Source organism: Salmo trutta, chromosome 15 (assembly GCF_901001165.1).
Source record: "Salmo trutta chromosome 15, fSalTru1.1, whole genome shotgun sequence".
NCBI lineage: Eukaryota > Metazoa > Chordata > Actinopteri > Salmoniformes > Salmonidae > Salmo > Salmo trutta.
Genome location: NC_042971.1, coordinates 25996582 through 26268562, shown reverse-complemented (window position 1 = coordinate 26268562; position 271981 = coordinate 25996582). Strand labels below are relative to the sequence as shown.

The 271981-nt window shown below is 42.7% G+C and overlaps 2 protein-coding genes across 10 annotated transcripts in view; both read right to left on the bottom strand.

Annotated features, from left to right (window-relative positions):
• arhgap32b (Rho GTPase activating protein 32b) overlaps positions 1–16468 on the bottom strand; it is a 232009-nt gene extending 215541 nt beyond the window's left edge. For all 4 annotated transcript variants that reach the window (XM_029690801.1, XM_029690800.1, XM_029690802.1 and 1 more), the window contains exon 1: positions 15983–16468. The gene's annotated coding sequence lies outside the window, so the exon portion shown is untranslated. The remainder of the gene's footprint in view (positions 1–15982) is intronic.
• Positions 16469–31345: 14877 nt separating this feature from the next.
• igsf9bb (immunoglobulin superfamily, member 9Bb) lies at positions 31346–217791 on the bottom strand. Of its 6 annotated transcripts, none has more exons than XM_029690794.1 (21): positions 217508–217791; positions 155771–155962; positions 144422–144568; positions 114415–114566; positions 100863–100980; positions 94015–94156; positions 87915–88060; positions 77828–77970; positions 76527–76667; positions 76236–76355; positions 75171–75321; positions 70326–70449; positions 61112–61287; positions 60512–60738; positions 52252–52336; positions 48454–48618; positions 48256–48301; positions 44012–44098; positions 37552–39207; positions 34172–34302; positions 31346–33348 (listed from the first exon to the last, which is right to left on the bottom strand). In XM_029690794.1, the coding sequence occupies exons 1-21, from the start codon at positions 217569–217571 to the stop codon at positions 33134–33136; spliced, it is 4428 nt and encodes a 1475-aa protein (XP_029546654.1). In that variant the 5' UTR covers positions 217572–217791; the 3' UTR covers positions 31346–33133. The 6 variants fall into 6 exon arrangements, with proteins under 6 accessions (XP_029546654.1, XP_029546655.1, XP_029546656.1 ...); XM_029690795.1 differs by having other exon boundaries at positions 70338–70449; XM_029690799.1 differs by lacking the exon at positions 31346–33348 and adding an exon at positions 36382–36427 and having other exon boundaries at positions 34225–34302.
• Positions 217792–271981: the final 54190 nt, after the last annotated feature.

Sequence of the window (271981 nt, the reverse complement as noted above, 5' to 3'; positions counted from 1 at the left end):
CAAAAACAGCATTTACAGTCGCGGTGAAATTCAGAATTTTTTTCGGCTCGAATGCACCCAGTGAATCCAGCATTACAAATCACGGAATTACTATTCGAAAACATTGGTAAATTATAATATTGTCATTCAAAGAATAATATATTATCATCTCGTAATTGCTACCGAATGGCCAGATCTCAAAATAACTTTACTGGGAAATCACATTTTGCATAAACTGGGTACTATGCTAACAACAATAAGCTATATGCTAAGCTAAGCTATACCGTTAGCATTAGCATCATCTAATATCGATAATAACATTCTAAATATCCCCTTACCTTTGATTATCTCCATCAGAAGGCGCTGCCAGAGATCCCAGGTCCAGAACAAATGTGGTTTCTTTTGACAAAGTTCATAATTTATGTCCAAATAGTTAGCGTTCAGTAGGCTCCCACAAAATGAGGTGGGCAGTGTAAAGTCACGTCGAAAAGCTAAAGAAAACCTAGTAAATAATCTATTTACGTTTGTTTAAACATGTCAAACGTTGTTTAGCATTAATCTTTTGGTCCATTTTTAACGTGAAACATCAGTAAACATCGGTAATATTTTCACACAACCTATCAAGTGTCTAGAATAAACGATAATGACAAAGACACTCTTCTCAGATTCATGCGCAGGCGCAAAAAATGAAGTGATGACGTGTCAACTTGTAAGCTTTCTAATTCGGTCTGTATTCATGACAGATGCTTCCAACAACTTTCTAAAGATCGTTGACATCTAGTGGAAGCCGTAGGAGTTGCGAACTGAATCCTTTCTCACTGTGGTATCTTTAAAACAATGACACTAAATAGTACAGTCACAAAATTCTCATTTTTTTAAATCTATTTTTCACAGGTTTTTGCCTGCAATATGAGTTTTGTTATACTTACAGACACCATTCAAACTGTTTTAGAAAATTCAGAGTGTTTTCTATCCAAACCTAAACAATAATATGCATATTCTAGCTTCTGAGTTGGTGTAGGAGGCAGTTAAAAATGCGCACATATTTTTTTCCAAAATTCTCAATACTGCCCCCTAGCCCGTAGAGGTTAAAATAATTATGTTTTTTGTGAACATTTATCGTGAGTAATTTAGTAAATTCACCGGAAGTTTGCGGTGGGTATGCTAGTTCTGAACGTCACATGCTAATGTAAAAAGCTGTTTTTTTATATAAATATGAACAAAACATGCATGTATTGTATAACATAATGTCCTAGGAATGTCATGTGATGAAGATCATCAAAGGGTCCGTCATGGTCTGGGGCGGTGTGTCACAGCATCATTGGACTGAGCTTGTTGTCATTGCAGGCAATCTCAATGCTGTGTGTTACAGGGAAGACATCCTCCTCCCTCATGTGGTACCCTTCCTGCAGGCTCATCCTGACATGACCCTCCAGCATGACAATGCCACCAGCCATACTGCTCGTTCTGTGCGTGATTTCCTGCAAGACAGGAATGTCAGTGTTCTGCCATGGCCAGCGAAGAGCCCGGATCTCAATCCCATCGAACACATCTGGGACCTGTTGGATTGGAGGGTGAGGGCTAGGGCCATTCCCCCCAGAAATATCCGGGAACTTGCAGGTGTCTTGGTGGAAGAGTGGGGTAACATCTCACAGCAAGAACTAGCAAATCTGGTGCAGTCCATGAGGAGGAGATGCACTGCAGTACTTAATGCAGCTGGTGGCCACACCAGATACTGACTGTTACTTTTGATCCCCCCTTTGTTCAGAGACACATTTTTCCATTTCTGTTAGTCACATGTCTGTGGAACTTGTTCAGTTTATGCTCACTTGTTGAATCTTTTTTTTCAGTTGTTTCTTTTTTTGTTGAGTTTATATTAAAAAAAAATATGGCACACGAGACACCTGTCTGATTTACGCCTGTCTGAGTGGACTAATCCATTGTGGAGGCCGCGGGGATGGCACACCAGTAGTACAATTACTGTTAATTACCATTATTTCTCATCTGTGTTTGTTTGGTTATGGCAATTTCTGTGAATGCATTCAATATATTATTAATACAGTCCTACCGTTATCATTGTAGGAGTTGACACGTTTGCAGAGTGCACAACCTAGGCTACATTTGTGAGAAAAGGTTTTGATTCCATTTACGAGTTCCATTGTCTTTTGTTTCCAGCGCTCCTGTGAATCTTGTGTAAAGACACACACTTGATTACACATAGCACTAGGCCTAGGCTACCTGGCCTGCACAAACGTAGGCTTACAAATGTGCCCATTTGGAGATCTGATACTCTTAACTCACCATCACTGCAGAGCTTCAAAGTATTTTTTTCTTTGCCCCAAACAGCAAGTAAACAAAGTCGGTTTTTACATCCATTGAGAATGACAGTAGCTCCTCAACGTAGACTCTGAAAAATATTTACAGCCCTCTCCCTTTCAATAACCACTCAGCATGAAAAGGGAAAACAGGTTATTCTTCCAGTTAGGCAATATTGATCTCTGGCTCCCTCTTTAGTAATTTGTGCGTCTTAATTTTTAATCGCAGCGCTTAAACATCTGACAAGCTCAGTAGCCTACATATAGTTGATTTTATTCAAACATAGGGTGTGTCTATATATATACTGTTAATTATATATATATATATATATATATATATATATATATATATATGACCGTCCTGATATTGCCCTAAACCTGAAATCACATTTGTTTCCATGTTCATTAGGGACTGTCACTTAGAGATAGGTATATGGGAAGGCTAGATGAGCTGAATGGCCTGTTCTCATTACACTAATTATTTTGGCCTATCTAACGCTAGCAGCACTTTTAAATAAGGAGCATTCATCCGCTACACAAACATGGCATCTACGATACGTCATGGAAATGTGTTCAGTTCCTAGGATTAGTACCAGTTGACTTTTTTCTAGGTCTACAGAACTGCAGCTGTCAATGACATGCTGCTACTAAACGTAGAGCAATGTGTAAAATCACCCACTTGTGTCTTTTCTCACAAAATGTGATGAGCTTCAACTAGCATGTGGAATTTCAAGCATGCAATGCTCCAAACTGCAACATCCATTCCCATCTAAAGTATTGTCATTTCCACAAAGCTTAGTTTGTGTAGGCCTACTTGTTGCTTGAGAGAAACCTGAACTATATGAAGGGGTAGGAAGTAAGATTTGTCCAACCTAAGCCAGAATCTTCAGAATGAGTTACATAATCTTTAACATTTTATGTTTCACATTCATATTTGCATCAGGCCTAGATTGAGGAATCATGGAGTGATTATCTAACCAAACAACTATAGTGATATCCGCTAGTGGGAAGGCTAATCAGCCGGTAACAGCCAAATTATAGCCTGAAACTCTTTCCACTTCATATTAACTAGACAACTTTCCATTTGAAAGATTCAAGGCGCTATTCCGTTGAGCCCTCTCCCACTATAATTAACATGCATATTCTAGCAAACTATTGATAGGATAGGTGCATGTCAGTCACAAAGCGAGCGATGACAGGGAAACAGTCCGCCGTCGTTCCCACCTTAAGGTACAATTTGTGCGCACGTTGGTTGGTTTCAGTCGCATTTCTTTAGAGGATGGAAAGAGCATGATGATTGTGAATTTCCACGTACCATGTACAATGAACAAAAAGATAAATGCAGCATGCAACAATTTCAAAGATTTTACTGAGTTATAGTTCATAAGGAAATCAGTCAATTTAAATGAATTCATTAGGCCCTAATCTATGGATTTCACATGACTGGGAACACAGATATGCATCTGTTGGTCACATATACCTTAAAGAAAAGCCAGGGGCACGGATCAAAAAACCAATCAGTGTCTGGTGTGACCACCATTTGCCTCAGGCAGCACGACACTTTTTGCATAGAGATGATCAGGCTGTTGATTGTGGCCTATGGAATGTTGTAACACTCCTCAATGGTTGTGTCAAGTTGCTGGATATTGGCGGGGACTGGAACACGCTGTCGAACATGTCAATCCAGAGCATCCCAAACATGCTCAATGGGTGACATGTCTGGTGAGTATGCAGGCCATGGGAAATGGGACATTTTCAGCTTCCAGGAATTGTGTACAGATCCTTGCGACATGTGGCTGCGCAATATCATGCTGAAACGTGATGGGGTGGATTTACGGCACGACAATGGGCCTCAGGACCTCGTCACGGCATCTCTGTGCATTCAAATTGCCATCTATAAAAGGCACTTGTGTTGGTTGTCTGTAGCTTACGCCTGCCCATACCATAACCCCTCCACGTCACCATGGGGTACTCTGTTCACAGCGTCGACATCAGTAAACCAGTAAACCAACATGACGCCACACACGTGGTCTGCGTGTCAGGCTGGATGGACGTATTGCCTAATTCTCTAAAACATGTGGCTTATGGTAGAGAAATGAATATTAAATTATATGGAAATAGCTCTGGTGGACATTCCTGTAGTCAGTACGCTAATTGCTCGCTCCCTCAACTTGAGACATCTGCGGCATTGTGTTGTGACAAAACTGTACATTTTAAAGTGGCCTTTTATTGTCCTCAGCACAAGGTGCACCTGTGTAATGATCATGTTGTTTAATCAGCTTCTTGATATGCCAACCCTGTCAGGTGGATGGATTATCTTAGCAAAAGAGAAATGCTTACTAACAGGTATGTAAACAAATTTGTGCAGAAAACTTAAGAAATAAGCTTTTCGTGCATATGGAAAATATGGTTTATATTTTTTTCAGTGTAAATTAAGTGGCTACGATGAGTCAAAATGATTGAATAAAGTCGATCTCATATATCCCATTACCATTCATAAAAATCACTCAATGTGGTTGTGTCCATGGTTTTGCATCTGGACAAGTAAACCAAAGGATTTCCCAGGTTTCCTTTCCTAGGACGTCAGGGCTTGCCAGACAGTGACACTAAAGTGAGTGACTCGTCTCCTCAGTCAGTGTAGCATACCAAATCTTGAGAGAGCTGTTCATTGGGCTCCCTAATTTGCATAGGCTACTGGTAGGCCTAGACGTTTCGCAGATTATCTGCAGAAAGAAATACGAAAACATTCAATGAAGAATCATCACTGCAGGAACAATAATTAGTGGAGAGCCTCACTCTGGTCCAAATACAATAAATCAGGGCCCTCATGGAATCCAGGCATTAAAACAGAATTCAACAATATTCAAAAATGTATTGCCAACGTATTCATTTGCATAACGTTATCATAAGACATGAACAGAATACATGAGATTCGTATTTCCAGCAACTTTCTGAATAGACAACGAGAACACCCCCTTCTGCGTGTGTACGGTGTGCACGTTTACCGCTGTAGCCATTAGTGACGCGAGATGGAAAGGCTTTCCGAAAAAACTCACAATGAAATGTTAACTAAAGCCATCAATCCAGTGGGTATTTGTTTTGCAAACTCTACCATCGCGTGCACTACACAAACACAGCTAAACAAAAGCCCCTTGCTAAGTAGTCACTTGAATTAAAAGGGTAAATACACCCAAAAATAAACATCTCAGATTTTCCCAGACCTCAAAAACTGGTCTACTGACAACATTGTTGTGGACTTAAGAACATCTAATGTTGATGTTTTTCTATTTAAAAAAAAAATGCCAAAGTATAAAACAGATGAGTTTATAGGGCCCTACCTAATGACAATTTTAAATTAATTTAAACAATATAAAATCAGAACGAAATAATAATTAAGATTGAACACTTTCTATATTTAACCTTAAAAAATACATCTTCAACATAATGTGGGCTATTTACTTAATTTTTTACATTTTTTTTTATTAAGTACAAACATTGTGGACATTCATATCTTGCAGTAAAAGCGTAAATAAGACGACTTTCTCAAAATAAATTGTCCTGATCATATACAGTTGAAGTCGGAGGTTTACATACACTTAGGTTGGAGTCATTAAAACTCGTTTTTCAAACACTCCACAAATGTCTTGTTAACAAACTATAGCTTTGGCAAGTCGGTTAGGACATCTACTTTGTGCATGGCAAGTAATTTTTCCAACAATTGTTTACAGACAGATTATTTCACTTATAATTCACTGTATCACAATTCCAGTAGGTCAGAAGTTTACATGCACTAAGTTGACTGTGCCTTAAAATAGATTGGAAAATTCCAGAAAATTATGTCATGGCTTTAGAAGCATCTGATATGCTAATTGACATCATTTGAGTCAATTGGTGTTGTTACCTGTGGATGTATTTCAAGGCCTACCTTCAAACTCAGTGCCTCTTCGCTTGACATCATGGGAAAATCAAAAGAAATCAGCCAAGACCTCAGAAAAAAATGGTAGACCTCTACAAGTCTGGTTCATCCTTGGGAGCAATTTCCAAACACCTGAAAGTACCAGGTTCATCGGTACAAACAATAGTACACAAGTATAAACACCATGGGACCATGCAGCCGTCATACCGCTCAGGAAGAAGACGCGTTCTGTCTCCTAGAAATGAATGTACTCTGGTGCGAAAAGTGCAAATCAATCCCAGAACAACAGCAAAGGACCTTGTGAAGATGCTGGAGGAAACAGGTTCAAAAGTATCTATATCCACAGTAAAATGAGTCTTATGTCGACATAACCTGAAAGGCCGCTCAGCAAGGAAGAAGCCACTGCTCCAAAACCTTCATAAAAAAGCCAGACTACGGTTTGCAACTGCACATGGGGACAAAGATCATACTTTCTGGAGAAATCTCCTCTGGGTCTGATGAAACAAAAATATAACCATTTGGCCATAATGACCATCGTTATGTTTGGAGGAAAAAGGGGGAGTCTTGCAAGCCGAAGAACACCATCCCAAACGTGAAGCACGGGGGTGGCAGCATCATGTTGTAGGGGTGCTTTGCTGTAGGAGGGACTGGTGCACTTCACAAAATAGATGGCAACATGAGGATGGAAAATTATGTGGATATATTGAAGCAACATCTCAAGACATAAGTCAGGAAGTTAAAGCTTGGTCGCAAACGGGTCTTCCAAATGGACAATGACCCCAAGCATACTTCTAAAGTTGTGGCAAAATGGCTTAAGGAAAACAAAGTCAAGGTATTGGAGTGGCAATCACAAAGCCACGTCCTCAATCCCATAGAAGATTTGTGGGCAGAACTGAAAAGGCGTGTGTGAGCAAGGAGGCCTACAAACCTGACTCAGTTACACCAGCTCTGTCAGGAGGAATGGGCCAAAATTCACCCAACTTACTGTGGGAAGCTTGTGGAAGGCTGCCCGAAACATTTGACCCAAGTTAAACAATTTAAAGGCAACGCTACCAAATACTAATTGAGTGTATGTAAACTTCTGACCCACTGGGAATGTGATGAAAGAAATAAAAGCTGAAATAAATCATTCTTTCTACTATTATTCTGACATTTCACATTCTTAAAATAAAGTGGTGATCCTAACTGACCTAAGACAGGGAATTTAAACTTGGATTAAACTTCAGAAATTTTGAAAACTGAGTTTAAATATATTTGGCTAAGGTGTATGTAAACTTCCAACTTCAACTGTATGCCTAGACGATATCCAAAATAACACAGAGTTCGTACATTTTCAGTCATTCAAATGGTAAACATATCTTTCTACACAACACCACATCTAATGTTTCCAATATGGGAGGTAAACTCGATAAAGTCTTCAAAGTATTTCACATGGAATCAAGACATTGGAATGTACAAAAGGGAGCCACCAAAATAGAGCTCCTTCTGCTAAAGAGTTCTGCCCAGAGGCACCTGGCTGACTACGTTTTCTATTTGGCTGCATTCAAAAAGGAAGCCTAACATTTAGGAGCCTATGTCTAAAAAAAATAAAAAGGCAAGACAGGCAAGTGTGGCTTAGTGTTCTCAGTTTCTACATTCTAGACATGGTCTACACTGGCGACAGAGCCATGCTACAGTCAGGGAGATTTTCCCAGGTAAACAAGAAATGCAAACTGACTAAATGCTTCAAGCTTATGGAAATAGTCAGACATCTGCTACAACGACAGCAATGTCTAAACAAAACTCTTGATACAAAGTAACATGACAACGCATGGTCCATAACTCACATATATCTGAATAACTGTTCTTTAAACACTCGTCTTCTTAATTAGGTGGTGGAGGAACATAGACTGGACTTTACAATACTAGCTAAACTCATCACACTCGTCCCAGAGGATTTGATTCTTCTCACACTCTCTCAGCACAATAGGGTAATCTTTGCTGCAGCGTCTGCTACTCATACGTATGTTGAATTAAGCATGTAAAAAACACTTGATTTCACATCATCGGGTAGAGTGCAACGACTTGAGTAGTGATAGATCCAGTTGTGGAACCATTAACGAATATCCTATGCTAATTATGCACCAGTGATTTAAATTGTAACCAGTAATGCGACCGCTGAGTTCAATGTCTGCTAAGATGTCCTTAATCACCAAGCAAGTGTTTGAAACAGACTTAACTGGAGTCCTTATTACAGCTGAAGACCTGACCGATGGCCAGGGGGCTAACGCTACGCTAGGCACAAGAGCTAACTATCGGGGAGGTCAAATAGAGCACTTTGCAATGGGTAAATGAGGCCAAGATAACAAGTCTGGGAGGCAGATTCTGTAATGGGAAAAGGACCAATAGCCATAATGACTTGAGACACAAGAGGCACACTACACTGGCGCTGAAATAAAAGCGGAGGCGATACCTCCACTCAGTATCGAACTCTGTGAGATCTGACGGTTAACCATTGACATTCATAGTTGTTGGCCAATAATAATGAGAAGTCTGCGGTGTACTTACCACTGGTTTCATTGGCCAGTCAATGCAGGCAATTAACTATATTTCCAAATGCCAATCAGACCTTCTGGCATTGAACTTGTTAGTGCTAGTTGCGTGTATGTTTCAAGCTAAGGATCTAATTACCTACTTCCAGACATTTCACCACCTCGGAAACAAGGGTTTTATTTGCACCCAAAAATGTAATGTCAGCACAAGGCATGTACAAAATCTTGTATAATGATTAGGCTCATATACCTTGTCTACTGGTATCGTTTTGAAATTGAGAACATACAGCGCATTCATAAAGTATTCATGCCTTTTGTTACGTTACAGCCTTTTTCTAAAATGGATTTTAAAAATGTTTTTCCTCAACCTACCTCACAATATCCCATAATGACAATGCAAAAATAGGTTTATAAAAAAACAAACAGAAATACCTTATTTACTTAAGTATTCCGATCCTGCTATGAGACTCGAAATTGAGCTCAGGTGCATCCTGTTTCCATTCATCATCCTTGAGATTTTTCTACAACTTGTAGTCCACCTGTGGTAAATTCAATTGATTGGGCATGATTTGGAAAGGCACGCAATCTTTATAAGGATCCACAGTTAACAGTACATGTCAGCGCAAAAAAACAAGCCATGAGGTTGAAGGAATTGTCCGTAGAGCTCCGAGACAGGATTATGTGAAGGCACAGATCTGAGGAAGGGTAACAAAACATTTCTACAGCATTGAAGGTCCACAAGAACACAGTGGCCTCCATCATTCTAAAATGGAAGTTTGGAACCACCAAGACTATTCCTAGAGCTGGCCGCACGGCCAAACTGAGCAATCGAGGGAGAAGGGCCTTGGTCAGGGAGGTGACCAAGAACACGACGGTCACTCTGAACCTTCCAAAAGTACAACCATCTCTGCAGCACTCCGCCAATCAGGACTTTATGCTAGAGTGGCCAGACTGAAGCCACTCCTCAATAAAAGGCACATGGAGCTTGGAGTTTGCCAAAGGCACCTAAACAACTCTCCGACCATGAGAAACAACATCTATGGTCAGATGAAACCAAGATTGAACTGCTTGGCCTAAATGTCAAGCGTCACATCTGGATGAAACCAGGCACCACTTATCACCTGTCCAATACCATCCCTAAGGCGAAGCACGTGGTGGCAGCATCATGCTGTAGGGATGTTTTTCAGCAGCAGGGGCTGGGAAACGGAGCAAAGTACAGAGAGATCCTTGATGAAAAGCGCTCTGGAGCAGGTTAGGACCTCCAAAATGGGTCCAAGGATCACCTTCCAACAGGACAATAACCCTAAGCACACAGCCAAGACAACGCAGGAGTGGCTTCGAGACAAGTCTCTAAATGTCCTTGAGTGAACCAACCAGAGCCCGGACTTGAACCTGATCAAACATCTCTGGAGAGACCTGAAAAAAGCTGTGCAGCAACGCTCCCCATCCAACCTGACAGAGCTTGAGAGGATCTGCATAGAAGAAATAGGAGAAACTCCCCAAATACAGCAGGGCTCTACAGTGCGAGTATTTCAATAGCATTTGCCCCTAAAAATAGATATGCCGAACCGTAAGTTATTTACAAGCACAGCGTGCAAGTAAAGACTACAACCAACCATAATCTATTTTTCCCCCGCTGCTAATTGCTTAAAAACTACAAGTCTCACATTCCACAACCACAGTAGATTTTTCTGTGATGACGCAATCCAGTCACAGTGAGAGAAAGGAGAACACTGGGGGAAAAAGTAGCAGTATAGGCTATAAGTTAACGTGCAGACATCGCTAAAAAGCGAGGTCCATACAGAAATTGTTTGTCAAGATCGGTATGGAAGAACTTGACTGGCCTGCACAGAGCCCTGACCTCAACCCCATCAATCACCTCTGGGATGAATTGGAACGCCGACTGCGAGCCAGCCCTTATCACCCAACAACAGGGCCCGACCTCACTAATGCTCGTGGCTGAAAGGAAGTCCCCGTAGCAATGTTCCAACATCTAGTGGAACGCCTTCCCAGAAGAGTGGAGGCTGTTATAGCGGTAAATGGGGGACCCACTCCATTATAATGCCCATGATTTTGGAATGAGACATTCGACGAGTACGTCCACACACACACACACACACACACACACACTTCAACAACAAAAAAAGCCGACAAGACACTGCTTTCCCAAGCCCTTATAAGTCAAGACACACCTAGTAATGAATATAACAATAGAATCAAACAGAATATTTTTCCAAATGAAAAAAAGTTGCCAGTGTGAAGTGACGCGCATCTTGCATCTGTTACCGTTGACCTCAAAAAGTGATCATCTGTGGCTCAATTTGTAGAGTTGAAATCCTTTTTTCAGGGTTACAAAACTAAATCTCTTTTCGAAATACAGATGTTCAATATACTTTATTCTGCCTGTTTTGGAATTTTCTAAATTGATTAAGACATTTAACACTAGCTTGTGTGCACACAGCACGAGTGTGTAGCGGGAGCAGTCGGAACGCAGTTGACTGAGTGCGACATTGCGGGGAAAGGGACTTCAGGAAAAACAGATGCTTGGCATGGTTGCTTTTATGTTGTGCCCTGCAAATGCACATGCACAAATAGAACACTAGAGTCAAAGCAAAATAACGTCTTCAAGACAACATTTACATTTTAAGGGGGACAACAAAATGTAGTACTACAGTATTTAAGAAAAATTATGTAATCTCTGATTAAAGATAGAGTTTTGATGACCGTTCGAGTACTCGTGCCCATCCCTACCCTAAACTCGCCCGCCCCACGGTTATGAGTCAAACCACACAACACTAATGAATACATAAATCCCACTAAAATGAGTATGGTGACTAAAGGTTTCTGCTTTGTCATTGGCACAGTGGCAGCTATTTGGCATGACTCAGTCTGCGTGGAAAACAGGAATTGGAAAGATGGCCTCCCTTGTTTTTGCAGTGAGAAACAGTGCCTTCCAAAAGTATTCATACCTCTTGACTTACTCCACATTTTGCTGTATTACATCCTGAATTCAAAATGAATTTCATTGAATTCAATGTTTTTCTTAACCCTCAACACATAATGACAGTGAAAACATGTTAAGAAATGTGTGCAAATTTATTGAAAATTATATATATTTTTTACCTTTATTTAACTAGGCAAGTCAGTTAACAAATTCCTAATTACAAATGACGGCCAACCCCGGCCAAACCCGGACGACCCCTTGACCTTTTCACCATATATCGTTAGTCTTATTCTAAATGTATTAAATACTTTTCCCCCCCTCAATCTACATACAATATCCCATAACGACAAAGCAAAAAAACAGATTCACTTTTGCAAATGTATTAAAAATAAAACTGAAATACCTTATTTACATAAGTATTCTGACCCTTTACTCAGTACTTGGTTGAAGCACCTTTGGCAGCAATAACAGCCTTAAGTCTTCTCAGGTATGACACTACAAGCTTGGCACACCTGTATTTGGAGAATTCCTCCCATTCTTCTCTGCAGATCCTCTCAAGCTCTGTCAGGTTGGATGGGGAGCGTCGCTGCATAGCCATTTTCAGGTCTCTCCAGAGATGTTCGATCGGGTTCAAGTCCGGATTCAAGGACATTCAGAAACCTGTCCAGAAGCCACTCCTGCGTTGTCTTGGCTGTGTGCTTAGGGTCGTTGTCCTGTTGGAAGGACAAGTCTGAGGTTCTGAGCGCTCTGGAGCAGGTTTTCATCAAGGATCTCTGTACTTTGCTCCTTTCATCTTTCCCTCGATCCTGACTAGTCTCCCAGTCCCTGCCACTGAAAAATATCCCCACAGTATGATGCTGCCACCACCATGCTTCACCGTAGGGATGGTGCCAGGTTTCATCCAGACATGACACTTGGCATTCAGGCCAAAGAGTTCAATCTTGGTTTCATCAGACCAGAGAATCTTGTTTCTCATGATATGGAGTCGTTTAGGTGCCTTTCAGCAAACTCCAAGCCTACTGTCATGTGCTTTTACCGAGGAGTGGCTTCCGTCTGGCTACTCTAGCATAAAGGCCTGATTGGCGGAGTGCTGCAGAGATGGTTGTACTTCTGGAAGGTTCTCCCATCTCCAAAGAGGAACTCTGGAGCTCTGTCAGAGTGACCATCGGGATCTTGGTCATCTCCCTGACCAAGGCCCTTCTCACCCGATTGCTTAGTTTGGGTGGGCAGCCAGCTCTAGGAAGAGTCTTGGTGGATCCAAACTACTTCCATTTAAGAATGATGGAGGCCACTGTGTTCTTCGGGGCCTTCAATGCTGCAGAAATGTTTTAGTACCCTTCCCCAGATCTGTGCCGACACAATCCTGTCTCGGAGCTCTACGGACAATTCCTTCGACCCCGTGGATTGGTTTTTGCTCTGACATGCACTGTCAACTGTGGGACCTTATATAGACAGGTGTGTGCCTTTCCAAATCATGTCCAATCGATTGAATTTACCATAGGTGGACACCAATCCTGTTGGATGCCAAACATCTCAAGGATGATCATTGGAAACAGGATGCACCTGAGATCAATTTTGAGTCTCATAGAACATAGCAAAGGGTCTGATGTAAATAAGGTATTTCTGTTTTTAATACATTTGCAAAAATGCGCTTTGTCATTATGGGGTATTGTGTGTAGAGTGATGAGGACATTTTTTTATTTAATACATTTTAAAATAAGGCTGTAACGTAACAAAATGTGGAACAAGTCAAGGGGTCTGAATACTTCTGAACGCACTGCATGTAACTTGTTAAGCACATTTTTATTCTTGAATTTATTTAGGCTTGCCATAACAAAATGGTTGAATACTTATTGACTCAAGACATTTCAGCTTCACATGTTTTATGAATTTGTAAACATTTCTAAAACTTTTACATTATGGGGTACTGTGTGTAGATCAGTGACAAAATCTAAATGCAATCTATTTTAAAGTTAGGCTATAACAACAAAATGTGGAAGAAGTCAAGGGGTGTGAATACTTTAAAGCACTGTAAGTAACTCATTTTATCTCTAGCTTCATAGAGTGTAAATTATGGGCTATAAACAATTTGAAAACAATTTATAGGACCACATTAGATTTTATATCCGTTTCCACTAGACTGCACAGTTGTTTTATGATGTAGCCCTACGTTGAACAGTTTCTAATTTCACACCTAATACTGCGGCAGTGCCCTGCACACTGTGTCCACAATTTACAGCAGCCAGACTCCTGTATTAGAGAGAAACGGGCACATCAAAAGATAATTTAGTACATAACAGCTGTGATAAACATTGCCTTAATTAATTGTGTCCTCGATGAAACATGGTCACAGATAACCCTCCTAAGAAGTATCCATAGTTGGAGGGAGGGGAAGACAGGAACTACCCAACTGTGCTCGTTTGTAGGAATGCACAGCTGGAATGGAAATTCCGGGCTGGTATTTTCTTAGCCATGATGGCTGATATAGGCCGAGATGATGTGGCACTGGAAAATCCAACAAAGATTGACTAGAGCCAGTCATGTCCCTTGGTAGTGTCCCTTGGTAGTGATCACATGATCTGATCTTTCAAGAGTAAGGAACTCCTTGTTAGTTAGGGTCAAAGGTTAGGGAAGCCTTGGAGACTTTAGTGCATCATGTAACAATCTTAATGTGGGCCATTAGACTCAGGCTGTTTTTGTGCACGTTAACCATAGAAATGCAAGGATTCTCTTACCATTTCTCATGCACTTGTCTGCTTAAAATTCTGTCAATGAAGGCACACGTTGGAGAGCCTGAACCTTTTCATTACATTCTGAACGAATATAGTTTTACTCTGTAAAACATTGATCGGCTACTCTGAAGTGCTTTAAAGGCTGACATGCTTTTAGGGTTAGACAGATTGGTGCCATGGACTACCTGAAACTGTAGGCTATAGATAGAAGCCCTTAGTAATATCAAAAGAGGTATTAGTAATTAGCCCTTAGTAATATCAAAAGGGAATATACACCACCATATAAATCAAAGGTTGACCATGAGCAAAAAGTGTACTTTATATTCATTACCTCGATTTAGCAGAGGTGTTTTGGATGATTAATGGAACTTTGCATATAGGTAAAACAGACAAATGTTATCTGTCAGCGGGAAATTCCAGGAAAATCATTCTGATGTGAGCATAAAATTACTAAGGGGGTGAGACTGGCCTTGCTTGACAGTTTGGAGAGCAAGGGTATGGGTGACAGCTTAGACTGATGTTGGTACCCTGTTAGATCGCCATGGTTTCGTTATTGAATAACTTGACAATTGTTTTACATCTTTGTGTCAAATGTAAACTTGACGGATAACAAAGCAGGGCAAGAGATGTGCAGTAAGAAATAATTGTATGATCAACTACGTCTACTCTAGGCTTAGGCTATGGACCTAGCTAAATCAACTATCTTTTTTGTGAATATTCCAGTTGGCTAGTCTTTCTGGTCTTGTGAACAGCTAGTTATGTGGCTTGAGCAGTTTTTTATTGAACCTTTATTTAACTAGGCAAGTCAGTTAAGAACAAATTCTTATCTACAATGACGGCCTAGGAGCAGTGGGTTAACAGCCTTGTTCAGGGGCAGACAACAGACATCTTGTCAGCTCGGGGATTTGATCTAGCAACCTTTCGGTTACTGGCCCAACACTCTAACCACTAGGTTACCTGCCGCACCTAAGGATTGGGACTGGATTGGGCTATCATTTATCTGTTTTCCTGAGAACGATTTCAAATCCCTACCAATTATGTTGTACGCTAGCTAGGATAAACTGCATTGCATTATCAATTTAGTTACCTCTGTCTTGTAATTTTTGTAAATATTTATGTTAATTTAGGCTCCAGCAAAGGAGGTAACGTTAACTAGCCATTATCAATCAAAACCCCCTACTAGTTAGCATCCTAATATCGTATATTCTTGGTTAGTTAGCTAGGCTGTAGCGTAATGCCATTTCTGGATAAACAAGACCAGCGTTTCCAAAACACAGCCATGGTTTCGCCCTACCACTACACCGTGTAGAGCTGATTCAATGAGTTAATCATTAACCACAGTAGCGAGTTTGGGAAACGCTGGGCAAGTCGTTATGTTGAGCGGCATAGTATTAGCCCCATAGCCAGTGGTTGACTAGAACCTACATGCAAGTCATGATGTGTTAGCGCATGTGTATGCTTTTTTTATTGCTAGTTTTGATGCACGTAATGTTATCTATCAGACTACGGAACCACACAGAACCACACAGATAGCCTTAACTGAAGTGAGAGAAATGTCTGTTTACCGGTGTCTGGTGATGAGATGTTTTTCGGGTTATCACTGTCGCTTTTCACCACTGTTTTCTCCTCCTGCCGGTGTCTTCCACGCCAGCTGCATAAACACAGCTTGATCCTTCCGAGCTAAAACAAAAGGACACGCGATATGTGTATAGCCTAATAGCTAACGTTAAGCTAGCTAGCTACATTTTTTCCTGAACTGGCACGTTCCATAAACCAAATAGCCTCAAGCTCGCTGTCCGTGTGTTCAAAAACTCCCGCTGGACACGACTCTTGGGCAATGTTCAACCAGCTGTTATCGTGTTTTGTAAGTAAATCTAAACTTCCTTAAAATGTGATGGTACTTCACAGTCCATTCATTGAGAAAACGTTGACTGAAATTCCCTTTACAGCAGTTTTATAGCTACATTTGCTATCAAACTGGAGCCTCTCGCTAAACGATTTGTAACGCCACTTCCAAGAGAGAATCTGCTGCGGAGTGAATCGTGATTGAGAACGCGCAGAGGTGTACAGTTCGTGACCGTGTGCGCGCTCTCGTGGAATGAGTGTATGTCGACCAGCATGCTCGGTCTCAGGACATTGCGCATCAATCAGATTGCAATTTTGAAAAAACACTAATACACAAAATGAGAGAAAAAAAGGTAATTTATATTTTACTTGGCTGCAAGGTGTAGGCTAAATATTGTATGAACTGAAGACGTTTGTTTAAATGAAAAATATATAATCCTCAAGGATACTCCTTCATAATATGTTGGGAAAATCTGGTTGGCTACATTTTATGCATTCTTTATTATGCACTATATACACTAATTAGGTTGGAAACCCAGCTCTGAAACTATCATCTTTGTAGTGTATTTTTACCCGACAACTCTGCCATCCTCTGGAGCTTGTCTAAATGGCATCATCTAGATTACCATCATTTACACTGGTAGTTACTGTAGATGTTGCCTTGGAGAATAACCCACATTTACTTGAATTGAGTTGAAACATAAACCATAAAAAGTCAGAAAAATGGCAGGTATGACTGTTAGAGGAAAGTCTCCTTTCATAGTTTGCTTCAAAATGACTGAAGAGGCTTGCCCACAGAGGTATATTGCCCATAGGAGGCACAGGGACACATGCCCACTAAGATTTGTCCTGTTTAAAAAATAAATAATAATAATAATATACAGTACCTGTCAAAAATGTGGACACATCTACTCATTCAAGGGGTTTTCTTTATTTTGACTGTTTTCTACATTTTGGCTGCAATCTGAGGTGTAGTTAACCCTAATGAATGTATCCTCTGCAGCAGAGGTAACTCTGGGTCTTCCTTTCCTGTGGAGGTCCTCATAAGAGACAGTTTCATCATAACGCTTGATGCTTTTTGCGACTGCACTTGAAGAAACTTTCAAAGCTTTTGATATTTTCCGGATTGACTGACCTTCATGTCTTAATTAAAGTAATGATGGACTGCCGTTTCTCTTTGCTTATTTGAGCTGTTCTTGCCATGATATGGACTTGGTCTTCTACCAAATAGTGCTATCTTCTGTATACCACCCCTACCGTGTCACAACACAACTGATTGGCTAAAACGCATTAAGAAGGAAAGAAACTCCACAAATGAACTTAACAAGGCACACCTGTTAATTGAAATGCATTCCAGGTGACTACCTCATGAAGCTGGTTGAGAAAATGCCAAGCGTGTGCAAAGTTGTCATTAAGGTAAAGGGTGGCTGGCTACATTGAAGAATCTAAAATATATTTTGATTTGTTTAACACTTTTTTGGTTACTACATGATTCTATATGTGTTATTTCATAGTTTTGATATCTTCACTATTATTCTACAATGTAGAAAATAGTCAAAAATAACTAAAAAACTTTGAATGAGTAGGTGTATGCAAACTTTGACTGGTACAGTATATATTTTTAAATGGATGTTGTTTCTCTGTAATATTCCTAGCCACCTAGCAATTTTATGAAGTTGGATTTAGCTAGACCAGATAGGTTCCCAATCTCCCAACCACATAACTAGCTACCAAGAAGCAATTTCAGGCTATCAATCAAGTTAGAGTAGTTATCTTGTCTAACTATCTTAGCTGGCATGCCTGCTGGCAAGGTTGATAGACTTTAGAAAAGCAAGAAATAACTAAATGTACTGAATAAGACTCACATTCCTTTCAATCTTTTACCCATATTTTAGCAGAGATGCAGAAAAGCCTATTTAGTTTCTTTAGAAATAGAACCACCATTCAGTCAGGAGGCTAGACAACTCAAGAGGTATACTTAGATATGCAGAAAAATTGACATTTTACATAGAATTAATCATAATGATTATGCCTCTAGATTGCAGGAAAAGCTGTTTGGGGTGTTTGAAAAATGCACAATACTCCAACTTCCAGACAGGGGGGCCTAGCCATCCTCACGTACTTTGTGCCCCAACAGATTTTTGGGGTGTATGATGCCCCCGCTTGCCTATATGGACTTGCCAATGCTTTCTATTGATAGTAGATGAGCCTTCAACTAGGCCTACATCTGTCACAAGGTAATGGGTAAACGCAGTCTGGCACTCTACCTAAACGTCAATCAATCCTTGATTGCAGCCTGTTTAGATAGAGTGCCACACATTGTTTTGGCCACCACACCAAATTGCCTCAGGGAAGGCTTGGCTTCGTCTGTGTTCCCAAAGGCAGTACAGTAGCATTTTGGTGCCTGGGGCAAATAAGAGCTGAGCTACTGTACAAATGACAAAAACAGAATGCAATTTTTTTGTCAAATTTTATTATATCAAAATACAAAACATATCTGAAGCAGAGTAAAGGTTACATGAGAATTTAGCATCTGAAAATGTCAACTCAATAAGTTCAGCAGAACCATCATGAAATGTGTATGTATGTAGGTGAGAAGGCAAGGGGCCTTTAGTAGATACTATTATCCAATACAACGCTACAGTACCTTGGACAGCAGAACAAACATCTCAGTAGACATGATTTGCTATTTCTCACGAGCCTCTCTGGTGATTCAACGGACTGAAAACAGACGCCAATCCCAAATCGAGCCCTTGGCCCTACCTCCTGGCACCTGTGTAAGTCTGAAAGCATCAGATAGCTAGAGCAACATGGTAACAGCTCTACCTTGTTCTCTGATGGGCTAGTTGGACATTTTGCCAGAAACGGAGCCAATGCGGGGGGGGCAAAGGGTGTGGCACCTAGAGGGCCCACCTTAAAAAATCTTTCAATAATCATTTCAACAATGATGTACCAAAAAAAAACATTTAACACTATAAAACAAGGCTACATTTATATATAATATGATTTCATTCAATTCTGGAATTGGTCCGACCTAGTGTTGCTTATTTTATAAATCTATGTACAGCTTTGTCTGTCGCTATTCCCCCTTGAGGGCCCCCTGGCCTCGGCCTGACGGCTGCCGAAGGAACCAGGGTCTTCAAAATTATTGTTCATAAGTTATTTATTGTTTTAAGTTATTTAGTACTTTTAATAGTTTCAATTTAGTTAACACACTGCCGGGACTTGAGATAGACCTATACAAGGAACAGCCAAATGACGCCTTTTGTCTACATTTTAAACAGCTAACAAATCAATGTAAAATACAGTGCCTTCAGAAAGTATTCAGACCCCTTTACTTTTTCCACATTTTGTTACATTACAACCTTATTCTAAAATTGATTAAATACTTTTCCCCCCATCAATTTACACACAATACCCCATAATGACAAAGAAAAAAACAGGTTTACATAAGAATTCAGACCCTTTACTCAGTACTTTGTTGAAGCACCTTTGGCAGCGATAACCGTCTTGAGTCTTCTTCGGTATAACGCTACAAGCTTGGCACACCTGTATTTGGGGAATTTCTCCCATTCATCTCTGCAGATCCTCTCAAACTCTGTCAGGTTGGATGGGAAGCGTTGCTGCACAGCTGTTTTCAGGTCCAGAGATGTTCGATTGGGTTCAAGTCCGGGCTTTTGCTGGGCCACTCAAGGACATTCAGAGACTTGTCCCAAAGCCACTCCTGCATTGTCTTGGCTGTGTGCTTAGGGTCGTTGTCCTAGTCTCCCAGTCCCTAACACTGAAAAACATCCCCACAGCATGATGCTGCCACCACCATGCTTCACCGTAGGGATGGTGCCAGATTTCCTCCAGACGTTACAGTTGGTATTCAGGCCAAAGAGTTCAATCTTGGTTTCATCAGAGCAGAGAATCTTGTTTCTCATGGTGTGAGAGTCTTTAGGTGCCTTTTCGCAAACTCCAAGCAGGCTTTCATGTGCCTTTTACCGAGGAGTGGCTTCCATCTGGCCACTCTACCATAAAGGCTTGATTGGTGGAGTGTTGCAGAGATGGTTGTCCTTCTGGAAGGTTCTCCCATCTCCATAGAGGAACTCTGGAGCTCCGTCAGAGTGACCATCGGGTTCATGGTCACCTCCGTCACCAAGGCTCTTCTCCCCCGATTGCTCAGTTTGGCCGGGCGGCCAGCTCTAGGAAGAATCTTGGTGGTTCCAAATGTCTTCCATTTAAGAATAATGGAGGCCACTGTGTTCGTTCTGAAAATTTAGAAAAAGTCAAGGGGTCTGAAAACTTTCCCAAGGCACTGTATACCATAACATAAATAATCCATTGTTTGTATTGAGGCAGGTCTTAACATTAGGAAACTAAAAACTTGTTTTTGAATGGCATGAGAAAGAAAAAGTAGGCAGTTCTATATCGAATGATTAGGTTGAACTGTAGCCCTTAATCATGACCATAAGTTCCATTACATTACACATACTGTAAAAGTCATTGGACGAAGGCGTCTTCTGTACGGGGGAGTTTTGTTAAGAGCCCTGACGCTCGGTCTGAACATTAACACGCATCGCTTGCGGGATGGTTTTGGAAGCATAAGGACCTTATCCTTCATATCAGCAAAAAATAAATAATAATTAAAAAAAAGGTTAAATTGATACACGCCTTTATAGAGTTAGGGTTAGTGTTCCTACCTAATGTTTTCCATCCCCCCTGTTGCGAAACCCAAGCTCTGCGCCTGCTTGTACCTATCCAATCCTTTGATATCTACACAAGTGCCAGGTGGGGATAAAGGGCTAGAGGTTGACGTGAGATTGGATGAGATTCCTCGCCATACTGCTCCACTATCAACCACAGATAACAGGAAACATGTTTGTTTGCATGGTCACATTTCCCCTTTACAGTACATAAGCATCCCCTGTAATGCTGCATGGGCTGTTACACAGTCTAGATTTTTTTGTCTCGTTCCTTAGTGACTGAATCATAGTTTCTCACCAAAATAATGACTTCTTTCACTCTGTACATTTCTGAACACAACTGATTGATTCATCACAATTCATATAAAAGTCAGTGAAGCAGGATGACAAGTTGTCATTTGCGACGGCATGTGTTAGTAGAATGCCCTTTCTAAGTCTTCACATAAATTCCTGGGGGAGGCATTGGTCTGCCCAGAGAGCACGGGTGAAATGGTGGGAAAAACTGAAAAACAGTATGACACATAAGGCTTTAGTTCAGCACCATATACATGTTTCTTCTTCTTCTCATACAACAATAATACCAGAAAATGGTGAACAATTAACCCCCTGGGTGGTGCCTCTTGTATTTATAAATTATTTATGTAGAAAAGCAAAGAACAAAGTTGTTGTTAAAAGAAAAAAGAAAATCATTGAAATGGTTTGATTTGAGTCACTTTGAAAATAAATATAAAAATGGTCTATAAAATATTTTCTGAATGGACAGGTGCATTAAATGACATTGATCCATTTGCTCAGAAATTACTCCAAAATGATTTTATATAACACAAAATAATAAGAAGAAAAAAGTGGTTAGTAAACCTACTGCAAATTTCAACACCAAACATACCAGTACATTAGAATTAGTATTTCTTTGTGCCAGTTTATGGAACGCTTTAGAACGTCTACAATGACCAGAAGGGAGAAAGAAGTAGATGACAATACATGGTTGTGTCTGTGCCGGCAGATGTAAAAAGTGTGCAGCATGATGATTGTGAGTACGCAATGCTCTCAAATGGCCAGATGAAGGTGAACATTTGATAGTAACATAACATCTCTATGTGAAGATATCCACGATGAGGCATTCTGAGGTGCTGAGTTGTCTCCGTTTTTTTAAGAAGATAGAATTGAACATTACCCAAAAATCCAGAGAGCTATAAGGAAGACCAAATGAGGATGGAACAATATTTAGCAAAGTACATCTGAACAGTCCTTTGAATGCTCGTATTGCATTTAGTGAGGTATAATGTTGAGAAAAGATGGATGGAATGGCGTGGACTTAAATCATACACAGAGGCTACACCGAAAGGGTTAACATTACTGCAGTTGAGCGCTTGTCAACTGACTTGTCAAGCAGTGTTATACAAACATGTAAAACCTTTATAATGACGACCAATACTTTGACATGTAGAACAGAGCAATCAATGTCTAATTTTGTCCAGCATTAACACCCATGTACTCTGTACCAAGAACGCCATGGGGTCATAATAGTGAAATGTGTTTCAAATTTATGCCACATCAATTTGCCTTCTCATAAAATGGACGCTGAGGATGTAAGTTCATCTCATCTGATTATTCCCTGATGCAGCAACACTCATTTTTCTGACACAGTAATATCTATTACATACAGCACACACAAAAACAATGAATCTTTGCCAAATAACTATGACGCAAAGTAATTTATCTAACAATGGCCCTACATCTAAAGGTTTACCTCATTTGATACCTTACTAAACTTTCAATGAAATTGCTATTTTTGTATGTCAAATACCATATCAAATATAATTCCAGTACAACACCAAGAAAGGTTTGTTTACTGCCCAAAGGTCTAACCACAATATACCATTTCAGGACGGTTCTACAATAGACTACAACATCATTTGTTGGTAAATAAGCAGGGTGCTCACAATGTGTGCGAAGCAAGGAGTTAACTCACCACTTAAAGCACCACAGAATGGATTGATAATAGCACCAGTTGTTGTCATGATGGAATCGCAAACTCAATATGCTCCACTTATGGATCTCTCGAAAATGTTACTGTCATGTACTGTCTCCAAATTCCAGAGCATCTTTATAGTCTGCTGCAACTTCACATATCAAATCTTTGCAACTATTGAGAGTTAGAGGCAGACAAATATACATTACACAATAAACAATGTGGCTAAGTTGGAAACAAAACAAAAATTGTTTTTCAAAGCAGCATTGGAAATATGTACACGTGCACTGTAAAATACCTTACTTGCACAGTCTGTTGACTAGAGGAATATAGATTACAAATTGTTTGTACTCTGCTGCTATACAGAATGCAAAGGAGCACCTGCATGAAAACCATTGTACTCTCCCTCTTTCCAAAAGACAATTGAGTCTAAGACAACATACAGGGTTATTGAGCTGGCTATCAGCAACATTTGGAGCTGAGGATCTGTGGTAGTCTTGGGTACTGACTGGTGTAATGATGGACCTATTGTAGAGCCACATAGTCCTACATGATCCCCATTGGCCAAGCTAGCCATGTTAGCATATCCCATATCCCAACTTGACAGGAACGATTCATTGCGGGTAAAATTAAGTGAATAACTAATTCTGGTGCTTTCCAGTTATGCTTCAAGATGTAAAACTCTGTATCTTTATCGTAGTCTGTAATAAACTGATGACACTTGCACAATTTTTTTGTTATTTATTTTGTACAGAACTGAAATGGTTTGTCTCAAAGGCATTTATGAGTCAGTGGAATATAAATATTCTCTACTTGTATGATTCTGTTTTGCTAAAAAAAAAACAAATGGGTATAAAAAAATAAAAGAACAAAATGATACACAATGAACACAATTAACCCAAATGTAGATTTGACCATCCACTTTGGTACATTATACTATATTTAATATTTTTGTATTCTATATTGGTTTGATTTATAACATTAAATATTAAACTAATTTGTAGCATTTAGAAGAATTCAGTCACTCACAGAGATCTATTGGTCTGCTTCATGTCACAATGTACCACTGAAACAGACCGTACACTACTCAGTTCCTACTCACTCAGCAATATACTCGGTGTGCATCATATTCTCATATACAAAAAAATATGACAAGGTATACTTTTTTAAAACATTATTTATACTGTGTGACAAAAGTGTATGCTTTCACTTGCATTTTCTGTAGTCTTTTGAGTATTAGCACATTAGCACATTTGTGTTTACTTGTTTACTAGTGACCCACAAGGTATAATCGTATAATTGTATACCGTATATCTTGTTAGGCCTCGACTTGACTGTGTACAGTACTGTGCAGTGTCTTCAAATTCCTCATACTCTCATTTTCTTGGGGAGGCATAACGGTTTGGCATTTTGTTATACGGCTATGTTTTGGTTTTACAAAATGTAGTGTGGAACTCAGAGACTGGAGTATGGGAGAGCACCAGCAATATATATATTCAAAACAACAACAAAGTGACTGGAGTATGGGAGAGCACCAGCAATATATATATTCAAAACAACAACAAAGTGTGCTTTACCAGATGAAGTAAAATGACAAAAATAATTACTCAAATAACAGTCCTTGAAAACTTGTGTTTTAGCACCAGATGTTCTTACTCTTCAGACTTATTTAATGAATTAGGCATACAACAAGTATCAAAAGACATAGCTTTACAATGCTCTCTAATAGTATATGTTTTGCTATGAAGTAGTAACATCAATCCTTGGGGACAGCAAACCACAATTGCGCTCATATCTAAGTTCAAACCAACCAAGCCAGTACTATAAGAAATAAGGACCGAACAAATCCTCTTCCATAGAGCAAACAATTATGATGACAGTTCCTGTTACATAGAGTGATGGTAACGCTTTACTTGACACCCAGCGTCACAACACGTTATGACACAGTCATAATCATGTCATACTGTATGTCATAACAGCTGACATTAACTTGTCACCTGTTGTGACATATACAGTATTGCATTTTTTTATGGCTGTTTATGACACCTACATAAGAGTGTCAAAACCCACAAAACCTATCACACAAGGCAAAACATTCCATTACACCATAGCCTACTTGTCAACAGTATTTTATGTTATATTACATTTTCTGAAATTGACCATATTCAATTATTGTAATTGCGCACAAATTGATGTCAGACCTGCACCTACCCCAATGCTCTGTTTCTGATGACTGGGCTTATGACGGTCATAATGCCTTTGACAGTGTCATAAAGTGTATTTTCTTATTCCAAGTAAAGTGACACAGGAGGGTCATAATGCTTCTTGACAGTGTCATAAAGGGTATTTTCTGCAAGTTATTTAAAAGATGATGAAAAAAAAAATGACTTAAGAATGAATTACAATAACAACAAATTACTTAAACTTTCAAATAAAAGGAAACTTGTTGGCAGGGAAAAAACACATTTGAATAAATGTGGGTTATGACACTTATGTAGGTGTCATAACCAGCCATAAGATAATGTAATATATGTCACAACAGGTGTAAATATATGGGTTATGACAGTGTTATGACAAGTTATGTCAGCTGTTATGACATATGACATTATGACCGTGTCATAATGTGTTATGACGCTGGGTGTCAAGTAAAGTGTTACAGGAGTTATTTTACCAACCCAATATGACTGATATCATACGACCTCTGAGAACGGTCCAGATACACCACAAAAATAGCTATTGCTAATGACAGAGAGTACCATGTCATTAACTGTACAATTTTCAACTGTACAGTTCGGCTGTGTGCCACTATATCATATAATAGCTTGTATATCTCCTTTGTGACTAAAGTCATGTACACAAATGCCCCAAATATCTTTAAAAAAATAAAGGACAATCCCAGTTACACATGATAAAGTGGGTGAAATCATACAGTCCTCTGTAGCTCAGTTGGTAGCGCATGGAGCTTGCAATGCCAGGATAGTGGGTTCGATTCCCGGGACCACACATTTTTTTGTTTTTGACATGACTAAGTCGCTTTGGATAAATGCGTCTGCTAAATGTAATATATTATATTATTATTATTATTATGATAGTCAAATCGGAGTGTATTCACACACACAACACACAGAGCTTGGTTATTACATGTGATATTCAGTGCATTGTCTTGAAATTTCAAAAACTATATCTATATATTATTATTAAAATATTTAGACTTCACTTGAACTTAAATAACTTATTTCAGCATTATAAATGGTACAATACATTCCACTGCTTTAGTCCGTGGCATGATTAGGCAGCAACTCGTTTTGTCTGAATCACTGAACTCATCATTAAAGCAAAAATATTAGGCAAGCATCATATTTTCGCCTAAGACAACCAATCATTTGTCCACATTCCCTTGAATGGGAAGTGACCCTATCCATTGTGATATACAATAGCAGGCTCTGCTTCAAATCCCAACTGTGGGAGAGGTGGATCAATGTATGTGCTTTGATTGCATCTTAATGTTAGCAAAAAGCTATTATTTCATTCAAATGTTCAGGTTTGTCAGTTTTGTGATATCAAGATCCCTCTCCTGCGACAGAATTCCATACTCAATATCAAAAGCTGTCTTATATCCAGTGACTCAGTATATGGGCAAATGTATAATATTCCCCAAAATATTGATTATAATGACCTCTAAATGAGTGTTTGTTTTTACACATCCTCTCTTCTCTTACACACATATACACATAAATATCTGTGTATATATATGTGTATATATATGTGTATATATATATATATATATATATATATATATATATATATACACACACATACATACACATATATATGTGTGTGTATATATATATATATATACACACACACATATATATACACATATATATATACACATTATATATATTATCAGTATCGTATATGCATTCTTTCTCTTTCCACAGCAACATTCAGACACTTCACCATGCAATGATCTCTCTGCTATACACTATGTACATGTTTATCCATATACATTGCACATTATATTGTATATATTTGTATTTTCAAGAGGGACATTCTACTGCTCCCCTTCCCTCATGCTTTACAGTATATTCTTAATGTTAAACTTCAAAAGAATTTGACTCTGTGGAAATCTCTTGGGAAAGCCATTAATGATTAAATGACTACATTCTGAAAAAAAGAAATAGGGTTATTCCCCTATCTGGATAATTATGGTCAATATTGAAACATTTTAAATGTTTTGAATGTTGGTGATTTTTTGTGTGCTTGCTGAAAGCAAAAACACTAATGTTATTCGACACTTTAGTTGTGTCCGCTTTATTAACTTTGGAGAGGTTTCTACCATCTTCTCTACATTCAGCTAACATAGTAGCTGACTGAACTCAACTCCTTGGCGAAGGAAGATTTTGATGAACTCCACCAACGGAGTTGAGCAGAGACCAGGATTTGTGGAATTCAGCTCTGATTACATTGATTTGCCCAAAGTCAATGCTGAAACACTTGCCTTATACCAGTGTTTGTCCTCAGAAACCTCCCTCACCATTGAGTTGAGTTTAGTCAGCTACTAACATAGCAGACACATGTACAGAAACAACAGAATATGACACACAGAGCCCTTGCTAGCCTTAGGGGGATATTCTACAAATATCTGCAAAAGGCCAGTTTGCATTTTCGTCTGATTTCTACATTATTCTGCTAGTACTTTAAGGGCCACAATGTATTGTAGAGTTACTGTGTAAATAATGCAACAATGTATCAATATATTTGCTGTGGTTCATGTTTCAATATAGGCAAATATCTAAAATGACCATGGTCATTCAATAGGTTTCTTTTGGCTGACAAAGATTTTGACTGGGATGACGGTTCAATTCAGTGATAGAATTGTGCCATTTTAAATGGGACTTGGTTTCTCTCAGAAACAAAGCTAATTTTCAATAATATTTACTACCGTTCAAAGGTTTGGGGTCGCTTTGAAATGTCCTTGTTTTTTAAAGAAAATAACATTTTTTCCCCCATTAAAATAACATCAAATTGATCAGAAATACAGTGTAGACATTGTTAATGTTGTAAATGACTATTGTAGCTGGAAATGGCAGATTTTTTAAATGGAATTTCTACATAGGTGTACAGAAGCCCACTATCAGCAACCATCACGCCTGTGTTCCAAGGGCATGTTGTGTTAGCTAATCCAAGTTAATCATTTTAAAAGGCTAATTGATCAATAGAAAACCATTTTGCAATTATGTTAGCACAGCTGAAAACTGTTGTTCTGATTAAAGAAGCAATAAAACGGTACTTCTTTAGACAAGATGAGTATCTGGAGCATCAGCATTTGTGGGTTCGATTACAGGCTCAAAATGGCCAGAAACAAAGACTTTCTTCTGAAACTCGTCAGTCTATTCTTGTTCTGAGAAATGAAGGCTATTACGCCTCACAAGTCCTCAACTGGCAGCTTCATTAAATAGTACCCGCAAAACCCCAGTCTCAAAGTCAACAGTGAAGAGGGGACTCCGGGATGCTGGCCATATCTCAGACTGGCCAATAAAAAGAAAAGATTAAGATGGGCAAAAGAACACAGACACTGGACAGAGGAACTTTGCCTAGAAGGCCAGCATCCCGGAGTCGCCTCTTCACTGTTGACGTTGAGACTGGTATTTTGCGGGTACTATTTAATGAAGTTGCCAGTTGAGGACTTGTGAGGCGTCTGTTTCTCAAACTAGACACTCTAATGTACTTGTCCTCTTGCTCAGTTGTGCACCGGAGTCTCCCACTCCTCTTTCTATTCTGGTTAGAGCCAGTTTGCGCTGTTCTGTGAAGGGAGTAATACACAGCGTTGTACGGGATCTTCAGTTTCTTGGCAATTTCTCGCATGGAATAGCCTTCATTTCTCAGAACAAGAATAGACTGACGAGTTTCAGAAGAAAGTTATTTGTTTCTGGCCATTTTGAGCCTGTAAGCGAACCCACAAATGCTGATGCTCCAGATACTCAACTCGTCTAAAGAAGGCCAGTTTTATTGCTTCTTTAATCAGAACAACCGTTTTCAACTGTGTAACATAACTGAAAAAGGGTTTTCTAAGGATCAATTAGCCTTTTAAATGATAAACTTGGATTAGCTAACACAACGTGCCATTGGAATACAGGAGTGATGGTTGCCGATAACGGACCTCTGTACGCCTATGTAGATATTCCATTTTAAAAAACCATCTGTTTCCAGCTACAATAGTCATTTACAACATGAACAATGTCTACACTGTATTTCTGATCAATTTGATGTTATTTTAATGGACAAAAAATGTGCTTTTCTTTAAAAAACAAGGCTTCGTTTTCAAAGATTTCCATTGAACCTGGCACAGGCTAACAAAGAGCCCACAGAGTGTCCTATTTTCTTGCATGGAACAAGATGTTTTCTTTTTGTTGTGAGTCCTAATTATTCACATGTCCCTTGGCCCTCACCAGCCACTAAATTCAGCACCAATATCAACGCTGTTATTTCAGCAGAATTAATGACTTGCCCGGAGTAGTTCTCTGATACTGATGACAGTACTGTGACACTGCAAGTTAGAAATACAGTCAATACTAAGTCAATGGGTGATCAAATCTGCCATAAGCTTCCAGTATCAAAATCACACAGCCCAACTAGACCTAACAAACTTGTCAAATTGTGATAATAATAAGGATTCATAGCCAGAATAGGAATTAAACTATAATAATATTCCCTTTGAAAGTATTACATTAAATAATAGCTTGGCCATTTTCACAACAAAAGCATCTTAAAACAAACATTGCATGTAGCATTAAATATTACATATTCTTACTAGAACTGGACAATAGTTGAGAGATGATACTCTTTAAAGTGTAAGTTACCTCGACAATGATATTAATTGTTCCTTATCTGAACCACTGCCAATTGCTTTGGCGCAAGTAGTCACCCTTGTGGAAAAAGTGTTCTACATAAATACGATTTTCATTTATGAAATCCAAAATATTATGTAACTGCATGCATATATTGTCCAATTTATTTAAAATATATAATTTCATAATACATTGGACAATATATGCTATAATTGTATGTACAATATATATAAATATATTTCATATTATAGAACATGTTCCTTGCATTTTGGATCTTCATTTTGATATAATTCTTCTGACGGAGGGTTTGAAAATAAATGGCCATGACATAATAAGAAGATACATATTTTCTTGCAAAACATTTGACATATTTCTGAACGCTACAGCCATAACAAATCACCTTGATTTTGACTTCACGTGTACAATTTGTGTTGAAATATCTACCTTTCAAACAGTTGAATTGATTAAATCTTTACAGCTTCGATAAATCCTGTTGGATCAACACAAATTAAGGAAGATTTCAAGATCACCAGAGAATAGTATGCTAATTATTGAAAGTATCATCCTATACTGACAACTGTGTCATTGTGTTTACAGGTGCAATGTTGGGGATTAACTGATTATTAGAATATCCTGATCATGCTGTCTGCACCAAAGGTAACTTTAGGGTTCAGTTTAGCCACAAATTGGTAATAAACCAGCCAAGTCCTGTACTGTCAAACTAAAAATCAAGAAATGGTGGCCATTTGACACAAAAAAAGTCCAACCGAACACACTAACCTGTCTCCATAAAACCACAGTATAACTTTGAGACTTTCCTCTTTAGCTAAGTTTTTGTCTTCATTTAAATGTTTAAGGTACACGACTTGGCATCTAGCCCTCCACAATATGTAATATGTTTATGCTGTAAAATACATACGCGGACAAAGTATAAAAGTTCAACACACCAAAACATAAATGAAACATGAGCATTGTCATCCATGATTCAGACTCAATCTACACATCCTGCTTAAAAAGCACCAAGATGGATGTTGAAAGGCGTATGTACAGAGCATGTTGTTTAATGGTTATACTGCACCAACCTTAAAACATCAAGTATGATCAATTACAGTATCATTTCAGATTGGTGGTATAGCTGTCATTCCTCTGAAATTGCTCATCTCTCTGAAAGTAGCAATACCACTTTCAGATTCAATGATCTTGTTAGCACCTGAAGTTGCAACTCTAAAGTGCCTTTATTGTACAGTATCAATAAGATACCCAATGAGAGACTTTGCTGGAAAGTATCGGCTTGCTGGAGATTTGTTAATATACCCGAATCTAAGTGCTAGCTTTCCATAATTCAGAGACATTTCAAATCAACAGTGAACCAAACGGTTGAACCAAAACATATGAACAATAGGTCTCAGGTGCACAGCAGCACCTGTGTTCCTACATGTATGGGTGAAAACATTCCTAACACCCCTCTCCTTCTCTGACCATCACCAGATCACCCCCCCCCCCCCCCCCCCCCCATTGTCATGACACACATGGTTCAGCTTTAATGAGGCCAGATATGTCTATATCTACATGATAATGAAACATGTCGATTTATAAAAAAGAAGCACCCTTCAATGACAGAAAAACACATTTTAGAAAATAAAAACTTGAACAGCTCTGCGTAGCCCTGTTATGCCACAAGAAGCCCCTCCATTGATCTTTCTATAGGGGAATAGACAACATTAATACAAGCACACAAAGAGAAAAAATGCCAAGGCTACAAATACAGGAAATGGCCAACAAAGGCAGTTACTTTCATAAACAAATAGAAAAAATAATGAAAAAAAAAACTAAACCGAAGCAGGCAACCAGAAGATGCCCTATAAAGGCCATCATAAGCCTTTCGTTCATTGAATCAGGCCCTCTCATATGAATGAAAAAAATACTATAGTATACTATGGCACAAAATCCTATCCTCCTCTCAGTACAGTACACGTTGTTTTTATTGATTAAGGAAGTTGTAGTATTTTTGGCATTACTATAGTACTTTTTAAATAGGAGATGGAGCCCTCAGAACTACTACACAAGGCTACAGTAAGTGTGCTAGTAGAAGTGAAGATGGCATCAAATAAAGAGTAGTAAAAGCCAAGATTTTTCTCCAGTGCAAAATCCTTTCCCAGACAATGAGACACACCCAAAGTCCAACCTGAATAGTAACTAGGGCAGTAGCATGTGTTGTATAGAATGTGTGAGGTTGCATGTGTGTGGTTGCATGCCTTGAGTGGCATACAGTACAGTACACTTCTGTTTAAATGGAGCCTAATCCCAACTTAATCCCTTCCCCTCGCCCTATTCAGAATAGATCTATGAGCCTATGTGCTTAGTTTTACGACAGATCTTCCTCACAAGGGGAATTACTGACCATGCCTTTATGGGGTTAAGTGATAATGAAATGGAATTGATGTTTATACAGAATAACTAAAATGTACAAATTACCTTCTAAATGATTCCAAGAGAATGATTGATGGCAGAAACTGTTTGTCCACAATATATCATATACTGTATGTAAAGCATAACATGCTCCATTTCCCTCATAGCCATTATGAACACCTCATTTATGGTGTGTCAAAAGACCAGAGACAGATTTTTGATTAGCATGATATCATTCTACAACTGTAAGTAGACCTACATCAACCCAACCATATTATGGTATATATATTGTGACCAGTTGGATTTTTACATTCAGAATTATTCAAATTGGAACAAAAAAATGCTTAAATAAGTCATAAGAATAATAAAAACATATGCCAGTACAGTTGTGTTCAGCTAGCTGAGCCTTGTCATTGCGGTGCCATGTCCTGTGCTCTGAGGTATATTTTGTAGGACGTAAGTGAGAACCTTGTGTGGATGGGATGAGTCTCTGGGAAGTGATAGAGGGCTGGCAGAGTGAGGCAGGTGAGGATACTAGGGTGAGCAAGGTGCTGTAAACTGAGACCTAACTAGGCTTCATGGGCTGTTTTGACACTGGGGCCATGAGCTAAGCCTCTTCTGCAAACAACAAAGTAATACTGTAGTATAAAGATGAGATAGAAAATGAAAACCTCAGACACATGCATCCTTTTCTAAATGGTTAGAAAATGTGTTTGAAAATAATAAATGTTGAAGCACACAGTATTGCTTTCCTCAAATTAAATGTTTTGCACTGGAGTAAAACTTTTGAAGACATTGGATAGCCACCGTTTTAATTTCAATTTCTTAAAAAAAAAAATTAAACCATTGATTGATGCTGGGAAATGAGCAACATTTTAGAATGAGGGGTCATTTTCCAGGTGGGGTTTTGTGGCATTTTGGGGAAGAGTGTAACCTGACTCCACCACAGGCTCAGAGGAAAGTGACATGGTCTGGGTCCATGTTGTCCATGCTGGCCAAAATGGCCTTCTGGTCCTCCCGGGGCGGGCGGCGGAACAGCAGAGCGGAGAAGCGGGCATACGGGTCCTGTCTGATGGGCCGTTTCTTCTTCTTGCGGAGGTAGAGAACTTCTTCGGGCTGGAGTACCTGAGAGGTGTAGTCCTGCTGGGTCTGAGAGGTGGAGACACCTGGAGGATGGGAGGGGGATAGCGACAGGCAGGTCAGAGGTGAGAGAGCCTTAGGTCAGGATAAGAGGGCAGAGGTAGAGAATAAGGGTCCTGGGTGCTATCGGACAGACATTGGGCGGGAAGGTAAGGAATGCAAAACACACAGGAAACAATGGGTCAGAAGACAGGGTGGTTGAGTTAGAAAATGAGCTCAGTTCCAATCCAGGGTAAATACTTTACACTGTACCACTCCCCATACCATACCGCCATGTATGGTTATTTGTGCACAATACCCTTGGAAAGTGGATACTTATCTTAGGAGGGTTCAACTAAGTTCATGAGTTGGAAATGCAACATGAATAAGTGAGACATTGAATTGTATGAATCAAAAGATAAATGCTGTTATCTGATCATCTACAGTCATTTGATACCGGTGTATGACTATAATTTCTGTCATGATTATGGAGAAAGTTGGTGTCAAAGTTAGGTTTCTGGAGAATTGCAGAACTCATTAGGGAACTACCTTGGTGTTCCCACCACTACGACAGAGTAATAGAGATGAGGAAAGTATCACACCATACTACCTTATCACACCATAGTGACGTGCCGCTCAGTAGATAGCACAGTATGACGCATATATGTAATCTGATTGACGCCTGTGAAAGAGGAAGTCCCTGATAATCCTGTTGTGATCAAGTCTCTCAAAACATAGATGGCTAGTGAAAACAAATTTGAGTCTGCCAGACACAATATCTGTCAAATACGTGGTATGCCTCAAAATGTACACGTTAATCAACCAGTGTCTTACGTCAGGACCATACGCCCACAATGTCAGAGGCCTCACCTGTTTTTCTTCTGGACTTGGAGTTGTTGTTGTTGACCACCATCATCTTCTTGGCCTTTTTAATACGTTGGTATCTCAGTGCATCAAACCTCTCAGACCCCGCAGGGGCACTCGGCGCACCTCGACGACTTCTGAACAAAAAAAGGAGGGAGAACACATGTAACCCTGAGGAACTTCTGTCGAGTGGGCCTTTCCTTCTACATGAGGCTCTAAAAGTTCGAGAACCAAACCTTCTGAAGTCAGCTTCACATTACCTAAAGTTTGGAGCAATGTGACACACCTGAGGTTTTTGACTGAACCAAGCTAATAGTTTGGTCAAACAAAATCAAGAGGAATGTTTGTGTGACTTGAATCTACAGTGTTACTGTATTTTACACAATCTGTTCTATGATTTGTTGAATCTGAAAATAACAGGTGCAAATTTGAAAGAATATTGCAATTTGGAGAACATGAATGAGTATTCTCAGCCATCTCTTCCGTCTGCAGTCTTCCTATCCAGATACCGAGGCACTTTAAAACGGCAGCCCACAGATTCTGCCACAAACACAACAGGTTCTCACAAGGCACGGAAAACAAATAGCATTACAAAAGGGGTTGTCCTCCAGCTGTGGCTGCAGAGAGAAATTGAAGGCTGTTAGTGGAGGGGGGAAATCACAGCTGAACGACAAAGCATCATCAATATATGTATTCATAGACATGGATACTGTCTACAATGGGCTTCACCATGCTGACAGGGGGAGAGATGGCGGGAGGGGAAATGGCTACTTGGGAACAGTCACATAACGAAAAGTAAGCCAAAACCAAAACTAAGCACTCGGACAACAAATGTAACAAGAGATTATTCAGATATTTGTTCTTAAAAATAAAATAATGAATAGCAATATTTAGCGATGGCATGCATGGCAGTTTGCACATGGAACAGGACTTTAAAGGGGAATACTGTGAAAAGCACTTCATAGGGCTGTGGTGTGGACCTAAAAATTCTACTTTCCCCACAATATCAAGGAAGTGCATCAACAGTTTTGGAAGGACACTTGCTTCACCTGGTAGTGAGAACTGTTCTGTAGTCCAAGCTTACAAGTGTAATTAGGTTATTTGCGTGCTTTGTTTCATACTGACTGGAGCGAAGGGAGTTCAGACGGCTAATCACATAAAATATTTCCTAAGAGTATAGATCCAAAATATTTTCATTCGGTGTCATCATACAGAAACACCTTGAGTAAGAAAGGATAATATGTCTCCTGCTTGAGAGGAATGCTAAGACTTAATACGTTAAAGAGGACCTAACATAGTGCCCATTGCCATAAGACCAGACGAGAGAGTTACACTACAACACTCTTAGAAAAAAGGTGCTATCTAGAACCTAAAAGGGTTATTTGACTGTCCCCATAGGGAAAACATATGAAGAACCCTATTTGGTTCCAGATAGAACCATTTTAGTTCCAGGTAGAACCCTTTTGGATTCCATGAAGAACCCTTTCCACAGAGGGTTCTACATGGAACCCAAAAGGGTTCTATCTGAATCCAAAAACAGTTCTACCTGGAGCCAAAAAGGGTTCTCCTTTTGGAACCCTTTTTTCTAAGTGTGTACAGCCTGGACAACCTATAATATACACTTGGGTAGGCTTAGAAAAGGGCTGTTACAATTGTCATCATATTTGTCAGATAAATATTGTTTTCCTCTGATATCTACTACTCATTCTTACTGAAGACACAAAAGAAGGAACAAAAAGAAGGATAAGTGCAGCTAAGCTGCCAAGGTAACACCATCATACAGTACATCATAATGCTTCTATAGTCAAAAGAACAGACAAACATTTTGTCTGGGGCTTGCTTGTGCAAGAACTTTCTTGCAGCTTTTTTTGTGTACACGTCAGCTGTCATGGTAGTAAATCAAAACACTCCTCATCGAAAAATGACAAGTGTTGTTAGCATACATCTCTCAAGCATGAAGTTGTGTCAGGGATACGTGTCTAATCTCCAAATCTATTATCATAAAAGGTGACATATGCATACTTATGTCAGAATGCATACATTATTGAATACTGCAGAACTCAAAATGCATAGCTACTTTGAAAAAAAATGAACTTGACTGGAGTAACAAACTTAACAAAGCAAGACCCAATGACTCGTATTCCCCTTTAAAGGACGAGGTGATTCAAAGCCCCACCTGCTGCCCCCCCCCTTTCAGACATGGATCCAACCCTTACCTATTGTGGTGTAGAGGACCTGGTCACAACAACGCTGCCCAGATAGCTGAGATCAATAAAAAACAAAGCAGGTAAGACTCCAGGAGCCATCAAGAACGACCAACTGCCCCTAATCAATAATGATGGAGACATTGCAACACATGAAAGCGGACAGATCCCTGCAACACACTTCGCCCAACAAGCCTCCCCTGGCAGTCAGACCTGGGGGTGTCCTTGGGGCAATGGAGGGGTGGGGGTGGGGTTGAGGTGAAAGGTTCAGGGAAGAGGCGGTTCATGCAGTCAGGTTACTAAGGATGATGATGGGCCCCCCTGTGCCTGCTGAGATGGACTCTCCTAAAAGCACCCTCTGCATTATAAATAAGGAGTCCTAAAAGGCCTAAGAGTTAGACACAGCAATGGCGTTTGTTTTGTCTGAGAGTCAATTGGGATGCACATATGGGATTCCTCCTGTTGGGTGAAAGCAGGGTAAAGCATGAAACAAATGGAAAACCAGGGATCCTGTGGTGATGTCTCTCTTATTCCAGGCTTTTAGGGGCTTGTATCAAACAAACTGCACAATGCATTTGAAATGGTTTAGATAATAATGGCAGTTTCTCCAAAGACTTGAAAGGTCTGTAAGGTAATCAATCTGTGAAGCAAAACATTTATCTTCTCAGGTCACAAAGTGGTTGTTCCACCAAGTCAGAATTTAGAGGAAAATGTGCAAATCGTGATTTGTTAAAAGACAAGTTTGGTACAGTACTTGCTTCACAGATTCCATGGATGGATATTTGAAAGTTGATTTCTGATATGAAAAGCAGCGTTAATCGATTTGAGAATGACAGAACTCCTAAGCCCATCAAATAAATCTATACAGCAAAATGCCATTGCAAGAAATAATGTAAGAGTCCCCGGTCAATTTGTCGTCAAGAACTCGATCCCTTGATGAAATCATATCTCAAGTCTAAAAACAAGAAGCAATCAATCTTTACTTAAAAAATGTTTACATTGATATAAAGTCCAACCCCAATTTGACCCTAATTACCCCAATTGTCCTGACAAGTGCATTTAGTAGAACCATAATGGTCCTCAATGTCACTGTGTTCAGAACACAAAGCATCCCTAACATTTTAAATAAATGTATACTGGCGCAGATAAGTAAATCCCTCCCTGAAGGCCTAGTGCACCTACCCTGAAGCTGACAACTGGGGTGGAGAGGGCTCACACGGAAGGACCTCCTCCTCAGTTCTCCTCTGGGATGGCATCTGCCCAAACATGTTGCTGCTTTCCACGGGGGGTGATGGGGACTGGGACGGGTAGCTTGTGGCGGAGGTGGCAAAGGCCATGTGGGAGCGGTAGCTGGGACTTGCCCTTCTGCTACCCTGGCCATGGGCGGGAGAGGATGAGGGAGAGGACCTCCAGGAGAAGCTGGCTGAAGAGGGGGGAAGCAGGGTAATCTCAGACATCTCTGGAGGTATGGAGGGCTGGACGATGCTGGGACGGGGACGGGGTCGCACTACAATCTCTGGGGAGCCCTCGTGGGAACTAAGGGGATTCTGGGTGAGGGGCGAGAGGCGGGAAGGTTGGAGAACCATGATGCTAGGCTCCATCCTACGAGCCTGCCTGGGGCTGAGCCGGGGGGTGGGCTCGAACCACCGGGTGTCCAAGCTACTGAATGTGCTAGGGCCACCCATGTGGGCTGCTGGGTCGAGGTAAGGCAAAACTGGCACACCCATACCGTGGCTTGTGTGTCTTAGCTGCCCTAGACTCTGCGCCTCTTGCATAGCTAAACGCCTGGCTGGAAGGCCCCGAGACTTGACCGTGCTGGGAGACTTGCCTGGACGGCTCTTTGGGGCCTCAAGCTGCAGGACACTGGGGTATGAGGGCACCTGGAGGGAGGAGGGCTGGAAAGCAACAGGGGGAAGAACATGGGGAGGAGGAAAGAAGGGTTCCCGGTGGAGATGCAAAGGGTGGTGGGGTGGAAAAATGAAGTGGGGCCCTTCCAGACCCGCAAAGGGGAAATCGGGTCTGTGCCAGATCTCCGGGGAGCGAGAGGAAGAGGTGAGCGTCAGGGGAATAGGGAAGCTTGAGACGCCATAGTGTAGAATATCTCCTTCCCCCATCTCCTCAGGGATGCAGGGGTGACCAAAGGGCCCTTCGGGGTGGTAAGGGGGGGATGACATGACAGAGCTCAGAGGGCTGGTGTCAGGCATGTAGAAAGGGGGTGGAGGCTCGGGTTCCCCAGGGCTGCTAAGGTAACCGTAGAAGTGACCGTGGCCATGGGAGAAGGCTCTGTGGTGCAGGGAGCCTCGGATCTGCCCTGTGGCCTGGAGCCGACTGCTCTCCATGATGGTCATACCTTCCATGGGCCTCTGGAAGCGGGGGCTGTAGGCCGGTGGTTGCAGGTAAGACTCCTGGCTGGAGATTGGGGAGATCTGGTGAGGTCGAAGGGTTGCCATGACAGGGGGCATGGGCCCGGGATCGTCGTTCTCCTCGTCCGACTGGCGGAATTCGGGATAGAGGTCCGACTCTTCGACAAAGGGGAAGCCCTCGATTCGCCTGGGCTTGATGGACATCATCTCCATGTCGCTGGGGTCCATGACGAAGCGTCCGTCGGGGCCTCGGCTGATCAGCTCGATGGGTGTGGTTGCCTCCGCTTCGTACTTGGAGACACTGTACTTTTTGCTTGTTATTGCTCGCTTGGTTTTCTTGTACAGGGAGAGTTCTTCCTTCTTCGCAGGACTCTGAGGGATTTTCTTCATGCTCATGCCATGGCCGTCCTCTGAACCCTCCGATGGTGGTTCCATGGAACGCATACTCTCCGGACTCAACTTACCAGAGGAGGACCTGAGAAACAATGGAAAGACAGAAGGCCGGTCAATGTTTGCTCAACGACCTCCTTCAACTTGACTCGGCAAACACCCAAATTAAGCCCCTCAGTCGATGCTTTTACTGTCAGGCATCATTTTAGCTGAAAATTACAATCAAATATATGAAATAAAGTCTCCAGTAAGAGATGACATGCCATTCATCCACAAAAAAAGACTTTTCAAAGAGCCATGCTTTAGGTAACAAAATAAATATCAGATTATGTGCAGTTACAAGTTTAGTTTGAGCCTGAAGTTCAATTGGGGATTTCAGACACTGCTACCATGCACCAATGATTTGATCTGACAAAGCAGGGATTGGATGTTTATCATTTGGTTATGAATAGAGGATGGATATGGAGGGATCATGTGCAGCTGCAACTTTAGGGTTTTGGACTGATCTCCTACGCAACGTCATACATTACTTGATATGCAGACACTATTGAGTTATACTGTAGGTGCATGGTCTTGGTAGGGAGTCAGAAGATACACTGAGTAAAGTCTCCTTGGTGTACATGGTTAACAGACTATGTTGTCTAGTAACATTCCATGTGCTCAACTGCATCACTTGAACAGCTCATGAGGAGACTGTGCTGATCATGAATCATGTCTGATTGAGTAATACATTTCCATTGTACAGTATATTTTTCTCAGTCATGGTAGTGTAATTGATGTGAAGTCAGTCATAATAATAAAGTGTATTTCAGTGGAATAACAATGCTTAATGTGTTTTCTGTATCACCTGACATTTCCATTGACTTTTCATAAACCTATGATAGAGCCAACCAGCGGCAATGACTAACATGCCCTCACCCCATCCACACACTCCCATTGCCCAGACACCGCCATCCTTAGGACTCAGTTGACCATCTTTAGCAGTGGGCATCCGTCCCTTTTTCCATCCTTTTTTCTGGAAAAGTCTTGTCATTACTCCAACTTCCCTGGACCACATACTCTCGAGCCTCAATCTCACTATATGTATTTGTTGTGGCTATATTTACATGTTATCTGAATTTCAAATTGTGCTTTGAATATAAGGCAAACTTTTCAGAATATCAACTTAGAATACAGTAAATTCTAAGGTCATCATTGTAGAAATCTGACTATATGTATTTTATTAGTATGGGTTTTATTCATTTGGAAGAAATGTGAAATACCATTTAGTCGAGAGAGTATTTATGTTACACCAAGAAATGAGGAATAACAAGCATTTTCCAGAAAACAAGAGAGCAACATCAGGACGTTTTAATAATACTTTATTCTGAGTACCAAAATACAATGCAAGGCTGAGGCTTTTTAGTATTTCACTAAGGCTTAGCTGTGCTTGTAATGGCTGCGGTGGCAATGGAGGGGCTGAGTTTCCAAGGCAACTGACAGTCGATGACCCGTATTGAAAAACAATGACGTTCTCGCTCTCTGCTACGTATGGAAAGCTGCAGAAGGCACCGTCTGTCGTGGTGCAGGCTCTTTAAGTATAGTGCGTGACATAGGCAAACACATCTGCCTCCACTGGACACAGTGCACACCTACATTCAAGACACTTCCAGCTAAATATTCAATATCTACTACTCATGTGGTTCATAATATCTAAAACTATATCAACAAGTTCAATACATAGAAAATAGCTATTAGAAGCAGTGCTATCTATACACATCGTTCAGTCTAGATAGAACTCGTCACAGCTATAAAATGTTATACTGTGTGCTGGCTTGTTTATTTGTTTCTATAAAAATCACTTTTGAATACAGTATTTGGCATTTGCTGAACGTGACATTTTTCATGGTAAGATTTTCACCGCTCAAATTATTATGAGACAAAGATGAATTAACACTGGTTATAGAATGAATTTTAGCAGTAAAGCAGATGAGGACAATACATGCATGTAAAAGTGACAACCTCATGAGGGTTCTCTTGATCATCTCTGGTTTGAATACAACGCTGTAAAATTACAGGTGCTTACGAATAAAACATTATACCTCTAGTATGTTACTGTATGTTCTGTACTGTGCAATGAGCTTGTATACAGTACCACGAGCACCATTTGGCACCATCACTGTGTGCTTACTATTACACATACACTACTAAACTTAACGTTAAATACTCTACTTTTCAAGGAATCTAACAGAATCGCTGAGAGTAAAACAGCAAAGCATAGAAAAGAGGGAAACTTTTCTGCAAGGATGTGACAACGTAACTGCCAGGAGAAAATCAGGTGTGCAGGGGTGGGGTCGTCTCAAAGAGATTCAGGGGCTGCTTGGCTGCAAACAATCTGGAAGGACACAAGGTACATTCAGCGAAGACTTGTTGTGACATTCCAACCTGAGGGAGATTTCTACAGTATGTTGTCCGTTCTGCCTCAGAAACAGTTATCGTTAATGACAACAAAGGAACAGTGAAAAAACTTGCTTGTCTGAAGACAAACTAGTGAGACCACAGCGAAATGACCTGGGATTAAATATTTATGTTAGAACTGACATACACTAAGTGTACAAAACATTAGGAACACCTGTTCTGTCCATGACATAATGACCAGGTGAAAGCTAAGATCCCTTATTGATGTATCTTGTTAAATCCACTTCAATCAGTGTAGATGAAGGGGAGGAGACACGTTAAAGAAGGGTTTTTAAGCCTTGAGACAGTTGAGACATGGATTGGGTATGTGCGCCATTCAGAGGGTGGTTGATTTAAGATTTAAGTCCCTTTGAACAGGGTATGGTAGTCGGTGCCAGGTGCACCGGTTTGTGTCAAGAACTGCAACACTGCTGGGTTTTTCACACTCAACAGTTTCCCGTGTGTATCAACTACTCAAAAGACATCCAGCCAACTTGACACAACCGTGGGAAGCATTGGAGTCAACATGGGCCAGCATCCCTGTGGAATGCTTTTGACACCTTGTAGAGTCAATCCCCCGACGAATCGAGGCTGTTCTCAGGGCAAAAGGGGGGATGCAAATCAATATTAGGAAGCTGTTCTTAATGTTTTGTACACTCAGTGTATAACCACTATGCATTGTGTGACTACGTACTACTGACAGCCACATGAACATTTCCAAAAGTCTAAAATGTATGCTGTAAAAAATAATAATTTATGTACTTTGGTAACACTACTGAAAACATGCATGTTTGTTATAAGCATGTATGAACCTTTGTCTTATAATACGCTTATAATATGTCTAGATATGAAAGAAATTCAGGACATTTTCTCAAAAGTGATTGAAAATGGCTGTTATTTAGTAAGGATGATAATTAGAGTAATTATGACAAGGTAATAATGGGGCCATACATTCTTATGACAAGTCCTATGATGCATTATAACAGCATAATGCATTACACCTGCACGGTTTAAGTAAATTGTTACCGGTACTGAATGATGACATTTTTATGGAAACATATTTGCTATGTTTAAAGCCACAATCTGTAACTTTCATTCCCAGTCAAAAGTGTTGTCCCTGCATTTGTTTGTAAACTGTGTGGGTGGGTCTTGGCAAATGTAACTGCCACAGAGTTATTTGAATTATGTGTTAAAACTGTGGTTTAGGAGCCGGACAGCCCAGACTTCAAATAACTCTGGGAGTAATTTGCAGTTTTGACAGGGAAAGAAGGTTACAGATAATGGGGCAGTAATAACACATTGTCATAATTACTGAATAACTGTCAGCTTCTCTTGAATATCGATCTCGCCGATGTTATCAATAAATGTTAGATGTTATCAACAAACCAAATCAATTGCTTTCCAGTTGTTGTACACCAGACCGGTTCCCTTTGTATAGCCATGCCATATGGTGACTTCCAAATACATCCCAGACTTAAAATGCCATTGATCCACCTGTGCTAGGATTTAAACAGGTCAGGCTGGTAGCATGGCGAGCCGGGCTATTCCCGGTGCATGGCACAGGAGGGCAGTTAGCAGTGGGGCGTGAGAAGAAGCAGCAGCAGCCCGACCAATGAACCCCACAAGATGGGAAGAGAGAGAGGAGGATTCTGGGTATGTACGCCCAGTGGAAACCTTTAATGGGACGAGGTTGACTGTCAACTCAAATTATAGGCAAAATGGGATTTTGGATCATTCTCAACACTGGAGTGGTTTCATCTTACATGTTCAGCATGGCGGTCAACATCGGGGGCAATTTTGACCATCTCTGGAAAACTGAATACATTGCCTCCTGTGCAATGTCGAGTCAGGCACTTTTATTACTATTTATATTGACTGTAGGTACACCACATACCGTGTCTTATATGTCAATTAGAGGTTGGAGCAGTCTGATCGCAAGTCAGGTGCCTTTTTTTCCCCTGAATCTGAAAATCCTTGTCAGTCCCGGCTAATATCATGCTACGTTTGTGCACACCTCAGGGGACACCATTAATCGTTCTGGTAAAAAATTGCTATTTGATCAATTTCAGGAAAAATTCAGAGATATCGGGATCTAGGGCTTTCATTCCAATTTGAATGTATTTAAATTCAGCGAAACAGGTTTCTCAAAGAAGGGCACTTTGTACCCGACAATGCGGTACACATGTCACCCCCAGCTGGACACCTAAGACTATGTCATCTCTGGAGACTATAGAGCACTATGACCCCAGGTAGGTTGCATAGTGCATATCTTTTTACAGCTGTAACTTTTCAATCATTTTGCATCTCCTGTGAGTGGACCGCGAGGGTGCTTAGGGCCCCAATTGCTCGAACCGGCGTGTGACCGTGCCCAGCACATGAAGCATGCGGCCAAGCCAGCCAGCAGCATACTGACTGAGGGGCAGGCTGAACAAGGTGCAGGTAGCCACACTCACTGAGGGCTGGAGGGTGGGGGCCGGTAGCTGCTGGCGTCTTGCCCCTCGCAGTAGGGCTCTATGCCGGGCAAGGGGCTAAGAGGAGTCCTGCGGTGGGAAAAACAACAGAGACGGGAAGAGAAGGAAGAGAAAGAGGGGAGAAGAGGGAGGAGGAGGAATGCTGTCAATGAGGCTCCAGAGCTTCCACATGTCCAAACACAGAAAGAGAGAGAGAGAGAAGAAAGAGGAGGGAAAGAGAGAAAGAGAAACAGGGAGGGACAGAGGGTGTGAGAGAGTCCAAAATAAAAGGCTGGAGAGAAAGATGGAGAGAGATACAAAGACAAAGAAAGGTGGAGAAAGAGAGTCAGAGAAACAGGGGCATGAGGAAGATACTAAGAAAAGGAAGGAGAACGATGGCGAGAAGCTGAGTCAGAGAAACAGAAGTAGAAAGCAAAAGGGTGTAAGCAAGACAGAGAGAAATATAGAGCAAGAGCCAGAAACAAACAGAGGGGAAAAGAGAAGACAGGGAAGGAGCGAGAGATACAAGAAGAGATTTGGCCGGTGCACGTCTGACAAGTTCTCCATTTATTAGGCACAGTCATACAGCGTACAATTAGAAACCCACACATGACAGGAAGAAATACTGAGTACTGTGGAAGTCATGCATTTCAGAGGGAACGGGGGTATCCCTACCCTCTGTCTGGCTTTGGTAGCAGCACATGCACACCTTTGTTCCTATGACTTCTGGGAGACATTCCCCTTTTGTACTTTCAACCCTAAACCTATCGGCAGTTACTTACTAGTTCATATTGGTGGGATGGAGAGTAAGCAAAATAGTATATTTAACTGATTAAGAGCAAGTGGAAAGGATACAGCTGTTACGTTAAAATCAGCATGGTGTGTACATGTAACTGCTGACACAATTTACTAGTTAGTAGTAGGAGTTAGTTTAGTAATTGATTTAACTGTAGAACAGACACATACGATAAAGTGGTACCAAAACCATATCAGCAATTACTTAGTTGCATGTCTTAGCACCTATGCTCTATTCTTAGAGTCAGAAAAGGTTAACATCACTTTTAGTGCAACACCGTTGGGAGGCTCTGTCATTGAAGTACGTTCTATTGCTCTAACGTGATATGTAGTGAGCTGGAGTGCAATTGGCTTGGGTCAACATTTACAGAAACCAATAATGACAGCTTGGCCTCCATGTAAAATGTGGTATTGGATAAAAATACCACACTGAAAACAATACATTAAGCATTGATGTTTTTGTACTTCTGTTCTCTAATTGCTGTGACTATGTTCAAGTCTTACATGGTTCAACGGTGACAAAAGAGATTTGGAGGATAACGTTCAAGTGCATAACCATAGTCAGTCAATGCAAACTCCTTCACTTTATTGACAAGTGGTTGGAAGGTATGCAATGTTGTTGATGATGAGTACTGCATATTGCAAAACTAATAGGATCATCCAATACAAGAGAGTGCTGCTGCTTGACACGGTGTGTAAACCATTAAAAGCCATATCCAAAAGTCATCAAAGGTTGCAGTTATTAGAACTGGGGGAAGAAAACAGACAAAAAAGAGGGGTTAATTAAATAATAAATCATTCAAGAATAAGAGATAAAAAAAAATTATGAATTAGGCTCAGTCAGCAGTTTGGTCTGTTGTTCTTTTGAAGTGTTGGGAAAAGTTGAAAAAACTCTCCATGATAACATTGATAAGTAAACTGTTTTAGTTTACCATGGTAAACTGCTGAGCAGAGTAAAGTTAGTGCCTGCCACAGAAGCATGGGTAGTAAAGCCAGGTGCAGAAGCATGAGGGAGGCCCCTGGGTCCAAATGAAAATAGCCAGCTAGGAAACATCATTCACAGCATGCATGTTTTTTACCATGGTAAACTTCAATTGGATTTGTTTACAGCTCAAGTTCCTGCCAGCGCCAAAAAAGTATTCTCGACAAAGATCAAAGAACAACATCGCTGTCAGGGTAGAAAAGAGGAATAATGAAAAAGTCAGGGAATTCTCCTCCGGATATTTTTGTCTACTGAGAAGACAAATCAACACACGGCAGGTCGAAATCATCCTTGCCGTAGTTGTGCCTTTAATACTGCATCATGGGAAAGGGGGAGAGGAGGAGGGGTTAGCTCCATGTGTAAGCGCAACATTCACCATACGGTAAATGTGCACCTGTACACATGATGCGGCGCGTTTCGCCACTGGTGCCGCACATCAGGCAAAAAATATATCAAGACCTTCCCCCCGGGGGCACGTTGCCATAGAAACTCACATGTACCAGCTGTACTTTGCCAGTGAGCCACTTTTCAACCGCAGCCTTTCAGCCACAGCCTCTGCTAACCTATAGTCATCGACAAAGTGAGCATAGAGGAGATAGGGGACAGAACAGAACATAGTCCTGGCTGAATACTTACGTTCCGGGGTGAAGTTTCCTGTTGGTACAGATCTAGCATCAACTTCCCCTTCCCCAATCCTAACTTTAACCATTGGTGGGGTAAATGCAAAACTGACCCAAGATCAGTGTCTACGGGAAATTTCACCCTAAACCAATTCTAACACATAGAGAGAGTGAGAGAGGGATTTAACCCCTTTCAGTATCTGAAGCTGGTCTCTGATCATAGCTTTCACAGGAGGTCATATTTTATCCATGGACTTCAGATATGGATTTGCTATACCATGTTAGCTCTTGTGTGTCCCCTAGTGGTCTGATTTATCATTGCACAACATCTAGGGTGGATTATACAAAATAGCCTAAAACTGGTTTGATGTTGCTAAAACGTTGGACTTTATACCCTATTGCCCTTTTCACACTACTACTGAGCCGAGCCATGTCAACCCGAGCCATGCTCTACTGGGCTTGCCTGGTTACACACCCACCATAGTTGCTGAACCTGTGCTGGATAGGCCAAGCCAGGACAGTACCGTTCGGGTTGGCACTTTAGTGAGAAAATGGTCAAAAGGAGCCCTAAGACGAGGGCTAAAGACAGACATCGGAATCAAGTGGAAGCTTTTGGGAAAATAACAGGCTATGGTGACAAATCGAATACCTACCTTTGTTTTTACCTCTCAAATGACACTCAAAACAACATAACTTTACAGACATAAAATATGATCTTCTCCTAAAATGTGGTGGTCCATCGTGTTGCAATGTTTGTACCGTCACACCAGGAGATCAACAACACATGCTCTGTAAAAACAGTGAGTGGAGCAAAACAGATATAGATTGGAGCTCTATGGTGCTCGTTCAGTCCTCAAAGCCCAGAGAAGGAATGAGTGTGAGAAAGAGAGAGAATCTGTGTGGCAATTAAGATGCTATTTTAATGAGGCCACATGAGCCAAATGAGACCTTGAGAGAACTGAGCAAGAACCATTTCTCCAATCCAATATTCTGTCAGATATCTGAAGCACCACCCTCAAATAATGATCAAATGTTCTGCATTTCATGTGAGGGATTTTTTTTATTGATGTGTCCATGTAGGGTTGTTTTGTTTTGCTACTAAAAGACTTGGCCTGTGTCTCACATGGCACCACATTCCCTTTATAGTGCATTACTTTTGACCAGAGCCCCCATATGACTCTGGTTAAAAGTAATGCACTATATTGGGAATAGGGTGTCATTTCGGTCGCACACAAAGACTTGGTAGTCAATGTTTGTGAACACGGTCATGAAAACCTTTCTGTGACCCAGGAGTATTGATCGTTCAATCCAACTGTAATTAGGAAAACAAGGTCAATAACGATGGATTTAAGTTTCTGGGCCGTGACATACGCACGCTTGTGTACAAGCTCAACTCTACTAGTTACTAGTCTATTAAAATTACATTATAGAAAACAGGTAGATTAATATGTTTTCTCCAGGGTCTGCAACATTTATTTTCATTTGGTCAATTTTGTTAGAATACGAGTTTTAGTTTTCAATATCATACTGAAATTTTACTGTACACGATAAATATCTCAGATTAAAATTGAGAATGTGTTGGTTCAAAATTTGACTGATAAAGACCAAGTATTGGCTTTGCTGAGATGAACTATGGGTAATAGCTAGTTAAACAGTGACAGCCCCCTGTCCATCAATATTTGGCCAATCGCTGGCCAGTAATTGGTGGTCATTCCAATAGGCTTTCTCTATTTGATGGGTGTGTCTGTCAGAAGCATTAAATTGTGATGCAGTGCACCCTAGCCTTGATTTGCATCATTTGCAGCGAAGGAGGGAAAAAACTAAAAGCATTGTTGGCTTGGGTTACTTACGGAGTTTCCATGCTTTTTCTGCAGTGTGTTATCGAGAGAGGGGGGTCTGAAAAAGAGGTGGGGGACACACAAAATAAGACATCCTTAATGTATCAATGCCATCAATGTCAGTTCAATGAGATGTCGATAGAGAGCTATCAAATCATGCTCGTGTGTCCGTCTGTGAATCCATGTGTGTGTCTATACTGTGTGTCTCACCTCTCCTCCTCTTGAGCTTGCGTCGGCGCTGTTTGTTGACGAAGCACGCTGCCAGTGTGCTGAAGAGGACGGCGGCCGCCAGAAAACAGACCGTGGCCACGATGCCAGCCACCACCGGCCGCGTCAGTCCCCCCTCATCTACCATCTCCGGGGGAGGGAAGAAGTCTGAGGCAGAGGAGGGGGGCGAGTGAGAGAGATATGGGGGGAGACATGAAATTACTTGTCTGCCAGTAGACTGTAGGCTTGGACAGAGGTGTTTGACTCAAAACAATACTGTGACCGATATCAACACACAATAATAAGTATATAGGTATGTTAGAAAACAAATATTTCCAGGCTAGCCTTTAAACCTGCATTATTGTGAGCAAAAAACATTACATTATGTGCAAATTACTCAAGTAACTCTACATAGCCTTTGAACTTGGCTTGTAGCTGATTACGAAAGGGAGGGCCTGACATCTCCAGGGCAGGTCGTATCTGGCAGGCTACTGCCAGTCATCACACTAACTGTGTGTGTTCTGTGTTTGCGTATGTGTGTGTCCCTGGCAGGCCCCTGCCAATCACCACAGCAACTGGCTGTCCAATTCACTTGATTCTGCGATTCATCATTTATGGCCCTATAGCGATCGATACACCCAAACACACTTAATGGAAATGGATTTGGAAACTCTGCTGGATTGATGCAGCTCCCCATAGGACCTGACTGAGTCAAGGGAATGCATTCCAAAACTCATGAGTCAATTCCTTTCCTCATTTCCTTTCCTTATCTACTTTCTTTTCGTGAACAGAGACTCGAGAGGACTCGATAGAGGATATGTTCCCACCCTCCTCATTTTATCTTGGGGAGAATTTTACTTTTTTTCTATATCATTGTATTTCCCTACTGTATTTATTTATTTATTTTGCTCCTTTGCACCCCATTATTTCTATTTCTACTTCGCACTTTCTTCTACTACAAATCTACCATTCCAGTGTTTTACTTGCTATATTGTATTTACTTTGCCACCATGACCTTTTTTGCCTTTACCTCCCTTATCTCACCTCATTTGCTCACATTGTATATAGACTTATTTTTCTACTGTATTATTGACTGTATGTTTGTTTTACTCCATGAGTAACTCTGTGTTGTTATATGTTGTCGAACTGTTTTGCTTTATCTTGGCCAGGTCGCAAATGTAAATGAGAACTTGTTCTCAACTTGCCTACCTGGTTAAATAAAGGTGAAATAAATAAATAAAATAAATACATTTGAAATAACATCCTTCAGCATGACTACGAACCAATATACACAGGCAGTTAGGAAAGCAAAGGCTAGCTTCTTCAAACAGAAATTTGCATCCTGTAGCACAAACTCCTAAAAGTTCTAGGACACTAAAGTCCATGGAGAATAAGAGCACCTCATCCCAGCTGCCCACTGCACTGAGGCTAGGAAACACTGTCACCACTGATAAATCCGCGATAATTGAGAATTTCAATAAGCATTTTTCTACGGCTGGCCATGCTTTCCACCCCTCACAGCAACATGCCCAAGCCTCCCCCATTTCTCCTTCACCCAAATCCAGACAGCTGATGTTCTGAAAGAGCTACAAAATCTAGAACCCTACAAATCAGCCAGGCTAGACAATCTGGACCCTCTCTTTCAAAATGTATCCGCCAAAATTGTTGCAAACCCTATTACTAGCCTGTTCAACCGCTCTTTCGTATCATCTGAGATCCCAAAGATTAGAAAGCTGCCACGGTCATCCCCCTCTTCAAAGGGGGAGACACTCTAGACCCAAACTGCTACAGACCTATATCTATCCTACCCTGCCTATCTAAGGTCTTCGAAAGCCAAGTTAACAAACAGATCACCGACAATTTCGAATCCCACCGTACCTTCTCCGCTATGCAATCTGGTTTCCGAGCTGGTCATGGGTGCACCTCAGCCACGCTCAAGGTCCTAAACAATATCATAACTGCCATCGACAGGAGACAATACTGTGCAGCTGTATTCATCGACCTGGCCAAGGCTTTCGACTCTGTCAATCACCACATTCTTATCGACAGATTCAACAGCCTTGATTTCTCAAATGACTGCCTCGCCTGGTTCACCAACTACTTCTCAGACAGAGTTCGGTGTGTCAAATCGGAGGGCCTGTTGTCCGGACCTCTGGCAGTCTCTATGGGGGTGCCACAGGGTTCAAGCCTTGGGCTGACTCTTTTCTATGTATACATCAATGATGTCGCTCTTGCTGCTGGTGATTCTCTGATCCACCTCTACGCAGACGACACGATTCTGTATACCTCTGGCCCTTCTTTGGACACTGTGTTAACTAACCTCCAGACGAGCTTCAATGCCACACAACTCTCCTTCCGTGGCCTCCAACTGCTCTTAAATGCAAGTAAAACTAAATGCATGATCTTTAACCGATCGCTGCCCGCAATCTAGAATCGGCTTCCTATTTCGCAACAAAGCATCCTTCACTCATGCTGCCAAACATACCCTCGTAAAACTTACTATCCTACCAATCCTTGACTTCGGCGATGTCATTTACAAAATAGCCTCCAACACTCTACTTGGCAAATTGGATGCAGTCTATCACAGTGCCATTCATTTTGTCACCACTGCGACCTGTATGCTCTCGTTGACTGGCCCTCGCTTCATATTCGTCGCCAAACCCACTGGCTCCAGGTCATCTATAAGTCTTTGCTAGGTAAAGCCCCGCCTTATCTCAGCTCACTTTTCACCATAGCAGCACCCACCTGTACCAGGCGCTCCAGCAGGTATATTTCACTGGTCACCCCCAAAGCCAATTCCTCTTTCGGCCGCCTTTCCTTCCAGTTCTCTGCTGCCAATTACTGGAACGAACTGCAAAAATCACTGAAGCTGGAGACTCATATCTCCCTCACTAACTTTAAGCACCAGCTGTCAAAGCAGCTCACAGATCGCTGCACCTGTTTATAGCCCATCTGTAAATAGCCCATCCAACTACCTCATCCCATACTGTTATTTATTTTATTTATTTTGCTCCTTTGCACCCCAGTATCTCCACTTGCACACTCATCTTCTGCACATCTATCACTCCAGTGTTTAATTGCTATATTGTAATTATTTCGCCACTATGGGCTATTTATTGCCTTACCTCCCTTATCCTACCTCATTTGCACACACTGTATATAGACTTTTCTATTGTATTATTGACTGTACGTTTGTTTATTCCATGTGTAACTCTGTGTTGTTTGTGTCGCACTGCTTTGCTTTATCTTGGCCAGGTCACAGTTGTAAATGAGAACTTGTTCTCAACTAGCCTACCTGGTTAAATAAAGGTGACATCTTTTTTTTAAATGACTGTCCAAATACTGTTTAAAACAATCTGATGCTGTAGTGCAACTACTTCATCAGGAGGGGGCAGCAAAGTACTTCCAATATTAGGAAGTAAGCTCTCGTGAATTTTTTGCTGCTCTCGTGAATTCTGGTGATGCCTTCACAGTTGCTCACAGTCCCAATCTCTGGTCCCAGATGTGTTTGTGCTGTGTTGACACATAAGGGTTGGCAAGACAGTTCTGGGACCAGACTAGAAGTATGCCTGCATTGGGCAATACTGATTTATATTTAAGTAATTTTTTTAAACATGATGGACCCTTAAAATTATTTCTGATTTGCTTTGTTTTGTTTTAAAGCTTTACAAGTCTGCCATATCAACATTTTAGTCTGCAACTTGCCCCATGCCTGTGTCTCTCTCATTTTAGACATGTTCTGTGTGATGAAGGGGTGTCCATAGACTTGTATGTGTATGCAGAGGTGTGTTGTTCACTCACCTGTACTGGATACTCCAACTGTGTTACTGGGCTCGCTGACCAGCTCCTCCATGACCGCCATGACCCGGAACTCATACCATGCCTCCTAAGACAGAGAGTCACACCTGTCATTATGGGGTATTGTGTGTAGATTGATGAGAGGGAAAAAACAACTGAATACATTTTAGAATAAGGCTGTAACCCAACAAAAAGTGGAAAAAGTCAAGGGGTCTGAATACTTTCCGAAGGCACTGTAAATTACAGAGTAAAAAGGAAGCCTGTACAGAATAAAAATATTACAAAACATGCATCCTGTTTGCAATAAGGTACTAAAGTAATACTGCAAAAAATGTGGCAAATAAATTACATTTTTGTCCTGAATACAAAGTGTTATGTTTTGGGAAGATTCAACATAACACATCACTGAGTACCACTTCATATTTTCAAGCATGGTGGTGGCTGCATCATGTTATGAGCATGCTTGACATCGGCAAGGACTAAGGAGTTCTTTTTTTAAATGAAAGAAACAGAACAGAGCTAAGCACAGACAAAATCCTAGAGGTTCAGTCTGCTTTCCACCAGACACTGGAAGACAAATTCACCTTTCAACAGGACAATTACCTAAAACACAAGGCCAAATATACACAGGAGTTATTACCAAAACGTCATTGAATGTTCCAGAGGGGCCTAGTCACACTTTTGACTTAAAATCGGCTTGAAAATCTACGGCAAGACTTGAAAATGACTGTCTAGCAAAGATCAACAACCAACTTGACAGAGCTTGAAGAATTCTTTAAAGAATAATGGGCAAATATTGTACAATCCAGGTGTGCAAAGTACTTAGAGACTTACCCAGAAATATTCACAGCTGTAATCGCTGGCAAATATTATTCTAACATTCAAACTCAGGGGGTTTTAATACTTATCTAATCATGATGTGTTTTATTTTCCATAAATGAAAAAATTATACTCGTTCGATATTTTATTCCACATTGACATTCAAGTATTTTGTGTAGATCGTTGACAAAAAAATTCCCTTGAAAGACCTTTGCTTGAAAATGTTGAAAAAGCGGCAATAGTACTGTTTGTCCATCTTGAGACGCTGTAGCCAGTATGCATTTCCTCAAAATAGTCAGAATGAATCTAAGCTAACTCAAGAAGTATGTCATTAATTTATGTTTTTGAAGAGGAGATCTAAGTCACACAATTTTATATCTAACAAAGATGTTTGGTGCAGTATTTCTCAAATATTTTATTTGCATGAAAACAAGTTGTCTATCGTTGAATGACAACAAACACTTAATTGAAGAATCTCTATGACGAAGGGGCTTAGACTTTGGCTCCGAACTTCGGCTTGCCTTGAGAAAAAATGTTGTGTACACGAACAGACGAAAAAACCCTTGCAGAAGACCAAAACGAACAAAAACATTACAACATTTTGTCATAATATACAGTACCAGTCAAAAGTTTGGACACATCTACTCATTCAAGGGTTTTTCTTTTTTTTTATACTATTTTGTACATTGTAGAACAATAGTGAAGACATCAAAATTATTAAACAACACATATGGAATCATGTAGAAACCAAAAAAGTGTTAAATCAAAATAGATTTTATATTTTAGATTCTTCAAAGTAGCCACCTTGATGACAGTTTTGCACACTCTTGGCATTCTTTCAACCAGCTTTACCCGGAAGGCTTTTCCAACAGTCTTGAAGGAGTTCCCACATATGCTGAGCACTTGTTGGCTGCTTTTCCTTCATTCTGCGGTCCAACTCATCCCAAACCATCTCAATTGGGTTAAGGTTGGGTGATTGTGGAGGCCAGGTCATCTGATACGGCACTCCATCACTCTCCTTCTTGGTAAAATAGCCCTTACACAGCCTGGAGGTGTATTGGGTTATTGTCCTGTTGAAAAACAAATGATAGTCCCACTAAGCGCAAACCAGATGGGATGGCGTATTGCTGCAGATGCAGTGGTAGCCATGCTGGTTAAGTGTGCCTTGAATTCTAAATAAATCACTGACAGTGTCACCAGCAAAGCACCCCCACACCATCACACCTCCTCCTCCATGCATCACGGTGGGAACCACACATGCGGAGATCATTCCTTCACCTACTCTGCGTCTCACAAAAACATGGCGGTTTGAACCAAAAATCTCAAATTTGGACTCATCAGACCAAAGAACAGATTTCCACCGGTCTAATGTCCATTGCTCGTGTTTCTTGGCCCAAGCAAGTCTCTTCTTCTTATTGGTGTCCTTTTGAAGTGGTTTCTTTGCTGCAATTCGACCATGAAAGCCTGATTCACGTAGTCTCCTCTGAACATTTGATGTTGAGATGTGTCTGTTACTTGAGCTCTGTGAAGCATTTATTTGGGCTGCAATCTGAGGCTGGTAACTCTAATGAACATATCCTCTGCAGCAGAGGTAACTCTGGGTCTTCCTTTCCTGTGGCAGTGCTCATGAGAGCCAGTTTCATCATAGCGCTTGATGGTTTTTGCGACTGCACTTGAAGAAACATTCAAAGTTCTTGAAATTTTCCGGACTGACTGACCTTCATGTAATGATGGACTGTTGTTTCTCTTTGCTTATTTGAGCTGTTCTTGCCAAAATATGGACTTGGTCTTTTACCAAATAGGGCTATCTTCTGTATACCACCCCTACCTTGTCACAACACAACTGATTGGCTCAAACACATTTAAGAAGGAAAGAAATTCCACAAATTAACTTTTAACAAGGCACACCTGTTAATTTAAATGCATTCCAGGTGACTACCTCATGAGGCTGGTTGAGATAATGCCAAGAGTGTGCAAAGCTGTCATCAAGGCAAATTGTGGCTATTTGAAGATTCTCAAATATAAAATATATTTTGATTTAACACTTTTTTGGATACTACATGATTACATATGTTATTTCATAGTTATGATGTCTTCACTATTATTCTACAATGTAGAAAATAGTACAAATAAAGAAAAACCCTGGAATGAGTAGGTGTGTCCAAACTTTTGACTGGTACTGTATGCACGAACAGTTCCGTAGGGAAAGCATGCGGACTCAGCAACACAACAAAATGTGGGAAAAGTCAAGGGGTGTGAGTAGGGCTGAAAAGTGACTGGTAGCGGTGATATATAAATGCTTATGGTAATATACTAATGGTGATATATGCATGTAAACAGGAGTTTTTGTGACCAGTATCTGAAAAATAGATAGATACTAATGTCAATGGAAATCAGTAATCAATTAACAGCAGCATGGTGGCAGAAATAAATATAATCAATAATCAGGACGACCACTGTCGTGTCGTCAGCAAACTTGATGATGGAGTTGGAGTCGTGCTCGGCCTCACAGTTGTGAGTGAACAGAGAGTAAAGGTGGGGGCTAAGCACACACCCCTGGGAGCCCCCTAGTTGAGGGTTAACGTGGTGGAGGTGTTGTTGACTACTCTTACCATCTGGGGTTGGCCTATCAGGAAGTCTAGGATCCAGTTGCAGAGCTGGGTGTTCAGTCCAATGGTCCCGAGATTGGTGACGAGCTTGAAGGATACTACGGTGTTGAACGCTGAGCTATAGTCGATAAACAGCATCCTCACATAGATATGACTATTTTCTAGGTGGGAGAGGGCAGTATTGAGTGCATCATCTGTGGATCAAATTGGAGTGGGTTGTCTGGGAGGATGGAGTTGATGTGTGCCATGACTAGGGTTGCAAAATTCCCTGGTCTTCCCTAAATCCCAGTTGGAAGATTCCCAGAATCAGTAGGGAATAAGCAGGAAATCCAGAATCCTCCAAACAGGATTTCAGGAAAACCAGGGAATTTATTGAAAGTTCACATAATTTTGCAACCCTAGCCATGACCAGCCTTTCAAAGCACTTCATTATTACAGATGCAAGTGCTAGGATGGCAGAATGCTTTAGAGATTTTGGGAATAGGAATGATGGTAGTCACTTTGAAATGTGGGGATTACAGACTGGGACAAGGAGAGGATGAAAATGTCAGTGAAGACCCCTGCCAGCTGGTCTGCACAAGCCCTGAGGACACGCCCTGGAATAATGTCTGGCCCTGCGGCCTTACGAGTATTTACCCGTTTAAAAACCTTACATCAGCTTAGGAAAAAGAGATCACCCAGAGAGATCATCCGAATCAGCGGGGGCCCTCAAGAAGGGCTCTGTGTTGTTTTCGTCGAAGTGTGCATAAAAGGCATGGAGTTCGACTGGTAGAGAGGTGTCATTGGGCAGATCACAGCTAGGGATTCCTTGTAGTCCTTATTGTACTGTAGCCTCTGCCACGTGGGTTGAGTGCCAGAGCCAGTATAATAGGATTCCACCTTGTTCCAATATTGTCCTTTTACCTGTTTGATGGCTCTGTTGTGGTCGTAGCGGGACTTCTTTACGCGTTTGTGTCCTCAGCCATAGCCTCGGGGTTGGCTGTGATAGCCCTGTGAGCAGTAGCTCTGTCCTTCTTAAGCTCTGTCCTTCTTAAGCTTAGTGTACACGTCATGTTAATCCAGGTCTTTTGATTGAGGAAGCAGCAAACCTTCATTGTGGGGACAACGTCAGTGATGCATCTAAATGTATTCTGATAAATTCTAAATACATTCGATTTAATTACCACAAAAATTCCACGAAAACAATAGAATGACAAAGTAAATAAATATGTACGCTATAGCAGCCTATAGGTAGATAAAAGGTGGTTTCTTCCTTGTCTTCGCGTTAGTAAACTCGCTACAATGTAGTAATGTTACAGTGTACAGTCAGAAAGCAGTTTAGCACTTACACAGGCGGGGCCCAGTGGCAATAAATGAGTAAAACCAAAAGCATACCTTGTATTGGAAGAGTTCCAGTGTTGTGTTGGATAGTCATAGCATAGCATCCCTCTGGTTGAGCAGGGTGTTTCAGTAGCCTAAACTAGCTGCATTTCCTAGCTAAGTCAGTGAAACTGAAAAAAATGACCACCTTTCTCTCTCGCTCTCTCTCTCTCTTGCTTTTCTTTCATTCTGGAAGAAATGTATTCGTTCAAAACGGTTCAACTATTGTATTATTACTACAAATAGAAGATTATCACTTCTTACAATGGTGCATGTTTAGTAAAGTTAGATCAGAGCGGGATCAATGTCTGTCTTGCAAGATCACATAATGATTCATTAGTATTTTACATAACAGAACTGAAAATAATAGCATATACTATAGCATAGTAGGACAATAATGTTACACCAAAAACACCTCCTCAGTCATTTCTTATCTGAAGCTGAATAGTAAAACAATTACCTCATTAAACTCAGCGCGCGCCACCAGGCAGGATATATGTTTTGATTGAAACAAAATAAGCCTACAAGAAAGGCTATTAGTTTGTTAACACCATCTGCTTTAATTCGCATTCAAGAAGATCTAAATGCATATCCTCATGAAACTGATTTAGGTCACATGATTGGCTTGCAGATACAGTTTGACCTTTCACAGGTAAAACGTGAAGAATTATCATTCACGATTGACAGCGATGACGGCCTATTCTGAGATTAAGTATGCCTAACTTGGTGTTTGAGGATATTCAAAATATAGCATTTCCTTGAGAATATGTGTGGGCATTAGGCAGACGTCGCAATTGGATGATGCATTTTATGCATAGGCCTATTGTACAATGATAGTCAATACGCTAGATCTGTCAGTAGGCTACAAACTTTGAGAAATGATGGTGCTCCATTACATCAAAAACATTGCACTACGCCACTGCGTGTCTTGGTGATGCTGAAATTAAAATCACTGGCAACAAGAAAAGCAGCCTACTGGTGCATGGCTTTCTGCTTATTTATAGCCTCGTACAGTTTGTTAAGTGCCATCTTGTTGTTGTTGTTGTTGTCCTGAGGTGGAATATATACAGCACTCACAATAACAGCTGAAAACTCTCTCTGGCAGTAGAAGGGTCTGCATTTGACCATCAGGTATTCCAATATGGGTAAACAATTAGGTAGAGACTTCCGAGTCTGCACACCATTTGCTGTTGATGAAGAGACAAACTCCTCCCCTTCTGGAGTTCTCTGAATCCGATGTCCTGTCCGCTCGGTAAATAGAGAGTCCATCGAGTTGGATAGCCATGAGGGTATCTTGTCCGAAAGGCAACATTTCAGGAAACAGAGAATATTGCAGTAACGATAGTCCCTTTGATAGTTAGTAACTGACGATCTGATGTTCAAACGTTATTGTTGATCATAGGAAATGATAGCGGATACATTTCATGCAATAAAATATAGATAAATGCTTTTAAAGAAGTGTGTGTACAACATCTGTTTCAAGTTGTACACTGTCATTCATGTAACACTTCTTACAGTCAATAAAAACTATTGTTCACAAAAAAGAAATCAAAGTTTGTTCGTTTTAGGAGGAAAACCACAAGGAAATCGACCTGTCAAAGTGGACAAGAAAACGTGTCACATCTCTAACAGTATGTTACTGAAGAAGAGGAAGACAGAGCCCCAAATAGACAGTCCCTTGGGGTCCAATTACCTCAATAGCTGGAGTAAAAAGCGAGCTTCAGAATTGTGCTACATTGTGCTGCTAAATGTGAATTGTGCTGCTAAATGTGAAACACGTGATAGAGAAGTGTGTGTGGGTGTTGGGAGTCAAGCTAGAATAATGTACCTGCATAGAATGTGTCTGCGTCCCAAATGGCACCCTATTATATTTATAGTGCTGATATGGTATAAAGTATACTACTTGGGCCCTTGACAAAAGTAGTGGACTATAAAGGAAATAGGGTGCACTTTGGGATGCACTCTGTTACTGATGGTTAGAATGAGAGTAAACACTTCACGCCAGGAGCGCAATCCGACCTACAACAAAAGAACATGGATTTTTTTCAATGTTGGTGGGAAAATAAATGTCTATACTTTAACATATAACTCTCCCCAGATGGTGTGCTTACATAAGACTCAGGATATGTCCCAAATTGCACCCTATTCCCTATATAGTGCACAACGTTTGATCAGAGCCCTATAGGCCACTGGTCAAAAGTAGTGGACTACAAATAGGGAATAGGGTACCATTGGAGATGCAACCTAAAACTTTTTATGACTTCATTGAGATATCAGACAGACTCGGGTCTGACAAGGAAGATACAATTATTGGTGTAAAATAATGTTAAATAGTTGTTTTCTTTGAAGAACATACTTCTTTCTACAACTGACTCCCATCCCCAATCATCATAGTCATAACCATAGTCTTGGATCAAGGTGTGTTAATGAGCTTGGCTGGAACCAAAGCATGCGCCCACACCAGCCCCGCGGATAACTGGCCATCTGCCATTTTGCATAAAACAGTGTATATACAGTAAACTAGATGAATGAGGTCTCTGGCTAGTAGCTCTGCCTCCGTATGAAGCAGTGTATCTTCATCAGGCTAGTTACCTGAATGAGGTCTCTGGCTAGCAGCTCTGCCTCCGTATGAAGCAGTGTATATACATCAGGCTAGTTACCTGAATGAGGTCTCTGGCTAGCAGCTCTGCCTCCGTATGAAGCAGTGTATATACATCAGGCTAGTTACCTGAATGAGGTCTCTGGCTAGCAGCTCTGTCTCCGTATGAAGCAGTGTATCTACATCAGGCTAGTTACCTGAATGAGGTCTCTGGCTAGCAGCTCTGCCTCCGTATGAAGCAGTGTATCTACATCAGGCTAGTTACCTGAATGAGGTCTCTGGCTAGCAGCTCTGTCTCCGTATGAAGCAGTGTATATACATCAGGCTAGTTACCTGAATGAGGTCTCTGGCTAGCAGCTCTGCCTCCGTATGAAGCAGTGTATCTACATCAGGCTAGTTACCTGAATGAGGTCTCTGGCTAGCAGCTCTGTCTCCGTATGAAGCAGTGTATATACATCAGGCTAGTTACCTGAATGAGGTCTCTGGCTAGCAGCTCTGTCTCCGTATGAAGCAGTGTATCTACATCAGGCTAGTTACCTGAATGAGGTCTCTGGCTAGCAGCTCTGTCTCCGTATGAAGCAGTGTATATACATCAGGCTAGTTACCTGAATGAGGTCTCTGGCTAGGAGCTCTGCCTCCGTATGAAGCAGTGTATATACATCAGGCTAGTTACCTGAATGAGGTCTCTGGCTAGCAGCTCTGTCTCCGTATGAAGCAGTGTATCTACATCAGGCTAGTTACCTGAATGAGGTCTCTGGCTAGCAGCTCTGCCTCCGTATGAAGCAGTGTATATACATCAGGCTAGTTACCTGAATGAGGTCTCTGGCTAGCAGCTCTGCCTCCGTATGAAGCAGTGTATATACATTAGGCTAGTTACCTGAATGAGGTCTCTGGCTAGCAGCTCGGTCTCTCCGGCGGGGATGGTGTCATCAAGGATGTCCCACCTCTCCCCCAGCCGGAACTCCATGACGTAGCGCTCGATCGGAGCAGTGTGGTTGGCCGGCGGAATCCACATGAGCAGGACACCCTGCTGCGTCCGATTGGCTGTGAGGCACCGCGGTGGGGTAAGCAGCACCAATGGTTCAGGGGTACTTATAGGAAATACTGGATAGAGAGAGAGAGAGAGAGAGAGAGAGAGGGAGAGAGGGAGCGATGGAAACAGATGAGGGGTTAGAGAGCTGTATTTAAATGCAGTAGTAGTGGCCCACAATGTAACTGCAATTGTTGGTATTAGTTCTTTTGAAAGTCTAGGCAACTTATAAAACCACAAAACATTACTACTACAGCTGCTGCAACCAACACCAGTACCTACATCACTATTAACAACAAAACCACACATCATTCAATTCATTCTCAATGCATCTTGCAATCACACCACACAGTTGTGTCATGTGCCCGCCAGGTAATGTCACTTATGCTTGGCTCTCTTCCCCAGTCCAATAGGTCATAAGTCAGAGGTGAATACCGTAATACCCACCCAGTGTGTTCACAGTGACGACCTCGCTGAAGGGGCCCGTGCCCAACTTGTTCTGCGCAAGGACACTGAACTGGTAGGCCGTCTGGGGCTCCAGGCCGGGCACTACCAGCCACGTCTGGCCAGCGGGCACGGACATAGACAACCAGTCGTGTGGGCCCAGCTGTTCCCTCTTCACCCTGCGAGTAAGAGGAGCACGCAAGGAAGGAGAGAGGAGAATGGGCATGGGAGAGGGGGATGAGAAAAATACACATAGGAATCGAAGTGGAGGACCTAGACTTTTAGTCAATGCACCCAGTCTTTTTAGTAACGGACATTTCTGTCCTGTCAGTTCTGTAACATGATAAATGTCTGGTCAGTTCTGTAACATGATTTCTGTCTGGTCAGTTCTGTAACAATATTTATGTCTGGTCAGTTCTGTAACATGATAAATGTCTGGTCAGTTCTGTAACATAATTTATGTCCTGTCAGTTCTGTAACATGATTTCTGTCCTGTCAGTTCTGTAACAATATTTATGTCTGGTCAGTTCTGTAACATGATAAATGTCTGGTCAGTTCTGTAACAAGATTTCTGTCTGGTCAGTTCTGTAACAAGATTTCTGTCTGGTCAGTTCTGTAACATGATTTATGTCTGGTCAGTTCTGTAACATAATTTATGTCCTGTCAGTTCTGTAACATGATTTCTGTCTGGTCAGTTCTGTAACATGATTTCTGTCTGGTCAGTTCTGTAACATGATTTCTGTCTGGTCAGTTCTGTAACATGATTTCTGTCTGGTCAGTTCTGTAACATGATTTATGTCTGGATAGTTCTGTAACATGATTTATGTCTGGTCAGTTCTGTAACAAGATTTCTGTCTGGTCAGTTCTGTAACATGATTTCTGTCTGGTCAGTTCTGTAACATGATTTATGTCTGGTCAGTTCTGTAACATGATAAATGTCTGGTCAGTTCTGTAACATGACTTCTGTCTGGTCAGTTCTGTAACATGATTTATGTCTAGATAGTTCTGAAACATGATTTATGTCTGGTCAGTTCTGTAACATGATAAATGTCTGGTCAGTTCTGTAACATGATTTATGTCCGGTCAGTTCTGTAACATGATTTATGTCTGGTCAGTTCTGTAACATGATTTATGTCTGGTCAGTTCTGTAACATGATTTATGTCTGGTCAGTTCTGTAACAAGATTTATGTCTGGTCAGTTCTGTAACAAGATTTATGTCTGGTCAGTTCTGTAACAATATTTATGTCTGGTCAGTTCTGTAACAATATTTCTGCCTCATTATCTCATTAACAGGCTTTATAGTATGTAATTTCAGTAACACCACTTGTAACAGGATTTCTGTAATGTCATTTCAGGAATACCATTGCAGTCCAGTCAATTCAGTGATGTCATTTCAGTAAAATAATTTCTGTTACAGCATTTCATTTACAGAATGTAATTTCACAGTATTTCAGTCAAATCATTTTACACAGTCATACAGTTGATGGAGGCAAGCCCATGCTGCGCTCAGCCGTGCAAATTCCCATGGAAGCCAAAGATGGGCCATGCTTTAGGTACAACACAACTTTTCTGAAGTTGAATGCAACAAATCTCCCCCAACAAAATATTTTTGGGGAACGAGTTCTATACTCGTGTCTGCATCCATGTTATACTTTCCAGTCAGTATGCATGGCATCAATCTCCATTCATATTGTAGCATAGTGTAGGCCTTAACAGATAACCATGGGTTTATGTAAATGTGTCAGAATGATAACACTATACACTAAGGGGGGGCAACATAATCCTCATATAGCATGTCCCTGTGCCATGTGATACATAGGCATAACTTCCCCTGACAGACATGCATGAATAGCGTGATGGTGTACATGATAGGGACTGGGAAAAATCACAACGTGCTTACTGTGAGCTGACTGTCTGTCAACAAGCCTCCCAGTGATTTACAGCACACGCCAAGCGCAGACGCTTTTTCCGCCGTTCCCAATCCCGGCAAATCATTGTGCAGCGGCGTCAGAGGCGACATCTAGTGACTCTCTCGTCTTCGCCATTGTGCGTATGTATGTTAAGTGACATGGCAGCTGTCAGGGTGTGTATATTATAATGCGTTCACTATGAGGGTGTGTATATTATGATGCATTCACTATGAGGGTGTGTATATTATGATGCGTTCACTATGAGGTTGTGTGTATTATGATGCGTTCACTATGAGGGTGTGTGTATTATGATGCGTTCACTATGAGGTTGTGTGTATTATGATGCGTTCACTATGAGGGTGTGTGTATTATGATGCATTCACTATGAGCGTGTGTATATTATGATGCATTCACTATGAGGGTGTGTGTATTATGATGCGTTCACTATGAGGGTGTGTGTATTATGATGCATTCACTATGAGGGTGTGTGTATTATGATGCGTTCACTATGAGGTTGTGTGTATTATGATGCATTCACTATGAGGGTGTGTGTATTATGATGCATTCACTATGAGGTTGTGTGTATTATGATGCGTTCACTATGAGGGTGTGTGTATTATGATGCGTTCACTATGAGGGTGTGTGTATTATGATGCATTCACTATGAGGGTGTGTGTATTATGATGCATTCACTATGAGGGTGTGTGTATTATGATGCGTTCACTATGAGGGTGTGTATATTATGATGCATTCACTATGAGGGTGTGTGTATTATGATGCATTCACTATGAGGGTGTGTGTATTATGATGCATTCACTATGAGGGTGTGTGTATTATGATGCATTCACTATGAGGGTGTGTGTATTATGATGCATCACTATGAGGGTGTGTGTATTATGATGCATTCACTATGAGGGTGTGTGTATTATGATGCATTCACTATGAGGGTGTGTGTATTATGATGCATTTACTATGAGGGTGTGTGTATTATGATGCATTCACTATGAGGGTGTGTGTCTTATGATGCATTCACTATGAGGGTGTGTATATTACTTCACCGTCAATGGGTTTATTGTGCTAGGTTGGCTGTCACTTTTGGTGCATATGATCTTCTCAGTTGAAATGTAGCTATATAGCACAATATTTTAATTGTCAGTGTATATAACGGTGCATTGGTTGTCAGTGAGTAAATCATATGGTGGGTGTCATTGCAATAGGATATGGTGGCTATCGGTGCATTCGTAATGTGGTCACGGGGTGCTGATTGGTGGAGGTTCCATCTGTCACACCCTGATCTGTTTCACCTGTCCTTATTGTCTCCACCCCCTCCAGGTGTCGCTTGTTTTCCCCAGTGTATTTAAACCTGTGTTTCCTCTCTGTGCCAGTTCGTCTTGTATGTTCCAAGTCAACGGTTTTCCCCGTACTCCTGCCTTTGCTATTCTCCTTTTTCTAGTCCTCCCGGTTTTGACCCTTGCCTGTTTCTGGACCCTGCCTGACCATTCTGCCTGCCTTGACCTCGAGCCTGCCTGCCACTCTGTGCCTCCTGGACTGTGAACTGGTTTTGACCTTTTGCCTGTCCACGACCATTCTCTTGCCTACGCCTTTTTGGATTATTAAACATCTAAGACTCCAACCATCTGCCTCCTGTGTCTGCATCTGGGCCGCGCCTTGTGTCATGATACCGTCTTTGATTGACACATGAAACAAATAAAGAGGGTACATCCTACCTGCTGAGGCTAAAAGCCAATTTATGCTTGCTCCGGGGAATGCGATCGGAAGGCTCCGTACGGAGGGTTTGACACAATTGCGGAGCCTCCAGAGGATTGTAGAGGCAAATTTGAGCTCTGCACCGCATCGCTGGGCGCTTCCCAAATGTTGTAACAATGCGGAGGGCTCCATTTAGCCATATTGACATGATCGTAAGGCCACTGAAGACAGCGGATTGACCATGCAGAGTATTTTAGTCTGGATTTGGGATTTTTATTTGGGATTTCAAGAAGTGGGGCACCTCTACTTACGGTATTATGAATATTTCATACATTTAAGTTTTAACCGATTCTGATACATCCTGTAATAATTCCCAGAAGTCAACTCAATGGGCTTTTAATTGAACAGCACTTGAGAGTGGTCTCTGGGGAAATAGTTGTTTTTATTTGATATAAAGCAGACTTCCAAGAACAATGTGCTGATAATGACATACTGAAAAAAAAAACGAAAGAGATGGAACCTGTGTGATATTGCTTTTGTTGACTGAGGCTAACCATTAGCGCAGCGAGTTAACGCTGTCATCTTAGGTGGGTGAGCGGAACTAAACACTAATTCGATAACAGGTCAATCACACATGTGCCAGACCGTGTTTACGTGTCAGTCCACGCAAGCGTGTGGAAACGTGTGTACGGGTGTCTTGTGTGAGCACATTAACGTGTTTTACACGTTGATGAGTATGTCAATGCTTATTAAAGCTTTTGAGAGTGTGTGTGTGCGCGTGTGTTCTATGGCTGTGTGTCTGCGACTATGTGTGTGTGTGTGTGTGTGTGTGCACGCATGAGTAAACGCATCACGGTGGAGGCCTGACCATCATGTTTGCTAGAGGACCTTGTAATGAGAACTGTTGATCTCCCGGCCGGCTGCAGGGAGCTTTTTGGCCATGCTCCCTGCATACTGACACTGTCCTCCAAAACCAGCCTCTCCCTGCCTAATGCTCAAAGACATGTGGCTCTGGTCAAAAGTAGTGCACTTAGGGAATAGGGGTGCAGGCCCTGGTCAAAAGTGGTTCACTATATAGGGAATAGGGATGCCGTAATTTGGGATGCGGTCCAACATCAGCTGCCTGTCGAGTCACCGCGGTAACCGTGACAACGTCTGCACGCTCTGCATCACACAGTGACCTGCCAGTCTCACACGCCATGCTTTTATACTCTGGAGAGTAGCTTACAACCTGTTATAACACCATATTGACCTGACTTAAGGTGTTAAAGCAGTCCAACTGACATGATGGTTAGAGTCAATGACTGCATCCAAAACATAGGGCTATCAATGGGGCTTACAACCTGCTATAACCACCTAATGTCTTGACATGGGGTTAGAATTAGTGGTCTGGGCCTATATACAGAATATATAGGGTTATGAATGGAGCTTGTGACCTGTTATAACAGCCTCATCACCTGACAGAGTTAGAATAAGCAATGTTATATGAGGCTGGTGTTCACTGAGTTTGTGGCATATTTGTCGCCAAAATTTTCATCATCCAAGTTTCGATAGAATATCAGTCCTTCACACCTGAAACATAATCAAACAAATAAAAACCAATGAACAAACAACAGTGACCCAGCAGGCTTTCTATAGAGCTAAGAGCAGCAGGGGCCATAAAATAGTGATATTTGGCAGGAATATTAGAAGTGGAAGGTTGCTACTTGCTAGTGTTGCATCAGTGTTAGGGAGAGCAACTATGTGGAGGTATACGCACTAGGCGAGAGAGTGAGAATGAGAGAGAGAGAGAGAGAGAGAGAGAGAGAGAGAGAGAGAGAGAGAGAGAGAGAGAGAGAGAGAGAGAGAGAGAGAGAGAGAGAGGGTAAAGGGGGACAGTTGGCTGGACAGTGTGGAGGAGAAGCTCTGTTCACTCTTGCTTGGCAAAATAGAAACCCTGGAAACCCCCAGAGGTGCTTTTAGAGAACAATTATCTCTAACCCACCATCACTTTCCTTTAACATGTTTTCTTAAGTACAGTATGACGCCTATCCTCTTACAGGACAGGTTGTAGTCTACTCATTGTGTCCCCCCCAAAATAGCGCCCTTTTCCCTATGTAGTGCAATATATAGCCAATAGGGTGTCATTTGGGACACATCCATTGAAAAAGCAGAAGTATGTGTTGACTTCTGTGAGTGATCAGGATTGTCTTATGTGTGATCAGCAAACTCGTGAATGACACGTACAGCAGCGTGCTGAACTGATTTAGTTGTGTTGTTGATGACGATGGGGGCCAGACGATGCCACAGAGATCTGTGGCAGTAATTCCAGTGTGTTATAAATAGATCTGATCACACACCTTGCCTGGTGCTAATATAGGAACTAAAAGACAGCACCGCTAAAGGAATCAGTCATCTCAAACTGAAAAGAAAATGTTCAAAAAGTATGATGATTTGATTGATAATACCGCAAAATAGTGTGAAGCACAGGCATATGAATTAACTTAGTTACTAACCACCTAAGTAGTACAGCATTCTATTAATAAAATCTACTTGATATGGTAAGTGCCTTTGGAAGTGGGCGAGGAAGGGTGCTGTGGAGTCTCCGAAGCAAACCCGAGTTGTCTAATGACGCGCCTGTTGGCGTGGCATAAGGGGGCATAGGGGGTGGGCACGACACAGTTTTTAAAGCACATTAATAAAGCATTACTTTTTTTTTTTTTAGAGGCCCGGAGTGCTTAAAGAGCGGACTAATTGTGCCGTGCTCTTCTCGCTAATTGTTCTCCTCGTTCTTAATAAGGTGATTTATATTCGCTTCGTAATAACAACTACCCCGTTTAGGGATTGTTACAGTCTGATACAGTTCTTCTCGCTGGTTTTTATCTGGGGTCGTTAAGGGGCGAGCCCATTGGCTGTGTGTCTGTTTGGGAGTGGAATGATGAGCCGCGACAGGTCTGGTCTGGATTGTGAGTGATGTGGTGGTGGTCTATAAGGAGCTCAGTGGATGATGCTTTAGGGTCTGTTTTCACAAAGCATCTCAGAGTGTGTCACACCCTGATCTGTTTCACCTGTCTTTGTGCTTGTCTCCACCCCCCACCAGGTGTCTCCCATCTCCCCTCATTATCCCCTGTGCATTTATACCCGTGTTCTCTATTTGTCTGTTGCCAGTTCGTTTTGTTCGTCAAGCCTACCAGCGTTTTTCCCCTTGCTCCTGTCTGTTTCTAGCTTTCCCGGTTTTGACCATTCTGGTCTAATAATGTTTCCATACTGTTTTTACCCACTTTATATGTATAAACTGTATTCTAGTCACGGCTCATTCTATATAACTAATGCTGTACACACCTTTTCGATTCATTTACTTTCCACACTGTCTATTCACCATATACAGTTGAAGTCGGAAGTTTACATACACCTTAGCCAAATACATTTAAACTCAGTTTTTCACAATTCCTGACATTTAATCCTAGTAAAAATTCCCTGTAATAGGTCAATTAGGTTCACCACTTTATTTTAAGAATGTGAAATGTCAGAATAATAGATGAGAGAATGATTTATTTCAGCTTTTATTTCTTTCATCACATTCCCAGTGGGTCAGAAGTTTACATACACTCAATTAGTATTTGGTAGCATTGCCTTTAAAATGTTTAACTTGGGTCAAATGTTTCGGGTAGCCTTCCACAAGCTTCCCACAATAAGTTGGGTGTATTTTGGCCCATTCCTCCTGACAGAGCTGGTGTAACTGAGTCATGTTTGTTGGCCTCTTTGCTCGCACACGCTTTTTCAGTTCTGCCCACAAATTTGCTATGAGATTGAGGTCAGGGCTTTGTGATGGCCACTCCAACACCTTGACTTTGTTGTCCTTAAGACATTTTGCCACAACTTTTGAAGTATGCTTGGGGTCATTGTCCATTTGGAAGACCAATTTGTGACCAAGCTTTAACTTCCTGACTGATGTCTTGAGATGTTGCGTCAATATATCCACATCATTTTCCTAACTCATGATGCCATCTATTTTGTGAAGTGCACCAGTCCCTCCTGCAGTAAAGCACCCCCACAACATGATACTGCCACCCCCGTGCTTCACGATTGGGATGGTGTACTTTGACTTGCAAGCCTCCCACCTTTTTCCTCCAAACATAACGATGGTCATTATGGCCAAACAGTTTTTGTTTCATCAGGCCAGAGGACATTTCTCCAAAAAGTACGATCATTGTCCCCATGTGCAGTTGCAAACCGTAGTCTGGCTATTTTATGGCGGTTTTGGAGCAGTGGCTTCTTCCTTGCTGAGCGGCCTTTCAGGTTATGTCGATATAGGACTCGTTTTACTGTGGATATAGATACTTTTGTACCTGTTTCCTCCAGCAACTTCACAAGGTCCTTTGCTGTTGTTCTGGGATTGATTTGCACTTTTCGCACCAAAGTACGTTCATCTGTAGGAGACGCGTCTCCTTCCTGAGCGGTATGACGGCTGCGTGGTCCCATGGTGTTTATACTTGTGTACTATTGTTTGTACAGATGAACGTGGTACCTTCATGCGTTTGGAAATTGCTCCCAAGGATGAACCAGACTTGAAGAGGTCTACAATTTTCTTCTGAGGTCTTGGCTGATTTCTTTTGATTTTCCCATGATGTTAAGCAAATAGGCACTGAGTTTGAAGGTAGGCCTTGAAATACATCCACTGGTACACCTCCAATTGACTCAAATTATGTCAATTAGACTATCAGAAGCTTCTGAAGCCATGACATAATTTTCTGGAATTTTCCAAGCTGTTTAAAGGCACAGTCAACTTAGTGTATGTAAACTTCTGACCCACTGGAATTGTGATACAGTGAATTAGAAGTGAAATAATCTGTCTGTAAACAATTGTTGGAAAAATGACTTGCGTCATGCACAAAGTAAGATGTCCTAACCGACTTGCCAAAACTATAGTTTGTTAACAAGACATTTGTGGACTGGATGAAAAACGAGTTTTAATGACTCCAACCTAAGTGTATGTTAAACTTCCGACTTCAACTGTATATACATATATTTTTATATTCCAGACTTTGACATTGCTCGTTCTGAAATGTCTTCATTTCTTGTTATTTTTTTTACTTCTGGATTATGTGTGTATTGTTATTGTATTGCTAGATATTGCTGCATTGTTGGAGCTAGAAACACAAGCATTTCGCAGCACTTGCGACAACATCTGCAAATCTGTGAACGTGACCAATAAACTTTGGTTTGAATTGAGGAACAGCCCACCCTTCCCCAAACCCTAACCTTAAAACTTGAGACTGAACTCAGACCAGTGTCAAGTGGCAACTTCTACTCCACTACCCCATCCAAGCGCCCTCCTCCCCAGCAAAAGTGCAGCAGCCTCCCCTAGGAATAAAAGCACAGAAGGGGGCAGAGAGGGGCTAAGGTTTCCAAAAAAAAACATTCGGGCTGCATCCCCATTCTCCACCCTATTCAAGAAGTACGCACGTGTACACTCCTCCTTGTCACTTATTTCAAAACACTGGATTGGTGTGGAAGCATTGACTGGAGGGAGAATACTGAAGAATTGGGACGTAGCCTCAGAGGGAAAAACGGTTGAAGAAGGAAGAAGCAGGAAGCAAAGCATGCTGGGATGACTCACACATGGCCATACCAGACTGAGAATGTCTGCTCGAAGCCACCGTCGTAGCCTGCCTCCCACGACATGTTGACCCAGGTGGTGGAGACCGCTGCGTGGACGTTGGCTGGGGCGTGGGGGCTTGTGCCTGGGGAGGGGGAGTCATGTGGGGAATGGGGATAGTGAGGAGGGTGAGAGTGAAAGAGAGAGTAAAGCATGAAGCATAAACCACACATGTACTTAAATCAGACACACACACACACACACACACACACACACACACACACACACACACACACACACACACACACACACACACACACACACACACACACACACACACACACGTTGGCCTTGAAGGAAGTCAGCTCTTGCTCATATGTGTAGGCTTTGTGTGGTTGTGTTAGGACTATGCTAAGGTGGTAGGCCTGAGTTTCATTAGAGTGGTCTTCAATCTGTTTATCTATGTGCATTGAGATTATGGGTCATAGCAACTCTTGGCATGGTGTCTAAAGAACAAGCTTAGGCCTCTGAGCCAGCTAGACTAGACCTGATCAGAGCCACATTGTGTGTGTGAGTGTGGCCAACTTCTTTACAACTCCATATAGGTGACTCTGGGTGAGAACTTTTCTCTGATAGAGATTATACTGTAGCATACATATAATTGGCAGCATTGGAAAGAAAACACTTTGAAGTTTGTAGAAGTGTTAAAATTATGTATAAGACTATAACACAATTGATATGGTAGGAGAAAATCCAAATAAAAACCAACCTAAATTCTTTTTTGGAGGTCCCAGGCTCTTATAATGGAAAGCTATGGGTCCTATGCAATTCAAGCTCCCAGATTGCAATTTCTATGGATTCCACTAGGTGTCAACAGTCTTTGTTTAAGGTTTCAGGCTTGTTTCTTCCAAAACGAGTAATAAGTTGGAGTTATGGTACAAAGAGTCCCAGTGGAAAATCAGTCTGTCGGCGCGCGATAAAGGCGCACCTGCTAATTTTACTTTTCTATTGAACATACTTCTTTCCGTATTAAATATTATAGTTTATTTACATTTTAGGATACCTGAGGATTTAATAGAAATGTAGTTTGACTTATTTGAACAAAGTTGAGTGGTTTTGGACTCCTTTGTCTGCATGTTGAACGAGTGGATTACTGATATCGATGGCGCCAACTAAACAGACTTTTGGGATATAAAGAAGGATTTTATCTAACAAAACGACCATTCATGTTGTAGCTGGGATTGCAAACAGAGGAAGATTTTCAAAAGTAAGTGATTTATTTAATCGCTATTTGTGATTTTATGAAGCCTGTACTGGTTGAAAAATATGTTGATATGGGGCGCCGTCCTCAAACAATCGCATGGTATGCTTTCACTGTAAAGCCTATTGTAAATCGGACAATGCAGTTAGATTAACAAGAATGTAAGTTTTTAAACAATATAAGAAACTTGTATGTTTAATATTATGATTATTTATTTGAATTGCATGCCCTCCAATTTCACTGAATGTTGTCGACAGGTGTCCCGCTAGCGGTATCAAGAAGCTGATTAAACAGCATGATCATTACCCTACACTGCCCTGTGGTGGGTGCCGTCTTTCGGATGGGAAGTTAAACGGGTGTCCTGACTCTCTGAGGTCATTGAAGATCCCATTGCACTTATCGTAAGAGTAGGGGTGTTAACCCCGGTGTCCTGGCTAAATTCCCAATCTGGCCCTCATACCATCACGGCCACCTAATCATCCCCAGCTTACAATTGGCTCATTCATCCCCCTCCTCTCCCCTGAAACTATTCCCCAGGTCGTTGCTGTAAATGAGAATGTGTTCTCAGTCAACTTACCTGGTAAAATAACGGTACAAATTTTAAATTAAAATGTAAAAATTACACAGGTGCACCTTGTGCTGGGGACAATAAAAGGCCACTCTAAAATGTGCAGTTTGTCACAACACAATACCACAGATGTCTCAAGTTTTGAGGGAGCGTGCAATTGGCATGCTGACTGCAGGAATGTACACCAGAGCTGTTGCCAGATAATTGAATGTTTAATTCTCTACCATAAGCCACCACCATGTCATTTTAGAGAATTTGGCAGTATGTCCAACTGGCCTCACAACCGCAGACCATGTGTAACCACGCCAGCCCAGGATCTCCACATCTGGCTTCTTCACCTGCGGGATCGTCTGAGACCAGCCACCCGGATAGCTGATGAAACTGAAAAGTATTTATGTCTGTAATAAAGGCCTTTTGTGGGGAAAAACTTATTCTGATTGGCTGGACCTGGCTCCTCAGTGGGTGGCTGCGTCCCTGCCCAGTCATGTGAAATCCATAGATTAGGGCCTTAATGAATTTATTTCAATTGACTGATTTCCTTATATGAACTGTAACTCAGTAAAACCATTGAAATTATTGCATGTTGCATTTATATTTTTGTTCAGTATACATTAACACAATCATCCAATTGGATGTGAGAGAGAAATTCATTGGCAAATGAAACGCCTGCAAATTGTTCCTTCGACTGTTGAATGCCAGACAGAAGACACAGCTTAACAGTGTCCCGAATACCCCCGTCTGTGAATCTTGCCCCCACGCACAAAGACCTCCATACAGGCAATAATAGCAGACAGCTAACTGAAGACTAAGTGGTCTTTTTCCATAGCCAGCTGTAGCTATGGACACTAACACTACTCCAAAAAAGCATAATCGGAACTGGACGGCCTATACACAACAAGCCAGTTTATCTATCGGTTGTCCTTATTTATCAAACAAACTAGACAGTCGTGGCCAAAAGTTTTGAGAATAACACAAATATTAATTTTCACTAAGTCTGCTGCCTCAGTTTGTATGATGGCAATTTGCATATAATCCAGAATGTTATGAAGAGCGATCAGATGAATTGCAATTAATTGCAAAGTACCTCTTTGCCATGCAAATGAACTGAATCCCCCAAAAACATTACCACTGCATTTCAGCCCTGTCACAAAAGGACTAGCTGACATCATGTCAGTGATTCTCTCATTAACACACGTGTGAGTGTTGACGAGGACAGGGCTGGAGATCACTCTGTCATGCTTATTGAGTTTGAATAACAGACTGGAAGCTTCAAAAGGAGGGTGGTGCTTGGAATCATTGTTCTTCCTCTGTCAACCATGGTTACCTGCAAAGAAACACGTGCTGTCATCATTGCTTTACACAAAAAGGGCTTCACAGGCAAGGATATTGCTGCCAGCAAGATTGCACCTAAATCAACCATTTATCGGATCATCAAGAACTTCAAGGAGAGCGGTTCAATTGTTGTGAAGAAGGCTTCAGGGTGCCCAAGAATGTCCAGCAAGCGCCAGGACCATCTCCTAAAGTTGATTCAGCTGTGGGATCGGGGCACCACCAGTACAGAGCTTGCTCAGGAATGGCAGCAGGCAGGTGTGAGTACATCTGCACGCACAGTGAGGCGAAGACTTTTGGAGGATGGCCTGGTGTCAAGAAGGGCAGCAAAGAAGCCACTTCTCTTGAGGAAAAACATCAGGGACAGACTGATATTCTGCAAAAGGTACAGTGATTGGACTGCTGAGGACTGGGGTAAAGTAATTTTCTCTGATGAATCCCCTTTCCGATTGTTTGGGGCATTCGGAAAAAAGCTTGTCCGGAAAAGACAAGGTGAGCACTACCATCAGTCCTGTGTCATGCCAACAGTAAAGCATTCTGAGACCATTCATGTGTGGGGTTGCTTCTCAGCCAAGGGAGTGGGCTCACTCACAATTTTGCCTAAGAACACAGCCATGAATAAAGAATGGTACCAACACATCCTCCGAGAGCAACTTCTCCCAACCATCCAGGAACAGTTTGGTGACGAACAATGCCTTTTCCAGCATGATGGAGCACCTTGCCATAAGGCAAAAGTGATAACTAAGTGGCTCGGGGAACAAAACATTGATATTTTGGGTCCATGGCCAGGAAACTCCCCAGACCTTAATCCCATTGCGAACTTGTGGTCCATCCTCAAGAGGCGGGTGGACAAACAAAAACCCACAAATTCTGACAAACTCCAAGCATTGATTATGCAAGAATGGGCTGCCATCAGTCAGGATGTGGCCCAGAAGTTGACATCATGCCAGGGCGGATTGCAGAGGTCTTGAAAAAGAAGGGTCAACACTGCAAATATTGACTCTTTGCATCAACTTCATGTAATTGTCAATAAAAGCCTTTGACACTTATGAAATGCTTGTAATTATACTTCAGTATTCCATAGTAACATCTGACAAAAATATCTAAAGACACTGAAGCAGCAAACTTTGTGGAAATTAATATTTGTATCATTCTCAAAACTTTTGGCCACAACTGTAGAGCTTTCAGCAGTGGAAACAGTCTCTGTGTCTACCTCCCCAATGCTGCGAGCCCAGCCCAGTTCGCTCATCTGTGATTTGCGAATGCTGGCGCGACTTCATTGACCTTGCAAAATGCTCATTGCACATGTCCCCCAGGTGCTTTGGCTGACGCGTCGAGCTTTGGCAAACTGTCAGCTGTTGACGCTGCTCTGCACAGCCCTGCCTTTCTTCACTATCCTTAGATCACACAAGGGTCCTATTCATTAAGGCATGGAACGGAAACCATTTTAAAACATTTTGCAACAGATCATGAAAATTCCCATTTCTGATTGGACAAGATCAGGTTGTCCCTGTCCCTTTCAGTCTGTTTTCCTCCGTTTGTCGCATAATGAATACAACCCAGTACTACTCAGCTTCCTATTACTTGTATTTGATTACGTGTTCCTTTGCGTGTGTGTGTATGTACCTGTTCCTGTGTGTGTTTGATGTGTGTGTGCATGAGTGTTTATGCCTCTTCCTGTGCATGTGTACGGCGGAGTGGCTTGTACCAAAAACTTGGAGGTGTGTGCTGGCAGTGATGCTCGTGGCAACGTTGGTGGCGACACACTCCCACTCCCCGTGGTCTTCCTTGCCCAGGGACTTGAACTGTAAGCTGCCGGTGGGAAGGACGTTGTGCTTGCTTTTACTGGGCTTCCCTACCTTAAAAAGACAGAGGGAAAGAGAGAGGAGTCACATCTCACAGAACAGCACATACTGTATTGGTTCTGGCAAGGAAGGTAATTATCACCCACCCACATAGCCTCCAGACAGACAGTAGATTAGTAGATAGACAGAGACAGACAGAGACAGAGACCGAGAACAGGACAGATAGACAAACTGGTAGACAAATAGAAGGCAGACAGACAGAGACAGGTAGACAAAAAGGAAGATAGACAAAAAGGAAGGCAGACAGACAGAGACACACAGACAGGTAGATTAGTAGACGGACAGACAGGAAAAACAGAAAGACTAGCACTAAAGACTAAAGCTTGTGCTTCCTCAGTCACTGTGGCTGTTGGAAGAGACTATCCTTCCTCAGCTACTCATATAACAAAACATTTCGGCATCGGCATCACGGCGATGGTAAAGGGAGACAAACAACCGCAAATCACATTGTTTTCATTGGGAGAGATTAAGAAGCTCCATAATCAAGAGACAATTGAAGGCTAACGCTAATGCGTTTCCCTTGATTGTTCCAACTGATAACGCCACCATTAAAATGCAATTAAAACATTGTGATTTCTAGGAGCCAGTTTGATTGCAACCTCATCTCATTCCTTGTGGAAAAGATGACTCCAATATAAACATCACCATCGAACCACATTTGGCGGTGTCTGGTTTAGAAATGACATGGTAGTAATAACCACCCGTTATCACTTAACATTACATCATTTGGGGATTTACTAGCAGCGAGTAGCTTTGTCAAATAGACTGTGTGAGTGTACAGCAACGTTTCCCTTTAGAGTGAAAGGATGGAGAAGAGGAGCTGTAGCTCTGTCCGATTATAAAGTAAAGACTGGTAGACCAGGCCACAGCATGAGTCCTTTGGATGGTGGGAGGGTCGCTTCACTTACCTTCCGCCATGTGATATTGGGATAGGGAAATTCTCTCTCAGCCGCACAGGGGATGACCAGCTCTCTCCCAGCCTCCTGCCTGTATTCCCCTCCGGGAACAATCGAGAACTTAGGGGGATCCTGCCCAGAGAGAGTGTTCCCCAACGGGGGTGCGATTAGAGCAACAGAGACTGAGATGGGTGTAGCCGTTAGGCTAACTCGAAGCATGATAGTCTTTCCATGTAAAATGCATATTGATTGATATACTAACTAGCACGCTACGCTAATTACTGTTAGTATCAGCCTGCGTACCTTTAGCACCAGAGGAGTGGGAGCGGACCATCCCTCGGAGCCCAGGGCATTGTAAGGCATGCAGGTGTAGGTGCCCAGAGAGTCCTCCGTCACCTCGGCCACGTGGATGCTCCCGTCCTCCATTTGGCTCCAACCAGGGTACTGTGGGAACAAAGAGGAGCTAACGCTATGACATCGCAATGTTTGTATGGCTGGGCTCACCAGTGGCACAGCACTATCCCGTCATCCTGCATAGAGCTGATGAGACTGTGGCTTCACCAGTGGCACAGCACTATCCCGTCATCCTGCATAGAGCTGATGAGACTGTGGCTTCAAGGAAGTGAGAGGTACGATCAGTCCCCGATTGTTCTCAGTAGTTAAAAGTTCTGAATCAAAAGGGAATGAAAGCAAGGGCAAAAAGTAGGGGAAGGAAACAGAAAGAACAGCTAGATTTTGTCTGGGATATACACAACAATTGATCCACCCCTAGAAGCCTTAAACTAGGAAACTTAGCCACTAGGACGTCCTCTTTAATGCACATGTGAAGAGCTTAGTTCATCACCTTTGTTGCAGTTCCAAGCCTGAGGAGATTTCACAGTCTGTCATCCAAACTCAGGTAGAAGTTGCCCTTCTAGGCACAGATCTACGATCAGCCTACCCCTTAGCCCTAAACTTAACCATTAGGGGGGAAAAACACAAAACTGACTTTAGATCAATGTCTAGGCGGGGCAACTTCACCCTACTCCACTAAGAATTCAGTTCTGGGGGAAGATATAAGTATAAGAAAATATACTAAGACTAGTAAAGTCTCCACCCCCCTAAACGGAAGTTTCGGGCAAGTCTATGGGCTAAATGTCCCCTCCTCTTCCGAAATTCAAAAGATGCGAAATCGTGATTTGTCCAAATGATCATTGACGAAAAATCTGAGCGCAGAACAAAGTTCCTCGTTACACGTCGCATCCCACAATCTGTTGACAGACGCTATGATACCATCTTATGTTACGTGCGTCTGTCCATGAGAGATTTTGGATTCAGTGATGTCAAACAGGCTTCAGTGATGTGAAACGTTCTGAACATTGCCAATAGAAATAGAAGAAATAGAGCTGATACCATTCCCTATTCCTACCTAACAGACAATTATATCGGTTTTACACAATACATTTATCTCTGAATGTTATGGGTCATATTCATTAGGCATAAGAAAAGGGACTTAAACCAGGAGGGGCTTCCTGAGCGTGTCCAATAACAAAATGCACATTTTTGTTTTCCATTGCAAAACATTTTGCTACAGTGTGTTCTAATGAATATGACCCTTAATTCACCTTCTCTATCCGGAGGGGGTTGCCATCTTTTGTCCACTTGACCAGCGTGACAGGCGGGTTGGCGTCTACAGGGCAACGGATGAAGCCTGGCAGGCCAATGGCCACGTAGATGGCAGGTGGCATGTCTTTGACACGGGCAGGGTCTGGGACGAGAGAGAGAAATACAGGTAATTTGTATTGTATTTATTTCTGTATTTATTGGACAAAGGAGAGATGGTGGGAAAGGTAGAGAGTTTGTCACAAAGACAGTGGGCTGGATTCGAACCCAAACCAACATGGGCAAATATACACTGAGTGTACAACACATTAGGAAAACCTTCCTAATATTGAGCTACACCCGCTTTTGCCCTCAGAACAGCTTCAATTCATCAGGGCATGGACTCTACAAGGTGTCCAAAGCGTTCTCCAGGGATGCTGGCCCATGTTGACTCCAATGCTTCCCACAGTTGTGTCAAGTTGGTTCAAAGACACTCAAATCTTTTGTCTTGCCCATTCACCTTCTGTATGCCACACACAATCCATGTCTCAATTGTCTCTAGGCTTAAAAATCCTTCTTTAACCTGTCTCCTCCCCTTCATCTACACTGATTGAAGTGGATTTAACAGGTGACATCAATAAGGGTTCATAGCTTTCACCTGGATTCACATGGTCTATTATGGAAAGAGTTTTGTACAAGGTGGAGACAGCGGCACTAACCGCTAGCTAGATCGCCCAGGCCACGAGATAAATATCATAGTAAAACATTATCTTTATGGTGGAGTAACATTGGTAGTGATTATGGGACCAGTACTGCAGCAGGAGGCAGGGGAAATAACAGGTTTTATGAGCACGGGGTGTCGTTACATGATAAACTGTGCTTCGGTAGCAGCTGGTCTGAGAGCAGTAGCTGTGGAAGTTGTGTGTGTGTTCGGAGTGGATGGGTAAACACTGACTAGTAAACGGAGAAATACGTTTTGAGTATATCAATTAATTTTCCAAGGAAGGAGAATCCTAGCCAAATATATAGAATGGTATTGTGTGGATTAAAATTAGTACAGAGCAGGATGACCTCTTCAGTATTCAGACAGAGGCTTCCATGGCTGGTTGGAGTCACGGCTGATATAACTTTATCTGGCAGCACGGATAGACGAGAGGAAAGAGGTGTTGGCACTAAAGTCAATGCCCTAGCCTATAACTTTGAACAAGCTCGGAAGCAGGAGAATACTCGGGCTGCTTAGCGAAGTAAGGTCAAAGTAGGTTGTTTCAAAGAGATGTTTGCGCGATGTCTTGCCAACCCGAAGAAAACGGTGCTGGCTTGCATATTTTTTGCCACATATTTTCACAAATTGGTGGATGTGTAAGCAGGTCAGCTCAGTACAACTTGATTTGGCTCAGTAGTGTATTCTGTGAGAGTGTCCATGGTATCTTGTTTAGTGTCACTATGTGGTAGAGACGACAGATTTGCCACTAGACCTTACATTACACCACAATGGCACAAACCAACAAACTTGTCTGCACTCCCCATTCATTTCCTCTGTGTTGTCTAACCTTTTAACCAGACAGGTCTCAGTGTGTCATGTCTGATGTGAATAATAAAGGACCGATTCAGACTTTGTCATCTAGTCAGAGACAGGTGAAAATGGCTGCAAGAGACGGCCGGTGCTGCTTGGAAAGGAGCGGTTTGGGAAAAAATCCCTCTCAACATCTTCATCTTTGGCGAAGTGCCACAGTCTATTTATAGAAGGGGAGAGAGGAGGTGGGGTAATGCCAGTCTCGCATACACACTTTCTCTAACATGCACATATCCACACGTCTTTATTTTCATGTCTGGTCTCGCTTTACCACATGTACCAAAGCTGATTATTATGCGTAAATAACCAGTCAAAGGGAAGAAGAGAAGGGGACTGGAATTGAAATAGGAACAGTTGTACTGGCTTGGGCAGAGGTGTTTGCTCTCTCTCGCTCTCTTTCTCACACACACACACACACACACACACACACACACACACACACACACACACACACACACACACACACAGGCTGATATCTTGGCGTAGTGCTGCACTGCAATCAGTAGACTAGTGGGGCCGCTATCGCCCACGCTGCCTAGCCCGCCGACCGTCTGTAGCTGACGTCACTGCAGAGGAAAGGGTTTCCACAGAGAATGATGTCACCTCTCCCCCTCCTCCCTCTTTTGCTCTCCCTTTCCCTCACTTTTGCAGCGCCTGTCACACACGCACACAGTACCGGAACAACCAGTCACGGTCGCGCCAATCTAATTTTGTGTGTGTTTGAGTGTGAGTGCGTGTGCGTGTGGTTGCTCTCCTGGGGCAGGTATGGAAGCATGGCAGCCTGTAGCCCAACCAACCCAGAGAAGGCACAGAGATGGGGGGATACACCTGAGAGAGGCGGAAGAAGAGAAAGGAAGAGGGAGGGGGAAGAGTGAGAACAGGAGCAATGGAAGGAGAGAGAGAAAAAGAGATGGAGTTAACAATTTGGCTTCAGAAAGGCATAAGATGATGAGATGATAGGAATAGACAGAAATAAATATGGAGAGAGAGGAGGAAGAGACAGAGAGTGAAAGAGTGTCCGGGTACCTCAGACAATGCAGTGCCTATGCAGTATACAGTGCATTCGGAAAGTATTCAGACACCTTGACTTTTTCCACATTTTGTTAGTTACAGCCTTATTCTAAAATTTATTACATTGTTTTTCCCCCTCATCAATCTACACACAATACCCCATAATGACAAAGCAAAAACAGGTTTCAGAAAATGTATTAAAAATAAAAAATGGAAATATCACATTTACATATGCATTCAGACCCTTTACTCAGTGCTTTGCTGAAGCAACTTTGGCATTGACTACAACCTCGAGTCTTCATGGGTATGACGTTACAAGCTTGGCACACCTGTATTTGGGGAGTTTTCCCATTCTTCTCTGCAGATCCTCTCAAGCTCTCTCAGGTTCGATGGGGAGCATCGCTGCTCAGCTATTTGCAGGTCTCTTCAGAGATGTTCGATCGGGTTCAAGTCCGGGCTCTGGCTGGGCCACTCAAGGACATTCAGAGACTTATCCCGAAGCCACTCCTGTGTTGTCTTGGCTTTGTGCTTAGGGTCGTTGTCCTGTTGGAAGGTGAACCTTCACCCCAGTCTGAGTCCTGAGCGCTCTGGTACAGGATTTCATCAAGGATCTCTGTGCATGTTGCTCCGTTCATCTTTCCCTCGATCCTGACTAGTCTCCCTGCTGCAGAAAAATACCTCACAGCATGATTCTCCCACAACCATGCTTCACCGTATGGATGGTGCCAGGTTTCCTTTTGGGAAACTTTTTTGGGACCCTTCCCCAGATCTGTGCCTCGACACAATCTTTTCTCGGAGCTCTACAGACAATTCCTTCGACCTCATGGATTGGTTTTTGCTCTGACATGCACTGTCAACTGTGGGACCTTATATAAACAGGTGTGTGCCTTTCCAATCAATTGAACTTACCACAGGTGGACTCCAATCAAGTTGTAGAAACATCTCAAGGATGGTCAATGGAAACAGGATGCACCTGAGCTCAAATTCGAGTCTCATAGCAAAGGGTCTGAATACTATCTGTTTTTTATTTGTAACACTTTTGCAAAAATGTATAAAAACCTGTTTTCGCTTTGTCATTATGAGGTATTGTGTGTAGATTGATGAGGAAAAAATGTATTTAATACATTTTAGAGTAAAGCTGAAACGTTGAGGGGTCTAAAAAAAGTTGAGGGGTCTGCACTGTATCTTAATGCACTGTATCTTAATGTCTTTGACGTGTTGTCTTGCAGGATTACTTAAATGCCTTGCTGCAAACAGAATGGTTGATTTGGAGTGGATTTTTTTAACACAGACTTCCTTCTTTTAATTTTGTCATGAAGGCCAGTAATGTGAAGTGCATGCCATGTTGTTGATCCCTTTGTATTTTCAAGTATTGTGGTCGCAGCATTATGTTATGGGTGTGCTTGTCATCGGCAGGGAATGGGGAGTTTGTTAGGATAAAAATTATTATGAAAGCCTTCAGTCTTCTGAAAACCTAACTCTGGGATAGGGTTTCATTTCCTGCAGCTCAATAACATAAATTTCAATGCCAAAGACACACCAGAATGGCTTTCCAAGAGGTGTTAAGTGTTCCTGAATGGTCCAGTCTCAGTCCTGAATTAAATATGCTTGAAAATCAGAAACAAGGTATGAATATTACTGTCTATCAATGATTCCCAACCAAGTTTATTGAGCTTGAGGAATTTTGACAAAAACAATGTATATTTGTAGCCCTAAGAGTTGTGCGAAGTTGGTAGAATCTTGTTAAATTATTCACGGCTGTAATGGCTGTCAAAGGTACTTCCACCAAAAATGTACTCTGGGGTGTGAAGACATATGCAATCTAGACATCGTTGTTTTTTAAAATTGTTTAATCCCTTTTTAGATGTAATTTTAAGGCAGCAAAACGAGAAACCTGTGAAAGGGGTGTATAGACTTTCACTAGCGGCTGTACATCACCACGCCCCCAGAAACCAGAGAGTCACACTATACACCTACTATAATTACACTATACACCTACTATAATCACACTATACACCTACTATAATCACACTATACACCTACTATAATCACACTATACACCTACTATAAATCACACTATACACCTACTATAATCACACTATACACCTACTATAAATCACACTATACACTTACTATAATCACACTATACACTTACTATAATCACACTATACACTTACTATAATCACACTATACACTTACTATAATCACACTATACACCTACTATAATCACACTATACACCTACTATAAATCACACTATACACCTACTATAATCACACTATACACTTACTATAATCACACTATACACCTACTATAATCACACTATACACCTACTATAATCACACTATACACCTACTATAATCACACTATACACCTACTATAATCACACTATACACCTACTACGCAGCCCTAATTGTCAACAATCACAGCAGTCCGTTAGCTGTCAAAGACCTCAGTGACAGGCAGAAAACAAGAATATCATTCAAATTCTAAAAATAGAACAGCATTGGCTAGCTAGAAATGTCTCTCCCTCTCTGCATTCTGGCTCAGGCAGTGACTTGCTTTGGGAAATTGGTCGCTACTTGAGAGAAAAAAGCCCCTTCTCTCTCTGCAGCCTGTGTCAAAAAAGTGTCTGGTCTCTGCAAGCGATGATGTAATGCTCGCTACCCTCCCTCCTGACTGGTGCTGCCTGCCCCTCCTGCCCTTCCTCAGGCGCATGAGAAAATAAATATCCAATTTGGAGCCGTAGAGGAGGAGAGTGAGGGAATGCAAAATGTCTGTTGCCTTGGCTACCCAAACGAGTCATCACTACCCGCAGACGCGGGGCCACATTTCTCGCCGGTGGATGGATATTACTGGTGCTCAACGCTCATCCTTGCCTCCATTCATTTGGAATACAATATAGCTGATTTACCTCAGGGGAACGACTAGGCTGGCATACTTGAAAGTCACGACTCATAAATGAAAGGCGGGCTGCGAATAATATCGATTAATCAATGCCAGTGTGACCGAAAACTAAATAGAGCGTATCATGCTAGGAGAATATTGCTGAATGTGAAAGTGACTCGAGTGACCTGGAAGAAGAGTGACTTCAAGGTCACCGTTTCAATTGTAACCCGCACGGCTCCCGGCATTGGTGTGCGTGTGTTGGGGTTAAGAGACACAGAATGTGTGTAGTGGTTGGATGGGATCAGGGTTGGGGCTAATATGACCGCTTGGCCGAGCTTGGGTGGTCTGGGATTGGCTTGGAGTCCAATGTAACCTCCAATCAATTACACAGTGCAGTGGATAGAGAGAGAGGGTTTCTATCTAACCTACTCTATACCATGGCCAGATATAGTGCCATATTTCCTGTATTCAGATTCAAAAGGCTTTAGCTTAGATCAAATGTACATACAGTAAGATGGAAAATTGTCTTTGGCTTGTTGAGAGCTTGGGACTGACTATAAGGTTCTATCTACAAAAACATGATTCTGAGATAATTGGACTTAAAGTTCCAAACCGTTATTGGTTTGAATGGTGCCAGCCAGTGGCATAACTTAAACTGGGGATAAGGGGGGAGGTTGTGCATTAGTTCAGTGTGTATGAGTTGAGCTCTTTGTAAAAGCAAGCAGAGCAGAACATTGCTGATGTACAGTTGCAGTCGGAAGTTTACATACACTTAGGTTGGAGTCATTAAAACTTGTTCTTCAACCACTCCACCAATTTCTTGTTAACAAACTATAGTTTTGGCAAGTCGGTAAGGACATCTACTTTGTGCATGACACAAGTCATTTTCCCAACAATTGTTTACAGACAGATTATTTCACTTATAATTCATTGTATCACAATTCCAGTGGGTCAGAAGTTTACATACACTAAGTTGACTGCCTTTAAACAGATTGGAAAGTTCCAGAAAATTATGTAATGGCTTTAGAAGCTTCTGATAGGCTAATTGACATCATTTGAGTAAATTGGAGATGTACCTGTGGATGTATTTCAAGGCCTACCTTCAAACTCAGTGCCTCTTTGCTTGACATCATGGGAAAATCAAAATACATTTTAGACCTCCACAAGTCTGGTTCATCCTTGGGAGCAATTTCCAAACGCCTGAAGGTACCACGTTCATCTATACAAAAAATAGTATGCAAGTATAAACACCATGGGACCATGCAGCCGTCATACCTCTCAGGAAGGAGACGCATTCTGTCTCCTAGAGAAGAACGTACTTTGGTGCGAAAAGTGAAAATCAATAACAGAACAACAGTAAAGGACCATGTGAAGATGCTGGAGGAAACAGGTACAAAAGTATCTATATCCACAGTAAAACGAGTCCTATATCGACATAACCTGAAAGGCCGCTCAGCAAGGAAGAAGCCACTGCTCCAAAACTGCCATAAAAAAGCCAGACTATGGTTTGCAACTGCACATGGGGACAAAGATCATACTTTTTGGAGAAATGTCCTCTGGTCTGATGAAACAAAAATAGAACTGTTTGGCCATAATGACCGTTGTTATGTTTGGTGGAAAAAGGGGGAGGCTTGCAAGCCGAAGTACACCATCCCAACCGTGAAGCACGGGGGTGGCAGCATCATGTTGTGGGGGTGCTTTGCTGCAGGAGGGACTGGTGCACTTCACAAAATAGATGGCATCATGAGAAGGAAAATGATGTGGATATATTGACGCAACATCTCAAGACATCAGTCAGGAAGTTAAAGCTTGTTCACAAATGGGGTCTTCCAAATGGACAATGACCACAAGCATACTTCCAAAGCTGTGGCAAAATGGCCTAAGAACAACAAAGTCAAGGTGTTGGAGTGGCCATCACAAAGCCCTGACCTCAATCCTATAGAAAATTTGTGGGCAGAACTGAAAAAGTGTGTGCGAGCAAGGAGGCCTACAAACCTGACTCAGTTACACCAGCTCTGTCAGGAGGAATGGGCCAAAATTCGCCCAACTTATTGTGGGAAGCTTGTGGAAGGCTACCCAAAACGTTTGACCCAAGTGAAACAATTTAAAGGCAATGCTACCAAATACTAATTGAGTGTATGTAAACTTCTGACCCACTGGGAATGTGATGAAAGAAATAAAAGCTGAAATAAATCAATCATTCTCTCTATTATAATTCTGACATTACACATTCTTAAAATAAAGTGGTGATCCTAACTGACCTAAGACAGGGACTTTTTACTAGGATTAAATGTCAGGAATTGTGAAAAACTGAGTTTAAAAGTATTTGGCTAAGGTGTATGTAAACTTCCGGGTGGCTATGGAGAAAGATGATGGGGAGCAAAGTGAGAATGACATGGCTTGGGAACACCTCTTGGATCCTGTAGTCTGACGGGGAAGACTGGGTGAAAGCATGAGGAAGCTTTTTTAGAGCATTCATTTTTTCCAACCTCAGCAGAAAAGTATCCTGAAGACATAGTCAGGCTAAGAGAGAGAGGGAATTGTCATGTTTTCAAACTTTGGGTTGTCATGCATATATAATTATGCAAAACTTATCACACTGTTAATACCGTTATGTTTTTTGTTGCTGTCCAAGTCTTATGCTATCACTCTTTTAGGAACCAGAAGGAGAAAGTGGAGAAATAAAAAGTGTTCCATCTGACATGGAACAAGACAGCAGATTCAGCTGGAATGGTATTTTGTTGTGTGATGAGAGATGGAAATAAAAGTGTGTATGATGTGATCATAGGACTGAGGCCATAAGTCTCTGAGTTTGTAAACCTCACGGTGAATGTTTGTTATCATTGTTTGTTCATTTATAATTCTTTGTTAGTTTTTTAAATTCATGTTTTATTATCATCGTTTGTCCATCTAGAAGTAATTTCCAAGTTTATATAAATTGAACATTAGGACGCTGTTGTTCAAGAGGAGGGACTGTTGGATTCGGGCTACACTTTAAACATTGAGATATTAAATACATGATAGATCAGAAGCATAAGGAGTGGAAGAGACTGGGTTTTATGTCAGAAGTTAATGGTTTTCTGTGGAAAGAGATGGCTTTGGAATGTGTTGGGTGGAGATCTTGGAAACTAACAATGTCACTGAGAGAGACTAGGTAATGTATAACATTTACATTGTCAGGATATGTTATTGTTAGCCATCAGGGATACTCTGGGAGGAGAGGAGACAGTCATGTATCAATAACCATGACAGCCTTGAGTTGGGGAGGAGTGAGCACTTTGGGGTAGAGGTCAAGTTAGATGAAGTGAGGAAGAACAGATATCACTTAGGTTCTGTCTAGCAACATAGATGTGTTGGATGTTCAGTTGTGGAGGAGGAGGAGACTCAGCCTAGGAGAAAGGGTTAAATATCAGTGCTTGTGCAAATTATATTTTTTTGTCTGAATTACAGCTGTAATGACCCTTTGGGAAGAATTAAACTTGGTTAAGCTTCTCTAGTGTCCGTGAATTATTTACTCTGAAAAATAAGAACCTAATAGGGCGCTGCAGGGTAGTCGACCACTAAGGACAGGACGGGGCAACCCAGCTTTATTGTGTGCAAGTAAAAAGTGCTCTACAGTACTATTAGTCCTATGATATTAATTATAAGGAGGATTTGCTGTTTCTGTTTGTTAATGTATATTTGAGGTGTATGTGGTTTTTCTTTTCTTTTGTGTTTCCAAACCTTTCCCTTGGGAATGAAAAAACTTAAATATGTGAACTGGGAAGGAAATTGTGTTAGGAGAGAGTTGAGTTATTGACTAAACTGGTGGGGGTCGGTCATGCAGACGGCTCGAGCTGGCTGGTCGGTCTGACTGAAATTTGATATAGAGGATGTCTTAATAAACAATCAAAAGTCTTTGTATTTTTTCAAGAGATCTTATTTTGTTGGGGTATTGGTTAAAGGTACAACACAATATTTATTATTGAATTACCTTTGATCTAGTTCAGTCTTTAGAATCACTTAAACATATTTAATAATGATCTCTTACCTAGCTTGATGACTTTGGGCATTTTTGCTTACTTTTTGTTCTAAATTCGAGACGGCATATTGGATTGTGTAAAAATGCAGGAAATGAGCTTTAGATGCCCAACCAGACCCCCGGCAGTTTATGCCCCCCCCCCCACTTCTAAAACCAAAATGTCAGCAATTATTTTCTTGTATTCTTTTGCACAGAACAACATGAATTGGGGTATTTAGACTACTATATAGGTAGAGAACATTGAACAAAACAAGGCTATGTCAATAACAACATTTGGACAAAAATGCAGATAGAATTTTATAGTCCCAAGCTCTCATTGCGGCTCATTGGGGTGGTTAGGTAAAGTATAACACTCATTAAGTAGAGAACAGCATCAGTAGGACTGAGTGTACTTAGTTGCAGTGGGACCGCTCTACAGCACAGCTGCAAGTTCAAGTTGCTCTTATAGGTACAGATCTAGGATCAGCCTTTGTATGGCTGATGAGCAGAATTAGGTATGTTCATTAGGATGGATCTTGCTGTAGTGTACACCCAGTAGCTCTGTGTGTTCTAATAAACACAAGTACATAAGGGGTAGGGGGTAGGGGTTGACTGTAGAGGATAGGCCCAGACACTCACATTGCACTGTGAGCTGGGCCCAGGCGGACGGGGGCTGGCCCAGGCTGTTGCTGGGGCTGCAGGTGAATCTCCCAGCATCTTCAGGCTTCACGCCGCCGATGATGAGCGAGCCGTCCACCAGAATACTGACTCTGTCCCTCAGGCCACTGCAGAGGAGGGAGGGAAGAGCATCAATATAGAGTCTATAACCACTTCCACAAGTACAGTTTTCACTTTATCATGCATTAACGGCAATGGGAGATTAGGTGAAAATTCCATTTAAGTGGAAGTTAAGATATGCCCAAATAGCTAGGTTTCCATCCAATTGGCGACAGATTTAACCTGACTATTCTAAAATATGCATAAAAACAATATGCACATTTTCCTACCAGAGGTGTGTTTCCATCAAACTGACTTGTTACGGATAAAAAGGTGATGACTGGTGCACATAAACAACACTTTTGCGCTTTAATTCCCATGTACTGAATACAAAAAACAGAAGTTCAATGTGTTTGTACTGCATTTTCAACTCTAGCGATGGTTTTGTCATAAAAACGGTTTCTCTCTAGACAAGAGTTTGCTGATAAAGTGGACAGGGTAGGTTATATGATGAGATATGAATAAGAGCAAGATCATTTTACCTGATAATTGGCAGCAAAGCTCCAATCATCATGTCACCAGCATTCAGGAAATGTGAATGATCATCGTGCACTTAACCACCATTTGAAGTTCATCATGACTTATTTCATCTACCCATAAACTCAATGCTTTTCCAAGTCATGATGGTAGTCCTACAACGTAACATCGTGCTACTCCACGTTTACTTCAATATGATGGTAATTATATCAATATTTGCACATAAAGGCATTTCCACCAAAATTGTCGCATAATCAATTTCAAAGACAAAATAATTATCCCCCTTGCGTATTTTGTTTTGTCGAAATAAGGACATTTTACCTATAATTCCTGGTTTCCTGGTTTCCCTGTGCTACAATAACAGAGAAACCGTCTCCTTATAGCCAAATGAGGGATCTTCCATTGTCTCTCCTCATCTCCCTTCCACTTAGGAAGTTCCTTCTCTGGGAGTGTGAGGGTTGAAAAAGCCCATAAGATCCTATTTTGTTCTATAGAGTGTACAGGCCACGCATGAGTGGATGTGGGATGACTGGGGGCTCAGTGGGTGGCCCATAATCACAGCTAGTGGAGCGTAGAATGACACAAGCACTGTGTCACTAGATATTCCTGTCTCTAGGGACAAGAGGTGGTGGTGGTGAGGGGGGTCTTCTATGAAGTTTCAAGTTTCATTAGCCGTATCATATGTACAGGATACACACGGTACACACTGTCCAACTAAATGCTTACTTGCAGGTTCCTTCTCGACAATGCAACAACAATAACAAATAATAAAAGATAAGCATACGAACATAAAGTAAATAGCTCAGTAGAATTGAATAAACATTTTAGCATCAGTATAATACAGGAAGGCACAATTTATATTCCAATATTTACACATGTATCAGGGAAGGTGGGATTGGGGGGGAGGCAAGTGTTTCAATTGTGCAGTATTAGCAATAGTAAATAAGAGTCTGGTAGCAGCAGTTGTGATGCGTGTGTAGCATAAATGTACAGTTCCTTCAGAAAGTATTCATAACAATTGACTTATTCCACATTTTGTTGTGTTACAGCCTGAACTCAAAATGGATTAAAAAGAAATCTCACTTTTCTACACACAATATCCCATAATGAAAGTGAGAACATGTTTTCAGACACTTTTGCAAATCACACCCGATTCAATACATGTTCACTGTTGGCAGCGATTACAGCTGTGAGTTGTTCTGGGTAAGTCTAAGAGCTTTGCACACCTGGATTTTTTTTTACATTTTCAAGCTCTGTCAAGATGGTTGTTAAAAGTTGCTAGACAGCCCTTTTCAAGTCTTGCCATAGATTTTCAAGCCGATTTTATTTCAAAACTGGAACTAGGCCACTCAAGAACATTCAATATCGTCTTGGTAAGCAACTCCAGTGTATATTTGTGTTTTAGGTTATTGTCCTGCTGAAAGGTGAATTCATCATTCCTAGTGTCTGATGGAAAGCAGACAACCAGGTTTTTCTCTAGGATTTTGCCTGTGCTTGGCGCCATTATGTTTTTAAAAAAAATCCTTGACGACTACAAGCATACCCATAACATGATGCAGCCATCATTATGCTTGAAAATATGGATAGTGGCACCCAGTAATGTGTTGTATTGAATTTGCCCCAAACATAACACTTTGTACTTAGGACATAAAGTTAATTGCTTTGCCACATTTTTTTGCAGTATTTCTTTAGTACCTTGTTGCAAACAGGATTCATGTTTTGGAATATTTGTTATTCTGTACAGGCTTCCTTCTTTTCATTGTGTCATTTAGGTTAGTATTGTGGAGTAACTACAATGTTGTTGATTCATCCTCTGTTTTCTCCTATCACAGGCATTAAACTCTGTAACTTTTTTAAATTCACCATTGGCCTCATGGTGAAATCGCTGAGCGGTTTCCTTCCTTTCCGGCAACTGAGTTAGGAAGGACACCTGTATCTTTGTAGTGACTGGGTCTATTGATACACCATCCAAAGTGTAATTAATAACTTCACTATGGTCAAAGGGATATTTAGTGTCTGCTTCTTTTTTTTACCCATCTACCAATAGGTGCTCTTCTTTACGAGGCATTGGAAAACCTCTCTGGACTTTGTGGTTGAACCTGTGTTTGAAATTCACTGCTCGACTGAGGGACCTTCCAGATAATTATATTTGTGGGGTCCAGAGATGAGGTACTCATTCAAAAATCGTGTTAAACACTATTATTGCAAGCTACTTATTATGGGACATGTAAAGCAAATGTTTATTCCTGAACTTATTTAGGCTTGCAATAACAAAGGGTTTGAATCCTTATTGAGTCAATACATTTCAGCTTTTTATTAATTTGTAAAAAATGTCTAAAAACAATATTATGGGGTATTGTGTGTAAGCCAGTGACAAACTCTAAAATGTAGAAAAAGTCAAGGGGTGTGAATACCTTCTTAAGGCACTGTGTGTGTGTGTGTGTGTGTGTGTGTGTGTGTGTAGAGCCAGTGTGTTGTTCTACTTTTTTCTATCTCTATCTTTATCTGCTCACTGTGTTTCTGTCTACATTATGGTGACGCCGTCCAATCCTCTTCCACCTTCCCTGAATGACTCTTATTTTCTCTATCTTCCTTCTCTTGTGTCGCTCTACCTCCTTCCTAGAGCTGGGCGAGATAGACAAAAATCAATTTTGCGATAAATTGACCCATTCTTCTGCGATAACGATAAATCAGCGCTAAATTACATTAAATACTTTTTTTTCGCGAGGTGCTAGAGCTGAAGGTTACTTTACATTTTCAGCAGGGCTCTAGACAATCTTTTTCCAGTGCCACGTAAAACAACTGAGATGGTACGATTCAAAAAGTAAGCCATTTCATCAAACATATCCAGGAAATGCTTGATTGATATTTTGGTATGCAACCTGTCAAAATAGGATGCAGAATGATCAGATTTATTTTTGACTCTTCCGAAAATTTGCCCACATCTTTGTGCATAATGGCCTATAGGTTATATTATTCACCACCTGAGGAAGTGAGAACTCAAAACACTAAGCTATATTGTTAACTCTAAATATGATAGTGTTGTTAGATAGATTCATCAATTTGCCTACATGGCTATCAGTAAATGTAGGCTAATGTCCTACAAAAACTTCCCAGCGCTAGGCCTAGGCTACTTGATATACCGTAGGCCTATTCACTGCAAATGGCGTGCTCCACTCGGCTCAAAACCATACTAAACACAGCCTCCTCCGGTTGTAAAGTGGTGCATTGAACATGAGAAATACACGACATACTCACAGAAAGCTTTCACTCTCCTCTCTGTAACTAAAACAACAGTAGTTGCTTTAAAATAATGTATTTTTCCCGCAATAGCATTTTGAGTAACGGTCATGTGCTTGTGCTTCTCAGAATGCATCTTTCCCTCCTCCACGTGCACATTTAGAAGAGAGAGTGAGTGTCAGCAGCCCACAGCAGCCCTCCTCCACGTGCACATTTGGAAGAGAGACTGAGTGTCAGCAGCCCACAGCGAAACAGGGACAGGCAGATACTGTCATAGCAAGAATCAACATAATGCATAGGCTATTACTATTGACCAAATAATGGTTTTAGAACAATCTACAGGAACGTTATATAGCAAAATCACCGAAAATTACAGAAGTAAGCAAAATGCTTTGATAAGAGGAAGGGAATGCTAGTGTCAGTAATTTTCGTCCCATCTCTACTCCTTCCCGACCTCCCTCCACTTCAGTCTAACTCGTTTCCCTCTGACTTTCTCCCCTCATTCCCTACTTTGCTTACATAAGCTACACTGTGCATGTACCTCTTTATCTTCCTCTCTTTCAATACCTCTCTTCTACCTAACACCCCCCCCATCCTTATTCCCTTCCTACTAGATCAGGGGGTACCAGAGCTTAGGCTGTAAGGGGACAACCCACCCAGGAATTGATCTCTGATGTGGGGCAAAACAAATGACCTAGTGGAAACATTGGGTGTTTATGTGCTGGCTCTAAATACATGAAAATTCGAAGCATATACCTTTTATATTCTGTGCGCGCTTTTCCCTGTGGATATATTTTTGCTAAGCGTCTGGGCCCATCCCCTAAGCATGGTGGGTCTGAAGAAACTGAATGAAAGTGTTCCAGTGAATGCGCTATTGAAGACTACTACTTCTAGCTTTCTGTCCTAGAGAGAAGATACATTGAGCAAGGGGCATGTAGGGGAAACAGCATTATTAAGTATTGATGGCAAGCTTCCCTTGCATTTAAGCTTTTCTGTTAGACACTATTTCAGGCACTGCTGGTGTTATGCTGCTGCATCATCACTTCAGGTGAAGAGGAAGAAAAGCACAATGACGCGGGTAACACAAGAACTCGTAACACCTTCTCTGTGTATGGGTCTAAAATGAGAGAACTTGAATGCGTTGCGCATTCCATATTTATTGTGTATGTGAGTTAGGGCAGGATTTTATTTCAGAGTACTTCAATGTCTCTCAAATGTTACTGCGTGCCTGCACAAGGAGGACAATGATGACCAAACACACTGTAATGTATACATGGACCCATAAATGGAAGCTACTGTATTAGAGGATGTCCACATTGACATGACAACAACACATTTTGACATATCCTTATAGAGTTTTCAACGCAGTCCATTAATGGTTGCTGCTGTTCCTTGTTGTGCTAGCTATGGAACATGCTTAAAATAAACTGTCAACTACATTTTCTTTGTTTGAAGCACTTTGTGATAGACAATGAAGATGTCATGGCCTGTAGCGGGAGATGTGCCTATCCTGAAAGACCTTTTTAGTGGAACACACACACACACACACACACTGGAAGAACTTGTCCCGATTGATGTTTTTAAATCATTGATGAAGGATTTTGAGGCTGATTCCCTGACATGTCAATGTTTTCAATTTGCTGTTTTATGATTTTGTTATACTCTTGTGAATTCTGTGTTTTTTTACTAGATTACCTGTAGTTTTTCATGCTGTCTGTCTGTAATTGTGTAATGGCTAGGTGCTGTCTATCTTGGCCAGGACGCTCTTGAAAAAGAGATTTCAAATATCAATGAGCCCTTCCTGGTTAAATAAAGGTAAAAAAAAAATACACATTTAAAACACACACATCCCTTGAATATGGTCAGACAGTGATGGGCCCAATCAGATTACAGGCTCTTGTTCAAGACCCTGTGGCCTGAGGATCACGGATGCGCACATGCACACAGGCACACACATTATATCCCTGACATAATCTCCTCAATATATTCTACATTAGACAAAATGCCCCAAAATAGTCCACATTACAAACAATGATGAAAGTGGTGGGATGGTACAGTATATATTATGATAACACATTTCATAGCAACAATGCATCATAAAACTCAGACCATGTATAGCAGGGGTCTCAAACTACAGGCACGCAAGCCAAATGCTGCCCGGGAGCCTATTCAATGTGGCCAGCGGTTGTACAGTGTGTGGGGGGGATGGGGGATGGAACAGTAATGAACCCGATCATAACTTTACTTCTTGAAGAAGACATTGTCATCCTCCCAGAACCAGGTGTATGTGAGGTTGCCGGGGTAGGCCTCAGCTAGGCAGTCCAGCTTGGCGTCTTGGGATATGTTCACCGTCAGGTTCTGGGGAGGGGACACAATGAACGGTGGCCCTGGGAGAACAGAAAGCAAAAAACAATGGCAATTAGTTACATTCACTTTATTTGCATGTACTCAAAACACATTGACTTGAATTTAATAGGAGAAGATATGAGAAAATAATTGACAGAATATAAGTAGACTACATTGGAAGTACATGCAAAAGTGTGAGGTGGAAAACCCAAAGCAGGCTTGTATGAGAACCTCACCTGATTGGTAGGTAAATTCACTTTCAAATTAAACAAATTTCACAAGTTTTCTAATTAACATAATAGCCAATTTCTTATTAAGCAGAAATAAGGTGACATGCTAGCTAGTGTTGTCAAGATAGCAGAATTTTGACTTCAATACCGATACCAGGTTTAGTATCATGATACCATCATGATACACGATACCATCACGATACTCGATACCAAAGCAAGACCACAGCAAAAAAAAAAACGTATTAGCTAAAGTCACAGAATGGCACTTGATTCAGACAGATAAACTAAGCTACTGCTCTGTTCAATCGTTGGGCATCTTTTGAGTTCAATATCATCAGCCATGAATTAATAAATCAATTATACAATCATACAATCAATAACACTTTGTTTTACGAATATAACAACGTAACAACATAATGGTAATTTATTTTAATGGTAAATCTCTATTGATAAACTGGGTTAATCAATATGTAGCCTTGGCCTATTCACAATACAGGTGAATACATATTGAATAGGAGTGTGTGCATCCATTGAGTTGAGGTTGTTCAGGCTGATTTCATGGGGCTACAGATTACAAAAAATCTCTTTCCCTTCCATTTGGAACTTATTTTATTGTACTGATCAACAACATTTGCATAGAAGTAGCAATCTCTTACTTAATAGAAGTGTGCGCTGTCTCTTTAAGACCCAGTAATGATGTAATTAACGAGGCACATGCATACACCGTCAGTTCGAGGGCGAGAATTAAGTGGTGACAATTTTGCTAGCTGTTAGCTAGCAAGGAAAGTTAGCGTACAAAGCTGGAAGCTATCGGTATCGTCTTACACTGTAAAGTGTTCTAGCCTGTGTGGACATTGCTTTGTGAACAGTAATTAACAGTTTCAACCTTTCTACATGCCGTGTTGCATTATTCAAGTGTGTTAACTTCTGTGCAGCATGAGTGGGGAGCAAATTCTAGCAATGAGTAAGTGAAGCAGGCACGAAGTATGCACATTGCACTCAGCGAATAAAGGGGCCATCGGTTGCGTAGATAGACAGACTTGATCCTCAATTAGTACAAAACGTGAGACATATTTGACAGAAGTTCAGAGAGTAACAAAAATCTTAGAAACAAACAGTTTTTCATGTTCGATTATCAAAAAAGTACAGAAGCTTTGGTATACCGTGCAACACTAGCTAATGCTAGCGCAATCTCTGTGTTAAGCTGGGGCACGTTATGACATAAGATGACAACAGGGGGAGTGGGTCAGTGTGTGTGTGTGTGTGTGTGTGTGTGTGTGTGTGTGTGTGGGGGGGGGGGGGGGCATGAGGAACGTATACACATAGCGAACACACACCGTGGACGTGCACTCCCAGCTGTGCGCACACACAGTGAAGATAGACACAGTGGACACACACAGTGGTGATACGGTGATACACACAGATACAGTCTCACACACCACCACCGCGCAATGAGTTCATTAAGGCAGGTGGAGCAGAGATCATGTTGACACACATGATTCAGCTAATTAAGGTCCCGAGGAGCAGCTGACCAACAGGTCTTAGAGCAGTGCTGGAGCAAAAGCCTGCACACACAGTAGCGCTGAAGCAGTGTACGCACATCCAGACCTACAGTATCAAAACTAAACTAATGAAGAATACCTGCACGCTGATGAATGCTCTCGCAGTTTTATTTTATTGTGAAACCACAATATCTATTATTTACCCACAGTAGCTCTCCCGGTAGGGTTGACTGACCACCTGTCTTTATTTTCCCGTGAGGGGATTTGTCTGGTGTGGTTCAACAATAAATTTAAAAAACATTAAAACATTGTCCGAGAGGCTTCTAAACAGCTTCTACCCCCAGGCCATAAGACTCCTGAACAGCTAATCAAATGGCAACCCAGACTACTTGCATTGCCCTCCCTTTCTATGCTGCTGCTACTCTCTGTTATTATCTATGCATAGTCACTTTATTAACTCTACCTACATGTACATATTACCTCAATTACCCCGACACCGGTGCCCCTGCACATTGACTCTGTACCGGTATCCCCTGTATATAGCCCTGCTATTGTTATTTATAGTAGGGGTGCTGAGGGTTCTGCAGTACCTCCTGAAAATCTTAATTATGAATATATATATATATATAATAAATATATATATTTTTGGAAATAATTACTTTTTCCTAAAAGTAGTGAACTGGGCCTTTACTAGTCCTGTATTAGGGGACAGATATAGCCGTCTATAGAGTGGGCAAACATTGCGGCCCCTCCAATTAGTTACATCAACCATTTGGATACTCTCCAGGCATTTCGTCCATGAAATATGAAGAAAAAAAACATTACAAAAACATGTAAATAGACAAAACAGATGAGACGGAAGCGACAGCACCTATCACGATTACAGTGCCAGTCCAGAAGAAAAACATTTAAAAAATGCACAACGACGCAAAGTAAAAAAAGTACAAGTCTGGGTCTGTGTGGATTACATAAGTGCAGATAAATTTATGCCTCAGTCTTCATTTCCTATTCTTTTCATGTCCCTCCAGTTCTTCTCCACAGCCTAATGTGCTTAACTGTTGCCTGCCATCCCCTGCAATGAGAGGAGGAGACTGCCCAACCGGAACGTTCTGGAAACGCTTTTGTCTGGGAATCAGGCATGATAATATGTCATAGAAACGTCCCGGGAACTTTGATGTCTGGGATAATAATAGGATAATGTTTCATGGACATGACTAAGTATAGGGAGAGAGATGTGCTCTATGTCACTACGAGGAATAAATGGGGTATGCACCTACAGGTAAGGACGCATGTATGTTAAGATGGGTAAGCGGTTGGGAAGTGGTTTAAATGAGCTTTGGTGCAATAGTGGCGAGTGAAGAGAGAAGGAAAGATGGGCCATCTTTCTCTTTTTCAGTCTATGACATTTTATCAGTCATATCAGCTCATTTAATCTGTCTCCACCAATGGTGGGAAATCTTCGTAAACACGTCATAACGTGCGCACACAAACACACTCACACATTTGAATCATTTAGCAGATGCGCACACACAATTTTGAGCTGATCGCATAACAGAAGCCACACAAACACACCCACCCACCCACAGAGTCCATCCCCCTCCTTTAGCCAGCTTGGTGATATTGACTGGCAGTATAGTAGTTCTGATCCAGAGCCCAGGGCCTGAGCCTCTAACAGTAGGAGAGTTCTTATCTGGAAACCCAGTGTGTGTGTGGTGTGTGTGTGCATGTGTCCGTGTGAGAGCGTGTGTAGCATTGGCACAGCTGGAAACACTGCCCGCTGCAGATTTACTTAGTTGATCTGGTGACGATCGGATTCAGTGGCTTACCAACAGGGACACTGAATTACCATAATACTTAACCCCAGCGTCATCTGCCAATCAAAAGCCACCACTTTTTAAAGACGCACCAACAGAGAAACCGACAAAGGTCCAATGGAAACAATGGTTGTCAAAGCTAAGAACATTAACAACTTCATAGTTAAGAACACTATAACAAAATGAAACGTATTCTACAAGAACCAATATCACTCCCTAAAAACCATATGGAACAATCTTTGGATAGATTTTCTGAATTCACCGATAAATTGGTCACATTGAAAACTAAAGGCATGGACTTGGCAACAGGAAATAAATGTATTTCCATGGCCAGTGGAAAAAGTATCCAATTGTCATACTTGAGTAAAAGTAAAGATAACTTAATAGAAAATGACTCAAGTAAAAGTAAAAGTCACCCAGTAAAATCTTACCGTAGTAAAAGTCTAAAAGTGTTTGGTTTTAAATATACTTAAGTATCAAAAGTAAATATAATTGCAAGTCAAAGTATAAGTATTTTTTAATTTACAGATAGCCAGGGGCACACTCCAACACTCAGACATCATTCATGAAGCAATGAAGCATTTGTGTTTAGTGAGTCCACCAGATCAGAGGCAGTAGGTTTGACCAGGGATGTTCTCCTGAGAAGTGCGTGATTTTCCATTTTCCTGTCTTGCTAAGCACTCAAAATGTAACAAGTACTTTTGGGTGTCAGGGAAAATGTATGGAGTTAAAAGTACATTCTTTTCTTTAGGAATGTAGTGAAGTAAAAGTAAAAGTTGTCAAAAATATAAATAGTACTGTAAAGTACAGATACCCCCAAAAATGACTTAAGTAGCACTTTAAAGTATTTTTACTTAAGTACTTTACACCACTGTCCATGACAGAATTAAAAAGCATTTTTAGACTGACCAATGTAGATATTTACAAATACATGCAACTTCAAAAGATACATATCACTAAATTTAGATTTGAAATATTTTGGACATCAGAGCAACCTTGAGGGAATTTTATGTGAGTTGAAAAGGATGTTCATATGATAGGTAAGATATACAAAACCTGCAAGAAAGTCTATCCAACTGACAATCTCTTAGAAAAAAATATCAACTACTGGAACCAAGACTTAAAAATAATTGATGTTAGCACAAGATGGAGGGAATGTTGGAACATAACTAACAAAATGATAGTTACCGTAATTTCCGGACTATTAAGCGCACCTGAATATAAGCCACACCCACTGAATTTAATTTGAATTTTGAACATAAATAAGCCGCACATGTCTATAAGCCGCAGGTGCCTACCGGTACATTGAAACAAATGAACTTTACACAGGCTTTAACGAAACACGGCTTGTAACTAAAATAAATAGGCTTTAACGAAACACGGCTTGTAACAAAAATAAATAGGCTTTAACGAAACACGGCTTGTAACAAAAAATAAAAAATTAGCAGTAAGCTTTAGTTGTCTTTTTGCACTGAGTCAATTCCTCACGCTGCTGTTTCCAACATCTTATCATCGACTCATTAAGACCAAGCTCCTGTGCAGCAGCTCTATTTCCTTTTCCAACAGCCAGATCAATCGCCTTCAACTTGAAAGCTGCATCATATGCATTTCTGTGTCTTTGCCATGATGAGGGTGACAAAATGACTACCGTAATCAGAATGATGGGAAGTTTGAGTGCGCTCGATTTAATCTAAACAGTAAACAAAAAAGTTGTTTGACCTTAACCCGTTCGGCAATTTCATTGGTCTAATGAAAGCTTCATGCCGCCAAAAATCTGAGCACGTCACAGAATGTGTTTTTTTGGAGAAAAATCCATATATTAGCAACGTCATTGTTAAAGCCGCGCGGCTCAAAGCTGGGAAAAAAGTTGCGGCTTATAGTCCGGAATTTACGGTATTTAAAATGTACACTTAATCCAGCATAAACTAATGTGTAGAATTTTTTCCCACAACAGACAAAATACACAAAAACGGCAAGTCATGTCTTAAGTGTAAAACTATAAATTACTCAGTAATACATGCCTTGTGGGAATGCTATGAAGTCCAAAAGTTATGGGTGGAGTTACAAAGTTGTCTGTCAGAAGTATTACAATGTAAACTTATTTTTAATCCGTCTGTCTGCCTATTTCAAGAGATGGCATATGAGGGTGCAGTGAATTACACAATGGAAGAGATGGTACTTTTATCGTCAATCATCTTGAAATAATGTATACTTAAAAACTGGAAATCAAACCAATCCTCACTCTCTCTCAAATAACTCCTAGTCCATACTCTAGCTAGCTTCGACTCCTGTGGTGTTTCCTGATAGATCTGAAGGGATTGGATAAGTGCAAGGCAATATGGTGATGGCTCAATCTATCATGAACAGAAAAATTAGGAAGGTCTGCACTCAGTATTTGCCATAACAGAAAGGAAAATGTATTCCATCTTTAGTGATGACCCTGTTGCTTCCACCTACTCGGCTCCATTAGATCTACCAGCACCAAAGGGGCTAGACTAGACAGTATGGATAAAGGGCAGTTTTTCGACCTGGCATGTCTGTCTATTATTGCCTGAATATTTTTCTATAGTCAAAGACCTCATAGGCACACACACACACTCGCGCGGTACCTTCAGGCGTATGGAAATTGCTCCCAAGGATGAACCAGACTTGTGGAGGTCTACAATTTCATTTGATTTTCCCATGATGTCAAGCAAAGAGGCACTGAGTTTGAAGGTAGTCCTTGAAATACATCCACATGTGCACCTCCAATTGACTCTTATGATGTCAATAAGCCTATCAGAAGCTTCTAAAGCAATTACATAATTTTCTGTAATTTCCAATCTGTTTAAAGGCACAGTAATCTTAGTGTATGTAAACTTCTGACCCACTGGAATTGTGATACAGTGAATTATAAGTGAAATAATCTGTCTGTAGACAATTGGTGGAAAAATGACTTGTATCATGCACAAAGTAGATGTCCTAACCGACTTGCCAAAACTATAGTTTGTTAACAAGACATTTGTGGAGTGTTTGAAAAAAGAGTTTTAATGACTCCACCCTAAGTGTATGTAAACTTCCAACTTCAACTGTATGTACACCTGCCTACTAAAACATTCACCCTGCAGAAAACGAACACAAAGACACACAACTCTACTGCTGCACACATGTGCACATGCACTCACTCACTCACACACAGATGCTGAGTTGTGACAGGGCTACCTTGGACAAGCAGGCGTGTGGTGTGAACCACCTCCCCCTGGATGCTGTAGGCTCGGCAGGTGTACGCCCCTCTGTCCTTGCGGCTGACCGACAGCACCGTCAGACTCCCATCAGACACCTGGGGAGGGAAAGGACGACATAGAAAAAGTGAGGGGGGAGTTCCGTTTAAACAACAAGAAAAATGAATAAAGTTCCATGTGAATTTACAATGCAGATGGTCTACATCGTGCTTCCCGCGGAGAGAGAAAAACAATTGTTTAATTTATGCTACTGCTGCTTTTGCTTGTCACGAGAGTGGGGCGTGTAGCTTGTTGTTGACCAGGGATGTTCTCTTGATAAGTGCTAAATTGGACCATTTTCCTGTCCTGCTAAGCATTCGAAAATTACTTTTGTAACTAGTACTTTTGCGTGTCAGGGAAAATGTATGGATTAAAAAGTACATTATTTTCTTGAGGAATGTAGTGACGTAAAAGTAAAAAGTCCAAAATATGAATAGTAAAGTACAGATACCCCCAAAAAACACTTAAGTACTAAACTCCAGTGCTTGTCACTCACAGATGCACAGCCACTCCGCTACTCCCTGCTTGAGCTGCTGCTTTGCTTCTCTCTCCCTTGTGCATTACAGCTCCAGTTAATAACGTAGCAACAAAAATTGGCTTTCCCTTCATGATGATGATGATCGCAACCTGTTAGTGGTAGTTTTGTGAGAACTGCACTGTGATTGAAATTTTATAAGGGGGACAAAAAACAGTTTTTCGGTTAGGGATTTTTTTCCTAACGTTAACAATCCCAATTTTATTTAAAATATATCATTGTAAATGCTGCATGGCCAATGCAGACGACTGATTGACCATGCGCCCAGATGACCAATACACTTCTCTCTCCAAAAGGCACTCTCTCCCGCCAATTTGTGCACATTCATTGTTTCATAACCCAACTATCACAGTGGATCTGGGCCAATTCCGGCTGAGAGTCGGGGCACTCGGCTGAGTGTCAGACTCGGCCGACGTCATGTGGCCCGAGTCTGGGCCGCCTTCGGCAGTATTACTTATGGCTAGGATGCGGGGATTGAGCTCGGGCCGATTCCAGTGTGAGTTATCTGGCCCAAATGTATTACTTGGGGCTTGGACTGATTGTGGCTACTCTCTGGCAGATGATTACACGGGCTACTTTATATAATTAACATTTCATTATTTATTTATTTTCCCATATTTTCCACATTGTTTCTGTGATCAAAAAATACAATTAACATTTAAATGAAATTCTTTAAGAGTCCTGTGTAGTATTTTAGTATTTTGCTACTTTGTGGAAGGCAATTGATAAGCATTAAAACCTTGTGGATGGAACTTCCCGAGTGGCGCAGCGGTCAAAGACGCTGCATCGCAGTGCAAACTCTGTTTCTACAAATGCAGGTTCAAGACGTGTGCCGGCCACGACCGGGAGACCCATGAGGCGATGCACACTTGGCCCAGCGTCGTCCGAGTTAGGGGAGGGTTTGAGTACAAACTGCATTTCTACAGATGCTGGTTCAAGACCCGTGCTGGCCGCGACCGGGAGACCCATGAGGCGATGCACAATTGGCCCAGCGCCGTCCCGAGTTAGGGGAGGGTTTGTCCGGTTGGGATGTCCTTGTCCCATTGCGCTGTAGCGACTCCTGTGGCAGGCTAGGCGCATGCACGCTGACACGGTCACCACGTGTATGGTGTTTCCTCTGAGACAACTTTTTTTTTTGTGGATGGGCATAATTTGTATGTATAATAGTAAAATTTAAAATGACTAAATCGGTTAATTTAATATCGGGCCGCTTCTGGGGAGATTCTGGTAAGATGCCGGCAAAGTCGGCTGAATTCTGGTAGACAGAAACGACCCGATGTACTTGAGCCGATTCTGGGCAGTCATTCATTTTGAGTCCGACACCCGATTCCGGGCCGATTCAATCAGTTCCGCCCCCGGAAGAGGGCCGCTTCCTCGTTGCTAGCTGGGAACGTCATTGTGTGAATTGTTTGCGTTTGATTGTTAGTATATATCAATTCCCCATTACATATGTCACCAGTAGTACATTTACCATTAATTCCTATATTTTCTAATCTACGTTTGTTACTTTGGTTACGGTAATTTCTGTTAATGCATTCAATATTATTATTCCAGTCTTCACGTTATCATTGTCGTAGTGGACCCACTGTTTATTTCATTACGTTTACGAGTTTAGTCAAGTTAGTCATTGTCTTTTGTTTGCAGCGCTCCTGTCAATGTTGAGTTAGGACGCGCACGCATAGAAGTAGTCCTATAGGCTACCTGGCCTGTGCCTAAATGTAGGCATATAAATGTTCCCATTTGGGGATCTGATAGTATTTCTGATTGGTTTAACGCACTAGCTCTCTCTCTTTTGATAACCACTCAGCGTGAAAGGGAAAAACGTCATGCTCTGATCCAGTGGAAACGTCATAAAATAGGCCTACCTGATTACTTCTTATCAGTGCTTGACTTGGACTGAAATATGTTCCGGTACTCATTTTGGGTGCTGCTATTGTTTATATTTAGGTCCAGGAGCTCCACAATACTTTTGAGCTGATATTCTATAAGAGGAACAGGAGCTCAAGCAGTAGAACATTTGAGGTGTCGGTACTCAGGTCCGGTGAGCTCCTGCCCAAGTCAAGCACTGCTTCTTATCTGTTGCGTAAATAGCCTACAGCTGTGTGTCTCGAGCTCACTGGCGTGGGAAACTGCCCAGACTATTTTATATAATGTCGCAAATTCGCTAGCACAAGCTTAGGGCCGGACCCAAGTTAATAGTTGATACAATGTTTCAAGTTTGTTGCAGACAGGCCATGTGTAGCCAATGTGATTTCGGGGATATTTATTTTTATCAGGATATTTTCTACCTGCAGGCCACAATGTTTCTATTTGTTGGCTTTATGTAGGCTATTTTACATAGTTGGCAATGGAAGTTACTTTTTAGGTTTGTATCATTTTCATTTAGATTTGGATCGAATTTTGATTAACCACATTACAATGATTTTGAGATATGAAGAAGTGTTTCACGAAAATGTACATATGAAAACCATAACTGTCATGTAGATCGGTAGAAATTGTCAAATAAATTGTCATTCCACATGAGAAAGGTTGCTGACCCATCATGTAGCCTATTACCGGCATCTTCAGGAGCGTAATGGCAGAATATGCGAAAGCCAGCAGGAGCGGGAGGAGAATAGTTGGGTCAGGATAAGATTTTTTTTTCTTCTTCCGGTGATCTAGATCTCTGGTGCCCTCTTGAGTCATCTGTCTTATTTCATCAAACTGGACGCTTAATGCATATATAGTTGATTTTATTAAAACACATAAGGGTGTGTCTATAAATGGAAACAGACGTGAAAAAAATTTGACCTAAACAGATGACTTTTCGGTCGACTAAGCTTTTTTTTTGTCGGGGACAGCCCTACTACACCACCAAAATGGGGGCCTCTAAAAAAAATTATCTGGAATTCAGCAGAGCCAGAGGGCCAACCGTGCCCCCTGCCCCTTTTTGATCCACACAGACACACACAGGGGCAAGCACACATGCACACAACATGTACACAAGCAGAAGTGTAGAGCTGCATCCTCTGCATGCGTCACATACTGAAAGCTACCAATTGATGCATTGAGCCAATGAAAGCTCTGTTTGACGTGCAGCATTTGAAATGTGCTATCTTGACAGCTGAGGCTTGTCACTTCGGCATATTATGATGTGCTTTGTCTTCAAGGGACTATAGAAATATCCATATCTATTAATATTATAAACACACTGGTCTCTTTTCATGCTCAAAGGATATGAATAATACGAGTTTAAAGTGATGATATGAAGTGAATATACAACTTCATCATACGCAGTGAAGAAGTCTGACTCTAGGTGCTATCCATTTGGATGATGAACAGCACATACTGCAGAAGTAAATAGCGTGTGAAGGAAAACATTATGGCAATTAGCTCCAACTTTAAAGCTGCAATATGTACGTTTTTTTGGCGACCTGACCAAATTCACATAGAAATGTGTGTTATCGATCTGTCATTCTCATTGAAACCAAGTCTTAAAAAGAGGTAGATCTGTTCTATTTGCGCTATTCCTATGCTTCCTGTTTTTAAGTTTAGTTTTTGCATCTTTACTTTCGATTTTGTACACCAGCTTCAAACAGCTGAAATAACAATATTTTTGGTTATGGAAAAGATATTTCACAACACTTAAGATGGCACAATGATTATCTACACTATACTTGCTTGTTTGGTCACATACAGTGCCTTCGGAAAGTATTTAGACCCCTTGACTGATTTCATATTTTGTTATGTTACAGCTTTATTCTAAAATGGATGAAATAGATTTTCCCCCTCATCAATCTACACACAATACCCCATAATGACAAAGCAAAAACAAGTTTTTAGAAATGTTTGTTAATGGCCTCCCGAGTGGCGCAGTGGTCTGATGTGCCACTAGAGATCCTGGTTTGAACCTGCTTCGAGTCCAGGCAGCCTGCCGTGACCGGGAGACCCATAGGGCAGCGCACAATTGGCCCAGCGTCGTCCAGGTTTGGCCAGCAAGGATGTTCTTGTCCCATCGCGCTCTAGCAACTCCTGTGGTGGGCCGGGAGCAATGCTCGCTGACACAATCGCCAGGTGTATGGTGTTTCCGCCAACACATTGGTGCGGCTGGCTTCCGGGTTAAGTGGGCATTGTGTCAAGAAGCAGTGCGGCCTGGTTGGGTTGTGTTCCGGAGGACGCACGGCTCTATACCTTTGCCTCTCCCGAGTCCGTACGGGAGTTGCAGTGATGGGACAAGACTGTAACTACCAATTGGATACCACATTTACATAAGTATTCAGGTCCTTTACTCAGTACTTTGTTGAAGCACCTGTGGCAGTGATTACAGCATCGACTCTTCTTGGGTATGACGCTACAAGCTTGGCACACCTGTATTTGGGGAGTTTCTCCCATTCTTCTATGCAGATCCTCTCAAGCTCTGTCAGGCTGGATGGAGAGCATTTCAGGTCTCTCCAGAGATGTTCAATCGGGTTCAAGTCCGGGCTCTGGCTGGGCCACTCAAGGACATTCAGAGACATGTCCCGAAGCCACTCATCTGTTCTCTTGGCTGTGTGCTTAGGGTCATTGTCCTGTTGGAAGGTGAACCTTTGACCCAGTCTGAAGTCCTGAGCACTCCAGAGCAGGTTTTTCATCAAGGATCTCTCAATACTTTGCTCCGTTCATCTTTCCCTCGATCCTGACTAGTCTCCCAGTCCCTGCCACTGAAAAACATTACCACAGGATGAAGCTATCACCCCCATGCTTCACCGTAGAGATGGTGCCAGGTTTCCTCCAGACGTGACGTTTGGCATTCAGGCCAAAGAGTTCAATCTTGGTTTCAACAGACCAGAGAATCTTGTTTCTCATGGTCAAAGTCCTTTAGGTTCCTTTTGGCAAAATCCAAGCAGGCTGTCATGTGCCTTTTACTGAGGAGTGGCTTCCGGTCTGGTCACTCTACCATAAAGGCCTGATGGTGGAGTGCTGCAGAGATGGGAGCACCTTCCAGAAAGACAACTATCTCCACAGAGGAGCTCTGTCAGAGTGACCATCGGGTTCTTGGTCACCTCCCTGACCAAGGCCCTTCTCCACCGATTGCTCAGTTATGCCGGGCGGCCAGCTCTAGGAAGAGTCTTGGTGGTTCCAAACTTCTCCCATTTAAGAATGATGGAGGCCACTTTGTTCTTGGGGACCTTCAATGCTGCAAAAATCTTTTGGTGCCCTTCCTCAGATCTGTGCCTCAACACAATCCTGTCTCGGAGCTCTACGGACAAATCCTTTGACCTCATGGCTTGGTTTTTGCTCTGACATGCCCTGTCAACTGTGGGACCTTATATAGACAGCTGTGTGCCTTTCCAAATCATGTTTAATCAATTGAATTTACCACAGGTGGACTCCAATCAAGTTGTAGAAACATCTCAAGGATGATCAATGGGAACAGGATGCAACTGAGCTCAATTTCAAGTCTCATAGCAAAGGGTCTGAAAACATATATAAATAAGGTATCTGTTTTTTATTTTTAATACATTTGCAAACATTTCTAAAAACCTGTTTTTGCTGTGCCATTCTGGGGTATTGTGTGTAGATAGCTGAGGATTATTTATTTAATACATTTTGGAATAAGGCTGTAACGTAACAAAATGTGGGGTCTGAATACTTTCCGAATGCTCTGTAAACTGAAATAAAGCAAACTATTAGAATTTTAGCAACCAGGAAATGGCAGGACAATTTCTGCAAAGTGCATCTAACTACAGAAGATGAGCTGAAAAATGTTATGTTTCAACAGGACTTACTACGAGTAACCCATTCTAAGGTGTGCAGGGATTACACTGAGGGGTGTAAGTCGAGATCTACCGTTCAGAATTAAACATGAATTAAAAAACGAAAGCCTATGCAACATTAACCAATTAAAAACAGTTATGCAGCAATGAGGCCCAATACATTATCACTGCATATTGTCTTTGCTTGAATTGCCCTGCATTTTGAAATATATATAAAAAAAATGTAATGTATGATCACACTGGTAATGGGTAATTTGTTGTATTACTTAATTTAAAAAAAAACTGGACTGATGACCTGCATCTGATGGTCAGTCTGAGGGGAGGGACGAAGCAGCGGTGAGGCTATTCCCTCACCCAACTCCCCGTCCCTCCGCCCACCTTCTCTCCACTAAGAAAAGGGGACAGTCTTCCAGCTGATGGCAAAACTCAAGTCACACTGCATTATTTCTGCCTCATGCACCAATTCATGTTGTTATTCCTATGCAATGTTCCCTCAAAAAATGTTGGGCACTGAGCAAACTTCAGGTCTGCTGAGCGCAAACTTGAACGTTCAGAAAATTCTGTCCAACTTCCAGCGTGCATTTACTGTGAACACTGAGTCTATATCTGCTTTAAGTTGCTGTTTTAACTGTGGCTATTTGATCATGATGTAGGCCTACCAGAGTGGTCTACCATCAAACACAATGGATAAAATGCATCCCATAACATTCTAACATGGAAATAGCTATTCTATCATTCAGCCTACAGTAGCAGTCAATGTGTGGTGCTCAATGTAGGCCTACATTCCATGAGACTTTTGGAAAAAACATGCAGAGCTTGAGATTAATGTCACGTCCTGACCATAGTATGTTGTTATTTTCTATGGTAGAGTAGGTCAGGGTGTGACAGGGGGTGTTTGTCTATGTTTTGTATTTCTATGTTGGTGTTGTCTGGTATGATCTCCAATTAGAGGCAGCTGGTCGTCGTTGCCTCTAATTGGAGGTCATATTTAAGCTGATGTTTGTCCCACCTGTTTTTGTGGGTGATTATATTTTGTGAGTAGTGTTTGTTTCTCCTCTGCGTCACAGTTTATTGTTTTGTCCTTCAGTTTATTTTGTATTGCATAAAGTTTCACAGTCTAATAAATATGTGGAACGAAACGCACGCTGCATTTTGGTCCGATCCTTTAGACAACCGTGACAATTAACCTGTTTATCCACTTGTCCTTCAGACAAGGAGGTGACTGAAAATATTGTTGTGTTGTTTGACGTAAGAAACCACTTTACAAAATTAAATCAATTATTATTCCCATACCATTATTACAGAGAATCAGACAAATTATGCTACCCTCTGCATATTGGCTACTTAGATTGTTCAAGCCCGTCTCAAAATACAATACTTCCCCTTTAAGACAAAATAAAGCTCTTTACATGACTTGCTTTTCATAGCTGTCTAGAAATGTAAACGTTTTGTGCTCTTGTAGGAGGCAATCACTCCCCTATTGCTGACAACAAATTATTTATAACTGGACTAATAACTCACTAACTAGCAAAGGATATGAACAAAATGTACACACGTGGCTTCATGCAGCTCTCACTTTGATCTCAAAACAAGCGCATCTACTCACGACTGCTCATGCTGTTAACACAGTCCAGTTCAATGAAAATGGCACAGATCCATATATGGCAATGGTCTATTTGGTGTATGCCTACTGCAGCTCTGCTTATGCCGCACCGGTCTGTGTAGAGTACGGGCTGATTCGTCAAAATGCAAGCCGCTCAGATTATTTTTTTTAACATGACTAAGAACGTAAGCCTATGCAACATTAGCCAATTAACAACTGTACTGTAGCAATGAGGTTTGTGCAGTAAGTTGTAGGTACAATACATTATCACGGCATATTGGCTTTGCTTGAATTGCCCTGCCAATGCATCGTTGTTCGGGCCATTTTAAAAACATTTTTGAGGTAGGCTATGTGATCACACTAGTAATAGATCCGTTGTTTCATTAGTTGTGAGACACAGCTGAGGTAGCATATGTTTAAATAATTAGCTTTTTATTTTACTGGGCTAATGGTGCCTGCATCTGATGGTCAGTCTCAGCGAGGGAGAGAGCAGCAGTCTGACCAAAAAGGACACCGTCTTCCAGCTGATGGCGAAACTTGAGTCCCACCGCATTAATTCATGTCGTTACTCCTATGAACAGAGAAAGTTAAATATTCCTCAATATTAAAAAAAAGACCCAAGCCGCTAATTATAACAACACAAGCCTATCGATACACCTTCCTACTCATTCATTACTGCTGCAGTGTTTGTTGTAGCGCTGAGCGGAAATAAAAATAATTAACATTTTATGGCTTATAAAAGTGTTGATAGTGCTGTATAACAACTTAAACAAGAACTTACACATAACAGCAGCTCAATGCTGTATTCATTGAGTCTCTCTCTAGTCTCACCTATAATGGTGGATGGCTGCCGTTTTACGGGATCCTTACCAACTGTGCTATTGTCTCTTATGACCGAAAATAGCTTCTGGACATCAGAACAGCGATTACTCACCTCGAACTGAACAAAGATATCCGACTCGAAGGATATACTGCTTTATCGCGACAAGTCCCAAATCCCCATCATCCACGTGAACAAAAGACGGAGAAAAAGGGGGAGGAGTGCGGGGTGCCTTGTAGGAATTTGCCGGCGAGTAGGTAAACCACCACTACCCTCCGTATTATTGGCCAATGTGCAATCATTTGAAAACAAACTGGACGATCATGACTATCCTACCAACAGAACATTAAAAACTGTAACATCTTATGTTTCACCAAGACGTGGATGGACGACGACGCGGATAATATAGCGCTGGCTGGGATTTCCGTGCATTGGCAGGACAGAGCAGCTACATCTGGTAAGACGAGGCGTGGGGGTGTGTGTCTGTTTGTCAATAACTGCTGATGTGCGATGTCTAATATTAAAGAAGTCTCGAGGTATTGCTCGCCTGAGGTAGAATACCTCATGATAAGCTGTAGACCATACTATCTACAGAGAGAGTTCTCATCTATATTATTCGTAGCCGTCTATTTACCACCACAAACCGATGCTGACACCAAGACCACAGTTAACAAGCTGTATAAGGCCATGAGCAAACAAGACAATTCTCATCCATAAGTGGCGCTCCTAGTGGTCAGATGATGCGGATGCTACGCTACAGGACTGTTTTGCTAGCACATACTGGAATATGTTCCGGGATTCATCCAATGGCATTGAGGAGTATACCACCTCAGTCACTGGCTTCATCAATAAGTGCATTGACAACGTCGTCACTACAGTGACCGTACGTACATATCCCAACCAGAAGCCATGGATTACAGGCAACATCAGCACCAAGATGAAGGCTAGAGCTGACACTTTCAAGGAAAGGGACACTAATCCGGACGCTTATAAAAAATCCCGCTATGCCCTCAGACAAACCACCAAACAGGCAAAGGGTCAATACAGGACTAAAATTGAAACCTACTACACTGGCTCTGACGCTCGTCGGATGTGGCAGGGCTTGAAAACTATTACAGACTACAAAGGGAAACCCAGCCGCGAGCTGCCGAGTGACGCGAGCCTACCAGACAAGCCTAATATTAGGCGTTCTACCTTCAGACACATGAAATGGTTCAAAATGGGAACACTTTGCCTTCCCAGCCCTAGGGCTGCTGAATCAAGTGCACCTACCTCCAACAGCGTAAAACCCCCCAAACATAGGAACGCAAGGCTATATTGTTGTTTTTTTTACAGAAATGTTTGGTGATTGACTAGAAATGCCTTGGAGAATGACCATTCGATCATGATCGACCGGTTGGTGACCACTGCTCTAGGCACTTTATCGTACTGTACATCAAAGGATTGGATGGGTGATGGGTGTACACAATATGGTACAGATTCCAAATCGCTAAAGAGTGGAAGGGAGGATGAAATGGAAACAGGATGAAAGAGTTGAAAGGGAGGATGGCTACGTAGCCCTGAGGGGAGAAGGAGGACAAACAAGGTAGTAAGCTGTCTCTTCTCTTGCAACGGATCACGGTAGAGGAGAGTGGCAGCTGATTTGCACTGATATGGAAAAAACAGGACGTGTGTAAGCAATAGATGTTGGATACTTTGCTTCAGAGAACGACCGATATGGACTTTTTAGGGCCGATACTGATTTTTGGTGGTCATGGAGGCCGATATTCAATATTATGTATGCATTCATGCATCTATTCTAAAATCAAATAATACATTTGACTGTTTTTAACCAATCTAATTACATAACATAATGGTAATAATTGTATTTGAATGGTAAATCTCTTGACAAACTGGGTATATTAAGATGGCATAGCCCTACTCACAATATAGGTGAATGCATATTCAATAGGAGTGTGTGCATGCATTGAGTAATTGAGCTTGTTTTGGCTGATAAGTGGAGTCTATGGTGCTACAGATGACAAACACTCTGTTTGCCTTCCATTTGGGACTTATATTAGCCTACTGATCAACAACATTTGCATAGAAGCATCACTCCAGCATGTCACGCCTGTATGGAAGAACATCATATAGGCACACTAGTTTGAGAATATAAAATAACATCAATGCAAATGGGTCCAACGTAACGTCATGATTTGTGATCATGGATCCTTACGAAACTAGAATTGGTAGTCATTTTCTGTGGCCGGGAAAAAAATACATTCAGTTGACTAAACAATTCCACTGCCATGATGACATTTGAAATAACTCAATAGGCTACATTTACATTACATTTTAGTCATTTAGCAGACGCTCTTATCCAGAGCGACTTACAGTAGTGAATGCATACATTTCATTTGACACATTTTTTTTTTTCTTTTGTACTGGCCCCCCGTGGGAATCGAACCCACAACCCTGGCGTTGCACACACCATGCTGGCGTTGCAAACACCATGCTCTACCAACTGAGCCACAGGCTTGTTCAGCTATCTGTCAAGAAATGGGCGGGTTGTGACTTGATCCTACTGCTACGAATGGATAGAGTGAGCACCCCTCACACGCAGCACCCCCACCAACACACTCACGCACAGCACCCTCACCAACACACTCACGCACAGCACCCCCACCAACACACTCACGCACAGCACCCCCACCAACACACTCACGCACAGCACCCCCACCAACACACTCACGCACAGAACCCCCACCAACACACAGCCTAACACAGACAGACACTTTTCAGCATCCCAACACAGCACCCTCACACACATAGCCTAACAGAAACACACAGCCTAACTGACTCACACTTCTCGCTAAGTCTTAACTGTAACACAGACCGATACTATTCTAACAACATAGATTACTTCTAAGGTAGGCCTACACGTGAGATGGGTTACATTATAATGTTATTTTTTGGTTACTCTGGTGATGGGAATATAACCTGCAGCAAATAATTAGTCTAGGAGAGTGACCTGCCTGTGAGCCAGTTGCACAGAAAGATCGATGGGGCACATGTTCAATTCACTGGTATTTAGCTATGTTTTTATTGATTGTAGGGCTGTAGCCACTGAATTCTGGTAGTTTTTACTTGAAAGAATAAAACCATCAATCACAAAATTTGCTGCTTGCGCAATTCAGCCAATGCCGCACAGCACTGCCTCTCGCCCGGCTCAGCAAACGGGGTCAGGCACTCCCACACAGCTAGCAAGCTAGCACTCGTCATGGAAATGGGAGTGGTGAAACGTGAATCCCTGACAACCCATACATCAAAACGTAGCTAAGAAGCCCTACTTTGTAACATGCTATGTTTTCTGGTGTCTCGGAAAACATCTGAATGACAGAAGTGAAGGAAAAACGTTTTACCTTATATTTAAGTCAAAAGACCTCCGATGACCGTGAAAAACACTCAGGACTTTCCCATACTTTTTGGCAATACAATGTCACATTGATTTTACTCTGATAGGTTGAGGAATACCCATCGCAAAGAGCAAATATGAACACAGCTATTTTACTGGTTTCACAAAAAGGGCTGTCCCATAGATTTGAACATTCTTAGCACGGCACTTGCTTTACCTTTGGGCTCATATCGCATAAATATCAAAACGTACAGTTTTTTTAGACATTGGTAACAACTGCCACATTAATGTTTTCAAATTATTTCAAATGTATTCTCACAAAAACATTATTGACATTTAGTGAAAACTGCGAAATCGTTTACTGCGATTCTTTGTAGAATTCTCTTATAGTGTCCATTGTTTGTCGCGTAACCTAACACCCTACTCTTGGTGCTGGCTTCAGCTGTAGCTGAGCTAAATCGAACTCTTTGTTTCAAATCCTCTTTGCTATATTCCGGCTGAAACATGCATGGTTGAATGTCACCATGTAGCTAATAGAAGATAAAAAAATGCTCCATCGTTAAATGTGTGTTGAATCCCTTGAAGCGATTGCGGTCTGATCAGTTCTTTCAGTTTTGCCAAGAGTACTTTGTGTTGTGTCCACCTCCCTTTCAAAAAAGCCCATCTTGGGGAAGAGACGGGGCCAGAGAAGGAAGCACCGCCGTTGTAGACTTTCAGAGACTGGAAAGAATGTGTCACATTGTATATTTAGCAATGAATCCACCAATAGGAACATCGCTGAAAGATGCCAGTTGGCTCTATCAGACAAGGACAACCATATCTACACACAAAAAAATGTATAGTGTGATCGGTATAACATCGACGGCTTCGCTAAATGCCTCAAAGCAGGACTACATTTATTTTCAGATCTCGCACCACCCCCTCAATACACCGTAAGTCGCCATAGGGTGTATCGTTCGGCACGCGAAGCCCAGTCCTGCCCTTTTCGTGGCCAATTATGTGTGAAACACATCTCACTGACCTAGAAATCCCTCGGACATGATCAAAACAAACCAAGGGTCCCCCAGGGTGAAATTCCCCTTTAAAGTTGTAAACGGAGTGGGATAGAACGTCTCCAGATAACTAGCAGACTACGCAATCCCATGAATAGAGCCATAGACTAGACAACAGATGGGGCAGGTCAAATGTTTACCAGTAATGTTTACCAGTAATCTATCTTCTAACATTATCCCCACATTTAATGTGAACCACTCCTGGACTTGCTCAACAGTTATAGCCAATGCTGTCCTTTCTAGCATGGTCATCCCCACTGTGCTTAGTATAACTACTTGGACTTCATTGGGCCATTATCGCGTGAATACCAAGTGGGTGGGGCAAACACAGGAAATGGTGATGCGGGGGTCTACCTTGTACTTGTCGCTGTCCTCCACAGGCTTGCCCTCCCGGATCCAGCTGACGGAAGGTTTGGGGTTGCCGGACGCCACACAGCTCAGGGTGATGCTGCCGCCTTCCTTGGCCTCAACATACTGCGGTGGCGTGTCTGTGAAATTGGGGGGAGCTGTGGAAAGGACGATGAAAAGAAATGGTGAGTAAAATGTATTTGTCAAATGTCAAAAGGGAACTCTGATGCAATATCTCTAATGTTCCGATGTCTGTGCTTTTGTGTGATATTTGCATTTATATGTCTGTCTATCTGTCATTGTGTGAAGCTGTTACGTGGACAAAGTCTGTCCTATTCTGTTTAATATCAATGAATCCTGGGATTCACTATTACAAGTTCCAGCTAGAAAACCCGAGATGTGTCGCTGGGAAAAGTGCATAGTCAAGTGAATGTTTACGAACTTTGCTTGGACGATGTATCCATTACCACACACAAGTAATGTGTTTTCTGTTCATTTTACTGTGTATGTACTGTAGTATATGTGAGAGAGCTCCAACAAAGAATTTCAATGCATGTATTACCTTTAATATCTGCAAATAGCAAATAAACTACTTCAACTTGAAGCTTATACCAAAATATGGTCAAACCAGGGTATCACTTTATATTAACATTCAGTAATAATAAACCATTTGTAAGGTATTTAAAAACAGTTTGCTCACCATTTAATCATCACTCCCATTATTTGTAAATGTTAGTAAGATAGTTATTCACACATTTGTATAAAATGATCATTATATTAAACATCTTGTGTTGTGTGGTTATTATGTTACCACTGATGTTTTATCTAGGTCATTTTGAGAAGTTAACACTTGAACCACCGGGCCTTTCAGCCTAGAAGTATCCACTAGAGATCGTTGTCGAACGGCGTCATTAGCATACGGCTGGCCTCGATGTAACTCCCCTTCTAGCCAATGACAGGTCAACATTCTAACAGTCTAATAAATACATTTCATATATGCTATCTGAAGAATAATCATTTGGTTGTGTTTACGAATGTCTTAGGTAGTAATGTAGGAATATATTTTTTTACTTTAAAGAACATAATAGCATTTTTATTTGTTTATGTTACTCTAGGCCAGGGATGGGCAACTTTGATGAGGGTGTTGTCACGCCCTGACAATAGAGAGCCTTTTATTCTCTACGTTGGTTAGGTCGGGGTGTGACTAGGGTGGGTAATCTAGGTTGTTTTATTTCTATGTTGGCCTGGTATGGTTCCCAATCAGAGGCAGCCGTTTATCATTGTCTCTGATTGGGGATCATATTTAGGCAGCCATTTCCCCACTATGTTTTGTGGGATCTTGTAATGTTTTTGTGTAGCTGCCTGTGAGCACTCCAGAACGTCACATTTTCATTTGTTCTTTATTGTTTTTTTTTGTGCGGTTCACTTCTAATAAAATGTCGAACCGATTTCATGCTGCGCTTTGGTCTGAATGTTCTTATGACGATCGTGACAGGTGTGGGCAACAAAGAATCTGAACCCATCATGAGGGGCCGAAGTTAGCTCACGGGTCTGTGTACACACATCCATCTCCCCCACATTGCGAACAAAAAAATGCGTGGCCCCCCTCTTGTCAACAATTCATTTTAGAGTTAATTTCGTGCAATTCTATACATTGGGGTGAAAATACAATTTTACAATTTTAAAGCTAATTTGACGCAATTCTACACATTTTGCCATAGGGTGGAAAGACATTTTTGCAATTTCTAATATGACATCTGAGTGAGACCGACTAAAAACATTAATAGGGGCCCGACGAACGGTAATTTGACCATGATAACAAGTTTAGATAACTGGCCGCTAAACTAACTTAGCAATCTAAAAACATTTAGCTGACATGGGCTAATTTACTGACTATCAGTGACTGACATAACAAGAGTAAAAAATGCTGATGCACAAGCAAATTTCTAATGTTGACTCATTTATACTCGCTTGTGCACCATCTAGCAACTATTGACTAATTTATACTCGCCTTTATGTATGACACGTGCGCTAGCCTATTAGTCATGTTATGACTGACTTGTGATCATTGCCCTTGCTAGTTGGATTGTGTTGACATTCCTTGCCTAAGAAGTTACAGTCATTGAAACTGAAACAGTTCATCCCAAAGTGGTGGAGGCAGCAAACAATGTACCACGCCAGCTGTGATTTACAACCTGATAGCAATATTTTTTTGACTACCAAAAAATGTATTGGTGAATTATATGAATCATGCATTGAACTGCATCCCTCTATTCTGCCAACAATGCGTTACTGTACGTCATGAGTAAAATATAAACCTCTTATAAAGTTGGTTTTGAAGCATACACTGGCAATTTGATATTTTTGACTGATATTATTCTGTTTGTTTCATATCTGTAAAGTAGTTAACGCGCAGTCAGTTCCACTTTAAGGAGAATCATGTACTGCTGGAATCTATGGCAGTTGTGCTTAGTTACATGGTGCCAAAGAGCCACTCATTCAATCATCAATGAATCCTCTGTGTACACCATCTCCAGGCATTTATAGCCTCTAAGTGTACTGCATATGAGCCGCTACCGCTAGCCACTTCCACTCACTTTCCCCATCCTCCACTCCTCTGGGCCGTTTTAAGTGTGAATAATTGATCTCCCTCTTCCCTCTCTCCTCTCTACTCCTCTCTGCATTTCTCCAGGGCCTACTCCTTGCTTCTGATTTAGGACCAACACCGTGGCCTAGACGGAACCCAAATCTCCCACCGGCTCATTTCTTTTGTGATCATTTACGGAATGAGAAGTCGGTTACGCCCTAGTTATAATGTTAATATTGTCACTATGGAGGTGGGTCATGCTACAGGGCTTATATTCTGCTATTGTCACTACGATGGTATTGGGATATAACACTTTCTCATAGGTTTTCATTCGTTTTATGGGTTAGCTTCCCCTCCTCAACTCTCTCAAGGTGCTTGTACAAGCTGCCTTAATTTGCTGAGAGAGCGAGAGCGAGAAAGAGAGAGGACTCCTAGGAAATCAATTACAGTGCTTTGAAAAAGTATTTGCCCCCTTTCTAATTTAATCTCCTTTTGCATATTTTTGATAAGGAATGTTATCAGATCCCTCCCCTAACCCGGACGATGCTGGGCCAATAGTTTTTTATTTCACCTTTATTTAACCAGGTAGGCTAGTTGAGAACAAGTTCTCATTTACAACTGCGACCTGAACCAAGATAAAACAAAGCATACAACAACATTAAGTTACACATGGAATAAATAAACATACAGTCAATAATACAGTAGAAAAAGTATATATACAGTGTGTGCAAATGAGGTACGATAATGGAGGTAAGGCAATAAATAGGCCATGGTAATTACAATGTACCAATTAAACACTGGAGTGATAGATGTGCAGAAGATGAATGTGCAAGTAGAGATACTGGGGTGCAAAGGAGCAAGATAAATAAATAAATACAGTATGGGGATGAGGTAGTTGGATGGTGTCACGACTTCCGCCGGAGTCGGCTCCTCTCCTTGTTCGGGCGGCGTTCGGCGATCGATGTCACCGGCTTTCTAGCCATCGCCGCTCCATTTTTTCATATGTCCATTTATCTTGTCTTGTTTCCATACACACCTGGTTTTCATTTCCCCAATTAAGTTACTTGTATTTAACCCTCTGTTTCCCATCATGTTTTGTGTGTAATTGTTTCATGTTGCTGTGGTGTCTTTTTAATGCCCTTTACTTTTGTTATGTTCCGTGTTTTTGAGCGCATTTGATTTATGTTGTGCTCTCCTTTAGGAACTTTAATAAAGTGCGCCTGTTTCCATCACGCTACTCTCCTGCACCTGACTTCGCCTCTTTTACACACGCTGACAGATGGGCTATTTACAGATGGGCTATGTACAGGTGCAGTGATCTGTGAGCTACTCTGACAGCTGGTTCTTAAAGCTACTGAGGGAGATATGAGTCTCCAACTTCAGTGATTTTTGCAGTTCGTTCCAGTCATTGGCAGCAGAGAACTGGAAGGAAAGACGGCCAAAGGAGGAATTGGCTTTGGGGGTGACCAGTGAGATATACCTGCTGGAGCGCGTACTATGGGTGGGTGCTGCTATGGTGACCAGTGACCTGAGATAACGCGGGGCTTTACGTAGCAAAGACTTATAGATGACCTGGAGCCAGTGGGTTTGGCGAAGAGTATGAAGCTAGGGCCAGTCAACAAGAGCGTGCAGGTCGCAGTGGTGGGTAGTATATGGCACTGTGATAGACTGCATCCAATTTGTTGAGTAGAGTGTTGGAGGCTATTTTGTAAATCGCCGAAGTCGAGGATCGGTAGGATGGTCAGTTTTACGAGGGTATGTTTGGCAACATTAGTGAAGGATGCTTTGTTGAGTAATAAGAAGCCGATTCTAGATTTAATTTTGGATTGGAGATGCTTAATGTGAGTCTGGAAGGAGAGTTTACAGTCTAGCCAGACACCTAGGTATTTGTAGTTGTCCACATATTCTAAGTCAGAACCGTCCAGAGTAGTGATGATGGACAGGCGGGCAGTGATCGGTTGAAGAGCATACATTTCGTTTTACTTGCATTTAAGAGCAGTTGGAGGCCACGGAAGGAGAGTTGTATGGCATTGAAGCTTATCTGGAGGTTAGTTAACACAGTGTCCAAATGAGGGCCAGAAGTATACAGAATGGTGTCGTCTGCGTAGAGGTGGATCAGAGAATCACCAGCAGCAAGAGCGACATCATTGATGTATACAGAGAAGAGAGTCGGTCCGAGAATTGAACCCTGTGGCACCCCCATAGAGACTGCCAGAGGTCCGGACAACATGCCCTCCGATTTGACACACTGAACTCTATCTGAGAAGTAGTTGGTGTACCAGGCGAGGCAGTCATTTGAGAAACCAAGGCTGTTGAGTCTGCCGATAAGAATGTGGTGATTGACAGAGTCGAAAGCCTTGGCCAGGTCGATGAATACGGCTGCACAGTAATGTCTCCTATCGATGGCGGTAATGATATCATTTTGGACCTTGAGCGTGGCTGAGGTGCACCCATGACCAGCTTGGAAACCAGATTGCATAGCAGAGAAGGTATGGTGGGATTGAAAATGGTCGGTAATCTGTTTGTTAACTTGGCTTTCGAAGACCTTAGAAAGGCAGGGTAGGATAGATATAGGTCTGTAGCAGTTTGGGTCTAGAGTGTCTCCACCTTTGAAGAGGGGGATGATTGCGGCAGCTTTCCAATCTTTGGAAATCTCAGACGATACGAAAGAGAGGTTGAACAGGCTAGTAATAGGGGTTGCAATAATTTCGGCAGATCATTTTAAAAAGAGAGTCCAGATTGTCTAGCCCGGCTGATTTGTAGGGGTCCAGATTATGTAGCTCTTTCAGAACATCAGCTATCTAGATTTGGGTGAAGGAGAAATGGGGGAGGCTTGGGCGAGTCGCTGTGGGGGGTGCAGGGCAGTTGACCAGGGTAGGGGTAGCCAGGAGGAAAGCATGGCCAGCCGTAGAAAAATGCTTATTGAAATTCTCAATTATAGTGGATTTATCGGTGGTGACAGTGTTTCCTAGCCTCAGTGCATTGGGCAGCTAGGAGGAGGTGCTCTTATTCTCCATGGACTTTACAGTGTCCCAGAACTTTTTTAAGTTTGTGCTACATGATGCAATTTTCTGTTTGAAAAAGCTATGCTTTCCTAACTGCCTGTGTATATTGGTTCCTAACTTCCCTGAAAAGTTGTATATCACGGGGGCTATTCGATGCTAATGCAGTACGCCACAGGATGTTTTTGTGCTGGTCAAGGGCAGTCAGGTCTGGAGTGAACCAAGGGCTATATCTGTTTTTGGTTCTACATTTTTTGAACGGGGCATGCTTATTTAAGATGGTGAGGAAGGCACTTTTAAAGAATAACCAGGCATCCTCTACTGACGGGATGAGGTCAATATCCTTCCAGGATACCCGGGCCAGGTCGATTAGAAAGGCCTGCTCCCTGAAGTGTTTTAGGGAGCGTTTGACAGTGATGAGAGGTGGTCGTTTGACTGCGGACCCATTATGGATGCAGGCAATGAGGCCGTGATCGCTGAGATCTTGGTTGAAAACAGTAGAGATGTATTTGGAGGGCAAGTTAGTTAGCATGATATCTATGAGGTTGCCTGTGTTTACGGTTGTACCTGGTAGGTTCATTGATAATTTGGTGCGCCACCTCATGGGCCTCCTGATCACGGCCGGCTGTGACACAGCCTGGGATCGAACCCGGGTCTGTAGTGACACCTCAAGCATTGTGATGCAGTGCCTTAGAGCGCTGCGCCACTCGGGAGGCTTTTTAGCCATTTTCATGTAGATTTGATTGTGGGTTTTGGATCGTCTTGCGGCATGACCCAGGTGCACTTCAGCTTTAGCCAGCTCACAGACAGATGGCCTGGCATTCTCCGGTAGAATTCTCTGACACAGAGCAGAATTCATGGTTCCTTCTTTTAAGGCATGTCGTCCGGGTCCTGAGGCAGCAAAGCATACCAAAACCATCACCCACCACCACCATGCTTGACCATTGTTCTTAATGTGGAATGCAGTGTTTGGTTTTTGCCAGGCATAATGGGACCCATGTTGTCCAAAAAGTTATACTTTTGACTCATCTGTCCATAAAACATTCTTCCAAGAGTCTTGATGATCATCCAGGAGTTTCCAGGTGTTTTTTGGCAAACTTGAGTCAACTTTTTGGATGAGATGGTTCAGTTTCCTGTGCTGCAGCTTCAAACATAAATTGTTAATTGAACTAGCAACTAGAGCATTATTTGGCACAGGGTTTCTCTAATACCCAATAACAGGCGAACTGAGGATGGAAACACATAACGTGTGAAAAGCTCGATTTCAATTACACCATGGCAATGACTAGAATTAGCATGTTTACTGTGTATTTTAGTGGTCAACACAATTCTGTTCAAAATATTTCATGGTTGAAATTAGATCATTTCCAGGCCAAAGTCTAAAACATGCACAACATTTTGGGAGGAATGTTTCATCCACTGACATTTCGGAAAAGCCCAACTTCATTGTGTATTTGAAAGATTTATATTGCACAAAAAAAGGAAAGTCTTCCTGATGTTGGCTAAGTAACAAATACCTAAAAAGCACAGTCGATGAAAACGGGACAGGGGAAGGAAATATCTATGGCCTCAACATAGTTAAATATTTACAGAAAAACGGTCAAAGTGCAATGCACTCTCCTACAGAAAGACTGCAGTTTTCATTAGACGAGAGGCAAGTGCGCTCGAGGAAAAACAGTTGTCAGTATACCGCTATGGGATCGGACGTAGTGTACTTCAGGGCCTGACACTAGTCAAAACCTTAGTTCAATAATGCATTTGTTGAAACCTTCATCTGACCTTGACTCTACTGCTCGGGAACACTTGTGACAGTTTCTCCCAGTGACCACACTTTTAGATGTACCATGAGGTAACTCTCAGGTTTGCGGGTATCAGAGACAAAATGGATGCCATGTGGGTCAACAAAAGGACAGAAAGGCACGGGAAGATGGAGTCTTAATCAAGCTTAAGGCGGCCCATGAGCTGTCCGTTATACAGCAGGCTACTGCCCATATATCTCAGTATTGTGTTGTAATCATACCATTTCGCCGATGACAACACAGCTTTAGACACGTTACACATCTGTGAATGACTCATTTTAGGCAGTCCACATTACAGGTACTGTAGCTGTAGTATCACAGCTATTAGCTATATTATTATTCAGACAGAGCTCAAATCCATTACATCATTTGGATCCCACTGTCCCTGCAGGACTTGTGTTGTTGTGTTCTAATGTTCTAATACAACCAACAGCACCTGGCCCTGCGCTATCAAAGCAGGTAATTAAGAATGCTCAGCATCTGTCCATCCACTGCATCTCCACTAGCCTGCTGCATACGGAGGGTTTGGAACAATACCATGGCTTTACCACTTTACCCCTACAACTGGTTTTATAGTGAGCAACTCCGGTCCTGGAGGACTAGGGTGCATTCAGGTTTTTGTTCCAGCCCAGTACTAACTAGCCTGATTTAAGTCTAAATTGAATGAGTAGTTGATTAGTTGGATCCCCAAAATGGTTTTAAATGGGACTCTAAAGGCTAGCTTCATGGTCTGGTCTGTAGCAGGATAACGGCGAGCTGTACAGTCTGGCCCACAGCAGGCCTTACCATCTACTCTCTCTGTCAGTGTTCAGACTTGGAACACCTGATATGGCTGCTGGAGGAAATGGGAACATCACTGTCTCATCTTCCCATTTGATGAGCCCAGGCAGTGGGTAGGAATCAAAGCCCCCTTTGTGGAGGGAGGTCCTTGGAGCTCAGGGAGCCTGGTATGTGTGTGTTTGTTAGTGCACCCTGGCTAGGCATAGGGGCCCGACACTGCACCGAGAGCTTCTAGGGGCCCCACACTGCACCGGGAGCTAGGAGTCTTTCTGATTGGGGAGTTAAGGCCTGATCCCAGCACAGCAAGGGACTTTCTAAGAGCTCTGACCTCATTTTACCATCACTTGCTTTCTCGCTCTCCCTCTTCTTCTCTAAAGCTACATATGAAAAATATGCACTCACTACTGTAAGTCGCTCTGGATAAGAGCTAAATGACTAAAATGTAAAATGTACATTTGAAAACTAGGGAGACACACACACACACACACACACACACACACACACACACACACTCATGAAAATAGGCATGTGTTTTAAAGAACAGCTTCACACACTTGCCCTATATCAATGCTGCATGTGGATTGTCACCACAATTTCAATGGCAGCAGGGAGGAATGACACCGTCTTTGTGCGAGAGGAAGAACAAGCGTGACAGAGAAAGGGTGTGTGTGTGTGTGTGTGTCTGTGTGTGAGGGAGTGATAAAATCGCAAGCTTGTGTCGCAAGGTTGGATTAATAAACAGCATGAGAGGAGGAATGCTATAACAAGCCTTTGTAGCTGTGAGCCCTGCAAAGTATGTGCAGATGTTCACACACACACACACACAGGTGAGATTTAATTTGGCAGGAATACTGTGGATGCTTGGCAGAGAGCCCTTGGTCCTACAGCGCGAGCACACACACACACACACACACACACACACAGTCCGGTTTCAATCCCCAGTTCTGTTTTCCCTGTCCTGGAGAATCTAACTAACCCTGCCAGGTAAAATATAGCACAGCTAACTGTAGCAGAACTGAGGCAAACACAGTCCAGTACATAAACCCAGCACAGTCAAAGCTATGACAGTTTAGCAGCTGACATAGCAGCCCACTATCACTTTGACTTACCGGTACTAGTCTTACAAGCCCATTTAAAGTTAGCCTAGCTAGCCTGTGATTGAGTTAGCCAAGCTAGCCTGTCTAGAGTTAGCATAGCCTATGGGTGGCAGGTAGCCTAGCGTCTAGAGCATTGGGCCAATAACCAATGAGGTGAAAAATATGTTGATGTGTCCTTGAGCAAGGCATTTAACCCCAATTTGCTCCAGGGAGCCTGGAACAGGCAGCAGATACTGTTCCTGAGTACATCCGTTTTCCCAAAAAGAAAGTCAACATCTTCCCCAATAATAAACCGTGGGTAACTCGGGAATTAAAAGAGCTCCTCAACCAGAAAAAAACAAGTGCTTAAATCAGGTGGCAGTAAAATTTCAGAGGACTCAAAAGTAAAATCAAGTAGTACAAGGCAGCATACAAAGACATGGACAGTAGGAAAGCCTGGCAAGGGCCACAAGCCATCACGGGCTACAAACCAAAGAGACATTGTATGACCGTCGAAAACGACCTTGCTTTTGCAAATGATTTGAACAGTTTCTATTGTAAATATGACGTGTGATTTTACATCGCAGCAGAAAGCGGCCTTGGACAGTATAGACAGCATACCAGCTGTTGATATACAGATCTCTGTGAATGACGTCAAGCAATACTTTCAACGTGTCAACCCACGAAAATCATATGGTCCAGAAGGAGTCAGCAGCAAGGCAGTTCAGGCATGCGCAGACCAGCTCGCATTACCGTTCCAGAAGCTGTTCCAGCGGTCACTGAAAAGTGGGATCATTTTAGACTTATGGAAGAAGTCGCTGATTATCCCAGTACATACAAACAACAGGCCAAAAGAAAATAACGATTTACGCCCTGTAGCCTTGACATCTGTACCTATTCAATGTTTTGAAAAAATAATTTCAAAACAAATTCTAATCTGGTCTCTCATCCCAATTAGATCCTATCCAATTCACCCACCGTGCCTCCAGGAGTGTTGATGATGCATTACTGATCATGTTGAACAATATCTCCAAACATTTAGAAAAGGCAAATAACCTAGTGAAAATTGCAGTCATTGACTTCAGTAGTGCGTTTAACACCCTCCAATCCCACCTACTGGTGGATAAGCTGGTGAATATGGATGTCAACTCTCTACTGATCAAGTGGATTAATAGTTACCTTGTGAACCATACTCAACAAGTGAAGTTTAACTCATCCCTACATCTAGAACGGTGAACACGGAGCCCCTCAAGGTTGCGTACTTTCACCGGTACTGTACACACTGTAGACAAACGATTGTCAAGCCTCTGACTCAGCCCATAAATTCTTTAAATGTGCAGATGACACCTCTGTTGTGGGTTTCCTCCACCCAGACCGAGCTTCTTTTCAAGGTTTTGACAGAGAAACTGCAAAATTCATCCAGTGGTGCGCAGATGACTTTCTTGAAATAAATATTAAGAAAACAAACAAAATGGAAATTGATTTCAGAAGGAACAAAAATCCACCACCCCCTATGAAGATCAATGGGGAATCAGTCGAAAGAGTGACCACATAATACCTAGGAATCGAAATAAACAAACTTAAATTCAATGACTGTGCCTTTGCAAAGAGAAAGAAATTGCAACAGAGAATGTCTTTTTTACGCGAATGTTTTTTTTTTTTGATTGCCATATCTTACAAATCTGTCCTGCAGAGTGTCTTTTCCTTTGGTCTGATATGCGTGTTTGGAAACACGCAAGTGCAAGACCAAGTCAAGATTCAGCGCTTGATTAAGACGGTTGGAAGGATAATGTCACGCATGTCGTTGGAAATGGAGGACCAAAACACAGCAGGGACATGTATACTCATCTTCTTTATTTACGTGAAAAGAAGGGAAAAACCAAACAAACACATATACAAAAATAACAAACCGATGAACGACAAACTAACAGCCTTGAAGGCAACACAGCAATCCAAGGACAATCTCCCACAAATGCACAGACAAACACACCCAACTAATATAGGACTTCCAATCAAAGGTAACACCAAACAGCTGCCTTCAATTGGAAGTCCACCCCAATTAACCCAACATAGAAACACACTCACTAGACTACACATAGAAATACATAAACATAGACCACAACTCAAAACCCTGAAATAATAAATCAAACGCCCTCCTAACTAACACACCACCCTGAACCACATAAAACAAATACCCTCTGCCACGTCCTGTCCAAACTACAATAACAATTAACCCTTATACTGGCCAGGACGTGACAGATAATTGGTATAGATCAAGAATCAGACACCAACTGTACACAAAACTTATCCTCCTAAAACTTGAAAGCATTTTACATGATAGTACTCATCCCCTTTACTCAAAACTCAGTCACAGCAGCAGAGGAAATAGACTTCTTCAATAGAAAATCAAAACAGATAGATATGGGGACTCCTTTATTCCAACAGCCATAAGGCTGTGTAATAGATAGTCTGTTGGTCCCTCGAGTATACAGCATATTGAACTTTCACTTTAAATGTGTAGCTATAGCACTGAATGAATTATATTGTGTAGTTTCTGTGCTTCCATGTTTTATGTACTGTGTTTTTAAGCACATGACCAAATGAATTTCCCCCTGGTGGGAAAATAAAGTTGATCTGAATCTGAACAAATATGGGTGAACCTGTAAAACAACCCATTTCACTGCACCTATCCAGTGTACATAACAATAAAAACATCAAGATAGGCTATCTGTCACAGCCGTTGAAAGGATTAGACCAAGGCGCAGCGTGTATAGTGCTCCTCTTTAGATTTTAATGAATGCACTTCAAACAACAAAATGCTCAACAGTTCCGTCAGGTACAACAACTAAACGGAAAATAACAACCCACAAAACCCAAAGGAAAACAGGCTGCCTAAGTATGGTTTCCAATCAGAGACAATGAAAGGCACCTGCCTCTGATTGGAAACCATACTCGGCCAAACATGGAAAATGAAACATAGAAATTGAAAACTAGAACAAATTCCCTAGAAACAAAAAAAACAAAAACACCCAAAACAACCCCCCTGCCACGCCCTGACCATTCTACTATGGCAAATTACCCTTTTCACTGGTCAGGACGTGACACTATCTTGGTCCAGTCCAGCTAGTTCCTGGCTCATGAGGTCAAGCTGCTGTACAGCCCTGGTGGAGTTTCCTTTCGGTTAACATTAGAAGTGCCATGCGCCAACTGACGTTTGATTTTGTCAATTGAAAAAAATCTGCAAAAAGAAAAGCTATGTCCTGCTCCTTCCCTGACTTTTTCTAAATGTTTGTATTTTACACTGCTCATTTGTCAGACATTTGAAATCACAAACAAAAAAGTATTGAGCCTTTTTACCATTTTTTTTCTCTTTTACATTTTACTTTGTAAAAAGAAGCTGTTATGGGACTGTTTTACTTACTGTAACTATTTTACTAATCAAATGTATTGTACTGGAAACAGAAACATTCTATGTGTTGCAGTAGGCCTTTAGAATAATACAAAACATATCCTTTACTTTATCCAAGTTGATGAGCAGGAAACAAACGGTGCCAGTCAGCCTGCATAGCCGGCCCATCGAAACTACACCAAAACTAATTCCACACATAAAAGTAAGCCTGGAGACTAGATTAAATTGACAATCTGATGAGTGACAATATTAGGCATATCAATTGTCAAATTGTACATGAAGAGATTGGGACATCTTGTAATTGACAGATGCAGGGAAAGGAGAATCACTTTATCAAATATTCCTTCAGAGTCACATTTTATTTCTATATAGTATCAGAAAAAGCATATTCTGCAGCTTCTATGATACTTTTTATGACAGCTTCCAATTGGCTCATTTATCCCCCTCCTCTCCCCTGAAACTCTTCCCCAGGTTGTTGCTGTAAATGTGAATGTGTTCTCAGTCTCAAAACTCAGAAACTGTGTGCTGACTGTGGACCCGAATCACAAAGAGAAGACAAGATTGATTCATGCATAAAGGCACACGTATAAGGACACAACACAGTGTCCGAATCAACAAATATATTTACACTACCGGTCAAAAGTTTTATAACACCTACTCATTCAAGGGTTTTCCTTCATTTTACTATTTTCTACATTGTAGAATAATAGTGAAGACATCAAAACTATGAAATAACACATATGGAATCATGTAGTAACCAAAAAAGTGTTAAACAAATCAAAATCTATTTTATATTTGAGATTCTTCAAAGTAGCCACCCTTTGCCTTGATGACAGCTTTGCACACTCTTGGCATTCTCTCAACCAGCTTCACCTGGAACAGTCTTGAAGGAGTTCCCACATATAATGAGCACTTGTTAGCTGCTTTTCCTTAACTCTGTGGTCTGACTCATCCCAAACCATTTAAATTTGGTTGAGGTCGGGGGATTGTGGAGGCCAGGTCATCTGATGCAGCACTCCATCCACTCTCCTTCTTGGTAAAATAGCCCTTACACAGCCTGGAGGTGTGTTGGGTTATTGTCCTGTTGAAAAACAAATGATAGTCCCACTAAGCCCAAACCAGATGGGATGGTGTATCGCTGCAGAATGCTGTGGTAGCCATGCTGGTTAAGTGTGCCTTGAATTCTCAATAAATCACAGACAGTGTCACCAGCAAAGCACCCCCACACCATAACACCTTCTCCTCCATGCTTTACAGTGGGAAATACACATGCGGAGATCATCCATTCACCCACACCGCGTCTCACAAAGACACGGCGGTTGGAACCAAAAATCTCCAATTTGGACTCCAGACCAAAGGACAAATTTCAACCGGTCCTTTGGTGTGCCTTCTTAAAAGTTAATTTGTGGAATTTATTTCCTTCTTAATATGTTCGAGCCATTCAGTTGTGTTGTGACAAGGTAGGGGGGTATACAGAAGATAGCCCTATTTGGTGGTTTCTTTGCAGCAATTCGACCATGAAGGCCTGATTCACGCAGTCTCCTCTGAACAGTTGATGTTGAGATGTGTCTGTTACTTGAACTCGGTGAAGCATTTATTTGGGCTGCAATCTGAGGCTGGTAACTCTAATGAACTTATCCTCTGATGCAGAGGTAACTCTCGGTCTTCCTTTCCTGTGGCGGTCCTCATGAGAGCCAGTTTCATCATATCGCTTGATGGTTTTAGCGACTGCACTTGAAGAAACTTTCAAAGTTCTTGAAATGTTCCGTATTGACTGACCTTCATTTCTTAAATTAATGATGGACTGTTGTTTCTCTTTGCTTATTTGAGCTGTTCTTGCCATAACATGGACTTGGTCTTTTACCAAATAGGGCTATCTTCTGTATACCACCCCTACCTTGTCACAACACAACTGAATGGCTCGAACACATTTAAGAAGGAAATAAATTCCACAAATTAACTTTTAACAAGGCACACCTGTTAATTGAAATGCATTCTAGGTTACTACCTCATGAAGCTGGTTAAGAAAATGCCAAGAGTGTGCAAAGCTGTCATCCAGGCAAAGGGTGGCTATTTGAACAATTTCAAATATAAAATAGATTTTGATTAGTTAAACACTTGTTTGGTTACTACATTATTCCATATGTGTTACTTCATAGTTTTGATGTCTTCACTAGCCTGCATAGAATACAAATATCCCAAAACATGCATCCTGTTTGCAATAAGGCACTAAAGTAATGCTACAAAAAATTGGCAAAGAAATGACCTTTTGGTCTTGAATACAAAGCGTTATGTTTGGGGCAAATCCATCACCACATCACTGAGTACCACTTCATATTTTCAAGCCTAGTGGTGGCTGCATCATGTTATGGGTATGCTTTTCATCGACAAGGACTAGGGGGTAAAAAAAACGGATTAGAGTTAAGCGCAGGCAAAATCCTAGAGGAAAACCTGGTTCAGTCTGCTTTCCAACAGACACTGGGAGACAAATTCACCTTCCAACAGGACAATAACCTAAAACACAAGGCCAAATATTTGGCTCCCGAGTGGCGCAGAGGTCGAAGGCACTGCATCTCAGTGCTAGAGGCATCACTACAGATCCTGGTTCAATTCCAGGCTGTATCACAACTAGCTGTGATTGGGACTCCCATAGGGCGGGCCACAATTGGCCCAGCATCGTCCGGGTTAGGGTTTTGTAAGTCGCTCTGGATAAGAGCGTCTGCTAAATGACTTAAATGTAAATGGGTTTGGCCGGGGTAGATCGTCATTGTAAATAAGAATTTGTTCTTAACTGACTCGCCAAGTTAAATAAAAAATTAAAATAAACACTGGTGATTCTTACCAAGACAACATCGAATGTTCCTGAGTGGCCTAGTTACAGTTTTGACTTAAATAGGCTTGAAAATCTATGGCAAGACTTGAAGATTCCTGTCTAGCAATTACCACCAACCAGCTTGACAGAGTTAGAAGAATTTAAACAAGAATAACGTGCAAATATTCTACAATCCAGGTATTTTTTTATCTAAATGTTAGAAAGTTTCTTTACATAGTCAAACCGGGGTAAACAGGTATTTTGCATTTAATCTTATAATCTGGGGATCATCCCAACGGCAAAACTCAAAGCTAGACAGATCCTACGAAGCAGCAATGGGACAACTTCAAAATCACAAGAAGCATAAGTCACTCAGACCCCCTTTTGCTGCAAATGTGACCTTGAATAAATGATGAGTGTTTTGAAATCTCAAGACAGGCTTTTCCCTGAGACATTATGTAAAGTATCTTGTAGTGGCAATCCCCTCGAGTGAAGCAAATACACAAACAAAATCCGAATGTTAAGATTTTAATATGTACTTGCTTACTTAATGTTGAACCAATACCATACACATTAGATTATCAGATCTTGGCTAATAAAGTTCAATATCTACCTACTGGTCGCTAGAAAGAGTAGTTTTGCTCCTGCGGATGCCAGTGGCTGGAAGGTTGAGTTAGTGAAATGGTGACATTGCACTGTATGAATCTCAGAAAAGCTAACAGCTGTTTTGTAGTGCTCCGGTGCTACCTGTCTGCATCATACAGTAAATAGTATCATACTACTTTCACATATTTGACCTTACAGATAGAATAGAATACAGATCTGTCTGAAATGCACACTCACATTGTAGGACAATTTGTCAGTGAGACAAGCCGGGAAGCTCCTACAAAAATGAGCCGAAATGAGAGAAAGAGAGAGAGAGGGAGAAGCACATTTAAACGTGAACAAACTGATGTGCTGATATGCCACAACAGCTAATTACAGAAAAACAAAAAACAAAAGATCGCTTTGGAGTGCTTTTCTCCCAATTTTCTCTCAGAAATAAAATCTTTGCCCCGGAACTTGATGATGGGGATCGGGACAGATCATCCTCTGAGACAATTGTCCCGTCTCCCGACAAAAAACAGACCCCCAGCGTCCCTACCTGAGAGAGAGAGACACACACACACTGGCTTATAGAGGGGAGAGTAAATGACACAGAGCTTTCACTAATTTTCAATTCCTCTTTCTTCATAGTCTACACATCTATAACCAACTTATTACAGGACTTATCTGCTTACATGTGTAACCCAAAAGCTTTGTCAATCGGTTACCATCAGCACCAAGAACCATAGTGGGGCTAATTATGGTTCAATGGGTCAACGTGGTTGACATGGGCTACCAAAGGAGCAGGTGAATGAATTAAAAAGGATTCATTTGTAGTGTGTCAAACATTATTTGCTTAGAATTGTACCAACTTCCCAAAGGTGGTAAAGATTGATTCATTCAAAGGAATATAAAATGATTTACTTGTAGGCACTACATTGCAGAAAGATGCTGAGTACTGTATTGCAGTGTACACACAAACTTTAGACTGAACCACAGACAGAGAGCAACAGAACAGCAGATTAACCTCATCAACTGCTCCTTGTCTGCTCCATGTGTTGAATAGCAAGCAGGGTTTTTTCAAAATAAAAATTGGGCTTAGGTGGTGGGCGAGGCCAATGGTGAGGTCGCCGGCCGAAAAAATTTGAGGCTCTTCTGTTGGCCGCAGTGACACCATTTTGCTGTTTTAAAGCACATATCCTGCAATTCTACACACCTTGCCATGGGGTTGAGAGAAAATCTGCAGATTTATAGCTAATTTCCTACAATTCTACACATTTTGCCATGACTCATGCTATCAGAGTGACTCAAATATTATAACAAAATCATTGGGGGCCCCATGCCATGACAAAAATACTCCTGAATGCATAATTTTTTAAATTTTATATTCTACCTGACTGTCTAGCTTTTATTTTGGTGATTGTTAGATCTCAAAGATGATCTTATTTAAAAAAATATAAAGGTCCATTATGGTTTCTACGTACTTTATATCTGGTTTTAGTAATTTGTTTACACTTAAACGTTTTTCCACACCGAAAATGATATAAACTCAGAAAAAATAAACATCCTCTCACTGTCAACTGTGTTAATTTTCAGCAAACTTAACATGTGTAAATATTTGTATGAACATAACAAGATTCAACAACTGAGACATAAACTGAACAAGTTCCACAGACATGTGACTAACAGAAATGGAATAACGTGTCCCTGAACAAAATCAAAGTAACAGTCAGTATCTGGTGCGGCCACCAGCTGCATTAAGTACTGCAGTGCATCTCCTCCTCATGGACTTCACCAGATTTTCCAGTTCTTGCTGTGAGATGTTACCCCACTCTTTCACCAAGGCACCTGCAAGTTCACGGACATTTCTGGGGGTCCAACAGGTCCCAGACATGCTCAATGGGATTGAGATCCGGGCTCTTCGCTGCCATGGCAGAACACTGGCATTCCTGTCTTGCAGGAAATCATGCACAGAACGAGCAGTATGGCTGGTGGCAGTGTCATGCTGGAGGATCATGTCAGGATGAGCCTGCAGGAAGGGTACCACATGAGGGAGGAGGATGTCTTCCCTGTAACGCACAGCGTTGAGATTGCCTGCAATGACAACAAGCTCAGTCTGATGATGCTGTGACACACCGCCCCAGACCATGACAGACCCTCCAACTCCAAATTGATCCCGCTCCAGAGTACAGGCCTCGGTGTACCGCGCTCATTCCTTCGACGATAAACGCGAATCTGACCATCACCCCTGGTGAGACAAAACCGCGACTCATCAGTGAAGAGCACTTTTTGCCAGTCCTGTCTGGTCCAGCAACGGTGGGTTTGTGCCCATAGGCGAAATTGTTGCCGGTGATGTCTGGTGAGGACCTGCCTTACAACAGGCCTACAAGCCCTCAGTCCAGCCTCTTTCAGCCTATTGCGGACAGTCTGAGCACTCATTTACATTTAAGTCATTTAGCAGACGCTCAGAGCGACTTACAGTAGTGAATGCATACATTTCATATATTTTGTATTTTTTTTTGGAGGGATTGTGCGTTCCTGGTGTAACTCGGGCAGTTGTTGTTGCCATCCTGAACCTGTCCCGCAGGTGTGATGTTCAGATGTACCGATCCTGTGCAGGTGTTGTTACGCGTGGTCTACCACTGCGAGGACAATCAGCTGTCCGTCCTGTCTCCCTGTAGCGCTGTATTAAGCGTCTCACTGTACGGACATTGCAATTTATTGCCCTGGCCACATCTGCTGTCCTCATGCCTACTTGCAGCATGCCTAAGGCACGTTCACGCAGATGAGCAGGGACCCTGGGCATCTTTCTTTTGGTGTTTTTCAGAGTCAGTAGAAAGGCCTCTTTAACGTCCTATGTTTTAATAACTATGACCTAAATTGCCTACCATCTGTAAGCTGTTAGTGTCTTAACGACCGTTCCACAGGTGCATGTTCATTAATTGTTTATGGTTAATTGAACAAGCATGGGAAACAGTGTTTAAACCCTTTACAATGAAGATCTGTGAAGTTATTTGGATTGTTACGAATTATCTTTGAAAGACAGGGTCCTGAAAAAGGGACGTTCCTTTTTTTGCTGACTTTATATAGAAAAATATACTGTATATACAGTGCATTCGGAAAGTATTCAGACCCCTTGACTTACTACACATTTTGTTACATTACAGACTTATTCTAAAATGGATTAAATATAAAAATATTCTCATCAATCTATACACAATACCCCATAATGACAAAGCATCCTGTTTCCATTGATCATCCTTGAGATGTTTCTACAACTTGATTGGAGTGATTTGATTGAAGAAATTCAATTGATTGGACATGATTTGTAAAGGCACACACCTGTCTATATAAAGGTCCCACAATTGACAGTGCATGAAATAAAAACCAAGCCATGAGGTCAAAGGAATTGTCCGTAGAGCTCCAAGACAGGATTGTGTCGAAGCACAGATCTAGGGGAAGGGTCTCAAAACATTTATGCAGCATTGAAAGTTCAAAAGAACACTGTGGCCTCCATCATTCTTAAAAGGGAGTTTGGAACCACCAAGACTCTGGCCAAACTGAGCAATTGGGGGAGAAGGGCCTTGGTCAGGGAGGTGACCAAGAACCCGATGGTCTCTCTGACAGAGCTCCAGAGTTCCTCTGTGGAGATGGGAGAACCTTCCAGAAGGACAACCATCTCTGCAGCACTCCACCAACCAGGCCTTTATGATAGAGTGGCCAGACGGAAGCCACTCCTCAGTAAAAGGCACATCACAGCCCGCTTGGACTTTGCCAAAAGGCATCTAAAGGACTCTCAGACCATGAGAAACAAGATTCTCTGGTCTGATGAAACCAAGATTGAACTATTTGGCCTTACAGTGAAGCATGGTGGTGGCAGCATCATACTGTGGGGATGTTTTTCAGCGGCAGAGACTGGGAGACTAGTCAGGATTGAGGCAAAGATGAACAGAGCAAAGTACAGAGAGATCCTTGATGAAAACTTGCTCCAGAGCGCTCAGGATCTCAGACTGGGGTCAAGGTTCACCTTCCAACAGGACAACACCCCTAAGCACACAGCCAAGAAAACGCAGGAGTGGCTTCGGGATAAGTCTCTGAATGTCCTTGAGTGGCCCAGACAGAGCCCGGACTTGAACCGGATCGATCATCTTTGGATAGACATGAAATATCTGTGCAGCGTTACTCCCTATCCAACCTGACAGAGCTTGAGAGAATCTGCAGAGAACAATGGGAGAAACTCCCCAAATACAGGTGTGCCAAGCTTGTAGCGTCATACCCAAGAAGACTAGAGGCTGTAATCGCTGCCAAAGGTGCTTCAACAAAGTACTGAGTAAATGTAAATGCAATATATCTGGGTTTTTTTGTGGATAAATTAGCAAGCATTTCTAAAAACCTATTTCTGCTTTGTCATTATGGGGTATCGTGTGTAGATTGAGGAGGGAAAAAAGCAATTTCAAGGGATCTGAATACTTTCCTGAAGACACTGTAAATCGTCCGCATGTCTATTTCATTTTGAATCAATTTGCAAAAATGTATAACAACATGTTTATACCAAGAGATTATGGGGTATTGTGTGTAAATGGGTGAGAAAAATCTATTTCATCAATTTTGAATTCAGGCTAACAACAAAATGTGGAACAAGTCAAGGGGTATGAATACTTCACTGTCACTCTCAGCCTTAGCTTGAATGATCAGTAAGTCACTGCATTAGAGATGGATCTTGTGGCCTCTACCCCCCCTCCATACAAGCACACCAAAGTCCTTCCATTTAATCTATTCAAATGCTTACCACTGCTTAAAAGTCTCTACAACCTATAGCAGTGATTCCCCTATATTCATTTAGGAGTGGCGGGCCACCACTCCAAAAAAATATGATAGAATTAAAATGACAACATTATTATAATTATGCTTTTTTTAAATTATGTTCGGGATGGTAAAAGGTTTTTAGTGTAAACTTAAATGATTAAAAGCTGATATAAAGTATGTAGAAAAGATAATGGAGCTATATATTGGTTTTAATAAGATAATCTTTGAGAATTAACAAACTAGACAGTCAGGGAGAATCGAAAATTCAAAAAATGCAAAGCATGGTGTCATGGTTGTCGTAGGAAGGAGTGTGTCGTTCCACATTTTATTTTCTCTGTGAAACTATGCAATACATACAAAATAAACTGACTGAACAAAAACAACAAACCGTGACGAAGAGTTAACATACACGTACTCCAAAACAATCTCCCACAAACCCAGGTGGGGAAAACACCTACTTAAGTATGATCTCCAATTAGAGACAACGATGACCAGCTTCCTCTAATTGGAGATCATCCGAACAAAACCCAACATAGAAATAAAAAACTAGAACATAACAACATAGAAAATCTAAACTAGAAAACCCCCCCTGTCACGCCCTGACCTACTCTACCATAGAAAATAACAGCTTTCTATGGTCAGGACGTGACACATGGAGTCCCTATTGATTTTGTTATAATGTTTGAGTAACTCAGATAGCATAAGAACACAGCATAATCCATGACAAAATGTGTAGAATTGCTGAAAATTTGCTTTAAAACTGCACATTTTCTCTCTGACCCAAGGCAAAACGTGTAGAATTGCAGCAGGAAACTATCTTTAAAACAGCAACATTTTGACTCTGCGGCCAAGAGGAGGGCCTCTAAAATCTTAGGTTGGGGACCGTGCCATTGGCCATGCCCACTACCACGCAACCCCCCCAAGGTCACTTTGCCACTGCTTCTGAAACAAATCCTGGGGAAACACTGCGATAGGGTTGTGTTGCAGAGTCTCTCCAACCAATTGGGTTGTGCATTTAACTATCCTTCAGTTGCTAGCTAATGATGAAGTCTGTGCTACTGTGTGCTTCTGAAGTCCCTGTTTTTCCAGCACCAACACCAGCAGAGCGAGAGTTGGTTAGAGCCATGGACAGCTCCTGTGCTGCATACACCACTGCTCTCTGCTGCTATACTATGGCACACTGTGTCCATCTGAAAACACACACTAACCTTTAGGGCAACACTCTAAAACAACTGCATCGAATACATTAGGAATGTCTGTATGCCTTACATATGAGCTCTAATAAGTGCTTATAGCAAGCCTTGAAATGCACTATATTAAAACAATTATGTCATCCTCAAGAACTTCACAGCCTCCCCGTGATGTGCTAAAAAAGGTTCTTCATTTTACCTGTCGTCGATAGCAGAATGAACCGACACTGACATCCCAACAACACCGTCTCTAATATGCCCTCAGCAGTCTACCAGTCATTTAGCACCTCTCTGCACTGACAATGACATCACACAGTGAGGTTAGAGTGCTCAGGGAGAAAGAATGCTACAATTCATGTTTGAGTGTCATCCTATTGTGCTAATCTGGTGGGATCGTAAGGATTAGCATGGCAGGCCATAAATGTCAAAACGTCTTAGCCATGTTTGATTATGTCTTTGGTAGTTCTAGTTCTATGCCAAACATAACTTGACAATAAGTATGATGCTGCCCTTCAAACATATATGAGCGGATATCATTCACCTGTCCTGTGGCATTTTACCCCCATTGCACTTCGCTCACAGAGTTGTGTCTGTTATTTGATGGAAATGGTTTGCCTGGCTGCCAGTCTGTTTCTGCTTTCTTGACAAATCCTTACGGAATTGGCATGTCTGCTGTGTCAATGAGTGATAAGGAGTTGGCAAGAGCAAAAACAGATCTGAGACCAGGCTAGAAAATGGTCTCTTCCACTTTCTATCTGTGTCTAGTCTCTAGACTACAGCCACATCACAACAGCAGCATCCAATCTAGCGGTTTCCCTGACAAGCTCTTTAGTCCTGGCTTACAGTGCTGGGTTTAACTGTAATCTGTATCTCCCTTTGACACAGGGTCTGGGGAGAAAAGTAAGAATTGGGGCTGCGAAAACTGTTCACTTGACGACAACCTTTTACCTCGGCTGACGTGTGACGCGTCCTTTATATTTGTAGCCAGCAATTGAGGCAGTGTGACTGAACCGATGGTCAAACTAAATGCTCTTTATCAGATTAGGTGTGTGTATGAAGTAGACATGGTTAGGCGACAAGTGGCGTTCCGTCTATCTGGAAACTGCCAACTTGCACGTTCACTTCATACACAGAAGACTCTAGATTATTCCACACTGCCACTCTGTCAAGCGTTGGCGTATTGTAAAGGAATAAAAGTGGGCAGCTGCTAACAGAGAAAGAGAGAAAGACAACATGTAACAGTTCATATTGAAAATTATTAACATACACTGGAAATTCCTGGAATTCCAAGTCTTTTCAGTGCTTGGGCATTATGTACAGTTGAAGTCGGAAGTTTACATACACTTAGGTTGGAGTCATTAAAACTCGTTTTTCAACCACTCCACAAATGTCTTGTTAACAAACTATAGTTTTGGCAAGTCGGTTAGGACATCTACTTTGTGCATGACACAAGTAATTTTTCCAACAATTGTTTACAGACAGATTATTTCACTTATAATTCACTGCATCACAATTCCAGTGGGTCAGAAGTGTACATACACTAAGTTGACTGTGCCTTTAAACAGCTTGGAAAATTCCAGAAAATGATGTCATGGCTTCAGAAGCTTCTGATCCTCTAATTGACATAAATGGAGTCAATTGGAGGCGTACCTGTGGATGTATTTCAAGGCCTTACTTCAAACTCAGTGCCTCTTGCTTGACATTATGAGAAAATCAAAAGAAAATCAGCCAAAAAATTGTAGACCTCCACAAGTCTGGTTCATCCTTGGGAGCAATTTCCAAATGCCTGAACGTACCACGTTCATCTGTACAAACAATAGTACGCAAGTATAAACACCATGGGACCTCACAGCCGTCATACCGCTCAGGAAGGAGAAGCGTTCTGTCTCCTAGAGATGAACGTACTTTGGTGCGAAAAGTGCAAATCAATCCCAGAACAGCAAAGGACCTTGTGAAGATGCTGGAAGAAACAGGTACAAAAGTATCTATATCCACAGTAAAATGAGTCCTATATTGACAAAACCTGAAAGGCCGCTCAGCAAGGAAGAAGCCACTGCTCCAAAACCGGCATAAAAAAGCCAGACTACTGTTTGCAACTGCACATGGGGACAATGATCGTACTTTTTGGAGAAATATCCTCTGGCCTGATGAAACAAAAATAGAACTGTTTGGCCATAATGACCATTGTTATGTTAGGAGGATAAAGGGAGCCGCTTGCAAGCCGAAGAACACCATCCCAACCGTGAAGCACAGGGGTGGCAGCATCATGTTGTGAGGGTGCTTTGCTGCAGGACGGACTGGTGCACTTCACAAAATAGATGGCATCATGAGGATGGAGAATTATGTGGATATATTGAAGCAACATCTCAAGACATCAGTCAGGAAGTTAAAGCTTGGTCGCAAATGGGTCTTCCAAATGGACAATGACCCCAAGCAGACTTCCAAAGTTCTGGCAAAACGTCTTAAGGACAACAAAGTCAAGGTATTGGAGTGGCCATCACAAAGCCCTGACCTCAATCCCATAGAAAATTTGTGGGCAGAACTGAAAAAGTGTGCGCGAGCAAGGAGGCCTACAAACCTGACCAGTTACACCAGCTCTGTCAGGAGGAATGGGCCAAAATTCAACTGAGTTTAAATGTTTTTGGCTAAAGTGTATGTCAACTTCCGACTTCAACTGTATACAAAAGTATGTAGACACCCCTCCAAATGAGTGGATACAGAAATTTCAGCCACACCCGTTGCTGACAGGTGTATAAAATCATGCACACCGCCATGCAATCTCCACAGACAAACATTGGCAGTAGAATGCCCTTACTGAAGAGCTCAGTGACTTTCAATGTGGCACCGTCATAGGATGGCACCTTTCCAACAAGTCAGTTCATCAAATTTCTGCCCTGCTGGATGGAGCTGCCCTGGTCAATTCAAGTGTTGTTATTATGAACTGGAAACGTCTAGGAACACTCGGTATTGGTACCCATTATATTTATTATTACATGTTATTCATTTTCTATTATTTCTCTATTTTCTTTCTCTCTGCATTATTGGTAAGGGCCCGTAAGTAAGCATATCACTGTTAGTCCACACTTTACAAAGCATGTGACGAATAAAATGTGTTTTGATTGTGGTACTCAATAACTCAATGCTCTGAATGACTGTATCGCATTGAAAACCACAAAGGCACAATAAAGAGGGATTCAAACACGGGCGTCATGCACCCTCAAGTTCTGAGGGGGCACAAAGTAGATGAAGATAGCTGTGGGGTGGTCCGGAGGGGCTCCCCATCCTTAAGTTGTAGAATTTTACATTTTTCAAACACATTAATGTTTTTTCTGCAATCTAGAGTAAATCATTATGCCTAATTATATGTAAAAGCTTTCTGTATCCTCCTGACTGGTGGTTCTTTTTCTAAAGAAACTAAATATGCTTCTCTGCATCTCTGCTAAAATCTGGGTAAAATATTGAAAGGAACGTGAGTCTTATTCAGTACATTTAGTTATTGATTGTTTTTCTAAGGTCTACCAACCTTGCCAGCAGGCATGCCAGTTGAGATAGTTAGACAAGCTAGCTAATCTACTTTGATTGCTACTCTAGCCTGAAATGAGTTCTTGGTAGCTAGTTATAAGGTTGGGAGATTGGGAACCTATCTGGGTTACCTAAAGTCAACTTCATAAAATAATTGTTTTATTTATTTTCTTAACACAAAAAAATCACATGCCCCCTGTGGGCATGACGCCTCTGGATTCAAATAGCCTTGTGGAGAAAAAGAGCACTCTCAACTGGCCGATAAAAGCCTGCACAGGAAGAATCAAGGACCATCACAAACATAATTGAAAAAAGCTCTACTACAATATGATAGGCTATGATAGGTAACCGAGAAACACAAGTGTAGAATATAGTAGGAAAAACTGTTTTGTTACACTAGAATTCCACTGTTGATTCTCAATGTTTGCTAGAAGTATAAATATAACTACTAGAGGAGCTATACATGAAGGATGTCCTCCTGGAACAGAACAGCCAGTTCCTTATTTCCTAGTATGGAAGGGGTGCAACCAAAGAAAAAGGGAAGAAGCTTTGGCATGTTAGCTCTACGAGATCAAACCCGGAAATATTTTTCATTCTTCGTACAGCACAGACATGAAATATTTCACTGTTCCTTTGCCGCATATGCATGACTGAATTTCCAGTCTAATGCGGAGGCACAGAACTCCTCTATTTGCCCGAGAAGCAAAAAAAAGTGTACTCTCTCAGATCTATTCCCAGATCTCTTAATTGAAAGGATAGTTCACCAAATACAATAGAAAAATCGGACAAATTTTGAATTGGGTGAACTACCCCTTTAAGAGGTAGTTTGAGGGTGGTACAGTCTCGAAGTGTGCTGCTGTAATGCTTTCATAATTAAGCTGCAGAGGAGGAAGGAAGGAACCATTTGTTTGGATGAGAGGGGTAGTTTGTTGAGTGTGCCTGGGGAACTGATGCAAGTGGGTTGTTGTGAGTAATGGTCCCTTCCACTTTGAAGCATGACAGTACTGAAAAACCTCCCACTCTGTGCGAGGCATCATGTTCTGATGTGGCAGCACTGCTCCAAGCCCCCTCCAATACCTGTTACTTTTCATTCCTCCTCTTTCCTTTTCATCCTTCCTTTCAAGTTGTTCTACACATTTGAAAAGTTGTTTTTTTTGTGCAGTTGGTCCATGTTCATTGCAAAAGCTCCTCACATGTCGCTTGTACCAAAGTGAATACGTCCCCTCTTGTATAGGACGAGTGCTACTGAAATAAAGTAGGTTATTATCATCATTTTGGATTCCTCAGTCTTCATACTTTGTATCAAAGTTGCAAGGAACATTATGCATATTATTGGGCCATTGCTCCTCCAGTCTGGGCTGTTTATTTAATCCTATAGGGATAAACAGTGGCTAGGGGTCATGTGTATATCTGTTTTCAGAGCACGAGTGGAGACATTTTTTTAAACATTTCATCCCCTTTTCCTTTTTTCTAGAGTGCTGTGTGAGAGAGAGAACTAGAGATAAAGTGAACACAACAGAGAGAGAAATAGAGCGAGAGAGCGATAGAGTGAGAGAGCACGTGAGAGAGCGAGAAAGAGAAAGCGAGCAATGGAGCGATGGAGAGAGACAAGATATAGAGAAGCTGTGCAGCTTATATGCACTGCAGATCTCTGCTGCAAAGGAGGGATGGAGGGATGAGAGCTATTTTAGGGGGTGTAGGGACCAAGCCTTGGGGATCTGAACCAGAGAGAATCACCTAAAGGGCATAGGAGGCTGCACTGTCAGAGAAAGAGAGGCACCGGTGGAGCTTCAGATCACTGAACAGCACTGTAGGGTTATGCATATACTGTATCAGACTCAATGTGACTGAAGTGAAGCCGATGTCCTTCAAGTCCCCCCATGTCCCCCATGTATGTGTAACCGATGTGAAATGGCTAGTTAGTTAGCGGTGGTGCGCGCTAATAGCATTTCAATCAGTGACGTCACTCGCTCTGAGACTTGAAGTAGGGTTTCCCCTTGCGTTGCAAGGGCCGTGGCTTTTGTGGCGCGATGGGTAACGATGCTTCGTGGGGTGTCAGTTGTTGATGTGTGCAAGGGTCCCTGGTTCGAGCCCGGGTTGGGGCGAAGAGAGGGACGGAACCTACACTGTTACATATGCACACAGCAAGCACAGTTCTAGGATCAGCTTATCTGGATCCTAAAATCCTAAACTCTACACAGAGAAGCTAGCCATGACATCATTCCCACCAACCACTCTCCCCTTCCCTCATATGTCACGTGGCTCACACCTTGGTTGACAGGGTGCGGGAGGGGCGAGGAATATCACAGGAACTTGAACAGCAGCGTCTACATCAGCATCACAACAGGCTCAACCATTGCCCAACCGATTGCAACTCACTCCCTCAACGCTACTGAAGCTAACTGCTAATTAACAACGTTCCCCAAATAGCGTCCTGACAACCGAGACGACCAGGGCACAACAAGCAAAGGTTGCTGCTTTATCCATCATCATTATGCGCCTGGCCCAAACCCTGAGAGAGTTCTGGCAGCACGAGGCGCCATAAATATATTCATGGCATTACATAAGGCATTTTGCTGTGTTATTTGAAGGCAAGAGGCAGGCAGGAGGCAGGAGGCAAGCAGTCACAATGTTGGAAGGGATGGTAATGAGTTGTTTGAGTGGCATCTCATAAAGAATTCTAAAACACAGTGCCGTCGCCACGGTGCCGATTGAAGGGCTTGGAGTTGATTCCGTTTACCTACTTGAAGATTGACATCTCTGTCTAGTCCCAATGATGTCAAACATGGGACTCGACAATGCTGCTCGACTACACGACTCCTTTGGGTTGGTTAGTATCTTCATTGAGGATTTTGCATTTGAAACACGTGATTTCTAATGAAATGCTAATAGCACTTCAAGAAACAGAAAGTGCATTTGAAAGTGATATACATTATCCACTGACAGGTTAGCCAACTAGTTGGACCAACTACCAGATTTCACATGAACTTCACCAGCGTGGGTTAGCGTTAGCATAAAGTTGCAGAGGTGTGACGTCGGCTTAACCAATCGACACCTTCTCACTCTTAATAAGGTGAGGCGCTCTAAACCTGCTGCCAGGGCTAAACGGAGGTCCTGCTATCAGTGCCTAGTCAAAAGGGACTCAGCTGGTAAACTGACCTGGCAACAATCCACTATGTCTATGCTAAGCAGACAGATTTAAGAGGAGCCTCCACGTACACAAATAGGCATGCTGTCACTGCAGACAGGCACAGGCACGTGCGTACACATACAGTACATGCCCAGACGAACACACACACATACACACAGTGGCTGGCTACAGTTGCGGTTAGGGCAGTGTCCACATTAATCCATTGATTCGATCTTGGAACTAATCTTACTGATCAGGGTCAGAGGAGTTTATGCTCAGGTAAGTTTTGCTTTAGACAAGCACAGAATTCAAGGACAGCCACAATAGTCAAGGGCTCTATTCTATCAAAACTGGTTTCCTGGATCAGTTAAAAACACCATGCTTCCAGCACACAGAGGAGGCATGATTGAACTGACAGTTTATTTTTTGTTTCACACAGTGCGACACTTTATTGAGCACACAAATCCTCAACGTGCATTCTGGTAGTGGACAACAATGATTTTACTTATCTCAGCAACCCAGCTACCATGTATGACTAAGTAGGACTCCTAAAGCTATCACATGTCAGACATATTACCAAGTCGAATACGTATTGCAAATATTACATGTACTTGAGGTGGACTTGAAGCAATGGAGTCCAAAAAGTGCAACTCTGCAGGCCAGGCAAACTAACTCAAGTGCCCCTCAACTTTCTCAAATAATACTTGGAATAAGTATACAACCCAAGCCTGTACCACACAAGTAAATCTACTCTGTAGACAAAACAGCCCATGACTGAATCCATTGTACCGAATGAAACCACCCTAAAAAAAAAACTGAATCAGCTGCATCAAAGATCCATTGACGAAGCCAAACTGACTTGCTATGTTGATAACTACAGTCTCATTATAGGACCTTCATCCCAAACAAAGCAGTCAGGGCTGGGATGTCCAGCCAGTCCAACAGCTGCTGCAGTGAATCCATTTTGGTTAGTCTAGCAGAGGCGTGACAGTGGCAAAGCAGAGGGGCCCGGGGCCTAAATGACTGGCTCCTCTCCAGAGCTCCGGGTAAGTCATACAGCACTGATGACACTGAGCTAATGTGCTGTGACCAGGGACCGGGGGAGGCCGTGTGTCTGTCTGTGGTGTCTGTTGCCACAGCAACAGGTGTCTGCATGTGGGGGGGGGGGGGGGGGGTTGCATGTGCGTGTATGAGAGAGTGATGTAGTGTGTGTACGAGTGAATGATGGAGAGAGACAAAGAGAAAGAGTGTGTGGGTGTGCGTGTGTGCATGCAAGTGTGTGTGTGTGTGAGTGTGTGACATCCACCTAACTCACCGTTGACTGTGAGGTGCACCCAGCTGCCGTTGTGAAAGGTGTGGTACTGCTGCTCCAGCATCAGGACCTTACACTCATACCAGCCCTGGTCGTCTGAACGCACCTTCTCAATCCGCAGAGAAGATTTGCCGTGCAGACTGGCTCTGCCTGGGGGAAGGACGGGAAGGAAGGAGGGAGAGATTAATAAGAGGGGTCAAACCAGGAAACATAGCTAGTATACAGTATTATTCGTTACCGGGCCACTGGGCTTGGCATAAAAAATAAATATACTTTATTTTTCCTAGCGCAAGGATGGGTAATCAGTTAACTCAGCGCAGCCCAGTTTGTGAGCCAGTAGGGCATCTCTTACTCACTGAAGCATTTTTGTGAAAAAAGTATACGACTGGATGGTCTGGACGGGCATCTCTGAAATTATGACAGTAGCCACAAACTTTTCAATGCCAGTCCGAGAGCACCCTATGTAGTTACAGTAGCAAGCATACATGGACATGGTATGTAATAATAACAGCCATTTTAGCACACGGACTAACCCCGATTTACATGAGAAGTTTGAACAGAAGTGAAGTGAGTAAATAGCCTTTGGTGAAATAACTAGGCTAATAATAAAAGCCCCTCATTATTCAGCCAGCTAGCATAAGGCATAGCTCCCAGGGATCCAAGATTGGCGAGATTAAATGATTTTAGTATTCTCCCAAGTGAAGTTGCCTGCTAGATAGCAATTAGGTTTGCATGCCAGATGAAAAGAAGTGACCCGGTATATACCATTTTGGTCTATAAAATCAGAAGGAATATCATTAGATGGACTTGTTTTATTTTGGGTCGCGCAAGCAGGGTGCGGTTCCGAACCCCAACACCCTACCAGACCCATAGAAACAGAGCACAGCCAAGAGCACAGCCACGAGAGCACAGAGCCACGAGAGCCTGCCCCACCTGAATCCATCATAACACTAAGAGGTCAGACACACGAGAAATCTGACTGCCAATAGGTACTTAGCAAAGTAGGAGCAGGCAAGCATTATGGGTCAGCCTTAGGGGGCCTGGCCCGCCCTACCGTACCTCCTTACCCATCCAACAAAAATATTTGAATATTGATCATTTATTTGACCGAGACGCCCGCTGACAGAAAGATGCATCAATCTCAGATAAAACATCAGAGTGAGCTAAACAGCGCCCCTCTGTCTCAGTATATGTAGCCCATGTATCTGATGCTGTCTGTCCAAAAAGAGTTTTGGCCAGACAGCATCAAATACAGGTGATACATATAGTAAGACAGAGGGGTGCTGTTTCGCTCACTCGGATGCTTTCTCCGGTGTGTTCCAGCCACTTGCGAATGAAAGGAAAGTCAGCGGGGGCACAGTTTGTTTGGATGGTAGATTTTTTGGGACGAACATGCGAAGGTAACCTACATCTTGTGATTTGTTTGACAATCAGATGAAAACATCATGATTGGTTGTGTTAATGCCACATTAAAAGGTAATACATTTTTTACAGGTAAATTACGTCTTTACTATAAAACCCATAAAAAAACAGAAACGTTTAAGAAATGTGCCCCTCTATGGAAATCAAATGACCATCCAACTGATTCGTTCTGGCATCGGCCCTGAGTAGAAGGCCGTTCCTTATCTTGATAGAACAAAAGATGCACATGCTGTGTACCGACCTGGTACCGACAAACCTGGGAGAGTTGACAGGAGTGACAAGGAAAAAGCAAGTCCCCGCAGCAATGTCCCAATATCTAATGGAAAGACTTCCCAGAATAGTGGAAACTGTTATAGCAGCAAAAGGGGGACCAACTCCATAACAATGCACAGGATTTTGGGAAAAAAAGTGTTTGACAAGCAAGTGTCCACATACAGTAGTGTAGTTGTGGCCATCTGGCTAGAATCAACAAGGGCTTGATACACATTCTAGTTCGCTAGAAACAACATTAGTGCAGCTTGCTAGTTAGCTAGCATTAGCTATCTACAGCAGGTACAAGCCAAACAAACCGGTGTCTTAAAGCTACTGCCACCTTGTGGTCTGGAGTATTTTAACGAGGCTGATCGGTGGGCAATCTGTGCTATGTGAACAGCAGTTGACTGCCGACACTCTAGGCAGAGGTGCCAAGTACCTCTTGGCAGTCAGTAAACTTTGTGGGTCCAAGCCTTAAGACTACAGGAGTTGAGTAGCAGCCCAGAGTGTCACAGCAGCTTTCACTCTTTACGGGTCAAGCAGTGAAAGGGAGGGGGAGGGGGATTTATGATTTTGCTCTCGGCAATCTGGCAACCGCTCATAACAGATGGTGGCCGACAATATGGGCAAAACAAAGGGTTTGGAGGGCACAACGGCCCACAACAGCAACATTATCAAAGCCCTCCACGGCTCACTACGCGGTCCCCAGAGTCAATGTTTTTGAGTGACATCTATTTGGGCCGACTATATCCCCTGTATGCAACACATCAGGTTATATCAAGTGAAGTAAAATGGGAAACAGGGTGAATAGGAAATAATTATTAATAGAACCACTGACTTTCTTCCTAGCCTGTGTGCAGGTATGCAGTTTCTATTCATCAGTTTTTGTCATCATAATACCACGTGTCCGTCTGTACTCATGTCTGTTTATCAGTGTCTGTACATGCATATGTTTCTATCTGTATCTAACGTATGTTTAAATGTATATATCGGATTATCTTTATTTAACTGTGTGTGTACAAGTTGGGCAGCATCATGAAGCCTCAGGTCTAGAATACCACTCAAGTGGGCCCTCTTCTCTGAGCTAATGATGACAAGTCCAGCTGTTACACTCCCCTTACCCGCTTCTCTCCTCTCATTGCCATGCACTGACAGATGTGAGGTAATCTGACACACCTAGTGATTGTCAAACGGGGTGATATCGTGAAAGGAGCCATCTATGATTCACACTAGCTCCAATGACTCCTAACATGTTCTGCTAAATAACTTTTTTTAAATACATTTAAACTTGTTATCCCTTTTTCTCCCCAATTTTGTGATATGCAAATTGGTAGTTACAGTCTTGTCCCATCGCTTCAACTTCCGTACGGATTCGGGAAAGTCGATGGTTGAGAGCAATGCATCCCCCGAAACACGACCCTGCCGAGCCGCACTGCTTCTTGACACACTGCTCACTTAACCCGGAAGCCAGCCGCACCAATGTGTCGGAGGAAACACCGTCCAACTGGCGACCGTGTCAGTGTGCATGCGCCCGGCTCACCACAGGAGTCGCTAGGGCGCGATGAGACATGGACATCCCGGCCGGCCAAACCCGGATGACGCTTGGCCAATTGTGCGCCACCTGATGGGTCTCCCGGTCACTGCAGGCTGTGACAGCCCAAGATCGAACTTGGATCTGTAGTGACGCCTCTAGCACTGTGATGATGTGCCTTAAACCGCTGCGCCACTCTGGAGGCCTCTCTGCTAAAGAACTTTGACGGAAGAGGGGAAATGCGGATGTAACTTGGAGATTCTCCTTGTAGATAAGGAAGCGTGGCTGTGGTTGCGGGTTGGCTCCCTCCTCTGAGCAAAGGAGCAAATATTTGTTCAGTGTTGGAGATCGATACTGCAAAAGGAGAACTGGGCCGCAGCCTGCCGGGCCATTAGAAAGGAAGGAGAGCTTTAAAACTCAGCTGTATTTTTATCTGGGTGATAAAGGGGGGAAGGGAGAGGGGAAACTACACAGACATTTAGGTTAAAGATAGTAACAAGTTTGGGGGACATGCTGGAAGAGTAGGTACAGGTAAATACAGCCCTCTGCTCAGTGGACTGGCTTGGTTCTTTTCTAAAGTAAATGTAACCGTTACTGTGGCTCTTTTTGATTGAAACAAGAGTAATACAATCTTTCGGATTCAGCAAAAGACGCCTGATCCAAAAATGAGAGTTTGTTTTTACAGAAACACAGAGTCTAGGGAGAGCTATCAGGACTATGGGATTTGGCTTGGTATTAGGGCAAGTATAAGGAAAGTCATCAGTTTGGAGTTCCCATTGATATTCTGATAGACCAGGGTCAATGTTTTTCTAAGGTTACTATGTGCAATCTTCGACAGCAAAGTTCTCAGGAATTGCAAGGGGATGAAGGTTGGAATATTCCATATGTTGGGTTATTTTGGGGGATCCGTTTTTTTTCTGCTACATTAACCATCAGCAACGACAAAGTACCATTCAGAAGCAATCTTAATCCATTTGCAGTCAAAGGCAGGCAGTGTATCACATTGTTTATGAAGACAGTCAAATGCAGACATGACCCAAGTCAATGGTGTTTGAATTGAGGTCTCATTTAGGCCCAGAGTACGGCGTGTGACAAACAGACTCTGTAGCTCCTAATGGGACAAGCCAAACAACAGTGATTAATGTTCCACTCTCGGACAAAGTGGAAATGCCATGTTGCCAGTACACACACCCTTTTCATTGGCTTGGGGTGGCTAAACGGCACAACCCCGAAACAAAGACGCACTCTGTTGGCACGACAGACGGAGGGCAGCCCCTCAACCAGAGGAAGCAGTGCCTCCTCAGTGTTCACTGTGGCAAAAAAAGCACCAGCCCAATCTACAACGGGCACAACTCAGGCCACTATGTGAATAAGAAATGGTATTGAACCCTAGCCTTGACACTGACCATCAATCTGTTCTGGCGCTGTTCCATCCTCACCATGGGAGGTGGCCGTCAGTTAGCGAGTGACGACTAGAGCTTCGCAGTAGCACAAATTGAAAAAGGTCCCTGTTCTGTAGCTACTGTAGCGCAGCAGGGAGAAATTGGCGGTAGTGAGGACTGTCAAATGTAATTTGTACCGGGGTACGAGGAGCAGTCTAAAAACAGCACCAGGGAAGATTTTAAAGGAGCAGCATATATCCCTTGAAAGGTATTCCAAACAAAAAAGACACCTACCATCTAGAGATAAAGGCTGGAAGCTATTTTAGAAGATTGAAAATGGTTTTACCACCTTCAATTCTTTGTCCCTTGGCGCAGTAAACACTGTCCACATGATTGGCATCTTTGATCGAGTAAAATGCTTTTAATCACAACCACATTCGACGGGGATGCAGGGGAGAGGGTCAAGAGCTTCAAGTTCTTCGGTGTCCACATCACTGAGGACTTAACATGGTCTTCTCACGCCAGCACAGTCGTGAAGAAGGCTCAGCAGTGCGTCTTCTCCCTCAGGAGGCTGAAACAACTTGGCACCGCCCCTCAGATCCTTAGGAACTTTTACAGCTGCACCATCGAAAGCATCCTGACTGGTTGTATCACCGTCTGGTATGGCAACTGCACCGCCCTCGACCGGAATGTCCTACAGAGGGTGGTGGGGACGGCTCAGGGCATCACTGGGGGTGAGCTGCCAGCCATCCAGGACGTACAAGCTAGGCGGTGTCTGAGAAAGGCATAAAAAATTGCCAAAGACTTCAGCCACCCGAGACATGGACTGTTCTCCATGCTCCCATCTGGCAGGCAGTACCGGTGCATCAAGGCTCAGACCAACAGACTCTTAAAAAGCTTCTATCCCCTGGCCATAAGACTGTTAAATGGCTAACAACTACTGCCCCCCCTCATACCTACGCTGCTGCTAAAATGATTATTGATTCCCATTACCATTAGTATCCATCCATTTATCCCGCTACACTATTACTCCTGTTTATTAGTATATTACCATAAGTATTTATATATTCCTGCTACCAGTCAACTTTCAGCCCTGTCTACATGTAAATCCAACTATCACGCCTGCACTGACACTGTTGCACACACACAAACTCACCACAATGCACACATCCACACACCACTTATGCTGCTGCCATACTGTTTACTGTTATTATATTTATCCTGCTACCAGTCACTTTCTCCTAATCCCTGCCTACATGCCTTATTTCTTGTGTAAAAAATGATTGTCTAAATGGTGATTTAGTTTGCAGCTTCATGCTAATAAAATAAGGAGCAATACATATGATCCATGCTGTGTCTCCAGAGTGCGGTGTACCCTGCTGTACAGTAGATGCTGATGTAACCTAACCGACAGAACTGCTCTGACTTTGGCCAGATGTAGAAATCCTCAGCCGCTCTCTAATTAACATTCACTGTCAGGACCGACCATAACAATTGCATATCCTGCCCCTGGCGACGTCTGATACATTTTTAGGGTTTCTTTTTTTTTTTTTTTTAAACTGACATGCTCAGTAAAATTACCACATCCCCCCTTCTGTCTCCACTCCGTATCGATGCTGTAATGTTCCAGATTTAGAAGGGGGGGAAAAAAGCACTTTTGACCCGTCACCTCTACCGATACGCACCTTTGGTCTGGAGGTTGCCTTTCAACTTCCGCTTCTGTTTGAAGTGCAATGGCATAACACCTGGGTGGGTATTCTCCCACAACTGATTATCCACAGTTTATTCAAGTCAGCACAGCTATTCTGAGAGACTGTCTGTTCTTTTCCCAAAGGCCAGTGATTGTCTGAAGGCTATTGATGAGTTTCAATGGCTTAATACAAATAAATAAAATTAGTTAAACAGACTATTTTTCTTATATACATGATTCAGACAAATAAAAATTGAGGGAACACGTTTCTCGCATGTTTCTCATGATTATGGATTCCTTTCCTTTATAATATATTAAAGAGGACATTCATAGCAACTGCCTCCAACTCCAAATCCGAAAGCTTTTGCTGTGGGAGCCCGGCTCTGCATTGCAAAGACGCTTTAACAGGAGCCTCTTTATCTGATGCAGACTGCAGCTAATCTATTGACCAAATAGGGATTATAGTGCGCTAATTATATATGGCATATTAACAGTATAATGCATCTTAATGGGAGTGATGTCATTTCTACAGGACATAACTCAAAGGGAAACGGATTGTTTTCTGATCCACTGTGAACATGTACTGTGATCGTTCCAGGATACATTTTATAGTTAAAGAGGTCACCTAGAGTTGTTTATTATCCAGTTTTAAAGGAAGACACCCTTATTTCTTTACCATCATGATACATCAATCCATTTTATCAACAGGAATTGAAACATATTTAATTCCCATTCATTATATCTATTTACACACGTCAAAGAACAACTTTATTATGTCATCCATTACTGTTAGTGTGCTTGGTCGCATAGTTAAAGCTCCTGTGGCGGTCAGTTAAGTGTTTCACGAGCAGAATCACACTTCTCGCACCTGAAGGCATATTTCTTACCAAACATTTGTTTCCCCACTGTGGGTGTTTGGGGAGAGGAGACAACCTCCCCTGGACTGCAGTGAAAATCCAAAACGTGCTCCCTCCTTATACACACTTGACCTTGTGAATCTGAAAGAACATTGGTCTCCCAACCTCATATGTCAATGGTTATTGACATATGACTGATAAGGGACATGGGAGGCAAATGCAGAGTAGCGGTGGGGCCGGGATTTATAGTGCATTTGGAAAGAATTCAGACCCCTTCACCTTTTCCATATTTTCCTTCATTACAGCCGTATTCTAAACTGGATTAAATTGCTTTCCCCCTCATCAATTTACACACAATACCCCATAATGACAAAGCAAAAGCAGTTTTTAAAAAATATTTCGGCCCCAAAAAACCTGAAATATCACATTTACACAAGTATTCAGACCCTTTACTCAGCACTTTATTGAAGCACCTTTGGCAGCGATTAGAGCCTCGAGTCTTCTTGGGTATGACGCTACAAGCTTGGCACACCTGTATTTGTGGAGTTTTTCCCCATCCTCTCAAGATCTGTCAGGTTGGATGGGGAGCATCGCTGCACAGCTATTTTCAGTTCTCTCCAGAGGATGTTCAATTGGGTTCAAGTCCGGGCTCTGGCTCGGCCACTCAAGGACATTCAGAGACTTGTCCCGAAGGCTCTCCTGCGTTAGCTTGGCTGTGTGCTTAGGGTCGTTGTCCTGTTGGAAGGTGAACCTCGACCCAGTCTGAGGTCGTGAGCGCTCTGGAGCAGGTTTTCATCAAGGATCTCTGTACTTTGCGCCATTCATCTTTCCCTCAATCCTGACTAGTCTCCCAGTCCCTGCCGCTGAAAAACATCCCCACAGCATAATGCTGCCACCACCATGCTTCACGGTAGGGAGGGTGCCAGGTATCCTCCAGACGTGATGCTTGGCATTCAGGCCAAAGAGTTCAATCTTGGTTTCATCTTGTTCCTCATTGTCAGAGTCCTTTACGTGCCTTTTGGAAAACGCCAAGCAGGCTGTCATGTGCCTTTTACTGGGGAGTGGCTTCCGTCTGGCCACTCTACCATAAAGGTCTGATTCGTGGAATGCTGCAGAGATGGTTGTCCTTCTGGAAGTTTCTCCCATTTCCACAGAGGAACTCTGGAGCTCAGTCAGAGTGACCATTGGGTTCTTAGTCACCTCCCTGAACAAGGCCCTTCTCCCCCGATTGCTCAGTTTGGCCGAGCAGCCAGCTCTAGGAAGAGTCTTGGTGGTTCCAAACTTCTTCCATTTAAGAATGGGGGCGGCAGGTAGCCTAGCGGTTAGAGTGTTGGGCCAGTAACCGAAAGGTTGCTGGATCGAAACCCCGAGCTGACAAGGTAAAAATCTGTAGTTATGGCCCTGAACAAGGCAGGTAACCCACAGTTCCCCAGTAGGCTGTCATTGTAAATAATAATTTGTTCTTAACTGACTTGCCTAGATAAATAAAGGTTAAATAAAATAAAAAAGGTCACTGTGTTGTTGGGGACCTTCAATGATGCAGACATTTTTGGTGCCCTTCCCCAGATCTGTGCCTAGACACAATCCTGTCTCGGAGCTCTACGGACAATTCCTTTAACCTCACGGCATGGATTTTGCTCTGACTTGGCCTGTCAACTGTGGGACCTTATATAGACAGCTGTGTGCCTTTCCAAATCATGTCCAATCAATTGAATTTATCACAGGTGGACTCCAATTAAGTTGTAGAAACATCTCAAGGTTGCTCAATGGAAACAGGATGCACATGAGCTAAATTTCGAGTCTCATAGCAAAGGCTCTGAATACTTACGTAAATAAGGTATTGATGTTTTATATTTTTAATAAATCTGCAAACATTTCCCCCCAAAAATGTTGCTTCGTCATTATGGGGTATTGCGTGTAGATTGATAAGGAAAAACATGTATTTAATACATTTTTTGAATAGGCATTTATGGTAAAATAAAAGTCAAAGGGTCTGAATATTGCAGGTGGAGGTGTTACCTGCTAGACCAGCCTTGGGCACAACTTCAGAGTAAAGATTTTAGGCAATTACTACTGTAAGTAAAGAGGCTACATACAGTTGAGGTCGGAAGTTTACATACACCTTAGCCAAATACATTTAAAAACTCAGTTTTTACAATTCCTGACATTTAATCCGAGTAAACCTTCCCTGTTTTAGGTCAGTTAGGATCGCCACTTTATTTTAAGAATGTGAAATGTCAGAATAATTGTAGAGAGAATTATTTATTTTAGCTTTTATTTCTTTCATCACATTCCCAGTGGGTCAGAAGTATACATACACTCAATTAGCATTTGGTAGCATTGCCTTTAAATTGTTTAACTTGGGTCAAATGTTTCAGGTAGCCTTCCACAAGCTTCCCACAATAAGTTGGGTGAATTTTGGCCCATTCCTCCTGACAGAGCTGGTGTAACTGAGTCAGGTTTGTTGGCCTCCTTGCTCGCACACACTTTTTCAGCCCACAAATTTTCTATAGGATTGAGGTCAGGGCTTTGTGATGGCCACTCCAATACCTTGACTTTGTTGTCCTTAAGCCATTTTGCCACAACTTTGGAAGTATGCTTGGGGTCATTGTCCATTTGGAAGACCCATTTGCGACCAAGCTTTAACTTCCTGACTGATGTCTTGAGATGTTGCTTCAATATATCCACATCATGTTCCTTCCTCATCATGCCATCTATTTTGTGAAGTGCACCAGTCCCTCCTACAGCAAAGCACCCCCACAACATGATGCTTCCACCCCCGTGCTTCACGGTTGGGATGGTGTTCTTTGGCTTGCAAGCCTCCCCCTTTTCCCTCCAAACATAATGATGGTCATTATGGCCAAACAGTTCTATTTTTGTTTCATCAGACCAGAGGATATTTCTCCAAAAAGTATGATCTTTGTCCCCATGTGCAGTTACAAACCATAGTCTGGCTTTTTTATGGCGGTTTTGGAGCAGTGGCTTCTTCCTTGCTGAGCGGCCTTTCAGGTTATGTCGATATAGGACTCGTTTTACTGTGGATATAGATACTTTTGTACCCGTTTCCTCCAGCATCCTCACAAGGTCCTTTGCTGTTGTTCTGGGATTGATTTGCACTTTTCACACCAAAGTACGTTCATCTCTGGGAGACAGAACGCACCTCCTTCCTGAGCGGTATGCCGGCTGCGTGGTCCCACCTCCGTACCTTCAGGCTCTGATCAGGCCCTACACCCAAACAAGGGCACTGCGTTCATCCACCTCTGGCCTGCTCGCCTCCCTACCTCTGAGGAAGCACAGTTCCCGCTCAGCCCAATCAAAACTGTTCGCTGCTCTGGCACCCCAATGGTGGAACAAGCTCCCTCACGATGCCAGGACAGCGGAGTCAACCACCACCTTCCGGAGACACCTGAAACCCCACCTCTTTAAGGAATACCTGGGATAGGATAAAGTAATCCTTCTAACCCCCCCCCTTTAAAAGATTAGATGCACTATTGTAAAGTGGTTGTTCTACTGGATATTATAGGTGAATGCACCAATTTGTAAGTCGCTCTGGATAAGAGCGTCTGCTAAATGACTTAAATGTTAAATGTAATGGTGTTTATACTTGCTTACTATTGTTTGTACAGATGAACGTGGTACCTTCAGGCATTTGGAAATTGCTCCCAAGGATGAACCGAACTTATGGAGGTCTAAAAAAAAGATTCTGAGGTCTTGGCTGATTTCTTTTGATTTTCCCATGATGTCAAGCAAAGAGGCACTGAGTTTGAAGGTAGGCCTTGAAATACATCCACAGGTACACCTCCAAATGACTCAAATTATGTCAATTAGCCTATCAGAAGCTTCTAAAGCCATGACGTCATTTTCTGGAATTTTCCAAGCTGTTTAAAGTCACAGTCAACTTAGTGTATGTAAACCTCTGACCCACTGGAATTGTGATACAGTGAATTATAAGTGAAATAATCTGTCTGTAAACAATTGTTGGAAAAATGACTTGTGTCATGCACAAAGTAGATGTCCTAACCGACTTGCCAAAACTATATCTTGTTAACAAGAAATTTGTGGAGTGGTTGAAAATCTAGTTTTAATGACTCCAACCTAAGTGTATGTAAACTTCCGACTTCAACTGTAGGTGTACAAAATTACATTGGTTTTGTCAATGCCAAAACGACTTTGACACCCATGGTTTGGGCTAATAAAGAGGGAGAGGTGTCCTATTACCGGCATACTCCGGGCCCACATGAGGCGGGTAGAAGCGGAAGTTAATGAAGAAGGGGATGGGCACTCCGAACTTGAACCACTCCACCACGTAGGGCTGGCCATTCAGCGGGTAGGCCACATCGCATCCCAGGATGACATTCTCTCCAGCGCGCACCGTCACAAACTGGGGCTCCTCTCGCACGCCGTGGGCACCTGGGAAACGGAGAGGGGGAGTGAATTGTGAGTATCTAGTGAACAGCTAGGGACGTTACTTAATTGTGGTGAAATAACCAACCGAAAGCAACCTAGAAGCAAGAGAGTCAACTTTCATTAGCATATCATCTCCATTGTGTCTTAGAGTGCCAGCATCAACCACAAACATGTTGTTTGTTTTTCCCATAGAGAAATGTAAGATTCGAAAGCCTTCTTGAAAAATGTTAATGAAGTACAATAATTACAAAACACAACATGATATACAGTGGTATATAGAGGACCCAACCTAAATAACACTTAAAGGATTATGGAGCCACATTCAACCACGCCTTCTTTTCAGCTGGAATAGCATCCATTTATTAGCCTCTTCCACCACCCTGGTTTACTTTCCTCTCACATAGAGCAGCCTGTTTCTGATGACAAAGAATCATGAACTACGGGTGTCATTATTCAAGTTGGCGACAACAAATTCCATCCTGAGCCAAGACCAATAGTACGAGGAATGAAAGATAAAAGGTCATAACTCTGAGTGGAAAGCAAACAAAAACAGCGCACTTTGTCTGGACACAATATTCCCTAGCTGCCGTGACATGAGGCTTACCACGAGTCAGACGGTCTTTAGGTTTATTTACTGCACTTTCATTACATGTCCTAGACTTTGATGGAACATATCTCAACTGCCTTATTGACAATACATTATTCTGCAGACACAGACTGAGGACTTGTTGGTTTACTACGATGAAGCTGTGTCCACATGTTGACCACAGGGCTATCCGTTCTACCAGAGCATTGATCCTCTACTAATTCACGCATGGCTTGTCTTTACAACCGGAAGAGAAGTGTGCTTTCATTTTACCAGTCAATACAGCTAATTAAATGGTGCTCTGCTCACCCCCGTGGCCCATAGGGATGCTTGGGATTATTGGGTTTGTCTTTATGAGGATGACCCACTGCCAGTGTACTGCTATTGGAATGTGCTACGTCCATGGTGCCCTCCAGCCGTTGTATGCTGGTTTTTGTTTCGCCCTGATACTTGATCATTAAGTTACAATAACTGATCAATGTCTCACCAACTTTTAATTTCCGCTACTGGGAGGGGGGAAATGAACAGCCATGCTAGAGAATATACGCCTATAGTCAGGGGCCTAGCAAGAACCTTTGTGAATAGGACAAATCAAAGACAAAGATTGTGGTTAAATGAAGATAGTTCACTCAGTCAGGCCTTTTACCGTTGAAAAAATGTGGAGTGTCTCGCTTCCTCTTCCGTCTCTGTCAGGGAGCAGCAGAGACAGTGACGCTTGTAAATCTTCACACATCACATTCTGCACTACTGCATGCAAACAGTAGGGTGAAAGAATGCCAGCAACCAGGAAAACTAAGTGAAGGACACTTGTTGAGAAGAGATATTCTTGGCAAATCAATCCTAACACCAGATATATTGTATATACAGTGCCTTCAGAAAGTATTCATCCCCCTTGACTTATTCCACTTTGTTGTGTTAGTCTTTACGAGCTTTGCACACCTGGATTGTACAATATTTGCACATTATTCTTTTATAAATTCTTCAAGCTCTGTCAAATTGGTTGTAGATCAATGCTAGACCAACATTTTCAAGTCATGCCATAGATTTTCAAACAGATTTAAGTCAAAATTGTAACTCAGCCACTCAGGAATATGTACTCAAAAGATATACGTTACAATTACTTAACTCACGTTCACAGCAAGAGGCGCAATTTCATGGGTGTGAAGCAAAGGAAAACTGCACAAGCTTTTCAAGTGCATATTAAGCCCCTATTCAGACTCATGAAAAGCTTCAACAGTCACCTTGGCTGGAGGTCAACATTAAATAATAGCTTAATTGGCTTAATTACCTCACTTTGCACTCAACAGAGGATGGTTATCATATAATTACGTTGCATTTGTCTAATTCTACATTGAAAGCAAAACAGCTTCATTTTGGGCAGTCGGAGGATGTTCAAACCCCTGTACTACAGTACAGAGAAATCAGGCGCTTACATTGAACACTATTAACATTACAACAGTCATATTTACAGTTACCAAAACATTGCTGTAATGTTGGATGGTGGTTTGCTATATGGATCTGTGTGTGTGTATTCTTCATTGCTTGGCGGCGGCAGAGGCAGATAATAAATGGGGGCTGAGGGAAAGCACTGCTCCCAGCAGTGTGTCCCCACACATATACCCAGGGCCTAGAAAGAGACTCTCCCTGCCTCCTCTACCTAGCCCAGCGCTATGTGTTGATTGGCTGCTGGTGACATCACCAGAGAGTGAAAACAGGCCCCTGGAAGGTATGACTTCACTGTTTATACTGATTAGAGGGAGGGAGAGAGGGAGGAAAATGAGAGGTAATCATCTCCTCAGTAAGCAAAATCTCCAGGATTTTACAAAGAAAGATACAGTGGAATAGTCAAATGCTTTAATCTCTGAGCTGCAGGAGGGGAGAGTACTGCATATCCTTCCAAAGATGTTCACAGACCGCATATAGAGGGTGCTCTAATGTTTGAGCATGGCGCGGTCTGTCTTCAAGAAGATTCACCGATCTGAGAGAACAGATGAGCCAGTCCTGCAATCATCCTTTTAAAGCTGCAAAAAAATTCATGCATATCGTCAGTGACTTTAGCACACAAATTCAAGGATTACTGGGGCATCATGTACCACTAAAATTACTAATCTAAATGACAAGCCACTCATTTTTGTTATTCCAACGTTCTATCACTCTCGGCTGTAAGGTCGACATTTGGACAGCGGTCACTCAACGGTGTCTCTGTTTGAAGTCAATGAGGCAACCCAAATGTTCTTTATCAGTGTCTAACCATTTTTTTAGTACATTATGTCATTATATCAATAACTATTTATACAGCATACCATTCACTTCTGAACAGAGCATGTGAGCGGAGCGTGCCCAATTTGACTGGAGCGTGGAGCGAGATTCCCAAAGGCTGGAGCGTCGGCCTTCTCGCCCACTCCAATTTCGCTCCAGTAGCGCTCCAGTAGCGCTCCAGTAGCGCTCACTTCACGAGCTCAGGGCATGCCCCTGCTGTAGGCTATACCTCAGTAAGCTGTAAGAATTCTAAAAATGAATTCAAAAGTCAGTAACAAGTAATGTTTTGTTTAATTTGTATTTCATTCTAAGTCACAGCCTATATGCGCAATTTATAAACTATAATGATTTAATACAACGAAAATGTTTAAATGCTGAGCACTTCGTCCCTACCAGCGTATTGTGTCGCATTCGCAAATGCTTCACAATGTATTTCGTTTTAGGCTATAGCTTTGAAATAATTGAAGTAATATAGCCTCCCTGTCTGGCTCCTGACCTATTTAGAGCGTTTATATGCCGTTTAATATGAGATGTAGCTTATTTGAAATGATGTTTGGTTCTTACATTCACCTTTTCATGTTTATTCAAATACTTTTCATTCAAATCCGTATGGTTTTGTTTCAAAACTTAAAAACCAATTGGTAGGTCCAGGTAGTCACAAAAATAGATGGGCGTTGGTTAAATTGTGATTTTAATGAATGGAGCGAATTTGCAGTTGGAGTTTTTTTTCCCTGTGAGTGCAGAGCGGTAGGGAAGGACATGGAGCACCGGAAACGCTCCATGAGCGATGAGCGGGATTTCCAACCGCTCAACTCACATGCTCTGCTTCTGAACTGTGCCTGACGTTTTAAGCACCCTCAATCACACTCCTCGAGAGATTAGAAGTATATATTAAATATGCAGCAAGTGTAACAGGGTCAGGATTGCCCTGTTACAAGAAGTAAGTCATTTTAAGTGTTGCTACTGTGTTGAATGTGCTCTGGGACTGATGTTTGTCTGGTTATTTTCAGGTTACCATGCCGATCGAGCACACCTGTGTCCATCCCTTTAATCCTGACCCTGTCATGCAAGACTTTCCAAACTCACTGAGAGATACCATAGTCCAATATTAAAGTCCATTAGCTAGTTTGCACTGAATATAAAGAATGATTCATTTCAGGAAGCCGAAATAAATCGTAGATTGCAGAGAAGTTGAGCTGAAATGTAAACTCTACAATCTACAGAAAATACTTTGGTTTGGATGTTTCAAAAAGAAAGAAAATTAAGTATGTATTAACTTAAAAATGTTCAACTAATTTGATGATGGAGCACAGTCAAAATCTATTCATCTAGAATACCCCAAAGGGTAGTAAAACTTATTAAAAATGGCTTCCTTATTACCGAACCCAAAACTGCCGGAGGAGTCGTGCCAGCCAATAAAGAGCTACTTTTTACAGGCTGAGCACTTGAATATCAAATACAGCACGAAGCAGTTTTAGATCAATAAAGGGAAAATGTGCAAAACCACGCACACTGGATTCATTGTGCCTGACTGTCCAATTATCACTTGCAGGGAGAAGGAATCCAGCGGGACACACCATGAAAGAGAATCAGACGTGAAACAGTCCGTTTGCGGTGTTGAACTTGTCCAGTTCATCAAATGGGAAGGAAACTGTGCAATTTAATACGCAATTGCTTCGCCTTGGTCTTTGTCAAATTGAAGGCTCTGCCTGGTCAATCCGTACAGCATTTACTGCGATGCAGCCTCCACAGATGTCAGGGATTTCATACTTCTTGCGCTTAGGGGAGCAGAGCTATTGTGAAGGAAGTTGTCAAGGAAGTGATTTTGTTTATACAGGATGTACCGCCCCCACCTACCGTGACAATCATGTCAATTCGGAGTTATACGGAGCCCTCCACATTGTTACAAAATTTGTGAGGTTCATGGCGAGGCGGTACGGAGCTCGATTTGGCCTCTGCATGCCTCCGTATGCAACGCAATTACGTCACACCCTCCATACGAAGCCTCTGAACACATTTTCGGATCAAGCATAAATTGGCTTTTACAAGATCACTATCGAAAACCAAAATATCATGGTGGCTTGAGAAACTAATGAAGCATAGCGGGAAGGGCATGATTTGATCTACTTCGGCTCACATGCCCTCAAACGAGTATCACTCACTCATTTTCAATTCAAAGGAGACCCTGCCAGGATGCACAGAGAGCGTCTAATCCCTCCACCATTACTGCTGCAGTGTAGTCATGGCCATATTATCATGCTATGCATTTATGCCTATCCAAGTCTACATAGCTAAAGGAAACGGTAATGTGCTGCTTGTAACATCACAGTGAGTTATGATACCTGTGAGATACATTCACAGGGCCAAGTGGGAAATTGTTATTTGAGTTACGGTTTGATAATACCTTAGAGGAAACCTTGAGTTGAGTCTGTCTTGTGTACACGGCTTGCTAGCAGTCGGTCTCTCTGCAGAGCTTCACCCCTGCTACACTGGCTCTGCCCCGTTGCCCTCTAACCCAGAATGGATAGCCCCAGTTCATACAGTTGAAGTCGGAAGATTACATACACTTAGGTTGGAGTCATTAAAACTCGTTTTTCAACCACTGGCAGGATAGAACAGCGGCATCAGGTAAGACAAGGGGCGGCGGTCTATGTATTTCTGTACACAACAGTTGGTGCACGATATCCAAGGAAGTCTCGGCCTGAGGTAGAGTTTCTCATGATAAGCTGCAGACCACATTACCTACCGAGAGACTTTTCATCTTTATTCTTTGTAGCTGTTTACATACCACCACAGTTTTCCGCCATAAGCAAACAAGAAAACGCTCACCCAGAGGCGGCGCTCCTAGTGGCCGGGGACTTTAATGCAGGGAAACTTAAATCAGTTTTACCAAATTTCTATCATCGTGTCAAATGTGCAACCAGAGGGAAAAGAACTCTGGACCACCTATACTCCACACACAGAGATGCATACAAAACTCTCCCTCACCCTCCATTTGGCAAATCTGACCATCATTCCATCCTCCTGATTCCTGCTTACAAGCAAAAATTTAAGCAGGAAGCACCAGTGACTAGATCAATAAAAAAGTGGTCAGATGAAGCAGATGCTAAACTACAGGACTGTTTCGCTAGCACAGACTGGAATATGTTCCGGGAATCCTCGAATGGCATTGAGGAGTACACCACATCTGTCATTGGCTTCATCAATAAATACATTGATGATGTCGTCCCCACAGTGACCGTACGTACATACCCCAACCAGAAGCCATGGATTACAGGCAGCATCCTCACTGAGCTGAAGGCTAGAGCTGCCACTTTCAAAGAGCGTGACTCTAACCCGGAAGCTTATAAGAAATCCCGCTATGCCCTCAGACGAACCATCAAACAGGCAAAGCGTCAATACAGGACTAAGATCAAGTCGAACTACACTGGCTCTTCCGTTCGTCGGATGTGCCAGGGCCTGCAAACCATTACAGACTACAAAGGGAAGCACAGCCGAGAGCTGCCCAGTGACACGAGCCTACTAGACAAGCTGAACTACTTCTAGGCTCGCTTCGAGGTAAGTAACACTGAAACATGCATGAGAGCACCAGCTGTACCGGAAAACTGTGTGATCACACTCTCCGCACCCGATGTGAGTAAGACCTTTAGACATGTCAAAATTCACAAGGCCGCAGGTCCAGACGGATTACCAGGACGTGTACTGCAAGTATGCGCTGACCAACTATCAAGTGTCTTCACTGACATTTTCAACCTCTCCCTGTCCGAGTCTGTAATACCAACATGTTTTAAGCAGACCACCATAGTGCCTGTGCCCAAGAACACTAAGGTAACCAGCCTAAATGACTACCGACCCGTAGCACTCACATCTATAGTCATGAAGTGCTTTGAAAGACTGGTCATGGCTCACATCAACACCATCATCCCAGAAACCCTAGACCCTCTCCAATTTGCATACCGCCCCAACAGATCCACAGATGATGCAGTCTCTAGTGAACTCCACACTGCCTTTCCCCACCTGGACAAAAAGGAACACCTATGGGAGAATGCTATTCATTAACTACAGCTCAGCGTTTAACACCATAGTGCCCTCAAAGCTCATCAATAAGCTAAGGACCCAGGAACTAAATACCTCCCTCTGCAACTGGATCCTGGAATTCCTGACGGGCCGCCACAGGTGGTAAGGGTAGGTAACAACACATCCGTCACGCTGATCCTCAACACAGGGGCCCCTCAGGGGTGCGTGCTCAGCCCCTCCTGTACTCCCTGTTGACTCATGACTGGCCTGGCACGACTCCAACACCATCATTAAATTTGCAGATGACACAACAGTGGTAGGCCTGATCACCGACAACAACGAGACAGCCTATAGGGAGTAGGTCAGAGACCTGGTCAGGTGGTGCAATGACAACAACCTCTCCCTCAACGTGATCAAGACAAAGGAGATGATTGTGGACTACACGAAAAAGAGGACCGAGCACTCCACCATTCTCATCAACGGGGCTGAAGTGGAGCAGGTTGAGAGCTTCAAGTTCCTTGGTGTCCACATCACCAACAAACTAAAATGGTCCAAGCACACCATGACAGTCGTGAAGCGGGCACGACAAAACCTATTCCCCCTCAGGAGACTAAAAAGATTTGGCATGGGTCCTCAGATCCTCAAAAGCTTCTACAGCTGCACCATCGAGAGCATCATGACTGGTTGCATCACTGCCTGGTATGGCAACTGCTCGGCCTCCGACCGCAAGGCACTACAGAGGGTAGTGTGAACAGTACATCACTGGGGCCAAGCTTCCTGCAATCCAGGACCTCTATACCAGGCGGTGTCAGAGGAAGGCCCTAAAAATTGTCAAAGACTCTAGCCATCCTAGTCATAGACTGTTCTATGACTAGGGTGGTATTGATGCTCATTATCTCTGCCCTAACAACTTCGCTAATAATAATTGACACTTTTTCAGTGCTCCTCGAATGTGGACAGATCGTATCTCACATAAGTGCCTATAAATAACCATAGTAATAACCGCCGAGTAACATGTTAGCGTTGATGGACCTCAAATTACGTAGGAGAGGAGGAAGCAGTGCACAACTCAGCCACTCAGCGTCGATTAGCATTTTAGCGCCCAATGAGCGGCTGCTCGTTTGTGCGGCTTGATTGCTTCACCTTAACCAGTTCACCGCTTCTGCAGGGGCATCCTTTATGATGGATATTGCTTCTGACAGCTCTGTTAATGCTATCTCCTTGGTCCTCTTCCCTCCACATCGCCCCTGCCATCTCATTCCACTATAATGCTTTTATATGGTGTGCATGACTTTGTAGTTGCCCTGTTGATTCATGGTGGCCTACAATTCTCAGAGGACCTTGGTCACTCTGTTGATACTGAGTAAAATAAACTATGTAATTGGACTAAGGTCAGACAAAGGGGTTGTTAATAGTTCAGGAAAGGGTGCTTGTGTCACGTCCTGACCATAGTAAGATGTTATTTTCTATGGTAGAGTAGGTCTGGGCGTGACAGGGGGTGTTTTGTGTTATGTTTTCTATATCTATGTTTAGTTCTAGTTTCTATGTTGTTGTTTTTTGGGTTGATCTCCAATTGGAGGCAGCTGGTTCAGGTTGTCTCTAATTGGAGATCATATTTAAGTAGGGGTTTTTCTTCCTGGGTTTTGTGGGTTATTATATTTTGAGTAGTGTTTGTTTCTCTCTGCGTCACGGTTTGTTGCTTTGTCATTTTCAGTTATTTGTGTATTGCAAAGTTTCACGGATTTAATAAAATGTGGAACTACAACCACGCTGCACTTTGGTCCGCTCCTTTCGACAGCCGTGACAGCTTGGGCTGGTTTCTAAGCTTTACTGACCATTTGAAACTTTACAGTAAAGTCAGCAGGTCGGAAAACACTGCAGCAAAGGAGAATTGAATTGAGATAAATAGTGTGTTGAAAAAGTTTGACAGTAAAATAGTAATCTTACTCCCCACTCAAATTTGCATACAGTGCTATTTATCACAATCAAGCTTTGGAAATTGCAGGCAGTGAACAGTATACCATAATCTGCAGATGAATGTTAAGGCTTGGGACAGTTGAGACGGCATGCACAATACCAAAGCATCCAGTTATAAGGAGCAATTAAAAAGACTGTAAATAAACTAGAAAACTGTATTGCTATTAAACAGATGTAACAGTTCCCGGGCAGGTGATCCCACTGTCACATGGGATGACGCTGGAGAGACGAAGCAGGTACGGGTAGTAAAACATTTGATAAATAACGGACATGGAATGAGACAGGAACAGCGTCAGCAAACGAGTAACACAAACAAAAAACAATTAATGCAGAAGCGGGGAACAGAGCTGGGGAACTGACAAATATAGGGGAGGTAATAACAGGTGATGAGTGAGTCCAGGTGAGTCCAATATCACTGATGCGCGTGACGAGGGAAGGCAGGTGTGCGTAATAGATGATAGGAGTGAGTGATGCAGGGCAGCCTGCCGCCCTCAAGCGACAGGGGGGGGAAGAGCGGGAGCAGACGTGACACCCACTACAGATAATAAAGTCTTTTACACAGTTTTACACAGAGAAAAAGACTCAGGAGATATGTTCGTTTTTCATTCTGGCAACTTCTTTCTCTTTTTGGCTGTAAAGGAATTCCACATTTTTTTGTGTTATAGCCTGAATTCAAAATCTATATATTTTTTTTACCCCCCCCACACACACACAATACCCCATAATAAAACATTGAAAACATGTTTTTATAAATGTTAGCAAATTGATTAAAAATGAAATACATAAATATCTAAATTACATAAGCATTCACACCCGAGTCAATACTTTGTAGAACACCTTTGGTAGTGATTTAAAGCTCTGAGTCTGTAATCACTGTTGGCTGTTGATCAGTGCTAGACATCTGTTTCCAAGTCTTGCCATAGATTTTCAAGCCAATTTAAGTCAAAACTGTAACTAGGCCTTGTGTTTTAGGTTATTGTCCTGATTCAAAATTCAAAAGGCACTCGCACATCTGAGCAAACTTTTTGCAGGTGCATGGTAATGGTTGGACAAAATGAGGGGGAAAGGAAACCGCACACTGCTCTTGATAGTATCACTGATCTTTAATAAGCTTACGTATCGGCCTCACGGCTTCATCAGAGCTTTTGTGAGGTTTTTTAAATTAGCACCCTGACGTAGACCTAGCCCCACCCACATCTGTTCCACGCATCGAAGGGGGTTGTAGGCGAAGAAAAAACAAATAATGTCTGGAGGGTGAAAATCCCAAAACATTCTCTTTTAGTCAGAGTATTGTTAATATCTTAACTTTCTAAAAAGGTAGAAATGTCATGCTTTAGGTCATTAAAATGTACTGCGACTGGATAATCCCTGTCGTTTCTCCTGATTTAACTTTTATGTTCACTGATTCTCTGTTTGAGAGAACGAGAGGTTTTACCTACATAACACAGCCCACATGAACATTAAATAATGTAAATAACATGGGTGGTGGAGCGTCTTATTTACATACTTTATTAGAATATTTATGAAATGCATATTGTTATATTTGGTAGCACTTATTTGTTTTTCCTTTGCCTCCAACCCCTTTTGATGCGTGGTACGGATGTGGGTGGGGCTAGGTCTAAATAAGGGTGTTAATTTTTTTTAAACTCACAAAAGCTCCGACGAAGGCCGTGAGGCCGATACGTAAGCTTATTAAAGATCAGCGATACTATCAAGAGCAGTGTGCGGTTTCCTTTTTCCCTCAGGTTATTGTCCTGATGAAAGGGGAATTAATCTCCCAGTGTCTGGTAGAAAACAGACTGAACCAGGTTTTCCTCTAGCATTTTGCCTGTGCTTAACCCCATTATGTTTCTTTATCCTGAAAAACTCCCCAGTCCTTAATGATTACAAGCATACCCATAACATAATGCAGCCACTACTATGCTTGAAAATATGAAAATGATCATCAGTAATGTGTTGTATTGGATTTGCCCCAAACATAACACTTTGTATTGAGGACAAAAAGTGAATTGCTTTGCCACATTTTTCTTGCAATATTATACTGAACAAAAATAAACACAACATGTAACAATTTCAAATATTTTATTGAGTTACAGTTCATATAAGGAAATAAGTAAATTTAAATGTATTCACAAGGCCCTAATCTATGGATTTCACATGACTGTGAATACAGATATGCATCTGTTGGTCACAGGTACCTTAAAAAAAAGGTAAGGCGTGGATCAGAAAACCAGTCAGTATCTAGTGTGACCACCATTTGCCTCATGCAACATGACACATCTCTTTCACAGAAAGTTGACCAGGCAATTGATTGTGGCCTGTGGAACGTTATCCCACTCCTCATCAATGGCTGTGCAAAGATGCTGGATATTGGCAGAAACTGGAACACCCTGTCATATAAGCCGATCCAGAGCATCCCAAACTTGCTCAATCGGTGACATGTCTGGTGAGTTCGCAGGTCATGGAAGAACTGGGACATTTACAGCTTCCAGGAATTGTGTACAGATCCTTCCAACATGGGGCCGTGCATTACAATGCTGAAACATGAGGTAATGGCGGCGGATGCACGCTCCCTCAAAACATCTGTGGTATTGTGTGACAAAACTGCACATTTCAGAGTGGCCTTTTATTGTCCCCAGCATGAGGTGCACCTATGTAATGATCATGCTGTTTAATCAGCTTCTTGGTATGCCAAATCTGACAGGTGGATGGATTGTCTTGGCAAAGGAGAAATGCTCACTAACAGATATATAAACAAATTTGTGCACAAAATCTGAGAGAAATAAGCTTTTGTGTGTATGGAACATTTCTGGGATATTTTATTTCAGCTCATGAAACATGAGACCAAAACTGTACATGTTGTGTTTATATTTTTGTTCAGGCTTCCTTCTTTTCACTCGGTCAATTAGAGGTTGACCGATTATGATTTTTTTTTTTTTTTTCGGCGCCGATACCGATACCGATTATTGGAGGCCCCCCAAAAAAGAAAGCCGATACCGATTAATCGGCTGATTTTTCCCATTCATTTATTTGTAATAATGACAATTACAACAATACTGAATGAACACTTATTTTAACTTAATATAATACATCAATAAAATCATTTTAGCCTCAAATAAATAATGAAACATGTTCAATTTGGTTTAAATAATGCAAAAACAAAGTGTTGGAGAAGAAAGTAAAAGTGCAATATGTGCCATGTAAAAAAGCTCAGAACATTCCTTGCTCAGAACATGAGAACATATGAAAGCTGGTGGTTCCTTTTAACATGAGTCTTCAATATTCCCAGGTAAGAAGTTTTAGGTTGTAGTTATTATAGGAACTATAGGACTATTTCTCTCTATACGATTTGTATTTCATATACCTTTGACTATTGGATGTTCTTATAGGCACTTTAGTATTGCCAGTGTAACAGTATAGCTTCCGTCCCTCTCCTCGCTCCTACCTGGGCTCGAACCAGGAACACATCGACAACAGCCACCCTCGAAGCAGCGTTACCCATGCAGAGCAAGGGGAACAACTACTCCAAGTCTCAGAGCGAGTGACGTTTGAAACGCTATTAGCGCGCACCCGGTTACACCAGCCTAATCTTGGGAGTTGATAGGCTTGAAGTCATAAACAGTGCAATGCTTGAAGCACAGCGAAGAGCTGCTGGCAAAACGCACAAAAGTGCTGTTTGAATGAATGCTTACGAGCCTGCTGCTGCCTACCACCACTCAGTCAGACTGCTCTATCAAATCATAGACTTAATTATAACATAATAACACACAGAAATACGAGCCTTAGGTCATTAATATGGTCGAATCCGGAAACTATCATCTCAAAAACAAAACGTTTTTCCTGTCAGTGAAATACGGAACCGTTCCGTATTTTATCTAACGGGTGGCATCCCTAAGTCTAAATATTCCTGTTACATTGCAAAACCTTCAATGTTATGTCATAATTACATAAAATTCTGGCAAATTAGTTCGCAACGAGCCAGGCGGCCCAAACTGTTGCATATACCCTGACTCTGCGTGCAATGAACGCAAAATGACACAATTTCAACTGGTTAATATTGCCTGCTAACCTGGATTTCTTAAAGCTAAATATGCAGGTTTAAAAATGTATACTTCTGTGTATTGATTTTAAGAAAGAGATTGATGTTTATGGTTAGGTACAGTCGTGCAACAATTGTGCTTTTTTCGCAAATGCGCTTTTGTTAAATCATCCCCCGTTTGGCGAAGTCGGCTGTCTTTGTTAGGAAGAAAGTCTTCACAGTTCGCAACGAGCCAGGCGGCCCAAACTGCTGCATATACCCTGACTCTGTTTGCAAGAGAAGTGACACATTTTCCCTAGTTAAAAGAAATTCATGTTAGCAGGCAATATTAACTAAATATGCAGGTTTAAAAACATATACTTGTGTATTGATTTTAAGAAAGGCATTGATGTTTATGGTTAGAGCAACGTGTACCTAAGCGATTATATGCAACGCAGGACAGGCTAGATAAACTAGTAATATCATCAACCATGTGTAGTTAACTAGTGATTATGATTGATTGATTTTTATAAGTTTAATGCTAGCTAGCAACTTACCTTGGCTTCTTACTGCATTCACGTAACAGGCAGGCTCCTCGTGGAGTGCAATGTAAAGCAGGTGGTTAGAGCGTTGGACTAGTTAACCGTAAGGTTGCAAGATTGAATCCCCGAGCTGACAAGATAAAAATCTGTCGTTCTGTCCCTGAACAAGGCAGTTAACCCACCGTTCCTAGGCCGTCATTGAAAATAAGAATGTGTTCTTAACTGACTTGCCTAGTTAAATAAAGGTAAAAAAAAATAATAAAAAAAATATTATAATAATAACAATAATAATGTAAATAATGTTTAAATTTCAATTTTTTGGGGGGACAAATCGGACAAAAATCGGCATCCAAAAATACCGATTTCCGATTGTTATGAAAACTTGAAATCGGCCCTAATTAATCGACCATTCCGATTAATTGGTCAACCTCTACTGTCAATTAGGTTAGTAGCCTAGCGGTTAGAGCATGGGGCCAGTAACTGAAAGTTGCTGGATCAAATCCCTGAACTGACAAGGTAAAAATCTGTCATTCTGAGCAAGGCAGTTAACCCACTGTTTCCCGGGAGCTGAAGAAGTGGATGTTGATTATGGCAGCCCCCCGAACCTCTCTGATTCAGAGGGGTTGGGTTAAATGCAGAAGACATATTTCAGTTGAATGCATTCAGTTGTACAACTGACTAGGTATCCCCCTTTCCTAACTACAATGTTATTGATCCATCCTCAGTCATCTCCTATCTCAGCCATTAAACTCTGTAACTGTTTTAAAGTCACCACTGGCCTCACGGTGAAATCCCTAAGCACTTTCCATCCTCTCCGGCAACTGAGTTTGGAAGGACGCCTGTATCTTTGTCGTGACTGGGTTTATTGATACACCATCCGAAGTGTAATTAATAACTTCATCATGCTCAAAGCGATATCCAATATCTGCTTTTTTTATTTGTTTTACCAATCTACCAATCGGTGCTCTTCTTTGCAGGGGATTGGAAAACCCTGGTCATTGTGGTTGAATCTGAAGGACCTTACAGATAATTGTATGTGCTGTATTTGTGGGGTACAGCGATGAGGTAGGCTTAGACCTAAAAAAAAAATGTACACTATTATTATTGATATTATCAGTCTAACTTATGTGACTTGTTAAGAAAATGTTTACTCCTGAACTTTTTTAGGCTTGCCATAACAAAGAGGAGATTGACATCTCAGCATTTCATTTTTAAATTACATATTTCTATTTATGGGGTATTGTGTGTATGCCAGTGACCAAAACATCTTAATGTAAACCATTTTAAATTGAGGCTGTAACACAACAAAATGTGGAAAAATTCTAATGGTGTGAATACTTTCTGTAGGCACTGTATCTAAAATGCACTTATCAGGAGTCAACTGTATTCATGAGGCAACAGGGAACTTGCATGCAGAGATTTTGGAGAAAGTGGTATTTGAACTTGTTGCCAGCTTCCATTTAAGATCCCACCATGGAATGTCTTTGAAGAGGTCAAAGAAACTGGGTCTGATTTTGAGCCTCTTACCCCCTGGTGTCTGGCCAGAATTAAGGGCAGATGGCGGAGGGTGGATCAGCAGGCCTCTACTCCACTAAGGTTGGATACTCACAGGACAGTGGCTAAGTCCCGATTCTCCACCATTCTCCCGAAGTGTGCACTCAAACTTTCTTGCATAGCTTTTTACAAAAATGCTTACAGAATTCCTATGCTTTTAAATCCATGATGAGTGTGCAAGTGGACACTTCTGAAAAATGGTGGAGAACCAGCACAGTCAGTGCAACTCCATGGCCAAACAGAAACTATATCTGCATATGCTCTCTTCAAAGACAACACAGCAGAGGGTTTAGGGTGAGTACAGCTAATCCAGATGGTTTGTTGGTATTTGAGGTTTAATGAAAAACGTAATCCGCAAACGTCCGAAAATAGGTGGCGAGGAATCTCTTGCTTCACCGAAAACAGTGATACTATCTACTACATTCAATTCAATCATGCAGAGGTAAAACACTGTATGTTATGTCTGGAAATATGTCTGTGGGAGTACTAGGCTTGTGACGGTTATTGTTAGGCTTCTGTCTCTACATTCAAATGGACCTGTGATTTTTGGCACAGGATAGCGACTGGTAGACTGGTGGGCACAGTTAGCGTCTGTGTCTACCACTTAAAGCCGCTTTATTATGCGGGGGACTTAATCCACTTTAATTGATTAAGCATGCACACTTTTCGGACTGAAAGAGAACAGATGCAATCAATCACATGCTTTGGAAAATCCTTGAAAATGTACCAGAGTTCAGTTGACTAGAGTACTCTATTTTCTGTAGAAGCTAGCTTAGCATTTTAGCATTCGACAACAAAATGTTAGCCTAATCTGGACCAAAATCTGTGAGGACAAACATGAATCCTAAACTGTAACTAACAACAAAGAGATGGCTTCAAATATAATGAACAGATCTACTGTCTCACTGAAGTATTAGGCTTGGAACACAAGGCATGAGAGAAATGTTGACCTAACTGCCTATTGTTCTACAACAATGACTAAGAGTGCAATTACGAAGTGCATTTTGGTTAACAGTCGTATCGTATTCTCCTTGGCATCTCTAGGACTGAAATCCTGGGTTATATTTACTAAACTCTTACAATGGCAAAATGCTGCTTTTCCTGATCATTACATGCTAACAACAACCACTAAAGACCTAGCACTCAAAGTATAATGAGAGGAAATTACTTAATTTGGTGCTTCCTCCAGGCCTGGAGTAGTACGTGTAACTAATACTGTGTGTACATTGTGTTCTGGAGGGCATCATCACTGGGACCAAAGGCCTACATGCCATGACCCTCAATGGAGAGAGAGCCCAGAGGATATCCACACACACAAACAAGAAGAGGAAAGCAAAGGATTATTATTTCCTCTCTACTGACTAGTCTAATGTATCGCATAAATAAATGGCAAAGGTAAGCCTAGGAAAAGGAGTTTGCCCGTTGCTGCCAAAACACAGAGCAGACAGGACATTGAATTCAGTGAAATCGAGAGGTGGAGGGGTATGCCTCTTCATCAACAGCAAATGGTGTGCTGACTGTAGCGCAGTGGAAGTCTCAACCTATCCGTCTTGGAATACCTGATGGTCAAATGCCGACCCTTCTACTGCCTGACAGACTTTTCAGCTGTTATTGTGACTGCTGTATATATTCCACCACAGGACAAGAAAAACAACAAGCTGGCACTTAAAACTGTACAACGCTATGCACCCGGAGGCTGCTTTCCTTGTTGCCATGATTTTAATTCCCCGTCACTAGGACACTTAATGCCCAACTTCCATCAACATGTCTCCTTCACCACTTGGGGCAATAAAGTCCTAGACCATTATTACTCTACCCACAAGCAAGCATACAAGGCCCCCCCTCGCCTCCCCTTTGGCAAAGCAGATTATGACTCTATACTCCTGCTTTCTGTCTACAAACAGAAGCTCAAAACCTCTGACACACCCCGTTGGAAAATGGTCCTCCTTGGAGGCTCGTAGCATAGCCTCCGATTCGGAGGACTATTTCTCAACGGAGCGCACGGAATGTAATATGTTCTGGGACTACGACGATAGCGTCAATGAGCTAACCCCCTCAGTCACCGGTTTCATTAGGAAATGCATCGCTGACGTTGTCCTCACAGGGAAGGTTCGCTCTTTCCCCAATCAAAAGCCCTGGATTAACACGGAAGTTGGCGCTAAGTAAAGGACAAGGCTACCGCAAACAAGCCTTTCGCAGCCAATCCCGATGCTACGGCTGAGGACATGAACAAGTAGTCCCGCTACGACCTCTGCAGAGCCATCAAACAAGCAAAAGGACAATATAGGAACAAGGTGGAATCCTAATAAACAAGCTCCGACGCCCGTCGCATGTGGCAGGGGCTACAGTCCATTATGGATTACAAAGGAAGGCTCATACGTGATCTGCCCAACGATGCCTCTCTACAAGACGAACTCAATACATTTTATGAGCGCGTCGACAAAAATCACACTGAGCCGTGCATGAGGGCACCCGCTGACTCAGGGGAGTGGGTGATCTCACTCGCCGAGGCCGACGTGGGTAACTTGCCGTAATTTTTCATATGTTTCATTGCAAACTGTCATTATCAAATCTCACAAGTATCAGACACAGCAAGCTCCCAGTTAATATCTAATCAAACGCAACATTGACAATATCCCACCCCTGGATAGCCACTATTGGCTTAAAAAGCCAAACCTAACATCTGGCAATTAATTTCCAGCAATATGTTTGCGTGTGTTTTTCTATCACTCAGTTTATGTGATAACTTTAGCCAGTTGATGTGATAAACATCTTGTGGGTGGACAAATAAATACTTTCCCCAAAACCTTCTCAATTAAATGTTAACTGCAAAGTAGGCTTACCTGGCAGAAGTATATCATGAGTAAGTATGACATTTATATCTATTATTTGCAAACTTTGCCATCAAATGAGCAGCAGCTGTACAGAACCAATCGCTAGACTGGCACAGACTGCACATTCCTTACTCGCTAGATGCACAATTAAAGAGCAATTACACTCAAAAATCTACAGAACATCCAATTTCATTGTTTCTCTGGGAACAACTGCAATTTTGAGAGTGAAAAACTAAACAAATCTAAATCCAGGAAAAATATAACACAATTTGGAAAAATATAAAACATAATTTGGGAGAGAAAAAAATATATGCTTTTATCGGGCCCGCTTATAGTTGTTAATTAACCATTATTTTACCAGGTAAATTGACAGAAAACATAGTGCACTACTTTATCTTGTTCACTAAGGACCAGAGAGTTGAACGGGAGAGAAGAGAAGAATGTGCCTCTTTGAAAGCTATAAACAAATGAGTAGCTCACAACATATTTAAATTTTTAAAAGTAGCTTTCATGCTAGAAAATGTTGGAGACCCCTGCCCTAGACCCACTCCAATTTGCATACCGCCCCAACAGATTCATAGGCGACGCAATCTCAATTGTACTCCAACTGCCCTCACCCACCTAGATAAGATAAATACCAATGTGAGAATGCTTTTAATTGACTACAGCTCAGTGTTCAACACCATAGTCCCCTCCAAGCTTGTCACCAAGCTTGGGACCCTGGAACTGATAGTCTCCCTCTGCAACTGGATCCTGGACTTCCTGACGGGCCAACCCCAGGTGTTGAGAGTAGGCAACATCACCTCCGCCACTCTGACCCTCAACACGTGAGCCACACAGGGGTGTGTGATTAGTCCCCTCCTGTACTCTCTGTTCACCCACGACTGTGTGGCCACTCAGGACTCCAGTACCATAATCAAGTTTGCAGACAACACAACAGTGGTAGGCCTGATCACTGGCGACATTGAGACAGCCTACAGGGAGGAGGTCAGTGACCTGGCAGTGTGGTGCCAGGACAACAACCTCTCCTTCAACATCACAAAGACCAAGGAGCTGATCGTGGACTACAGGAAACATTGGGGTGAGCACGCCGCCATCCACATTGACGGGGCCGCAGTAGAGCGGGTCGAGAGCTTCAAGTTCCTCGTTGTCCAAATCACTAACGACTTAAAATGGTCCACACACACGCAAACAGTCGTGAAGAAGGCGCGACAGCACCTCTTCCCCGCAAGGAGGTTGAACAACTTTGGCATTGGCACGCAAATTCTCAAAAAGTAATACAGCTGCACCATTGAGAGCATCTTGACAGGCTGCATCACTGCTTGCTATGGCAACTGCACCACCCTCGATCGCATGTCGCTACAGAGGGTGAAGCGGACAGCTCAGTAAATCACCGGGGCTGAGCTCCCTGCCATCTAGGACCTCTTTAACAGGTGGTGTAAAAGGAAGGGCCGGAAAATTGTTAAAGACTCCAGCTACCCAACCCATAGACTGTTCCCCCCTGGAGCAACAAGTTTGACACCAACGGCCTCCTGATCAGCTTCTATCCCCATGTTATAGGACTGCTAAATAGCTAACAAAATGGCTACATGGAGTATCTGCATTGACCCTTCTATTTTATTTTTTCATTGACCTTGCGCACACACACACACACACACACACTAGGGCTATGGCGGTCATTAACTTTTGTCAGCTGGTTATTGTCATGCAAAAGATTGCCGGTCTCACGGTAATTGACCGTTAATTAACATAAATAAGTTTAGCATCTCCAGGCCTCCACACATACAAGCCTCTGGGGCGCGCCTTTGGAACACCTACATTCCATTATCTTATATGATTTTATAATAAGAAGAATATAATTGAACTTAGCTGAATAAAATAGAAAGGATATTTTTCCCATTCCGCAACTAGTGTACATGTACATATGAAGTGGCTATGTTGTGTGTAAAAGAGATCATTTGAAACAGGTCCTATACGCTTGGTTTAGAGTTATTTGGGAACTTTATTTGTGAATGATACAAACCTTAGAATGTCTTAGAAATCAAAACATATATGAGGTGCATGATGCGACGTTAAGCTATTGATGATTTGAGAAAGTCGCAAAAACAGCTTGCGCTTTGTTCCTTACCTCAGGCTGCACAGCTGTTCTCTCATCAAGTGATCATATTCTCAATTTAATCTTGTCTTTACTAATATGTCAAATTAGTTTTGATTTAGAATGGCCCATTATCAAATGGGCAGGAACAGGGGCAGGGGAAAAAAAACATGCCATCCGTATGCACTCGGATAGCGAGCTTCGCTGAGCAACAGGTGATATTCCGATCAAACTCTGCACGCCATGGGCTCTCCAAATCTGTTCCTGCTTAAATTTGGGAAACCAAGTGAAATCTGTTCGGGAACATCGATAGTACCATGTTTTCACAACCAAACATATTTCATTAAACTGTTGACAGCCCTTCTCTCTGCACGCTCGAGAAAGGAATGAAGGAGAAAGAGGAGATGGAAACGCACAGTGGTGAGATATTCTGTAGCTAAAGATAAAAGGGTCAGCCTATTAATTATGAAAATATTTTTTTAAATGTCCTATTACTCGGCTATTCAAAATCAAATTCACTATAATTGTAGGCTTAGCCGCCCTGCACAATCAATGAACCAACAGCATTGCCTAGGCCTAAACGTTCTATCCTTGACTCATGGATATAATGTTTGGAGTGTAGTATAATGTAACCAGTCCATCCAGTATGAATAATGGTACAGTCCACACTCAAAGGTGTTTACTAGAAATTGTTTAATTCTGGAGTATCTGCTAGACCAATTATGTACCAAAGACATCTTAAATCAATTATTTGTTATGTTTTTTTGCCGTACGTAATATGCGGTAGGTTGTGTGTTGTATAACGGAACAATCATTATTTTAATACGTTTTTTTTCCCCTTTCTTTTTTGGGGCGGGGGCTGGGCTCATAGGCATATGCGTATGGGTGTTTTGAATGAATCACCTTAGAAAGCGCTGTCCATTTCATTGTGTTAGGCTTTGAAAAAACATCCACAACGAACATGTTTTCCACTCAGTTTCAATCTTTTGAACTTCTTTCTTCAAATTGATCAATCACAGTGAGGTGAGTTTTAAAAGCATACTGTTTAGATAACTGATTTTGATGTGATTTTCGATTGCATTGCATTGATATCAGAGTGGTTAGAGGGACAATAGAGCCCTGAGTACCAGTCCATTAGGACCTGATGATCGTTAGCGAGTTGGGTACTACCAAAGCATGTCCAGAGTGCATAAGAGGAGATTATTATGACTCAACGGTCACGTGGAATTTTACTGCGGTCAAGACTCATGACTACCAGTGTGGCGGTAATACAGTCACGACAACAGTCCTTCACACATTCACATACGATCATCCTATACTGTACACTGATGCTACTCTGTTTATCATATATCCTGATGCGTAGTCACCTTACCTCTATACATACCTAACCCTATCACTCCAGTAATCCTGAACAATGTAAATATGTTATTGGCCCTGGAACTGACCTGTATATATACTACCGATCAAAAGTTTTCGAACACTTACCTCATTCAAGGGTTTTTCTTTATTTGTACTATTTTCTACATTTCAGAATAATAATGAAGACATCAAAACTATGAAAACCGCATATGGAATCATGTAGTAACCAAAAAAGTGTTTAACAAATCAAAATATATTTTATATTTGAGATTCTTCAAATAGCCACCCTTTTCCTTGACAGCTTTGCACACTCTTGGCATCCTCTCAACCAGCTTCATGAGGTAGTCACCTGGAATGCATTTCAATTAACAGATGTGCCTTCTTAAAAGTTAATTTGTCAAATTTTTTAACAGTTTTGTTTACCACATGATTCCATATGGGTTATTTCATAGTTTGGATGTTTTCACTACTATTATACAATGTAGAAAATAGTAAAAATAAAAGAAAAACCCTTGAATGAGTAGGTGTTCTAAAACTTTTGAAAGGTAGTTGATAAAGGAATTTATATGTTGAAAGTAATGACTAAAGAATTCCACCCTGAAACATATAAGACTATGTGAAATGTATTAGAAGTATAAGACTATGTGAAATGTATTAGAATTATAAGACTATAATCCAATAATGTATGTGTGAGACAAGTTAAGGGTGAGAAATGTATGGTTGAGAAAACAAAGGACAATTGAACTACACATGACCTGGTTGTAACTCTGAAAAACTGACAAGCAGAAAGAGGGTCTTTCCAAGGCCCCTCTAATCTAGGGAGGGTTAGGCTGGTAGAAAAGTGCTAAACTGTGTGTATGTGTGTGTAGGTGGGGGTCGGAGTTATAAAATGACTGTGGATGCATTTTTGACTTCAGAGCTCTCTGAATAAAGAACAACGAACCTTTTGCAGAGTCTTTGCCTAATTATTATTAAACCCAGGGTCTTATAAACCTCGGGAATTGGTCAAAGCTTAAATGATTGTTTAGTTATCATCATTGGGATTGAAAATTCTCGTGACAGTAGTGTAGCTTACTTACTTTCTTGTGTTCTTATTTATAGTTCTCGTGTGTTTTTGTTCTACCTCACTTTATTTATTTTTGATATAGTACTACTGATATTGATTACTGCATTGTTGGGAAAGAGCAAGCAAGAAACACATTTCACTGTACTTGTGCACGTGACAAACATTTAACTTGAAGCAAGTGCACTTCACAGAAAATATGGAGAAATGATGAAAGAAAACATTCCCTGTATATCGCTATACGCTCTGGATAGCCACATTTTCATATCTCAATGCCATCACGGTCTTCCCTCCAGCTGTTGTGTGCCTCTGTCTCCGAGACTCCAGAGGTTAATCTTGGCTCCAGATGGGGGACTGTGCATTATGATTAAGATGCAGCTTCACAGGCCGCAATCTTATTGCCTCATACTGTAGTGCGCCGTTGCACATGCCGCAATGGTTCGATTCACGAATGATGTTAGAGAGAAACAAAAATATTGGATTTCACTTATAGCTTTTGTGCCGGGTCTAATTTTCTTTTTAATTGTTGTCTGGTAACTGATACTCAATTGAGACAAAAAAAGACAGCATGTCCTGATGTTCTTGCCAAAATGCAAAAGATGTACAGTAGAGAGAGTTTACACTGCGTTACATAAGAGAAAAGTAGTTATCAGAAAGAGGAGCCTGTTCCCAGTCTATCCTTTCTTTAATTCAATTACACTTCCTTCTGTAATCATAGATAAGAGTCAACTCCTGTTAGCAGTTAAGAAATCCAGAACAGAACAGCAACATTCTTAGTACTCATGCAATGTAATTTGCTTTTCAGAATCAATGAGTTGCTATAAGCTCATCCGGGACAGATGTGGTTCTTGTACGAGTGCATTGCACTGTGCTTAATTAAAAGGACCAGGCCTGTGCGAATGGAGGTAACAGATGCTGAATTGATGTCGATGCAATTGGAAACCAATGGACATGTGTCCCTTGAGTTCACTGTATTAAAGAGTAACGCAAGGCCTTGTGCATGAAGTCATCAACAAATTTAGAGGCAAGGCCAGTATTCCAACATTACTGTTCAACCATTTTGAAGGGTACACATGTTTTTCATGTCAATTGGTCAACTGATTAGCAGACGAGTTTAGTGAGGAAATTATTTTTCTTAGAAAAGCATGAAAAGGAATTTCAAATATTGCACTGTCACTGTCAACCACGGAAGTGCATATGACTGTCAATATAGAGAGAGGGGCACCACATAAATTGTGGTTGCCATGCTAATACATCACCGTCAAAAACCTGTAATTTAACAGCGATACCCTTCTAACAAGCCATTTGAGCAATTTAGGTGGTCAACCACAAAATTTGCTGGCTGAGCGTTTCTACTGTAAGGGAAGAGGGAAAATATTAATCTGTATGTCAACCCAAGTGCAACCCTTCTCTTCAGAAATTACTATTATTTGTTCAGCCCAGAATCTAGACAGTATATCAAGACATGGCGTTGCAAGAGCGGGCAGCAGGGACACACGGGTCATATCAATCACGCTGCCCGTGGCCAGCGGTCTCCGTAACGATAGCGAAAGGGGTCTCCCACTCAAGGACATGAGCTTGGCTGGTCACGGCTTTTGATTGGGCCATAATGGAGTACCTGTTGCGCCTCTGTGAAGGTCACATCAGTGGGCGGAATGAGACGCGGGAAGAGAGGCAGTCTGGAAACAGTGGGAGCCTAAATGGAAGCATGACTTCATTCTCTAACTCTCTCTGTTCATTTCAGACTCTTCCTCGCTGGCTTCATCTCTTACACTTCAAGTCAAAACTCAGTCGATACGCAGACACCATGTCACACGCCGAGCCTACTTCCCAGTCATAAACAGCTAAAAGTGTGCCTCATCAGCATGCACTCTCGGCCAGCGTCAAGGGAGGAGGGGATTGCAAACCTCACAACGGCAGAGATAAAACACGCTCTCCTAAATGAGATGTAAAACATCTATGTCAGACGAAAAACACAAATACATTATTGCTCGCAAAATGTTGACAGTGTCCAATCCTCTTAGTCTGCAACTTTTGCTTGGAGGAAGAGGAGCTCGTTCTTAATCCTCCCCCCACGTGGCCCACGGTCACAACTTTTCTAACTTTAGCTCGGCGACAATAGCAGTAGGCCCTGCAGATACATGGACCACATAATCAGCACGCCTGAGGTCAGACAACACCGCCCAGAGATGGACAGACAGAAACAATGATAGAGGATAGAGGAGGGTTCTGGAGAGAAAAGAACATCATGAAGCTGGTGTGTTACTGGTAGTCTGGAATAAAAGAAGTAGAACCCAATCATAACTATTACCCCTCCCAACCCCCTCCTTTTCGTTGCCGAACTCTCCTCCATCTTTGTTATTTGAATCTAAAGTGTTACTGATGGTCTGCCACTCCATACGGTCATATAGCAGGCCAACTGCAGTACTAGAGCAACATGGGGGTACAATATGTAATATCAGGTACTAGCAACTTGTGAAGAATGTGTGTCATTTCACATCAGTAATATACACTCTTTGGTTCTGGTAGATAGAGCACTGCTGTATAATCCTAAATAGCTGTGTAAAGCTCTCAGTAAAGTCCATATGTCCGAAAGTTGCAGTTTCCTTTCCAGGTAATACATCTCCCTATTTATAACTGACAGTTATTCCCTCGTTTGCCTCAGTTCCACCATTTTACTGTGCAACCCTGATTCACCCAGTCTGACCATGGCTTTATCAAAATATAATAATCATCCAGGAAGTAAAAATGGCTTTAAACGCATTGGCTGGACTACATTAACATTAGTGATAGGGGAGAAAATCAATACAGTTACATATTGTGATATCATTTTGGATGATATATCAGTACTTATAAAAATAAAAAACTGAGCCAACATGTTTTCAGCACTTTTATTTCCATGACTGATCAAAACACATTTTCTCATGCGCTCTCGTCTCTCTGCAGCAGACATACACTGAGTGTAAAAAACATTAGGAACACCTGCTCTTTCCATGACAGACTGACCAGGTGAATCCAGATGAAAGCTATGATCCCTTATTGATGTCACTTGTTAAATCCACTTCAAATCAGTGTAGATGAAGGGGAGGAGACCGGTTAAAGAAGGATTTTTAAACCTCGAGACAATTGAGACATGGATTGTGTGTGTGCCATTCAGAGGGTGAATGGGCAAGACAAAAGATTTGAGTGCCTATGAACGGGGTATTGTAGTAGGTGCCAAGCGCACCGGTTTGTGTCTAGAACTGCAATGCTGCTGTGTTTTCACACTCAACAGTTTCCCGTGTGTATCAAGAATGGTCCACCACCCAAAGACATCCAGCCAACTTGACACAACTGTGGGAAGCAATCAGGTCAACATGGGCAAGCATCTCTGTGGAACACTTTTGATACCTTGTAGAGTCCATGCCCCGACAAATTGAGGCTGTTCTGAGGCAAAAGGGGGTGCAATTTAATATTAGGAAGGTGTTCCTAATGTTTTGTACACTCAGTGTATATCGTGTGCAATATGTTTGAAACGTCAAAAGACAATACAATCGCAGTATCGAATCACAATACATGGAGAATGTTGAGAAGCCCAGTACATAGTGTATCGGCATGTAAATATTGGGATATCCCTGGCAATTCCCAGCCCTAACTAACATGGCAAAGGATTATCTCTCTTGCCCTCTCCATATCTTTATTTCAAACGGCTGTTATTTAGCCTTTAGGCCATTGCAGCTGCTCAGTGATATGGAGCTGGCTCCAGCCATCTCAGCTGGCCACAGACGTAGTGCTTTCAATACAGAGAGCAGAGCTGGTGAAGTCAAGAGAGGAGATTGAAATGGACAGAGGAAGCAAAGAAAGACAAGGGAGGGAGGGAGGGAGGGAGGGAGGGAGGGAGGGAGGGAGGGAGGGGGAGAGAAGAGGAGGGATAGACAGGATGTGAGGGGCTGATCCATCAGCGGTGGCCTTCTGCGAGTGACGGGGAGCGTCTGGAGTGCGTCACGGCCGGTGACGGGGCTGGGAACGACTGATGATGTTATTGTGTACTCTCACTGTCATTCAGCACGTGGACCAGAGGAGGCTCTGCATTCAACTACTGAGCCTATAGCACGGATGGATGAAAGGAAGATGTGCATTGCTTACTGCACACATTAATTCACCAATGCACTGCAAGGTGAATCAATCTAAGTGCTATTCTACTACTGCTTCTAAACTGTAGAACAGGGATCAACAAATATACAAAAATATAAAACGCAACATGCAACAATTTCAAAGATTTTACTGAGTTACAGTTCATATAAGGAAATCAGTCAATTGAAATAAATAAATTAGGCCCTAATCTATGGATTTTACATGACTGGGAATACAGATATGCATCTGTTGAGTATGCAGGACATAGAAGAACTGGGACATTTTCAGCTTCCAGGAAATGTGTACAGATCCTTGCGGCATGGGGCCGTTATTTATCATGATGAAACATGAGGTGATGGCGGCGGATGAATGGCACGACAATGGGCTACAGGATCTCATCACGGTATCTCTGTGCATTCAAATTGCCATAGATAAAATGCAATTGTGTTCACTGTCCGTAGCTTATGCCTGCCCATACCATAACCCCACTGCCACCATGGGGCACGCTGTTCACAATGTTGACATCAGCAAACTGCTCCATACAAGTGTTCTGCGGTTGTGAGGCCGGTTGGACATACTGCCAAATTCTCTAAAACGGTATTGGAGGTGGTTTATGGTAGAGAAATTAACATTAAATTGTCTGGCAACAGCTCTGGTGGACATTCCTGCAGACAGCATGCCAATTGCATACTTCCTCAAAACTTGAGACATTTTAGAGCGGCCTTTTATGGTCCCCAGCACAAGGTTCCCCTGTGTAATGAACATGCTGTTTAATCAGCTTCTTGATTTGCCACACCTGTCAGGTGGATGGATTATATTGGCAAAGGAGAAATGGTCACTAACAGGGATGTAAACCAAATTTGAGAGAAATAAGCTTTTTGAACATTTGGAACATTTCTGGGATATTTTATTTCAGCTCATGAAACATGGGACCAACACTTTACATGTTGCGTATATATTTTTGTTCAGTGTAGATTCAGCCGCGGGTCATTTTTTTCTTGAGCAGATGATCGGGGGGCCGGAACATAACTACAAATAGATATAATTATTGACTAAAACAATAATTTCAAACTTGCTTATATTTGTATACGATCACGTGTCTCTCTATAATGCGTGGGAATAATTGGGAATATATTTCCAAAATTTAAATCAATTGGAGCTGATTTTCTGGCTCAGAAAACTTGGTGGGCTAAATAAAACCACCTGTGGGCCAAATTCTACGATGGCCCATCAAATAGTGTCTCTTTCTGGAACACAGAACCGTCTTCAATCCAGACTGTGTCTACGGGTGGATTGGTTCCGGTACTTTGCTGATGGGAGGGAGGGGAGCTAATTTCTCGGGCTGAGTGCGGTGCAGCTGGGATGGGCCACAGTATCTCATGGCCTGGGTCCCATGAATGTTTAATGGGGCTGGAGGAGCCGGCGCGGAGGAAGCTGACTGCACTGCATCAGTGGCCGGCTGTAAGATGAGACGGGGGAGGAAGTGGGCCCGACAGAGGGGGGTTAGGTGCAGAGGGGGAGGCACAGCACTCTGTGCAAGCACACGCTCTGCCTATGGGAAGACACAGTACCAAAATGCACTGTGCAAGCTACAAACTAGCACAGATAGTTTACAGTGCAAACATGCAGATACACTCAGGGCTCACACACACACACACACACACTCCAAAGACTGTGCATTGCTCTGCCTAACAAATGGATTCGAGCATTTATCGGAGTGTGAGTGAGTGCAAGGCAGTTCATAGGCCTTTCTAACCGCTTTGCCTGCCTGCGTTTCTGTCTGTGTGAGTGACTGACAGTGGCTGGGCTCATAGAGTGATGACAGAGCAAGCAGCGTTGCAGTGTTCTCTCCTTGTGTCTGGCCAGGGCTCTGATGGGAACAAGAACACTGACAACCCAGGCAAAGTGCTTCCTCTGAGCAAAAAAGTGCTTGAGACAGAAGCCTCCAGCATCTGTCAACCTTTCAAAGGAGGACACCGTGTATTGAGGAACAAACTGTATGCTTCCCACTGACAAAGTTCAGCATTGAGGAGATTCACAGTCTGGAGTCAGTCTGGAGTGTTGAATGACAAATGTCTAAAATCATGACAGCGTCATGCCTGAGGTTGGTTGAGGCTAATATGATCCCTGTCCTTTGGTCTTTACACTATGTTCCCTCTTTCTTCCAGTTCATTTCTGTCTAGGGTATCCCTATCAATAAAACTGGAAAATAAATACAAAATATTATATTTTTTATAATTATGACAGTGTTTTAAACTCTCCTGTACATGGACCAGTAACAGTGTCCTTTTTTTTTTAGCTTACGGCACCTGTTATTCCCAGGCAGTCTCCCGTCCCAGTACGAACCAGGCGTGTTCAGGGTGGTATGGCCCCCAAAAAGATGTTACACTATTTTTCTCCCCGAAATACGTTCCTTGGCTCATCTCTGCAACTCCTCAATGGGCTCGGGAGAGGCAAAGGTCGAGTCATGCATCCTCCCCGCCTAGCTGCATACTTATCACACTGCTCGCTTAACCCGGATGTCAGCCGCACCAATGGGTCAAAGGAAACACTGTTCGACTGACAACCGGAGTCAGCTTGCAGGCGCCCGGGCCTGCCACAAGTTGTTGCTAAAGCACGATGAGCCAATGAAAGCCCCACTGGCTAAACCCTTCTCTACCCCAGACAGCACTGGGCCAATTGTGGCCCGTCCTATGGGGCTGCCGGTCACGGCCAGTAGTGACACAGCCTGGGGTAGTGGCGCCTCAGCACTGCGGTGCAGTACATTTGACTGTTGCGGCACCCAGGACCAGTGTTCTGTGGGACGTTACTGACTTGTCCATCAGATACCTTAGTTATCCGATATCAGTTTCAGTCCTTCCAGGATTCCGCAGCATTTTGTTGTGATGGTTGCGGCCCAAAAAGCTTGAATATTCTGCAGCTCTTCTAACAATTTGCAATGACTTCTATTCTATTTCCATGATTCCAACAGTTCACCAATTACCTAGGCCTAGATCTTTTGCCCATATTATGTAGCTCTATGCGGCACATTGTAGAAACGCAGAAATGTATGAAAATGCTGAAAAATGAAGTTGGATTGAACAGTATAAAACATTCAGAATGGTGAAAGCCCCATTTAAATCACTTATAATTTGTGTTTCCACCTTAGGGTCATTAACTACTCATAAAGCATATTTAGAACTTTTATACCGTTAAATACAGTCCTACCGTCCAAAATGTGAAAAATATTGTGATATGATAATTTGGCCATATCGCTCAGCCCTTTGCTGGCCTTTTTGAGTGTGGAGGGAGACGCGGTAGTGTTCGAGTAGTCTCTTGGCCTGTGTACAAACAACATGTCTGCTTCCTACTCTGCCACAGTGGAACACCCCCACAGCTGCAGCCACTCTGATCTCCTAAAGGATGGAGACAGGAGCTGATAGTTTGTAGCCATTGATCGGCGTGTTCACGCTATACTTGTCCTAATACGCATCAACCAGCCTGTTGCATAGCCCACCGATACCTGCGGAAGGATCGCACTCTGAGCCACGGTTGCTTCCGGCCTATTACCTGACTCACAGTCGACTGTAAAGGTGTTGTTTAGAGGAGCAATTGTGCCCTCATATGTTTGCGAAGCATGTCCTCTTGTCACAGCTCAGTCACCTTCGAGCTGTCCAAGCTTGTAATCACTTGGGTCAAAGGCTGCAAAGGGAGAATACAAATCAGGCAGATTGTCCAGAATATCAATTGTTGTGGCAGAGGCTTTTTCAATGGTGAGAAGTCCCACACGCTGTTTGAACTAAACGTCTTTCCTAGCTTTTCAGTTCACAGCTTGGCTGTCGATGGCGTGAGGATGGCTCTCCACTCCTGCTGAACTGCCCTGTCTTGATGGACACAAGCTTGATGCGGTTAAACGCCATGCCTGCTGGTGGTTGGCCATCCTGCCTGTGCTGTAGTGATTTGTTTGACCCATGAGATTACTCCCCAGGCCCCCAGGGCTCCCATTGAGGGCCAGGTTGGTAAGGTAGCGCTCGTCTGACTGACTTGTCGATTACACAAAGGTGATCATTGATTCATTGTCTCTGTTGGTGCCATAGACCCAAGTGAATAGTATTTGCCTACACAGTACCAGAAACTGAGTGTCAGAGAAGTGCATGGGTTAAAATATTGAGATGTTCTCCAGCAGAGATCAAAATAGACCACATCTTGAGTTTCATCACTGTACTGCAATGTGTTTTATGGCATAAATTACAGTTTATAGTCCTGTTAAAAGGATATTTAGGAATTTTGGCAATGCCCTTTATCTACTTCCCCAGAGTCAGATGAACTCGTGGATACAAGTTTTGAAGGTAGTTAATATCTAGTGCTAGCGCAATGACTGGATGTCTATGGTATCTGCTGACTTCCAGCCATTGGCTAACGCTAGTTAGCATTGTCTCACAAAACTACCTCTAACTTCCTTCATACTGGACACAGATACATAACAATTGGATCCACAAGTTCATCTGACTCTGGGGAAGTAGATTTTCCAAAATCCCAAAGTATCCCTTTAATGTTAGGTTCATTCCAATATGTTAAATGAATTACAATATGCCATTGATCAGCGCTATAACCCACTCAAAAAGATAAGTGAAAATGATTAATAGTACCTGGCAGGAACAGCTGGGATGAATTGGACCCATTTAGTGTCAAAAGCACATCTGCTGATTAAGACTAAAGTATTTAATACAAGCAAATAGTCTAGGTAATGGAGCTGGATGTAATATAGCTGAAATGTCTGGCCAGTAACTGATAAGCCTAGTTCTCTATATTCTGTCCGTCGGTCCCTCAGCCAAGTTCTTTGTCTATGATCTGCCGTATAGGATGAATAAGAGGAGGAGACAGTCCAGGGATTGCGAGAATGTGTTGACTGTGTGTTCACTTGTCCCAATGTGTTTCGGTTGGTGTGTGCATATGTTTTTATGACGTGTGCATACAAAAATGTGTACATGAGTGTTGGTATATGCAAAAATGGGTACCTGGGTTTGTGTGTGGAGGAGTGACTGTTGTAGATTAGTTTGTATTGCATACGCCTTCGTGAAGCGTGTGTTTTCGAGCATATGTGTGAGGGTTCATATGCATCCATGGCGATGGAAAGCCTCAACTTTAAGTTTTGTGGAGGCTGGCATATGCACCACAGATAGAAATCCAGGGCCCCAAGCATGGCAGCCCACTAACTGCCTGTAATCTACACCTCTTTGGCAGCGGCCTCACCTCTATCCAGAACCATGTATTACTCGTAATACTGTACATGCATTTCCACACACTACCTGTTTTTGGGAGTATGTACGGTGCTGTGAAAAAGTATTTGTCCTCTTTCTGATTTTCTCCATTTGTGGATATTTTTGACACTGAATGTTATCAGATCCTTAACCAAAAACGAATATTAGATAAAGGGAACCTGATTGAACAAATAATACAACAATTTGGATTTTTTTATAAACAAAGTTTTGTAACACCCATTTCCCCTGTGTAAAAAAGTATTTGGCCCCTTACACTCAATAACTGTTTGCACCACCTTTCGCTGCAATGACTGTAACCAAACACTTCCTGTAGTTGTTGATCAGTCTCTAACATCGCTGTGGAGGAATGGTCTAATCAAAGTCCAGACCTAAACCTGATTTAAGATGTTGTGGCAGGACCTGAAACAAGCAGTTCATGCTCTTACACCAACTAATGTTAAATCACTTCTGCATTGAAGTGTGGGCCAAAATTCCCCCACAGTGATGTGAGAGACTGATCAACAACTACAGGAAGTGTTTGGTTGCAGTCATTGCAGCTAAAGGTGGCACACGCAGTTATTGAATGTAAGAAGGCAATTACTTTTCAACACAGGGACATTGGGTGTTGCATAACGTTGTTTATTCAAACAATTAAATAAGTATCCAATGTTTGTTATTTGTTCCCATGAACTAATATTAGGTTTTGGTTGAAGATCTGAAAACATTCAGTGTAAAGAAATATGCAAAAATAGAGAAAAATCAGAAAGGAGGCAAACACTTTTTCACGGCACTGTATGTGCAGCCAAGCACCACCAGTACCTCTAGCCTGGGGTTATTTGGCAGCTTGGGCCAACTCTGCGGCAGCTGTCCACACGCTGAATAAGGAGATTAAGACATCTTATCCTCCATGCCCGCGATTTGAAGGGCCGTGTTTGGAATTTCACGCTAGTGTTCTCTACCTAATTGGCCTGTGTGCTTCGTTTACTCCGGGCTTCGGTTGTGGTGGTAACTATACTAAACAAAAATATAATTTGAGCATGTAAAGTGTCAGGCCCATGTTTCATGAGATAAAATAAAGGATCCCAGAAATGTTCCATACTCACAAAAACGTATTTCTCTCAAATTTTGTGCAGAAGTTTGTTTACATCCCTGTTAGTAAGCATTTCTCCTTTGCCAAGATAATCCATCCACCTGACAGGTCAAATCAAATTCTATTTGTCACATACACATGTTAGCAGATGTTAATGCGAGTCTAGCGAAATGCTTGTGCTTCTAGTTCCGACAATGCAGTAGTATCTAACACATAATCTAACCTAACAATTTCACAACAATTACCTTATACACACAAGTGTAAAGGAATGAATAAGAATATGTACATAAAAAAATATATGAATGAGTGATGGTAGAGAACTGTCACGTTCTGACCAGTAAAGGGGTTATTTGTTATTGTAGTTTGGTCAGGACGTGGCAGAGGGTATTTGTTTTATGTGGTTCGGGGTGTGTGTTTATGTAGAGAGGTGTTTGGTTAGTGTTTTCCGGGGTTTTTGGGCTATGTTCTATGTTAGTATATTTCTATGTTCTAGTCTAGTCTTTGTAGTTCTGTTTAGTTTATTGATTTGGCCTTCAATTGGAGGCAGCTGCTCCACATTGCCTCTGATTGAAGGTCCTATATAGAGGGGTGTGTTTTGTTTGGGGTTTGTGGGAAGTTGTTCTTTGTACTGCTGTGTGAGCCTACAAGACTGTTCGTTTATTAGTCGTGTTCACAATAAAAGTTAAGATGAACAAAACCCGCTGCGCATTGGTCCATTCACTACAACGACCGTTACAAGAACGGCATAGGCAAGATGCAGTGGATGGTATAGAGTACAGTATATACATACGAGATGAGTAATGTAGGATATGTAAACATATAAAAGTGGCATTGTTTAAAGTGGCTATTGATACATTACATCAAGATGGCAAGATGCAGTAGATGGTATAGAGTACAGTATATACATATGAGATGAGTAATGTAGGGTATGTAAACATTATATGAAGTGGCATTGTTTAAAGTGGCTAGTGATACATTTATTACATACATTTTTCCATTATTAAAGTGGCTGGAGTTGAGTCAGTATGTTGGCAGCAGCCACTCAATGTTAGTGATGGCTGTTTAACAGTCTGATCTTCTTGAGATAGAAGCTGCTGACCTCGCCTTCTGGATGATAGCGGGGTGAACAGGCAGTGGCTCGGGTGGTTGTTGTCCTTGATGATCTTTTTGGCCTTCCTGTGACATCGGGTAGTGTAGGTGTCCTGGAGGGCAGGTAGTTTGCTCCCGGTGATGCGTTGTGCAGACCTCACTACCCTCTGGAGAGCCTTACGGTTATGGGCGGAGCAGTTGCCGTACCAGGCGGTGATACAGCCCGACAGGATGCTCTCGATTGTGCATCTGTAAAAGTGTGTGAGTGTTTTTGGTGACAAGCCTCCTGAGGTTGAAGAGGCGCTGCTGCGCCTTCTTTACCACGCTGTCTGTGTGGTTGGACCATTTCAGTTTGTCCGTGATGTGTACGAAGAGGAACTTAAAACTTTCTACCCTCTCCACTACTCCCGTCGATGTGGATAGGGGGGTGCTACCTCTGCTGTTTCCTGAAGTCCACGATCATCTCCTTTGTTTTGTTGACGTTGAGTGTGAGGTTATTTTCCTGACACCACACTCCGAGGGCGCACACCTCCTCCCTGTAGGCCGTCTCGCCTTTGTTGGTAATCAAGCCTACCACTGTAGTGTCATCTGCAAACTTTATGATTGAGTTGGAGGCGTGCACGGCCACGCAGTCATGGGTGAACAGGGAGTACAGGAGAGGGCTGAGAACGCACCCTTGTGGGGCCCAAGTGTTGAGGATCAGCGGGGTGGAGATGTTGTTACCTACCCTCACCACCTGGGGGCTGCCCGTCAGGAAGTCCAGGACCCAGTTGCACAGGGCGGGGTCGAGACCCAGGGTCTCGAGCTTAAGACAAGTTTGGAGGGTACTAAGGTGTTAAATGCTGAGCTGTAGTCGATGAACAGCATTCTTACATAGGTATTCCTCTTGTCCAGATGAGTTAGGGCAGTGTGCAGTGTGATTGTGTCGTCTGTGGACCTATTGGGGCAGTAAGCAAATTGGAATGGGTCTAGGGTGTCAGGTAGGGTGGAGGTGATATGGTCCTTGACTAGTCTCTCAAAGCACTTCATGATGACGGAAGTGAGTGCTACAGGGCGGTAGTCATTTAGGTCTGCGCATGCTCTGAGGACGCGGCTGGGGATGCCGTCTGGGCCTGCAGCCTTGCGAGGGTTGACACGTTTAAATGTTTTGCTCACGTCGGCTGCAGTGAAGGAGAGCCCGCAGGTAGCCATTTAGGTCTGTCTTTTTGAGACGCAGAGTAGGTGAACGGATGCTCTCCGCATGTGTAGTTACGACCGTGAAGCATGGAGAAGGAGGTGTGATGGTGTGGGGGTGCTTTGCTGGTGACGCTGTCTGTGATTTACTTAGAATTCAAGGCACACTTAACCAGCAACCAGCATGGCTACCACAGCATTCTGCAGTGATACGCCATCGCATCTGGTTTGCGCTTAGTGGGACTATCATTTGTTTTTCAACAGGACAATGAGGGCATCTAGCTTAGATTGTAGGATGGCCGGGGTGTTAAGCATGTCCCAGTTTAGGTCAACTAACAGTACGAACTCTGAAGATAGATGGGGGGCAATCAATTCACATATGGCGTCCAGGGCACAGCTGGGGGTCGAAGGGGGTCTATAGCAAGCGGCAACGGTGAGAGACTTGTTTCTGGAAAGGTGGATTTTTAAAAGTAGAAGCTCGACTTGTTTGGGTACAGACCTGGATAGTGAGACAGAACTCTACAGGCTCTCTCTGCAGTAGATTGCAACTCCGCCCCCTTTGGCAGTTCTATCTTTTCTGAAAATGTTATAGTTAGGGATGGAAATGTCTGGATTTTTTGGCCTTCCTAAGCAAGGATTCAGACACGGCTAGGACGTCCGGATTAGCGGAGTCTGCTAAAGCAGTGAATAAAACAAACATAGGGAGGAGGCTTCTAATGTTAACATTCATGAAACCAAGGCTTTGACGGTTACATAAGTCAACAAATGAGAGTGCCTGGGGAATGGGAGTGGAGCTAGGCGCTGCAGTGCCTGGGTTAACCTCTATATCACCTGAGGAACAGAGGAGGAGTAGGATAAGGGTTCGGCTAAAGGCAATAAGAACTGGTCGTCTCGTGCGTTCGGAACAGAGAGGAAAAGGAGCAGGTTTCTGGCACGAAAGAATAGATTCAAGGCATAAATGTACAGACAAGGTTATGGTAGGATGTGAATACAGTAGAGGTAAACCTAGGCATTGAGTAATGATGAGAGGTTTTGTCTCAAGAGGCACCATTTAAGCCAAGTGAGTTCACTGCATGTGTGGGGGGTGGAACAAAAGGGCTAGCTAAGGCATATTGAGCAGGGTTGGAGGTTCTACAGTGAAATAAGACAATCATCACAAACCAAAACAGCAACAAGGCATATTGACGTTAGGGAGGGGCATGTGTAGCCGAGTGATCATAGGGTCCAGTGAGTAGCTAGGCGGGCTGGAGACATGGCGATTCAGACAGTGTCTGTGTTCTTTTGCCCATCTTAATCTTTTATTTTTATTAGCCAGTCTGAAATATGGCTTTTTCTTTGTAACTTTGCCTAGAAGGCCAGCATCCCGGAGTCCCCTCTTCACTGTTGACGTTGAGACTGGTGTTTTGCGGGTACTATTTAATGAAGCTGCCAGTTGAGGACTTGTGAGGCGTCTGTTTCTCAAACTAGACACTAATATACTTGTCCTCTTACTCAGTTGTGCACCGAGGCCTCCCACTCCTCTTTCTTTTCTGGTTAGAGCCAGTTTGTGCTGTTCTGTGAAGGGAATAGTACACAGCGTTGTACGAGATCTTCAGTTTCTTGGCCATTTATCGCATGGAATAGCCTTAATTTCTCAGAACAAGAATATACTTTAATGGACAAAAAAATGGCTTTTCTTTCAAAACAAGGGCATTTCTAAGTGACCCCAAACTTTTGAATGGTAGTGTATATTCTAATAATAAAATATAAAACATTGAAAAGAAACCTTGCTTGTGAACAAAACAATGTAAATAGCCAAGAAACACAAGGACAAAGTTTCAGCTTAGTAGACTGTCGAGAAAATTATACCAAATGTTATGCCTGTGCCCATTGCTTCTAAAAATGAATCTTTCAGCACTGACATTGCTCCCATACCCACCGACACGCAGTGTTGCAACACGAGGTGGGATAGCTATAATGTTAGGATTCAGATTTATTTGTGCATTACCAGATATGAAACAAAATGATGAAAACAGCTACTGCAGCATTTATGTTGCTATAAATCACAACTCGCACATGTGCCCATACTTGACTATTTTTATGAAATGCTCACACTGTAGAGCCCAGAGTGTTACCATGCGCCAATGTGGCTGGTGAATTAGACATTCTTTCAAGCCAATGCCAAAATCTACCCGGGTTTGGCAGGTGGAGGGTGATAATTATAGGCCCCGAGTATAACACAGGATAGCTGTTTTTTTCTTAAAACTAGAATCAGATCAATAACAAAAACAATATACAGGAGCGCAGTGGGAAAGGCAGTAAAAAGTGTCTCGCTCATTATCACTGCAACAGACCACAGAGAAACAGGCGTATAGGCAGGGCAGACACTTTCATTTCAGAATTTATGAAGATATTGCACCTTACTGTTTGACCAAATAATTTCATCGCTAAATAGTTAACTGGCTAGCTAACGAGTGAGCTAACTAGCCAAGCTACAAACAATGTTTCGAATTGTCTATCTTACTCACTATGCTCTCATCTTGCCACTGCCGAGCACATCACGCTCACATACAGACTCATAGGCTACATGTGGAGCTCTTTAGCATCTTGAAAAATGCGCCTCGGTAGGAGTAGGCTATAATTTCATATACATATTTGTCTTCCGATTTTACAGCTGTACAACTCTGTGGATTCTGATCTCTTTTGCTGTGGAAAGCCTTTGTTTGAGGTGCAAGATATTTTTAGGACATTGAATTCCACAGCTTTGTCCTTTGATACACAAGACACTTGCTTGACCTTCAGGCAGTTTGGCAAGTTGTCCTGGCACTCCTGTCTGCAAAATACATCTTCCAACAAGGCTATAATAGCTAATCAGAGAAATCATACTAACAACATGAAACACTAACACTATGTGTTACTGTCAGTGGTGGCCCGTCATTCAGGGCAGGTTTTGCATGTTATTTTGTCATTAATGCATGTCACATATCAGTTTGCAAACAATGTAAACAAATAATTTAGTTAATAAAGCCGCATACAAATATGGTCTATTTTTTGCTATCTTGAGTAAGGCAGCTCCAAAGTGCAGGTGTTTCAGCCTAGCTCAGTGCTTTCTGTGGTGGTAGGGCAGCCAGCGGAAAATACAGAGCGTAACATGCTGACCCCACCGCTCACGTTGCAAAATAAATTTACACATACATGTTATTCAATCATTGCACCCACACTGCTCGCGAGCGTCTGGGTGGCCAGGTGCTAAAATAGAAATTGGTTCTATTAGTGACGCTCAGCGCGATGCAAGTCCGGCCTCTCCCATCTCCTCATTAGTTTTTAGGAGCATATACTGTACCCACGTGGGTGATTGAAAGATGAACTTAGGTCCACACTCCGATAGGTTGTAGTAATGCTGTAAAGTTGGTTGCCAACTGCCATATAAAGTCCAAAGAAGAAAAAGAAGCCTTAAGGAAGGAGGAGAGATGACGAGAAATTATTTCTGTTTACTGTTTTATCTGTGGATTAATTGTCCGAGTTGAGGACCTTGTGCATTTCAGGTAAAATAACAACCCAATGTTTATATACCAGGACAAATTAGCTAGCAACAACAAGCTAGCTATTTAAATGGTCATAAATGTTTAATGCTTTTTGACCTGTCCCCAAATTAATATAATTGGTTCAGAGTTTGTTTTGATATTTCAACCTGCGTGTCCTGATTGCTTCTGGTGTGGGTGAACAAAATTAACATGTGCGCGTCCAGTTTGGTCAGCATGTAAGGGTTGGTAATGTTCTTAAGTTGTCACTCATGGAACAACTACGTCACTGCAAAATGTACAGGGAGAGTTCGAAAATTCAAGCCCCTTGAGTGCTGCCACAGAGTTCCATTAGAAGTGCTCAATGTCATTGGCCACAGATAAAATGACGTAAAATCACGTTATATCTACCGTAGCTTTGATTGGACTGATCATGTCAACATCATACATTCAAAATCTTAGCTAGCATTCATCATCATGAATCAAGTCAACAATCTACTGGCAAAACCTTTTCATATGAATAAAAATTATAGATAAAAAGGTATCGGAGCACATCGCCCATTGGACATTACACAACAAGTTGGAAATCGCAAATTCAACAATGAGTGGTTTGGAAGGAATCAGTGGCGCCAAAGAAGATGGCCGTTGTTTTACGATCCCATAACCAATTGTGCATGTTTTCTTGCGTTATTTGTAACTTATTTTGTACATAATGTTTCTGCCACCGTGTCTTATTACCCGAAAAGAGCTTCTTGATATCAGGACAGTGATTACACGTCCCGCACTGAAGGTATTCTTCTTCAATGAGTCAGATGGGAAGGATTTAGTCCAGACACCTGTCAAGGCCCTCAGGGTAATCTACCTTTACCATCGGTCCTATTAGCCAACGTACAATCAATCGATAATAAAACAGACTAACTACGAGCACATATATTCTACCAATTGGACATTAAAAACGGTAATATCTTATGCTTCACCGAGTCGTAACTGAACGATGACATGATTAACATACAGCTGGCGGGTTTTATGCTTTTTCTGCAGGATAGAACAGCGGCCTCTGATAAGACAAGGGGCGGTGGCCTATGCATATTTGCCTGAGGTAGAGTATCTCATGATAAGCTGTAGACCACACTATTTACCAAGAGCGTTTACATCTATATTTTCCGTAGCTGTCTATATACCACTGCAGACCGATGCTGGCACTAAGACCGCACTCAATGAGCTGTATACGGCATAAGCAAACAGGAAAACGCTCATACAGAGGCGGCTTACAGGCAAAAAGTAAAGCAGGAAGCATCAGTAACTCGGTCAATAAGAAAGTGGTCAGATGAAGCAGATGCTAAGCTACAGGACTGTTTTGCTAGCACAGACTGGAATATGTTCCAGGATTCTTCCGATGGCATTGAGGAGTACACCACATCAGTCACTGGCTTCATCAATAAGTGCATCTGTGACATCGTCCCCACAGTGACCGTACGTACACACCCCAACCAGAAGCCATTGATTACAGGCAACATCCGCATTGAGCTAAAGGGTAGAGCTGCCTTTTTCAAAGAGTGGGACTAACCCGGAAACTTATAAGAAATCCCGCTATGCCCTCAGACGAACCATCAAACAAGCAAAGCATCAACACATGACTAAGATCGAATCGTACTACACCGGCTCCGACGTTCGTTGGTTGTGGCAGGGTTTGCAAACTATTAGACTACAAAAGGGAAGCACAACCATGAGCTGCCCAGTGACACAAACTTACCAGATGAGCTAAATTACTTTAAGCCCGCTTCAAGGCAAGTAACACTGAAACATGCATGAGAGCGCCAGCTGTTCCGGACGACTGTGTGATCACGCTTTCCGTAGCCTATGTGAGTAAGACCTTTAAACAGGTCAACATTCACAAGGCCGCAGGGCCAGACGGATTACCAGAACGTGTACTCCGAGCAGTGGCGGATTTAGGCATAGGCGACATGGGCAGCCGCCCGGGGCGGCAGCTTGCCAGGGGTGGCATGGGGCACCCACACAAAAAATAAAAGAAACGATTCGGAATGGTGACATTTGCGCAATCAGTTTTCTAATCGCTCATTTGCACGTCACATCAATGATATCATGTCACCGTGTTAGACTGTGTGTCAACTAACCTTGTCGGAGTGGGCGACCTGATTGTAGTTTGTGAGCTGGACAGGCTACTGCCTGGGAAGGTATCTCACTCAGAAGGACAAGATGGAGAGGGGGGCGTGGGTAGGTTGACCTCAGGTCTCCCCAACTGGAAGCCCAAGGTAGGGGGAGCAGGGGAATCTATCAAATAGTTCTGTGACTTTGTACAGAACTAATGCAATTAGTAATGCAATAAGTTGTACAATTTAGTTTGTGTGTTTCTTGTTTGAAGTGCAATAGTGTAATAATCAGGTTCTCTTCTTTATAAGTGTGTTATTCTATTTGTATGTTTGTGTGATATAGGATTTGTGCAATTTGGTTTTATTTGTGTTTTTTGTTAGCAATAGGGTAATATTGTAATAATTCCATTATCTTTTAATTGTATTTATATACTACAATTTGTTTCCATTTGTCTTTGTTACTTCCTTTTTGAAATTTCTGATTCTTATTTTTCTATATATTTTTCTATAGTTTTAAATGTTAAGATTATTTATTTGTGTTGTTCCGAATGTCGGAATAAAAATAACAGGTAGTACAGAATGGAGCTTTTTTTGGCGGGTCCATTGGCCATACAAGCTAGAACCGCCACTGGCAAGTGTCTTCACTGACATTTTCAGCCTGTCCCTGACGGAGTCTGTAATACCAACATGTTTCAAGCAGACCGCCATAGTCCCTGTGCCCAAGAACACTAAGGTAACCTGCCTAAATGACTACAGACCCGTAGCACTCACGTCTGTAGCCATTAAGTGCTTTGAAAGGCTGGTCATGACTCACATCAACACCATTATCACAGAAACCCTCAACCCACACCAATTTACATACCGCCCCAACAGATCCACAGATGATGCAATCTGTATTGCACTCCACTCTGCCCTTTCCCACCTGGACAAAAGGAACACCTATGTGAGAATGCTATTCATTGACAACAGCTCAGCGTTCAACACCATAGTGCCTACAATGACTCTGTACCGGTACCCCCTGTATATCAAATCAAACTTTGTCACATGCGTTGAACACAACAAGTGTAGACGATACCGTGAAATGCTTACTTACAAGCCCTTAACCAACAGTGCAGTTCAAGAAGAGTTAGGAAAATTTGACCAAATAAAAGAAAAAAAGAATAGAAAAAAGTATTAAAAACACAATAACAAGGCTATATACAGGGTCAGCGTGCAGGGGTACAGGTTAGTTGAGGTAATTTGTACATGTATGTAGGGGTGAAGTGACTATGCATAGATAATAAATAGCGGTGTACAAAACAAATGGAGGGGGGTGGGCCAGCAGTCTTATGGCTTGGGGGTAGAAGCTGCTCCTGGGGGTAGGAGCCTTTTGGTGCTAGACTTGGCGCTCCGGTACTGCTTGCTGTGCGGTAGCAGAGAAAACCGTCTATGACCCGGGTGACTGGAGTGTCTGACAATTGTATGGGCTTTCCTCTGACACCGCCTATTATATAGGTCCTGGATGGCAGGAAGTTTGGCCCCAGTGATGTACTGGGCCGTACGCACTACCCTCTGTAGTGCTTTATGGTCAGATGCCGAGCAGTTTCTATACCAGGCGGTGATGCAACCTGTCAGGATGCTCTCAATGATGCAGCTGTAGAACTTTTTGAGGATCTGGGGACCATGCCAAATCTATTCAGTCTCCTGAGGGGGAATAGGTTTTGTCGTGCCCGCTTCACGACTGTCTTGGTGTGTTTGGACCATGATAGTTCGTTGATCATGTGGACAGCAAGGAATTTGAAGCTCTCAACCTGCTCCACTACAGCCCCGTCGATGTTAATGGGGGCCTGTTCGGCCCGCCTTTTCCTGTAGTCCACGATCAGCTCCTTAGTCTTGCTTACATTGAGGGAGAGGTTGTTGTCCTGGCACCACACTGCCAGTTCTCTGACCTCCTCCCTATAGGCTGTCTCATCGTTGTTGGTGATCAGGTCTACCACCGTTGTGTCATCAGCAAACTTAATGATGGTGTTGGAGTCGTGTTTGGCCACAGAGTCGTGGGTGAACAGGGAGTACAAGAGGGGACTAAGTACACACCCCTGAGGGACCCAGTGTTGAGGATCAGCGTGGCAGACGTGTTGTTGCCTATATACCCTCGCTTGTTATTTTACTGCTGCTGTTTAATTATTTGTTACTTTTATTTTACATTTTTTAATTAACACTTATTTAAAAAACCTCTTTACTTCTTAAAGCATGGTTGGTTAAGGGCTTGTAAGTAAGCATTTCATTATAAGGTCTACTGTAAGGTCTGTTGTTTTTGGCGTATGTGACAAATACAATTTGATTTGATTTAACTACAAGCATTGCAAAGCAATCACTAGCCTGCTATTCAGTGGAGTGGGTGTGTGGTCCAAGTCTGGGTTTAAGGGTCTCTTTTCCAAGCTTAAAGGATAAACATTCAACATTGGCCATGCTGTCAATCCAGCATGATTTCTGCCGCTTTCAAAAGAACTGGAAACTCAGACTTCATTGAGTTCAAGACAACTGGGAACTATGAAAAAACGAGCTCCGACTGGGAAAATACATTTTGAACAGTCATCCAACTCTGAATTCCAAGTCGGGAACTCTGGCCTCTTTCTAGAGCTGTAAATGAGGCTGAATTAACTGTTTCGCTGCCAGACAAGGCTCCGCTGATAACCAGGTGTAGCAGTGGTAAGGTGTTGGGACTGCTGTTGGGACAGCTTTATATAGGCTCTAACAGTTTGTGGGCACCGTTTGTCACTGTTATATTATAGTGCAATTCATGTATTGTTTAGTGTTGTGGCTTTGCTGGCCTGCATCTAAAACAAATTGGGGGAGTTTGCCCCGCCAAGATATACATAAAAATCCCCACTGGGTACTAGATCGATCAATTAGCAATTTTCTACTTCAAAATTGTTAGACATCTTAGCAGACATGGAGAGAGGAAACAGACAGGAAAAAGGGGGTGGTATCAACTCCTGCAACATGAATAAAACAGCCATTTACTATGTTGCCAACATGAACTGGGTATTTTTCAGTGTTGACAAGACTGAAATAGTAACACACTGACCTTACTTCTAAAGTAAAGCTTTGTGGAGTAGAATGCATAATTGAAGACGTTCCACAAGGCCTCCATCCATGTATATCTGGAGCATCTTTCACCAGCGTTCTCTCGCATCAGAGCCCTGGTGAAAGATGGACCCCTGAGTCAATCCTTCCTAGTCCAAATACCAGCTGATTGACGTATGAAGGTTGGTGACTTATGGAGCGTGCCATTTCCCCCAGGGCGAGAAGATTACCATGCCAACGAGCACACCATGAAGCAGAGGAAAGATTAAAACTAAAGCTTTATGTCTTACTTAATGCATTTTATTTAAGAACAATTTCAAGAATATCTTAATTAGCAGTGACCCACGTATCTCCATAACTGACTTCTTTATCATTCGGCTGTCCCCATAGGAGCACCATTTTTGGTTCCAGGTAGAACCCTTTTTGGGTCCATGTAGAACACTGTGGAAAGGTTCAACCTGGAGCCAAAAAAGGGTTATCCTATGGGGACAACAGAAGAACCCTTTTAGGTTCTAGATTGCACCTTTTTTTCTAACAGCGTACTGGTTAACTACTAGAAAAGACATCCATTAGATAGCATAATAAAGAACCACATGCAAAAATGACTAATAAAAGGTTTGAATAACCTATAAACCTATGCAGGTTCAAATACTGGCCAAGATCTCACTCTTTGAGAGCTACTGTTAAGTGCGACCTCAAAACCAGGGCAGTTGAAGGAAGGTATTAGAGGAATACTTTATCTGAGGGAACAGGGACACTTCTGAGACACTTTTCCTCATCCCAATTTCCCACCCTCATATCCAGTAAGGATCCTCACTCTCTGACATGCACACACACACTCCTGGCAATGATACCAGTCTGAGGGCGAGGGCTAGAGAGAGCATTCTGTAGGAAGTACATTGCAGACAGGAAGCCATCTTTGAAGTGCTGAGAGCATAGAAATGGAATTGGGGCCAGATAAGATAACCTAGCCCATCCAACATATTACAAAGTGAGGAGCTGTGCTGCCATATACTAATGGGGAAGAAGCTATACTGCTGGACTATATACATATTAGTTAATTATACAAAAAAATACAGTAGTATGAAATACAATGTATGTTATGTGATTTGTTGTGTGTATGTGGACCACTGACAAAGTGACCCACACCAAAAATATTATGATTAAGACCAGTCAGCAGTGTTCATCTTTATTTAGAATGCACTAAATGTGCGCACACACACACACACACACACACACACACACACACACATCCAAACACAAATTCATACTCTCTCTCACACACACACCACAAATACTTGGAACCTTGACAATGAAATCGATTGCTTTGAATTGGCTGTCTCAGCATTCCTATCTGTGGTTAGTTAGTAACTACTCTGCAGGTTTCTGTGTGGTCATCAACAGTCGCCAACCTGCTCTTTTGTAATATGTATACCACCAAAATGTTTTGAGGCAGAAAAAGTATTACTGAAATCTCTATGCCTTTAACTAAATATTTTCCTTGTTGTTTTCATTATTTTCCCTCCACGATCCACACACACAAAACTTATAGCCTACTCATGCACTCGCATATACATGCACACACGCCCACACGCACAGACACACACACAGTCCTGACAAACTATCCTGGGGGGCAATGATGTTAAAACCCACCCCTTGCCCCAACACAACCTGCCCGCTCTGTACCCGTGCCATGTGCATTACGGTCAGGCACCAGAGTGGCATTTAACGCACAGCTTAGTCATAATCAGTTTAACAGGGGGAGAGCGCCTTCCTGTTAGTGGGCATATGCTCATATCATGTTTAAAGACGCACTATTCCCGGGGGAGGGGGGGTGTAACAAGTGGAGTGTGGATGGGAGCAGACGGTTGCCGCGCACCCCTCCAGGCCTCCATTAACGTCGCTCTCCATGCTCCCATGCACCCCCACTCTGCTATCCCATATTGCTAAGAGCCAATTTAAATGGTGGTGGGGGTGTTGAGTTTGTGTGGTGAGCAAGACATTAGAGAAAGGACCTGAGACCAAAGGTCGGGGAGAGACGGAGGGTAGAAAAAGGATGCACACACAGAAAGAGAAGCAGACAAAAACAGAAGATGAGAGTTAAGATGGGGAGAGAGGGAAGACGGAGGGCAGAGAGAGAGAGAGAGACCGAGACAAGAACAGAGAGCACTCTGGCTCGTGTCCAGGGTTATCGCTGGCCAGAGTCGAGGCGTTTGCCAGCTGACAGCTTGAGACAGCAGCATTCAGGCAGGAGGACAGAGTATAGCGCAGTTTCTGTGGGTGTGTGTATATGGGCTCTAGAGCTCTGTGATGTCCATCCATAACGTCGGAGATAGGGAACATATGCAGAGGAGCACATGAGCGGCAGAGCAAGGTGACAGTCAGTTCTCAGTCGCCCAGAGGCATATGACACCAGCATCACAGCATCACTCAGTGTACTGTCCTCGTCTCCTTGGCAATAACAACAGTCTGCTGCCCTCCTGGCTGAATGGGACTACATACTTTGAGGAGGATATGCAGTGCCTTTGGAAAGTATTCATACCCCTTGACGTATTGCACATTTTGGTGTGTTACAGCCTGAATTCTAAATTGGTTAAATATATGTTGTTTCTCATACATTTACACACAATACCCCATACTGACGAAGTGAAAACATGTTTTTAGAAATGTTAGCAAATGTATTTAAAATACAGAAATATCTCATTTACATAAGCATTCACACCCCTGAGTCAATACATGTTAGAATCACCTTTGGCATCAATTACAGCTGTGAGTCTATCTGGGTAAGTCTCTAAGAGCTTTGGAACACCTGGATTGTACAATATTTGCACATTATTCTTTTTTAAATTCTTCAAGCTCTGTCAAATTGGCTGTTGATCATTGCTAAACAGCCAAACCAGGTTTTCCTTTAGGATTTTGCCTATGCTTAGCTCCATTCTGTTTCTTTTTTATCCTGAAAAACTAACCAGTCCCTAACGATTACAAGCCTACCCATAACATGATGCAGCCTACACTACGCTTGAAAATATGGAGAATGGTACTCAGTAATGTGTTGTTATGTTTGGGGCAAATCCAATACACTTCATATTGAAGTGTATTGATTGAATGGCGCCGGAAGAGATGGCTGCCATTTTATGGATTCTTAACCAATTGCGCTAATGTGTGTGTTTCTGTCACCATCTCTTACGACCAAAAAGAGCTTCTGGATATCAGGATAGTGATTACACACCTCGTACTGGACGAAGAATTTTTCTTTAACGAGTCGGAAGCGAAGGATTTATTACAGACACCTGACAAAGCCAACATCCCCGTCATTCGCAGGAGAAAGAGACGGAGATATCGGGGACGGATGTCGGGGTGTCTTGTAAGGATCCGACAGCGAGTGGGTGATCTGCATATACCATCAGTCTTATTAGCCAACATACAATCATTGGATAACAAAATAGACGAGCTACGATCACGAATATCCTACCAACCGGACATTAAATTGTAATATCTTGTTTCACGGAGTCGTGACTGAACGACGACATGGATAAAATACAGCTGCCAGGTTTTATGCTGCATCGGCAAGATAGAACAGCTGCCTCCGGTAAGACAAGGGGTGGCGGTCTGTGTATATTTGTATACAACAACTGGTGCACTAAATCTAATATTAAGAAAGTCTCGAGCTCTTGCTCGCCTGAGGTAGGGTATCTCATGATAAGCTGTAGACCACACTATTTACCAAGAGAGTTTACATCTACATTTTTCGAAGCTGTCCATTTACCAACACAAACCAATGCTGGCACTAAGTCTGCACTCAATGAGCTGTATAAGGCCATAAGCAAACAGGAAAACGCTCACCCAGAGGTGGCGCTCCTAGTGGCCGGGGACTTTAATGCAGGGAAACTGTTTTACCTAATTTCCACCAGCATGTTAAATGTGCAACCAGAGGGAAAAAACTGTGGACCACCTATACTCCACACACAGAGATGCGTACAAAGCTCTCCCTCACCCTCCACTTGGCAAATTTGACCATAATTCTATACTCCTGATTCCTGCTTACAAGCAAAAACTAAAGCAGGAAGCACCAGTGACTCTGTCAATAACAAAGTGGTCAGATGAAGCAGATGCTAAGATACAGGACTGTTTTGCTAGCACAGACTGGAATATGTTCCGGGATTCTTCCGATGGCATTGAGGAGTACACCACATCAGTCACTGGCTTCATCAATAAGTGCATCGATGACGTCATCCCCACAATGACTGTACGTACATACCCCAACCAGAAGCCATGGGTTATAGGCAACATCTGCACTGAGCTAAAGGGTAGCGCTGCCGCTTTCAAGGAGCGGGACGCTTATAAGAAATACCACTATGCCCTCCGACGAACCATGAAACAGGCAAAGCATCAATACAAGATCGAATCGTACTACACCGGCTCCGACGCTCGTCGGACGTGGCAGGGCTTGCAAACTATTACAGACTACAAAGGGAAGCACAGCCGCGAGCTGCCCAGTGACACGAGCCTTCCAGACGAGCTAAATTACTTCTAAGCTCGCTTTGACACAAGCAACACTGAAGCGTGCATGAGAGCATCAGCTGTTCTGGATGACTGTGTGATCACGCTCTCCGTAGCCGAGTGAGTAAGACCTTTAAACAGCTAAAAATATAAACAGTTTTTACCTTTATTTAACCAGGTAGGCAAGTTGAGAACAAGTTCTCATTTACAATTGCGACCTGGCCAAGATAAAGCAAAGCAGTTTGACACATACAACAACACAGAGTTACACATGGAGTAAAACAAACATACAGTCAATAATACAGTAGAAAAATAAGTCTATATACAATGTGAGCAAATGAGGTGAGATAAGGGAGGTAAAGGCAAAAAAGGCCATGGTGGCAAAGTAAATACAATATAGCAAGTAAAACACTGTAATGGTAGATTTGTAGTGGAAGAAAGTGCAAAGTAGAAATAGAAATAATGGGGTGCAAAGGAGAAAAATAAATAAATAAATAAATAAATAAATACAGTAGGGGAAGAGGTAGTTGTTTGGGCTAAATTATAGATTGGCTATGTACAGGTGCAGTGATCTGTGAGCTGCTCTGACAGCTGGTGCTTAAAGCTTGTGAGGGAGATAAGTGTTTCCAGTTTCAGAGATTTTTGTAGTTCGTTCCAGTCATTGGCAGCAGAGAACTGGAAGGAGAGACGGCCAATGGAGGAATTGGCATTGGCGGTGACCAGAGATATAACTGCTGGAGCGTGTGCTACAGGTGGGTGCTGCTATGGTAACCAGTGAGCGGAGATAAGGGGGGACTTTACCTAGCAGAGTCTTGTAGATGACCTGGAGCCAGTGGGTTTGGCGACGAGTATGAAGCGAGGGCCAGCCAACGAGAGCGTACAGGTCGCAGTGGTGGGTAGTATATGGGGCTTTGGTGACAAAACAGATGGCACTGTGATAGACTGCATCCAGTTTATTGTGTAGGGTATTGGAGGCTATTTTGTAAATTACATCGCCGAAGTCGAGGATCGGTAGGATGGTCAGTTTTACGAGGCTATGTTTGGCAGCATGAGTGAAGGATGCTTTGTTGCGATATAGGAAGCCAATTCTAGATTTAACTTTGGATTGGAGATGTTTGATGTGAGTCTGGAAGTAGAGCTTACAGTCTAACCAGACACCTAGGTATTTGTAGTTGTCCACATATTCTAAGTCAGAACTGTCCAGAGTAGTGATGCTGGACGGGTGGGCAGGTGCATGCAGCGATCGGTTGAAGAGCATGCATTTAGTTTTACTTGTATTTAAGAACAGTTGGAGGCCACGGAAGGAGAGTTGTATGGCATTGAATCTCGTCTGGAGGGTTGATAACACAGTGTCCAAAGAAAGGCCAGAAGTATACAGAATGGTGTCGTCTGCGTAGAGGTGGATCAGAGAATCACCAGCAGCAAGAGCGACATCATTGATGTACACAGAGAAAAGAGTTGGCCCAAGAATTGAACCCTGTGGCACCCCCATAGAGACTACCAGAGGCCCGGACAACAGGCCATCCGATTTGACACATTGAACTCTATCAGAGAAGTAGTTGGTGAACCAGGCAAGGAAATCATTTGAGAAACCAAGGCTATGGAGTCTGCCGATGAGGATGTGGTGATTGACAGAGTTGAAAGCCTTGGCCAGGCCAATGAATATGGCAGCACAGTATTGTCTCCTATCGATGGGGGTTACAATATCGTTTAGGACCTTGAGCGTGGCTGAGGTGCACCCATGACCAGCTCTGAAACCAGATTGCATAGCGGAGAAGGTGCGGTGGGATTCAAAATGGTCGGTAATCTGTTTGTTGACTTGGCTTTCGAAGACCTTAGAAAGGCAGGGTAGGATAGATATAGGTCTGTAGCAGTTTGGGTCAAGAGTGTCTCCTCCTTTGAAGAGGGGGATGACAGCAGCTGCTTTCCAATCTTTTGGAATCTCAGACGACACGAAAGAGAGGTTGAACAGGCTAGTAATAGGGGTTGCAAGGGTCCAGATTGTCTAGCCCGGCTGATTTGTAGGGGTCCAGATTTTGCAGCTCTTTCAGAACATCAGCTGACTGGATTTGGGAGAAGGAGAAATGGGGAAGGCTTGGGTGAGTAGCTGTGGGGGGGTGCAGTGCTGTTGACCGCGGTAGGGGTAGCCAGGTGGAAAGCATGGCCAGCCGTAGAAAAATGCTTATTGAAATTCTCACTTATAGTGGATTTATCGGAGGTGACAGAGTTTCCCATCCTCAGTGCAGTGGGCAACTGGGAGGAGGTGTTCTTATTCTCCATGGACTTTACAGTGTCACAGAACTTTTTTGAGTTTGTGTTGCAGGAAGGACATTTTTGTTTGAAAAAGCTAGCCTTGGCTTTTCTAACTGCCTGTGTTTATTGGTTCCTAACTTCCCTGAAAAGTTGCATATCACGGGGGCTGTTCGATGCTAATGCCGAACGCCACAGGATGTTTTTGTGTTGGTTAAGGGCAGTCAGGTCTGGAGAGAAACAAGGGCTATATCTGTTCCTGGTTCTAAATTTCTTGAAAGGGGCATGCTTATTTAAGATGGTGAGGAAGGCATTTTTTTAAATAACCAGGCATCCTCTAATGACAGGATGAGGTCAATATCCTTCCAGGATACCTGGGCCAGGTCGATTAGAAAGGCTTGCTCGCTGAAATGTTTCCGGGAGCGTTTGACAGTGATGAGTGGAGGTTGTTTGACCGCTGACCCATTACAGATGCAGGCAATGAGGCAGTGATCGCTGAGATCTTGGTTGAAAACAGCAGAGTTGTATTTAGAGGGCAAGTTTGTTAGGATGATATCTATGAGGGTGCTCGTGTTTACAGCTTTGGGGTGGTACCTTGATTGGTTCATTGATAATTTGTGTGAGATTGAGGGCATCAAGCTTAGATTGTAGAATGGCTGGGGTGTTAACTTTTTAAGGTATAGGGGGCAGTATTTTCGATTTCGGATGAAAAGCGTGCCCAGAGTAAACGGCCTAATACTCGGGCCCAGAGTCAAATATTTGCATATTATTAGTAGATTTGGATAGAAAACACTCTGAAGTTTCTAAAACTGTTTGAATGATGTATGTGAGTATAACAGAACTCATATGGCAGGCAAAAACCTGAGAAAAATCCAACCAGGAAGTGGGAAATCTGATGCTTGTAGTCTTTTCAAGTCATTGCCTATCTAACACACAGTGACTTAGGGTTCATTTTGCACTTCGTAAGGCTTCCACTAGATGTCAACAGTCTTTAGAACCTTGTTTCAGGCATTTTCAGTGAACAGAGAGCGAACAAGAAGGCCGGGAAGTTGGTGACTCAGAAAATGACATGAGTTCATTGGCGCGCATTTACGTGATGAGGTAGCTGTGTTCCATAACGTTTTTCAAGATATTGGAATCGCCCGGTTGGAATATTATTGAAGTTTTATGTTAAAAAGGCCCTAAAGATTGATGCTATACAACGTTTGACATGTTTCTACGAACGTAAATATTACTTTTTTTTTTACTTCTCGTCGTGAAATTTTCAGCGCACTTCCTACATTTGGAGTAGCTTACTGAACGCGCAAACAACAAGGAGGTATTTGGACATAAATTATGGACTTTATCGAACAAAACAACATTTATTGTGTACCTGGGATACCTGGAAGTGCCTTCTGATGAAGATCATCAAAGGTAAGTGAATATTTATAATGCTATTTATGATTTTAGATGACTCCAAAATGGCGGGTATCTGTATTGCCTGATGTATTTTTATGAGCGCCGTACTCAGATTATTGCAAAGTGTGCTTTCCCGTGAAGCTTTTTTGAAATCTGTCACAGCGGTTCCATTAACCTGTTTGGGATAGGGGGCAGTATTTTCACGGCCGGATAAAAAAAACTTACCCGATTTAATCTGGTTACTACTCCTGCCCAGAAACTAGAATATGCATTTTATTAGTAGATGTGGATAGAAAACACTCTGAAGTTTCTAAAACTGTTTGAATGGTGTCTGTGAGTATAACAGAACTAATATGGCAGGCCAAAACCTGAGAAGATTCCATACAGGAAGTGCCCTGTCTGACAATTTGTTTTTTTGTCACGAAATGCGCTCCCACGTCACCCTTCGGATAGTGACCTGAACGCACAAACAAAACGGAGCTATTTGAATATAACTATGGATTATTTGGAACCAAAACAGCATTTGTTGTTGAAGTAGAAGTCCTGGGAGTGCATTCTGACGAAGAACAGCAAAGGTAATCCAATTTTTCTAATAGTAATTATGAGTTTAGGTTGTCCCAAACTTGGTGGGTGTCAAAATAGCTAGCCGTGATGGCTGGGCTATGTACTCAGAATATTGCAAAATGTGCTTTCGCCGAAAAGCTATTTTAAAATCTGACACCGCGATTGCATAAAGGAGTTCTGTATCTATAATTCTTAAAATAATTGTTATGTATTTTGTGAACGTTTATCATGAGTAATTTAGTAAATTCACCGGAAGTTTGCGGTGGGTATGCTAGTTCTGAACGTCACATGCTAATGTAAAAAGCTGTTTTTTTATATAAATATGAACTTGATTGAACAAAACATGCATGCTCCCAGCTCTGATAAGATGGCCCATCCATCTCTTCTGCACACTCACTGGTACGTCGTCATGCCTGGAGGTTGAACCTTGAACCCTATTGCATTATTCCGCCTGCATATCTCATCATTCATCAACATTTGAGTATCTTCATCTGAGCAACAGATTAAATGAAATGTCTTGTGGATGAAATGCTATTTAAAACTAAATATTATTCCCTCTGTTTTAGGTCTGTCCTCACTGTGGGGTTGGGTGAGCCACCTGATGGGAACTCTTCGTAGTACGTACCGTCACAATTCTTCCCTTTCATCCCACCTCCCCTAGAGAGGTTAAGGAGATGTTTATCTAGAATTCTTTGAATAACAGTTTAATATTTTATCAACGTTTATGATGAGTATTTTTTGTAAATTGTTGTGCTGATTCACCGGGAGTTTTGGAGGCAAAATATTTTCTGAACATCACGCGCCAAAGTAAAATGGGGTTTTTGGATATAAATATGAACTTTATCGAAGAAAACATACATGTATTGTGTAACATGATGTCCTAGGAGTGTCATCTGATGAAGATCGTCAAAGGTTAGTGCATCATTTTAGCTGTATTTCTGTTTTTTTGTGACCCCTCTCCTGCTTGGAAAATGACTGTGTGGTTTTTCTTGTGTTGGCACTGTCCTAACATAATCTAACTTTATGCTTTCGCCGTAAAGCCTTTGTCTGATTTCAAAATGTGGTTGGAATAAGGAGAAGTGTATCTTTAAAATGGTGTAAAATAGTTGTATGTTTGAGAAATCTGAATTATGACATTTTGTTGTTTTGATATTTCACTGGCTGTGTCCCACATAGCCCATAGAAGTTAAGCATGTCCCAGTTTAGGTCACCTAGCAGCACGAGCTCTGAAGATAGATGGGGGGCAATCAGTTCACATATGGTGTCAAGAGCACAGCTGGGGGCAGAGGGTGGTCTATAGCAGGCGGCAACGGTGAGAGACTTGTTTTTAGAGAGATGGATTTTTAAAAGTAGAAGTTCAAATTGTTTGGGTACAGACCTGGATAATAGGACAGAACTCTGCAGGCTACACCACCCCCTTTGGCCGTTCTATCTTGTCTGAAAATGTTATAGTTAGGGATGAAGATTTCAGAGTTTTTGTGGACTTCCTAAGCAAGGATTCAGACACGGCTAGGACAGCCGAGTTGGCAGAGTGTGTTAACCTCTACGGGCCACGGGGGCAGTATTGAGAATTTTGAAAAAAATATGTGCCCATTTTTAACTGCCTCCTACACCAACTCAGAAGCTAGGATATGCATATTATTAACACATTCGGATAGAAAACACTCTGAATTTTCTAAAACAGTTTGAATGGTGTCTGTAAGTATAACAAAACTCATATTGCAGGCAAAAACCTGTGAAAAATAGATTTAAAAAAATGAGAATTTTGTGACTGTACTATTTAGTGTCATTGTTTTACAGATACCACAGTGAGAAAGGATTCAGTTCGCAACTCCTACTGCTTCCACTAGATGTCAACGATCTTTAGAAAGTTGTTTGAAGCATCTGTGATGAATACAGACCGAATTAGAAAGCTTACAAGTTGACACGTCATCACTTCATTTTTTGCGCCTGCGCATGAATCTGAGAAGAGTGTCTTTGTCATAATCGTTTATTCTAGACACTTGATAGGTTGTGTGAAAATATTACTGATGTTTACTGATGTTTCACGTTAAAAATGGACCAAAAGATTAATGCTAAACAACGTTTGACATGTTTAACCTCTACGGGCCACGGGGGCAGTATTGAGAATTTTGAAAAAAATATGTGCCCATTTTTAACTGCCTCCTACACCAACTCAGAAGCTAGGATATGCATATTATTAACACATTCGGATAGAAAACACTCTGAATTTTCTAAAACAGTTTGAATGGTGTCTGTAAGTATAACAAAACTCATATTGCAGGCAGAAACCTGAGAAAAATAGATTAAAAAAAATGAGAATTTTGTGGCTGTACTATTTAGTGTCATTGTTTTAAAGATACCACAGTGAGAAAGGATTCAGTTCGCAACTCCTACTGCTTCCACTAGATGTCAACGATCTTTAGAAAGTTGTTTGAAGCATCTGTGATAAATACACACCGAATTAGAAAGCTTACAAGTTGACACGTCATCACTTCATTTTTTGCGCCTGCGCATGAATCTGAGAAGAGTGCCTTTGTCATTATCGTTTATTCTAGACACTTGATAGGTTGTGTGAAAATATTACTGATGTTTACTGATGTTTCACGTTAAAAATGGAACAAAAGATTAGTGCTAAACAACGTTTGACATGTTTAAACAAACGTAAATAGATTATTTACTAGGTTTTCTTTAGTTTTTCGACGTGACTTTACACTGCCCACCTCATTTTGTGGGAGCCTACTGAACGCTAACTATTTGGACATAAATTATGAACTTTGTCAAAAGAAACCACATTTGTTCTGGACCTGGGATCTCTGGCAGCGCCTTCTGATGGAGATAATCAAAGGTAAGGGGATATTTAGAATGTTATTATCGATATTAGATGATGCTAATGCTAACGGTATAGCTTAGCTTAGCTTAGCATATAGCTTATTGTTGTTAGCATAGTACCCAGTTTATACAAAATGTGATTTCCCAGTAAAGTTATTTTGAGATCTGGCCCTTCGGTAGCAATTACGAGATGATAATATATTATTCTTTGAATGACAATATTATAATTTACCAATGTTTTCGAATAGTAATTCCGTGATTTGTAATGCTGGATTCACTGGGTGCATTCGAGCCGAAAAAAATTCTGAATTTCACCGCGACTGTAAATGCTGTTTTTGGATATAAATATGAACTTGATGGAACTAAAAATGCATGTATTGTATAACATAATGTCCTATGAGTGTCATCTGATGCAGATTGTCAAAGGTAAGTGCATAATTCTAGCTAGTTTTCTGTCTGTTGATGCCCTTCTTTGAATTGGCTAAACATTACACGCAGCTATTGTCAATGTACTCTCCTCACATAACCTAACTTTATGCATTCTCCGTAATGCCTCTGAAAATCGGACAGCGTGGTTAGATTTAGGAGATATATCTTTCAAATGGAGGAAAATAGTTGATTATTTGATTTTTTGAAATGATTACTCTTGCAGTTTTGAATTCCCCGCCATGGTCACATGACAATGAATCCCAATACCGGGATAAGATCGGGATAAGATCCTCAACAGGTTAAACAAACATAAATAGATTATTTACTAGGTTTTTTTTAGCTTTTCGGCGTGACTTTACACTGCCCACCTCATTTTGTGGGAGCCTACTGAACGCTAACTATTTGGACATAAATTATGAACTTTGTCAAAAGAAGCCACATTTGTTCTGGACCTGGGATCGCTGGCAGCGCCTTCTGATGGAGATAATCAAAGGTAAGGGGATATTTAGAATGTTATTATCGATATTAGATGATGCTAATGCTAACGGTTTAGCTTAGCTTAGCTTATAGCTTAGCTTATGTTGTTAGCATAGTACCCAGTTTATAGCAAAATGTGATTTCCCAGTAAAGTTATTTTGAGATCTGGCCATTCGGTAGCAATTACGAGATGATAATATATTATTCTTTGAATGACAATATTATAATTTACCAATGTTTTCGAATAGTAATTCCGTGATTTGTAATGCTGGATTCACTGGGAGCATTCGAGCCGAAAAAAATTCTGAATTTCACCGCGACTGTAAATGCTGTTTTTGGATATAAATATGAACTTGATGGAACTAAAAATGCATGTATTGTCTAACATAATGTCCTACGAGTGTCATCTGATGCAGATTGTCAAAGGTAAGTGCATAATTCTAGCTAGTTTTCTGTCTGTTGATGCCCTTCTTTGAATTGGCTAAACATTACACGCAGCTATTGTCAATGTACTCTCCTCACATAACCTAACTTTATGCATTCTCCGTAAAGCCTCTGAAAATCGGACAGCGTGGTTAGATTTAGGAGATATATCTTTCAAATGGAGGAAAATAGTTGATTATTTGATTATTTGAAATGATTACTCTTGCAGTTTTGAATTCCCCGCCATGGTCACATGACAATGAATCCCAATACCGGGATAAGATCCTGCCCCCTGGCCTCAACAGGCTAAAGCAGTGAATAAAACAAATTTAGGGAGGAGGCTTCTAATGTTAACATGCATGAAACCAAGGCTTTTACGGTTACAGAAGTCAACAAATGAGAGTGCCTGGGGAATGGGAGTGGAACTAGGCACTGCAGGGCCTGGATTCACCTCTACATCACCAGCGGAACAAAGGAGGAGTAGGATAAGGATACGGCTAAAAGCTATGAGAATTGGTCATCTATGACCTCCGGAATAGAGAGTAAAAGGAGCAGATTTCGGTGGGCGATAAAATAGCTTCAAGGTATAATGTACAGACAAAGGTATGGTAGGATGTGAATACAGTGGAGGTAAACCTAGGCATTGAGTGATAATGAGAGAGATGTTGTCTCTAGAAACATCATTGAAACCAGAAGATGTTATAGCATGTGTGGGTGCCCGAACTGAAAGGTTGGATAAGGTATAATGAGCAGGGCTAGAGGCTCTACAGTGAAATAAGCCAATAAACACTAACCAGAACAGCAATGGACAAGGCATATTGACATTAAGGAGAGACATGCTTAGCCGAGTGATCATAAGGGTCCAGTGAGATTCAGACAGCTAGCCGGGCCATAGGTAGCAAGCTGGCAGAAGATGGAGGGAGGTCTGTTTTTAGCCATCTCGTGCATTTCCGTCTGTAGATTAGTGGGGTTCCGTGTGGTAGGGGTGACCAGTCCAATTGTCAAAATAGTTATAGTGGCCCAAGAAAATTGTCCGATAGACCTATTCAGATGGCAGCCGATAAGACAGCTAACGATTAGCGGGCCGCAGATGGGCGTTCAGGTTACGTCGCGACGGAGGGGCCAGTCGGATATCACCCTCGGGCAGATAACATGAACATGACAACAACATGGTAGCAGCACAAAACATAGTACAAACATTATTGGGCACAGACAACAGCACAAAGGGCAAGAAGGTAGAGACAACAATACATCACGCAAAGCAGTCACAACTGTCAGTACGAGTGTCCATGATTGAGTCTTTGAATGAAGAGATTGAGATAAAACTGTCCAGTGTGTGTTTGTTGCAGCTCGTTCAACATTCACAAGGCCTCGGGGCCAGATGGATTACCAGGACATGTACTCTGAGCATGCGCTGACCAACTGGCAAGTGTCTTCACTGACATTTTCAACCTGTCCCTGACGGAGTCTGTAATACCAACATGTTTCAAGCAGACCACCATAGTTCCTGTGCCCAAGAACACTAAGGTAACCTGCCTAAATGACTACCAACCCGTAGCACTCACCTCTGTAGCCATGAAGTGCTTTGAAAGGATGTTCATGGCTCACATCAACACCATTATCCCAGAAACCCAAGACCCACTCCAATTCGAATACCACCCCGAGAGATCCACATATGATGCAATCTCTATTGCACTTCACACTGCCCTTTCCCACCTAGACTAAAGGAACACCTATGTGAGAACGCTATTCATTGACTACAGCTCAGTGTTCAACACCATAGTGCCCTCAAAGCTCAAATGAAATCAAATTTTATTGGTCAAATACACATGGTTAGCAGACATTATTGTGAGTGTAGCGAAATGCTTGTGCTTCTAGTTCTGACAATGCAGCAATATCTAACAAGTAATCTAACAATTCCACAACACCTACCTAATACACACAAATATAAGTAAAGGAATGGAATACCGAGCGGCATAGACAAGATGCAATAGATGGTAAAAAATACAGTGTATACATATGAGATGAGCTCATCACTAAGCTACGGACCCAGGAACTAAACACCTCCCTCTGCAACTGGATCCTGGACTTCCTGATGGCCCGCCCCCAGGTGGTAAGAGTAGGTAACAACACATCTGCCACGCTGATCCTCAATACAAGGGGGCCCCTCAGGGATGAGTGCTCAGTCCCCTCATGTACTCCCTGTTCACCCATGACTGCATAGCCAGGTACAACTCCAACACCATCATTAAGTTTGCCAACGACATAACAGTGTCTAATCACTGACAATGATGAGGAAGCCTATGCGGAGGAGGTCAGAGACCTGGCTGTGTGGTGCCAGGATAACAACCTCTCCCTCAATGTGATCAAGACAAAGGAGATGATTGTGGACTACAGGAAAAGGAGGACCGAGCCAACCCCCATTCTCATCGACAGGGCTGTAGTGGAGCAGGTTGAGAGCTTCAAGTTCCTTGGTCTCCACATCACCAACAAACTATCATGGTACAAACACACCAAGACAGTTGTGAAGGGCACGACAAAGCCTATCCACACTTAGGAGACTGAAAAGATTTGGCATGCGTCCTCAGATCCTCAAAATGTTCTACAGCTATACCATCAAGAGCATCCTGACTGGTTGCATCACTGCCTGGTATGGAAGAATCCGACCGCAAGGCACAACAGAGGTTAGTGCATACAGCCCAGTACATCACTGGGGCCAAGGTTCCTGCCATCCAGGACCTCTATACCAGGTGTTGTCAGAGGAAGGCCCTAGAAATTGTCAAAGATTCCAGCCACCCAAGTCATAGAGTGTTCTCTCTGCTACCGCACAGCAAGCGGTACCGGAGTGCCAAGTCTAGGTCAAAAAGGCTTCTGAACAGCTTCTACCCCCAAGCCATCAGACTCCTGAACAGCTAATCATTCTCGCCCCCCCACCCCGGAACGCTGCTGCTACTCTCTGGTTATCATCTATGCATAGTCACTTTAATAACTCTACCTACATGTACATATTACCTCAATTACCTCAACTAACCTGTGCCCCCGCACATTGACTCTGTACCGGTATCCGCTGTATATAGACTTGCTACTGTTATTTTACTGCTGCTCTTTAACTATGTTATTTTTAATTTATCTATTTTTTACGTAACACTTATTTTTCTTAAAAATGCATTGTTGGCTAAGGGCTTGGAAGTAAGCATTTCACTGTAAGGTCTACACATGTATTCGGAGCATGTGACAAATACAATTTTATTTGATATTCAGGACAAAATGTTAATTGCTTTGCCACATTTTTTGCAGTATAACTTTAGTGCCTGGTTGCAAACATGATGCATGTTTGGGAATATTTGTATTCGGTACAGGCTTCCTTCTTTTCACTCTGTCAATTAGGTTAGTATTGTGGAGTAACTACAATGTTGTTGATCCATCCTCAGTTACCTCCTATCACAGCCATTACACTCTAACTGTTTTAAAGTCACCGTTGGCCTCATGGTGAAATCCTTGAGCGGTTTCCTTCCTCTCTGGCAAATGAGTTAGGAAGGACGCCTGTATCTTTGTAGTAACTGGGTGTATTGATACACCATCCAAAGTGTAATTAATAACATCAGCATGCTCAAAGGGTTATTCAATGTCTGCTTTTTTTTTTACCCTTCTACCAATAAGGGCCCTTCTTTTGAGGCATTGGAAAACCTCCCTGGTCTTTGTGGTTGAATCTATGTTTGAAATTCACTGCTCAAATGAGGGACCTTACAGATAATTGTATGTGTGGGGTACAGAGATGAGGTTGTCAATCAAAAACAGTATTATTGCACACAGAGTGAGTCCATGAAACTTATGTGACTTGTTTAGCAAATTCTTACTCCTGAACTTATTTAGTCTTGCCATAACAAAGGGATTGAATACTTATTTACTCAAGACATTTCAGCTTTTCCTTTTTTTTTCCATTTGTAAAAATGTATCTATATTTAAACCATTTTATATTCAGGCTGTAACACAACAAAATGTGGAAAAATAAGAATTTTTGTACTACTACTGTAGTATATACTGTAGGCTACACGCAACTATTCTGCACATAGCAGCAAAGACTAATTATCAATGTAAACTCAATCCCTTGATTATCAATCCAAATGAACTATCAATGGATATATGCAGTATAAACTTATCTGAGCATGTTTGACCATTCTTGAACATACTGTACCATGTTGCAGCAGTGACGCTGTAAAAAAAAAAAAAACTCCCCCCAGTGGACATAGATGGAAGTACGGGCTAACTGAATCCATAATATGAGACAGTTAAATTGGGATGAAAACGTATGTTTATCACCGCACCTGTATTGCAAGACACTATGTATAACCATAGTTGGTGGCACAAACATATAAGTAGGCCTGCCTTTCGCGATCAAGAAAGTAAAGTGTCAAAAGAAAACTCTACGACAAGTGTTTTTGAAGGTAAAACACGAACAAACCATTTACAGAACCACTAAGAATTTCAGTTGCGTTTTTAAACATACAAAACGCTATTGTCGAGTCACGAATATAGCTAACAGCACTACTGAGAATCAGGATGGTGTTTTGCACGCGCCTCTGCAGCTACCTAAAGGTTATTCAAATTAGTTTATAGCAGCATGACAATCCATTCCCAAACCGTATTATTAGATACAGTAGTAAATCAGGATTTGTGCTCTTAATTTCTTATTATCCACCCCCTTATGCCAATGTAGATACAGGGCATGGGGTGGATATTCTTCATAATAAAATGCATTTTTATTACTTTTCCTCCTAATTTGTGCTCGTCTTATCATTACACTTTGAAACAGGTGCAAGCAATTCAAACACAATGGATACCGAATTGAATAAACTCAATTTTGCCTACTTTTGTCAGACATTTGTGGACAGGCAAACAACCAATGATCCGAAAGCCATATAGCCTAGTAAACATAGCCACAATAAAACTTCAGCAGGAAGCAGTATAAAATATTGCACTTCAACTCACCTTGAGCTGCCGTTCCTCGGGTGCTGAATACACTTGCTATCAAAGTGGCCACATACCAAATCATAGTACTATTGCCAACCAGAAAGAAACCTCATCATATCTCAAAGTGCCCCTTTCAATAAACCTTTCATTACTGAGTCCCCGGGTCGATAAACGCGCAATCTGTTGCGGTTGATATCCTTTAAATCATGCCCTGCACACTTTTTCACCGGCGCCCTTCGCTTTATCCCTCCCCTGCTCTCCTTCGCATCCTCTCTCGCTGAGACAGAGCACCTGCACCAGTGAGAGGAGAGCAGATGACGTCAGATGGTAAATCCAACATGAAACCAGGCATGACTATTTAGATTTTAGATCCGCCTCCGCACTCTTTTCATTGGTGAGTGTAGGAGGCTTTGGGGCGTGGATTGGTTTCTCCACTGTCGCTTTGGAGGCACAACCAGACAGCCCTGTTTCAAGGTGAGTTGGAGCGTGAAGTTGCATCGGAGCCGCAATGACATCTTCGTTACAAGGACCCAATCTCAAACCCTAATTGCAGTCACATATTAGGATTATCAAATATGTATTCTATCTTCACAGGACTTTATGCAAAAACCCTTTGAGCCATCTTGCAGGTGCAACCTGAGCGCGCGCGCATACACTCGTGTACGTGAGCGATCCTGCATAGGGTACTTTATAATATTAACCTACCGGTAATCCGTTATTGACAGATTTAATTGAAATAGTTTTTAATGATACTTGGCGTTCAGGAATATTGATTATTTCCAACATGGACCTACACATTCAATATTGCCATCAAACGAAATGCGACATCCGTCATCCTGATCTAGCCTTAATGTTCGTGTCAATAATAAACCGACGTCCGATGATGCTGGCTGCCCTCACGTCCGTGAAGAAGTCTCTCTAGTTGATCTCGCTGGTTTATGTTTTCTGAGGATAGTTCTCTTTTCCATTGTTCGAATTGTCATTGCGCCCAACCATATATCGTTGACTAGATAATAGTTATTATATCTATTAATATTTATACCACCAGGCATAGTATTAGCTTTTGTAATAAGTTATTAACCATTGGTGCAGTAACAACATGTATTCGATGAGCTTTTGATGATAGTGTTATGTATAGGCACTATAGTGTGTATAATATGATTGGTTAATGTCCTATGTAGGCAGTTAGAAAGGCTTTATGAATGCATACCTAGCCTAATGTGTTAACAAAGTGGACAGAAGATGTCAGGAGTCTTAAATCATGTTCACATTGGCAGTTTGAAGTGACTCAAATCCTATTTGCATATCCGATTAGAGTATGTTCTTTTCCCTGCAGTCTGAACAGTCAAAAAGCACATGGAATAGGATATTTCAAGCCACATTTCAAACCACCTTAGTAGTTGGTTTAAAGTCAGATACAAATCTGATTCCTGGCCATGTGACTTGTGTCTGAATGGTCAAAACTAATTTATTTGCCCTCAAGTGTTGCTTGCTAGCTACTCCGTTGACAGTTTGACAAGAACATGTGGTAGCTAATTAGCTTTTTAATTGTTTACTAACAGATTTGAGCATTTAGGCCTGCAGTGTGAACAAGGCTTTAATGTAGCCTACATGCAGAACACACTTTGAAACGTTAGCACGTGCCAACTAATCTGAAGTAATTGTATTTTTTAACTCATGAGGGTTTAAATACCATCATAAGAGAATGTAAAAGATATTTGTTTAGTTCACTGGATGGATTTTAAACCACAAAATAGACCATTTAAAAACAATTGGGATTTAACAGTTGTTAAAACAATAAGTAGGAAAGTAACTTGTGTATAATTTGCAAAGGAGTTCTGTGCAAACAACAATAAAAAATCATCCCTAAATACACATTACTTCAGTGGTAATTGTGGCATCTTTCTTCCATGGCTACTAGGCCTACAGTGGGAATGGTTTGCTATGCAATCCATTTCCGCCAATGTTTTTAATGGAAGTAGTGGGGGACTGCCAATGCTTTCTGACGCTCAATATGCCAGCCTCTATATGACATTTTACAGCTGGGCAGCACTCAGGTGACACTTAAGATGCACTGTATCTCTCATCTTCAATGTTTATTTCTACGAGCTGGGCCCAAGAGTTATTTGGCATCAAAATGCACTCTGCAAATAAAGTTGAATGCATAACAATATATAATACATTTGTATTGGCCTATACAACTACAGCCCTTTCAAAACTAAATATTTTGCCTAGTCAATGTAAACATGTCATAATGTAAGATTTATTTTCGCACACTGTTAGCCTAACGTGATTGATTATACAGTATATAGCCATTTAACAAGCTCAAGATACAAAGACATAACTTTTAAAGGAATGATTCATACTCTGCAGGTAGCCTAATGAGCTACGTCTAAAGATGACGGATCTTAATTTGAGCCAGTTTGCTACACCAGGAAAATAATCCTGCAACAGCAGGAAATGTGAATTATTATGTGGATTATAATTAATAGACATTGTTGTAGGGTTGGTAGATTTTTCGTAAGGGAAAATTAAGCCTTTTAAAACCGTAATTACACTACACGTTTAAATCAAATGAAATTGTATTTGTCACATGCGCTGAATACAACCTTACAAGCCCTTAACCAACAATGCAATTCAAGAAATAGAGTTAAGACAATATTGACTAAATAAACTAAAGTAAACAATTTAATAAAAAGTAACACAATTAAATAACAATAACAAGGTTTTCTAGAGAGGGGTACCGGTACTGAGTCAATGTGCAGAGGTACAGGTTAGTCGAAGTAATTTGTACATGTAAGTAGGGGTAAAGTGACCATGCATAGATAATAAACAGTGAGTAGCAGCAGTGTAAAAACAAAGGGGGGAGTGTCAATGTAAATAGTCCAGGTGGCCATTTGATTTATTGTTCAGCAGTCTTATAGCTTGGGGGTAGAATGACTTGGGTGAATGAGAATTTTGTGGGCCTTCCTCTGACACCGCCTTGTATACAGGTCCTGTGATGTACTGGGCCGCACACACTACCCTCTACAACGCCTTAAGGCCGAATGCCGAGCAGTTGCCTTACCAGGTGGTGATGCAACCGGTCAGGATGCTCTCGATGGTGCAGCTGTATAACTTCTTTAGTATCTGGGGATCCATGCCAAATCTTTTCAGTCTCCTGAGGGGGAAACAGTGTTGTCGTGCCTGGTGTGTTTGGACCATGATAGTTTGTTGGTGATGTGGACACCAAGGAACTTGAAACTCTCGACCCACTCCAGTACAGCCCAGTCGATGTTAATGGGGGCCTGTTCGGCTCTCCTTTTCCTGTAGTCCACAATCAGCTCCTTTGTCTTGCTCACATTGAGAGTGAGGTTGTTGTCTTGGCACCACGCTGACCTCCTCCCAATAGGCTGTTTCATCGTTGTCGGTGATCAGGCCTACCACTGTTGTGTCGTCAGGCAAACATAACGATGGTGTTGGAGTCGTGCTTGGCCACGCAGTTGTGGGGGAACAGGGAGTACAGGAGGGGACTAAGTACACACCCCTGAGGGGCCCCAGTGTTGAGGATCAGCATGGCAGATGTGTTGTTGCCTACCTTTACCACCTGGGGGCGGCCCGTCAGGAAGTCCAAGATCCAGTTGCAGAGGGAGGTGTTAAGTCCCAGGGTCCTTAGCTTAGTGATGAGCTTTGTGGGCAATATGGTGTTGAACGCTGAGCTGTAGTCAATGAACAGCATTCTCACATAGGTGTTCATTTTGTCCAGGTGGGAAAGGGCAGTGTGGAGTGTGATTGAGATTGCATCATCTGTGGGTCTGTTGGGGCAGTATGCAAATTGGAGTGGGTCCAGGGTTTCCGGGATGATGGTGTTGATGTGAGCTATGACCAGCCTTTCAAAGCACTTCATGGCTACTGACGTGAGTGCTACGGGTCGGTAGTCATTTAGGCAGGTTACCTTAGTGTTCTTGGGCACAGGGACTATGGTGATCTGCTTGAAACATGTAGGTATTACAGACTCAGTCAGAGAGAAGTTGAAAATGTCAGTGAAGACACTTGCCAGTTGGTTCAAGCATACTCTGAGTACACGTCCTGGTAATCCATCTGGCTCCGCAGCCTTATGAATGTTGACCTGTTTAAAAGTCTTGCTCACATCGGCAACAGAGAGCGTGATCACACAGTCGTCTGGAACAGCTGGTGCTCTCATGCATGCTTCAGTGTTGCTTGCCTTGAAGCAAGCATAATAGGGATTTAGCTTGTCTTGTAGGCTCGCGTCATTGGACAGCTCACGGCTGGGTTTCCCTTTGTAGTCTGTAATAGTTTCAAGCCCTGCCACAAGCCGGTGTAGTAGGATTCAATCTTAGTCCTGTATCGATGCTTTGCCTGTTTGATAGTTCGTTGGAGGGCATAGCGGAATTACTAATAAGCGTCCGGATTAGTGACTGAGGTGGTATACTCCTCAATGCCATTGGATGAATCCCGGAAGATATTCCAGCCTGTGCTAGCAAAACAGTACTGTAGCGTAGCATCCGTGTAATCTGACCACTTCCGTATTGAGCGAGAGACACTGATACTTCTTGCTTTAGTTTTTGCTTGTAAGCAGGAATCAGGAGGATAGAATTATGGTCAGATTTGCCAAATGGAGTGCGTCTGTGTGTGGAGTAAATGTGGTCTAGAGTTTTTTTCCCCTGTGGTTGCACATGTAACATGCTGGTAAAAATTTGGTAAAATGGATTTAAGTTTGCCTGCATTTAAGTCCCCGGCCACTAGGAGCGCCGCTTCTGGATAAGCATTTTCTTGTTTGCTTATGGCCTTATACAGCCGGGGACTTTGAGTGCGGTCCTAGTGCCAGCATCGGTTTGTGGTGGTAAATAGACAGCTACGAATAATACAGATCTCTCGGTAGATAGTGTGGTCTACAGTTTATCATGAGGTACTCTACCTCAGGTGAGTAATACCTTGAGACTTTTTAGACATCGCGCACCAGCTGTATTGACAAATAGACACACACCCCCGCCCCTCGTCTTACCAGACGTAGTTGCTCTGTCCTGCCTATGCATGGAGAAGCCAGCCAGCTCTATATTATCTGTGTCGTCATTCAGCCACGACTTGTGAAACATAAGACATTACAGTTTTTAAAGTCCCGTTGGTAGGATAGTCTTGATCGTAGATCATCCAGTTTATTTTCCAGTGATTGCAAGTTGGCTAATAGGACAGAGGGTAGTGGCGGTTTACCCGCTAACCAAGAAATTCTCACAAGGCACCCCCCCACGGTATCTCCGTATTTTCTACGTGTAAATGATGGGGATTTGTGCCTGCTCGGGAAAGCAGTATATATTTTGGGTCGGATTCATTAAAGAAGAAATCTTTGTCCAGTTCGAGGTGAGTAATCGCTGTTCTGATGTCCAGAAGCTCTTTTCGGTCATAAGAGTTGGTAGCAGCAACATTATGTACAAAATAAGTTACAAACAATGTGAAAAAACTAACAAAATAGCACAGTTGGTTGTACAATTGTTTAAAAAGTCCTGTATTGCAGGAAAGTGCTCCTGCAACAGTGAGTTCAAATTAAGATTCTACATCTGTAACTTGTCCTTAATTTAAAACATTTTAAAGTCATGAGTTTGGCTTCAACTGTTCCCTTGATGTTTTTGCATCCCACCTCTATTAACAGTCATACTCATTATTTATCATTGTATGCTATAAAAATAGATGACATAGATAATAATATGAATAGTCATAATAAATATGCACAGTGACATGGTTGGCATTTGCCACAGTGAGAGATGGTAAATTCCAACAGTTCATTAGGGGTATCGCAATAGCCAAGGTTAAAAAGCATTGTTTTGGGGATGGGTTTACACAGTTGAAAATGACTCAACATCAGGATGTACAGTTACACAGCCTGAAAAACATAGGAGTCCATGAAAACACAACTCTTGCTATTCCACCCATGCCTAAGTCTCTGTACTGTATCTGCATGCAGTTGAAGTGGGAGAGTACTTGCAAAAGCATTTCCTTTTTTCTTTTTGAGTGGCGCTCTACAATCTCGTTCCCCTGACAACCCTGTAGGTAATGGCAGTAATATTACAGCCCTTAATTTCATCTCCGTGAGCCCAAACCCCCAGTACATTATGGTTAACAACAACTCTAGACACAGAGTCTGAAACATTGACACAATTCATCAGGACAACACAGCTCACGTCCCCACCTCCCAGGTGCCAGACAAATAAGTCCTAACTTCACATCCAAGTCTATTCAGCCGTAGCCGAGGGTGTTGAAAATGGAATGCCAAAAAGACCCAAAACATATGAGCCGCTTCAACAGACACTAGTTTAACGGTCATATTTTGGAGATTGGGTTCCTTACAAAGTGCTTGGCTGTGAACTGAGCCATTGTCTTCAAATGGGACTGTAACTACAGCCTGACTGCTTAGCCTTGTGTGTAAATGTACGAGACAGAACATGGGAGACAACAAATATGTGTGGACCAATACTCTCTCATCATTTGGGATGGATTGAAATGAACATTATGGGGACCTGGAGGAAAATGGCTGAGGGTCATACTTTTTCAATTTTAATCAAGGGCAGGGTTTAATGTTATTTTTTTTGTTATCTAGTCCAGGGGAGGGTCATGTAATTTGTAATTGATTAAATTAAATATTTCTCGCTGTTTTAGAATTAGTTGCTTATTAGGCTATATAGTATATCGATGTGTCCAAGGTGGTCTGCGAACCCACAACCTTCTGTCCCGTAGCCCTGTGTGCTATCAAAATTCCTTTGTTGCCATGTAATGCTTACAGGACGAAGGACAGTTTCTAAAACTGCATATCTAAGGCTCTGGTCTGTCCAAGAAGTGAAGGTAAATGGTAACCCTTATTATCTCCATGTAACCCTTATTATAAATAATGTTTACTCCCTTACAAAACAGGATCCACAGACCAGGTTTTGTACTTGCTCATAAACTCAAGCTTCAGCCATGAGCCATATACTGTATATGGCTCTAGGTTCAGAGGATGTGAAATCAGGCCATGTCTTATGTTTGCTCTCAACATAGGGAGGCTGAGTGAAAATGAATCCCTGTGTCTGTCATAGGCATGTGTCACCATGCCATAGTTGTGTTTGTGTGTGACCTGGAATCTGTGTGTGTGTTTGTGTGTGTGTGACCTGGAATCTGTGTATGTGTCTGTGTGTGTGTTTGTGTGCGTGTGTGGGTTAGCTGCTGTTCAGTCTGTGCTCTCACCGCAGTGGGCCATAGGGGAGTGGGGGTACCTCGCCGCGGCCTCTTGCCAGCTGGATCCTCTGCTCTCCTGGGTTTTGGGCTTGCCAGGGGGAGAGAGCCAGCAGACAATCCAGATTGCTCACCTCAACCCCAATCCGGAGTTTCACGCACATGGGAGGCCCATAAGAAAGAGAAGCGTATAGTACTTTGCCCTTGAGAAGGGATACCTTTTTCAGGTCAATTTATACAAAGGTTTGTCTTAAAAAAAAAATCATAACTGTGATTTCAAGGTATTGGATATATTCGCCCTGCATAACATAATATGTCTGTTGGTGAAAGGGTGCGTGCTGGTGGCAGGGAAGTCAGGCGCAGGAGATTGAACTTGGTATAAAACGGAGCAGTTTAATAAGTGCTCAAAAACTCCGAAAACCAAAATATACAAAATAATACAAGTGGGTACAAAACCCATCGCACACCAGAACATAGCTTACAAACAAACAATCACAGACAAGGACAATGGGGGGGAACAGAGGGTTAAATACACAACATGTAATGAATGGGATAGGAACCAGGTGTGATACTGTCACGGTTGTCGTCGGTGAAGGAGGACCAAAACGCAGCAGGTATGTGCAGGCTCATCTTGAGTTTTATTAACTACAAAAAAATGAACGTACAAAATAACAGAACAAAAAGAACGAACGAACAACTACTAACAGTCTTGCTAGCATAGGCTCAACACAGAACACACCCTAATATATGGGACTCTCAATCAAAGGCAGATAGACAACACCTGCCTTCAACTGAGAGTCCCAACCCCAATTAACCAAACATAGAAACAGACATACTAGACTAAACATAGAATACCAGAACACCAAACAGTGCCCAAAAAACCCCGGAATACTTAAACCCAAATGCCCCTTCAACAAAAACACACCACCCCGAACCACATAAAACAAATACCCTCTGTCACGTCCTGACCAAACTACAATACTAATTAACCCTTATACTGGCCAGGACGTGACAGATACAAGACAAGACAAAACCAAAGGAAAATTAAAAGAGGATCAGCGATGGCTAGAAGGTTGGCGACTTCGACCGCCAAACGCCGGCCGAACAAGGAGAGGGACCAACTTCGGCGGAAGTCGTGACAGTATCCCCCCTGACGTGCGGCTCCAGCAGCGCATCAACACCGGCCTCGGGGACGACCCGGAGGGCGAGGCGCAGGGCGATCCGGACGAAGACGGTGGAACTCCTGCAGCATAGATGGGTCCAACACGTCCTCGACCGGAACCCAGCACCTCTCCTCCGGACCGTACCCCTCCCACTCCACGAGATACTGAAGGCCTCGAATCCAGTATGGAGCGAACGTAGTACCCCGGGCCCCCCCCCCCCCCCCCCCCCGATGTCCAGAGAGAGCGGAGGAACCTCCCGCACCGGTGGTGGCTGGAGCGGGCCTGCCACCACTGGACTGAGGAGAGACACATGGAACGAGGGGTTAATATGGTAATTGGGTGGAAGCTGTAACCTATAACAAACCTCGTTCACTCTCCTCACGACTATAAATGGCCCCACAAACCGCGGACCCAGCTTCCGGCAGGGCAGGCGGAGGGGCAGGTTTCGGGTCGAGAGCCAGACCCGGTCCCGGGGTCTCACTGCGGTGGCGATCTGCATTAACCTTCTGGCGCGTCACGGCCTGCTGAAGATGGACACGGATGGCTTCCCATGTCTCCTCCGCGTGCCTGAACCAGTCATCCACCGCAGGAACCTCGGTCTGACCCTAATGCCAAGGCGCCAGAACCGGCTGGTACCCCAGTACACACTGGAAGGGAGAGATGTTAGTGGAGGAGTGGCGGAGCAAGTTCTGTGCCATCTCGGCCCAGGGCATGAACTCGGCCCACTCCCCCGGCCGGTCCTGGCAATAGGACCGCAGAAACCTGCCCATATCCTGGTTCACTTTCTCCACCTGCCCATTACTCTCGGGGTGAAACCCTGAAGTAAGGCTGATCGAGACCCCCCGACGTTCCATGAACGCCTTCTAGACCCTAGACGTGAACTGGGGACCCCGATCAGACACTATATCCTCAGGCACCCCATAGTGCCGGAAGACGTGTGTAAACAAGGCCTCCGCAGTCTGTAGGGCCGTAGGGAGACCGGGCAGAGGGAGGAGACGACAGGACTTAGAGAAACGATCCACAACGACCAGGATCGCGGTGTTACCCTGTGAGAGTGGAAGGTCAGTAAGAAAATCCACCGACAGGTGTGACCAAGGCCGCTGTGGAACAGGCAAGGGGTGTAGCTTACCTCTGGGCAGGTGCCTAGGAGCCTTACACCGGGCGCACACTGCGCGGAGGAAACATAAACCCTCACGTCCTTATCCAAGGTAGGCCACCAGTACCTCCCGCTCAAACAGCGCACTGTCCGACCGAACCCAGGATGACCAGAGGAGGCTGACGTGTGGGCCCAATAGATCAACCAGTCACGGACAGCAGACGGGACGTACAGACGCCCAGCGGGACACTGGACGGGAGCGGGCTCTGCACGTAACGCCTGCTCAATGTCCGTGTCCAGCTCCCACACTACCAGTGCCACCAGGCAGGAGGCGGGGAGTATGGGAGTGGGATCCAGGGGCCGCTCCTCTGTGTCATACAGCCGGGACAATTCGTCGACAATTCGTCAAGCCAACTTCGGCGGAAGTCGTGACAGTTGGAGCTTAAACATTCTCATACTGCTTTGGCATTTCGCCATAGTATTTTCTCATGTTGGTAAAATGAGTACTCCAAACATAAACCTAAAACGATGACCTTCATGTTAGCATTACGATAAAATAAGTTAAGGCTTTAATACGTACAGACATCACAAATACAGATCTACGAAGCCCCCACGGGTAATGGGCCAATTCAGAAGTGACGGAGGAGGAGATGTAAAAAACGTTTGTCTCTTCATGTACAATAGATCGAAGTTCTGTGTTTTTCCGCACTATGAGAGGATTTTCATATTTCAAAATGACAGAAAATGAGTCTCTTGCACGACTCCGTCACTTAACCACGCTAAGGGATCCATTTGGGCCGACCTGTGCCTCGCGAAATGCAGTAGCGGTGTGTGGGTAAAATTGCTAGGGAAGCCAGTGATATATAGGCCTAAAGTCAAAGACAAGAAGACAGTGGCAGAATAAATTAAACCACACCTTTGTTTTGTCACAAAACTGGATAGCAACCTCTGTCCGGTGAAGTCCACGTGACTAAACAACTATTGATTTAGAACCACAGAGAGTTACAGCAAGTCGCGAAGAAAACAGGAGCTGCCTCCACTATTCCACCACTATTTCAACTTCAACATTTCATCATCATCAAATCAACTCTGCTTAGTCTAATACAGTGACAACTAACAACTAAAAGATACCCCCCAAAAATGTGTCCAATCAATATAAGCTAAATATGATGTGGCTGTCTATGATTTTGATTTCGGTTTGCACGCTTGTGTGTGTGCGCGCACGTTCGTGCAAGTAGAAAAAAGTGTTGACTCACCCTACTTGAAGAGAAACGCCAATGCCATCCTCCTCTCTTTCATGTTGTTGATATTTTAGATTTTAAAATTTTCAAAGTAGCCACCCTTTCCCCTGATGACAACTTTGCACACTCTTGGCATTCTCTCAACCAGCTTCATGAGGTAGTCACCTGGAATGCATTTCAATTAACAGGTGTGCCTTATTAAAAGTTAATTTGTGGAATTTCTTTCCTTCTTAATGCGTTTGAGCCAATCAGTTGTGTTGTGACAAGGTAGGGTGGTATACAGAAGATAGCCCTATTTGGTAAAATACCAAGTCCATATTATGGCAAGAACAGCTCAAATAAGCAAAGAGAAACAACAGTCCATCATTATTTTAAGACATGAAGGTCAGTCAATCCGGAAACTTTCAAGAACTTTGAATGTTTCTTCAAGTGCAGTTGCAAAAACCATCAAGCGCTATGATGAAACTGGTTCTCATGAGGACCGCCACAGGAAAGGAAGACCCAGAGTTACCTGTGCTGCAATGGATAAGTTCATTAGAGTTAATTGCACCTCAGATTGCAGCCCAAATAAATGCTTCACAGAGTTCAAGTAACATATACATCTCAACATCAACTGTTCAGAGGAGACTGCGTGAATCAGGCCTTCATGGTCGAGTTGCTGCAAAGAAACCACTACTAAAGGATTCCAATAAGAAGAAGAGACTTGCTTGGCCCAAGAAACACGATCAAAGGACATTAGACCGGTGGAAATCTGTCCTTTGGTCTGATGAGTCCAAATTTATGAGACGCAAAGTAGGTGAATGGATGAACTCTGTAAGTGTGGCTCCACCGTGAAGCATGGAAGAGAAGGTGTGAAGGTGTGGGGGTGCTTTGCTGGTGACACTGTCTGTGATTTTTGGGGAATTCAAGGCACACTTAACCAGCATGGCTACCATTACATTCTGCAACAACACACCATCCCATTTGGTTTGTGCTTAGTGGGACTATCATTTGTTTTTCAACAGGACACCTCAACAGGACACCTCTAGACTGTGTAAGGGATATTTGACCAAGAAGGAGAGTGATGGAGTGCTGCATCAGATGACCTGGCCTCCACAATCCCCCGACCTCAACCCAATTGAGATGGTTTGGGATGAGTTGGACCGCAGAGTGAAGGAAAAGCAGCCAAAAAGTGCTCAGCATATGTGGGAACTCCTTCAAGACTGTTGCAAAAGCATTCCATATCAAGCTGGTTGAGAGACTTTGAAAAATCTAAAATCTATTTTGATTTGTTTCACACTTTTTTTGGTTACTACGTGATTCCATATGTGTTTTTTCATAGTTTTGATGTCTTCATCAAATAAAGAAAAACCCTGTCCACATTTTTGACTGGTACTATAAGTATTCAGACCCTTTACTATGAGACTCGAAATTGAGCTCAGGTGCATCCTGTTCCCATTGATCATCCTTGAGATGTTTCTACAACTTGATTGGAGTCCACCTGTGGTAAATTCAATTGATTGGACATGATTTGGAATGGCACACACCTGTCTATATAAGGTCAGAGCAAAAACGAAGCCATTAGGTTGAAGGAATTGTCCTTAGAGCTCCGAGACAGGATTGTGTCGAGGCACAGATCTGGGGAAGGGTACCAAATAATGGCTGCAGCATTGACGGTCCCCAAGAACACAGTGGCCTCCATCATTCTTAAATGGAAGTTTGGAACCACCAAGACTCTTCCTAGAGCTGGCCACCCGGACAAACTAAGAAATCGGGGGAGAAGGGCCTAGGTCAGGGAGGTCACCAAGAACCTGATAGTCACTCTGACAGAGTTCCAGAGTTCCTCTGTGGTGATGGGAGAACCTTCCAGAAGGATAACCATCTCTGCAGCACTTCATCAATCAGGCCTTTATGCTAGTGGCCAGATGGAAAGATGAACTGAGCAAAGTATAGAGAGAACCTTGATGAAAACCTGCTCTAGAGGGTGGCAATGGTTCACCTACCAACAGGACAATGATCCTAAGCACACAGCCAAGACAACGCAGGAGTGTCTTCGGGACAAGTCTCTGAATGTCCTTGAGTGGCCCATCCAGAGCCAGGACTTGAATCCGATCCAACATCTCTGGAGAGATCTGAAAATAGCTGTGCAGTGACGCTCCCCATCCAACCTGACAGAGCTTGAGAGGATCTGTAGAGAAGAGTGGGAGAAACTCCCCAAATACAGGTGTGCCAAGTGCCATGACTCTCCTGGGTGAGGATCAATGGCCTCAGATCAGCTTGGTAAACAACCAGACCCTCTTACCCACAGAAGAGGGGAAGGGGGTGTGGTCCCAGTTTTGACACCTTAACACTCTGCCATAAATTAGGCAGGAGGGGAATCTCCCTCTTTCTCCTCAGTATTGGTAAAGGAATGTTCTTTGTCTACAGAAGACCTTTGCCGCCAAAACTATAACGTCCAAAAAGTAAACACTGGCACAATATTTCTAACATCCGAATGTTTGGAATGGTCAGTGGGGATCTAAAGAATAATCATGTAACATTGTTTATTATTTTGTGACATCATTAAGAATGGTATCAAGAAAATACTGTTACTCGGAGAGTGTACACATTTTATCTGTCAAGTTTCCATCCAATACGTTGTCTATGTGATATGAAAATGGATTAAACCAGATAGGAATGTGATTTTAGTTTCTAATGAGATAATTGTTTTTCATGTAAACTATGCACAGTGACTAGCCAAGCCCTGCGTGAGTTCAGAGTTTGTGTCAGCATGACGGAACACCCCCTTTGGCCAGAGTGCTTAAAAGGACTCGCTAAGAATTAACATACCAGACCAGGAATGCGTGGAGCATTAGCTACATTTTGGAAATGATTATAAGTAGAACTTAACCTCAACCCGAGGTGATAACTCCCAGACTAGACCTGAACATTGCCAGTCTGCAGCTGTGCATTTAAAGTGCTTCAAAGTGATTAAAGGCACGAGGTGGGAAGGAGAAAATCCCATCTCAGATAATCGTTGGTGCATCTGAATATCTGCTCTGAAAACACTGTGACCTCTGGCGGACAATCAGAGCCTTAAACCCGTGGGAGAGCCCCCTGAAACAACCTTCCGAGAGGGTTTGGTTCTGACCGAGATAGACGACAAACGAAGGCATTCAACACGTAAATACATTCGTTATTTTCTTACCCCAAATGGGCGGTGGTTCATGTGCAAGGTATATTATTAATGTGAGAATAGTTATATAATGTATCCATGATAAATGTCCCTTTTTCTCTCTCTATTTTCCCCACACCCTTCTCCATCTCTGTGTAATAAGCCGTCATATCTTGTCAGTCCACTAGGGACTTTTGTCTCATGTAAGTGTGTATGTGTATTCTGTGTTATTATTTAGTTAGTTAGTAAATAAATAATTGAATCAATTTGTGTAGTACTGAATGATGAGCAACAGTTGGGGTTCTTGCAGATCCAAGAAGGTTACGACTGTTCAGAATGAGACTGATACGAGGTATTGATTAATAACTGACTGTTATCGGGTATATATATATATATATATATCTTCTAGAGTTTAATTCGGGAGATGGTAACCCATTAAACAAATTCTTGGTGCCCCAAATTCCTAATGAGTTAATTGTTACATGATTAATTTAATCAGGTGTAACGCCCTGGCCATAGAGAGGGGTTTTTGTTCTTTATTTTGGTTAGGCCAGGGTGTTACATTGGGTGGGCGTTCTATGTTCATTTTTCTATGTTTTTGTATTTCTTTGTTTTGGGCCGTGTGTGGCTCCCAATCAGGCACAGCTGTAGTTCGTTGTTGCTGATTGGGAGTCACACATAAGTAGCCTGGTTTCCTTTGGGTTTTTGTGGGTGATTGTTTTTTGTTTAGTGTGTATCCTGACAGGACTGTTTTGCTGTTGTCTTTTGTTTATTTTTGAAGTGTTCTCTTTTTCAATTAAAATTCTAAAGATGAACACATCCTCCGCTGCACCTTGGTCTACTCTCTCTTCAGACAGCCGTTACATCAGGTAACAATTAAACATAGATAGTGGATTAAATAAATAACAGTCATCAGATTAATGAAAGTCAAGTCACGACACAAGCTTGTAGAGTCTTACCCAAGAATACTCACGGCAATAATTGCTGCCAAAAGTGCTTTGTCATTATGGGATATTGTGTGTAGATTGATGAGGGAAAAAAACGATTTAATCAATTTTAGAATAAGGCTGTAACGTTTCAAAATGTGGAAAAGGTCAAGGGGTCTGAATACTTTCCGAATGCACTGTATAAAGGGAGGGCCATAAACAGCTTGCCGGCTAGCTGGTTGAAGCTGGTTGAAGCTAAGCCCAGTGCTTCCTTGGCTACAAGGGAATCTGTTACAACAGGAATACAACAGCATTCCTCTGATTGAGGTAGATGGGGTTCCCTGAATCCCTGCAGTTTGGGTTCTGATGCAATGAAGTTTGCCTACAGTCCAGACTATCTCTACCTTCAGTTCAGCCTGTCTGTTCTCTCTCTCTATGTCTGTTAACATTCTATTTGAGTTACTCCTCAACAATCCCAGTACCGTTCAGAGAGAAAAATGACAAATTGATCTAAACCAGCCCACGTGGCTGACGGCATGGATCTGTGATAAAGAAAACAAATACAATTCTCATTCTGACATTTTTCGAGTTCAGCTGGTACCTTGTGTACACCCTGTGTGTTAGAGAGGAAGACTTCTTGAATTTCAGGATTACATAATATGACATTGGACCATTATAAATTAAATTTTTGGAGGACTTTCTCTTATTGAATGAGTCATTACACTACGGGTGCCATTGTTTGTACTCTGAACAGGCCTTTGTATCATGAATACAGTCACAGGCAAATGGGTTGACTGGCACTCCGCTACTCATGATACAGCACTGCCTCTTGTGCCTTATTGCTTAATTAAATAACATCCACACAGGCATCACAGCCAAGCCATATTACAGTTGTGCTTTCAAATGTTTTTACCCTCACCTACCTCTTTCAGCAAAATCACAAGTTCAATGTCTAGCATTTTGGACTACTGGGGAAACTGTTGTGAGAAGACAGGAGCTGTGGAATTTGAGAGTGCTGTGTTGGCACCATTTTAGGAGCGTATTGACAAAATGCAGCAGAAATTCTGCTGGGGGGGAAGAACATTGATCTTTTTCTGGAATGCGTGCTTCTAGCCGTATGTTAAAGCTGCTTCCACTAGCCACTTCTCACAGCAGGGAGCTCACAAGAAACACATGTATTCCAAGAAGGCCCAATGCAGTGTTTGCGATGAACAAAGTTTATTCCCATGCAAAAGTGGGAAAAACTGGTTGCAATGATGCCATTATGACTTATTTTATGACACAATGGTCTGGTTGTATACTAGTTGACTCCTTGCTGTCCCCAGTCCACCTGACACAATGGTCTGGTTGTATACTAGATGACTCCTTGCTGTCCCCAGTCCACCTGGCCATGCTGCTGCTCCAACTGTTCTGCCTGCGGCTGTGGAACCCTGACCTGTTCACCGGACGTGCTTGTTGCACCCTCGACAACTACTATGATTATTATTATTTGACCATGCTGGTCATTTATGAACATTTTAACATCTTGACCATGTTCTGTTATAATATCCACCCGGCACAGCCAGAAGAGGACTGGCCACCCCTCATAGCCTGGTTCCTCTCTAGGTTTCTTCCTAAGTTTTTGGCCTTTCTAGGGAGTTTTTCCTAGGGAGTTTTTCCTAGCCACCGTGCTTCTTTCACATGCATTGCTTGCTGTTTGGGGTTTTAGGCTGGGTTTCTGTACAGCACTTTGATATATCAGCTGATGTACAAAGGGCTATATAAATACATTTGATTTGATTTGATTGTATACAGCTGTTGTGTAAGGACGTTTTGCAAGGACGTAAGGACGTCTTTTTAGGGGAGACATTTGGGGAGATTACTTCCTGCCACGTAATCTTTTTAATTGCAAAAATGTAACCCTTTCGCCTGCAGGCTGACTTCGGTCATCAGTTGAAAGGTGTTTCCTCCGACACATTGGTGCAGCTGACTTCTGGGTCAGCGAGCGGGTGTTAAGAAGCGTGGCTTGGCAGGTCATGTTCCGGAGGACGCATGACTTGACCGTTTCCTCTTCCGAGCCTGTTGGGGAGTTGCAGTGATGACACAAGACAGTAATCACAGAATTAGGGAGAAAAAGGGGGTAAAAAAAATAAAAATACATGTAACCCTTTTAAGATTTATTGTAATAAATCCAAAAATCTCAGGGTGTCAGTTGCTGTACTGTCACGCCTTGTGACTTTTCAACAGGTATCTCTTTCTTTGTCCGAAAACACAAAGGGCACCTTTTAGAAACTTTTCAAACGAACAAGCCAAGCCTGAGTAATCCCCCTTCATTCTGTTTGGGGCTGAACAAATAATTGCATAGCTGATGGCTGACTTTGCTCTGCATTCGCCTGGCACAGCTCCACCCCCCCAACCCCCCTTTTCTTTGTACCCAGGGATAGACTGGCATGAAACACTCATTGTGTGGCACTGGATTGTTTTAGGGGGGGGGTGAGTTAAATAGGTCAAATAGAGAGTGGGTCAGGCTCACACTCCTACCCCCTCTGGGTTGCCTGGGTCGAGAGGTGTGGGGGTGGTGAGTGTGTGTGCCACCTACCCACTAATGAAGCGTTTGGATTAATACACTCTGTTGGGAAACATTGGGAAATCAGTGCTTTGAGCACAATGACTCCACTCCTGATAAGTGCACATTGGACAAGTGCAACTTAGTTCATCATTTCAGTTCACCAGTTCAACCAATTCAAATCTGAATTGATTGGGACATCCACATAGTCTGGTTTAGTACACATCAACAATCGACAATCGAGAGAGAGATGTGAGGAGAGAGGAGAACAAATCAAATTTTATTTGTCACATACGCATGGTTAGCAGATGTTAATGCGAGTGTAGCGAAACACTTGTGCTTCTAGTTCCGACCATGCAGTAATATCTAACAAGTAATCTAACCTAACAATTTCACAACAACTACCTTATACACACAAGTGTAAAGGAATGAATAAGAATATGTACATAAAAATATATGAATGAGTGATGGCTGAACGGCATAGGCAAGATTCAGTAGATGGTATAGAGTACAGTATATACATATGAGATGAGTAATGTAGGGTATGTAAACATTATATAAAGTGGCATTGTTTAAAGTGGCTAGTGATACATTTATTACATCAATTTTTCAGCAGCCACTCAATGTTAGTGATGGCTGTTTAACAGTCTGATGGCCTTGAGATAGAAGCTGTTTTTCAGTCTCTCGTTCCCCGCTTTGATGCACCTGTACTTTGATGCACCTGTACTGACCTCGCCTTCTGGATGATAGCGGGGTGAACAGGCAGTGGCTCGGGTGGTTGTTGTCCTTGATGATCTTTTTGGCCTTCCTGTGACATTGGGTGGTGTAGGTGTCCTGGAGGGCAGGTAGTTTGCCCCCGGTGATGCGTTGTGCAGATCTCACTACCCTCTGGAGAGCCTTACGGTTGTGGGTGGAGCAGTTACCGTACCAGGCGGTGATACAGCCCGACAGGATGCTCTCGATTGTGCATCTGTAAAAGTTTGTGAGTGTTTTTGGTGACGAGCCGAATTTCTTCAGCCTCCTGAGGTTGAAGAGGTGCTGCTGCGCCTTCTTCACCACACTGTCTGTGTGGGTGGACCATTTCAGTTTGCCCGTGATGTGTACGCCGAGGAACTTAAAACTTTCCACCCTCTCCACTACTGTCCCGTTGATGTGGATAGGGGGCTGCTCCCTCTGCTGTTTCCTGAAGTCCACGATCATCTCCTTTGTTTTGTTGATATTGAGTGTGAGGTTATTTTCCTGACAAAACCACGAGATGCTTGTTTCTGTCGGCACGATGCGTGGCAATTGAATAGTTTAGGAAAATAATTTAAAAAAGAGAACAAGAAACAAAGACTAGGAGTGAAAGAGCAACAAATACAAGCACCAAACATTGGCCTCTTTCTCCATCTATCACTCTCCTTCAGTCTCACTGAGTTCCAGACATCCAAGCCACTGGGCTTTCGGACAGGCACGATGCCAAAGGGGAACTTCTCTCTATCCTCCACCTACCATATCCAAAAAGGCTGTTCACTTTGTTTGAATCCTTTGTCAGTGTGCCTTCTTTACGCGATCATAAGTTTACAGAGAAAACGGATGTCATGTCATAACCGTGTCAGCATAGGTCAAATGGACTACTTACACTGATATGGTCAAATTCAGCAGTTGGCAAGCTAGCTCATAGCTAGAAGGTCGGCTAACGCACAAGCTGAACTCTGTTGTAATTAACTAGCATTAGTTGATTATGACATCTGATAATATTGGAGATGCATGCATGCTACCAATAACATCCTAGATCTTATAATCATTTGCACATTTTGAACTACTTTATACCCCGAGCCATGCTGAGCCAAGGTGAAGGCCAATTAATCACTTTAGTCTCATTCATAGTGCAATGGCTCCTTATGTGACTTAAATCACAAGACACAAACTATATTCAGTCAATGGTGCAACCACACACAATCAATTGATTGATTTGTCAATGCACACAATCAATAGTGTCAATCAAAGGCCCAAAGCTGTAAAATGGATCCACGTCACTTCCCAATCCACAAGCTGTCACTCAGAACACTGCTGATATGACTCAATTGACTCAACACACCAGCGAATAAGAGGCCACAGCATCCAAGGTGATTTGTCTATTTTTCTCTTATCTGTGTAATTTGTCCATAATGCAAATGTTCCCAGTGCACTTCTGCTCAGGGTGGGGACAGACAGCCCATCTCAGTATGGAGCGCAGTTTACAATGCATGTAGACCTACAGTATCATCTCATCATGGGAACTTTTTTTTCTTGTGACAGGTAGGCTTACATTTGCTGCAGCACAGCCTATGCTACAGTAATATGAAAAACGAATAATTGTCAAATTTACCCATCTCCATCTGGCTTTTTGGGGTCACCTCGGTTTTTAATTGCAGTTGCAGAGTTTTAAAAACAGCCTATCACTTGAATATCATTTCTTTAAATCGGTGCACACACGAGCACTCTCTCACAGTCTTTCTCTCTCCATCAGTTCCCTTCAACTTGCATCCAAAATAGATAATCCTGTTCTAGATTGATATACTCTAATATATATATGTCCTAGCCTACCTCTTTCAGAAAATAAATGCAATGCAGTATTAGCCTTATTATCCTAATATTTAGCCTTATATTTAGCTAATAGATAAGGACAATGAAACGTATTTCATTTAACTGTTGAAAGCTAGGAAGGAATGAAGCAACAATAGAGAGAGAAAGATGAGGTAGGCTAATAACATTAGGGGAAATATTATGAAAGGGATATATGTGTCAGCCTACTAAATAGCCTATACAAATAAGTTGTGTTATATTTAAAAATGAAAATAAAATTTGCTAGCCTATACTTGTAACTTTGTAGGCCGCACATTCTACACCAGAATCACATGTTCTCTTCTGCTTTATCATGGTTTGAACGAGTATAATATAATACAGTACAGTAATACAGTTCATACTCAAAAAGATTAGCTTACCAGAGCTAGTTTCATTAATTTACCCAAAGAGAGCATGTAGCTATCTATGGACTTTAATGTTTTTCTGTTGTGCATAATGTGCAGTAACCTATATCATAGATGTATTGGATAACGGCATAATCATTTGGGCTTTTTTTGAGCTTGGGCTCAATAAATGTTGTTAATGTAGGGTACATAAAATGTATTTAATATATGGCTCATCAGGCTCAGGTAGCATTAGGTTAGAATTTTCATGCTGATCAAAGCTCCGCATCAAATCCGGACATATTTATATGCTTTATAATGCTTTTGAATGACACTTACGGTTTTGGCGGGAAATATTGGGTTACCTGGGAGAAAAGTGATTTATTATCGGGATGGGACATTTGTAAAATACCGGAAAAATATTCAAACCTAGCGTGTATGGTTTACATATGCATGTCCACTCACTATGCATTCCCGGCTCTTTGAAATTAAGCATGAAATTCTACAAATGCAAATGTATGGATGAACAAAAGGAATGGATCTAGAGTGTGTCCATCTTGGTGTCTGTCTGTGTACTTAGTGATCATAGAACCCAGTGTTCTGTCAAAAAGGCCTCCTATCCCTTCTCACAGACACTACTGTCTGTTTTTACCACAGTGTCGGCATACCAAATGGCACCCTATCCCCTATATAGTGCACTCCTTTGGAACAGAGCCCTTTGGGCCCAGTCAAAAGTAATCCACAATGTAGAACAGCCAGCCTGGTCTCATAGACTAGACGTAACATAGTACATGTAAATCTATCACAGTCAAATTAGTATCATATGTTACGTTTGGTATGGTTACATAAGACAGGTGGTTACTTACTCGTAACATATACGTTTTGCGATATTGCACGTTTTGCGTATTTGTAACATATAATATTAATTGTAATTCGTAACATATCATACGAAATGAGTGATGGACATTCACAAATGAATACATACCATATGAAACCTAACATATCATACTGAGTGGAGTGTCTCGGATTTACTTACAGAATAATACAAAATGCTAAAAGACCAGGTTGGAACAGCACAAACTTAGTCTAGATATGACAAAAATCTATTTTCATCAGTCTAGACATAAAAACAACACCCTGGTCTCATCACTCTCCCGCAACCTGACAGAACAGAGATTATGTCCCGAAGACCATCCAAGGCAGAGCTATTAGGACACCACTGGTCCTAGAACCGTGTGTGCTTTAGCCACAATAGTCACAGGAGTTGGCTAAAGCACAGAAGCCAGCTACAGATAGTGAACAAGAAAGACACAGTGGGCCGGTTTCCTGGACAGAGATTAAGCTTAGTCCTGCACTAAAAAACAAGCTCTTCTTAGTCCAGGACTAGACCATGTGTCTGGGAAACCGGCCCAAAGGATTCTGTAAAAATGCTTGGTTCTTGTGAAATGGGGTGAATAGTATTTTGACCCAGGTTTGTTTTATGTGGGCTGGAGGTTTCCCGAGCATCACTGCATCATGTTGTGTTAAGTCACAATGACAAGTGAAAAGAGGACTATCTGTTCGTGACAACAGATTGTGGGCCAAGCTATTACTGTACAAGCAGATGACTGGAATAGAGGGTTGTCGTGTGGGTATTGCATGACTGTTCGCATATGCTTGGGTGCATGTTCTTAGTGTGTGTGTGTGTGTGTGTGTGTGTGCTTGCATGTGTGGTGTGTGTGTGTGTGTGTGTGCGTGCGTGGGAACACGTATCGTGACAGAGTATAAACTGCTTAACAGCCTTGAGTGTCTCTCTCGTGTGTGTGTGTGTGTGTGTGTGTGTGTGTGTGTGTGTGTGTGTGTGTGTGTGTGTGTGTGTGTGTGTGTGTGTGTGTGTGAGAGACAGAGTGAGAAAGCTGTATGTGAGTATACATACAGTATACAAACCATATACAGTGCCTTCAGAAAGTATTCATACCCCTTGACTTATTCAAAACTGTAACTAGGCCACTCAGGAACATTCAATGTCGTCTTGGTAAGCAACTCCAGTGTATATTTGGCCTTGTGTTTTAGGTAATTGTCCTGCTGAAAGGTGAATATGTCAGTGTCTGGTGGAAAGCAGATTGAACCAGGTTTTCCTCTAGGATTTTGCCTATGCTTAGCTCCATTCCGTTTCTTTTTTATCCTGAAAAACTCCCCAGTCCCTAATGATTATAAGCATAGCCATAACATGATGCAGCCTCCACTATGCTTGAAAATATGAAGAGTAGTACTCAGTGATGTGTACTGTTGGATTTGCCCCAAACATAACGCTTTGTATTCAAATCAAATGAAATGTTATTGGTCACATGTGCCGAATACAACAGGTGTAGACCTTAAGGTGAAATGCTTACTTATGAGCCCCTAACCAGCAATGCAGTTTCTAAAAAATACAGATAAAAATAAGAGATAAAAGTAACAAGTAATTAAAGAGCAGCAGTGAAATAACAGTACCGATACAGTCAATGTGCGGGGGCACCGGTTATTTGAAGTAGTATGTACATGTAGGTAGAGTTATTAAAGTGACTATGCATAGATGACAACAGAGAGTAGCAGTGGTGTAAAGAGGGGGTTAGAGGGGATGAGGGGGGTGGCACTGCAAATAGTCTGGGTAACCATTTGACTAGATGTTCAGCAGTCTTATGGCTTAGGGGTAGAAGCTGTTTAGAAGCCTCTTGGACCTAGACTTGGCGCTCTGGTACCGCTTGCCGTGCGGTAGCAGAGAGAACAGTCTGTGACTAGGGTGGCTGGAGTCTTTGACAATTTTTAGGGCCTTCCTCTGACACCACCTGGTATAGAGTTCCTGGATGGCAGGAAGCTTGGCCCCAGTGATGTACTGGGCCGTTTGCACAACCCTCTAGAGTGCCTTGCGGTCAGAGGCCGAGCAGTTGCCATACCAGGCGGTGATGCAACCAGTCAGGATGCTCTCAAAGGTGCAGCTATAGAACCTTTTGAGGATCTGAGGACCCATGCCAAATGTTTTCAGTCTCCTGAGGGGGAAAGGATTTTGTCGTGCCCTCTTCACAACTGTCTTGGTGTGCTTGGACCATGTTCATGTGTTGGTGATATGGACACCAAGGAACTTGAAACTCTCAACCTGCTCCACTGCAGCCCTGTCGATGAGAATGGGTGCGTGCTCGGTCCTCTTTTTCCTGTAGTCCACAATCATCTCCTTTGTCTTGATCACGTTGTTTGCTTATGGCGGAATACAGGACATAAAGTTAATTTCTCTGCCACATTTTTTGCAGTTTTACTTTAATGCCTTATTGCAAACAGAATGCAAGTTTTGGAATGGGTGTATTTTATACAGGCTTCCTTCTTTTCACTCTGACAATTAGGTTAGTTTTGTGGAGTAACTACAATGTTGATCTATGCTCAGTTTTTTCCTTAAACTCTGTAACTGTTTTAACATCATAATTGGCCTCATGGTGAAATCCCTGAGCGGTTTCCTTCCTCTCCAGCAACTGAGTTACGCCTGTATCTTTGTAGTGACTGGGTGTATTGATACACCATCCAAAGTGTAATTAATAACTTCACCATGCCCATCTACCAATAGGTGCCTTCTTTGCTAGGCATTGGAAAACCTATTACTGCACACAGAGTCCATGCAACTTACGTGACTTGTTAAGCAAAGTTTTGCTCTTGAACTTATTTAGGCTTGCCATAACAAAGGGGTTGAATACTTGACTCAAGACATTTCAGCTTTTATTTTGTATTAATTTATAAAATTTTATAAAAACATAATTCCCCTTTGACATTATGGGGTATTGTGTGTAGGCTAGTGACACACAATCTAAATGTTATACATTTTAAATTCAGGCTGTAACAACAAAATGTGTAAAAAGTCAAGGGGTGTGAATATTTTCGGAAGGCACTGTACATGATGGCTCAGGGGAGATAAAGTGCACAGGGAGGGATGTCAATGTCACTTCTGCACAGGCCTCCTTTACCTGCTCACTTGGAAATAATACACTGCGTGACAGAAGCCTTTGGAAAAGTATATCTCGGCAGTCTCTTACCCTTATGGGAAAAGCAAGCTGTTATTTACCCTACAAATTCTCAGCTAGCTTGTTACTGTATCAGGGAATAGCACAACAGGAGACTCTAGAGAATAACCCAATGTAAAATTAATCCTCTGGACAATCCTGCTCTCCTTGTATTGAATCCACTGATATCAAATCCACTGTTAAATGAAAGAAGCAGATAGGTTTTAACCATAGAGCTGTCAGTCATCAGGTGCTTTCAGATCAGTGGTCATGATGGAGAGTAGACCAGGGTCATGTTCATTAGGACAAGCAACGGAAAATTATTAAAAGCGTTTTTCAAAAGGAAACGGAAATGAGTGTTTCTTATTGGACAAGTCCAGGTAGTCCCTCCCTGTTTTTGTGGCCATTGTGCTAGAGAAGTGCAGCGTTAGTCTCTCTGTTGACACTCCCACCCATAACCGCCACACACACACTTCCCACCCCACCCACACTTCCACTCCCCACCCCTGGCCTGAGCACTATACGAAGCAGCTGCAGGACGAAGTGAGCTGTCACCAGTCCAAGATTAATGGGTGGTTCCCAGCTCACTGGCCTATATATATTTATTGGAGGAGGCACCACTAATTGGAGTTTATTTAGGAAGGGATCTTTAAACACTAAAAATGCTGAGCCACAGAAACATGAAAGAGGGGAAGTGAGAGAGAGGGGCCTGTAGACACATTGAAGGGGATGAAAAGTCAGACGCAGAAAGAGAGAGGGGGGAACAGAGAGGGGGGCTGAGAGAGGAAAGAGAGAGAGAGTGGACAAAGAGAGGAGAGCGAGAGTTGGGGGCTGAGATACAGAGCACACGTGCGTGGGAGGCTGCAATATAGAGCAAGAGAGAAAGGGGGAAGAAAAGTCAGAGACAGAGAGGGAGAGAGGGGGAGGGAGAGGACAGAGACAGAAAGTGAGCGAGAGGGAGAGAGAGAGGGCATAAAGAGAGAGGAAGGGGGTTGGCAAGCATAAAGCAGTGCGATTACCTCATGAAAGCCTAAAGCGCGGAATCTGGGGCAGGACATGATAACATCTCTCTTGTGACCTCACACCAAGGAGAAAAAGGCCTATGAAATAGAAATGTGAACACTCCCCTCATCTCTTTTAACACCAGAGGAGAGCTCTTTAGCAGGGCTGTTGGAAAATCAATGGGAGCAACGTTAACAAAATAAATCGAATGAGTAGAGGCCACGATAGATTTAAAGTGTAATACGATACAACATACTTTATTGTCCATTTACATGGACATTCATTTTGTGGTAATTTGAATACGGCGTGGCGGTGTATGCACGTTTAACTGCCTTCTGCTAAACATGTAACAATACATAGACAGGTTTGTATTTGTATTTGTAATCATTATGGATCCCCATGCCAAGGCAGCAGCTACTCTTCCTGGGGTCCGGCAAAATTAAGGCAGTTATACAATTTTAAAAACATTACAATACATTCACAACAGATTTCACAACACACTAAGTGTGTGCCCTCAGGCCCCTACTCCACTACCACATATCTACAACACAAAATCTGTGTGTACATGTATGTATAGTGCGTATGTTATCATTTGTGTGTATGCATGTGTCTGTGCCTATGTTTGCGTTGCCTGCTGTTCCATAAGATGTATTTGATCTGTTTTTAAAAATCAAATTTTACTGCATGCATCAGTTACTTGATGTAGAATAGAGTTCCATGTATTCATGGCTCTATGTAGTACTGTGCGCCTCCCATAGTCTGTTCTGAATTTGGGGACTTTGAAGAGACCTCTGGTAGCATATCTTGTGGGGTATGCATGGGTGAGCTGTTTGCCAGTAGTTCAAACAGACAGCTCAGTGCATTCAACATGTCAATACCTCTCACAAATACAAGTAGTGATGAAGTCAATCTCTCTTCCACTTTGAGCCAGGAGAGATTGACATGCATATTATTAATGTTAGCTCTCTGTGTACATCCACAGGCTAGCCGTGCTGCCCTGTTTTGAGACAAATGAAAAGTCCCTCTTTGTGGCACCTAACCACACCACTGAACAGTAGTCCAGGTGCTACAAAACTAGGGTCTGTAGGACCTGCCTTGTTGATAGTGTTGTTAAGATGGCAGAGCAGCACTTTATTATGGACAGACTTCTCATCTTAGCTACTGTTGTATCAACATGTTTTGATCATGACAATTTACAATCCAGGGTTACTCCAAGAAGTTTAGTCACCTCAACTTGCTCAATTTCTACATTATTTATTTTTTGAAATATTTAGGACTAATGTCACATCCTGACCAGTGAAAAGGGTCATTTGCCATAGTAGTATGGTCAGGGCGTGGCAGGGGGGTTGTTTTGTGTGTTTTGGGGTTTGTTAGTTTCTAGGGGAATGTGTTCTAGTTTTAATTTTCTATGTTTCGTTTTCCAGGTTTGGCCGAGTATGGTTTCCAATCAGAGGCAGGTGTCTTTCGTTGTCTGCCTAAGTATACCCCAAGCCATACTTAGGCAGCCTGTTTTCCTTTGGGTTTTGTGGGTGGTTGTTTTCCTCATAGTCTGTGTACCTTACGGAACTGTTGGCTGTCGTTAGTTTTTTTCTTGTGAAGTGTTACTCATTAAAAGTAAAGAATGAGCACTCAACACGCTGCGCCTTGGTCTCATCCTTTCGACTCCTGTGACAACTAACTTATTCCTTGCCACCCATTCTGAAACTAACTGCAGCTCTTTGTTAAGTGTTGAGCAGTAGCTGATATGTATAGTGTTGAGTCATCCGCATACATAGACGCACTGGCTTTACTCAAAGTCAGTGGCATGTCGTTAGTAAAGATGGAAAAAAGTAAGGGGCATACACAGCTGCCCGGGGGAATTCCTGATTCAACATGGATTATGTTGGAGAGGCTTCCATTAAAGAACACTCTCTGTGTTCTGTTCGACAGGTAACTCTTTATCCACAATATAGCAGGGGTGTAAAGCCATAACACATATGTTTTTCCAGCAGCAGACTATGATCGATAATGTCAAAAGCTGCACTGAAGTCTAACAAAACAGCCCCCACAATTTTATCATCAATTTCTCTCAGCCAATCATCAGTCATTTGTGTAAGTGCTGTGCTAATTGAATGTCCTTCCCTATAAGCGTGCTGAAAGTCTTGTCAATTTGTTTACACTAAAATAGCATTGTATCTGGTCAAACACAATTTTTTCCAAAAGTTTACTAATGGTTGGCAACAGGCTTATTGGTCGGCTATTTGAGCCAATAAAGGGGGCTTTGCTATTCTTAGGTAGCGGAATGACTTTTACTTCCTTCCAGGCCTGAGGGCACACACTTTCTAGCAGGCTTAAATTGAAGATATAGCAAATAGGAGTGGCAATATTGTTCGCTATTATCCTCAGCAGTTTTCCATCCAAGTTGTCAGACCCCGGTGGCTTGTCATTGTTGATAGACAACAATAATTTGTTCATCGCTTCCATACTCACTTTACAGAATTGAAAAGTACAATGCCTGTCTTTCATAATTTGGTCCGATATACTTGGATGTGTAGTGTCAGCGTTTGTTGCTGGAAAGTCATGCCTAAATTTGCTAATCTTGCCAAAGAAAAAATAATTCAAGTAGTTGGCAATATCAGTGGGTTTTGTGATGAATGAGCCATTGATTCAATGAATGACGGAGCTGAGTTTTCCTTTTTTCCCAAAATTTCATTTAAGGTGCTCCAAAGTTTTTTACTGTCTTTCTTTGTCATTTATCTTTGTTTCATAGTGTAGTTTCTTCTTCTTTTTATTCAGTTTAGTCACATGATTTCTCAATTTGCAGTACGTTTACCAATCGGTTGTGCAGCCAAACTTACTTGCCATACCTTTTGACTCGTCCTTCTCAACCATACCATTTTTCAATTCCTCATCAATCCACGGGGATTTAACAGTTGTTTCAGTCATTTTCTTAATGGGTGCATGCTTATTAGTAACTGGGATAAGCAATTTTATAAATGTGTCAAGTGCAGCATCTGTTTGCTCCTGATTACACACCATGGACCAACACATATTCTTAACAAAAACAACATAGGATTCACTACAAAACTTATTGTATGACCTCTTATTCACTATATTAGGTCCAGCCTTTGGAACTTTGGTATTCCTAGATATGGCTACTATATTGTGATCACTACATCCAATGGATCTAGATACTGCTTTCAAGCTAATTTCTGTAGTATTAGTAAAGATGTGATCAATACATGTTGATGATTTAATTCCTGTGCTGTTTTTAACTTCCCTGGTAGGTTGACTGATAACCTGAACCAGGTTGCAGGCACTGGTTGCTGGCACTAAGAAACTTTTTATTGAGTGGGCAGCTTGAAGAAAGCTAGTCAATATTTTAATCACCCAGAAAATATACCTCTCTGTTGATATCACATACATTATCAAGCATTTCACATATGTTATCCATATACTGACTGTTAGCACTTGGTGGTCTATAGCAGCTTCCCACCAGAACGGGCTTTAGGTGAAGCAGATGAACCTGTAGCCATATTACTTTAACAGTATTTAACATGAGATCCTCTCTAAGCTTTACAGGAATGTGGTTCTGAATATAAACAGCAACACCTCCACCATTGGCATTTTTGTCTTGTCTGTAAATGTTATAACCTTGTATTGCTACCACTGTATCATAGTTATTATCTAAGTGAGTTTCAGAGATAGTCAGAATATGAATGTCATCTGTTACTAGCAAGTTATTAATTTCATGAACCTTGTTTCTTAAGCTACATATGTTAACGTGGGGTATTTTGGGTTGGCTGACAACATCACAAAAATGATATGCGTGCATCGATGAGGCAGAAGGATGTGTGGTGTTATGATTCTGAATGGTTAGATAGCTAGCAATAATGACAAGAAACTGCCATATCACCAACCAGGTTTCCATCTATCCTTTTTACGCAAGTAAAGTACATGTCATGACAGGCCGGATGGAAACAGAAGATGTGTCTGTAAACTTTCCCAATGTTGTCAAAACGAATTATACAAGATAAGATGGGATCTTTAGGTTTCTATAAAATTAGTTATGCAAGAAATGTCGGTGGAAATGCTTTTATGCGCAAATATTGATATAATAAACATCATATTGACGTAAACTTGGAGTTACGTGATGACATGTGTGGTCCTCTAACTAGGACTCGTTCATTAGGCTACAGGTGGAATAAGTTATGATGACCTTCACAGGGGGGTGAAAGTGCAAGGTGATGAGCTTGATGCTCCTTTCCAATAAATTTCGAGGGTCTTATTCTGGTGACATGATCATCGATGCTTGGCTGCCATTTGACAAATAAAATAATCTTGCTTTTGTCCATAATATTCTAATGTAGACTATACCCACACTGTATATGCGAGCTGTTAGCTAGAGTGTATGTGCCAATACCAGAGTGGGCACACCCGCTAGACACTGAATGGACAAAACATATTGAGTTGTATTCCCTTTTGTCTTCAATGCGTCAGGGTATGGACTCTACAAGGTGTCAAAAGCATTCCACAGGGATGCTGGCCCATGTTGACTCCAATGCTTCCCACAGTTGCATCAAGTTGGCTGGATGTCCTTTGGGCGGTGATACACACGGGAAACTGTTAAGAGTGAAAACCCCAGCAGCTTTGCAGTTCTTGACACACTCAAACGTGGATTTAACAAGTTTCAATAAGGGATCACAGCTTTCACCTGGATTCACCTGGTCAGTCTATGTCATGGAAAGAGCAGGTGTATAACGCAATTTATTTAGTGAGAAAACCATCATTATAGTTGAAAATACAATGGAAACCCATTTAACTTTAACTAATTATTTTTTCTGTAACAATTTTTTATTCAGCAGATGGGAATTTATCCGCGCTAGGAATTTCTATGTGCACTATGTCATCACGCACAGCCATTTATCCGCAACAAGTCAATGTAATGTAAACTTACCTCTGGTAGGAAAATGCACAGATATTACGCAGATATTAAAACATTTGCATAAAAATCTGTCACCAATTTCAGGAAAACCTATAGACTTCTCTCTGTTACCGCACGGCATTCGGTACCGATGCATCAAGTATGGAACCAACAGGATCCTGAACAGCTTCTACCCCCAAGTCATAAGACTGCTAAATAGTAAGTTAAATAGTTAACCAAATAGTTACCCAGACTATTTGCATTGACCCTTTTTGCACTAACTTTGACTCATCACATTTGCTGCTGCTACTGTTTACTGTCACATTATTACTAGTCATATGCACAGTGCATTCGGAAAGTATATTTTTCCACGTTTTGTTATGTCACAGCCTTATTCGAAAATGTATTTAAAAAAAATTACCCTCATCAATCTACACACATTACCCCAAATGACAAAGCGAGAATAGGTGTTTAGAAAGGTTTAGAAATGTATTTTCTTAGAAATATAAAAAACTGAAATATCATATTTGCATAAGTATTCAGACACTTTCCTATGGGAATTGAAATTGAGCTCAGGTGCATCCTGTTTCCATTGATAGTCCTTGAGATGTTTCTACAACTTGATTAGAGTCCACCTGTGGTAAATGTAATTGATTGGACATGATTTGGAAAGGCACACACCTGTCTATATAAGGTCCCACAGTTGACAGTGCATGTCAGAGCAAAAACCAAGCGATGAGGTCGAAGGAATTGTCTGTAGAGCTCCGAGACAGGATTGTGTTGAGGCACAGATCTGGGAAGGGTACCAAAACATTTCTGCAGCATTGAAGGTCCCCAAGAACACAGCAGCCTCCATCATTCTTAAATGGAAGAAGTTTGGAACAACCAAGATTCCTCCTAGAGTTGGCTGCCGGCCAAACTGAGCAATCGGGAGAGAAGGGCCTTGCTCACTCTGACAGAGCTCCAGAGTTCCTCTGTGAAGATGGGAGAACTTTCCAGAAGGACAACCATTTCTGCAGCACTCCACCAAAAGGGCCTTTATGGTAGAGTGGCCAACGGAAGCCTCTCCTCAATAAAGGGCACATGACAGCCCACTTGGAATTTGCCAAAAGGCACCTAAAGGACTCTCAGACCATCAGACACAAGATTCTCTGGCTTGATGAAACCAAGATTGAACTCTTTGGCCTGAATGCCAAGAGTCACGTCTGGAGGAAACCTGGCACCATCCCTACGGTGAAGCATGGTGGTGGCAACATCATGCTGTGAGGATGTTTTTCAGATGGAGGGACTGGGAGACTAGTCAGGATCGAGGGAAAAATGAAGGCAGTAAAGTACAGAGAGATCCTTGATGAGAACCTGCTTTACAGTGCAAACGACAGACTGGGGGGAAGATATACATTCCAACAGGACAATGACCCTAAACATGCAGCCAAAGCAACGCTGGAATGGCTTCAGAACAAAAATGTGAAGGTCCTTGAGTGGCCCAGCCAAAGCCCGGACTTGAATCCCATTTAAAATCTGTGGAAAGACCTGAAGATTGCACTTCACCACCACTCCCCATCCAACTTCCAACACAATATGACTCAAAGCTGTAATCGCAGCCAAAGGTGCTTCAATAAAGTATTGACTCATTTGGAATATTTCTAAAAACATGTTTTCACTTTGTCATAATGGGGTATTGTGTGTAGATGGGTGAGAAATAAATATATTTAATCAATTTTGAATTCAGGCTGTAACAACAATGTGTGGAATAAGTCAAGGGATATGAATACTACCTCAATTATCTCGTACCCCTTCACATCAACTTGGTACTGGTACCCCCTGTTTATTTCCAAGTTATCATTAGTAATTGTTTATCTGTAATTACCTTTATTATTTTGGGTTTTACTTTTCTATTATTTCTCTATTTTCTTTCGCTCTGCATTGTTGGGAAGGGCCCATAAGTAAGCATTTCACTCTTAGTCTAAACCTGTTGTTAACGAAGCATGTGATTCATTAAATTTGATTTGATTAGTAGGTGGCTAGTTTCAGAAATTACATCGTGTAATTGATACCATGTCTTGTTTGAGGTGTTTTAACTCATGTCACGTCTATGCTAATATGGCAAAAATGTGCTACCTAGCTATCAAACAAATGTAACAATGTATTTGAGAGACAAGTGCTCATTGTGCAAATGTATTTATGTTTTCAATAAACATTTGGAGACAAAATATAGTTTACATGTTGTCAACAATCTAAGCCAACCCAGTCTGTGTTTCCCTATAGTTGCGCACAACCAACCCGCCTATAGAGAGTAGGTCTATTTATTTGTAACATTGTAGGCTACTCATGATATTTCTGACTATGTTGAGATGCCTTTGGATGGGATATAGTATCATGAATATTGCAATAAGGTGGACTCTATTGTCAGTGGTAATTCCCTCAAAGAATCAGTCTAACAAATACATTGATCTCTACCTCGTTCATCATACCCAGAGAAGCCAAAACAACAGTGTAGAGTGCCTGACTCTGTCTTTTTTGGCTTCAAGCACTTCCCCAAAAAGGACAACTGGAAAAAACCGGCCACCCCAACCTTCTCCCCCATCAGAGTTAAAGGGCTTTTTGATGTTTACTGCAGAATCTTAGAAAGCAGTAATCTGGGGAATCATGGGTAGGGAGGTTAGCACTGGTAAGCCTGGGTCGTGATCTATCACTTGGCAAATATCAGTGATCATAAAAAGCTGTTGAAACATGCTGAAAGAGGATTTAAGCTTTCTATTTTGGGGTGGAGGGGTAAACCTAATGTCAAGCTGTCGTTGGACTTTATTAGATAATTTTATCCAAGTGATGTCTCCTTCTTAATTGTTTATAATTGTCACAGCCTGAACATAGAGAGCCCTCGGGGTTCTCTATGGTGTAATAGGTCAGAGCGTGACCAGGGTTTTTTTCTAGTTATTATAGTTCTATGTTGGTGTGTGAGTATGGTTCCCAATTCCCAACAGAATATCCCACCATTACAGGACCAAGCAGCATGCCCAGGAGGCAAAGGAGAGTTGGACATAGGAGGAAAGACTGGGTGGATGCGAGACCCTTCCTTGGCGGGAGTCGCCAAGGAGTATAGGAGGACAGCGACGACACCGGGGTCCACGGCCACAAACAGCCCAAGGGCAACCCCAAGATTTTTTTGGGGGGGGGCACAAGGGGCAGTCGGCCGAGGAGAGGAGAGAGCCAGAGACCGTCTGGGAGTCGATGGAGCAGTTGGAGGAGGGAGATCGGAGAGAGATGTTGGTTAGGTGTATTCTGCAGCGCACTCGCCCTGAAGAGCGTGTCATCAGTCCGGTGAAACCTGTGCCGGCTCCACGCACCAGGCCTCCAGTGCGTCTCCCCAGTCCGGTACGTCCTGTTCCGGCTCCCCGCACTCCAGTGATGGTCCACGGCCCGGAGGTTCCAGTGACGGTTCACAGTCCAGAGCCTCCAGTGACGGTCCACGGCCCGGAGCTTCCTGCGCCGGTGCCATGGCTGGAGCCTTCCTCTGCGCTGGCGCCCAGTCCAGGCACGGCGTCCAGTCCCGCTCTATGGCCGGAGTCTTCCCCTGCGCCGGTGCCCAGTCTAGGCACGGCGTCCAGTCCCGCTCCATGGCCGGAGCCTTCCTCTGTGCCAGTGCCCAGTCCAAGCACGGCGTCCAGTCCCGCTCCATGGCTGGAGCCTTCCTCTGCGCCGGTACCCAGTCTAGACACGGCGTCCAGTCCTGCTCCATGGCTGGAGCCTTCCTCTGTGCCGGTGCTCAGTCCAGGCACGGCGTCCAGTCCCGCTCCATGGCTGGAGCCTTCCTCTGCGCCGGTACCCAGTCTAGGCACGGCGTCCAGTCCTGCTCCATGGCTGGAGCTTTCCTCTGTGCCAGTGCTCAGTCCAGGCACGGCGTCCAGTCTCGCTCCATGGCCGGAGCCTTCCTCTGCCCAGTCCAGGTGCCCAGTCCAGGCACGGCGTCCAGTCCCGCTCCATGGCTGGAGCCTTCCTCTGCACCGGTACCCACTGTCACGCCCTGACCATAGAGAGCCCTCAGGGTTCTCTATGGTGTAATAGGTCAGAGCGTGACTAGGGGGGTTTTCTAGTTATTATAGTTCTATGTCGGTGTGTGAGTATGGTTCCCAATTGGAGGCAGCTGAATATTGTTGCCTCTAATTGGGGATCATACTTAGTGTGTCCCTTTTCCCACCTGCGTTGTTGTGGGATATTGTTTTTATGAGTGCCTATGTGCGCTACGTATTGCACATTCGTTAATTCTGTGTTGTTTTGAAGTTTCACTGTAATAAATATGTGGAACTCTACTCACGCTGCGCCTTGGTCCGATTATTTATATAACGATCGTGACAATAATATCTCTATCTAATCTGTTTGAACAGGAGGAAAGCCAAAATCTGCACGGAAGATTGGAATTCTCTCCACTCAGCTAGAAATATGTGTGTCAGTATCAACAATGTATTTAATGCTCAAGTTTCCAACCCCAATACTTTTTTTAAATAGAGCTGTCTTTGAGATTGACAGAGAGGGATGTCTTGTAATAAGGCCATACTAGTCAACATACTTTTTAAACATTGGCGCAGTAACCATAAGGGATAACTCAAGAATGCATAAAATGCATATGATTTTGATGTTACACCTGCTCATAACATAGGTACGTCGAGGCTAGCCTGCATTGCCCCTTGGACAACATAATCACTTTCATTTGTATTGATGAAAACCCCAAATTCCATTTGAACTGACTTTATCGGGTGTCAGCTGATTTAGCCCTTTTGTGGGTAGACATTTGACATAGGAAAGTATTATTAAACCTCTTCAAAACGCGATTCTCTGTGTGTGACTATCATGATTTGTTTGCTCATCACCTGAAGCACACACACAAGACGGGGGTACATACATGGAATGCATGCAAAGTCGGTTTGACAATACTTTCCTGTGGATATTCATTCTCAGATTCCTACCCACAAAAGGATAAACTGCACAGAAAACTGGTAGAGTAAGTTGAAATTAAATTGTATTCAACATTCTGGCTTGAGGAGCTCATGAGAGGATATACAAATGTATGGCAATCTCAAACTGTCAAAGGTCTATGTTGAGTCTCAACTGCCTCCGTGCTACATGCATAGGGTAACAGATATCCAACCATGTCCTCTACTCTCTCTTCACTGTACATAGGCCTACTATACAGTGCCTTCGGAAAGTATTCAGACCCCTTGACTTTTTCCCAAAAATGTTACGTTACAGCCTTTTTCTGTAATGTATTACATAGATTTTTTTCCTCATTAATCTACACACAATACCCAATAATGACAAAGCAAAAACAGGTTTGTAGAAATGTTGGCTAATTTATTCAACTTAAACGGCAATATCACATTTACGTAAGAATGCAGGCCTTTTACGCAACACTTTGTTAAAGCACCTTTGGCAGCGATTACAGCATCAAGTATTCTTGGGTATGACGCTGCAAGCTTGGCACACTTGTATTTGGGGAGTTTCTTCCATTCCTCTCTGCAGATCCTCTCAAGCTCTTTTCAGGTCTCTCCAGAGATGTTCGATTGGGTTCAAGTCCTGGCTCTGGCTGAGCCACTCAAGGCCGTTCAGAGACTTGTCCCGAAGCCTCTCCTGCGCTGTCTTGGTTGTGTGCTTAGGGTTGTTGTCCTGTTGGAAGGTGAACCTTTACCCCAGTCTGAAGTCCTGAGTGCTCTGGAGCAGGTTTCATCAAGGATCTCTCTGTACTTTGCTCTGTTCATCTTTGCCTCGATCCTGACTAGTCTCCCAGTCCCTGCCGCTGAAAAACATCCCCACAGCATGACGCTGCCTCCACCATGCTCCACTGTAGGGATTTTGCCAGGTTTCCTCCAGACGTGACGCTTGGCATTCAGGCCAAAGAGTTCAATCTTGGTTTCATCAGACCAGAGAATCTTGTTTCTCATGGTCTGATAGTCTTTAGGTGCCTTTTGGCAAACTCTAAGCAGGCTGCCTTTTACTGAGGAGTGGCTTCCATCTGGCCACTACCATAAAGGCCTGATTGGTGGAGTGCTGCAGAGATGGTTGTCCTTCTGGAAGATTCTCCCATCTCCACAGAGGAACTCTAGAGCTCTGTCAGAGTGACCATCGGGTTCTTGGTCACCTCCCTGACCAAGGCCCTTCTCCCCCGATTGCTCAGTTTGGCTGGGCGGCCAGCTCTAGGAAGAGTATTGGTGGTTCCAAACTTCTTCCATTTAAGAATGATGGAGGCCACTGTGTTCTTGGGGACCTTCAATGCTGCAGAAATGTTTTGCTACCCTTCCTCAGATCTGTGCCTCAACACAATCCTGTCTTGGAGCTCCACGGACAATTCCTTCAACCTCATGGCTTGATTTTTGTTCTGACATGCACTGTCAACTGTGGAACCTTATATAGACAGGTGTGTGCCTTTCCAAATCATGTCCAATCAATTACATTTACCACAGGTGGACTCCAATCAAGTTGTAGAAACATCTCAAGGATGATCAATGGAAACAGGATGCACCTGAGCTCAATTTTGAGTCTCATAGCAAAGGGTCTGAATACTTATGCAAATAAGGTATTTCTGTTTTTTATGTTTAATAAATGTGCAAACATTTCCAAAAACCTTTGTTCTCTTTGTCATTCTGTGGTATTGTGTGTAGATTGCCGAGGATATTTTTGTATTTAATCAATTTTAGAATGAGGCTTTAACGTAACAAAATGTGACTGACCTGCTCAAATCAGTCTTATGTACCAAAATTAGAAATTGTGTTTTTAACATTGGATAAAAGTAGAGACTCAGAGCTACAAAATGATATATCATGCACTGCATTTGAGGAACAATGGGAAAGTAATTCTGCTTTGAAAGGTGACAAACTTGTAAACTCACTTTTGAGAAAATCGCCTTTGAATGTTTTGGTACCTACTGGAGAGCTCTCCTTTGTCTACACACATTCAGCATTGTTCACACCCTCTTATTAAGCCAGCCCACCCATCTAGTTAAGGATTCACATGTGAGGTCATGTGCTAAACAGTGAGTAGTGTAGTAGACTAAAAGTGGTAAAAGTAGTAGCCTACAATAAGGAAAAATTCCAGTTAAACAGAAAGTGTCCAGAAAAAATATTTTCTAAATATTATATGACGCTTACACAGACACACTTGTCTAAACTTGGCCTTCCCTGTGGCTCAGTTGGTAGAGCATGGTGTTTGCAACGCCAGGGTTGTGGGTTCGATTCCCACGGGGGGCCAGTACAAAAAATAATAAATAAAAATGCATGAAATGAAACGTATGCATTCACTACTGTAAGTCGCTCTGGATAAGAGTGTCTGCTAAATTACTAAAATGTAAAATGGTGGGTTGTCACGTTCTGACCTTAGTATGAGGTCATTCTTCCATAGTAGATTGGTCAGGGTGTGACAGGGGGGTGTTTTTGTCTATGTATTTGGGGTTTTCTGTTTTCTATGTGGGTTGTCTAGATTGTCGTTCTATGTTGTATTTTCTATGTTGGTGCCGGGTATGGTTTCCAATCAGAGGCAGGTGTTTTTCGTTGTCTCTGATTGGAAGCCATACTTAGGCAGCCTGTTTTTCCTTTGTTTTTTGTGGGTAGTTATTTTCCTTTTAGTTGTGAGTACCTGACGGAACTGTCTGCTGTTATTTTCTGTTTAATTTGTAAAGTGTTCATTCTTTTGCATTAAACGGTAAGATGAACATATTCCACGCTGCACCTTGGTCTACTCACTTTGATGCCTGTGACATGGGTCATGTGAAAGAAACGCTATAACCCCCATTCATATATTGCCTAGTGGATGGGTCTCTAAAGAAGGTGAAAACAGTACCGCCAAATGATTACTTGCATAGTAGCAATATCAGAAATATGTCAATATAAATAAAATAATATACAGCATGTACAAGAACAATATCAATAACACTGTCAGTGATAGATGAGGTAGTTATATGCATACAATCAGGGGTAAATTAGCTGAGCAGCAGGATAAAAAAAAAGTAGCAGCAATGTGTGGGGTGTGTGTTAGAAGAGAGTCATTTGAAAAGAGGCACTGCAGATAGTGCTGATGACTGGTCTGTCTGAAGCATGCATGAACAAGGGAATCTATATTCGGAGAGCGCTTTACTTTGGTGCAGGGCATGTGATGTCCATAGCTTCGTCGTCACAGAATCCCTGATCTTCTCAAAAACAGAATTCTGTCTAGCTGTGTTCAGTCCAGGCGGTGCTTGTACCGGCAGACCATCTATGGGATGAAGGATGTCAGCGATGCGCAGCAGCTGAAACTTGGTCCCGACTGAGTCCGAACGCTTCCAGGCGGCAAATAACACCAGGCTCAAGAGCATCGAAGCTGTAAAACAGGAAATAACGCAAAAAATTAAGACATTACAACCTTGCACAACATCAATTCACCTCCCAAGTTTAGATAAGCAAAATACCCTCATACAATGCAATGAAAATGATATTCACTTGAAGTGCTGGTACTGCTTGAATTGTGGCAGCGGCCTGAAATACGGAGTCAGGTGTTGTTGCCAGCTATAGCTTTCCACCAGCACCATACCATCCTCCAGTCAAATCAGCTGTGGGATGTTGACCCCAGTCACAGGGCTGTCTTTCACAACACCAGCAATCTCAGACAAAGTGTTCACTCTGGTCTTTCTAAAGCGCTGCTTGATGAGGCCCAAAGCACCAGTCGTGGGCAAACTTGGTGGGGAAAAAGTCAAGGGGTCTGAATACTTTCCAAAGGCTCTGTATAATGAGTTAGAAGATTCAGAATACTATATTATGAAACTAGTATTTAAGAGCATCAAAGATCACAATCAGTGATGAGTGTGTTGTTGCAGAAATAAATAGGCCTATGTTCAAAAATGGTGGGTACTCTTTATTTTTTATATATATTTTTTGCACCTGCCCCCTGAAATGTCTGTGCACTGCCTTGTGGCTGTGTGTCTGTGTATGTGTGTCTCTGTGTAAAAGGGTGTAGCGGCAGTAACAGGAACAGTGTCATCTAGTGGACAAACTTGGTACTTCCACACTAATTTATGGTAAATAATGCAACAAACAAAAAATTATCTAAAAACCGGTTTTCTCTTTGTCATTATGAGGTATTGTGTGTAGATTGCTGAGAAAGAAAATCAATTTAATCGATTTTAGAGTAAGGGATTAACATAACAAAATGTGGAAAAAGTCAAGGGGTCTGAATACTTTCCGAAGGCACTCTATGCTCTGTATGTATTCCTATTCCCCAATGTATTTTCCCCTCCATCACTACAGCAGTGTAATTGCTTGGCTGTGCCAGCAGAGGATGTATGAAATACTGCATTGCCTTTCAAATGGTTTCATCACAAAGGAATGGTCAGTGAATATGCCTATAGTGGGGCTGAATTCAAGGGACTGCAGTGCAAGAATAAGCTGAATTTACAGGCAAAGTGAATTGGCCTTACTGCCAAAGCACAGAAGCCAGCTACATATCGGATAAGTGACGTTTTTACAACTTTCTATGCTGATTGAATACATGAGAAACTGAACCCTTCAATGGAAACTGCCTCCTAGAGCCAACTTCTCTGGTTATAAACACCCTATGTGGCATCGTTATGAGTCAGAAACATGAATTTGTGTCAAAATTGAGTACGAAGTGCTACACTGAACAAAAATATAAACTCAACATGAAACAATTTCAAAGATTATACTGAGTTATACAGTTCATATAAGGAAATCAGTCAATTTAAATATATTAATTAAGCCTTCATCTATGGATTTCACATGACTGGGAATACAGATATGCATATGTGGGTCACAAATACCTTTAAAAAAAAGTAGGGGCGTGGATCAGAAAACCAGTCAGTATCTGGTGTGACCACCATTTGCCTCATACAGCGAGACTCATCTCCTTCATATAGAGTTGATCAGGCTGTTGATTGTGGCCTGTGGAATGTTGTCCCCATCATTTTCAATGGCTGTGCGAAGTTGCTTGATATTAGCAGGAACTGGAACACGCTGTCATACACATTGATCCAGAGCATCCCAAACGTGCTCAATGGGTGACAGGCCTGGTTATTATGCAGGCTAGGTACATTTTCAGCATCCAGGAATTGTGTACAGATCCTTGCAACATGGGGCCGTGCATTATCATGCTAAAACATGAGGTGATGTTGCTGGATGAATGGCACGACAATGGGCCTCAGGATCTCGTCACAGTATCTCTGTGCATTCAAATAGGCATCGATAAAATGCAACTTTGTTTGTTGTCCGTAGCTCATGCCTGCCCATATCATAATCCCATTTCCACCATGGGGCACTCATGTGAAACCAGGATTGTTGAAACCAGTATTCATCCGTGAAGATATCACACTTCTCCAGAATGCCAGTGGCCATCGAAGGGGCGTGGCCATCAAAGGTTGGGTATGGATTTGTCCACTGAAGACGGTTATGACGCCGAACTGCAACATTTCTGGGATTATTTATTTCAGCTCATGAACATGGGACCAACACTTTACATGTTGCGTGTATATTTTTGCTCAGTTTAATAGAATAATGTCTGTCATAAAGTCAGTCTCGTCCAAAACGAGTGAGTATGCGTGCGTCACGATGGGTATGGATGGGTTGGGTATGGATTACTTACATGCCCACTTTGCCAATGACGTACGAATGCCCAGAGAAAAAGATGTGGCCTGCCCCCAGCTGCCATGTGCTGTGAACATGTTGTCACGTCTGCAACGCACGCACACTTGCTCGGTATAGGAGTGAAAATGGGCTTCAACAATATTGTGCAAGATGGCAAGGAATGGATTACATACAATAAACATATGACATGATGGCTATGACTGGTGTGTGTTGAGTAGCTAGCTAGTTAGCTAGCTATGATACTATGATACTGTGATGCAACTAGATAAATACATATTGTATCCTCTCCCTAATGTGTAATGAGATGGAATGTGATAGAGACGAAGATTTGTATAGCTAACGTTGCACCTGGCGAGAAGGTTTGATAAGATGTAACGTTACCCAGCTTGCTATCGATAATGTTTCAACTCGAACTGGCTTGCTAAGAAAATCTCTGCGAGCTAACGTTAACTAGCTAGCCAATTAATTTCAACTCGGAATAAAATGTAAATTACACAAATTGATAACTATTGCTGATTTGCAAGTTTGGTAGCAAGCTACTTTTATGAGAACAGTCATGTTGTTTGGGTTACTTAGCACTTGCTCTCGATAACTCAGGCCCTGGCGTGCCAATTGCACGCTCTCTTAAAACTTGAGACATCTATAAGATTGTGTTGTGTGACAAAACTGCACATTTTAGAGTGGCTTTTTGTTGTTTCTAGCACAAGGTGCACCTGTGTAATGATCATGCTGTTTAGTCAGCTTCTTGATGTGCCACACCGGTCAGGTGGATGGATTATATTGGCAAAGGAGAAATGCTCAATAACAGGGATATAAACAAATCTGTCGACAAAATTTGTGCGTATGGATCTTTTATTTCATCTCATGAAACATGGAACCAACATTTTACATGTTGCATTTATATTTTTGTTCAGTACAATTCACAGGATACTTACAAAACCTGGTGGATTTGTTTTTCAGCAGCATTGTGGGAACCCTCCTACAATCAGGAGCAGAAGGCAGAGACAGTATGTGGCCAGCCACCAGTCCCACTTCAGGTTGGTCACATTTGATCTGGTCATAGATCAAAATACTATAATTTGTCTATCTTGGAATTCACCTAACAACCATTGATAATGTAAACAGTGCTGTGTGTATCAACCTTGATTTTCTACAGATGGAGGATAGGAGAGATGGTTTGTCATGGAGTCCCCTGCCTAAAATACTTGATACCATGTGGTGATACCCTGTGTATTCTTCAAACATGTCAGGGGACTGTCTTATATGGGACACTATACGAAGGGATAACGACTAACATGTACCACTAAACAAAATGCTGATAGGTACAGTATCTGTGTCGGCTGTGAATGACAATAGAAGTGTTCACCAACCTTGATCTACCGGTCAATCTCCAAGGCATTCCTAATCGATCATCAAACATTTCAATAAAAAACGATAAAGCCTAACGTTCCTATTTTTTTGTATTCATTTTGCGCTGTTGGTTGTAGATGCACTTGGTTCAGCAGCCTTAGTGCCGGGAAGGCAAAGTGTTCCCATTTTGAACCATTTCATGTATCTGAAGGTAGAACTCTGCATACCCGGCAGGCCAAGAGAGCAAATCAAGTGCACCTATAGGCCTACCGCTGGTCAATTAGATAGTTCAGATCACCGTGTTTGCCCAGTTTCCTCGAGCCGTAGACTGTAAAAAGAAGCCTCGAACGCACATCAAAGTTGATACTGTGAGATTTCAAAGATTTTTTTAAACCATGACTAGAGAGCGAGTCAACTAATTCCACAAAGAGTTGCTGTTTTTATGAGTAAGTTCATGTTTAAGTTGTTATTCAGCACTGACAACAATTTGTTCAACACTTTTATAAGCCATAAAATGCGTGTTCCCCCTACAACCAGCACTGCAGCTGCAATGAATGAGTATAGCAAAGTGTTCCGATAAGCTTGTTATTATTAGTGGCGTGTGTCTTTTTTAATATCAAGGAATATTTCACTTAATCTGATCATAGGAGTAACAACATGAATTGGTGCTTGAGGCAGCAATAATGCAGTACGACTTGAGCTTCACCATCAGCTGGAAGACGGTGGCTGCGTTTCAAACTCATAAAAGACACTACCTTGTCCACTTACCCTCGCCTTATGCCCTTGGGGGAATCCCCGTCACCATCTTGGATGTCGGTCCAAACGAATAGCCAAACAAGGGAAGTTGGCAACGTAAGCCCCTCAGCCCTCGTTTTTGATCGAGTTTTCGAGTGTACAATTATGTTCACTTCGGGGCTTGAAACACCCCATAATTCAATTTGGGAGGATTGTACATCCGCTAAGAAAAGTCAGCCGAAACTTAAAATCATGTCAATATGGATAAGTCAAAACTAATGTAAAAAGGTTAGAAATTGTGCTACTAATGTACATGACGGCACAAACACGTCCCTAAAAGTAATTATGTTTTTGTTTGGTTAGCTTTTGGAAATTGTAGAAATAAAAAATGTTCCTTCTTCAGAAGTTCCAGCTAGGCAGGCTAACGTTAGTTAGCTAATTCATTTTCTAGCTATCATACAGTAGGCGTATGTTATTAATTATATAGTTTATGTAAGTAGACCTGCAATCATAATTGACAGTAGCGCATATAAAGCACCCACAAGCTACCGGTGGCAGAAAACACAATCATCGCGGGATGAACGAGTGACGAATTTCCCTGCAAGTGTATACTCGTCAGATGTCATGATACGTCATCAGAAGTGTTCACTTAATTTCAGGGCTGAGGGGATAGGGTGTGTCTTTTAAGTGTTTGGAATGCAGCCGGTGTTCCATTTCTCAATGGAGGGAGGGAGAGCGGAGGGACGGTTAGTCAGGTGAGAGGCAGCCCCACCGCTGCTACCTCCCTCCCCTCAGACTGCCCATCAGATGCAGGCCATCAGTCCACAAAAAAATATATACTGTATATATATATATACAGTACAATGTGTCTGAGATGGTCTGAGACCTCTCCTGTGGATTTTCAATTAATAAATAATACATTTTCTGGACATAATTCCCCCTCCTTCCCCTCGTGTCATTGGGCCATGTCTGTCTCTGTGGTGATAAGATACCTTTTCTCAGCCCATTTCAAGGGGATTTGCCATCGGCGGCCATTGTGCTAGCAGTGGCATTAGATGGTATTTTTCCCAAAGATGGACTTTCTCCGCTCACCTTTAAGATTTACTCATAGCAATCGGTCTAGGCTCTGCCCTGTCTAGCCGTTTCTCCGCTCTCACCATAATATCTATATCCTTGCAGGTGAAGAAGCATGTATTATTGCCATTTCCTTGTTGCTTATCTTGAATAACGCTGACACATTCATTCCCCAACGGCCCTGCTCTTTGGAAATGGCCATGCAGTGCTATGCCCCTGAGCATAGGATTACCTGTCTTCAATTTCTTTTTAGCTAGAGTGTGTCGGGTTCTCGAGTGGTTTTGTAATGACGTGCAATGTCCTTGGAGAGCTCTCTGTGACGAACCATGATTCAGTATGGAAGGGAGTAGAATACACATGGTAGTTGTCCCCTTACAGGAAGACACACTGGACTTGGGGCTGTTTGGAGAAAACCTCTTACACTGTCATTGGGCCTCAAAATGGGAAACATAACTATTTAGCTACTGGCTCAATTTACCTCACCATCAAGCATAAAATCCTCTTGGATGGACAATTCACAGAGCATGGAAAGAGAACTTCCAGCCATCCCAAATGAGGTTGCCAGTTAGTTGTACTACAAATAATGTTCAGCCTTGGTCAAGTGGCAGCATTTTCCCACTGCTGATTAATTCCAGCACTGCTGTTTCCGTCTTTTGGCCTCAGCAATGGAGAGAGTGCCAAAGAGGACTTTGAGGATTCTAAACACAGCCAACTAGGCCCCTTAAAAGGGATCAGCCCAGCTCCCTATTTACAGTAGGACGTGATTAAGACACCCTTGGAACTTCAAAACAAGCATCAAAGTGTCAAACCCATTGAAAAATTAGAAGGACTAGATAGAAAGTAGAAGCTAATACAAAAACAAAACTCAGGGAAAATATTGAGTTACCTGGAACCGTAAAAGTTACGACAAATTCAAGTCTATTCCAACCGAGTTTTGGAACTGAAACTCGCTGTCACGGCCGTCTGAGGAAGAAGTGGACCAAAACGCGGCGGAGTTCGGGTTCGTCATATTTAATTAAACGAACACTATGCAATTTACAAAACAACAAAAACTGACAGCCAACACAGTCCTGTCAGGTACAAGCACAATGACATGAACAATTACCCACAAACCCACAAGGCAAAGTAGGCAACTTATGTGTGACTCCCAATCAGCCACAACCCTCTACAGCTGTGCCTGATTGGAAGTCACACGGCCAAAATTAATGAAACAATAAAAAACACTCTGCCACGTCCTGACCCAACTACACCCTCTACTGGTCAGGACGTGACACTCGCCAAAATCTCAAGTTTTACACAAGCTCATTGACTCACAGTTCATTAGGGCCAACCCAAAAGAGGACATTTCCTGTAGTTTGGGGACCTTTTGAAAGACCTTACTCTGCCACTTGGTTGGTTAGACTCCACTGAGTGCAATTTAGAGAGACAGTTGGAAGTACAGTCTTCATTTCTAGTACAGTACATACACTAGCATCAGAGTTGAGCTCTTTGGATTGAATTGCAGAGTTATTCATACCCCATCCTTTCCTTTCAAACCAACAGTGGATGGTAATATCTATCAACATGTGTCTTCCCTCTAACTCCATGTTATCACAGAGGAGCAGCACACAACGTTGACTATAGCCAGTGCCAATTTAATCCATCTCTTCAGACACAGGCCTAACTTGGAACAAAACAGGCTTCATGTGGCCCTCTTTGTCCCACTTGCAGTTGTTATTTGAAGATATTGAAATTATTACCTCCCCCAGGCATACACACAAACTTGTTTCTTTCTGCAATTTGCACATTCGTGCATTCATAGTACATGAATAGATTTGTTTTAAATGAGTTTGTTCAATGTGTTAGCCGCGGTTCTTCTGTCGAGCAGGCAAGCCACTCGCTTGCGTGTTGATTTTGTTTTCTCTCGCAGAGAAACAGGGTAAACTTATTGAGATTAGAGATCTGGGTCTGTCTCGTTTCAGTGGTGACATTTCTAAACCATGGTAAAGCTTGTGTTTAATTTGAGGATGGCTGAGACACTGAACTCTGACAATCATTCTTGCATGACGCAGTTGCCTAATGAGAATACTGTGGCCCAGAATGGACTGTGATTGTAAAGTATTTTATATACCAAAGCTAAGTTTCTCATCCAGGAGTCAAAATATCTGGTTTCCTGTCAGTGACAAAGAATGTTTGCTTTCAAATCCACTGCCGTCCACCTGAGACGCTCATCCATTTCAGACGTGCTATTTCTTTATTTTGGAGATTGCTCTCTGTAAATCTTAAAATGGTGCTTAGATTATTATATACGTTATGTTAACCTGAGGCTGTCCTAATACGGACACTGTGCACTTGGTTCCCATTTCAAATCATCCAGTAGTATTTAATAACGCATGGGTGCTGATACATGTCAGTTGATACGGTTGATATTTGGTGCCAGTTTGAGACAGAAGGTGGGATCCCACACTGCTGACTGGGTGGTTGGAGGTGGATGAGTAACAAGCAAAAGGTCGCAGCTGGCCGTGTGGCGTTGACATACTGTTGACAGACTGAGTTGTGTACCAGTAGGCCTATGTGTTACTGACAGGACCGTGATGCGTCCACGTCCAAGACTTTCCACAATAAGTTATGGACATACAGTAGAAGGATGGAAGCCTGTCCTTTAACTTGTGGCCTTTCATCCAGATCTGTTGATTGGTCATTCAAGGAAAGGGACATACGTTCTAGCATGTTTACCTATCAGATACCCTTCAGATCAGCGATCATGAAGGAAAGAACAAGAGAATAACACTATTCAGGACTTAAAGAATATAAAGAAGAATATAAGGTAACATGGACTAACCAAATAAAGTGTTACTGCATATAATGACGAAAGGACTACAGGAAAAATGTCACCCAAAAAGAAATCTGGGGTGGCAGGTAGCCTAGTGGTTGGAGTGTTGGACTTGTAACCAAAAGGATGCAAGATCGAATCCCCGAGCTGACAAGATAAAAATCTGTCATTCTGCCCCTGAACAAGGCAGTTAACCCACTGTTCCTAGGCCATCATTGAAAGTAAGATTTTGTTCTTAACTGACATGCCTAGTTAAATAAAGGTAAAATATATATTGTGGCAGACCAGGCCTCGACGAGTCTCCCCCTGGTGGCTGACCTGCTGTACGCCACACCCCCCCTTAGCTCTGTCGGGGAGGGGACTGTCGTCAGTGCGACGTATGTCTCCCTTCTCGATAGGGCATCCGCGTTTCCATGCTTCGCCCCTGACCTGTGCACAACAGAAAAAGAGAAGCGTTGAAGGGACAAGAACCACCTGGCAACCCGATCATTTGTGTCCTTTCCCCTGACCATCCAGACCAGGGGAGCATGGTCCGTGACCAGGGTGAAGTGGGTACCCAACAGGTAATACTTGAGGGTGTTTAGCGCCCACTTCACCGCTAGACACTCTTTCTCCACCTTTTCTCTCTGGGAACCAGCTTTCTGCTGATGTACATGATGGGGTGCTCCTCCCCATCGTGTATCTGGGACAGAACAGCGTCTTGTCCCATATCACACGCATCTGTCTGGACCTCCATCGGCACCTGGAAATTGGGAGAGAATCGGATGGGAGCGCAGCGCTTCCTTCAGACGGCCGAACGCCGCTTCAGTCTCGTTCGTCCATTTCACTGTTTTCGGGAGGCGGGCCCTAGTTAGATCAGTGAGGGGGGAAGCTATAGCCGCAATGTTGGGGATAAATCGGCTATAGTATCCTGCCAGTCCTAGGAAAGACTTGACCTGTGTCTTGGTGCGTGGAACGGGCCAGTCACGCACCGCGTGAACCTTCCTCTCCTGGGGCTTGACGTTCCCACATCCAATCAAATACCCCAGGTACTCCACCTCCTCGAAACGTGGTTTGCAATTCTTGGGGTTCGCGGTCAACCCGGGTTGTCTGAGCGCGTCCAGCACCGCCTGGAGGTGCGTCAAGTGCTCTTCCCAACCTTGGCTGTGGATGATGATGTCATCCAAATAGGCCGCTGCGTACTGCTGGTGGGGTCGAAGTACTTTGTTCATCAGCCATTGGAATGTGGGCGGGGCTCTGTGGAGACCGAACGGGAGCACCCGGTACTGATACAACCCATCTGGTGTTGAAAACGCTGTCTTCTCCCGGGAGGAGGCGGCCAAAGGTACCTGCCAATATCCTTTGGTCAGGTCAAGGGTGCTGATGTACCGGGCCTTTCCCAATCGGTTGATGAGCTAGTCCACCCTCGGCATGGGATATGCGTCGAACAAGCTGATGTCGTTCACCCCCCGGAAATCTTTACAGAAGCGAAGGCTATCGTCTGGTTTGGGCACCAATACGATGGGGCTGCACCATGTACTGTGGGACTCTTCAACGAACCCATCCTCAGCATAGCCTCCACTTCCTGCTTCACGGCCTTCCATCAGGCCTCCGGAATCCGATATGGCCTCTTTCTTACAGTTTTGCCGGGCCGGGTACGGATGTGGTGTTCAATGAGGGTCGTGCAGCCCGGCTTCTCGGAGAACACCGCTGTGTTCCGATCGACGAGCTCCCTGAGCTCTTGCTTCTGGGCCGGGTCAAGGTCCTCATTGCTCGGGACCACGACTGGTCCCGTTGGCATCCTGGGTCCCAACCATAACATGGCCAAGGCTGTCCTCTCGTGCCACTTCTTCAACAGGTTCACGTGGTAAATCTGTTGAGGTTTCCATCTCCCCGGTTGCCGTACGCGGTAATTGACAGGTCCCATCTTCTCGACCACCTCATATGGTCCGTGCCATGTTGCCCGGAACTTACTTTCGGCCGTGGGGATTAAGACCAGCACCCTGTCTCCCACCTGGAATTCTCGGGGCTGGGCTCCCCGATTGTAGACCTGGGCTTGGGTGCGTTGGGCCTTCTCCATATGTTCCCTCACGACAGGCCATATGGCTGTCATCCGCTCCCTCATCAACTCCACATGCTCTACCACGCTGCGTAATTGTCACGTTCTTGGAAATGAGTGGACCAAGGCGCAGCGTAAGTATAGTTCCACATAATTTTAATCTCCGTGAAACAAACAAAACAATAACAAAACAACGAAACGTGAGTGAAGTCATGATGTGCACACAGGCAACTAAACACAAACAATATCCCACAAACACAGGTGGGAAAAATAGCTACTTAAATATGATCCCCAATTAGAGGCAACGATTATCAGCTGCCTCTAATTGGGAACCATACAAAACCACCAACATAGAAATACACATTCTAGAACACCCCCCTAGTCACACCCTGACCTAAATCACTATAGAGAATCCAAGGGCTCTCTATGGTCAGGGCGTGACAGTACCCCCCCCAAAGGTGCGGACTCTGGCCACAAAACCTGCAACCAAATGGGGAGGGTAGGGGGGTGACTAGTGTCGGTGGCGGCTCCGGTTCAGGTCGTAGCCCCCGCCCAGACCCCAGATCCGGCCATTGCGCCGGGCTGAACGCCGTGCCTGGACAGGGCATCGGCACAAAGGAAGACTCCGGCCATGGAGGTGGGTTTGACGCGGTGCCTGGACTGGGCACCGGTGCAAAGGAGGGCTCCGGCCATGGAGTTGGGTTGGACGCCGTGCCTGGACTGGGCACCGGCGCAGAAGAAGGCTCCCGCCATGGAGCGGGACTTGACACCGTGCCTGGACTGGTCACCGGCGCAGAGGAAACCCACACCCTGGAGCTGGACTGGACGCCGTGCCTGGACTGGGCACTGGCGCAGAGGAAGGCTCCGGCCTTGGAGCTGGACTGGACGCCTTGCCTGGAAGCTCCGGACCATTGACCATCGCAGGAGGCTCCGGACCGTTGACCGTCGCTGGAGGTTCCGGACCGTGGACCATCATTGGAGGTTCCGGACTGTGGACCGTCGCCGGAGGTTCCGGACTGTGAAACGTCGCCGGAAGCTCCGGAATGTGAAACTTTGCCGGAAGCTCCGGACTGGGAACCGTCGCCGGAAGCTCTGGACTGTGAACCGTTGCCGGAAGCTCTGCACTGTGAATGCACACTGGAGGCCTAGTGCGTGGAGCTGGTACAGGTGGCATCGGACTGGTGACACGCACTTCAGGGCGAGTGAGGGGAGCAGGCACAGGATGTCCCGGACTGGGGACACGCACTTCAGGGCGAGTGCGAGGAGCAGGCACAGGACGTACCGGACTGGGGACACGCACTTCAGGGCGAGTGCGAGGAGTAGGCACAGGACGTACCGGACTGGGGACACGCACTTCAGGGCGAGTGCGAGGAGCAGGCACAGGACGTACCGGACTGGGGACACGCACTTCAGGGCGTGTGCGAGGAGCAGGCACAGGACGTACCGGACTGGGGACACGCACTTCAGGGCGAGTGCGAGGAGCAGGTACAGGACGTACCAGACTGGGGAGGCGCACTGGAGGCCAGATGCGTGGAGCCGACACAGGTTTCACCAGACTGCTAACCGGATCTTCTGGTCGAATGTTGAGCAGAACACACTTGCACAACATCTCTCTCATCTCTCTCTCTCCCAACTTCTCCATTGCCTCCCTGACAGTCTCTGGCTCTTCCCACGGCTCAGCCGCCAGCTCCATGTGCCCCCCCCCAAAAAATCTTGGGGTTTCTGTGCCCGTGGTCTGACGACACGCTCCTCCAGAGTTTGCCATTCAGGCACTGGCACTCTCCTCGGCTTGACCGGCCACCCCTTGTGCCCCCCCCCCAAAAAAAAACTTGGGATTGTCCTTGGGGTTTCTGTGGCCGCGAACCCTGGTGTCGTCGCTGTCCTCCATTATTACCTTCCATCTGCCACCAAAACTCCTTTACCTGGTGAACACGCTGCTAGGTCCTGGTTTGGTGGAATATTCTGTCACGTTCTTGGAAATGAGCGGACCAAGGCGCAGCATGAGTATAGTTCCACATAATTTGAATCTCCGTGAAACAAACAACGAAACGTGAAGTCATGATGTGCACACAGGCAACTAAACACAAACAATATCCCACAAACACAGGTGGGAAAAATAGCTACTTAAATATGATCCCCAATTAGAGGCAACAATTACCAGCTGCCTCTAATTGGGAAACATACAAAACCACCAACATAGAAATACACATTCTAGAACACCGCCCTAGTCACACCCTGACCTAAACCACTATAGAGAATGCAAGGGCTCTCTATGGTCAGGGCGCGACAGTAATGGGGTCGGTTGGGCTTCCCACACCTCCTTTGCGAGGTCCAGTAGGCCGCGTGGCCTCCTCCCATATAGGAGTTAGAACGGAGAAAAACCCAGTGGATGATTGGGTTCCTTCTCGGATTGAGAACATTAGGTGGGGTAGTAGCTGGTCCCAGTTCTTCCCGTCCTGCTCGATGACCTTCCGCAGCATCTGTTTGAGCATTTTATTAAAGCACTCAACGAGCCCATTCGTCTGCGGGTGAAAAATGGAGGTCCGGATCTGCTTGATCTGCAGAAGGGCACACAACTCTTTCATGAGGCGGGACATAAACTCCGTACCTTGGTCTGTCAAGATCTCGTTCGGGATGCCCACCCGGCTAAAGAGGTGGAACAGCTCCCGGGCGATTCCCTTGGATACCGCCGCCCATAGGGGAATGGCCTCGGGATACCGTGTGGCATAATCTACTATCACCTGGATGTACCGGTGTCCTCGTGCTGTTTTTACCAGGGGTCCCACTATGTCCATGGCAATGCTTTCAAAGGGCACCCCGATGATTGGTAGGGGGACCAATGGGCTTCGGAAGTGGGCTTTCGGGGCAGTGAGTTGACACTCTGGGTAGCTGTGACAGTAGTCTTCCATGGCCCTCCTCATCCTGGGCCAGTGGAACCGGGCGGCGATCCGTTCCCGGGTTCTCTCCATTCCCAGGTGTGCACCCAACAGGTGGGTGTGGGCCAGCTGAAGAACGGTTCCCACGTACCGTCGGGGCAGCAACAATACCTCTCGAAGAAGTTCCCCCTGTTGGCGTGACACCTGATACAAAAGGTTATTCTTGATTTGGAAATGGGGGTATCGCCAGTCACTCACCCCCGGAAGTATCTGTCCATCCACCGCTATCACTTGGGCTGCGGCGGCTTTCAAGTTTGGATCCTCCCACTGGGCCGTCCCGAATTGTCCCCTCAGTTGGCCCCCAGCGGGGGTCTCGACTGGCCCCTCGAAATCGAGGAGGGGGAGGATGGGCTTCTCCTCCAGGGGTTCCCTAGGGGGTTCGGGTTCCGGCGCCCCCTCCGACTCCGGAGCCGTAGACCCATGCTGGTTAACCGGTTGCTTCCGGGCTGCACAGGCTATTGGTCGTCCCCGCTCTCTTCTTCGGCCGGCTTGTACCTTCTTCCTCAACTCGTGCCCCCATAGGGCCTGCAACAGTGGACAATCCCATCCCACTAGGAGAGGTACCAGCAGCTCTGGCACTGCACCCACCGTCATCTGGCAGCTCCCTTGTGGCGTCACGATGGTGGTGCATACGGTTGGATACCGCTTTGTGTTACCGTGAACACAGGAAATGGACATCTGCCTACCCCTTTCGGTCTCCTGGTTCAGCAGGCTCGTGGTTACGAGCGTAACCATACTTCCGGAGTCCAATAGCGCTTCCGTGTCATGTCTGTCAACCTTCACTGGGACCATGGGTGCAGATGATTCGGGGTGCACCCAACAGGAGGTGACATAGTTCACAACGTGACCCACCTCGCCGCCAGGGCTAGCTGATGGCATCGACTCCTCTCGAGCTGGGCAATTCCAGGCAATGTGCCCCCGGGCGCCACACTCAAAACACCTCCTTTGGTCTCCATCTACCTGGGATCGTCGGGGACGGGTCGGCCCTACCCCAGCCGTTTCTCCACGGGTTTGCGGTCCTTTGGCCCTGCCGGCTGTCAGTTCGGGGTACACCGTGGTGGGGCTGTCCTTCCGTCCCCTCGGACGGGTCGCCAACTCATCCCAGCTCCCACTCGGCAGGGCCTGCGTGTTATGATGCGTCTTCACTGCTTCCAGGAGGCCCTCCAAGGACTGGGGCGCGCATAGACTCGCTGCCCTCTTCATGTCGTAGGGTAGCGCACCTAAGAAGCAATCCAGGACCACTTTGTCGAGGATGGAGAGGGTGGATACGTCGATATGGAGCCATGCCCTGGTGACGCGCAGTAGGTCACTCGTCTGTGCTCGGAGGGATGCGTCGGCTACGAACCTCCAGTCGTGGAACCGTTGAGCCCGATGGGCCAGGCTGTGCCCGTAGTGGCTGAGTATCTCCCGTTTGAGTCTGTCGTAATTAGCAGACTGGCCCACTTCGGCCTTGGCCATCCTTCCCATAGAGCTGTCCGTTCAAAAGTACAGAGGTAGGTTTTGACGTCATCGTCTTCCGTTAGTTTGAGTAAGAACTGGTTGGGATGTGATTCAGGAGACGCTCCTCCTTGCAGCTTCCTGATTTCCTCAACAAGGCGGACGTTTTGTAATCGCTGTTCCTCCAGTGTTCGTTCCTGAACCGCCTGTTGTGCTTGTTGGGCCCGGATGAACTGAGCTATCAACTCGTCCATGCTGATGCTGCGTAAACATCAACCCTGATCTGACCACGTTATCAGAATGCCCGCATTCTCCACCACTTGTGGCAGACCAGGGGGTTGGGTCAAGACGTTTACACAGATCAGACACGGACAGAGTATGATTAGCTTGGTTTCAAGGGTGTTTATTAAATAATAAATCAAAAGAAAAGGATAGGTCTCCCCCATGAGACCCTCTCCGGGATACCGTCTTCTGGGCTCAAGGTCTTGCTGTATCCTGTTTGGCACACAAACTCAAACTCCCTCGTCTTAGCTCGGGCACCGTCTCCAACTACACGGAAGTCACCTTACTTCCCCCAGTTCTCTCCTGTGTGCTGCCCTTCTGGCAGCTTTATGGGGCTTGTACAGCTGGTGAGCAATCAGCCCTTGATTACTCAGCAACTCCCCAATCAGCCCCATTTAGTCCTGGGCGGAGAGCCCGTCGAGACCTGGCACGTCCAGCAGATGGAGCCATCGCCTCGTGATGTATACTCTGTCTGTCACCAGGCCTCGACGAGTTTCCCCCTGGTGGCTGACCTGCTGTACGCCACACCGTATATAAGACAACTGCTGGGACTGCCCATGGAGAGCTCATGATTGACATGTGTACTACGGTGCATTGAGTTGGTTGGAACCTCCAGCACGCTGACAAATGAAGGATGATTCATTTAAGATTCACTTTGAGTGTCCCTGTGTAAGAATTTCCACAACAATTCCCACTCCAATTCACATACCGCAAACAGGTCCACAGTCTCTATTGCACTTCACACTGCCCTTTCCCACCTGGACAAAAGGAACACCTATGTGAGAATGCTATTCATAGACTACAGCTCAGCATTCAACACCATAGTTCCCTCAACGCTCATCACTAAGCTAAGGACCCTGGGACTAAACACTTCCCTCTGCAACTGGATCCTGGACTATCTGACGGGCCGCCCCCAGGTGGTAAGGGTAGGTAATAGCACATCCGCCACGCTGATCCTCAACATGGGGGCCCCTCAGGTGTGCGTGCTAAGTCCCCTCGTGTACTCCCTGTTCACTCATGAGTGCACGGCCAGGCACGAATCCAACACCATCATTAAGTTTGTCGTTGG

Coding starts and splice junctions, on each gene's coding strand:
- igsf9bb (XM_029690794.1), bottom strand. CDS start 217,571: ATGATTTGGTATGTGGCCACTTTGATAGCAAGTGTATTCAGCACCCGA. Junction 48,619..52,251: donor AGTTGGAGTATCCAGTACAG/GTGAGTGAACAA, acceptor CCTCTGCCTCAG/ACTTCTTCCCTCCCCCGGAG. Junction 48,302..48,453: donor CAAGCTCAAGAGGAGGAGAG/GTGAGACACACA, acceptor CCTCTTTTTCAG/ACCCCCCTCTCTCGATAACA.